Source organism: Xenopus tropicalis, chromosome 8 (assembly GCF_000004195.4).
Source record: "Xenopus tropicalis strain Nigerian chromosome 8, UCB_Xtro_10.0, whole genome shotgun sequence".
NCBI lineage: Eukaryota > Metazoa > Chordata > Amphibia > Anura > Pipidae > Xenopus > Xenopus tropicalis.
Window position 1 is genome coordinate 105,909,539 of NC_030684.2, and position 210,376 is coordinate 106,119,914.

Genomic DNA, 210,376 nt, shown 5'->3' on the forward strand with positions numbered 1-210,376 from the left:
TCCAGGTCTGCACTGAGATTCAATATAGGCCCAGCTATTACAAGTGCAGGGGTCTATATAATATTGCAATAAATAGTAACTGTTGATAGTACCACATAGCAGCCCATCCAGCATTTGCCTGAATCTACAGATTGCCAGACCAGGCCTGATGGAAGACTAGAGCTTCAGGCTGGTGTATTTTTTGTGCGACTGCTTAGTACAGGGATCCAACTTTTTTTTTACCTCTGTGCCACATTCAAATCTAAAAAGACTTGTAGAGCAACACAAGCATAAAACATGTTTCAGGGGATACAAAATAAGGACTGCTATTGGCTATTTGGTAGCCCTATATGGACTGGCAGCCTACAGGAGGTTCTGTTTGGCAGTACATCTGGTCTTTATACAACCAAAACTTGCCTCTAAGCCAGGAATTCAAAAATTGGCACCTCTTTGAGGCCACTGGGAGCAACACCCAAGGGGTTTGAGAGCAACATGTTGCCCCTGAGCCACTGGTTGGGGATCTCTGGCTTAGTAGTAGGAGTATCATGATTACAGATGGCAGCCATGCCTGCAGCCCTATATACAGTGGTGTGAAAAACTATTTGCCCCCTTCCTGATTTCTTATTCTTTTGCATGTTTGTCACACAAAATGTTTCTGATCATCAAACACATTTAACTATTAGTCAAAGATAACACAAGTAAACACAAAATGCAGTTTTTAAATGAGGGTTTTTATTATTTAGGGAGAAAAAAAATCCAAACCTACATGGCCCTGTGTGAAAAAGTAATTGCCCCCTGAACCTAATAACTGGTTGGGCCACCCTTAGCAGCAATAACTGCAATCAAGCATTTGCGATAACTTGCAACGAGTCTTTTACAGCGCTCTGGAGGAATTTTGGCCCACTCATCTTTGCAGAATTGTTGTAATTCAGCTTTATTTGAGGGTTTTCTAGCATGAACCGCCTTTTTAAGGTCATGCCACAACATCTCAATAGGATTTAGGTCAGGACTTTGACTAGGCCACTCCAAAGTCTTCATTTTGTTTTTCTTCAGCCATTCAGAGGTGGATTTGCTGGTGTGTTTTGGGTCATTGTCCTGCTGCAGCACCCAAGATCGCTTCAGCTTGAGTTGACGAACAGATGGCCGGACATTCTCCTTCAGAAGCAGCAAAACAACCCCAGACCATCACACTACCACCACCATATTTTACTGTTGGTATGATGTTCTTTTTCTGAAATGCTGTGTTACTTTTACGCCAGATGTAACGGGACACGGTGCGGTTCCAAAAAGTTCAACTTTTGTCTCGTCGGTCTACAAGGTATTTTCCCAAAAGTCTTGGCAATCATTGAGAAGTTTTTTAGCAAAATTGAGACGAGCCTTAATGTTCTTATTGCTTAAAAGTGGTTTGCGCTTTGGAAATCTGCCATGCAGGCCGTTTTTGCCCAGTCTCTTTCTTATGGTGGAGTCGTGAACACTGACCTTAATTGAGGCAAGTGAGGCCTGCAGTTCTTTAGATGTTGTCCTGGGGTCTTTTGTGGCCTCTCGGATGAGTTGTCTCTGCGCTCTTGGGGTAATTTTGGTCGGCCGGCCACTCCTGGGAAGGTTCACCACTGTTCCATGTTTTTGCCATTTGTGGATAATGGCTCTCACTGTGGTTCGCTGGAGTCCCAAAGCTTTAGAAATGGCGCTTTATAACCTTTACCAGACTGATAGATCTCAATTACTTTTGTTCTCATTTGTTCCTCAATTTCTTTGGATCTTGGCATGATGTCTAGCTTTTGAGGTGCTTTTGGTCTACTTCTCTTTGTCAGGTAGCTCCTATTTAAGTGATTTCTTGATTGAAACAGGTGTGGCAGTAATCAGGCCTGGGGGTGACTACAGAAATTGAACTCAGGTGTGATAAACCACAGTTAAGTTATTTTTTAACAAGGGGGGCAATAACTTTTTCACACAGGGCCATGTAGATTTGGAGTTTTTTTTTCTCCCTTAATAATGTAAACCTTCATTTAAAAACTGCATTTTGTGTTCAATTATATTATCTTTGACTAATAGTTAAATGTGTTTGATGAGCAGAAACATTTTGTGTGACAAACATGCAAAAGAATAAGAAATCAGGAAGGGGGCAAATAGTTTTCCACACCACTGTAGCTAACAGCCTCCCAGAATTCTCCTTTTTTGTAGCAATATATTTGGCCTCGGCCATTTCACTGACCCCATTCACAGTCCTAATTAACTTTTCACGATTTAGGTTCATTTGGAGCCATAGGTATTTCCCTCCTATACTTGTTGTCGCCAGCCCCCGTGTGCCCACTCATGCAAATAAATGCTGTATTTTCTGTACGCGATGCGAACTGTATTGTAGCCATCTTACATTAGTCAGCACTATACATACAGTGCGTCAAACAGTACAATCAGTCTCCAGACCAAGCCGCCCATTACCCCCCACTACTTGCTGACTTTCCAGAGCCAAACAAACCCCCTCTCCTGCTGCCAGCCTACTGCTTCTCCGCTCTTCACTGGTTAGTGCTTTCCACGTGTAGGGAACTCCGCCTCCCTAAGCCCGTAGCTCCGCCCACACGGCGGCGTCAGCGGTGCTAGTGGTTGGCGCGCTAAGCTGAAGGGGGCAGGCCGCAGAATGGCGGCGGTGTTGGAGTTGTTGCTGCAGGAGCAGCTTACAGTAGACGCAGTTCTGCGCTGGGTAATGAGCACTTCGCAGGTATAGTGGCCTCCATGCAGTGCGATGGTATAGGAGAGTACCCGTGTATTATGACAGTAAAGGCTCCCATATTGCCCTGAGGGCACTGCCACTCACAACTGCTTATCATCATGTGTCTAAGGTTATTTATTGTGGGATAGGCACATTAAATAGTGTTTATATGTCAGTCAGCTTTATGTGTTGTTTGTGTGTGTAGTTGCTGCCTAGAAGGGTCACTTGTGGGGAGAAAGGGTGGCACTGGTATGATGCCAGCTTGGCAGCTAGTTCTTATTGTTTGCAAGGTTAGTTTTATGAATGTACTCTTCAACTAAACTGCCTCTGGTGATTTAGATACTACAGTGTAATTACAATGTTGCTGGGCTCACTGGTCACCTACCATTGGGGTTGGGTTGTGGATAGGTCTATGTCACAGAAACAGCTGGCATACAGGGACAAAGTTGCAAAGTTTCTCCCAGGTCTAGTAACCCATAGCAACCCGGTCAAACATTTTCAGGTGGGCTGTAACTTGCTTAGTTGTCACTAGTCTTGGTCCAAAGTTTGTAAATGAGATCTCCCCTGTGTGTTTAGCTGCCACTGAAATAATATGGATTGCCAAGTTATTTGGGATTTTATTCCTTCTTTCAGTTAAATGTACTAAACAGTTTTTACACATTTGTGATTTGGCTTCTTCTTTTTAGTTAAAAATGATAGTACCGGAAAACTCAAACCAAGTCACTTAAATGTTTAATAATATTAAGTACCTTAAAGGACAAGGAAAGGTTAATATAAATTAAAAGTAAGCCTAAAGGCATTCTTATTAAGTACTTACTGCATATCTAAATTCCCAGATCCCTGCTTGCTTCTCTGAGATATGGTGCTGGCAGCCTAAAGCAGTGTGAAGACTACAGTGATGTCACTGAAATCTCTCTGTCCTTCCTGTAGGTGCCAGCGGCAGCCTTCCTATTCTCTGAGCATGTGTGTAACTTGATCCTGTCTCCTGTTCTGAGCTAAACAATAGGGCAGTACGCTTTTTAAATTTTGACTTGCATTCTCCTTTAAAGGGGATGCAAACTCAAAAATACATTTTCTATCATCATCCATATAGCAACTTTCCAGCGTACAGTCATTAAAAAATTGTCAGTGGTTTTGACTTTTATTTATAAATGTATGTGCTATTTAAAGCAATACTTATCCCTTTCTGCACTGCTGGTTCTGACTCTTAAATGTCTGCAGCCAACTATCCACCAGTTTGTCATGTCTGGACTGAGACTAAAAATAGGCCCTGGCATTTTAGCTACACCAAACCCCAAACAGCTTTGCAAGCCAGTCTGTCAGCTTGGTTCTCTGGATGTGTGGCCACCTTAAGCAAACTACAGCTGGAGCCTTGAAACAGTTCATTCTGAACCTGTCGAATGTTGTCAACTGGAAAGGTTGGGCTGCCTTATGGTACTTAAGTCAGACTTAATTAAAGTCACAGGTTGCATTGTAGCGCTAATTTACACTATAGTCAGACTTACTGCAATGGGACATGGCTGTAGTTTTTATTAGCCCATATAAAGAGAGTATGTAGGATCGGATTTTAAGGGATACTACAAAATGTTCTGCTGCTGAGTAAATAAGTTTAGAGTTTGCATTGTCATTTTGCTGTGAAAGGGTTTTGGGGTATGCTGGCTATTAAAGGGCCAGTGCTGGTAATGTGTGGTAGAGTCCTGCAATAAACTTGCTGGTATTGTATATGCAGTGGTAGCTGTGGGTTTGCTGTGTGCATATAAATGTAACTAAATAAAATCATTTTGTGGGCTACTATTTTCTTCAGTACTTACCTATTTGTTACTTACCTATTTGTTTGTCTTTATAGGAGAAACCTGCACCTCCCAGTCTTGCCTCCCTCAGTCTACTTCAGAAAGACTTTGTCCCATTTCTTCTTAATTTTTTACGTGAGCAGACTAGTCAGATTCTGACTAATGGACCCTCTACTCCAGCAAAGACCCCAACCTCTAAGACTGTATCAAAGTCCAGTAGCACCACCCACCAACGGACAGTTTCAGAGAAGAGGGCCTCTAATTCATCAGGTCACCGTGGAAGCCGGATGCAGCTTTTTGCCCATACTCCTAATAGCTCAAATGCATCAAATACATCAAATAGTTGTTTTTTGTCTCCCACTTCTGTCTCCAATGACTCTTCTTTTTTGTCCAGATCAAACCTGACTGCTAATCTGTCTGGAAAACATTCTGTTTCAACTAGTCCAAACCTTGGCTGCAGCCCATTGATGCATTACAGTGAAAAACGTTCTGCACACAAACCCAGCTTGGGAAACTTTTTGGTTCTTACACCTGATGGGCAACCACCTCGACGTGGTCGTAAAAAGAATAACAGCTCTGGTCGCCAAATATCCAGAGACCAGGGAAGGAGATCAAATGAGGAAGAAATCCAGGGAGATGTTTCATGGAGCGCAAACAGGAGAATTCAAGGAGGCTCTGACTCTGTTACATCTCCTCCTGGTGTTTGCCAACTAAATCTCAATAACTTGGATGAATTCCCTCCAATGAATGCTTCAGCTGGATCTACCAGGTATGTTTTAAACTATTGGGTTATACTGCTAAATTACATTCCTGATAAACTCTTGTTATAACAGCTACTCTGTTCATTTCATATCCATATCCATCTATTTTTGTTTAAGAAAGCATTCATATTACATCATTGAAAAAACTGTATTTATATTAAGAAGACAAAATAACTGGACGTTGTTAGTTGTGTGTATTTTGTATTAGTGATAAGTCAGTTCCATCAGCAGCTCCAGTGATCACTTGTGTCTTTGTGACGCCAGAGAGAGAGGTTTTGCAGGTGCAAAATTACAATGAAAAAGGTTGGTCAGAGGGGTGGTTCTGGTCTTTATTAAATGTTTTTAAATAATTTGCCTTCCTCTTCTATATCTTTCTATACCTCTAGCTTTCAAAAGAGGGTCACTGACCTTGCAAATTTTCACAGAATATAATTGTCTACATCATACTAAAAATTAATTTAAAAGTGAACTGCCCCTACACTTAAAAAAAATCTACTTGTGCCTGCACCCGGAAGCAATGAATCTGCCCGGGTGCAGGCACACGCTGCCAACAAATGCAAGACCTTGGGGGCTGATTTATCCGAATTTCAGACTTAGAAAAGTACATTTAAGAAAAAATCATATCAAATAAGGAAATTTCAGATTGCATCGTGGTCGTACGAAAATAATGTGCGATCTGAAAGTACTGAAATTTTCGTATCCGAACGAAAAAGTTTCTGACTTTGAACCTTCAGTGCATGATTTTGGAAGCCTCCCATAGGGCTCAATGGCACTCTGCAGCTCCAACCTGGCCCAAGGAAAGTCTCCCATAGGGCTCAATGGCACTCTGCAGCTCCAACCCGGCCCAAGGAAAGTCTCCCATAGGGCTCAATGGCACTCTGCAGCTCCAACCTGGCCCAAGGAAAGTCTCCCATAGGGCTCAATGGCACTCTGCAGCTCCAACCTAACCAAAGGAAAGTCGCAATACTGAAACTTGAATGAATCCGAAACTTTTATGCTCGTTGCGACAAAGTATAAAAAAGTCGCAGAATTTAAATTAAATTAACAGAAAAATTGCAGAAAATAGGCACAGTTTTTAAAATTTTAGTATTCATACTCAATTGTACAGATATCGGCTCTGTGTGCCTGCACTTTTCTGCACCAGACTGCTTTGATCTTCTGTTCAAAAGAAAAAAAAAAAAAAAAAAAACAACCTAAGTTTACTAAACAAACTGGTGTGTTGCTCGGCTTATTCATTTTCAATTTGTGCAAATTTTTTTTTTTGCTTTATTGCTGTGCAATTTACAATTCTCAATATTATAAAAAGGCCTTTTTATGATTTAAGTTAAGTAAATTTCTCTTAATTTCTGCAGCAAATCTAAACCATCCAGAAGAATCAACCCTACTCCGATCAATGATGTACACTTGATATCCAAATCCAGGGTCTGCTTCACTTCCACACCAATACGGCAGTCCACAATAAACCAACACCAGGCAGGCATGGATGTGTTCACTAATGTTAAAGAAGGAAACTGTTCTCCTGCAAAGGGCGGAAGCCTTCATGAAGAAAGGGAGATATTAAAGAAGGAAAGGTATAAAATCTTTACTCATTCAGGAAAGTATATAATGGCAATTCTTATGTTTTAGCTAAACTTCTGCAGATTGAAGATTATTTGACTTTGAATTAGAATTAGGTTAGATTCAGAAAGTGTGTTGCTGAATGTGTAAATTGATCTAACTGTACACATGCTTTGTACACCCATAACCTATTATAAAAACAGATGGGGGGGGGGGGGGGGGTCATTAATTTAACGTCCACTTAAACTATTTTTTTTTTTTTACTCTATTAGATCCAAATTAATGCAGCAGACAAGCTCTCCAATTGTATTGGATCCCGTAACTCCCACCAAGAGCTACAGCCGAAACATGAGCATATCTGCAGATACCCTGGTCAATGCAGACAGTGCCAAGGTTACATACAGGAAGCAGCTGAACATCCTTGCTGAGCTCTATTCAGCTTGTATAGCAGGTAAACAAACCACTTAACTGGCACCTCTTCTTTTTGCAATTTTGATAACCTGGCTTCATTCATGTACATTTTTAAGGTTTTTTATTTAATTACTTTTTTTGTTTATAAATGATTTTTGTCTGAATGCTTTTGCTAAATTTCTGTTTTCACATTTTGGCTTCGGTTATTAAAATGTATTCACTAAAGATTTATTTGATAACAAGTACTGTGAGACTGGAGCTGGTGAGCAGCAAATCAAGTACATTAAGATAAAGTATTTTTCTTAGACAAACTAAGAAAATATATATGTACTAGAAAGAAATAATTATATGCCAGTGCAAACACTGGCCTCTCAGTTTGAGAGTGACTTACTCTGAGCCCATTTTTCTAATGCCATAATATAAAGAAATTGACACTGGATACTGTGGATTCTTCCACAGTATATTGTTGAAAACAGACACAGAGATAATATGGGAATTCTAAAACATTTTCGTTTTTTATTAGTGCAAAATTAGAAAAAATATCAACATTTTATTCCGTGTAAAAATTTATTTTGTTTCAGGTAACTGCTTCCTTTTAAAAAAATCATTTTAAAAAATGAGACATCCTTACTTATGCAGATTTGTAAGATACATTGAGTGGTATTCCTGTGTTACCAATTTAAAAATTGTAATGTACATACTGCCATAAATCTTAATGAACTGGTAAACCATCTCTCACAAGGGGATGTGTTTATTGACAGGAGTCATGAACAAAAGGCTATTTTGGCTTCCGTTCTACAACAAAGGTCAAAACACCCTTATTTGCCAGTCAAGTAGCCCCATGTGCAATTAGCCTAATTGTTCATAAGGATTAGAGTAGCTGGGATACACCAGCTGGACGTGCATTTTTTGGTATCCAATGTATTAACTTTGCTGGCTTCCTATTGATGTGTTTTGTTTCTTTTGTTTTTTTTAATGTGAAAGTCAATGTAGGATTTAATAAACCTTTTATTTAATTGCAGAAAATCTTGTGCCCAATATATTCCTGGAATTCTTTTTTGTCCTGCAGCTGCTCACATCAAGGGGGCATGCTGCAGATGGAGAGTGTGATTCTGATGTAACATGCAACATTAAAGGTGATTGCTAAATTATTTTTTTTGCTGGAAACCTAGGTATTCAAAATGAATTTTCATTTGTGGAAATGCAACGCTATTGCCCTGAACTATTTGTCAGAGCAGTTTGGACAAGTGGTCAGATTTCACAATATCATTATATAAGATGAGCTGAATTCATCAAGGATCTGTACATCCTCCAGGCTAACAAGTTACTTGAAAGCTGTACAGAACCGTAAATCTTCATAATAACGTATACATATTGAGCACACATTCCATGACCTCTGTATTATGTAGTCGAAGCAGAAATAAGCATCACTGTTCAAAACAGACATACGCTCCACAGATATTGGAATTTACTCCTCTGGGTAACAGTACTCGGTTTCCATTAATTCAGTGCTAGACTTTAAATTACCAACACAAAAAGGGTTAATTCAGACCCTGAATTATTATATAATAGTGCCTTTCTTGGAAATTATGGTTTTAGAAATAAAAAATAAGGTCAAATTTATATAGATTTTATTTATATAGTTTGTTTATAACATGTACAAAATATTATAATATTTTTTCTTTTTTTTTTTTTCCAGATGTAGTGGAGCAACCTTACTTTCAAAGTGTTCACAATTGTGTATTCTTTGCTGTGGTGGTCCTTGATTTTCAGTTTCCGTATGTTTTTCTGTTACTGCATCATTTGTATTTGTAATCAGTTACGTTAACATTATATTTGCCAAGGGTTCTAATAACCCATTAACTGCTGTCATGAAGGTTGCCCATGTTTATATTGTAGTTCTTAATCCTGTATATTGGCATTTAACAGAAATTCATAACTGAAATTCTCGAAGACTTCAAATTGCTGGAAGACCATCTCCCTTTTTCCTACTTTTTCTCTTTAGTAATAAAAGAGTATCTTGCACTTGATGGTAACTAAGCTGTATTAATCCATAATGATGGCAAGCAATCCTATTGGGTTTATTTAATGTTTATATGATTTTTAGCAGATTTATGGTATGGAGATCGAAATTACAAAAAGATCCCTTATCAAGAAAATCCTTGGTCCCAAGCATTCAGGGCCAATATATCCTATACCTAATATAGATATATCAGAATGTTTCTTGGAATTACCGTATATACTTGAGTATAAGCCGAGTTTTCCAGCAATCAAAATGTGCTAAAAAAGGAATCCTCGGCTTATACTCGAGGCAAGCTGGATTACTTATCCTACCTGCACATCCCTCGGCAAAGCATAAACAAAGGTAGCGCTGCGGCATACGGCGGGTCGCGCTGCTCGCCAAGAAAGTAAGTCTTAAATAAGTCAGTCTTAGGGGGTAACTGCACATCCATCGGCAAGCACGAACAAAGGGGACGCTCCAACCCTTCCCCCCCTGCAGCACCCGAGCGCACACGGCGGGTCGCGCTGCGCGCCGAGAAAGTAAGTCTGTTTTAGGGGGTACCTGCACATCCATCGGCAAGCACTAACAAAGGTCACGCTGCACGCACACACGCTGTGCGCCAAGCAGGACCGAAGGTCGGGGCGCGCACCCCCCCCAGCGTCACCTTTCGTGCTTGCCGATGGATGTGCAGGTAGCCCATAAGACATACTTATTTAAGACTTACTTTCTCGGCGCGCAGCGCGACCTTTGTTCATGCTTGCTTAGAACTGCTTCTGGAGATAAATTATAGGCCTGATGCATGTGCATCTGGACCCCACCTTTCTACTTGTGAGCTTCAGTTAGGAAGCCATTTACATAGATCCCATATAGATTTTGAAGGCCTGATAGAAGATCAATGCTTGGATTTTAGGGAGCTAAACACAGTTGTGACCATCTGCACACTAAATGAAATCACATATAAACCATCGAACAAAAATATTTTTCAGTAGTGGATGTAAGTACAGGCTTTTGACAACTAAAACTAGAACTGTGAATAGACTGTCAAATGGAGGGGCATACTGGGCCATTGCAATCTGATTGCATGTTGGGCCTGTAGCTCAGAGAGCCAAATAATAATGTATAGAAAGATGTATTAGAAAAATAAGGATGACGGATTATTCCTGATTTATACCTTCCTAGTGAGTTTATTCCGTTTGGTGCAAGTCAGTTGTGTGTGTAGACTGAGCACATTAAGGTTAACCCTGCAAGTAAGAGGTACTCTTGCTACTATAACCTTCTGAGGTGAACTGTAGCATGCTATAGCTCAACAACAACTTGCTGCAGCAGCAGAGAATCAGAACAATGTGTGCAAATAACAAAGCAACAATCTGCAGCTACAGTAGCATATGCATTCTGCAGCGGGTATGGCATAACATACAGTTATGGCAACATATCCTAACAGGGCAAAACTGTGCAGGACTATCATTACCTAGACACTACAAAAATTAAATGAGATATTAACCTGTACAACCTTGCATGTGGTTATCTTATGTTGGATGCGCCTCATTTTCCAGCCCATACCTTGTGTTTATTAATATGGTAGTCATGTAAGCACTTGTGAGTGTCCTTTTATTAAATAATTTGATTATTGAAACTTAGCAGTAGCGGCTGCATTTCCCACCCTAGGCTTATACTCGAGTCAATATGTTTTTCCAGTTTTCTTAGGTAAAATTAGGTACCTCGGCTTATATTCGGATCGGCTTATACTCGAGTATATACAGTACACTTTCTTTAATTTTTTTAAACTTTATTTTTATACGTATTGTCACCTACTTTTGTTCATTTTACACTGTTTGCTTCTTTCAGGGTCATTTCACATTTGGATAAAGGAACTTTGAAGCTTCTTTCTGAAAATGAACGTATTTCAGCATTTTCATCTGCATTGCATGAGCGACTTCTGAAAGCCTATGAAAACAGTACTGCCAAGGTATGAGGTAGAATAGAAGCTTCCGTGAAAAAGTATGAACAGTTGTATATCCTACATGAAACTATCTTAGAATTGTCCATTAGGCTATTGGACTGTGTATTATCCTCTGCACTGCCCTGGATAGCATGCATGTACAGTAGAGTAAAAATCGTAACTTTAAAATTTGGATTTTTACTGTTTTGGATATTCAGGGTCGCAGTGACATTGGCAGAGATGTCGGCATGCTCAAATAATAGTTCCCCAGCTGGTGCAAACAGGAGTGAAGTTCCAGTTGTTTTCCTTTGCAAAGACACACATTAAATAGTGTGAGGTGATCAGGTCCTTAGAACTGTTACAAATTATTTTTGAATAAAGTGTTACTGCTGTACAATATGTTACTGTATCTGAATTTAGTGTATTTTTGCAGTAAAAAAAACTTGTCTATTCTTACATGTGTTCATACAGTACATAGATCAGTTTTCTCATAGGAAATGTCACAACTTTTTATGTATTTTATAGGTTTCCCTCTTTCTTCCACCTGCCATACAGTCAGTGTCGTTTCAGCCTGAAACTGATAACAGGTCTAACTTTACAAGTGACCGGGCCTTCCATATCTTTAAAAAACAGAGGTATATTTAATAGCTTTATTGAAAATTACTTCACTCCATTTATGTTTTAGAGTTATATTATGCAAATAATATTTTTACTTTAAATGCTCCTAGCTATATTGATGCTTGATTGTCTGTACAATTGCCAATAGTGTAAGTAAGAAAGCTTTATCAGCAAGGCCTATGAAAATACAGCCATAAATACTTACAGTACTGCTGCTCAGGGTTCCTCAGTGAAAAGAAATGCCACATTTCTGTCCTTCTATTCTGTATACATTATCTTCTGTGTCAGACTTCTTTCTCTCAGACAAATCCTTCAGGCAAAGCACGAGCTTACTCAGTTTGCTCCTCTCTTCCCCCCCTTCTCCTCCTCCCCCCTCCCCTCTCTGCTGTAATATGAGCTGAGGGCTGTTTTGTACCTGCATGCTGCTGCCTGGAAGTGAAGCGAAAATGGCAGCTGCTATCTTAAACAAAGCTTTTGTGGCTGTTTGCTCAAGTATGGTAAAGCATTCTGTAGAATAAAAATTGCGTTTTAGCTTGCACTATTATGACCTAATGTATTGGCAATAAAATGCCTCAGTAGCTTTCCTTCTCCTTTAAGGTGATAAACACTGTCCCCGCAAGTTAAGGGATTCTGTTGAATGCCTGAATGGCAGTAATTTTGCAATAAGCTCCTTTTGTACTGAAAGTTCTTTTGTTGCATTGTTTTAAGAGTCAGAACATTTTGTATAGAGACTAGTTAGGGAATATTGAAAATATTTAATGTATGTTGGAAAAGCCGTTGATAATTTTTTTCATTATGCCAAAAATGTTGCTGTGGCATTCTCATTTAAAATAATTTGCATGGATCCAAACTAAGCAAACCAAAGTACTAGATTTAAGCTATGACAACACGGCCTGTCTATTGTCTATTTTGTTATTATTATAAGTCTTTAATCATTTTTGTTTATTATTTAAAATATTTGTAAGATTTAAGCTAATGGAACTAGAGAGGGCTCCCCGATAGCTAATACCTCTAGGACCCTTTCGTATGTATTCAAGAGGGGAAGGCAGGTATGCTAAGCCCCTCCTACCTACACATCCCTTAAAGGACATGTAAACCCCACACACAAAAATGTAATCCGTGAATAGCTTTTTTAATCAGAGGTTAATAGTAAGGCTGCAACATCTCCTTAATCACTTAAATTTCCTTCTCCTTCTGTAACCCCTTCTGCCCCCTCTCTTAGGAATTTGGTTTACTTTTGGCTTGTGGGCATGCTCAGTTGTTATAAGCTCAGATTACTAAACACACCCTCCAATCTAGCAGCCAATGGAGAGATGACATTGCTGGTTCCCATAGAAACTCAGCTCTAACTGTCTGCTTCAATTTTTTTCTCCTAACCTCCTCTCCTGAGCTCAGCTCAAACAAAGCAGAACTTTTATCAGAGACAGTTGTGTCTGTGTGAGCCTGTATTCCTGATGAAATGTATGCTGAATAAGGGTCTGTGTGTGTGTATGCTGTTTGCAGATTTAAATGTAACTGATTATGTATCAGAGGAAAAATGGCCACCAGGTGAAAGCTGCTATTTGCTTTAGGAAAATGCGATGGTGCTGGCAAGCGGAGGGGATATATGCAGTACACATGATGCCATTTGGGTGGGAGAGACGTGCCCAACTGATATACATTGTGGGCAAATGTAGACTTTACATTTAACTTGTGTGTCCAAGGGCAATAGTGCCTACTACAGGCAGAAAGGACAGGGTTTGCCTGTGCCCCCTGACACTTTGCACCTCATGCTGGATTTTTTATCTGCTTGAGAAGGGGATATTATTTTGAGGGAAAAGTAAGGGATCATTTAAGTGTTTTCCAGGTTATAATAATAATATTTTATGCATGACTGTAACTTATGTCCTGTCTTCCACATACTGCCAGAGATGTTTTCTATGAATTGCTGCGAGAGTGGGAAGATAAACATAGAAAAGCAGATTGGGACTTTGAGCGTTGCCTTGGCAGTAGGATAAGGTAGGTGGCGAAACATACTGTATAAACAAAAGAAACAAAAAAGAAGCACAACTTATGTGGTTCATTGCTTGCTGGGTTATCCCATATAACCTTCCTGAAGTAATTAAAATCTGAGAGGCTAGCTCTCTTGGGAAGGCTTTTAAGCAGAAGCAGGGTGACAGACTGATTGCATTGTTAGGCTGAGAATAGGGGAGAATAGACATTTGTTCTGCTTCATACCCTAGCAAGGCCAGCTTGAAGGTCAGTTAGGATGTAATTTGAGACAAATAGTATTTGTTGCCGTAGATATTTTTGAAACGGTCTGACTGTCACCACAATATTTTGTGATACCTATACTCTCTTCATAAGCTATACTGCAGAGCATAAGCAAGAGATTACACTAGGAAATGCTTATTAATATACTGCAGGTATTTTACCCATCTCTGCATGCTGGATGACTCATATCATTGGGTATTGCTGGTCAGCATTTCAACTACTGGTTCTTAGGAATCAGGCCAGTGTTTTAAAAGTAAAGGTGTAAAATATTTTTGCAGATAGTTTGATCAATTTGATAAATTAATATTGATATTTCTGATCAGAAAGGGAGTTAACAAAATGACAAGGTTCATTTATCCCTTAAATAAAATGTAATTTTAGTAGGTCCTGTCTTACCCAGCTGCTAATTTCTAATTATTGTTGGTCTTTTCAGGGGGATGATGTCCAGTCTTTCTGCAGTATGTAACCAGAGCCACTTTGCTAGATTATTTCAGAAGCAGCTTGTCCAGGTAAGAATGCATTTTCATATTTTAGACTCTGGACACTTGTTTTGCATTAAGCTGGCCATACACGCACCGATAATATCGTACGAAACCTCATTTCGTACGATATTCAGTGCATGTATGGCGAGTCGACCAATATCGCAGGAGGCTGCTGATATCGGTCGACTCGCCAATCAGCCAGGTTAAAAGATTTTGATCGGGCGCCATAGAAGGCGCCTGAGCAAAATCTGCTGACTCGGCAGAAGGAGGTAGAAATCATATTGTTTCTACCTCCTTATCTGCCGTTTCAGCCCTGAAGGTTAGTGGCGAATTTAATGAAAGATCACAAATCGCCACGTGTGTGGCCACCTTAAGTAATAAACATACATCATCCCCTAAGCAATAATTAATGTCTTATATTTTGTGCAGTCATACATTGTTTATGTGCCTATGGCCTCTGTTAAGTAAACACAGCTACCTGCTACTTCTGTACTGTATGCCATGATTGTATAGCACACACTATTTTTGTTTTGTTATATTGTTCCTTCTGTATTTTAACTTTTGTGGTTTGTAAACCGCAAAATAAAACCTTTAAAAGCAAAAAAAAATTATAAAGCATATAAATATCAATTATTGCTTGTATTTATTATCTCTGTGTACTTTTGTACCTTGTAAGTTTGTACAGGGCTGTGTATTCTTATATTGCTTATAAATAAAGTTATACATATATATACTACTTCTGAGCCTGGGGCTATGCTTTTAATAGAAGGTATGCTTTATCACCTTGATAAAGAGTAGTAGAGTGGTACTCATATGTAGCTGTGTATCTTTCCTTTCTTTAGCTGTAGTAAAGCTTTTAAAGGAGAGATTTATATATTATGAACTGAACACCCAAATGCATAACTTTTAAAATCAGTGATAGAACGAAAAATTAGGCTGTAGTACCCAAGTTGTATTGACATTTGTGGTTATGATTTGAAAGGATCAGTAACACTAAAAAATGTTGAATTTGCTTTTAAATATAGTTTACTGATGCCCTGCACTGGTAAAAAATGTTTGTTTCAGAAAGATCTAATGTGTAGCCAAGCGGAATGTGGCAAAAAAACACAAGTTTGGACAACAAAGCAGAATACATTTAACTTCTTCTTACACAGAAAAATAAACAGGGGTCACTGCCATTAAACAGGACTAATGACACAAAATAGGAAATTTTGTTGCCAAGAAACCGTTTATATACAAACTGTACATGTAAATAAAATAATTAGACTTTTAAATGTTCAATTTTTAGATGTGTAAAGGGCCCAGTGGGGGTATTGGCAGCTCCAGTGCTGGTGATAACCCAGATCAGGATGTGCTAAACGTGGTCGGCTCAGACAATCTGAACAGACTTAAGCGCTTGCAGGAAAGATTTGTGACCCCCCAGAGTATTTGTGGGCCGTGCCCACCTCCATGCTTCCCTGGTTACCAGGAGTTCTTCAGAGACTTCATACTCTGTGCTGGAAAGTAAATATCATTTTTATTGTTGCAAGCAAAAAAATACTCTTGGTTATTGGTTGTTTTGTATGTAAACCTGTTTGTTGAATGTACACCCATTTAATGTACAGAGCTGTGGATTATGTTGGTTCTCTATAGATGTGTGTTGTTACTATTAAAGGAGAAGGAAAGGCTAATAAAGAGTTAATCTCAAGCTACAGGCATACCTTCATTTCTCTTAATAGTGTCCTTAAGTCTCCCCATATTTCTCCCGTTCAGATGATCAGAAGCCTCATAGGATAAAAAAACGCCGAACTCTGTAAAGAAAGTTCCCATAATGCCTCGCTCCTGCACCAAGACCTGTGTACATGCTCAGTTAGTAAGACTGAGGAAGCTTCTTGCTGAATGGAGGAGGGAGTTTTTAGCATTCTTGAGGGAGGGGGAGCAGGAGAGAGCTGCGTGTCTCTGGCACAGGATAACAAACAGACAAGAAATCCTGTATCTTTTGAAAGAGAACTCTGCGTTTCTGTGAGTGCTTATGGCTGTATTTACATAGACCTTTCTGATAAAGCTTACTTAGTTTTTACCTTTCCTTCTCCTTTAATGATAATACTGATAAACATAAATAAATTGTATCAGATGTTTTGAAATATCAATTTAAAAGAAAAAAAAAAAATCCCTTATCCTTTTATCCATTCAGTCATAAGTGACACATTGGCTAATAAGAAGGCTCACCCTGGAGGAGCTGCAGATAGTGTGTGTTTCAGTGTTTAGAGATTTTATGACACTCTGAATTCCCACTAGAGGAAATGGTGATAAAACATCAGTTTTGGTCCTATAAGCTTATGGTGTTAAATGGGTATAGAGGCCAAGGTTAATCCAGGAACTCTCTGTTTAAGCAATGGGTACACTGCAAAGGGGTTGTTTGGTAATTTAAAAAAAAAAAAAAAAAGAAAGTTGAACACAAAGGGAGATCATGTTTAAATATCGAAGAGACTGTTTTGCTGGCTTACAAAGCATATAGATACTATTTCTCAGCCACGGTATGCAGAAATGTCATTTTCTCTTATAGAAGTCTGTGGTACACAGAACAATGGGGTATTGCATCCACCAGTAGTAGGCAGGACACTAGAGAAGAAGCAAGAAGACTCCACCTGCCTGCTGCAATACCCATAACCACTTCCTGATCTAATCCATTTTTTCTAGTGCCTTCAAGGAGACAGGACTGCCTTAGGAATTCTGCGGCCAGCCTAAGCTGGCACCAGGGATTGTCCAAGAGATTTCTGTGCAGGAGTCCCTCTATCCTGTCTTCTCCCTACATGGAAGACTTATTACTGGGGTCAGTAAGTCTCCACTGGAGCAGGCAAAACAAAAGCTGTATGACAGTAAGGCTTAGGAGGTCAGTAAACCAATCCTTTGTTCTTCCCTCTGCCTTCCCCAGCTGTCTCTCTGCCTCCCTGGCCTGTTTTCAACTCTCCCTCAGTGCAATTAGGTCTGGATATCCCGCCACTCCCTTTGGATGGAACTTTGGTCGACAGACCTACCTTCCAAAAAAACCTCTTTACTACCTTATTCTACTCTTTGGGCCTAAGCTTGACAAGAGTCTCAGTTAAGACAACTGGAGGTAAAATACTCCTGCCTCAGCCAATATTACAAAATGCCTTTCCCCACGGATGCTTTTTTTCTCTGCAAGAACTCTAAGCCCTCCTTTAGCAGGGATTTCATATCACCAAACACCAGTTCCAAGAACCATTTCCAGAAGCGAACTTGTGGCAAAGAGTTCTCAGTCAAAACCTTCTGATAAATCCTCCTCAGCATGACTATCTCATGGAGCGTTTTTCTGTAGGGGGTATACAGATGTACTTTCAGGAAGCCTATTTTCACCTCACCTAGGACCCCTGGGTACACACAATACTTTCCAAGAGTTTCCGCATTGGGTTTTCTCTCCCACCCCCTCCTCACTTGTTTATGTCTCAGGTCCCATAACACTCTATATTCCTTGTGTTCTATAACACTCTATTTGGACGACATTCTACTAAAATGTCAGTAGCAGAAACTCCGCTATCATTGTTGGACAATTAACATGTCAAAGTTTCATCTTACACCCACATGCGGCATTCCCTTTTTAGGCATGATTTTTTATACTGTCAACACGAGTGTGTCTTCCTCCGACAAGACTGCTTGCCTGCAATCCCTGGTCCATCAGCTTCTTGTCAGATGCCTGTCAGTCTGACTTGCCATGCAGGTCTTGGGATCTATGGTATCATCCATGCAGGCAGTTCCATTCAATCAGTTCCACCTGAGACATGTACAGTGGGAATTTCCTAGTCCAATGGAGCCAGCCTACAGGGCTGGTGAGCAGTGCTAGGACTTCTGGACCACTTCCATAGTGGAAGATACTCTCACAGCCAGCTGGGACTTCGATCTGGCTTATGCATTTGCACTTCTGCTACTCAGTCTTTAAAAATGTGAAACACAGCATAGTGATTCTGGTGGCACCTTATTAGCTTTGCAGAGCTTGCTTCACCATCCTCATAAACTTCAGCATAGCTTATCCCTGGTGCCTTCCACAGGCTTACCTGAAAAACAGTGTTCCTTGTGGCCGCTGATTCTCAGAATGAGGAACCTTGTCATGCCAACAACCCTACTTGGCTTTCCAGTCGGAATGCATGGTGCTCCCAACAGCCCCATTATTTGTCCCAAAGGTGTGCAGTGCCTTTCATATTAACCAGGACATCACAATTCCTACCCTTTTGCCCTTAACCTCACTCTCCAAAAGATGGTAGCCCCTCACTTGCTAGCTCTTGAATTCTACCTTGACTGCATCAAAGATATCGGATTTGCTTCCTTGTTCATTCTCCAATCAGTACCTAATACGGGCATGGCGGTGTCCAAGGCAACTATATCTGATTAGATCAGAAACGCTGTACGCATCACAGCTCATTCAGCTAGGGGACTAGGCACTTCCTGGGCCTTTCAGAACCATGCCTCTGCAGACGTATATAGGGCTGCTACTTTGTCCTCCATTCACAAAATTTTACTGATTTGAGGTCTTTGCAGAATCTGATGCTCGTTTTGGCAGAAATGTGTTGCAGGCCGTTGTTGCTTAAATTCTGAATCCTCACTTTGGCCTGCCATTTGTATTGAGGGGACAGGTTTGGTATGTCTGCATGGCCCCTGTGTCCTCAGACACCTATAAGAGAAAAGGGGATTTTGTATTACTCTTTAATCCTTTTCTCTTGGGGTGTCTGTGGGACTCTGGGCTTGCCCTCTTGTTAAACAAAAATGACTAGATCAGGAAGTGGTGAGGTGTATAGCAGCAGCAGGCAGGAGTAGTCTTCCTTCTTCTCTAGTGTCCTGCCTCCTGCTGGCAGATGCTGTACTTCATGGCCCCACAGACATCCCAAGAGAAAGGGATTTAACAGTGAGTAACACAAATTCCCCCTTTTTTATGGTTTGTGTATGATCTCTCTAGGCAGAAATTCTGTTCTTGAATGTATCTGTCTGTTCTGGTTAATAGTTATCATTTTAATCAACATCTGATGGACAGCCTGTGCCAAGAGATAAAAGAACTGGATGGCATCTCTATTATTGGGCATGAGCCAGCTGATGGAGAATCTGATATGGATGAGCAGGTACAAGCCACTGTTTTTTCACCCATTCTAATTATTTAGAATTAATTTGCCTTACTTTGAACTCTGATTTGTATCTAGTGATTAATTGCATGAGCAATCAATAGCTACACAGCTTGGCGGAAAATAATTTCCTACTGTTTTGCATGTCAATAAACTGGAAACAAATGTGCGCACACTTCAGGCGATTGGTGATCAAAAATCTTGACTGCCATATTTCCAAATGAAAACCTGATTTACAGGTGCACTTGCAATTCCATGGTAATTGTGAGCATATTACCTGCCCGCAGAGTTGTGGATCACCTAAGAGAACAACTGCAAGAACTGTGGAAGGTTTTAGTGTTCCAGTGGATTGGCTAGATATGCTGCTCCTTAGTATGTCCTTTGCAACGTCTAGGGTAATATTAGGTTGACTGCATGGTATCATTAAAACTACTACATATTTGCGGTTTTGAATTGCTAATTGTTTGGTAGTGCAATTATAATTATTTCCAACACATTTCATACATTTTCTCTAATCCCAAAAAATAACCATAAAATTAACATGCCATCTTTGCAGGATGAAAAAATTCGTTTTGCTTCTGTCATCATGACCCTTCGTCTGCTGGCAAAGTTTCTGGGATTTATATATTTCTTACCGTACAGAACAACAGAAACGCTCACCAGTGAACTGCAAGAATCTGCCTTGGCTTTAAGAAACCAGGTAAAGAATAAATCACCTAAAACTCTGTATAGGTGTTCTAGTTTGGTCTTTTCTAGTTTTGTATGTATTTACAAGAATATTAGTGGTCTGCCAGTCTGAGCACAATGGGGAATTTTTATACAGGAATGAAGACACAAATGATTTCTGGCTGAAATCTACCTTGTGCTTGGTGAAAGGAGGATTGCATTCATGTCACTACACTCACGAGCTGAGTGGATAGGATCCTAAGTGTGCTGTAGGATAAAGAAGCCCTTCTTTGGTGGCCTAATGCAAACAGAACTAACATACTGACATCTACAAATTCAACCTCAGCATGTTGAGTAGGTCAAGTAAATGCAGTGCTGCTGACAGTCACAATGCAGAATTGCTCGGTTTTAGGATGAAATCTACCATGTGATTACTGACAGGGGGATGCTGTGCTTGTCAGTGCCTTTGTAACAGCGGTGGCAGTGGATAAACAATTTCTCCAAATACACAAGTGGAGAAGCTACCAGGTGACATTATCCATAGGGATGTATAATGTAAAAGGGATAGAGTGAAATAATTAAATAATACCTCAGTTTATATATACTAGAGTTATAACTTTAGTTAGAACTAAGCCTTTTTCAGCAACCTTCTCCTCAAAGCTTAGGCTACTGCTACACTGGACTGTGTCTCTGATTGTGTATAAGTGCCAGCCGAGAAACAACCCTTCCATTTCCTTCTGTGGTCCACCATTGTTTTCTGGGTGCAGACACAGGAGACTGCAGAACGAAGCAGAGGGGCTGTTTCATGTTTTGTGCTTATACGCAGGTCGAAAACAGCCCAGTGTTGCAGTGCAAACAAGAAAAACTCCAGTGCCATTGGCTAAGGTAAGAAACAACAAACTGTATATAGTGTTGTATTCTCTTTTAATGACACAACTTTTGTGATCCAAAGTATAATAATAAAAGTGACCAGTGGAAAACCCCCCAGATAACTAATAGGTCTTTGCACCGGGTGCCCGTTTTCAATTTTCTCCTTTTACATAAAACTACCCTACATAGGCGACTTGTTTTAGGTGCTGAATATTGGTTTTTAGATCTTTTTGGTTTTAAAGATTTGGGGTTTTTTTTCCACTGATCACTTGTATAATTATACTTTGTATCACAAAGGTGTGTTGTTAAAAGAAAATACTACACTATATACAGTTTGTTGTTTCTTCCCCTAGCCAATGGCGCTGGAGTTTTTCTTGTTTGTTTAGAATTAAAAGGATTTGTTGAAACTCCATCAACTTTGGCCGGGATCAGCTTGGAACTTTTTACACATAGATTTATTTATTTTTCCGGTGTATCAGTAGCCTTAGTATTCACCAGCATTAATTTGACAAGGCTCATAAGCAATAAGTACAAATACAAACTTTGAGTCTAATTGTAAATATTCACTGAAAATGTCTTTTACTTGTTCAGACTTTACCCATGCTAGACGTGTTGCAGCTGCTGAGGCGTTCAATGCAGAATTACCGTATTGTGCTGACTGTCCCATGGGTAGTAGAATATTTGTCATTAGTGGATCAAGTTGCTCCCCTTCTGGATTATTACAAGAAAGTGTTTGCACTATTGATGCACCTGTACAGGTGAGCAGCAGAGTTACAGCATGAGAACTTGACATTTTTGTTTTATTGCTGTTCAAGACAAATTAATTTTGAAGTAATATCTGTATAAAAATACATTTAGCCTTTTGCCTGCCAGGTATGTAGATTCTGTGTATTGCCAGGTAAAGGCTCAAAGTGCCAAATGAATAATCCACCTTTATTGGCACACTGAGTGGTGTACTTCACAGGCAGCTCTTTTTTTTTTTTTTTTTTTTTAATACCATTAAACTGAGTGACGTAATTGTACTTTGCATTGTTGTTTTATGTTTTTTGCATATAAAAGTGTAATTTGTTGAATCAGGTATTTTAAACACTGATTACACTGTGTGATTACTTTTCTTTTTTTATTGCATTTTTATGTTTGCATTAGAAATTAGAATTCTTGAAATTAAAATGCAATATCCACAGTGTGTGTTTGTTTGTTTGTTTATTCTTTCATATTATGCGCAGACGTTAGATACTATTCTACTCTTGTAATGCTTTGCATGTAATTGTAGATCAGCAAAAATTGAAACATGGCATGATACCAAAGTTAAAACACTGATTTCGAATGCCCAGAAAACCGTATTTAACCTAATTTGAATTATCCAGGAAATCCATTTCCCGTTTTTTTTTTTTCCCAAATCATTCATAAGACTGATAGAATGTCATTCGCTTATTGCCTCTTTAAAGCTTTCTTACTAGCTCTCTCCTTTTGGATCGATGCAAGTAAAATACATTGCTCGTAGCGATCCAAGTTAATTGCAGGGAAATGTGAAAGAAAACTTTAAATGCACAGTGTATTATTTATATAGCACCATCATCTCCCCAAAGCAAGGTGATACAAAACATAACACCCAAAATATAACACCTACAAACGGTGATATCTTACTAAAGCAGATACACAGTGCAGGATGTGTGAGTGTTAAGGACAGTAGAGGAGGGTGCTGCTCAGAATCAAAATAAGTTGTGTTTGTAGCTACACATCTACACATCTCTTGCGCCATGTCTTCTGAGCCCTCTGTTATACCCTGCCCTCACTCTCCCATTGCAATAATATGCAGATTTGTGGACTGCTGTAACAAGCCAAACACACCAGTGATGTGCGGGTTGACCTGCAACCCATGTGTTTTGGGTGCGGGACAGTTTGGAAAGTACACTGCTCCTTTTGGACCCTAAGGCATGCTCAGATTCAGCACACACAGCTGAAAGACACAGGACCTACAGTGGCAACAGTTTGCAGGTTAGGGTCGGGTGCAGGTTTAGGTTTTTCTGACCGGCTCACCACTAAAACACACTTAGGCCACTGAGCTGGATGTGGCAATCCTGAATATAATTATGACCTTTGGCCTGCTCCACTTATAATTTTAATAAACATTTATTCAATTATTTTATAATAATCTATTATATGGAGACTCATTGGGTCACTTCATGGAGAAAGCAGGCCTGTACTGTGCTCTTACCGTGAATGTTTCTGTGAAATGCTCTGATTAACAGATCCACTTTTATTATCTTAGGTACAAGCTGATCCTTGCTGAAGAGAGAGAAATGGGATTCCTGAATAAGTTGCTTATTCTTGCTGCATTGGGCTGGCTTTTTCAGGTAAAATTGTGCCACAGTGAAAAAAATGTTCTCTTCACTCATAAACAGATTTTGCATAATGAAAAAAATATAATTCTAAGCAACCTTCCAAAATATACTAATCACTTATTTTCTGTGGTTTTAAATTTATGTGCAATTATTATAAACAGTATTTGTTGATATTCTCTGCACTGATGCCTCTAACTCCTGAGACTTTGATGCAAGCCAGCTGATTAAGAAACAGCAGTTTTAAGAGTCAGATCCATGGAGGAAGAAAGGGATAAACACTTGAAATAGCAACTACATTTATATATAACTTAAAAACCATTTAAAATGGGAAGTTGGTTAGAATTACATTTTCATGTAATTCAGGAGATGGGATGTCAGATTATGGAATATTTCAAAATACAAGAATGACATTTTTTTTTTTTTTTTAAAATGATTAATATACCCCCTTTTTAGCATTGGTTAAATGAAAAAGCTTATAATGAACGTACTTTTTTGCCTATTGTTAACATTAGGAAATATGCATTCTTCCCCCCCTAAACCAATATCAAGGCAACAGATATCGGAAAATATTGATGTATCGGTCATTCAGCCACATTTTCAAGAATATCTAGTAGAGTAAATAAGTGTTCCCGCAAATATTAGCCTAGAAATGTAGAGCACAATCTAATAACAGGCATATGGTTGAAATGTTATCTCTTTTTTATTTTAAAGGTACCTCCAGTACCAGAGGAACTGTTTTTTGACAATGATAATGTAGAGGCAGACTTTGCTGTGGGCTCTGTAGCAGTGACACAGGGGCTGGTAAGTTCAGTATGGTTTTTTGTGTGCAAGACAAGATTTAATAAACTGCATTCTAAAACACCATACTATATTCACATGTGTATTCTCAATTCATAGTGGCCATACACAAGCCAGGTAGAGGATGCTTGCCTGTGTTTCATGTAAAGGTTTTTTTGTGGGCTTGTCAAAATTGTGTGGGTAGGTCCTGTAGAATGAGTACAAAATAGGAAACATTGGTGCTAACCATTTAGAAATTACTTTGTATTTATTTATTAATGTAATGACTCCTGTTCTGTTAATTTACTATTCAGCTGTGCAGCACTCTGTACATAAGTAGCCCTATAGAAGTTAAAATATACATACAAATTACACAAGCATGTAATTGCATAGATACGTGGAAAACTATATATATGCTTAATAAAATATATATATATATATATATATATATATATATATATATATATATATATATATATATATATATATATATATATATATATGTATATATATATGTGGCACCTTTTTTAGGGCAACCTAAGATTTCAGAATATTCATATATTTAGTTCCGATTCTGTGAACAGACATTGTATCAGGAGCATAAGTTTTTTTTCTTTTTTTAAATGCATGAAAATGTAGTAGAAGTCCCGTGTCTACTGAATGCGCCAATACTCTATGTATAGTTTTCAAAGCACCACTCCAGAAAGCTGCATACTTTAGTTTTCAAGGCCGAAAATTCCACTGACAATAGGTTGACCCAAGGAAACCTTACATTTTGTAAAGATCACATTTTGATGAATTCAAAGTGTGTAAATTCTACTCCAAACTGCAATGCCATCACAAAGCTTCTAGTTTATAGAATTGTGTCTCCTACAGGTCATAAGGTACCAACATAAAATAGGTTCTATGACTCCCTAACAGCAAACACCAGAAAGCTACATTCTTACGAATTGAACTACATCAAACTACCAAACCTTTGTTAAAGACAAAATGGTAAAATGATAAATAAGAGAAGTTAGCGGTTATGTTTTTGTGCAGTTAGAGCCTTTGTACAGCTGTGTGCTTAAAGGGATGCTGGTTTGGTTTTATGTGATTAAATGATTACACCTTACCTAGTAATGGGTGGGAAAGAGTGTCCATATAAGCACAAATGCCCTTGTGAATGTGTATTTCATATAAATGGTTGTAGATAAGTCTCCCACACCATGCTTTTTCAAGCACAAGGCTAGAAAAGGCAATTCAGTTCCAGGTAAATCCCATGTGCATCTTAACCCTAGACAGTTATTATTAAAGTGTAGCATGTTGGAATCTTTCATACTATAACCGTATCATTGATCAATTGCTTCCAGATTCTTATTTTGCCTAAATTTTGATAGATCTCGTTTATATATTCACCTCTTAATCATTTCATTGGATAAAGCCTGAGTTTTATGGATAGGATTCCCCAGGCTGCCTTATACTAAACAGGAGTTCCAGTGACACAGCTAGGCTGTTTTGGGGTTGGGAATGCTAGGGGTGCTTTCCAGTTTGCTACAATCTTAAGTCATAGAGCATTATATTTTCTATTTCACCTCTGCTAGGACTCCATGCCTTTGGTGGACCAACAGCTGCTGTATAGTTGTTGCCCATATCTGGGTAAGTAACATCCATTAAACTAGTGCTTTTTCACCAATTGTTCATTGTATTGTGTGCATGTATATATGTAACATGTTTGCTTTATATCATTTACAGGAGAACTGAAAAAGTTACTGTTATCATTTGTGGCTGGTAGCAGTGCCAAAAATGGGGGTTTTCTGAGGAAAATAACTCCCACTGCTGCAGAGCCTCTTATCCCAAAGCCTACCTTATCACAAAAAAAACTTCAGGTAAAATGAATGGTTTATCCATTTATGTAACAGTGGAGAAAGTAAGGGACAGCAAGTATCTTGTGGTTCTGGATTCCAGCATTCCTGTAGTAGGTGCTCTAAGCCTGGGCTTGGCATGGTGCAAGAATCCATTAGGACAGATACATTCTGTATGTACGTAGTTTCCCTAGCTATTTCACCATTACCTTATGCCACTGTCTTTACAGTTGCACGTTCAATGTGCCAGCCAACAGAGAAGCAGTATTGTCAGTCTGATAGCAGATACAGTTGTGCAAGCGTTAGAAGCTTTCATGATAAAAACAAAAACCCAATAGTATCATCATAGATGAGGTTGAAAAAAGACACACGCCCATCAAGTTCATCCTGTTTAAGTGAAGCCTACCTTACTGCTAGTTGATCCAGATTATGTAATTCCACACAAATTAATTTAAATATGCACATAATTAGCTATGCAGTGTAACTATGGGCATATGAACAGGTGTGGGGAATGTCCATGTATTTTACTAGTTAGGGGTAAAAATCTCGGAACCGATTTGTAAAATATTAAGCTGGGAATTCTGAAGGATTCCTAGCAGTTCATTATTTTCCCCATTTATCAACAGTTTTCTGACTGGAAGATTTTAAATGAATTAACACGTTTATGAAAGCTGATGCCTGGCTCAAGCATGTGTTCAGTCAATCATCCTTCTGTTCCTATGGGGGGATAGTGATCATTTTATGTTGCTGTAGTAGGTGTTTCTGCTCATATTTGTACAGGCCGAACTGGAGCAAGCATTCTTCCACAATCAGTCGCCCTCTCTTCGGAGAACAGTGGAGTTTGTGGCAGAACGAATTGGTTCCAACTGTGTAAAGCACATCAAGTAAGTGGTTGTAAGGGTTTGCAGGCTCTTTCTATTAATGCTAGACATGTTCTAACAAGATATTCATGGACTATAAATAAGCTGTGCATTCTGATGTGCATGTCTTCATTGCAATACTTTATAAATATCCGTTGCTTACAGGAGAGCATTTTTTATATATTGGGTTTGGTTTGTAATGCTATGGTGGCGTAAGTACTACAGTGACAGTGTGTGGGTATGCAAGCCGGACTGTTTGGTACATTTACAGCTGAGCTTATTTCCTGCAGGGCCACTCTTGTGGCAGAACTTGTGAAGAGGGCAGAGCTCCTCCTGCAGGATAGTGTGACAGAGGACAGTTCTACCCACAGCAAGCAGCTTGAGACTGTATGCACCAAGCTCTGTGAAGATGGCAGGCAGGCAGTGCAGAAAGGCAAAGAGTAAGCTCAAAAACACTATATATATACACTCCTATTTTGATATTACTGTTGCTATGCAAGTTGCCATTATGAATATGTTTTCTGGGGCAGCTTTTAATGGGAGAAACAGAATAGCTGTATTACAATATACAGTGGTGTGAAAAACTATTTGCCCCCTTCCTGATTTCTTATTCTTTTGCATGTTTGTCACACTTAAATGTTTCTGCTCATCAAAAACCGTTAACTATTAGTCAAAGATAACATAATTGAACACAAAATGCAGTTTTTAAATGAAGGTTTACGTTATTAAGGGAGAAAAAAAACTCCAAATCTACATGGCCCTGTGTGAAAAAGTGATTGCCCCCCTTGTTAAAAAATAACTTAACTGTGGTTTATCAATTTCAATTTTCAATTTCAATATCAATTTCTGTAGTCACCCCCAGGCCTGATTACTGCCACACCTGTTTCAATCAAGAAATCACTTAAATAGGAGCTACCTGACACAGAGAAGTAGACCAAAAGCACCTCAAAAGCTAGACATCATGCAAAGATCCAAAGAAATTCAGGAACAAATGAGAACAAAAGTAATTGAGATCTATCAGTCTGGTAAAGGTTATAAAGCCATTTCTAAAGCTTTGGGACTCCAGCGAACCACAGTGAGAGCCATTATCCACAAATGGCAAGAACATGGAACAGTGGTGAACCTTCCCAGGACTGGCCGGCCGACCAAAATTACCCCAAGAGCACAGAGACAACTCATCCGAGAGGCCACAAAAGACCCCAGGACAACATCGAAAGAACTGCAGGCCTCACTTGCCTCAATTAAGGTCAGTGTTCACGACTCCACCATAAGAAAGAGACTGGGCAAAAACGGCCTGCATGGCAGATTTCCAAGGCGCAAACCACTTTTAAGCAAAAAGAACATTATGGCTCGTCTCAATTTTGCTAAAAAACATCTCAATGATTGCCAAGACTTTTGGGAAAATACCTTGTGGACCGACGAGACAAAAGTTGAACTTTTTGGAAGGTGCGTGTCCCGTTACATCTGGCGTAAAAGTAACACAGCATTTCAGAAAAAGAACATCATACCAACAGTAAAATATGGTGGTGGTAGTGTGATGGTCTGGGGTTGTTTTGCTGCTTCAGGACCCGGAAGGCTTGCTGTGATAGATGGAACCATGAATTCTACTGTCTACCAAAAAATCCTGAAGGAGAATGTCCGGCCATCTGTTCGTCAACTCAAGCTGAAGCGATCTTGGGTGCTGCAGCAGGACAATGACCCAAAACACACCAGCAAATCCACCTCTGAATGGCTGAAGAAAAACAAAATGAAGACTTTGGAGTGGCCTAGTCAAAGTCCTGACCTGAATCCTATTGAGATGTTGTGGCATGACCTTAAAAAGGCGGTTCATGCTAGAAAACCCTCAAATAAAGCTGAATTACAACAATTCTGCAAAGATGAGTGGGCCAAAATTCCTCCAGAGCGCTGTAAAAGACTCGTTGCAAGTTATCGCAAACGCTTGATTGCAGTTATTGCTGCTAAGGGTGGCCCAACCAGTTATTAGGTTCAGGGGGCAATTACTTTTTCACACAGGGCCATGTAGGTTTGGATTTTTTTTCCCCCTAAATAATAAAAACCCTCATTTAAAAACTGCATTTTGTGTTTACTTGTGTTATCTTTGACTAATAGTTAAATGTGTTTGATGATCAGAAACATTTTGTGTGACAAACATGCAAAAGAATAAGAAATCAGGAAGGGGGCAAATAGTTTTTCACACCACTGTATACAAATAATAATACAACTAGATTAAGTGTGATCCTTATTAAACATAGAACATCTATACACTCACATAAACTATATATACAACCACTAATACTAACTGTAGATATTAGTATCACAATAGCCTTGGATATTCTGATTGTTCAAGAACTCATCCAGGCCCCTCTTAAAGGCATTAACAGAATCTGCCATTACCACATCACTAGGAAGGGCATTCAGCAACCTCACTGCCCTCACTGTGAGAAACCCCCTACGCTGCTTCAAATAGAAGCTCCGTTCCTCTAATCTAAAGGGGTGACCTCTGGTGCGCTGATTGTTTTTATGGGAAAAAAGAACACCCCCCATCTGCCTATAATCCCCTCTAATGTACTTGTACAGAGTAATCATGTCCCCTCGCAAGCGCCTCTTTTCCAGAGAAAACAACCCCAACCTCGACAGTCTCACCTCATAGTTTAAGTGAATGTAAAATTGCTAAGAGTGCTATTCTAACTAATTTTGCAATTTTTTTTTCAAGATTTAAAGGAATATTAAGGGATATATGCACTGTTAATATGAATTAAGTTGTTACACAAGCGCCACCAGCTGGTCAGTAAGGGCTGCTCTGATGTTTTTCTGGTTAGGGAAAGCACCCCAGTAGCTTTTCTCACGTCTTTCCTAACCAGAAAAACATCAGGCCAAGCCCCCTTTCTCCTGACAAGTTCCTCGACTACACCATGGCGGGAAACTGACCAGCAGGTAGCGCTGCTGTAACAAAATTCATTATTTATATTAAATTGTATTATTTATATATTAACTGTACATATTTCCCTTAATATCATTGAATCTTTAAAAAAAAAAACAAACAACAAAAACAAACAAACCTGTATTGTTAAAACTGCTTAAAATAGCACTGTCATCAATTTCACATTTACTTTTTTTGAAGGTTTACTTTTTCTTTAAATTGATCATACAGATCACACACAGAATTTGTTTTTTACCAGGTTACAAGATGAGCAGATCTACCTCCTATACGATGAACCAATTAATCTGTTTCAGTTTTATTTTAAATTACAAAATTTAAATGACCCCCATTTGGCCATGGACCCCATTCACATGTGGATGCTGTCTTCAGCTGATGGGATGTTCTGCCTGGCCTAAAGCACTCCTATCACATTTTGGTCTGGGAGTCGCTTATTTTGACTCTGATTGTACAGTGAATGTTCTATATTCTGTGCCCTTTTATTTCGTTAGTGCTCATTTACTGCATATTGCTGTTTGTAGGTATTGCACAAAGAAAGTTCCAGAGGCCCTTCGAGTTCTGTTGCCTGAGGAGATATCTGCATCTGTAGGTAGCGCTACTTGCTTTGCAAAAATGTTGAGAATATTATTGTAGTATTGTAAAACATTTACATTAATTTGGACAAAATAAATAGGCATTTCTTCTCGAAAAGTGTCAGAATTCATTCTAACCAACTGCTAAGTGTAGAGTTAAAGGAGGAGAGTGGTCCTGGACACCAAAGCTTTAGTCTGTTCTTGCTCGTAAGCATTGGCACCACAGAACTGACCTATGGAGGGCTTTGGGGGTGTACCAACTAGGGAACATTGGTTCACACACACGTTCCCCTTACCATGCCTTTCTCGCCTAAACTAATATTCTCTTCCTGATTGGATACAGCAGGCATGTTGTTGCTAGAAAGGCAAATGGATGGGCTATGTATAACTACCGTAGGCATGGCTAAACCCCTTTATCCAATATGGATTTGTAAGCAGTATTAATAATTAATAATGTATAGTTAGTAAATTTAGTAATATAGTTAGTAATTATGTAATTAATGATATAGAACTGAATTCACTTCAATTTCTATGTATGTGTGTACATATTTTGTTTATATGGTGCATGATCATATTTTGGTGGTTTGTCTCTTTTCCCCTCTAGGTGCTGAATAGTGCTGAGGACATAGCAGTGGCCCTAGCTATAGAGAAGGCATGCTCCTGGCTACGTGCCAATATATCAGGTAGTTTTAACACATAAAGCCATATTTAAAAGTATCACTGAACTATATCTTTTTGAGTCCTAAAAATACAGTATCCTGCTGCTCACTGTAGGCATGTACAATGGAAGCATTGTCTCCTTTAACCTGTGATTGCTGCCCACAGATGCTTTACTGTGTGCATTTGATCATAGTAACATGTGATCCACAAGTAGACCCATTATTACAGTTTGTTAAAAAAATGGTTATTGTTTTTTCTTGTTACATGTTTTATCTTTATTCAGGTTTTCACCTATTCATATTCCAGTTTTGCAGCATTCAAACTACATGGTTGCTGGGTAATTTGAACCCTAACAACCAGATAGCTGCTGAAATTCCCAAGAAGAGCAGTTGAAGAGCAGCAGAACAAAAAGCTAAAAAAATGCAAAAAACACAAATAAAAAAAAATGAAGACCAATTGCAGATTGTCTCAGAATATCATTCTCTAAATAATAAAAGTAAATTTAAAGTGAACTGCCCCTTTAATATGATTGATCACCCTGTAAAGATCAGTGACTAAATACTGCACCACTTCTTCCATAGCATTAATAAAAAGGGAGGTTAAAGCTGCATTTGCTCGAATGGTGAAAATACACAGCCAGATGTCCTCATCAATTGGAGGTGAGAATGTAAAAGGAGGCTGCATGGATGGCTGTAACCACAAGGCTCCTCTCCCCTCCCAGCTGATTACAGAAATAAAGGTAATAAGCCCTAATAGCCCTATGTATGGGGGAACAGACATAATACAATACTCTGATTCAAGCCTCTGTTTTTTCCTGGATATCTTCACACAGGATATCCTGAGTATTTCAGTTGGGCCTCGTGATGAAGAAGAGCAAGTGGATTACAAGCACCTGAAAAACACCCTTGCACATCTGTCTCAGACTTTGAGATGCAGAATAGTAAGTCCTTATCACTTAAAACTGTTGTCCTTAAAGGATAATCTGTAAATCTGCTTTTTGCTTTATGTCCCTGGCACAATGGGGTATTGTGTCTGCTGTGTCTCTCAGGAGCAGAACAGTGGTGCACAAGATACCCTTCACTGCCTGTCACTGCTTTGTATACTAGTGTATGGCAAGATCCCTTATTGAACACATGGAGCACCAATTTGCTGAAGTTAACTTTTTGGAGCAGAGGACCATCTGTTACGGCTACTTGTGCATTCGGTATAAGGAGAGGTGACAGGCAAGGTAGGGAATTTGGCCCACTGCTATCCACCAAGTGCAGCAAAGGACAAAATGTTCCAAGGACCTTATGTTTTGGATGAGGCCTTCCATCCATATAATTACTTGACTATTCAGCTGGGAATACTGGCCTGAGAGCCCTAAGTGCCCTAGCAACATAATGTTTCATTGCTCTTATAAGCAATTACTAGGGGTTGCAAAGTGCACAGTAGGGTGTACTTCAGGTGTCAGGGTCACTTAGGCACTGGTGATCCGGGGTTGCTGTCCCACTGGACCTTTATGCAGAGATTAGCAGTATTTAGCCAGAACAGGCTCCGTCAGGGCAGCTTGAGCTTCAAGTGTTAACTGTATGTGCCCATTCCCCTTCATGCTTATTTATATAGTGTTTCTTGCCAATTGGGATAACGGTATGTATATGAGTAAGGATGAGACTAGGCAGGGGATTAATAGTAGCTTGTGCTGCCCCGATTCCTGACTGCATTGGCAATGACAGTGCTTAACCCAAGGATTGTTTAAGTGTTAGTTTTATAAGAAAACAAATGGAGTGTGTTTCTTTATTTCAGTACAAGTCACTGTTGCTAAATTCCTTGCTTTAAGATCTTCTGTAGCTATTAATAGTATAGTGGTGGGAATCAGTGGAATACAACAAATTTGTGGCCTATTTCAGTTCAGTTGGTCTAATAAAATAATTTGCTGGGAGCAGATGTGAAAAGAAATACATGCAATTTTACTCCAAATTCACTGGGCCGACATGTAGGGTATGCTACGTTTATGCATGACTGAAAAATTCCCGTACAGCATAGCCTTATAATATCTGAATATTTCTATTTGCAAGTCCTGCATAAGTCATGTGGCCACAGGAACTGCAAGTGTGTACATAACATAGCAAAAGAAAGGGGGTTAATCCTTACACAATCAAAGTGGTACTTGCTTCTATTTCTGCCTCTCTTTGTTAGATGCTTATTAAATGGTCCATTTTGATTTATGGCAGGATCTTTCTCCACCTGAACCCATTTAGTACATATAGAAGAAAAAATACATTGTATATGGCTTTATTCTTTTTACAGTATATGTGTTACCCAGCAGAGCAGCACTTGGCCAAGAGCACCGTGGAACTGGCATCTTTGTTAGGTAAGAATAGATACATTCATTAGCTGTAGCTATAAACTAATATATGTGTGTGTATGCGTAACTATATATCAATATTACATATACATTTAAGTAATTTATTTGTATGTATTTGTAGTTTCTGATAGAATTCCAGTATTTGGGTTGCCTTCATGCGAGAATAGTAATGAAATGCAGAAATCAAAGAGAGAAGCCTTATGTGACCTGCTGACACTGCTGCTTTCCGTCTGGAAGAAAGACTTCAGGGTGACCATTCCCTTTTATCTTATGTTCAGCATGAAGAATATAACCTACATAACAGATATACAGGCCCACAAGGTGAGACCTATGCTTTCAGCCTTCAGATAAACAAGCATGTCAGATAACTGCAACTTACATATTTCCTGTTAAGAGTTTTAATCTGTCAATTACTCTACTGAGGTTTGAGTGCATGCCCAAGTTGTAGGAAAGGAATTAATATTGTGTTACATAATTAATGTTTGTATCATATCCTCCCCCTCCCCTTACATAGTTCAGTCCCTCCACATGAACTCCAGTGCATGTATATTATATATATTATATATATATATATATAATATTGGGATAATATGCTTGTTCAAGAAAACATCCAAGCCTCTCTTATTCGCATTAAAGGAAACAGTACTTAACCAACAGATATTTTATATCATATTAAGTTGCCTATTATAGAATATTTCCAAACTGGAAAATATACATTTTAGTAAATATTGCCCTTTTACACCTTTTCCCTTGAGTCCCATTTAGTCATGGGCTGTATGTTCCATCACCTGACTGGAAATTATTCAGGTTTAACTGTAACAGGAAGAAGTGTGGGTTTAAGCAACAGATGATGGGGCCTAGTATGTATGTTTGTGTGCACTGTAAATCATGTGATCCCAAGGGTCAGCCCTTTGTACTTAACATGGCAGCTTTCTATTTAGGAGCACCCAATGGCAGCTACTACTAAAAAAGTATATTTTTTGGTTTATTTAGATGAAGCAGGGTTTTACATATGAGCTGTTTATGCAATATATTTCTCTAGATACCTACATTGTTTGGGGGTATAGTTTTCCTTAAATAGAATCTGCCATCACAACATCACCCAGCAGGGGTTTCCACAACCTCACTGTGAAGAACCACCTACACTGCTGCAAATGCAGGTTCTCTTCCTGTTGTAATATAGGCTTATCTTCCCAGAGGCCTGTGTGCCACATAACTAAACTCAGTAAGACACTAGACCAATGTGATCTATTCTAAAACATGGACAAGCAGCTCCTCCAACACATGGAGAAAAGCAAAGAGGACCTAGCATCACATAAAAGAAAAGAGGGGGGGGGGGGGTTACAAATAAAGCAGAATATCACTGTCACTGAGTTTTAGAACTCTCCACCCTCTATTACCTCTGGTTCCTTAAGGCATCTCTCTGTACAGATACCCAGCATCACACTTTTATAGCATTTCTAATCAATCTTGCATCAGTCTGGATGATTTGGTCACTGATTTTCCCATGAAACATTAGCCATACCTGTATGACCTGCTTCAACCATGTTCTTAATATTCTGCAAGAGTTCTCACTTCAAGGCCTCTCTGGCCTCTTACCTGCAGTCAGAAATATTTGTGTGGAAGAGATAAGTAGGGTCCAAAGTACTTGTGTTTTATTCGGGGTTCTTTACGGTTTAGCTGTTATTTGGCTGAATGTTTTTACTGAAAGGTTTAACTTCTGTTCATGTTCTAGTATAGCTATCAGTAATCACGATTCTACCGAGACATTCTGGCTTTACAGTGCAGGGGAGGCCCCTCTCATGGGGCTCATTCATTAATCTGGCATGAACTTTAACATTAGTACATTTTTCTTTGTCTCTGTAGTGGGAGTTATTTGAGTTCATGCTACATGGACTTATTGAGCAGAGGCTTATGGTTTTCGAAGAAATAAAACATCACATAGACCAGCTTAAAGGATTCATTTGGCCAGCAGTAAGTATATGATGTTGCTTGGGACCGCCCCAGATTTCCTTGCAATAACCCATAGCCATAAAAGCCCTTATGACCACTGTCAAGGAGCACATTAGGATTTTCACTAGACCTGTGCTTGACAAACCTTTCCTATTCCACCCCCTCCTTGAAGGTACAAACTTTGATCAGGGCCCCTTTTGGCTCATGAAATGAGTACACATACACTCACCTAAAGGATTATTAGGAACACCATACTTAATACCCTTCTCTGACCTCTAGCATCAACAAGGCATTTTCGCCCACAGGACTGCCGCATACTGGATGTTTTTCCCTTTTCACACCATTCTTTGTAAACCCTAGAAATGGTTGTGCGTGAAAATCCCAGTAACTGAGCAGATTGTGAAATACTCAGACCGGCCCGTCTGGCACCAACAACCATGCCACGCTCAAAATTGCTTAAATCACGTTTCTTTCCCATTCTGACATTCAGTTTAAAGTTCAGGAGATTGTCTTGACCAGGTCCACACCCCTAAATGCATTGAAGCAACTGCCATGTGATTGGTTGATTAGATAATTGCATTAATGAGAAATTAAACAGGTGTTCCTAATAAACCTTTAGGTGAGTGTATATGGAACTAATCGATGTTTCAAGGCAAGTTAGTACAGGTATAGGATCTGTTGAATGCTTGGGTCCTAGGGTTTTTATTTGGATAAGGGCTATTTCAATCATTTGGAATAAACATCTCACAAACCCCTTAGTCAGGATCAAGCACAAGGTAGTGTTTTATTATTACATAGAAAATGGAATTGTTTTTAAAAATTGCTCAAACTGGACTTTATGGGATAAGGCCTTGCTTATGTCGATGCTTTCTGGATAACTGATCCCACCTGTATAGCAAATACATATTCACTCTTAATCTCACCCTAACTGACCTTTAGGTCTTTTAGGTTGATCTAGGAGATCAAATGGCCACTTCCCCCAGTACTCATCCTTACTGGCCCTTTCAGGCTGAGCTCCGCCTTCCACTATCCAAAGTACCCCATACCATACTCTATAGCAGTGCTGTCTAACTGGCAGCCCATGGCCCCCACCAGCTTACCTTTTTATTAGGTTTAAATGGTATCAGTAATGATATTAACTGGCCCCTGCATTGTTCACACTTCAGATTCAGGCTGTAAGCCCCTGTATTTGTTCATACATGTAGTCCCCTGTATTTTTCACCCCTGCATTGTTTACAACTCAGGCTCATACTATAAGCGCCCACATTGGAGCAGCGCCAGCATTGTGTCACTGTATGTACTGCCTGCCCTATTCTGCCTGTGTGTGATATACTCTGCCTGCCCTATGCTGCCTGTGTGTGTCATACTCTACCTGCCCTACCCTGCCTGTGTGTGATATACTCTGCCTGCCCTATGCTGCCTGTGTATGCCATACTCTGCCTGCCCTATGCTGTCTGTGTGTACCACACTCTGCCTGCTCTATGCTTGCCTGTGTGCCATACTCTGCCTGCCGGTGTGTGCCATACTCTGCCTGCCCTATGCTGCCTGTGTGTGCCATACTCTGCCTGCCCTATGCTGCCTGTGTGTGCATGCCATACTCTGCCTGCCTTGTGCTACCTGTGTGTGCCAAACTCTGCCTGCCCTATGCTGCCTGTCTGTGCCATACTCTGCCTGCCCTATGCTGCCTGTCTGTGCCATACTCTGCCTGCCCTATGCTGCCTGTGTGTGCCATACTCTCCCTGCTGTATGCTGCCTGTGTGTGTCATACTCTGCCTGCCCTATGCTGCCTCTGTATGCCATACTCTGCCTGCCCTATGCTGCCTGTGTGTGAGACTCCTTTCCTAGGGTTCATCACATAATACTTCAACAGCTGCGCACAGGACCGAGTTTAAGGGTCATTATACAGGCACAGTTGGAGCAGGAATTGCTCACTATATTTTAAATAGAATATACAAAGATATACATTGATACAATGCCAGCACAGATATTCTGTTCTGCCTCAGCAAATGAAAAAAAACATTCAAATAAATGAATATCTGGCACCTTCTATTTTGGCTCAAGTAGTTGTGCTGGCATAGAGATATGACTACTGACACGCAGTTCTGTTTCTTGCAGGGTTTGCTGGAAAAACTTGCACTCATGTCTGAAAGGCACAGATCCAAGCAGGAAGATGGCTGTAAGGAGCCAGTATGCACCCCTGTGCCAAAGGCTGCCATTACTTCTCACAGTTAGTGCCTGGATGTTCACGTGCTTTTATCATATTGATGCTGCTAAATCTGCTCTGGTTCATACCCAAGGAGTAACGATGCTTCTTGCTGTGACATTAGGAGCTGAAATAGGATTGTGTGTTTCCTGTGGCCAAATGGTGTAGCTGGCCTTAAGCTGTTTGGACACACATGTATAAAGTATTGGATGATACCATCTTATCCGCGCTGGTGCCATTGGTTATACAACTGCCAAGCAGTAGCCCTTTCCATTTTTACAGTGAGAGCCTCATTGCATTATTCCAGGTTGGACCAATAAGGAATGATTGAAAGAGGCTCTTATAAGACTTAAATAAAAAATAAAATATCACCAAGACACTCGTTTTTTAGGATCACAAGCCTAACAATGCTTTTATTTTATAAAGTGCTTATAATAATTTTTATAATTATGATTAATATAATATTTTTATAAAGTCACAGATGTAATTATATCAGCACCTCTCTGCCTTTTATCTGGGTGCTTTCAGTGTTTTGGGAGAGGTTGGAGCACTTGCATAACTCACCATAGTTTTCTTTTTGAGCCTAGTGTTTAAGAGGATTCATTAAGAATAAGCCCCCCCCCCCCGAAATAAGATTTTATATCAGGCCACGGTTGTATTTTTATCTCTGCAGGTTTATCCACTAAGATTTCAACATTGTCACATTTGGTGTTGCTTGAGCTGTAAGCAACCCTAATACAAGTGGGGTGCATTTATTCCGGTCTTTGGGGAGCCAGTGGTCAGCAAGTCATGGAATCGGATTAGGAAATGTTAAAGGAGAAGGAAAGGTAAAATTCATCCTTACATTAGAATAAAGGGCAACATGAATGGCGCTAGTGCTAATCTCAGCCATGGTCACATAACTGCAGTTCCCCATTACCTATCACATCCCTTAGCGAATGCGCAGGTAGAACAGGTGCAGCATGCACTGGCGCCTCTTCCAAACTCCCCAGTTTTCTATAAGAAAGCAGCATCTGGGATGAATATATCTATATATTGTGTATGTGCACAACAGTAAAGTGCTGGGGGAAGTGCCATAGCAGTAATTCAAGAATGGTGCATAATATCTATTCTATACCTTTCCTTCTCCTTTAAGGATGTCCAAAGTACCCTGCGAGTATTTGCGTCTCACACCCCTAAGCCCCATTCTGTTTCCAGCTGAAGTAGAGAATAATTGCAATGCCTGTTGTACACAAATACTTTGTATAGAAATAAAATATTTAAGATATACTAAAGCAGATGGAATACTTTGTCACTAATGCTTTCAAACAGTTTGCATTGATTCGCACCCTTATGTAACTAGTGTTGTTCCGCGCTTCCTAGAGAAGGATGTTTCTAATGCTGGAGAGCAGATCCTGCAAGGAATTCCTCATGGTCTTCACTCTTTGTGTGTGAGTTTATTTACGGCTGCCGATCCAGGCAATTAGATTGCACTCAGATTGGAAGTCAGGGCATCGCTACTGCTGCACATACTTGCCTTCTTACTGATAAATACTCATATTTAATATTAACTTGTAAATAAATGCAAATGTAGATCCTCACTTCAGTTTTATGCATAAGGGCAATGACACGTGGGACGATTGTTAACTTTTTTGTTATTTTCCCTCCATTGACCTAAATGGTACAGGCCTGGACCTTGCTGGTGGACCCCAGTGATTATTGCTCAGAAATGCTCATATAACTGTGAGAATAAACAGGACGCAGGATCCAAGAGATTATCATCAAGGGGTGGTTCCCCTTAAAGTTAACTTTCCATATGTTATGAAATAGACCATTCCTAGCAACTTTTCAGTTTTTAATTTTTTCAAGACTCTTTCCAGCTTTTTAAATGGGGGTCATTTGCTCTTTGAGGCTACTGCTATTTTGTGTTACTTATTTTTCTGTTTAGGCCCTCTCCTATTCATATTGCAGTTACTCTCTGTTGCTAGTGAAATTTGAACCCTAGAAACCAGATTGCTGATGAAATTCCAAACTGGAGAGCTGCTGAACATGAAGCTAAATCATGCAAAAAGCACAAATAATACAAAATGAAGACCAATCACAAGTTGTTTAAGAAAAGCACTCTCTATCATACTAAACGTTCATTTAATGGTGAACAACTCCTTGAATTTCAAGGGAGGTGCAATCGTCTGGGTGGACCACGCTCACTATCTCCCTGTGTTCCATTACCCTTAGATACAGTTTAGCAAAATGTGAAAAGACAAAACCTTCACAAAATAGATGAAAATTCTATGTGAGTAAATTGGGCCAGTATGTGCTGTGAAGTGTGGCTGAATTATAGATACAGTATTTTTTTTGGGGGGGGGGGTATATGCAGCTTTCATGGGGGCAAGAGCTGATACAGGCGCTCCATTTATAAATGGTGTCTCATATTTGTGAAGTAAAGATAGCAACAGAACTGATTCTTTGTTTGGGGTCTCTGTGCCAATTGATACCTGACTCAGAGAGCCGTGTATCTGTGACACTGCGTTTGCATTACACACACACACACAAACCAGGCACATACGTAATTCAAATATTTATATTAATATATGCTTCATGATACAGGTATAGAGTACAAATATCAATTCCATAATAAAAAAACAATATGCATTCATTTTAGATAAATAACTTAGAGTATAACCATATAAAATAGCATACATATTATAGAAAAATAAACTTTTATTGCACTGTACAGAAAAATGTATTCTTTGTGTAGCCTGTGGGATTTACTGAGTGGAAGAGAAGTATCTCTTACTTTTCTCCCACAGCCATAACCCCTACAGCTTAATGTGTATTATGTCATTTCTTTAGGTTTAAAGCTACATTTTTTTTCAATGCTTTCACAGGTACGTGGAAGAGCACAGTCTAAATGACCTTGATCTCAAAGTGCATCATTGCTGTGATTTTTAGGTTGTGGTTGGAGGAAGTATTTGTAATACTATAGCTTTCTGCCCTTGTGTGACCAGACAGAAAAAGTAGGTATGCAGCAGTATGAGAAAGGGATGCCCCCCCGCCCAGTAACCAATCAAAAACCTTCCTTGCTCTAGTACAGTAATGAAAGCAATGTTTTCTTAGGTAATGGCTTAGTTGAAGGGGGCAGCCTTTACCCACATTGCTACATTGCTCATCTGGTGCTACAGGCTTTCACCTTTGGCATGCTGACTTTTTATTTGTTAACAATAATGGTGCACATAAAAGCTAAAATACATGCTTGTCAGCAGACTATGCCAATGGCATCTGGCCCAAGAACCGCAGTGCACTAGAATATTCTTTATAAGGTCTCCAATAGCCGTATAAAATTATATCTTTAGCTTCTGGTGTGTCATCATGTAGATGTGGTTGCCTTACCCCCTCTGCTCCAAGCTGCAGTGTTGGCTCCTTAGTTAGTGTGAGCCATCAGAGTGATCGCCCATATATTTATACGTGTCATGTGGGAAATGCATGGGCACAAAGGCATTTGCTTGGGGCATGTGTCAGTCATTCAGTGTAACGGCAAGCTGGTGAGCAAGAAAGCAGCACAGAGTATTACTGAGATGATGAAACAGCACAAAAGAAGCAGAAGATGATTAAAAAAAAATATCGGTATAAAGAGGGCAGGGTTCAGCCCATGGCCAGTAAAGTACTGGGGTACAGAGAACTGTATAATATGCCCACCCTAATCCATATTCTTCATATTTTTAAATCAGAATAATGACATTTGGTCTAGTTCTAAATGATATTAAGGAACTTCCATGTTTAATTCCACTGAGGCAAACAACATGGAAGCCCACTGTGGGGGATATACAGAAAAGCAATGTTCAGTGCACACAGTAAAGGTCCCCATACACGGTAAGATCCGCTCGCTTGGCGAGATCGCCAAGCAAGCGGATCTTCCCTGATATCCCCACCTACGGGTGGGTGATATCGGGGAGCTTGAAGTTTTGGCCCTGGGGCCAAACGACCGGATTATGTAGGCGGCAATGGGGCAGTCGGTTCGGGGATCGCATCAACGAGCCGATGCGTCCCCCGATCCGACTGAATCTTTTAACCTGGCTGATCGATATCTGCCCAATTTCAGGCCAGATATCGGTCGGCCAGGCCCCTCGTTTCTGCCCCTACACGGGCAGATAAGCTGCAGAGTCGGTCCAAGGGACCGATATCGGCAGCTTCTATCGGCCCGTGTATGGGGGCCTTTAGCTGTATTGTTCATGTAAGTGTTTTTTTTCCTTTTACTTGTCCTTTAAATACAACAGCATAGAGGTCTAAGGGCCTGCCTACCAACCAACATGCCAGATTTGAATTTTGGGGGCCCAGACTTGGCTAAAGAACCTTTGGGTTGATATCACATATCTACATAGCAAAATATGTATGATTGTCTTGCATGCTTGAATCTGTACATAGCTGCCACAGGCTGACTCTGCAATGCTGAGCAAAATGCCATTTGTTGTTCTATAGAAGGCGGAAGGCTTTGTTCTATATATACAATTGTATAGAGCAATGTGAGGATGAAACAGATTGATATGTTTCACAGCTGAGCTTTCCCTGAAACATATGGTTAGAGCCAGACTTATGCTCAGCTGCAGGTCAGTTGGAGTAGTGCAGAGAATGCTGTGTGTGTCACACAGACAGAAACCTTGCTAAGCTGGCAATCACCAGGGGCTGGCGTTTTGAGATCACTTTGAGTAACCTGGAAGGGACAGCCGGTGCTCCGAAATCAACCTGGCGATAGAAAGGTAGGAACAGTTAGCTTAGTGGCGTCACTATCCAGCACCTCTGTGTAATATCCAAAATAGCTTTGGCTTATTTGCTGCTTCTTATGGTGATATCCTGAGGCTGTAATGCCCTTACATTTCCACTAGGAGACTGAATCAGTTATTTTGCCATTTGGTTAAACTCTAGTGTCGCACAAAGTAGTTTCTTCATCTGCATAGAAATTAGGAATGCACTAAATTCAGGATCCTGCCCTTTTTAACCCTTCCATACCCTTTTTACATATGCAAATTAGGTTTTGGTTAGCTATTCAGCATTTAAACTGTTATTCTTTAACCAACAACTGTATTTTTTTTTTTAGTTGTAATATTGGTGTGTAGTCGCTATATCAGTGCCTGAGTCTGAGCTTTCAGAAGGAGCCAGCGCTACACATCAGAACTGCTTTCAGGTAACCTATTGTTTCTTCTACTCCCATGTAACTGGAGGAGTCCTAAGCCGGACTTGGATTTCTTACTATTGAGTGCTATTCTGATATCTACTGGGAGCTGCTATCTTTGACTCCTCCCCGCGTACGCATGCGACATAGCATACATACCCAAATAAATGTGCCGGACTTCCGCTTTCCAAGGCTTAGATGCGGTCCACCAGAAATCCACGGGGGATCAAGTGGTGGACCGCGGTTGATGTCTTGGCCACCCCTGCTCAACACATTACCATCCTTCACCTTGCTATTACTATATGTGTACATAGCAACCAATTGCTAACCATTAGTAATTATGCAGAGCCTTACTGTGTATTGAATGAGGCTTAGTAGCATTTGGTGCACAATGGACAGAATCCGTTCCTACCTGCAATAGGTAAACTACTCTGGTGACATTTTCTCCATTGATGGTGTCCGGCTGCAGCATCCAGGCGCTTGGGAGGAGCTCTCCTCGGACGGTGTCACTGCTTGGCCGAGGCATGGATTCACTATAGACAGACTGAAAGCACAAGCTGTACCCTGCACCCTGCACAAAAGAAATGCATTCAGAGACAGCCATAGGGATCTGTAAATCTGAAATTTAACATCACCTTAAATCTAGTAATTAATGGGGACAACCCTGATTTGAATCCTAGGTGTTGTCAAAGTACTTTATTTACTGACCATATATGGCGAGCAGTTGGCAGGTAGTTTGGGCAGAGGATCCTGTTCTGCCATAGGGTTTGGGCATAAAATTTAGTCTATTTAGGCTTCAGCTTGTCATTCGTAAGTCCAAGTGAGAGATGCACTGCAACTTAAGGCAAATGCCACATGGGGCTGATTTTCAGCCTGTGGAAAAACACAGGCTGAGAATCTGTTCCTACCTCACCTGCACCCAGAACCATTGTGTCAGCCCCCGATGAAGGCAGATATCAGCAAAGAAATGTAAGAGCCGATACCTAGCGCGTGTGTTTGCATCTGACCCGACACAGTGGTTCTGGGTGCTGGCAAAGAAAAAGGAGGCTGCCTCTGTAGGGACTGATTCTCAGCCTTTGTTCTTCCTCAGGTCAAGAATCAGCCCCGTGTGGCATCAGACTTAAAGGGGTTGTTCACCTTAAAATTAACTTTTGGTATGATATAGAGCTTGATATCAGTTTGCAGTTGGTCTTCACTATTTATTTTCTGTGCTTTTTGAATTTAGCTTTTTGTTTAGGAGTTCTCTAGTTTGGAATTTCAGCAGATATCTGGTTGCTAGGGTTCAAATTACCCTAGCAACCAGTGGTTTAAATAAGAAACTGGAATATGATAGGGTTGAATGAAGAGATAAGTGATAAAAAGTAGCAATAACAATAAAAATGTAGCCTCTAGCCTCACAGAGCAATGGTTTTTGGCTGCTGGGGTCAGTGACCCCTGTTTGAAAGCTGGAAAGAGTCAGAAGAAAAAGGTGAAAAACTATGACATAACATTGAAGACCAATTGAAAAGTTGCTAAGAATTGGCCATACTATAACAAACACAAGTTAATCTAAAGGTGAACCACCCCTTTAAGGGTACAAAAGTCTTTCCTATCTGTACACTCCTAAAATGGCTTTGGAACAGCTTTGTTTCTGGGTGACTTTCTCCAGTGTCCCCTGCCTTATTAAATAGCTTGCCTAATTCCCTTCGGGAATATTCTCTTCCCGCTTGTGTTGACAAGCCCTATAACAAAACTACTTACTAATGGCAGTTACCATTGTTTACAGTTTTCCTTTAGTTCCTGGGTAGGTAGAGCACACCAATAAATGAAAGTAGAAATGCTGCTATACAGCAGGGAAGAGCCCGTGCCTCCAAAGATGCCTCCTATGCAACTTTTCTGCTCAGTCAGTAACCATAGATTCAGTATGGGTATGGAATCCCTTATATGGAAACAATTCTAAGCTTTCTGCATAATGGGAGGCCATTATAAACAAATAATTCACATTTTTTTTAATTATTTCCTTTTCTCTGTAATAATAAAGTACCTTGTACTTGATCCCAACTAAGATATAATTAATCCTTATTGGAGGCAAAACAAGCCTAATGTGTCCCTGTGACGAGCTGGAATGTGTTTGGTTGATTGGTTGGTATTGTACCACAAGTCTAGTCAACTAAAGTAAATGTATTTTGCCCTCTAAGCTGATCCCTACTGTCTGTATATATGCTAAATGTCAGAACTTACCTCTTTGGACTCCATTGTGATGCAACAAAAATCTCTGGGTTGTTTCAGGTAGCAAAGTGACACATCACTTCTTACATACACTAATGGGAATGAAAAAATGATAATGTTACAATTCTATACACACTGAAAATACATACAGTGCTATAATATTATTGCTGGCAGCTCCCAAGATTTCTTTTCCTTTTAGAAACACAAATATCAGGAGCATCAGTTCTGTTTCCCTGTTTAGTGCCCATATGTGTTACATCCCCTTGGCACTGTAATGTGCTATGGCAGCGGCCAGGTACACTGCTGGCCAATAAGTGCTTCCACAGAGCCACACCCACTGTTTTGTGTTCAGTGGAGCCATAGTAGAGTGGCACACAGGGCAACTAAAAAGCCCAGGCATGTAGCTTTGTGTTGCCCCTGCATTTATTTGAATGACAACCACCTGAAAGCACATTGTACAGATTTTTAGCTGCACAAGAACAGAAAGGTTAATATGTTCCTCCCACTAGGAGACTGGATGGGACTCTCTCTAACAGACCTCCTCATCTTTGTAGGAACACCGCTCTTTTTGCCTTTCTCAAGGTAAAATGTTAGGGAGCTCAATTTCTTTCTGTTTTCCTTTTCACTTATATGTTTTTTGCTGCAAGCTATGACTTTATGGGCATGCTTCAGCCAGCAAAGTGAAAGCATACATTAGATTGGTTGCCTTGGGTTGCTTTTCAGGTGCATTGGGCCATGTCCAGAATAGCTTACATTTTATAGCTAAACTGTAACTCACCAAGCTGAATGTTATTGCCGACTCTCTGATGCACCTGAGCTGTAAGGATAGACTTGTCATAGAGGTGCCTTGTATCTGTATCCTTCACCATACCCCAGACATCATGCAGCGGCCTTCTGATCACGCCGGCTCCAAGAAAGCCATGTTTAGTGGAAGATGGGAAAGCCTTGTAATACACCAGTACATCACGCTCAGTACACTGATAGCTAAAGGAACAGAGCCAACACAAAGCATAAGTCACAATTCAAAAACATGCTGACACATTGTTGATAAAGGAAGGGAAATGAGTCTTACTTCCACCCAGCTGCTGCCTGGTACTGAAACAGGTTCTTTATGTTACCACAGCAAGCCGCCATTATCTGAAATAAAAATGTGTGTAACCTCAGCACAATAGTAACATTAGCCACATATATTCTTCCAATAGTATTTGTATAGGATATAGTACAGATATAGAATCTATTATCTGTAATGCTTGGGACTGGGATCTTTCTGTAATTTGACCATTTCACCATACCTCAAGTCTACTAAAATCATTTAAACATTAAATATACTCAATTGAATTGTTCTGCTTACAATAAAGACAGAGAAAAGGGAAAAGACTTTAAAAAAAATGCAATTATTTGGTTAAAATGGAGTCTATTGAAGATAGCCTTCCTATAATGTGGAGCTTTCTGGTAATGGGTTTCTAGATAAGAGATCCCATAGCTGTACTGAGTATGTTAAACAAGCAATCTCTGAGGGGTAAGCAAGTGCATTTCCGAATTTTTGAGGTCAAGGCACCTCTTAGCTCATTATAAATCTATTTTATAGATTAAATTTTATATAGTGCAGCACTAATGTGAAACTCACCTGTGTTACAGCAGTAGCCTGGGCCTGCCTGGCAATATCCTGGTACGATACAGCTGGATGGGAAAGGCCTGACCTATATGGGGCATGGCTGGAATTAGATATGGCAGGAGCTATGTCCACTGATGCTTTATCCTCAGCAGGAGTGCGGCTCTGAGACGTAACATCTACAAAAGAGAGGAGCATTAAGTCCAACTGCCCAGACACTGCAGTACCACTTAAGCACACAAACATTTCTATGCAGCACATGGCTATACCGGGAAATGCTGAGATAGTAAAGCCACCATGCCAACAAAATTAAATGAAGTTAAATGGTTTGTCTAAAAAATGACATGCATAGAAATGAATGCATTTCTGACATATTCCTCAACACTTTACAGGCATTATACATCATACATTAGCTTACAATGTAAGGTCCCTGTTACATTCACGCATACGATCGGGAGACCTATACAAGAATTGGGAGAACATTCTTGCATAGAACGAAGGCCAGAAGACCAGAGCTAGACTGTGTTAGAATCATATGATTGGACAGAAGGAAGCAGGCTAATGAAATATGTAACGAAATTGTTTTCCAAAACCAATCTTATTATTATTTTGTTAACATAGTAGGGCATTTTTAGTCAACACTTTTTATCATAGTTTCCCTTTCAGTAACATATTTTGAGGACTGTTACATTAAATGCTTTTACCCTGTAGGATGATGCACCTTACCTTTAGTATCTACAGGTATAGGTACAGGTATATTGTTCAGGGCTTAAACCATAAGTCTTACAGAGGAACCTTCTTATACCCACTCATGACTGGAAAGGCCACATGCTTGTTAGGCTATGTACAAAAACCTCCTTTGACTGGATTTTTTTAGACATGAAGACAATCTGCAGCAGATTTCCCTATTCTAGTTAAAGTGTGTCAGGAGTCAGAGAGCCCAATGCTATGCTGGACGTACCAGGGACAGGTTCCTTCTGGGAAAGAGAAATAAGATGACCGTTCCTGACTGCTGATCGGCCTCTCGATGCTCCAGGTGCAAGATCCATTCTTCGTGATGAAGTCTAGTAAGAAACAGAGGCAGAGAAACCTGTTCATTCCTATGCCGCACATACATGCCTAGTTTGTTGAGTATCAATGTTGACACATTTTAGATTCAGTTATTAGATTAAGATTAGATAAGATTCAAAGGACATACAATGGGCAAAATCTCTTCAGTATATCCATCACAGGTGTGCAACCTAAAGGCCTTCATTTGTTGAACTGCATCTCCCAATTTCTGATTGGCAGATGATATGGTTCATGGTTAGTATTTAAGCTCTTTGGGACAGAGACCTCATGTCTACAGTGTGCTGATCCCTAGAACTTACGTTTAATATATTTCTCATTATTTGAGCTAAGCAAAGCACTGCATACACTTTTGGTGCCATATAAATAATTATAATACAAAAAAAAGAAAGAAGAAGTCTTACAATTCCCCATGAAAATTCATATCATGCTGAGCTAACAGGAGATGCTGGGAGTTGCTATTTGGAACAGATAGGCCAACTAGCTGGCTATGTGCCTAGAATAAGGCTACAATAGGCTGCATACCCACCTTTGTTTCTTTCAGATCCTGATGGCTTCTCTTGTCCTGTGTAGCGGTGATGCTGCTGCTGTTGTACCCAGAGGTTGGCCCTGAGGACAAGCTGAGGTTGGAGCTTGTGCATAAAGTGCTTGTGCTCATAAGGGATTTCAGTTTTGTCTCTTCCTGTAAAGAAGGGTCAGTATTAGCTCACAGACACTTGGCACAACTGCATTGTGATATGACTAACATGTAGCAGCCTATAAAGTAATTAAAAGTTGGTATCTAAAGGTCCCAGTATTGTCCTTGTCCAGTTAATAAACCCAATCTAGCATTCCTGCCTAGCAAATGGGACCCACTCCTTAACTTAAAGTATAAGGCACAAAGGGCATTTTGCCTACTGTACTTCTTGGTAGCCAAATGACATAGGCCAAAATCACCCTCCTTGACAAGCATTTTAACATACTGAAGAATCCCCCACATGTGCAAATGCTTGTCATGTAATTCTCTTGTGAAACTGTAGCACCTCTTTTGGGCTACGCTCATAGAATCCTATGTGTAAAGAAGAGGATAGAGATTCAGTATGTGCCAGAAACTTATATAAGAAATACTGTATAGATTTTCCCAATTGTAGTCAGACCCATGTAGAAAATTTGCAGTGTGTGAATAAATAATAAGAGTTTTGGGTGTGCTGTGAGGAAGTGAGGGGTCTGGATGTGCATTTAACAACACGTTTTCTACAAAGGTAACACCAATTTTTTTATTTAGCCTTACAGTACCTGTTCAATATATGGCAAATACACATACCCATACACCTTTATATTGAATTAATACCGAACACACCTTTATCAGACAGCTCTGCTGCAGTCTCTTCTTCTCCAGCTCAGCTCTCTCTCTGAGTTTATCCCGTGCCCGTGCTATTTCACTCTTTGCCTCCTCGCGAGCTTTCTGGTAGTCTTTCAGCATCAGCTCAATCTCAGAGGGACACTGAGCTGGCTCCCTCTTTGGTTCTTGAAATCTACATTTATGTAAAGTGATTCCATCAGAGCAGCTATAATAAATACAGTATAACAGCCAGACCCTCAAGCCTACAAGTGAATAAGTGAAGATGAGTGATGTCAAACATTGGTCTCCTAGAGAAATCTCTGATTTTTCAGTTTGTCTGTCTTTTAGTGGTTGTTAACACTATTACAGACTAATGCTACCAGACAGTTTATCCATTCTTGTTTTTGCCTAAGAGACCAAAATAGGCCTGCTTTACGCTCATCGTACAATGGTCAACAGTGCAGTAACACAATTTGTTGCTTCTATTTGCCCTCAAGTTAGGTTTCAGATTCTCTGCTTTTAGCAATTACATTTTAATTAGACATCAGTATAGAGGAAGGCTGGGGGACAGGGGCAGAATTTCTTTGCTCTGCTCATTAGGCTCATATTCATTGGGGCAACAGATTTCATGAAATATGCCTTGCTATATTAGTGGACATATTAGCCTTTATGAATAGACAGAAAATAAGTAATAAGCATCTAATTCATCTAAAGCATCTAATGTGCAAAAACAGATACACCATGCAGCATCTGGTCATATGCTTATTGTATAGGTGCGCCCCATTCTTCCTATATCATGTATTGTAGGCACACACTGCCCTTTGCTCTGACCTGGTGTGGTCCACAACATCTTTCCTCAGCTGCTGTAGGTATTCCCTGCGACGGCTCGGCAAGTCTGATTCCCGAAGGGATGTAAGAGATCCCTGGGATGCGCTCAGTTGTTTTTGTGGACTCAGGCTTCGACTCCTTCTGAAAATCTGAAGCCGGTCCTCTCTTTCCTTTCTCAGGCCTTCAATTACTTTGATGTGCCTAAAAGACAATAAAGCTTTAGGTGTGACTGAAACACTAATATTCAGTGTAAACATGAAACAGACTGGGGGGTACCTGTAACCAACACAAACTGCATGAGTGGTCATATTAGCATGGGGAATTGTAGTGTGGCTGCTTGGCTTTACCTAGCAAAAAGAAATCTCTCCCCAAGTGGATATTTTTTAATCTAAAGTTCTGTTTCATATTTGTACAACACTAGGGCCAGTTAACCTTCCTGTATGTTTCTGGAGTGTTGAAGTGCTCAGAGGAAATCATACTAACTCCTTGCAGAAAAGTGCCCTGGTAACAGTTGAACTCAGGACTCCAGTGCTGCAAGGCAGAAAAGCACGGCTTAGACTACATTCTGCAATGTCACTACATGGGAGTAACGATACATGCAAACACCAGCAAATATAGATGTAAATGTGGAACCTCTTATTAGGATCCTAGAACAAAAAGCTAAGGCATGGGCGGGACTTCCAATATCATTAAGGGGCCGCATTAACTTATTTAAGATGAGTATCTTGACAAAATTCCTCAATGTGTTCTGCCTGCCACCCCAAAATATACCTCCTTAAGTCTTCCTCAGAGTTAGAAAGAACACAACTAGGTCAACTGTACTGGTATTATTCTACCCCTAAAATTAGCTTAGTGAAACAGCAAATGCCTACAGATGTGGGAGGGTTGGCCGCCCCAAATCTAATTCTCTGCTACTTAACAGCACAACTAACCACAGCTGGGTGGTGGACCTACCCTTCTCCTGACAACCCGGCAACTACTTTAGAAGCCCAAACCACTGGCTCTTATGAAGAACTAAAAAACCTACAATATAGGGTGAACACATGCACAAATATATATAACCTATTCCCTAGACCACCAGTGCTTGTGTTATATCCCTCTCTGGTGTAATCCTAAATTCCCTCACTTTGAATTCATTCCTCACCCACAACTAAAGGCCTCCTTCATAATAAAATATGTAAAAGATATTGTTCAGGACTTTGATGCACCTAATCACACATACATACTTCTCTACACCCTAAAGTATATACAAGACCATAACCCCCCCCCAAAAAAAAATCCCTCTGGATGAACCATGCCCTACCCCTATACAAACTAATATATGCCATATAAACTGCATTGTCCCTTACCCTGGCAACTATCTTAATAAAGCTTTTATGGTAAAAAAAAAAAAATACTCCATATGGCCAAAAGTATCAAGACACCCCTTTTGAGTAGTGGGACTGGCTATTTAAGCCACACCCATTGTTGACATAGGTGCATAAAAACATTGGCAGTAGGGTTGGTCAAGTGAATTGTAAAATAAATGAGGCAGAAATTATTAGGAACAAAAGAGTTCAGTAGTGAAGTTGTAGGCCACACACACTCAGACAGGTGCTGATATTTGAAATGAGTAACTAGGAACTCAGGTTATAACCCCTTATTTTTCCCAATAGTATGTTGTTCTTGGGCAAAATCATTGTTGCCATTAGCAGCCTTTCAAATCAACAAATGAACCTAAGTAAAGCATCTGGCTTCAACAATCCCTACCTGTCATAGAGTTGCTTCTTCAGAGATGTAATGTCTTTTTTATCATCAGTTGTTCCATTCTGCATAACCCTTAGTAATGCGTCTGTCTCCCCAATGCCATAGCTGAGCTTTGCTTCTGCAAGCTGGACAGTGAGGGGCTGCAGGTTCAAGTCCAGATGAATCCCGGACATAATTTCTACACGCTCCCTCTGCAACATCTCTATCTCCCGAGTCCTGCTTTCATCCACTGTGATAGGGGAATGCTCTTGCTCTTCCTTTTGCATAGAATATTCTGTTTTAGTAGGACTGTCTCTTAGGCTTGGATTAGCAGGGCTCCCAGGCAAGAGTCTGGAAGGAGTACACTGAACACCAGACCAGTTGCTAAACTTGTTGTGCATTGGTAACCCCTGCAGCGTGTGATTGTGAGATTTCCTGCTAGTGCTAGTGGAGGAATCTGGATTAAGAAGAACATCTGTGTTACATTCACTTTCTACAAAAGAAAGTCCATCCTCCTGGAAATGACTTGCTTCTAATATAGACATGGAATGGCTTTTGTCTTTCAACAACAAATTGCTGGAAGGTATGGGATAGTTTTCAAATTCATTCTCAAGCGTGGGATATCTTTTGCTCTGAGAGATTTTGTTTGGAGCTGGCTGTTTGATTGGGGAGAGGTTTTCTAGAGATGGAGACCTTCCCAAAGGGTGCTGTGCATTTAAAGCCGTTGCTGAGGTGCCATCGCCTTTATCTCGTCTTTTTAAGGTAAACAAGTTATAGTCACTGTATGGCCTGCCAATACTGGACAGTTCAGATATGCTACTGGAACGGTTACGTTGGAAAGGATGCTCTTCTCTCACAATGCAATCTTCACTTTTGAATCTGTATGGCCGCTTATGATCCTCTTTCAGTCTTTTCCATGCTGACTCTCTGCTGCTCGGTAGTCTGAATGTGTTTGCTTTTTCTGAGCTACTCTGAGAAGTGGAATTTTCGCTATCAGATCCCGTTTCAGAAGAACCATGTTCTTTTGTACTTCGGTGCCGGAGAACTTTCACCATGTTCTGGCTGTTTAAAGCTGGAGCCACTGTGTTTTTGTGAAGGGACTTTTTACTAGCTTTAAGTGTTAGAATGGGTGAAGTGGCTCTCTCTACCATAACAGTGCCTTCACCCACATTACATCTTTCAGACAGTTTCTCTGTAGTGTTGTGTTCAATATTGTATAAAGTCTGAGTGGCACTAAGTGCAGAACCTCCTACTTCTGTACATGAGCCTTCACTGGGGGGGTTCTCTGAAAAAGGAGAAAAGGAAGACAGCCTTGTAGCATAAGATGATGGAGATATACCAGCAGGCATATGAGCCAGAAATGGTGTTGATGTCCTTACATGTGATGAGCTGTACAATGGTTCACGTTGCTTACAAGAACTGACATCATGCAAATTTGGAAGAGACTGAGTCTTAGCGATTGAGGCATCATGAGCAGTTTGCTTCTCTTGGCTCTTTTGGTGTTGAGTCTGGGAGCCTGTCCCTGCAACGATTATATTTGATCTTAGGTTTTCCTTTTCATCATCCTTGTTCTGCATGTAATTGGATACCTGACAATCTGTCTGAATGCCTCTATCTACAGTAGTCTGGGTGAATGAATCCCTCATTGCCTTTGTCACAGCTTTTTCTGTAGAATCTGCGTGAATATGGCCACTATCATGTTGTGAGATGTTGCCAAGCAGTTCAGAAGTCTCGTACAAAAGTTGTGATAAGTGAAGCGACATATTCTGCATGTTTGACCATGAAGCTGGCCTCTGGTTTCTACACTTGGCACCTTTTATAGATGACACATCGGTATGACTTCGCTGGTGTCGATTTAACCTTCGGTACCTCCCCTTTGTTTGTGTTTCTTGTTCTGATTTCACCTTTATAATATCATTGTTGCATGTCTCAGACTCAGACGTATACAAGACCATGATTTCATCTACCTGCATAGACCCGTTTTCAGATTTTGGCTTTAACTCGTATGAACTGTCATGCTGAGGTCCACAGTCGTAGTTTAAGGCAACCGCTTCTTCTGACAGAGGATAATAGTATGAAGAACAGTCTAGTGAATTGGTTGACTGGAAATCTTGTGTTGTGTCATTCCTGATGTGCATGTCTTCCGCGCTGCTTAAAGTGCTAGATGCCATTTTAGCATTTGCATATGAACTCAGATGTGAATGGAAAGGGGAAACATGGGTGTTTAACCCTTCGGCAACACTGGAGCATCTCATTATTTTATCTTGGAATTTACTGCAAGAAACATCACTTGTGCTGTTAAATACACACGGCTTCAAGCCGCCCTTCCCATTCCCTTCTAGCTGCCACGAATGAACAAAGGGATTAATGTCACTTGATGAGAAGTGCATATTTTCTTTATTTTCTGTCAGCACTTGGCCTGATTGCTCTGCCTCTGATGGAACTTCTTGAAATATATTGCTGCTAAATACTGACTGCGATTCCTTTGGGTCTCTGACTAGAGCCCTATTGTGGTAACTGTTGGGACTTAGAGGTAGATTAGAGGAAAGACTTGAAGAACCCCAGTTGTTGGCTGCAATGTGATGTGGATGCCCTTGGTACATAGCTTTTGATTCTGCTTGTTTCATCTCATTCTCCACGGATATTGTTTTTATATGAGAAACTGCATTGTTGGACTGATTAAAGGTAGGATATGCATTCAGATATTCTAGTGAATCTGAAGTGGAAGATGCTAACTGTGTACAACTGAAATTTCTGTGGCTTGTAGGAATAGATAATCTGCGTTTGGGTGGCTGTAGGTGTTCAGTGCCTGGACTTTTACTGGAGCTCAAGCAATGACCCTCAGGCACTTTTACATGTGAGCGTTCTAGTTTCAGGTAAGAAGATTGATAATTGTCTAAAGGGACACATAAAGTTGCTGGCAATGAGACACTCCTATCTCTTCCAATATACTGCTCCTTGGCCTTACTGTCACACTCACTGTGTATTTGCTGGTATTCAGGAGACCATGTCTGGTTTAGATGACATTTTGAGGCTTCCATGAGATCTTCCCCTAAATGTACATCATGTAATGAGCTGCTGTCGGAAGTGAATTCTTCACAGGTGGCCCCAACTACAGAGTTATCTCTAGCCCCAACATTGGTTTCCCCAGTTAAATCTTGGTCTGTACGAATAATCTCAACATTATACATTTTGTTTGGGGATACCATATCCATCATTTGTTTACCCGGATTTGAATCTTCTTCACAGAAATTCTCTTTTCTGACCTTTTTTCTCTGTTCTCCTGGCTGATCCACCTTTGCAGCCATTTTCTCATCATACACAGATACAATAAATGGGGTCTGACATGATATGGAATATGATGGGTCATTTGAAGTGGAACAGCTTATAACTGTTTTATCTGAGTTGATTAAAGTGCATGGATCTACCTTCTGCTCATGTCCAAGGTGATTATGGAGATCAACTGTATTACCATTAGATAAATACTCAGCAGTATAGGTCTTCAAGTATGTAATATTTTCAACCTCTAAATTGTCTCCAGCGGCTACAGGACTTTGTAATAGATATACTAAGGGATCTTCAGAAGCACTGTTGTTCTCACTGATAAGCTCTCCCTTTATAAATGGCATTTGTGTGTCCAGTACATTGTGACTCTTCCCCTCCTTGTGGCAAGCCTCATTAGAGGGTACTGAACTGGATACTAAACCTTTCTCTCCTGTCCTGCTTTGAAAGTACCCTAATTTGCTGCTACTCTCAGGCTCAAGCTTACTAGTTTTAGACAGCAGTTCATTTGCTACATTTCCAGCTGGGCATGGAGAAAATGAATGTAGTTGGGAAAGTAACAACATGCTTTCAGCTGTCTCTTGTGAACTCGCCCCCTGCTCCAGAGTTTTATGTACACAAGACTCATTTCCATGAACAAAATGTGAATTATTATTTGCAATCCATGGTACATTTGCTGCCTCTGCAAGTTTAGCATCAGTGTGGATGTTAGGGATGCTAGTTTCACTAGCAGGGTTGACACAAGTGTTATGGTTGCCCAGCTGTATGGAACGTTGCATATGTGGTGTGGCGAGTCTTTTTGCACCAGAACTACTTTTTTGGCAACTACCTGGGCTGTTTCCAGCTTCACTTTTCTTGATAAAAGGTCCAGACTTGAATATTGTATCTGAACTGTTCTTTGCTTCATTTAATAGTTCATTTTGCATTACTGCTTCATAGTAGGGAAGGACCAAACCTGCATTCCTACCATTTTCTGTATGGTAGCTTCTATTGACAGACGTTGAACTAGATCTACAGTTTATTTCATTGTCGGTGTTTTCACCAGATGCTCTGATAGTTTGGACAGGTAAATGCTGGACATCTTGGTACAGGGGGCATCTTGGTACACTGGCCCACAGTGCACCTTTGTCACCTGAAGAGCTTTGATTATCCATATTGTTTTCATGCCTGCAGTTGTCATTAATTTCGGAGCTATGACTTCCAGAAACATCTACAATAATTTCCTCTGATGTTTTTATGCAATCGTGTTGCCAACTGTGGGTGCATCTGAGTGATCCATTGTGGTCATGAAGTGTGCAAGACATACTGTCAGCCATTCCCACTGCTCCCTTTATAGTGGAACAGGCCATCTTCTCCAATGGACTTTCTGTCTGTGCATCCACAGAAAATTTCTCCTTTTCATTTTTACCTTTTAATTCACAGTCCTCATTCTTAGAGCCAGTCATTTGTTCAGGCACAGAACAGTGGTTTTTAACTGGTGCTAACAGATTTACTTGCTCATTGGTTACTTGCAACATGATTTCTTCAGATAATTTTGGTTTGGTGACTGCTTCTCCATCCATGACTCTTTCTCTCCTTTCCTTACTGATATTTTCAACAAGTGAAAGCATGTCAGCATCACTTTGCCTAAAAGTATTGTCTTTTATATTATTATCAACCTGAATACATGCTCCTTCATTAAAGCTAGGTAGAAGACTGCTGCCTGTACTTTTCGTAAAAGAAGAGGTACTCTGAAACATAACAGTCTTTTGACCTGAGTCAGTCAGAGCTGGTGACACTGTCTCCGTGCCAGACACATTGCTGTTTAAGGTGTCACTGGAAGCAGCAGGAGAAGGAATTGTAAAACAATGGTCACTTTCAACTGATACAAAGCTTACACCATCACCAGCTTTATCACTTTCCTTCTTAGCATCCTTAAGATTAACATTTGTAATAAAATTACTATCATTTGCCAACTTTGTTGGATTGAATGTCAAGTCCCTGCTGTTGGTTAATAACAAAGTGTTGGTTGACTTTGGTTCATGCAGTCTTGGTGTGTTGTCTTCCATATTCTGCTGTACCGATCCCATTGCTTCTTCTGTGAAACCACTGCCTTGACCAGTTTCCAAATCGTTTCTTTTTATTTTTACATCTAAAGCCAGGTCTGAAGCGATTGGTGTGATCTTTTCCTGTGCCAGAGATGGCTGTTTCCTACATTTATCGACACAAGGATTAACATTAAAATGAGAATGATTATCTGGAACCATCATTATGTCTTCTACTCTGGTGCTGCCTGATCTTTCATTGAGGTACTCTCTGCCTTCAGTTATACCATTATCACATTCATCATTTTCAATCCCACACTTTTTACAGTTTTCTTCATTGGCATTCAAATCAAGTTCTATATGGGGTGATGTATAGAAGGATGAGGGGATTAATTTTTGAAGTTCACAAGGCTCAGCCGGTTTTTCCAATTTATTACCATCCACACTTATTTGAGGAGAAAGCTCCATTTTCAGGTTTTCTAGACTGTCCAGGTCCTCCACCTCTAAAACATTAGATACTGCAGGGTTAAATAATGGCTCTAAACTGTCAATGTGCTTAAGCTGCTCACAGTTAGGCATTGGTTTTGCTACTTCAGTGTCATACTTGTCCTGCTGATCAGATGTTCCCTCAGTAGTATGATAGTTGTAGTGGTTTGTATCCCCGCTTCCCTGAGTGACATGAAAAGACAAAGTACTTGGTTCACATTTTTCTTTCTGATTACAAATGACATCAGGAGTCAGATCATTGCTCTGTTTCATTTGCAGCCTGATTTCTTTTGTGTCTTCTTTCCTTGTTAATTTCATTTTGTTTGGAGATTTTTTTGCATTCACAGTGGTGATTTTCAGCCGTGTAGGAAGTATCTCTTTAACTATCCCGCCTTTCAGTTTTCCAGTGCCTGGTGTCGGTCCAGATGTATCCTCATGGTTTGCAGTGGGGAGACCTATACAAATGTCTGGATCCTTCAAAGCCCTTGATTCATCTTTTACTGAGCACTTCAATACCACTTTCTCTCCAGCTTTCAGTTGATCTTTTAAAGGTCCTAGATATTGTAAGTCCTTAAAGTCAGAATTAGCAGCAGCATCAAGAATCTGACAATTACTTTCTCTTTGCTCATTGGTGCATTCAGGTGCAGTTGTTTCTGGCTCAACATTCTCATTTGGCAGCGGAAGGTTTACCCTACTGCCCTTGACAGTTCCTTCAACAGGACATTGATTATTTTTAATAGAATATTTAGTGGATACCTGATTGGGAAGTTCAGTCTCTGAAATAATAGTTGAACCTTCACATTTATTATTTGCAGATGTAATTGTACAGTCTTGACTTTCCCAAAGGGCACTTGCTGCAAGATCAGGAGGGCAACTGTTTTCTAACTCCCCAGATACCACATCATCCATATTGGTTTGGGCCTGGGGATTAATGCCATCCCTATTACTTAAGACAGCATCACTACAATCCAAAGCAAACAGTGGATTGACATTTAGGTAAAAAGAATTACTGAGTCCCTTGTCAGAACTATTCTCTGCTTCAGTGGAACTAATATTGTTCTGATCTTCTGTTTGTAATCCAGAGATCCTAGGGCTTTGTAGCTTCCAGAAGATCTCTGCAGGCATCTCTTCAGATGAATCCATTTCAGGGACATCTTCTGCATCAGCCAAACTATCAAGAGAAAAGCTTTTTGAAAGTCCAGTTGTGATGGAGGTACCCATAACTAGAGGTAAAGGGTTTGGATCTTCCACCATATCTTTAGAAGAACTACAAGGTGTGAGAACAGTCTTGTAATTATTAAACCTCCTTCTATTTGGCTTCTCCCTTTTGGTGCCTCTCTCTGCCAGGGAGTCCTGGGACATTTCACTATCCTCACTATCTGAATTATTTTTACAAGCAACATTTTTAATTGCTAGCTTTTTCCAGTTAAGATCTTTAGTTAAGGCACTGCCAAAAGCAGATGAAAGGGAATCCACAGAATAAAAGCTTTCACTCTCTGAAGAACCAGTTTCATCTTCCTCTTTGCAGTCTTCAAAGAGCACTTCCTTTGGCTTTAGGAGGCCTCTACTGAGTCTTTCTGTGCTTTGCCACCTTTTGTCAATAGCATGGGTTGGGGTAGGCCTGCTTAGTGTATTAATGCTGTCAGTAGATGAACATATTTTGGCAAGTCCATTTGCTGGTTTCTTATTAATGTTTTTCAAACATAAATCTGCATCTCTTTTGGATGCTTTAAGAGTGCTGGTTGACCTTCCAGCAGTTTTTTTCCCAGAAGTAATGGTTTTTGGAATACTTTTGGTATTTTTTTTCACAGTGGCTTCATTCTTCTCCAGTGTGTTTTTGTTTTCTTGCAGAGTGCTCTTTCTACAGCTCTCCAGGCTCTGCTGAGGGGAACTTCTAAAGGATTTCACTTTGGTGTCACTGTTTGTAGTGGCTATGGGTATTCGTGAATTTCTTCTCTTTAGAGGTTCAGTGGTTTTAGATTTAGATCTGCTACCAGTTTTATCCATTTTTTGCCGCTTTTTGCTCATTTGTGTGTATGCACAGACAAACTTTCCATAAGTGCTTTGTTTATTCTGGTTTGTAATAGAACCAAATGGGCGCTTTTCTACTCCTTGTACAATGCATTGGTGATCATTTGGGGTCTCGCTTTGTAATCCACTACAGCAGGTTGAAGAGAGGCATTCTACAGACACAGCACGCCGTGGCTTCTTCTCATTAGATGGCTTGTTACTGTGCAGAGATACAGCTGGCTCACAATTCCTTTTCAAAATACTGTAGAAATATGGAAGCAGAAAATAAAGTTAGGGTGCTACAGGATTGCTGCTCCAGGCATAAAAAGACCAAAGTGCCCGTGTTTATGTGCCCTAGCTAACACAGAACAGCACCAGCCCGGGGTAGCAGCGATCGCTTCCTTCTTCCTTGTTCGCTGCGCGCGCATGCGCAGTAGAGTGAATAGTGGAACTTTGAACAGAGAAGTCGGCGTTTCACTCTACTGCGCATGGGTTTGTCCCGTACAAGGTAAACGATTTAAGTCACTTGGGGGTGCCTAACATTTTGGCACCCCCAATTGACTTAGCCTTTCCTTGTCCTTTAAGCAGCCCATGCTGCAGCAATATAACATTACTATATACAGCTTTGTTTTTGAGGAAGCATGTCGCCTGTGCTTTTTTTAATCATAAAAGGGATGTTAAAATATTTATTTCCTATATACTTCTTCATTTAACAGGTACATGCGATAGCAATAAAATATTAGGAATAAAAGTTGATAAATCGATTAGAAAAGAAAACAACCGGGGCCTACCCTATACTCTTGGCTATTCCTGCATTGTGCTGCTTATAACCATGTGAGCATGGACTCCACCATAGGCACCACAGAAAGAATACATAATATGAACAATATAAGAAATAACCTAAATAGGTGTTAATAACCTAACACCTATTTTGACATAAAATTATATGAGCTACACTATGGCGCAGAGATGTAACTTATAGAGATGAAAAAGGAGGGAAGGCAGGGCTGCCTGTGTCACTCACTGGAGTCAGTCAATCAGTGGAGCTCATGGCATTAGGGAGCATCTCATACATATTAAAGCCCTGTATGCCATCGCATAGTAGAGGGGACTGGCACATAAACAGATCACAGATTAAAGTGTGTATGTGCAGGATGTAGATATAGTTCTGCCACTTCTACCCAACTGATAAGTATAATTAGTTAATTAGTGCATTTTTATACACTCTGACATCAGAGATATCTCAAGAGCGTTTTAGCAAGTGCAATTACCTGAGGTTTGGAAGAGTCTGGAATGAACGTGGCAATGCACTTGGCCTGAAATGTGTTAAGCCCTTAGCAGGTCCATCTGAATCTAGATTCTGCAATTGCTTGACAGTGTCCTCACTAATCCAACAAACAGCCTGCAAATGCTGGAGTTCCTTCTTGGCTTCTAGCAGCTTTTGCTTCTTAATTATTCTCTCTAGCTGAAACTTGATCCTTTTGCGCCTTATGTTTCTCTCAGCTCTTCTTAGGGAGCACTTGCGCAACAGCTCCCGCTGCACCAGCCGCTTTCTGTCCAGTTCCGCTGCTGATGGACGATTCTCAGTCTCTGCAGTATTTTGAACCTCTGCCTCTGCAATGGGCTTGGGATCAGTCTGGGCTGATGAATCACGCCTCTGAAGGTGAGATTTGGTCAGCTGCTGTTCTTCTTTAACAAGCCACTGCCTGTCTGTGTAAGCACAATATTATGTACAATATATTATATGAGCAGGTAAAATGATATAACTTGCCCCAAAACCCAGGAATGGTGTGGCGGTGAAATAACACTGCTTTACTTCTTTCCCAGGTTAAAGGAGAAGGAAAGTTAAAAAAAAAAACATTTGAAACCACTCCAGTTTGCCTCGGAGGGGGAAAAAAATCATTTCTGAGAGGGCAATATAGATCAGCCTTGATCATTACAGTACTGTATATAAATAGACACAGAGACTTACTTTCTTCAATGATTTGGTTAATTAGCGATTGTTCAAGTTCAAGTTCCTTTTCGCTCCTGATTTTAGATGTCTGTATTTGCTTCTTTAAATCTTCTACATAAAGCTGCTGTTGTTGCACCTGCTGCTGATAATAGCCTTCCAGATCTTTAAGCTTTTGCTGATACTCTTCTGATTCCAATTTTCTGCCAAATAAAGCAAGCAAACTGAGAATAAAGTAGAGAGAACATGGAAGACAGAGTGTTTGAATCACTGCATAAAGTCAATAGGTATAGATCATTTGACGGGACAGTGGGTATGGTTCTCTGAGATGCCAGTGGGTATGGATGACCTGACAGGCCTGTTTGCTTCTTCCTGACTACATGCTCCATGTATGTGAACTGGAGTACTTGTCATTATTAAACATTGGAGAAGTGGCAGATGGAGAGGGTAATTTTGACCACCACTGTTCTAGATGTGCATGTGCCCCATAAGAGCCAATACTGGGTTTTGTTGTGCCATTGCCATTAGGGTGTAGAGCTCTTGCCAGATAGATATGTATTGCAGATAGTTCTGTCACTGTGTCACAGTGTGGAAACAGGAAGCCTAGAGAGCTCACATGATATGTAACTGAATACAAATGATCTGCTAGCAGGATTACACTCAATACAATACTCCCCTATGATAGGTCAAATGCTATGTGCACTGTGACAGGGTTAAGATTTTAGTGTTTAAGCTCATTAATGCATGCCGACATACTAATATCATCGACTCATTTAGTCTGCTTATTGTGTCTAGTGCTTGCCTGCTTCATGTTACTGTATGTACATACACAATAATATTCCCATTCTGGATAAGTGGTTAATTACATAGTTACATAGTTACATAGGGTTGAAAAAAGACCAGTGTCCATCAAATTAATAAACACCAGTGGAATGTACAAAAACTGACATTCAGACATATACAAAAAAAAGCACCTGATTTGCACTTGTGATGGTAAACAAGCCCGGGCCTAGGGCGGCACAAATTTAGGGGCAACATGCCGCCCAGCCGCACCTAAACTTTACTCACATATGGAGCACTGGGGACAAGATGCACAGAAAACTTAAGCTAAATGGATGCGCAATCCTGATTGGACGGGGCAGAGGATGGGGATGGCCTCTGGGTGCTGTCATTAGAAATTCAGCATTATAAACAAGTCTGCAAGAACTTTCCTACTCCAAAGCACAATGCCCTAAGGGGGTTATGCTATCAAAGGTGCACAGTTTGTCACAGGTCTATTATCCTGCTATAAGCACCTAGTATTTACCGTCAATAGCAACCTCTTATTGGTTGCTATGGGTTACTGCACCTTAGCAAACTTGGTGAGTTATTTTGCATATGGGGATAAGATTATAATGAGAAATAAATACATCTCTTCACTAAGAAGGCCCTCACCCCCAATAATTATACTTCAAATCGTAGAAAAACAGTTGCACACGTGATTGTTTGCGTTACATATTCCTTCAGTGCATATTTGCATTTCTACATGTGGGAACTGACATACTTCTTGTCTGTACTACAGGCCACCAACATCTAATCTAGGTATGGCCACTGGGGCTGCTGTTGGACTTGGGTCTATCTCCAGCTCTCTTATGTCTGTGGGTCAGTCTTCCTTCACAAAGCCATGTCTAAGGGCCTTAAAGCTGCTTTTCAACAGATTAGTATTTATATATTATCCATAAGATTCCTAATAGAACAGTCATTGCAAATGTGTGCTCTTTCAGGCAAGAGAGGTTTAAGCAATAAGCCCTAATGAGGTAAGTGATACATAGTGCTAGCTCAGCACATCCACTCCCCTCTCACTGTATTAGCAAACATTACAGTAATTCTGCTGGCCAAGTGGGAATATTAGGGCACTCCCTGCCCATTACAACACAGAGAATGCCACTCATCATTACCAACACTGAACCTACACAGCCAAGTCAGATCCTTTCCCTCTTGCTGGAATAAATCAGATTGACAGAATAGAGAGTGTACGAGAATATAGCAGCAATGTCTGTGGGGACAGAGATTCCAAAAACACCTTGGAACCCTTGTAACAAAGGGACATGCAAACATTTAGCCAAACACACAATTGTAGCAGGGACTTTTCCAGGAATAACAAAGCTAGTCCCACTGGCACTCTTCCCTAGCACCCATTATTCGGGCATTTTTATGTGCCAGATATTCACCATGATTGGAAAACTGCAGATTTACTGCATTTACACAAGGATATTTGAAAAACTTTTTCTAAAAATATGCATTTAATCAGCCAACATGAATACTGGAACATGAATGAATATGGAATTCAGACTGATGTGGGAAAGATGTATGTCACTCACCTTGAGCAGAGCCGGCACTGCTCCACGGAGGCAGAGATGAAAGAAGCAGGGTTTAAGAGCTGTGTTATTGTAAGAAAACCAGGGATCCCTGTAGAGCTGTAGAGCTAGCCGAGCTGTCTCAAGCTACTGTATGCATCCAGAGGCTAGCAGACACACTGGCAAACTCCCTACCTCTAGTCTCAAGGCTGTCCCTGGCTGCTGCAGGGGTTTGGCTGGCCCAAGGCTTCAGCATAATGCAGCTCTTTGTTACTATAGCAGCCAATGCATCTCTAATGAAGCGCCAAACACTTTCACTAGATGGCAAAATAGAAAGCTAACTGCACTGTGCTGCTAAAAGAGCTAATTGTACAAGTAGCCCTTATAGCATTGGCTTGTTTGCATGTGAGAGAGGCAGGCTGCATTCGGAGTACAATGCGGCACAGGCTGCAAATCCCCTCTGCAAATGAGATGCTGCTACGGGCACCAACAATGAGTAATGGAATTCATTTCCCAAGCCATGAAAAGCTTTTATGTTGGATTCCAATTCAGTAAATATTAGTGCTGTATTATTCATTTCCAATCTCAGGTCCTGGGAAATTGTCTCCTTTGTTCCAAGGGTATAAGCACAGACAGGAAGGTAAAGCAAAGTGCTATAGCAGTATTATGGGCAGGCAACCTATTACTGGGTAAGTGCTAAAGCTGAAGGCAGGGATGATAGAAAAGCATTTTGTAGGTCAGGCATAGGCAACCTTCAGCATTCAAGGACTCCCAGTATTCATCCGCCAGATCAGCTGATGGAGGGAGCCTGGGAGTTGTAGTTTATAAAGCTGAATGCTGTCATTCTGTACATTTACACATGAATGGGCCATGCTGAATAAAGGGTCAGGGTCACAACTAGGGGTAGGCAGAGTGGGCAACTGTCTAGGGCAGTGCTGTCCAACTGGCGGCCCGTGGGCCGACCCCCCTCTGTGTGGCCCGCCACCTGTCTGGCTGCTTTGATTTCTTATCTTTGTGTAAGCTTTAAATGGTATCAGTATCAGTACTGAGATTAACTGGCCCCCTGCATGGTTCTCACCTCAGATTCAGGCTGTAATCCCCCTGTATTGTTTAAAAATGTAATCCCCTGTGTTGTTCACACCTCAGGCTCAGGCTGTAATCACCCTCATTGTTCACCTCCTCACACCACAGACATTGTATGTACTGCCTGGTCTATGCTGCCTGTGTGTAAGTTCCATGCAGGATGCTGCCGCTTTGCAGAGCGATTTGACAAAATTGGAAAACTGGGCAGCAAACTGGAAAATGAGGTTCAATGTTGACAAGTGCAAAGTTATGCACTTTGGTAGGAATAATATAAACGCAAACTATCTACTGAATGGTAGTGTGTTGGGGGCATCCTTAATGGAGAAGGATCTAGGGGTTTTTGTAGATCACAAGTTGTCTAATTCCAGGCAGTGTCATTCTGTGGCTACTACAGCAAATAAAGTGCTGTCTTGTATAAAAAAGGGCATTGACTCAAGGGATGAGAACATATTTTTGCCGCTTTATAGGTCCCTGGTAAGGCCTCACCTTGAGTATGCAGTGCAGTTTTGGGCTCCAGTCCTTAAGAAGGATATTAATGAGCTGGAGAGAGTGCAGAGACGTGCAACTAAACTGGTAAAGGGGATGGAAGATTTAAGCTATGAGGTTAGACTGTCGAGGTTGGGGTTGTTTTCTCTGGAAAAGAGGCGCTTGCGAGGGGACATGATTACTCTGTACAAGTACATTAGAGGGGATTATAGGCAGTTGGGGGATGTTCTTTTTTCCCATAAAAACAATCAGCGCACCAGAGGTCACCCCTATAGATTAGAGGAACAGAGCTTCCATTTGAAGCAGCGTAGGTGGTTTTTCACGGTGAGGGCAGTGAGGCTGTGGAATGCCCTTCCTAGTGATGTGGTAATGGCAGACTCTGTTAATGCCTTTAAGAGGGGCCTGGATGAGTTTTTGAACAAGCAGAATATCCAAGGCTATTGTGATACTAATATCTACAGTTAGTATTACTGGTTGTATATATATAGTTTATGTATGTGAGTGTATAGATTGGTTAGTATAGGTTGTGTGCTGGGTTTACTCGGATGGGTTGAACTTGATGGACAATGGTCTTTTTTCAACCCTATGTAACTATGTAACTATGTAACTATGTATGGCACACACAGGTAGGGCAGGCAGAATATGGCACACAGGTAGGGCAGGCAGAGTATGGCACACACAGGCAGCATAGGACAGGGAGGGTATAGCACACACAGGCAGCATAGGGCAGGGAGGGTGTAGCACACACAGGCAGAGTATGGCAGCATAGGGCAGGCAGCAAATGGCACACACAGGCAGCATAGGGCAGGCAGAGTATGGCACACACAAGCAGGGTAGGGCTGGCAGAGTATGGCACACACAGGTAGGGCAAGCAGAGTATGGCACACACAGGAAGGGTAGGGCAGGCAGAGTATGGCACACACAGGCATGGTAAGACAGGCAGAGTATGGCACACTCAGGCAGTATAGGACAAGCAGAGTTTGGCACACACGGGCAGCATAGGGCAGGCAGACTGCTGCCTGTGTGTGCCATACTCTGCCTGCCCTATGCTGCCTGTGGGAGGTGAACCTGGCAGGGGTTTGTTCTGGGAGTTTGTTAGTAGTTGGAAATAGCCATTAAATGGTCCCTAAGGTGTGTAATTATGTGCTGGGGGTTGCTGTGCTATCCACAGGGGAGGAGGAGGCATATAAATTTAAGGGTGTGTCTTAATATGACATAATATAATTCTTTCATATATGAATAACGGTTGATATTCTTACAGTAAGGACCAAGCATTTGGGATTTTGCTGTGCTACCACCATTGTGATAAAATGGGTGTGGGTTGAAGTGGGTGTGGTTTAAAAAGGGGAGTGGTAAAAACTGGCTTCCATTAGCGGCCCTCCACTATGTATTGTAGAGAAATTCCGGCCCTCGGCACCGCAGAAGTTGGACGGCACTGGTGTAGTACATTTTACTCAGGATCTTGAGTATTATTACAGTACAGCACTCATAATCTTGTGTATTATTACAGTACAGTAAATAATCTGCAATTCGTGGTTCATGCATCCTATTCTGAGGGATGGCATATTTATTTAAGGCAGCAGGAAAAGATAATCAGGACTTTGTGTTCTTGATCTTTTGCCAATGCCTTCATTTGCTGGTTGCAGTAGAAAAGACAGCTCTGCAATACGCCTAAATATGGCATCAGATTTGTTTCTAATGACCTTCTCTTCAGAGCGTAAACATGGTTCTAGAACTTTCACATGAATCTGCGTACATGTTCCATATTAAAAGTGCGATTTAGAGCTTCTAGACTCACTATCAGAAAGTTATAAGTAGAAGAGGATACAGAAGAGTCACAGACTTGCTCCCTTTTAATCCATGCACTGATACTAAAAGTAACTAAAATCCCTAATTAGGTTTGCCCCATATAGTTTTCAACTTACATTTTGGCCTAACCTATCATTGATTCTTACTGTCTTGGCCTGCCATGACAGTGGAGTGAGGGCAGATAATATACAGACTTATATGAACTGAAATACATTACAAACACAAATAATTAGAGAATATAATGATGAATTTTTATAACAATGCGTGTAACATGGGAGATTGGACAGTGCCATAATTAAAAGCATCAGAGCCAACATACCTGTTTAATATGAGTGGGTTCTCATTAGTGGAAGTGGAGAAATTGCCAGACAAATCCAGCCAATCTAAAGAGTTGCTGCTTACAAAAGAAACCTGACTGTCCTGTGGATAGAACAAAGTACACATATATATTTACAATTTTACAGCAGTAAGGGCCACTTTAACCAGGCTTTTGCCCCAGACCCACCAGATCAGAAGCCCATCATTAGACCTTTAAACTGCAATAACTTTGAATAAACACCCAAAGAAATGGCAATCCACTCATTTAAAACAGCGGAGAGAGCTGTGAACCCATGTGCCTCATATATTCTCTTGCATTACACTATAGAATTCCTTATCATATTCTAGCAGACAGGGCCAATGTATACAACCCTCGCTAAAGCTAGCTTCAATGTGAGGTATTGCCTCAAATCTGGTACAATGGTGTGATAGTTTTAGCAGCACAGGGCTGATGTTACAGTAGCCTAATACAAGACAACATAAAAAGCATGTAGAGCTGAAACAAAAGCTTTGTCTGGCCAATCAAGTCTCTGACCCACAGACACTGTAGCAACAAAGAATGCTTTAAATATTTTGCCCTTTATTTCTACAATGAAAGATGGTACAATCGTAGGCACATGGAAGGCATGACTTGACTTGGAACTATGAGGCTCTTAAATGAACAGGGGGCTCTAACTGCTAAATAAAGGGCTGTGGTTGCACAGAGAAACTAGGTCCAGACTGTTAATGAATGTGGGAACAAATGGATGGGATGAGCTTGGGGGCCACGGGACCCTTGTTACTCCACTTCCCTGCACACTTACAGATCTCCTCTGCCTCAATACAGCAGCCTCGGCAGGGTTATTAAATCTAAACCGATGGGTTTTTCCAATAATAAGAACATCTCCTGAAAAACAAAAGCGATTTTAAATCATCAAACTAAATGCAATGGTTCAGGCAGATTGGTATCAATGATAGTATTTTTTATTCAAAATATATACTTACAAGAGTCAAAAACATACATTAAATAGCTGTGCTAATGTACCGCTAAACTAGCTTACAAACATGAAGACAAAAAGGAACACCAAGAGCCCCAATAGTGTCATATGTTTTTACAAGGAGTAATGGTAGAATAAACAAATTAATACTCACAAGCCAGGGTTACCAATAGGCAACCACTGTATAGGCAGGTGGGGAGATTATCCTGACCCCACTCAGGAATAAGAAGTCGCTCTCTGTAGAAGGAAGAAAAATGGGGATAACACCCCTCCACTCGGGGTGGACTCGGTATAGTGATAAGACAAAACAGAGGCGCCAAAAGGATAAAATTAGCTAAAAACACTTAAAAACCCAATGGGTAATTTAGAGGAGGTAGTAATGAACTTACCTCCTCCAGGCAGACACCAACAAAAGTGGTAATTTTCAGTAATAGTTTATTCACAACAATATTGCAACGCGTTTCGCAGGCATTTCCTGCTTCATCAGGCAATGTAGAATAGGCGTAAAAAAAAAACCAACAGTGTCTTTGTATAAACACACCAGGAGCCTCGGTTTTGTCTTATCACTAGCTTACAAACATGGCTTATTATGAAATACTGTCATTTAAAAAATTATACTTGTATTATTCTTTTTTTTTATTATTTTACTCTAAGCGGATGGACATGAACTCTTTCTATTCTATCTGTCTCCCAATGTACTCTGCAGGGTGTGGCAGAATAGAGAAAAGTATTGTACTGGGAAAAAGAGTGGAAAGTAAAGAATCCCTCTGAGAATCTATTGAAATGTGTAGAGATAAGAGTTAATAATGTAACAAAAGACACTAAGGGGTATATTTATCATGCTGTGTAAAAAGTGGAGTAAAGCATTACTGGTGGTGTTAGATTAGATTCCAACTGTTAGAAGATCAAAACAAAGCATCTGATTTGCGACTATAAACAACATCACCGGTGATGTTTTACTCCACTTTTTACACAGCATGATAAATATACTCCTTAGGGCTCTGGCACACGGGGAGATTAGTCGCCCGCGACAAATCTCCCTGTTCGCGGGCGACTAATCTCCCCGAGTTGCCATCACCTGCCATCCCACCGGCGAAAATGTAAGTCGCTGGTGGGATGGCATACGGCGAAAAAGCCTCGTGAGGCAACTTCGGCGATTTGCCGAAATCGCGCCGCCGTGTGTGCCATCTCACCAGCGACTTACATTTTCGCCGGTGGGATGGCAGGTGATGGCAACTCAGGGAGATTAGTCGCCCGCGAACAGGGAGTTTTGTCGCGGGCGACTAATCTCCCAATGTGCCAGAGCCCTTAGTGTGCTTAGGAGCAGTAACATATAACAACCAATCAGCAGGCAGCATTTAGTGGTGATCTGTTTAAAAGCAAACACCTTATTGGTTTCTATGCATAACAGCACCTGGGCAAACTGGGCAAACTGCCTTCTATGTGGGCAAATTCCACAGGGCAAGAGCGGACGTGAATAGCTAAACAGCATACACTGTTACTAGCAGAAAAGCGGTCACTGATTTTACAGATACCCAGAGATACAGCTGTAAATGTTAAATTCATAAATAATGTAAGCTGGATAAAAATGATGGATATGATAACATCAGGGTTATGAGTTTTACCTTGTGATAACCGACAGGATCCTGTGACTTCTTGCCCATTGATTGTACATTGGGCTCCTGGGACTGGTTGCAGTTCTACAGCCCCAGAGCAATTATGGATCATGCAGTGATCCCTCTCAATCCACTCTCCCTGTAACACTGAAATGAAGGAGACACAACGAGAAGTATAAGCCAAAGACTGAATGAATGTATCTCTCCAACCGTACAGTCAGGGGAACTGACCAGCAGGTGTCACCGATTTTACATTCACTTTAAAGGTTTACTTTAAGGAGTGTTAGCCTTATGTCTAACCTCTAGTATAAAATTGATAAAGGCATTTTCATTCTGATCTCTATATAGGTTTTTTAAATTATTTTAGGTTGTCAGACTAGAATACCCTAGCAACCAGACAGTTTGAAGAGAGAAAATAATTTAAAAAACACTAAAAAATATTAAGACCAAGCTAATATTACTTACATCATCTCAAAAGCTAAATTAAAGAGGAACTTCTAACTTCTAATCTTATTTGCAATAAATGTTTATCCCTAAAGAGAACAATCAGCTGTCCTTACCAATATCTTGTTCCTGTTCTGAATCAAATCTGCCAATGTTAGTTTGTCCTTCCTAGACATAAATAATGCAAAAGAAACAATAATTAAGGAAGACAGCAATTATTATGAGACAAATGCATCACAACAAGCACACCTTATTCAATACATATACCCCACTCCCCCAAAGGGTACCAAAGGAACCTTTGTCTATACACACATCATGCAGCACAAGGCTATTGTTTTTACCTTCCTGCAGAGCCTTAAGAATGCACCAGATATGGCAAGAAAATTGTCAGCTATGAGGGAAAGTCAGAGATGGAAAAAAGTAACAGATTATTAGGGAACTGTGTAGGAGGCAGAAGAGGGAGAGAAATAATAGTTGGAGACAAAGAGAAGAATACAAATGAATCACAATTTGCCAATGGTATTATCATATACAATTACATTTGTATTGGACATATATCTGTTACTGAATAATTGTAGGAGTGCTAATTATAGTAGATAAAGTACATTGCTTTACACAAGGTAAGTGATATTAATATATTTCCACCCAACAACAGATTTATGGAGAATGTTGGGCTCCAACACCATATAACTTATTTTGTCTAACACACAGCCAACGTTTCCACAACAATAACATTTCCACAGTCACCACAAATGTGAAAAATACCTGTTGACTGGACAGTTCCACACCATGTGAACTTGTAATGTCCCAGCTTTAATGTGTATATCTGTCTCCATGCTGGCATATGGCCCAGGAGGTACATGAGGTGAATGAGTGCAGGGCTGCAATTTATTTGCCATGAACATCCCAGAATATCCAAAACAGTCTTCTGGCCCATGCCCCACCCACTCATTTCTGTGGAGATGGACCCTTCTCAGATACAATATGTAGGAAATATATATATTTATATAGAATGTATTTTACTATTTAAAAAATAAATATAAGAAAACCCTGCTAATAGGATAAGTAAGCCTTTAAAATAAGTGAAGGTAAAGTTGATGTTATTCTAAGGATGTTTGCAATTTACATTCATTTTTTTTTTAATTCCAAGATTTTAAGAGATAAAATATGAATGAATTTTGTTACAACTGCGCCACCTGCTGTTCAGTTTCCAACCATGATGTAGTCGGGGAAGTTTTCAGGTGAATAAGGGCTGATCTGATGTTCTTCTGGCTAGGAAAAACATTAGAAACCTCAGATAACTTTTCACATCTTTCCTAACCAGAAGAACATCAGACCAATTCCAATAATTTCCTCCACTATTACGTACAACCAGCGGATGGCACTGTTGACAAAATTCAGATATTATCCATTAATATCTTGGAAGTACAAAAAACTAATTAAAGAATGTATATTGCAAAAGTGCTTAGAACAGTACTCTTATCAATTTTACATTCACTTATTTTAAAGGTTTACTCATCCTTTAGGCCATGAAAAAGGTCCCAAGCAGGAGCCGAAACGTTGGTGAAATTTATGGTATTAAGCAGTGCTGTCCAACTTCTGCAGTGCCAAGGGCCGGAATTTCTCTAGCATACATGGTGGAAGGCCGCTAATGGAAGCCAGTTTTGACCACTCCCCTTTTTAAACCACACCCACTTCAAACCACACCTATTTTATCACAATGGTGGTAGCACAGCAAAATCCCAAATGCTTGGTCCTTCCTGCGGGGATATCAACCGTCATTCATATGTTAAGGAATTATATTATTTCCTATTAAGATATACCCTTAAATCCATGGATAGCACAGCAACCCCCAGCACATAATTACACACCTTAGGGACCATTTAATGGCTATTTCCAACTGCTAACAAACCCACAACAAACCCCTGCCAGATTCACCTCCCAAAGGCAGCATAGGGCAAGCAGAGTATGGCACACACAGGCAGCACTCTACCTGCCCTATGCTGCCTGTGTGTGCCATACTCTGCCTGCCCTTAGCTGCCTGTGTGCCATGCTCTGCCTGCCATACCCTGCCTGTGTGTGCCATGCTCTGCCTGCCATACCCTGCCTGTGTGTGCCATGCTCTGCCTGCCATACCCTGCCTGTGTGTGCCATACCCTCTCTGCCCTATGCTGCCTGTGTGTGCCATACTCTGCCTGCCCTACCTGTTTGTGCCATACCCTCCCTGCCCTATGCTGTCTATCTGCCATAATCTGGCTACCCTATGGTCCCTGTGTGTGCCATACACACAGGCAGCATAGTTCAGGCAGTACATACAATGTCTGAGGTGTGAACAGGTGAACAATTACAGCCTGAGCCTGAGGTGTGAACACTGCAGGGGGTGAACAATGTAGGGATTAAAAGGTGTGAACAACACAGGGGATTACTTGTTTAAACAATGCAGGGTGTTTACAGCCTGAATCTGAGGTGTGAGCAATGCAGGGGGGCCAGTTAATCTCAGTACTGATACCATTTAAATCTTACACAAGAGTAAGCCATCAAAGCAGCCAGACAGGTGGGGGGCCACACAGAGGGGGGTCGCGGCCAGCCAGTTGGACAGCGCTGGTATAAACGTTGAGAAACACAGATATTTGGAGTGTGGCCCACTTTTATTATGTGTACACACACATACACAGATATATATATATATATATATATATATATATATATATATATATATACACATGTCAAAGTATTCTGTACACTGTGTCTACAATAAAGTGTAAAAATAATTTTTACAAAAATAGCAAAAAATGACCAGCAACCAAGGGACTAAATCATCAAAAACTTTGTATTATGTGAACATTTATGTACAATCAATGTTTTGGCCCCTGTTTGGGACCTTTCTCAAGGTCTCAAACATATTATATACCCAGTTCCCATCATGTGATGGAGACATCATAGGTGCTATTAACTGTTTCCACTTACTGTACTGTTAAAACACATTTGGCTTATACAGTAAATAAAGTGCAAGGATTCACAAGTGCTTGACTACTATTGCTTCCCTCAACCGGAGTGCAGGCTCTATTAACCCACACCTCTGGTGGGGGAAGCGTGACAGGTGCCCATTAAGTCCCTTGGTTACTGTTCTTTTTTTTTTTTTTGCTATAAATCAAGTGTTTTACCGTGCACAAGGGCAGTTGGAAGAAAACTGGGTGCCATCAAGGTGTTCATCATTTAAACATTAAATAAACCCAATAGGATTGTTTTGCCACCAATATGGATTCATGCAGCATAGGTAGTGTTTTAGTATTACAGAGATAAAGGAAACCACTTTGAATAATTAGAATGATTTGCTTATAATGGAGTCTATGGGACATGTATGTATACCTTTATTTATAAAGTGCCACAAGGGTACATTCCTGTAATTTGGAACTTTCTGGATAACAGGTTTCCGGATAACAGATCCTATATTTCCATATATTTATGGATGGGATTGATAGGTTGGCTATCCCACCCTGACTCACTAGAGAGGATTTTCCACTGAACCTACTGTAGCAATGCCAGTGTTAGATATTCTAAACACATACCTTTAGTTGATAAATGACTACCCTGGTGCTTAGAATATCATCATCCATTGTAATGAGATGAGGTAAATTGGAGTCTATTGTCAACCCAGCTTTCCCCTGGTTAATATCCACATTATACTGCTCCATGATGGCTGCCTTATCTCCCCACTTCTCTGTCCAATCTTTGGTGAGCTGCTCAATCTGAAAAAAACAAAAAACCCATAAAATGTAATAAGTAAAACTACTGATGTAGCCTCCAGTTCTAAATTTATAGACACAATCACACAAACAACATCTGATTTTAACTTGTTTATGCTAAGTGCTGAGAACAATGATTTTTTTTTCATCCCATCCCTAGTATTTCTTTAGTATTTCTTCAGAATTACCATTGATTCTGGCCTTTTCACTAAAGCCTGTCTAGAATTTGAGTCTGTTGTACATTGTCATTAGGGGTGAAAATCCTAAAATAAGGAAGCCTGATAATAAATGGTAAGATGGTTACTGCTGTAATTCAGCTCTTATAAAGTTAATTCAGTTGTTCATCCAAAGAAAGAAAGAAAGGGGCTTGCAATGAGGGTGAAGTGGTGGAGCCCCAAGGTGGCCTGGCTGGAGTTGAACCGAAAACCTTAGCACTGCAAGACAGAAATGCCACTGTGCTACTGTACTGTGCTGAACAATAACTGTTTCTAGTTTAAAATGTTAATGTTTATCCCATGTTGGGAATTCTTGGAATCTGAGTTTTGTCACCAACCTTCAGTTCATTTTGTTTGACAAGCTCTGTAAAATTCCCATCTTTTTCATCACTGAAGGAAGGGCTGATGGTTCTCTGGAGAGAGAAAAGAGTTGTAGTAGACATGCATGTACGAGTAAGGCAAAGTGCATAACGGTGCACGATTTCATAGCTGTTTTCCTTTCTTGTGCTTTGGTCTCACTCCCCTGTACTCTCCATTACCCCCTCTCCTCAGCACCACACACTCTCCCACTCTCCTTGTTTAACCTTCTTTTCTACCACTTACTCAAACCTTTTGCTCATTTCCTTCTCAAATCCCTCCCAGGGATCAAAGTAAGATAGCTCTCCTCGGCCCACATACACACTAAAAAGCTATGCACCACAGGGTTGCTTTAAAGTGATACTGACACCTAAAATAAACCATCTTTTAAATATATTATAACATTGTCTTTGCATGAGCTTTCTAATTTTGCCATTTAACTATTTGCCTGATGCTTTTACATTCCCTATCTGATCCCCCATGTTCCCCTATAAGGGGGCGGCCATATTTGTGCAGTAGGAGGCTGTTAGCATTAGAAGCTATAACTGACAGGCTGAGAAGGGACAGTCAGGCTGGCAAAACAGTCAGGTTTAGGAACTTTAGGTTACAATTACTTACAAAAGCAGCCCTATCAGCGAAAAATGATTAACATGACCTATGGGTAACTTTTTATGCACATTTATAATTTGAAGATTATTTTTTTCGTGTCAGTATCACTTTTAGGTACCAGTGGGCCCAGAGCAAAGATATTTTTGGTGGGCCCTGGAACCACCCCAAGAAATTTGTGGCAGGACTGCGCTCAAGATGCCGAGCCAACCATGATACATCACCCTTACATTGCAGGTGCTGTGTGTCCAAATGCAAGAGATTTAATATTTGGCATAAATGTTTATTTCTATAGTGTTGGACACAATTATTCTGAATTCTGAAAAGGAAGGGCGAATTATGCTTATTTATGCCACATTGACTCCCTGCATACAATACCCATGTGTATGGCACTTGCTCTCAGTTCTAGAGTGCATGAGCACACTGCTGCCTGTTGCCAATAAGGAACAAGGGGTAAATAGATCTTTTGTCTTGTACAGTTTCACCATAAAATCCTTATTGGTAACAAATATAGAAAAAGATTATCATAATACTCACTATTTCAAAACTTTGTAGCATGTTTTTTAACCTGTTAATTTCCTCTCTGAGATCTCGGATCAGTTTAACGTTTGCATCCTGGGAAAATAAATGAGGCCTGTGTGTCAGTGGAGGTTTAGTGCAATGCACACCCCTGTTCTACCAAAGAGAATGGGCCTTGATACTTAATGCTCTCATGAAAGGGATATTAATATAGAGGAGGGTTGCCAGCTCCAGACCTGTCACTTATATATAGGTTATATATAGAGAGACATTTTCCCCATGAAATTTCATATCCCATAGTCAAATGCTAGAAAGTCTATGCCGCTCTAAATTGGGTATAGTTTATGGTGTGAATGTCAGTAAAGGGAGCTTACGTATGGCAGCCTTCTCACTTGTATGGATATTAAGCTGAAAGAAAATTACCTCATTGACTCGAGGTTTGTTGACAATATTTTTTGCATGGGACGCATATCTCAGAGTACTCATCGTCTCGTTGTAGCTGCTACTCGCTGGTGACACGGCTGTAATAGCATCAAAATGATCAAACAATAAAACCTCTAAGAAAATTAGCCAGTGTATACATTGCAATTACTTAATTTAAAGGGGTGGATCACCTTCATGTTAACATTTAGTATGTATGAATGGCCTATCCTTAGAAACTTTTCTTTATTATTTATAGTTTTTGAATTATTTGCAATGCAATTTCATTGTTATTGTTACTTCTTATTACTTATCTTTCTATTTAGGCCCTCTTCTATTCATATTCCTGTCTCTCTTTCAAACCACTGCCTGGTTGCTAGGTTAATTTGGGCCCAAGCAACCAGATAGCTACTAAATATCAAACTGGATAGCTGCTGAACAAAAAATAATAAAAAAAAAATAAAGACCAATTGCAAACTCTCACAAAACAACACTTACTACATTATCCTAAAAGTTAATTTAAAGGATCTTTCTTATCATCTGGTGCATTAAATTGACTAGGCATATAATATCTAAGCAATGATTAGAATAGCAGATCAAGCATTCTTGTTTGATTGAATATATATCAATATATTTCAATTCAAAACAAGTACAAACACATTATTATACACTGAATCAAAGGAGGCAGTGCCCTCCAGTGGCAAATTGTCATGCATGATGGTAGGCTACCTGCTTGATTTAAGGAGCAATATCTTGGAGTTATTTTCTCTTGCAATTTAAAAACTTGTTGTACAGACACAGGAGTTGCAGTTGCCATAGTATTTGGTGCAGCTCCCTTGCAGCCTATAAAGACTGCCTCGCTAGAGGAAAAGCAATAATGCATTCAAGAACAGAAATGTAAGGAATACAAGTGGCACCATAATTCTTTACTATTTAACATATATTTACTTTACTTAGAATAATACGACAGAAGTAATATCAGAAAGATAGTTCAATCTTACTGGCTATCATGATGGTTTTTGAGTTCCCTCCGAGACTGTCCTTTAAAAGCCAGGTCAATATAGAGTCTCTGTAGGGTACATATGGCTGGCGCTTTGATCCATTCATGCTGCCTCCAGAGGGGCTGCCCTGACTGCCGCTGTCCCCATCACTGGCTATACTATTGATACTTTGGCAGCTACTTGTCATTTGGGAATTTTGAGCTGTAAGAAGAAGGAATTAGACAATAGTTAATTGTGTGCAATAGCCCAATGGAAACACGATTAACACTATTAGCCATAAATACTATTAACAATGTTGCCCATTTAGATCATCAAGTGGCTCTTTGGTTGTTGAGGCCGGGCACCTCCCCGAAACACGAGTCAGTCTTTTCCACTTTTTAACTATTTGATATATGGTGAACATGGGCATATTTACCACATATGGAGGTGGCCATCGAACACACATGTATGATAAATTTAAAAAAAAAAAGTGCATGAAAAAATCTCCACAGCCTGCCTCCTGATACTTGTGGCTAAATCCAGAAGTGATTGGCACATGGACAGGACAACAGAAATTTCTACACATATGGAGATTGCCAAGAGGAGGGGGTGGGTTGAGGTCTGGTGCCTAGGGCAGCCCTTGATCTAAAAAAAAAAAAACTCTGAAGTTGAATCCAGATACATGGCCATAAGAAACACATGTACCATGTGAAAGGAAGTTTAGACACAAAGGGTGAGTGTGAGTAAATCTCTATTTAATTGTGGCTGTTATAGTAATGACACATGTAGGCCTTTGAATGCAGCTACATCTGCCCACTCCGCTTCAAAAACACGTAGTGGTGATTAAAACTCTGTGTGTGCCATGGCTCCCTCTGCACTGTAGCTCCACACATGCCAGCATATCAGCTATTGAGCACATACCTAAAGTAGAAATGACAATGCCCAGGGTTACTAGAGAGCGGTTGATGTTGGAGCCTTCAGTTAGACGGTCTTTGCAATATTCAGGAGAAGCTCTCTCACTAAGACACAAAAACCATGAATGGAATTGAAATAACATACAGTGGCATTAAACCCCAAATAGGAAAACCCACACTGACCCCTTGGAAGGTTTTGCTCACCTTCCTGCCAAGTCCACCAAGTTAATCTTGCTTGTGATTTCTGTGGGAAGGTTATCTTCTAGCATGGCCTGTAAAGATGGATTGAATGGAAGGTGTCTCTATTTCTTAGTGCCAATATAAAGCTTCAGATGTTGCCTTTATTTAGATAAATCTATCATTGAGATGGGAGCAGCAAAGACTTACCTGTGTATACTGGATAGTAAAGATGGCATGGGATCGGCTGCTGGCATCATGGATGTGGGTTGCTGCTGTAATGCTGTTGGAAAGAAAAGGGCTGTTATATTTACTTTTTTATGTTCAGAACAAAGATTTTCCATCTGCTCCCTCATTTACTCAGTAAGAAACAGAATAAAAGTTTTTGTACAAGAGCTCTCACTCATACTGCAGTGCTGTACAACTGCATACATATCAAAGTAAGCTGAAATAATAAAGGTCGGATAGTTACATCCTCAAAAGAAAATATTTCCAGGCCTGCTGTTTTTACCGGTTTTCCATGCCTTCCTCTAGCAAAGCGACCACTTGTTCATAACTCGTTACAACATGCTGGGACAAACCTGTTTCACAAGGGACAAAATGCAACATCAGTTGAATAATACACTTCTGCTCTATACTTCTATACTCCATGTGTTTAAGAGCATTTTCAAGCTGTTCTAAAATTCAGGGTAAATGCCATTAAGTATTGCACCATAAAATGCTACCTCTCTTGTACAGAGGCTGTGGAATCCACCCTAGTACAGGGATTTCCCAGGATTGCACCAGATTTAGGCTGCCTGCCAAGAACATATTTACCCACTAGGGGGCAGCATATCCCCACAGTCAGCAGGGACAGAGACTGCACACATGATGCATTCAACTTCTCCTTGGAAGTGCAAACAACTTACACTGCTAAACGTACAAACATCTAATAGTGCCCAGGTTGGGCTCAATCAGAGCCCCAGCAATGCCAGGCAATAGTACTAACCACTGAGACACATGCCACCATTCATTCCTTATTGATTGGTGTTTCTAGAAATACATTACACGGTTCATATATTGTAGTGCCCAATGTTTGGTCCCACAGAATGTATTGAGGTTTTACTGTATACATAGGAACCAAAGGAACCTCTCCTAGGAGTGGAACACTCACTGCCGGCCAATAGTTTCTTGGGCACAGGGAATGCAGGAGCCTGGACTTTTAGGAAATAATAAACTTCACAACTCATACACTTTAATTAAAAAGGCCATTTTACATTAGTATTAATATTGCCTTTATAGTGCCCCTGAGGGGAAAGTTAGGTTGCTAATCACGCACGCTGAAATCATCTTTAGCTGGCGCAATCGGCTGCTTTCATTTGTTAAAATAATACATTCATATAAAAATATTATGGTCCATGCTAAACACAGGCATGAAAGCAAAAAAAAGCTGCTCCCCAGGGCTCTCTCTGCTTCATGAGCCAAGTTTTCACATGCGCCTATTTTAGTTCATTACAGAGCTGCCATAGGGAAAAGGAAATTGAACAAAGCCACTTCTCTTCAGCGTTGCCCACACAAACAATTCCATGGTGTCATGTGTCATGCTGGATCCAGTCTAGTGGCTGCAGACTACCAAGAAAATGGGATAAAGTTCTTAGCAAATACGCCAGTTAAAAGGCCAGCCTTTCCACAAAGATTGATATAATTTATTTTTCTTTCCCTAAAGTCACAGCTGCCATTCTGCTTGTAGTAACAAGACATTATATACATATATACATTAGACAATACCTTAGCTGAGACAAGCAATTTTGCAGCTCCTATTGACATCCATATGTTAAATTCACAAATATTTTGTTCCAAGCATGATTTCCTCGAGCATACTGTAAATCTATAATTTGCCACGAAGCCTGACGAGTGAAAATGTAAATTACAACATGTGCTACATAGGACTCTTACTCAGATAGGCCCTCGCTAACGTGATGGAAGGAGTATATTGTTGTTAAACAGTGACTCATATTCTGAGGAGAAGAAATTGTGCACCACGGACAGCCAAATTCAGAACAATAACGCCATGTTTCCTTTGCAGCCTTATGCAGTAGCTGCAGTAGCAAAACAAAGAACAGCCAAAGCAATGTACACAAACACACAATTAAGGATTCATCCTGTGGGTTGATCTACCGCAACTGAACCAGACACCCTCAGTGGATATCATCCATTCCAGAGGAAGAGAGTGGATCCTTGGTCTCTTAGCACTGTGGCCCTTGTGATAGGTGAGTATCTCCTGGGGATTTCTAACTCCAGCTAATTCTCCTGTTTGAAGCACAGAGCCGCTCTTACACACTAACCCTGACTGCCTTATTCCTCTGGGCCCTACTCTGACAGGTTCCTGGTCCCAATTTCAATACTATTTTTCCAGCAATGAGTGAGGCCTACTTCAGCTTCCAGACCCTAAAATATGCTACTTGTCACCCCAAGTGGAACACAAAGAGCTTAGCACATGGGATCCCAACCCTCAGTAAAGGAACAGGACCTATCCACAATGCACCAACCAATGGAAATGATCTTTCTCCCGTACAGCATATATGTTTATTTTTTACAGGATATGCCATATAGATGACACTCACTGTTCACCCACTTACACTGGTGGCGAAACCATTCCATATTGTAGCCACAACTGCACCAGAGAGAATCACTGCAGTGAAAAAAAACATAGCTTCCGAATAAGCCTCAACCCTAATAGTTGCTGTCAAGACCATGGTGTGTTTGTTTAACCAGAGTTTCCTTCCTCTACAGACTGTGTCAGAAGTTTAAAGTAACAGTGCATACCTTGGACGTATGGGCCTCTCTCTGGATGTTCCCTAACGCGGAGAGTATAAGGCTTTTTCTGCTCAGACTTGTGCAATAAATCTCTGACACGTTCATTGTAGATTTCCAGAAAGCTAAAACATATCACAAAGAGCAAATAATTGGTTTCCTGCTTGCTTATTATGTGACAAATATAAAATACAGAGGGCATACTTGGCAAACATAGATAGAGGTATCGCTATAAACAATTTAGAGTTTTTATTTTGCAGGGTGTCTCTTGGCCCCTTACCTGACTTCAGTCCTGCAGGAGTTTGGAGCTTCAGGAGAACCTTCATCATAAGAAAAGAGACCCTGCAAATGGCACAGACAAGAGTATTACTGGTTTGGTACATAGTCAATACCTCTGACTGTGCAGGAGAATAGAAATCAGTATCTTAGAATTATTTTATATATGGAAAATAATTCTAAGATAAAAATGTTTTTGAAACGTGGGAACACGTACCTCACAAATACGTGGTGTCAGACCAATGGAAGCCTGCAGGAATGGAAGAACAATGTGCTGTTAGCACTGGGTGATAGGCAAGTTCTGTCTGCAGTGCAGTTACTATAGCATCATACTACACAGCACCTTTCTTTTCTCTTCTGCTGAATCTCTCAGTGACTAAAAGCTGCCCATTTATGCACATATATTGTTGTCAGAAACAACATTTCTGTGTCATGGCTGTTTCTGCAATCAGACAGGTTGGAAAATTCCAGTTGTGTCCCTTTGTTTTTATGATAATGTCTGTATGTATATGTCCAATCTAGTGATAAAAACATTATCAACATCTGCAGACCCATATGCTGACCATTGTCATGATGGATGAATGGTGGGACTTGATAGTCAGCATATTTTTTACAGATTGGTGCCCCTTTTGTGCATTTTGTATTGTATATTGCAGTTTTTTTTGGGAACCAAGCCAGCCTGTATATATGAAGCAAAGGGAAGAAGACTGCATTCAGTGGCATATTGCCAGGCAACTAGTACAGGACATGTCATGCATAAAAGGGGAATCACTTCCAGGGAAGCAAGGGCCATTCTGCCCATGAATAAGTCATTGTCTGCACAAATATTCAGTATTATCATTAACATGTTCTCTGAATTGTTTTGGCATCAATCCATAAAATGTTGTTTTTTGTTTTTTTTTTTTTAAGTGGTTTGATCAACATAGATAAATTTGCAAAGTCGATATAAAGATTTGCCTACTGAAGGGGAAAGGTGTTCAACTATGCACACCAGAAAGTTTTCTTATAAGCAGACACCTATTGTATAGGTGGTAGTGGTTATGAGGTGAGCATTCTTTAGCTTTTTAATAATGAGTTTGATGAGATAGGAGAGACCTAGGTAATCTATTATAGGGCTAGGGAAGATAGGTGCACTGATGGCTTTAATAAGGGATTAGCTCTCCTGTTTCACCTAATGTGAGTGGCCCTGCAATCAATTCAGTGCTCAAAACAGAAAACCCGACTGATCCATGATTGAGTTGATGCATGTGTTTGGGGTCATCAGTTGTTCTGTAAGTGCAAGGGCCCAACATTCCTTACTTAACAATTTTGATCCTTCTAATTTTTTCAACTTTAGGCAATTCTGTCTGCATCTAAATATTTCTTAATGCCCCTCTTGCTTAGTGAAGTGCCCTGTGTTGGCATGATGCTCTTACAAGAGACTTTTCTTCCTGCAAGCTCTGATCCACCTTGTTTTCATATCTGATTTAAAGTAGCTATCACATATCAACTTTAGAGCAGCCATCAAATCTACAACCAAAGGGGACCCCTAAATCAATACTTAGGGTTCCTAATGGGAGCCCTGCCAGGGGGCAGCCCATAAACCAATTCAATTAATCATACGGCTAACTGAACAGATAATACTCACTGGTGTCCCCATCATGGTATAGGTTTTCCCTGATCCTGTCTGTCCATATGCAAAGAGGCAAACATTATAACCACTGATGGCTTCTGAAAGGACTAATGTACCCAGATCCTGAAAAACCTGCAATGGAATATAATGGCAAAAGTTAATACAGACAAAATATGAACACATACAAAAATACAGTTTAGCAACTATTGAATACCATCATACATAAAGTTTTACATTGATGTATAACAAACATTCTTACATTGTAATATATTCTCTATATTTATCTAACATGAGAAGATTTGTCACCAGGACACCAGTTTTCCCGCTACAAAGCCTAAACTGGCACATAGTACATAAGACTACCTCCCAAAGATGTTGGGTGGCTGCTGCATACTTAGTCTTGTCTCTAAGAATGTTTTTGGGGCACATATTTCAATGTACAGTACCTGCTAGCTTTAAATTAAGCAAAAAGGAACTCCTGCAGTACTAGCCTAGCCCAAACACTAGTTTTGATCAATGTCTAAACAGTCATAACTGAGTGAACTGTCCAATCAACCTCTTGGAGGCTAAAAGGAGAAATTGTGTGGACCAATGACCTAGTCTGAGTGTGTCTGAGTTACTTCAAAGTAAGGGCATTTTGGCCAACTAGTTATTACAAATGCTCACTAATCTGCCTGCGGAACAATCAATCAGTTATCACACATACACCAACCCCAGATACAAAACTGGGGCAACCCGTCAGCTCCTCAAATCTCCTCCCATCTTTATTGACATTTCATACCCATCAAATATTCAGTGTTATTATCATTAACATGTTCAACCCAAACATTGGGTTTTTTACATTAAAAGTGGTTAAATCAACATGTACAAATACGGTATGTAAACTCTGTATAAAGATTTGCCTACTAAATTATCCTTGCCTAAGTCTGTGCACACAAGAAAATGACACTTAGTATGACTGAGAGGCAGGGGATATTTTTACTGCACAGATGGGAGGATTTTGGTATGAAAATACATACTTTTGCGATTCAGCGCAAAAATCTGGACTGTCTGTACTCAAAGCCAATGCTGTGCCAGCAGTCCACACTGAGATAGAAACAGATCTGTTTATTCTTCACCAACATAGAAAATGCCTGGTATGACATAGCTCTTACATCCAGAATTGTGCTTCTCTAGTAAAACAGGCTCTAATATGCGTGACCTATGAACCAATACAGACTGTGATCCTTCCTCCTGCATTGTGTAAAGAGATATAACAGTGCACAAAGCTGAAAGACAAGGTAACAGCAGGAAGATTCCAAGCTATAGACATAGGTCTTTTATTGCTGAAAGCCCTTCGACCAGTGCAGGCCAGTCATGCATTACGGATTCCCAATAGTTAAATGAGTAGAGCAAACAGTGTCACAGCACATTATTTTTAGTACATTAACAAAAAAAAATCAAGCTTTTTATTGTGGATATTATACAATGTTTACTTTTTGTAAGCAACTTCCCAAGTGAACAGAGCTTTAAAGCAACACACCTTACCAAGCACTTGTGCATTTAAACAAACAAGATATCAATCGTGTTGCTCACGTTTAGTTCACAAACATCTACCAAAGGGAAAGCATTATTTTCCATTTATTTACATTTACATAGACAAATTTAATATACAGAAGTTGTCCAAACAACATTGTTCTAATCCATTCTTTGCTGCCACTTTCTAAATTGTAGCAGAACTGATTACTGATTGGTTGTTGTTATTATTACCTGCACTGGTGCAAGTACGCAATGATTAGGGAAGCAACAAATCGATCATTTTTGCACATATCCAATCATCCACAAAAGGTTTAGATGAATACAAAGTCTGATGGGCATATTTAAATTTGAGATAAAAAAATTGCTTCATCTGTGATCTGGATCAGTTGTCCAGAGCTGTAAAGTCACAACTCTTTAGGGCTCTGGCACACGGGGAGATTAGTCGCCCGCGACAAAACTCCCTGTTCGCGGGCGACTTGCCGAAATCGCGCCGCCGCGTGTGCCATCCCACCGGCTACTTACATTTTCGCCGGTGGGATGGCAGGTGATGGCAACTCGGGGAGATTAGTCGCCCGCGAACAGGGAGTTTTGTCGCGGGCAACTAATCTCCCTGTGTGCCAGAGCCCTTAAGGGTTTGGAATTAGTTAGCCAGAACACTGAAGATTCTGGCAAATTTTTAAAAAATGGCTGGGATTCAGCCAAATCTGAACAAATCCTGGATTTGTTGCATTTCTACTTATAACAGTAAAGGAGCTCCACATAATATCATGTAATAATACACTAAACTGACTCCAGAATGTTAACTACATGTATAATATAATCTAGTTCCACTTGCCTTTCCCTCCCTTCCCAGTTTGGCATTTTTACTTTTAGGAGGTCTATGACTTAACTAAATCCATATGAAGAAAACTCTATTAATACATTAGATGCACATGGTAGAAAACTTGCACCATTGATATTCATAGAGAAATGCTTTAGATCAGTGCTGTCCAACTGGCGGCCCGCGGGCCGCATGCGGCCCTCGACCCCCCTCTGTGTGGCCCCCCACCTGTCTGGCTGCTTTGATGGCTTACCTTTGAGTAAGCATTAAATGGTATCAGTACTGAGATTAACTGGCCCCCTGCATGGTTCTCACCTCAGATTCAGCCTGTAATCCCTCTGTATTGTTTAAAAATGTAATCCCCTGTGTTTTTCACACCTTTTAATACCTGCATTGTTCACCCCCTGCAGTGTTCACACCTCAGGCTCAGACTGTAATCACTCCCATTGTTCACTTCTTCACACCTCAGACATAGGTACTGTAGGCAGAGTATGGCACATACAGCCAGCATAGGGCAGGTAGAGTATGACACACACAGGCAGCATAGGTCAGTGAGGGTTTGGCACAAACAGGAAGGGTAGGGCAGGCAGAGTATGGCACACACAGGCAGGGTAGGCCAGGCAGAGTATGGCACACACAGGCAGGGTAGGGCAGGCAGAGTATGGCACACAGAGGCAGCATAGAGAAGGCAGAGTATGGCACACACAGGCAGGGTAGGACAGGCAGAGTATGGCACACACAGAGAGCATAGGACAGGCAGAGTGCTGCCTGTGTGTGCCATACTCTGCTTGCCCTATGCTGCTTGTGGGAGGTGAACCTGGCAGGGGTTTGTTGTGGGAGTTTGTTAGCAGTTGGAAATAGCCATTAAATGGTCCCTAAGGTGTGTAATTATGTACTGGGGGTTGCTCTGCTATCCACAGGGGAGGAGGAGGCATATGGAATTTAAGGGTATATCTTAATATTGTAAGAAATCGTGTATTTGGGTGCCATTATTTGTGATATATATAAATATATATGTGTGTTTGTGGCTCTATTGTGTTATACACTGAGTATGGGGGGAGCTCTACTGATTACTAAACTGATTACTATAAACCAGTTTTTCAAGTTGCACCCGAAGCCAAATCTCCATATCTAAGGGTTTTTCTGTGGATGGTGGGACAGTACGTCTCAGAGAAGCCATAAAACTCAACAGTTACTGACCAATGGGCAAGGTGTGGTTTTTTATCAACCCCATCTGATCAGTTGGTATGTGGGGGGCAGTGGCTGAAAGGTGCATAAAGGTGGGCTGGACAGTGGTCAAGAGAGCAACCTGGGGGGAGCAACCTGGTGGAAGAACCTGGGAGGAGCACCTGGGGACTGGATCAGAAGTGACTGGGCAGGATGTGAGACAGACCGGAGAGAGAAGGCCATGGCAAGGAATCAGACCACCATGTTCTTTGTTCATCGGTAGCTATAATGTAGATTTTGTCATTAATCTGTAAATGTAAATAATGTATAAATATTGTGTTTGTTAACTAATCATTTAAGTGTAACCGTCCATTGATTTGCTACTCAATATATTCATTTTAATATACACTTATTCGTGTGGGTTATTTGTCTGCTTCTCAAAAGAACCGAAACCCTAGTAAGAGGGGTGATTAATATTATTATTAATATTATATTATTATTATTATATATAGTTCGAATCTTACAATATGACATAATTCTTTCACATATGAATGATGGTTGATATCCCCACAGTAAGGACCAAGCATTTGGGATTTTGCTGTGCTACCACCATTGTGATAAAATAGGTGTGGTTTGAAGTGGGTGTGGTTTCAAAAAGGGGAGTGGTCAAAACTGGCTTCCATTAGCGGCCCTCCACCATGTATGCTAGAGAAATTCCGGCCCTCGGCACCGTAGAAGTTGGACAGCACTGCTTTAGATGCTTTGTCCAGCCTGCTCTGTCTCTACGCTTAATGTCACTTAGGGCGTAAACCACTCTTTTCAAACCCATTTTATTCATTAGTTAACATCTTGGCAATGAGGTTAACCACTGTTACGGGGTGGATCTTTCAGGAACTCCCCATTCTCGGAAGACAACAAGAGTCCACATAAGTTTGAAGAACCAGTGGACCCTAAAATGTATTTTTCTTGTAATAATACTGGGAAAGGCCATGCAATCCATATTTTGTGTTTTTTCCAATGGCTCTACATTAGACATCTCTGATCTGCACTGCTATCAAGCCCATGCTCAGATGCATCCAGGAATAAGTTGAAGTTGGGCCGAGAAAATTCTGTACACGACTTCAATTATTTTATTACTTTTTAAAAATGGCTCTGATTTAACATCTGTTTTCACTCAGTTAGATTGCACATATGAGCAGAGTATTTAAGGTTTTATATTTCATCCTAATACACACAGTTAGTCAGCAAAGATATCATACTCTGCAGCTGTGGATGAAACGGAATGTACAGATAAAACAATGCAAATTCAACAGTAGCCAGCCTAATGCAGCGAACAGCACCAGCTTAAACAACATCACTGGATTTTATGGATAAATCAGTTGGATTCTATGGATAATAATTCCCTATATTTTGAAGCTTTCTGTATAATGGATTTACAGATAATAGATCCAATTCATTCAGTAGTAAGTAACTTTATTTCATTTCCAAAGAACACAAAAAACAATCCCAGCAGTGTCAGGAACCACAAAAATATTGTAACTATCAGTCAAGACTGAGAAGAGTTTGGTTGGCTTATTATGTATAGAACAAGTTGGTGGATATGTAGGTCCGCAATGTAACACTATCAGGGTCTGACTGGGCCACCAGGGCACCAGGAAAAAACCTGGTGGGCCCTGGCCCTGACCTGATCCATGATGGACATTCCCTCAGCCCCTGGTTTTCCTCCCCCCAAGGGACCGATATCGGCAGCTACAATCGGCCCGTGTATGGGGACCTTAAGCAACAACAGACAGATAAGGTAAGATATAAGGAGGGCCATGCCCAAAGGAGTACTACAATTCATTCTTTAGTCAATTAACCAAGCACAGGCAGACAAATTAACCATTACCTTTTTTTTTATGTATTGGAAATGTGTATAAAGAAGGCATAAAATGCTATAAAAACTAGATATTTGGTTTTGGTAATAATACAAACTTTAAAAAAAAATGTTAACAAATTCAGCTTAATTCTAGGCCCTTATGTATTGTATTGTAAGTAGCCCCAGGTAGGGTGTTTCTAAAGACTGCAATACACGGGCAGATATCATACTGTACAGAGCTATATACAGTGGCTTGCAAAAGTATTCGGCCCCCTTGAACTTTTCCACATTTTGTCACATTACAGCCACAAACATGAATCAATTTTATTGGAATTCCACGTGAAAGACCAATACAAATTGGTGTACACGTGAGAAGTGGAACGAAAATCATACATGATTCCAAACATTTTTTACAAATAAATACTGTAAGTGCAAAGTGGGGTGTGCGTAATTATTCAGCCCCCTGAGTCAATACTTTGTAGAAGCACCTTTTGCTGCAATTCCAGCTGCCAGGCTTTTAGGGTATGTCTCTACCAGCTTTGCACATCTAGAGACTGAAATCCTTGCCCATTCTTCTTTGCAAAACAGCTCCAGCTCAGTCAGATTAGATGGACAGCGTTTGTGAACAGCAGTTTTCAGATCTTGCCACAGATTCTCCATTGGATTTAGATCTGGACTTTGACTGGGCCATTCTAACACATGGATATGTTTTGTTTTAAACCATTCCATTGTTGCCCTGGCTTTATGTTTAGGGTCGTTGTCCTGCTGGAAAGTGAACCTCCGCCCCAGTCTCAAGTCTTTTGCAGACTCCAAGAGATTTTCTTCCAAGATTGCCCTGTATTTGGCTCCATCCATCTTCCCATCAACTCTGAGCAGCTTCCCTGTCCCTGCTGAAGAGAAGCACCCCCAGAGCATGATGCAGCCACCACCATATTTGACAGTGGGGATGGTGTGTTCAGAGTGATGTGCAGTGTTAGTTTCCGCCACACATAGCGTACTGACATTAGATTACACACAGGGGCACTCTATTTAGTCATTAGCACTCATCAGGCAATGTCTATGGGCAACTGACTGCACTCAGACCAAAGGGGGCTGAATAATTACGCACACCCCACTTTGCAGTTATTTATTTGTAAAAAATGTTTGGAATCATGTATGATTTTCGTTCCACTTCTCACGTGTACACCACTTTGTATTGGTCTTTCACGTGGAATTCCAAAAAAATTGATTCATGTTTGTGGCTGTAATGTGACAAAATGTGGAAAAGTTCAAGGGGGCCGAATACTTTTGCAAGCCACTGTACATAAGTAGTGCTTTATAAATAAAGATATACATACATACATACATGCATACAGTATCAAATTCATAGGCCCACGGGCAAAACAGACTGATACCATACGAGGGTCCATATACAGTAACGATTATCAATTTTAACACGGTTCCGTACACCTTAAAATCTAGCACCCTGGGAAAAGTTGGCTAGAAACGAGCACATATTAATACAATGTGGTTTTCGAAAGCACCTGACTAGTAAAAGAGGAGGGAGAGTCTGTGTATTTTTGGGGGGGGGGGTCATTTAATTCTCAGTATATAAAACTTACCAATTTCTGCTCCAGATTCTGGAAAATTATTAGACAAATATATTAACAGTACCCTAAAATCCCTGTAATAAAAATACAATGCTGTTTCCTTGGGTCCCTCTTGTTGCTCAGATTGCTAAGTATTCTCTGTAGAAAAGATTTGCATGGGAGTAAAAATAACAGTGTTTATTTCTAAGGCGTTTCCTCTGTCCAGCAGTTTGGCCAAAAAGTGTTGTCATGCAGTTTGTCCTTATCTGACTCCAGATTCCTACTTCCTTTTCAACACAAGATATTCCTTATTGTAGAGGTCAGGGATTTGCAACCTGTGGTTAATGAATTACATCTATCTGCACTCACTTGGGTTTCTGGGAGCTGTAGTTCAAGAACTGCTGGGCAGCCACAGCACTAGGAAACAGGTATGTGAGTCTGACAAAAAGTGATATTATTCATTCCCAGTAGCATCCAAGAAACAAATTGAAATGCTCCAAATGTGCCAGCACAGAAATCGTGCGGAAAATGGCAGGGAAATTAAGTGTAGCTTTGAGGATAGGAACAATGGACAGCATACATAGAATTAGATTTTTTGCCCAAAGCACCATGTGAGGGATGAATATAGGTATATAATTATGGAGGAGGAGCATATGAATATTTTCTGCCTCCAGTGTTATACTAGGAATAAATGCAAACTGCACCTAAAATATTCTGCTACGTGAATATGTGGCACTGAGTAAACAAAATGCAAATAAGGAATAAGTTAATGCTAAGCCCCCACTCCATGTGATATAAGAAATGTTTGGGAGTTTTGCTTCTCAATAAAAGCTTTTTCCAGTAAGTAATTGGCCACTGTAATACCCATGTAACCTATCTGCTATACAAGAGGTCACAACCCCTTTACCTGAACAGTACCCTGTTATGCAAGTGGAGCCAACATGTCCAGATCTTTCTCCAGTCGCTTATAAAGCTAAAGGTTATTCACATGGATTGCTGTAGCACAAATTAGTATATGGTGCAACCCAATAAGGTTTTGTCAAGGGGCCCTAAAGCCCTAGTCTGCGGACACAAGAATGTCTCCAGGCGGACAAGTAGCCCCAGGGTTAGCTGAGAATTTGGCCAAGCCCTCAGAAAGCTATGAGCACTGCACATTTGTGTGTATACAGGGTGGCTGAGGGAACCTTGCTAAATATTTGCACAGCAGGTAAACTATGATTAAAGCAAGGAAGAGATGTTTGAAGTTCCATTGTCTCTAAGTAACCAAATGGGAGTTCATAGAGTGGTGTATATAGGGCAAAGCAATAGGACTCCCAGCGACCAACAAACAACACAAACATGGCATGGGCTTAGTTTACTTATAACATCTACACGCATGCTGAAAATGCTGCATTCCAATAAACCCTATGGTTAATTATTTTCTTGGATGTATAGCGGAGCTTCCAACAAAATCCCCTGTAATGGTGACCTATGCTCACCAGTGTACCATGGTGAATGCTACCCCAGACTCATGATTGTTACCTTTCCCATATTTTAGTCACCCTGTTAGTAGATATGACTCCTGATACCAATGCCATTAATAGGAAAGAAAAAGACAATAAGAAGACAGAAGAAAAAAACACCCTTAGCTGTAAATGAGAGAATTTAATTTAGGTCCCCCTGATGGCAGAAATAAATATTCTTCTCCTAGAACATACATACAGAAGCTTGCATGCAAGCAGACACGTGCACTTGATTACAGTATCTTAGAACACAGAAGAGGATGCCATGCTACAGTGCAAACATGCTATAAACCATTGCAGGATGCAGTATCAGGCAGGGTTGCCCAAGGCCCACTGGGGCTGCCACCTAAGGGTGCCCCCAGCCCAGTGATAAAGTCCGGCAGCCTCCACCCGCTCACGATCTGGGGTGGAGCAGAGGCCCACAAAGGCCAGAGCCCACCAGGTTTTTTCTGGTGTCCTGCCAGCCCAGTCTGACCCTGGCAGGATGGCAGAGATAGGTAATTTAAGACTTTATTTTATTATATGCCCTGTGTATCTCTACCAGAAATATTAATAAGGGAAATGATTTTTTTTTTGGGACTTGCTTGTCGAGTAGAATAATCATTTGGTGCCTTTGAACAAGCTAGGGTCACAAATGTTGCAGTCCCTTTGGCCCACATTTAAGAGTCTTCAGGGGGACTGGACTGAACTGTTGTGACATTTGGAAGCATTTTCAAAAATTGTGATTTTTGCCTTTCACACAATCCAACATATATACACACTTAATTTATCCAGTAACCCATTTAAGCCAATAAGATATTTGCCAATGACAGTAAATGCCACTGGCTTTTTCGGCACTAAGGGTTACTGCATTTGGGCAAACTTAGAGCCTTTTACATTGTACTATATATGGGGGTATAGGTCTTATTGTCACACAGTAATATCAGTTCTGTAAATGCCACAATGATTGTCACAGGGTAATAAAAATGTGGCAGATCTCCATACTTTATGTTCTATAATGCACTAATCTTTTGGACATCACCCAAGTTATTGTCTCCATATTCTTTAAACTTTTTACATTATAAGCTGCCAGCATAGGAAATGCACTAATAGGCACAAAATGGCTTACAACTAAAGCTGGTGTGTGTGGGCTACGAATTAAAGTTGCACTAAGTTTTGTACCATGGCAATCAGTTGTGGAAAAAAATTGTATTTGATTGTACTGTGCGTATTTTCTGCGACTTTTTTGTACTTTGCGACAAAATGTGTGTGACAAAATCGTACTGTCGCGCCGAGTACGAAAGTTTCGGATTCATTCAAGCTTCGTTATCGTGACTTTCCTTGGGCCAGGTTGGAGCTGCAAAGTACCATTGTTTCCTATGGGAGGCTTTCCTTGGGCCGGGTTGGAGATGCAGAGTGCCATTGAGCCCTATGGGAGACTTTCCTTGGGCCGGGTTGGAGCTGCAGAGTGCCATTGAGCCCTATGGGAGACTTTCCTTGGGCCGGGTTGGAGCTGCAGAGTGCCATTGAGCCCTATGGGAGACTTTCCTTGGGCCAGGTTGGAGATGCAGAGTGCCATTGAGCCCTATGGGAGACTTTCCTTGGGCCGGGTTGGAGCTGCAGAGTGCCATTGAGCCCTATGGGAGACTTTCCTTGGGCCAGGTTGGAGCTGCAGAGTGCCATTGAGCCCTATGGGAGACTTTCCTTGGGCCAGGTTGGAGCTGCAGAGTGCCATTGAGCCCTATGGGAGACTTTCCTTGGGCCAGGTTGGAGATGCAGAGTGGCATTGAGCCCTATGGGAGACTTTCCTTGGGCCGGGTTGGAGCTGCAGAGTGCCATTGAGCCCTATGGGAGACTTTCCTTGGGCCAGGTTGGAGCTGCAGAGTGCCATTAAGCCCTATGGGAGACTTTCCTTGGGCCAGGTTGTAGCTGCAAAGTGCCATTGAGTCCTATGGGAGACTTCCAAAATCATGCACAGACGGATCAAAGTCGGAAAGGTTTTCCTGCTGTTTGCGATCGTTCGGATTTTGTGACTTTCGGATCACCAATACGATATTATCGTGAGTAATACGATTTTTTTCGTGATATTTGCGATCATCAGAAATGATCGTATTTAATCCAAATTTTTCCCAATTCAGGATTCAAACTCATACTTTGATGAATAAAACCCTAAGGGGCTGATTTACTAATCCACGAATCCGAATCCCAAATGGGAAAAAATCGGATTGGAAACGAACATTTTGCAACTTTTTCGTCACCGTCGCAAATTTTTTATAGCTGTTACGACTTTCGTGAATTGTCCCAACTTTTTCATAGCCATTATGACTTTAGTGAATTGTTGCGACTTTTTCATAGCCATTACGACTTTCGCGAATTGTCGCGACTTTTTCGTAGCCATTACAAATTTCGTGAATTGTCGTGACTTTTTCATAGCCATTATGGCCTTTCACGAATTGTCGTGACTTTTTCGTAGCCATTACAAATTTTGTGAATTGTCGCAACTTTTTCATAGCCATTATGGCTTTTGTGAATTGTCGCAACTTTTTAATAGCCATTATGACTTTCGTGAATTGTCGCGACTTTTTCATAGCCATTACGACTTTCGCGACTCTTTCGTATTGAGCTCGAAAAATTTGCGACAATTCGTGAAAAAGTCGCAAAATACCGATCATTACGAAAAAAACGCATTCGGTCGCTTTTCGGACGTTCGTGGATTAGTAAATGTGCCCCTAAGTGTATGGCCAACTTTTTTGTCCCAAAGGGGATATTCGGTTAAGAACAACTTTGGAAACACAGCTTCCAATTTGTCTACAATCCAACAACTCCCTATATATAGTATGAAATAAATACTGCAGCCAGAAGGTGCAAATCTGGTTCTTATTAAACAGAAAACTGTTACACTGTTTATGGCTTTACTTTTACAGCTTGATTTCAAGCATGTCTTTAAAGGTTAAGTAAAATAATAAAATTCTGCAATATTAAACACAAATGTAATTGTAAGCAAGCAATATAAACTAAATTCACAATTTTAAGTAATTTTTAAGTTATTTAGAAATGTTATTGCTTAAAGCAATATTTGCCTACCCTTTGCTATTTTCCCCACTGCTCGCCCTGACTAAATGTACTAGTGAAACAGTGTTGCAGTAATCAGCACTCCTCTAGCCAAGACTCCCGATTCTCACAGAACATGCCTATGACCTGTAAATAACAGACCAGCAAAAAACAGAATAGCAGAAGTGTGCAAGGCACTGTCAGAAATGTAGTTTCGACTCCAGAACTGGGCTAATTAATACTGGAGCCCAAGATTATTCTACTTGCTCAGATTCCATGGCCCCACTGCTATTCGTTTCCCCCGTTGCTCTCAGCCTTCAAGTGCACTTCCTATTGTGCCCAAAGCACAATGCCACTGCTGCTTGACTCAAAAAATAATTTAAAATATAAAATTGATATATATTGAAAAAAATGATTGTAATCATATTTTATTTTATTAGACAACATGCTATATTTATAATATGTTTTTACTTATTTATGGCTTTTATTTTTGTATTTGATGTATTTCATTGAACCAATGAAGTCCAAAATTTATCATGCAGCAGACTGATAATGATGCCATGTAGAGAAGGCAGTGGAGCACCTGGGCATGATGAAGGCCAAATCCAGCCAGCCAGCAGGCTTACAATTTATCACCTGTTGTAAATTTATGCTACTGTGGGTGACAAACCTCCAGAATATACCGGAATTTGAGACTCTTTACATACCCTGCAAAAGATTACAATGACAAACAACAGAGCTGATACCCAGGGCCAGAGCTACAGTCCTATACACCAAACTGCCATTGGTTTTATATTTTCAGTTTTCTTTTCAGACATGGAAGATTTAGGGAACTACAACTGTTTTAATAGCAAGTTTTGTTCCATAAAACAAAGCCAGCCATGTGCCAGGCTATCATTCCCTGGAGGCTGGAGGCCAAATTCAGGAAATGTACAAACAATGCTATATAAAAACAACAGCCTTCCCCGGAGAGGCCTTCTCTTTCTATGTGTCATAGAGTTTGAGACAGAATTTAGAACCGGCTTGTTTACCAGCACACATATCTATTTTTATTTACACAGATGGCTTCCTTCCTTCTATATATTCCATCCTGTTTTACTGCAGTTCCTTTTAGTTCTTTGTCGGTTCAAGAAAAAAGATGGATTATTTATAAGACTTTTAATTATATACCCTTAAATAAGTGCTGGAATGTTTTATTTAAACCACAGTTTTGCTTCTTTCCAGATGTTCATTTTTACATAAGAGAGGGTGCTGTCCTACTGCTTGGCTATGGCATCCTGCACATCCATACACATAACAGTACAAGGCCATTACACTTATCTATAATGAATGCCTAATCCAAAGCAATGAGCATGTCAACTTGCAATCAGACATATAAATGATTATTATGAGAGGAGGAGGAATAGTAAGAAACAGCAAAACTACAGCATACTGTGTAAATTACACTGATTCTGACACCCCTACAGTAATAGGATTAGCTACATCACATACAGTTACCCCTAGGTTGCCCAGCCCAGAAAGCTTTTAAATCAATTCAGTTTTTCCCCAGTGGAGACTGTGGTTCAAAGCATGTAGGGGCCCTAATAACAACTGTAATACTGTCACCTGCAGCAGACATTCAGGGATTTGCTGAATAGACTAGAAAAGATTAGCCTTAATAAACACTTCCACATTCAGAGTAATACTTCTGCATTAACATACATCTATAAACAGTACCCATAATGTGATGTAAAGGGGCAATGATTTCATGGGCAATGCTTACAAGCCATTATGTTATGAAAGACAGAATTGCCATTGTTCCCTGCAAGTTGACAGTATGATAATTGTAGGAAGCATAAGAGCAGAGCACAATCATATCATTATGTGAAGACTGTGAATAAAACTATGGAGGTGGAAGTAGGGCCCTGCAGCAGACAGGAAAATATCTAAATAATACGAATTTAAAGGAACAGTAACACCAAAAAATGAAAGAGCTTTAAAGTAATAAAAATATAATGCACTGTTGCCCTGCACTGGTAAAACTGGTGTGTTTGCTACAGTAACACTACTATAGTTTATATAAATAAGCTGCTGTGTAGCCCCGGGGGCAGCCATTCAAGCTGGAAAAAAGGAGAAAAGGCACAGGTTACATAGCAGATAACAGATACATTTTGTAGAATACAATAGTGTTTTATCTGTTATCTGCTATGTGCCTGTGCCTTTTCTCCTTTGAATGGCTGCCCCCATGGCTACATAGCAGCTTATTTATATAAATTATAGTAGACTTTCTGAAGTAAACACACAACTTTTACCAGTGCAGGGCAGCAGCACATTATATTATAGTTACTTTTATACACTTTCATTTTTTGGTGTTACTGTTCCTTTAAAGGGGCACTATTTTCAGCAATGTGAATAGGGCTTCAGCCAAACTGGGAAATTAAAGCTACTGCATGTTTGATCCTTGATTAATTCCACACAGGACAGCCTGGATAAACGCAGGTCAAAAATCAAAAACTGCAATATGCTCAAAAAAAAACTTTTGGTTGTGCTTGCACCCGGAGCCATTGCCTGGGTGCAGGCACATAGCTGAATTCCCCTGTGTTTGCTTGCATCCGGGCCAATGCAATGGCTGTGGGTGCAGACACAACCAAATACTTTTTTTCAGCGTAGGAGCAAATTCTCGTCCTGTGTTTATCTGAAAACAACTAACTGGTTTTTGTAACCAGAGATACACAGCTGAAAAATGCATCAGATCAACTGGTCTTGTGCCTGCAGATAACATCATGCCCTTTCCTGGAGAGGAGAAACAGCACTGAGGCTGGATCCACAGGGTGAGCCACTGAGAGAATACAGAAATCATTTAAGCTACAAGGGACTGTAACACATGGAAAGCTTTACTGGTGTCCTATGTCATGTAAGATACATAATTGGTAGGCTATGTGCCTCATTTAATAAAAAAAATTGCAAAATACCCCATGAATTTTTTCCCTGAATTCCAGTATAATTAAATCTATAGCAAGTCATGAAAAAAGTCATGACAAAATGTTTGAGCACCACTAGGCATCTGCATCCCCTTATTATGGGCATCATGTGTGCAGGGGCACGGGTATTCTCTCACTGCAGTTCAAAGGCGTGCAGACACTAAAGCAGCATAGCGTTATTTATTGCCAATATCCAAGAGATGCTGGATGCTGAATTTATATTTTTGCAGCAGATGTAGAGCCACATATCTGACACCCATGATGTAAATACAAAAAGACCCCAAAACACTCTGCTTTGTTTCAGTGCATAGACTGTGAGTGTGGAGTGAGAATACTAACCACGCGTTCTGCATTTCTATCATTGGCTTCTTCTGCACTGCGGCAAAAAAGCCAGACAATCCTTCCCAGGGAGCTCTACCAAAATCCTGTGCTAAGGCACATTCTACAATAGACAGCTGAGACTGAACTGCCCTTGCTGAAGATCCCTTAGTTCATGTTGAATAATAAAATCCATTGATTCTAGCAGCTGCATTTTAAATTGACATTGGAGGTTTGTGGGACCCATAAACTGAGCATTTGTCATTCCAACACATTCTTTGTGCATTAATCTGAGATACTGTTCTAAGCAAGTGAGTGTGCATAATCAGCATCTCTGTTCATTTTTCTAAATTGTTTGAATAAAAATCACTGTTCCCCTTTATTTTTCCTGTAGTGTAGCATACATTAAGCTTGGGCTTTGCACAGCTGGAGCAGCTATTGTGTAGAATGTATTATTATGTGCATACATAGCCAAGCACACAGCTTTGAAATCTCCATGGCTGATAACCTAGAACCCATACTCTCAATGCTTGTCAAGGTGGCCATTTCTGTTATTCTGTTCATTTGGGCCTGCCGCCGGAACCATTACAACAGCAAGAAGTGAAGGGGAGTAGTGGTTCTTTTTTCTGCCCGGACAAATAATCTTTGACCCACCAAGACTGCAGGATTACCTGTTGAAATGGCCACCCAACTTTACTCAGCTTCAACAAAATTTATGAGCGCCATGTATTTTTTCAATATTTTCTGTATTGGTTTCTATGGTTGGAATAGAAGCCCAAGAGAGAAAAAGAGAGAGCGGTCACTCTGAATGCCATTTAGGAGGATTCTTAGGGTGACGACTTATTTACTCTCCTGGATCTAATTTGTATTAGCTAAACTTGTGAAAATGTATTAAATCTTCACTGCCATCAGTGGGGAGATTTCAATAATGTTGATACTGTGTTTTGTACAGTGCAAAACTAGCCTCATTAGCCATAGGCACAGAACTAATGCCAGGGTTCACACAGTAACTGTAGCCTTTCTGCCTCCGCACCTCCACACATTAGCTGCATCTCCTCCCAACTTTGCATCCTATCTATCTAAAAAGAATTTCTGGCTCAAATTCCCTTAACCACCACCAGCCTGCTTATGGATATTTCCAAGCTCTTTAGTGTTAATCCCTACTAGAAGGGAGATATTCTAATTATGAAAGCAGAATATAAGCCAGATAAAATGAAAGCAGGCAGTAACACTGGCAAAGGGCATTAGCCGTTTAATCTGTGGGACTGATGCCCTCTCTCTCCCGTATAAGGGAGAAAATGTTTCAAATGAGTATTTGTTAAGATGTTACACTTCTCCAAATGTGCAAAGAAAAAAAGATACTGGTGCAGCCAAGAGAGTGATGTTATGTCTCTGAAATTCAGGCTATTTACCATGTTATTGTGCAAAGCAGCTGTGTAATTGGCACCTGCTCTCTGCACACAAGCATTTGTGTTTCTCTCTTTATTTCCTAAATGCACAAAGTAAGAAAAAAGGCTTGGTGTTTCCATATCACAATGTTATGCTGATATAAATATAAATGGCTCTCCAAATGACAAAGATTATATAATGTGTGTGATTTTCTCATCATATATTGCAAAATAATTCTCATGCCACCCTCTCCAGGCTTTACTTTTGAAGAATACACAGAACTACTGCAAGGACTAACAGAGTATTATTGTTGCCGGCACTTTGGGGCATTTATAATCATTATTAGTTTAGAAGCATTTTTACATATGCTTAAGGAGGTACACTATGGGTATGCATAGTGTATATATTTTAGTGTATATATTTCTACTGTATGGAAAAGTCACTAGGCTAAATCATGGCTGCCCTCTGCAACAGAAATATTTCTGATACTTCTAAACTTTATCTGTACTGTTTAAATCCTCAACACCAACATAATGTTTCCTTTTTGATATCATCCATTCACTTTGTTTCATTTATCTAGTTATCAGATCTTCTCTGAGACACTGATTCATGCGAAGACTAATGAGCACATTTTTGGATTGAGGAACATAAAGAGGAACCTCAATTTCCCAAATGGCCAGTACAATTACAAGATTTAATATTTTAGACACTACCCTATTATCACTTAAACAAAAAGAAGCTATCCTGCTGGAGAAAAGGAACATTCCTCTTTGGACCCTGTAATGGTTTCTGTGAAACAGGCAGATTAGAAGGTGTGAAGTGTAGCAATCTGAAAATAACAACACAATAGTTCATATGAGTAAGGCCCGTGGCACACGATGCAGATTAGATGCTTTCCTCCATCTGCACTCTGCTTCGATAATTTTCGTACCATGCCAAGCGGTCAGCAATAAAATCTGTGCATGTATTGTGTATCTGACAATATACTTGGGGGACCTACAATGGAAGTCACTTTCGTATGATTGGTGTCTGACAACTATTTCATGTTCAGAACATCCTCCGATTTGTATTTTAAGGGCTTTATCCTACAGTTTTAGTCTGAATGTTTTCAGATCGTTGCATCTAAAAGTACTACCGATATCTGAAAGTTCGTTGGAAAAAGACTAAAATCTGAACGTGTATGGCCAGCTTTACACCCCTTTCTCCTTTTAGATTTGTAAGCTCTATTGAGCAGGACCCTCTTTTTTTTCTGCATCAGTTAGTACTTGTATGAAATTTAATTTTTCATGTATACACCCTTCTACTGTACATTGCTGCAGGACCCTGGGTTTTCCAGATAAGGGGTCTTTCCATGATTTGATTCTCCATATCTTAAGTCTAAAGTAACCATTTAAAAATTAATAAACCCAATAGGATTGTTTTGCCTCCAGTAAGGATTAATTATATCTTAGTTAGGACCAAGTACACTGTATTATCGTTACAGAGAAAATGGAAATCATTTTAAAAATTACAATTAATATGGGATAATTTGGAAATTATATGGGTAATATGGGTAATTTGGAAATTTCTGGATTAAGGGTTCTGGATAACAGATACCATGCCTGCAATAACAATACAAAGCTGATATTGAGAAAACAGCCCAACTGTAAATGTACATGTACTACCACCTGGGGGAAATTTATGTACAAAAAGATTCAATTTAAAATTCAAGCTATTTGAATAAGATTCTGTTAATACAAATGGCCAGTGCTGTCAGTGTGTTTGATAAATAAAATAACATAACATAACCTTATACCCAAATTGTATAACCTTGTAGTCATTGTTTAAAACATGATATATATCGAAAGATTGTTTTTGTACCAAGACAAACATGTTCTCAGCCAGAATGGACATCAGTCGGACAGCTGAGCTGTGATACAATTGTTTTATTGGCAGGAGGTAACACACAAGTCTGAGCTTGCCTTCCTTTGGTACACTTCGATAAAACACACAAAAAATCATCAAAAAAACTACACTGACACTCTCTAAATGATAGCCTAGAACTGAGTGTATCAAAAAGCAAACAAAGTAAAACAGACCAGGCTCAGAACATGTTTTCAAAAAAAAAAAAAAAAAAAAAGGACCATATGTTCCTACACAGTTTGATCGGCATGGAAAAATTTTTATGCTCAAAATCATAAAAAGAAGAAAAGCATTTTATATACAGGTATGAGGACCTATATCAGGAAACCTGGGTTGCTGCCCCTGTTTGCTAAAAAAAAAAGCATCAGCCCAGGGTGATTACTACATTTAGGGCAAGATTTTGTAGCCAGCATTAAAAAAATTGCTACCGCTTGCTACAAATCTCCCCAAAAATGCCAGACTAACATTGGGGTTGCCACAATTAAAACCTATCGCGCCAATCTGGCTTGCTCACGGGATATTGCCTCCCTTTGCAATTAATCCAGATCGCCTTGAGTAATATGTTTTACTTGTGGCTCAGTGTGGTAAAACCCACTGAGCAGGAAGACACTTCGATTTCCCCATTGCACTGAATGTAATTTCGAATTGTGGGCGGGGAATAGAAAAAGACAAGCGACTTGTTGTTGGAACACACTTTTTAAAAATCGCAACGACTAATCTCTCCATGGGACATGGAGTATATGTATTTAACACAAACAAATAAGCAGTTCATCATACCACTTCCTGAGAAGCATATTTGGGATCCTCTGGATCAACAGACCAATAGCAGGAGTCAAAGCCAAATTCCATCAGGCGTTCCCTAACGTCCCCACAGCCATCTGATTTATGGTCCAGCTGCAAAAAAATATATATACAGCATTAAGGAAACTTTTCCCCTTCATCAGGCAACATCACAATATCATTTGCAAAGTTTTGCATGCAGATTACAGTTCAGGAAAAATGCTGACACTGTACTGCTCAATACTTTGAATTACAAGATGTTTGGCAGCTTACATTTTTTATCACAATTTTGCACCCCTAGGCACTCTATTTCTTCCAAACGTACTACAAAACCAAAAATTAATATTTTTAAAGTTCCCAACTCTGTTGCTGCCTACAACTATAATCGTTTTAAAGTCCCTAAACATAACCATGGTTTTTGAAAGATTCTACAAAGGGTTACACTTTCCAGATCATTTCCAGATTTTCAATCTTACCCAGATGTTTCCATTACACTTCAGCTCTACTTTTCTTCTATAACTAAAACAGACTTTTCCTCCAATAATATATAACACTGGCCTTTTACTCTAGCAGAGCAACAAGAGACTGGGTGATTTACAGCAGATATTACAATGGTTTTCATAATTTCAGCTCAGTGGCAGATTTTGCAGTCTGGGAAAATGAATCTTTTATACCATTAACCAGTTTTAAGCAGATTAAGGGGAAAAAAGGGAAATAAAAGAACAGGGTTAACACAAGAAGCCCAAATAGGCCTCTCACTTAAATAAACAAATTTTCTCAAAGGAGGGGCTATAACCAGTGAATTTTTTTCTCAGACTGTGGAGTCAGCCTTTTTTGCATAACAGACATGAATTCAGGTGTAGGTGAGCAGGCTCCTAATGTTTGGCCCACTCCCAGCATGCTCCTTGCTCTCTATAAATGGCAGAAGCTACCTGTATGTATTCTAAGTATCTCCCTGGTAATGTATCTCCACGTTATTGTACTGTACACTGGAATAAAATATCAAATTATTTTCTTTTATATTTCTAAGATAAAATCTTTGCTCTCTAACTGGTATATTTTTTTTGGTGGAGGCAATGTCGTTATGAATAAAAAAATAATGCCTGCAGACACCAGTGAATCCTAATTCTAACTTCTCTGAAAAAAACAATCTGCCACCACTAACAGAACCCTTACAGAACAAACAGGGGAAATACAAAGCAAATGTCCAACAGTACACCTGCAAAATAGGACATATATTACCAATTTAAAAATATTACTATTTCTTCTATAAAGTGTATTTATTTTATTAAATTATATTCAGGACTGGGGAGCCACATTTCATATGCTATTTGACTGTTTAAAGAGCTGCACAATAGAACAAATGTTACCCAGTGTTTAAAGTATACTGATCGGGTTACAATGCTTGGATGATAACACACAAGCCAGAAATTCTGCATACCAGGTGGCAACTGACCTCTCACAGACATAAAACAAAATAGATCACTGCTAGTTCTATACTGGGCACCATTAAAATCATTCTAGAAAAAAAACACCATAATATGCCCTCCATATCATTACCTAAAAAAAAAGCTTGATATGCAAGCAAACACAGAATATATCCATAAGTTTTTTTTTAAAAAAGGGGAAACTATAAGAATATATACTAGGGAGCATTCAAAAATGAATTCTCAAACCTGTAAGCACACATGCATTTAAGGTCGATATGCCAATGGTAACAAAATCATTTTCATTTCATTTGCTGAACCAACAGGGAGAAAAAGTTTTGTCATCGAAAGAGCTTACATGGTATTTTGGAAATTCTAAAACTACGGGAAGGCCCATAAACAATCACTGGAATAATATCCCACTGGGAGGCTCTGAAAGGTGGAGTCAGAAAGAACTGTGCACAGCTGTTTATGATTTAGGAGATCTGGTGGGAGCTAGAATTTTGCAGACCGTTTCATACAAGCAAAGGAATTCCCTAAGAACCAAAGCTGTGAAGCTCTCAGATTTCTACTGCTTACATGCTATGGTTAAACTGCAATACTCCTACTAGTTACACTTCTGTTTACATACCTTATACTTCTGGGAAAGTGGGAATATCTACAGTGTGAGTGAATCTTCCCATTTTTTTTGGTTATTAAGTGATATTAGATTAAGTAGCTATATTTTGTAGGGTAACTAACATTTTTTTTACATGAACCCAGAGCTTAAATGGCTTTTTCATACACAGTATTGTTGTATTTTAACTTTTGTGGCAACTGCATTTCAGTCAACAGCATTTGTATTTTTTGTGATTTAAACTTTGTTATCTTCCTTACTTCTACTCCTTCTACTGTAGATATGCAGGAGCTTTTATAAAAGCTATTAGGGCAATGGCCTACTACCCATTATAGTTTTTTCTATACTCATTTATAAGCATTAGTGTGCGCTACGTGCACTTATCCTCCAGCTGACTTTTTTGCATTTACCTAAATACTGCCGGCCCTGACTTTAGCCTGTTACCTGATTTTTTGTTGCCTTTGTCTGCCTGACTGCAGATCTTCATGCTCTCATATGTGTAAACAATTAACATCTTGTTGGGAATCTTGAATTGTAAATCCTGGTGGCTACCTATACTGATTGATACAATCAGGTCCTGGTTGTGGACCTGCTTGCAATGAGGTCTGTGTTGTTGTTCTCTGCTTAACTCCTAAATGTGCAGATTAATATGCCTTTTCCAAATGGTAAAAACAGATTGTGGCTTGAACTACCAGCATGAAGACAAATTGCTCATGCTCCTAAGCAGGGGTACAACTATAGATTTTGCGGTGGGGCCCAGTAACTTTTACTTACCTAACTGCTCCTGTTGTTACTGTGTTACAACAACAAGGCAACAAAGGTATACTTTAAATTTTCAATGGCTTGTTCTGGGATGTATTGTTATATGCATTGCAAATAATATAGAGGCTTCCCTCAACAATTTAACTAAAGATCAGATAATAAAAGAAACTGCATTCAAAGGAAAGTCACAGGAAAAAATTATCTAAACAAGACAGAAACCTTACTGCTGATATGAAACCTGAGCCTCCCTTTCTCTCGCTATTGTATCTTTAATTAGATGTCAAAAGTTATTGCAATGGGGGCTTCGTAATAACATTTTACCTGCCCTCACTTCTTCTGAAAAAAGGTATAAGGTGCATGGAACAGAAGTTGTATATCAAGGAATATGAGAACTTTAGTAAAGTAAAGTTATTACACATATGCACAAAGAACCTTTACTTACCCTTATGTTTTTAATCCTTGCTACTTTGTCATCAACATTTAAAATTATCCTTGCTCCCTCTGCAGTCTCTCTGCAAAAGACACAAAAAGAGTTTGTAATTATATGTGTTCACCAATATTTACTTTATTTTCCAGAGTGATTTATTTTTGAAATGGTGGTATCTGCACCACTTCAGCTTTATGGCTTAACTTTAATGTAAGAAAAACTGAAAGCACATAAATAGATTTAAGGATTTATAAGACAGTGTAAAGAAAAATTTTGGTTATAGCTATGTGCAATTTCTTTTCCTCAAGGTATATATATGGGTGGCACAATCAATGTCAGATTGCTTTGACTGGAAGTGAGGTCCCAAGTTTATGGCACACAGGGTCCTTTGTCGCCGGTAAGAAAGACCATGAAAATAATTGTTTATAGGGAGCTACATTTTTATACAAGGTACATAAGTAAAAACTAACAGTAGATTGAGTATTTTATACATTTTATATACTAAAATTACTAGTAGCTCAAATGGTTCAGCAATCCTATAACAGTTACTACACTTATGATACATAACTGTCCACAGTAACTCTTCATTTTTTAATCTTGTTAACCAATATTTGAGTGCCAGTGGCACTGCATATGCTCAGTGTGCAAAGAAAAAGAAGCTACATCAGTCACAGAGCCTGGGGCTACAGGGCAAATTATTAATCAATTCTGATGCAGAATGTACTGGTTTCTATCGTGCCATATAATATAAATTTGATTTAACTACTAATCAGGCTTATATCATAAATTTTGCATATTGTCATTGCCTTTGTATAGGACACTGTCAACAGCTCAGAGCACGTGCATTGAATCAGCAGAAAATAGGACGGAGAACTACAGGGGCATCTCCAGTGGTCACTTCAAAAGGGCTCTGTTGCTATTAGGGATGCAGACTCCCAAAACATAATTTAATAATTGTTGTTTTTTTTTGTAGAATGCACTTGTAGCTGGGGGTAATAGTAGGTCAGCCCTTATATTTTTGTGTCTGTGGTTTTCTTAGGGGATAATAAAAAGTGTTGAGAGGAAAGGGCAAATGATTCACTACAACATTTGCTATGGATTAAATTAAAGGGGGTGTTAACTATTAAATGAATGTTAATTACGATGCAAAGATCGATATTCTGAGACAATTTGCAATTGGTCAGTTATTTAGCTTTTTGTTCAAAAACTCTCCAGTTTGGTATTTCAGCAGCTGTGTCATTGCTAGGGTTTAGTTTACCCTAGCAACCAGGCAGACTGGGATATAAATAGAAAAGGGACTGAACAGGAAGTTAAGTTATATAAAGTAACAATAACATTTAGCCTCAAATGTTGGATGCTTGAGTCAGTGACCCCCATTTCAAACCTCTAAAACCTCTAAAACTATAAATAATAATCAACCAAAGACAAAAAATACTGATTTTGTGTATTAGTATTTAGAGAAGGGTCTACTTTCTATAATTAAAATACCATTAATTATCCATTTAAAAGGAAAGCAGGCTAACTGGCATTTAAGATTTCAGCTCTTGGCAGAGTATCATTTTGCTTAAGGCTTGTCCCATTTCATTACTCAGGTGCACAACAAGCTCAATTCATTTAGCAAAAGTCACTCAGGAAGTTTACTTTCCTTGAAAATGTCATAACATTGTCACAACATACCTATGCATTAAAAGAACATCTGGCGAAATGCCTGGAAGTACAGTATAGTGGTTCAAATACAGGATGTGTACTGTATACAAAATACATACTTCTCATATATGAATAAGGGCATTGTAACAATGGTATATGTTTTATTCAGGCTGGTAAATACACCATATTTAGGGGACAGGTCCAAGCATGCAGTCATATTGGCCAGGAGTATTCAAAGGCTGCGTGTAAACAGTTTTAGAATAAATATAATAGCTGTGAGATATACCTAGAGAAAGCTATCAAGCCTCAAAAGCTGCCCCATAATAATAATAACTCTCAGGGGCTGATTTGCAAACATAGTTGGTAAAGTGCACAAGCAGAGTTCCCAATAAAACACAATCAGGAAACTGGCTTGAATAGACTAAGGAAACACTACTAAGAAAATACAAAACTTGGCTGCTTTTTTGCTATGGCACTTGTGCAAATTAGTAACTATGTTAAATCAGTCCTTCATTCTTTGATAATGAAATGAATGAATCTTGCCATGACTCTCTTGAAGCACATGCTCTGTAAGAAAGATAATTCATTTCCGTAGTGTGACTAATTGCAATTCTCAAACAGGAAGGAAATAGACATATATCTACCAGGGAAGTATAACTCTAAAACAAATTCAGTCAAAACAGTCCCTTAATTCTGGTGCTAACGCAGTGGCTTGAATCATTTAAAGACCAAATGAGATTGCGCACAAAGCAACCACATTGGTCAGTTTTTACATTTAATATAACTAATAGGGTAAATAATAATTATTAGCATCTGTGGAAACAAACAAAAAAACTATAAACCCTGGAAATATTTGGGTACACACTGGACACAAAGAGAAAAGTTGCTTTGTTGCTGTTAAAAGTGGTTTATGTGACTCACGGTCCTTAAGGGTTTTCTCTTATTGGTAAAAGAAACAAATAAATCAAATTAAACAAATAAAGTGACTTTAAAAGGAAGCAACATTCTATTACTGTGGAAGAGAAAAAATCTGCTTAGAGAGTTCCCTCCAGTCAGTGACAGTAAGGGTACTTGGGGACTGTAATGCTTTGTTCTTCCAACTGGACGTCATCCAGAAAAACATCTGGTCAAACTGCTTCTAAACACTGGTATTTCCGGACAAGTAACAGTTGCACAGCTTTAAAATACACTAGATACAGGCTTCAGTACAGCACAGAGTATTGCTCTTACATTTACTGTCCAGCACAATCATTCCCTTACAGCGGTGCTGTCCAACTGGCGCCCCGCGGGCCGCATGCGGGCTGCGACCCCCCTCTGTGTGGCCCCCCATCTGTCTGGCTGCTTTGATAGTTTACCTTAGTGTAAGCTTTAAATGGTATCAGTACTTAGAGTAACTGGACCCCTGCATGGTTAACACCTCAGATTCAGGCTGTAAACCCTCAGTATTGTTTAAAAATGTAATCCCTTGTGTTGTTCACACCTTTTAATCCCTGCATTGTTCACCCCTGCAGTCTTCACACCTCAGGCTCAGACAGTAATCACCCACATTGTTCCCCTGTTCACACCTCAGAAACCCACAAATAATCCCTGCACACTATAACAAGAACATATACTGAGGTGGTACTGCAATTAAAATGTTTTTTAATATATAGTTATTGTGCAAACTGTAGGAGCAGTGCCAGCATTGTGTCACTGTATGCTGCCTGTGTGTGCCATACATACACATACAGCATAGGGCAGGCAGAGTATGGCACACACAGGCAGCATAGGGCAGGCAGAGTATGGCACACACAGGCAGCATAGGGCAGGCAGAGTATGGCACACACAGGCAGCATAGGGCAGGCAGAGTATGGCACACACAGGCAGGGTAGGGCAGGCAGAGTATGGCACACACAGGCAGGGTAGGGCAGGCAGAGTATGGCACACACAGGCAGCATAGGGCAGGCAGAGTATGGCACACACAGGCAGGGTAGGGCAGGCAGAGTATGGCACACACAGGCAGGGTAGGCAGGCAGAGTGTTGCACACACAGGCAGGGTAGGGCAGGCAGAGTATGGCACACACAGGCAGGGTAGGACAGACAGAGTATGGCACACACAGGCAGGGTAGGGCAGGCAGAGTATGGCACACACAGGCAGGGTAGGACAGGCAGAGTATGGCACACACAGGCAGGGTAGGGCAGGCAGAGTATGGCACACACAGGCAGGGTAGGACAGGCAGAGTATGGCACACACAGGCAAGGTAGGGCAGGCAGAGTATGGCAGGTTTTTTCTGTACTACCACCATTAATATGGCTATGGTCATGTGATAACATGGGTGTGGTTTCAAGTGGGTGTGGTTTTTAAAAAAAAGGGGAGTGGTCAAAACTAGCTTCCATTATCTGCCCTCCACCACAGAGGCCGGAAAAATTCCGGCCCTCGGTGCCACAGAAGTTGGATAGCACTGCCTTACAGCACAGATAACAAACTAAGTGATCCAGAATGATCTAAGCCTGTGCCATCTGCTCATGTACAAGCACAAGATCTAACATTAATTCCACATAGTAGCACAGCTGTACTCACTACTACAAAGCATCTGTAAAGCAGCTTATTGATAAGGTTGATATACCCTCAAGGTGGATGTATGGTAAGCTTTACGGTCCCCACATATCGTCACTGTCACAGACTGAAGGGGATACTCAAATTTTCACAGGATTTTTGCTTTCCTTTAAGTGTAGTCAGACAGCAGCATATCATCAAATACTCTTTTTTGTGGAATTTTCTGCAAGTGACACTCAGCATCTATGTGACGTGGTTATAGATTATGATGGATTCCATACATATCCTATCAAACTGCGAAATTCAAGTTTCCACTGACTTACCCTGTAAACGGCAGCCCCACATTATCACCAAACATTGCGTATAAGCACTGTGTCACAACTGCTATTACAGCTGCTGAAATGGGAGTTATACCTGTTATCCACTTAGGACTCAAATAAAGTAAAAAAACTAGAACTTATTTATCAACAATGGGCAAATTTGCATCTGGTCAGTAACCCATGGCAACCATTAAAATATTAGCTTTCATTTCTATGGTAGTGCCACACGGGGCTGATATAGAGACAATCCACTGGCCCCCGCTTTCTTGTGTGCCAGGTTAAAATAAGCCCAATGTGGCAATAGTACTTGCAGCTAGCTGAGAAAAAAAAGCTAATCACTGGTTGCTTCCAAAATGCATTTTTGCCAGCAAACCTCTTCATGGCGTCCTGGTTGTGCTCAAGTCTCAGATCTCAGATGGTTTCTATTGTGCCAGGTTTAAAGGAAGCTGCTGGCGGTGTACAGGTAAAACTCTGATTAGGCTAATGCCACATGTAGCATATGGCTAATAATATCAGCAGGCCAAAAAACGCTTGCCGAGAATACACTCCATACACTTAAAAATCCCCCTACCTGTGCCTGTACCCGAATGAATTGAATACACTCGGGTGCAGGCACATGTAGCTGATATCAACCTAAAATATACGCCATATGCTACATGTGGCATAAGCCTTAGGAATCAAACAGGACAGGCAAGGTTGACACTGATTGTGGGAAGGGCAGACAAAGTTCAGGACACAGGCCAGGAAAGATGCAATAGCCTTACAACAGGAAACCAGGAACTGGCATAATAAATTCATGAAACAGATGCAAGGCAATAGGGACCTACAATCAAGCAAGGGCATTGAGCAGGACTGAGATTTTTAACATAGAACAGGGGGGTGCACCTGCTGAATAATGCAGTTCAGCTGATCCCAAATTATTAGAGCTGGGAACACATAACATGCATAGGGCAGTTTTCTAAATGGGAAAAGAAAGCCTGACATGCAGCATGCTTCTGTAGTATAGGGGCGAAGTCAGAAAAACCCCACAGCACTAATCTTTGTGTTTAAGCCTGGTGAGACGCTGTACAGTATATTTTGGTAACCACATTTGTTCAATTTAGCATCTATGTTAGCAAATCTGTCCCTCTGTCATCCATAGTCTTTGTTATTCGAGTTCTTTATGTGAAACATATGACATAATAAAGTAAATGTTAACAGGATTTGTTATTGCTTTTACAGAATATATGACAAAACAATCAAGTAAAAGGCTCTGAAGAACTAAATGCCAGACTCAAATACCTTTACATAAAGCTGGTATATGTTCCCAACTGTACAAAATAAAGGGACAAAAAAAAGACAACAACTAGGTGTCCTGGGTAAGAGCACGTAAGGCTAATGTCAGACCAGGCATATGGCGTATATTTTCGGCAAACACATGGCGAAAATACCTCCATACGACTCCTACCTGTGCCTTCACCCGAATGAATGGAATACGCTCGGGTGCCTGAGTATCCGCATAAAAACGCAAGAGAATGCAAAGTCTCATGTTTTTATGCGTATTTCGGCTACATGTGTCTGCACCCGAGCGTATTCCATTCATTCGGGTGCAGGCACAGGTAGGAGGCGTATGGTGCTATTTTCGGCAAGCGTTTTTCAGCTTGCCAAAAATATATGCCATACGCCTGGTCTGACATTAGCCTAACAAAAGAATAGGTTCTGTTAAATCATATGTTCCTGTGTGGAGGAGCATGTGAAAACACCTGTTTCAAAGATACTAAGTTCTAAGATATGCATTTTAAGTGCATTCATGTATTGCTATGCTTGCAATATCTGCCCGGCTCATTGACCCTAATTTTCTGAACCCTAGAAATACAGTTCCATGCGCACATAATATTAATAACGCTCATTTGTATCTAAGTAACAGTTGGTTCCTCCCCAGGATGTTTTTCCGTCTAGCTTGAAATTCAAACAGGTGCAGGATTAATAACATGTCAGAAAAGTAACTGTTATAATTGCAAGGATGTCGTGCACAAGCCTGACTATTGTTATTTCATGGTAATCGATACACTGCATGTTATTTGTTGCCCTTCCAATTGTGTTGCTCTGAGTGTTTGTGTGTATGGCAGCAACTGCAAGGCTGCTACCCTGGAAACCTACAACACTGCTTATTTACAGGCCAGAGAGAACACAGTTAACACAACTAAAACTGTTTCTTCCAACAAGAAAAGACCTAACTACTTCCTTTGTTTCCTGCAGGGTTCAGGGAAAAATATATAAACATACTGAATAACAACTCATATACTGAAATGTTTTTTGTGTGTTATTTCATTTTAAAGCTATGGATCTTACCATTAGGTTATTAAGGTTAGAAAGACAACAGTTCTGTACCTCAATTTTAAATTACTACCACAGATCAGTCAGTTGGATTAGGATCAGGGCTTTGAAGGGCCATTGTATGATATTTACATTTGCCACTTTTGAGGTATTCCAAAGTTACTTTTGCCATGTATTTCGGATTATTGTACTGCTGAAAGATAACTTTTCTCCAAAGGTTCGTACTGTATTTTTTTTTATTTTGCACCATGGACTTTTAATTCTATTTAACAATATTGCCAGTCCTTGCTGATAAGAAGATGCTCCACATGATTGCTCTACCCCCCCCCCACCCCACCCCATGATTCACTGCAGGTACGGGTCACCTATATAACACTGGCCTATATGGGAGGGTTGCATTAAAGAAGCCATCACTCACAATGAACAATGAACAATTTAAAGACACATCACAGAAAGCATGAGAGTGACTCAGCTGATAACAGGGCTCCTATGCCCAAAGAGCCACTGTTGATACTGTATTTATTTCTCCATCAAGGAGGTCCCAAACACCCAACAACCATTCCAATTTGCCAAAGGCCAGCCACTTAATCCCCTAAACTATCCTGGCCTCCCACTCCATCGCAACTGATATGGGGAGTGCATCTTAATGAGTACACAAGACCATATTTGAAATAGCAGGAAGGGCTAATTATTGTTTAGATTTCCAGATCCAGTATAAAGAAGACATGACTACTTTATTAAAAAAATAATTGAGCATGAGCTTTTTAGATCAGTCTGTCTTGACCCCCATGTGATCCACTTCAATCACACAGGGACCAAACAATAGGATTAACCCTTGGCCCAAATTAGTCAAGAGTCCACTTGTTGGGTGACCTCCCCAAATTAGTGGCTATTCCCTCGTATGCCCGGTTTTAGCAGTGGCTGGAGGGCCACAGGCTTGACATGAATGGACTACACTGTAAATAAGTTTTAACCATAAAGCACAATACTGAAACCTAAGCTGTTATCCCATCCTAAGCTTCACTCATAAACACATGCCATTATTTAACAAACCTTCCGGCACTGAAATATGAGAAACCATATTAGAGCTTGCAAGACAATGGAATGACAGTATGCTTTCTGTGGCTCAGATACACACAGACTGAATAGAGTTCTTTGGCTTCTATTCAATTTCTTTATACATGATCATCCACTAGCAATTATATACATTCAATGTCAATAATATCCTGTAAGATATGCAGACATTATTTTGTCACTTTGGCTACTTTTGGCCATTGGCACAAGAGCATGAGTCAAGTATGAGTTACAATGAATGTTGCTTTTTTTTTTGCTAAAGCTGACCACAAACACACAGATTTCTAGTACAATTAGGTCAGAACCTTGTGCTGGTTGCCGAACCATCCTTAATAACTCTTTGGTATAAGAACTGCATTTGGCCCCCTTCTCATCCAAGTGATCAGGCCAGTCAGCTCTCTGGCATTTTGTTTGGACCACTACATTTTTGCCAACTATGCGAGTGACCTGCTCACAGTAATACTCTGCCAATGTGGCCTGGGAACCTGGCCTATGTGTGTCCATCATAAGACTGGTTATTTCCTAAAATTCTGGGTATTTTTAGAGTATGCAAACTGGCAGTAAGCATCGGACAACTGTACAGGCATCAATTAAATTGATGTGAATCAGTGAATATTTTTGCAATACAGGACTCCTTCTGCTTATTCAGTTATATCAATGATCACTAAAAAGACACAATTAGGTGCAGGGTAAAACAGTCAACACAACCATGTCCATGCAGTTTAATAATCTGTCCTACTAAAAGTTATACAGGATATCAAAAGCCACTATGATCTGTAAATGGGCAATGTAAATATAACATATATATATAATTACACAAGATGTAAAAACCTGTAAAGTAAATAGAGAATAATGTACCCCTTTGTGTAAAATATAAGCATGACCATATTAAATATGAAAGGCATCGAATTCTAAAGTCATTTTTAATATCCTCACATTTTCTATAGTTTTTTTAGATTCAAAGTTAGCACCCATTGCTGCAGAATAAATGCATAATCTCTCCTCAGTACACTAGACTTTAATTTATGGCAACTACACTTTACTTTATGGCAGAACATGAGTTAAAGTGTCACTGAGAGTTTAAGGTAGAGGTGCAGTTACAGAGAATGCAGAACCTGTGATTGCTGGGGGCCCAGGCAGTATAATGGGTTTCAGTAAAATACTCAGTGATAAGCAGTGCTAGTAGAAATGTATTCACAAATGTTAGGGGCCCAAATTTTTCAGTTTGTTGTAGGATCCAGTAACTAATAGCTATACCACTCTTTTTCCTGTTAATTTACCTAAGAGAGCAGAGCCGTAAAAATATAAAAGATGATAACTATATATATATATATATCTATATATATATATATATATATATATATATATTGATGTTAACTATTTATACTGTATATAAAGCATGCAGCAATATACATAAATCCTTGTTATGCTTATGATGTGTATGGTGCGAGTTCTAACGCGACACAAATAAATGAATCCAGTGTTATTTCTGGGATTCTGTATAGGTGATAACTTTACGTGTATCCTTGTTGCATTCTCTAAGCTCATCTGACATGAAATCACAGCATGCATATAATGTGTCCCAAAAGTGCTTTCTTGGACATTTACTATGCCATCAATAAACATTTGAATACAAAACAATAAACACAAGCTTAAGTGTGGGGGAATGCTCCTTCTCAGGGCTGGTGTGGAGGGGACGGGGAACCTGTTAATGTAGGAAAGTTGGGGACCCCAAATCTAGCGAGAGATACATAAATCAGGGATGAACACCCTGCAGTACCCCCAGCTGTTGTAAAGTTTCAACTCTCTGCCAGTTTGACAAGTTTAACAGCAACCTGATGGAGTACAGATTGGGCATCCCTTGCATACATACAGGAACTATCAATTGTTATTAAAAAGTGCCATTTTATCTACTTTTACAGTCAGAGGGACCAATTGATGCTAAGGGTCCCTGGAAAAGCAGTCTTTGTCCCTTCCCTAAAGTCAGCCCAACTGTTTCTAAAAGCCTGTAGCCTCATGGCACATGACATCCTGTGTTTCAGCATAGAAATACCCAAATGATTTCTCTCATGAAACCAGCTGCACCCCCCACCCCCCAATATACATACACAGCCAGCCCAATACAATATATCTCCCTGGCTACCTACCTTTTGCTGGGAGGTCGGACTCGCAGAGCCACCCTGACGTTTGCCATTCTGACAGAGTGGGGTGCCACATATCCCTTCCCCACTACATGAATGACTCCCTACATGAGGAGATTTGGGGAGAGCAGTCCCTCTGCAGGACCCCAATACTTTAGAAGCCACAGGCTGGATCACACTGAGCAGGAGGCAGAACCTCCCAGGGCTCCGATACTAGGGGTGCGCCTTCTCCACTGTCAATCACCCTAGGTAGCCAGTTTCAGAAAAGACGGAATAAAGTAGTCGCCGCCTCTCTTTGCCTTGGTGTGTCCAATCTCTTCAGGACCTGCCCATTCTGCATACAGCTGGGGAAGCTAATTCGCTTGCATGGTTCTGGCATCTGTTTTAGGTTAGTTCCTTCTGTTTCAACCCAATGTGATTGGAAAAGTCTCAAGGATTGGAATAAGCAGTTGGATGGGAAAACCAGCTTCAGTTGCTGTGATTTTATGAGCAGCCCTTAAAGGGAACATATTATGTCATCCTCATCTCCTAGTATTATTCTATGCCCCTTCCTTTAAATATAATACTTTTTCATAACAGAGCTGCAGAGAGATCCTCTTTTCTCAGTGTCTGGGCTAAAAAGAGGGCTGGTCACGACTATTCATTTCTCCACAGGCAGAGAGTGACTGCAATAGGATCCCAAGCCCCGCCCCCATGCCTCTCTGCTCCCAGCCTTACTAAACTGTCTTACTCTCATGGAGATTAGCGGCACTCTAGCACACTCAGACCTGTAACATTCTCTTATTTAAAATACTTTTATTTGTACATCTTCTACTGTGCATAGCAGCCTATGGGATGTACACCCTCCATTACAGCAGCTTCTTATAGAATGCTTTGGCCCTTCTGCTGTCAGACAGTCACAACAGTCACAATGTGTCACCTAGTATTCTGAAGCTGTGCAAGGTTTCCTGCTGGAGGAAACTTTGGACGACTTTTGGTTGCCTGCGGTAGCTAAGATTGAACCACAAGTGACTAATCTCCCCGTAGGTCATAACCCTAACAGGTCACCGGAAGTAAGCCATTTACCCAAACTGTAGGGTCACACTGTTTTGGGGGAGTGTGGCCTGGATGGAACAGTGACCAGAGTGGCTGGGGGGAATTTGGTATATCAAAGAGACACCTGAATTTGAAGGAATCTGGGTTGACATTTGTGTCCTTGTGGCATGTGCATCCGCAGAGAAATTTCCAGGGCGGGGGGGGGGGACAAAGTCAGCTATCAAATACAACCTGTTTTTCTAGACTAAGCCTGTATACAATAACTAGGTGTACAGGTAAAGCCAAGTTAATAGGACATTGGTTATATGACTTCATAGTTTACATAGATGTCTGGACAATCTTTATACATTTTTATAAATGTTTATACTGAGAGATGTATTAGATAAAGAGATAGTTTAGCAGGACAGGCATACAGTAATGGAGCTGCCAATCAATAGGGAGACTGACCCAAACATAAGATATGGCAATATACACACACAATAAATACAAATGGGCTCAGACTGGGATTTGTTAGGTTCCCTTGGTTCAGCAACCACAAATAGCCATGTCCCCCACTTAATAAACCACAAGACATTAGAGCTCCTGAACAACTGCAGACACAGTGGGTAACTTGCATTATCAATTTTCTTTTTGATAAAAAAAAAAAAGCAATACAAAGTCTGGGTCAAGTAAAGTTCTAGAAAGGCCCAACTTACTATACAATAGGGCTCATGTTTGTCCGCAAGGGCATTTGCAGTTTCTTGCACTCTCCCCACAGTCAGTTGCACATAAAACTACTTTCATTAAAGGTACTTGTGTCCAAACGTGCTCCTTGCACTTCAATGAAGTTGAGCTCAGCACCAGTCAGTCCTTCCTCCCTTCCAGTCTGAAGTGAGCACTGCTGCAGCTATTGACACATGGCTCTGTGGAGCTCCCATCACCTCCTGACCAGGTGGTAGCTCCAGGGTTCCCTCAGCACCCTGTGTCAATTGATGCAGCACAGTTGTGGCTAAAGAGTTGGGAGCAGATGTCATTTGCACACCTAATAAAGATTACCGGAAAATATTATTATATAATATGATTTACTACATAACACTTGAACAGTTGCGTCCATTTAAACGACTTGGACACAGTTGTGCTTTGCAGATGCAGTGCAACTGCGTATGATTCAACACCTGCAATGACGCATACATTTTCAGAAAAACTGATGCAATGTGGGAAAAACACATGGTTATTCATTTCTACTGCAGTGTTGCAGAATATGGTGCATTATAAATATATGTTACAAACATTGCTATTACTGACCCCCGAAACAATGTTGCAAACCAGCTGATTTAAGCTCATTAACAGACCTGGAGGAAAATGACTCCTCTTACATTGTTTTAGTCAGACCCAAAAAAAATGGATAAGTAAACAGACACTTATTTTAACTGCAAGTCCATTTACAAATAATTTTAAAACCATTGAAATTAATTATTACTGTATATTGAAAAGTTGCTTAGAATGACACTTATCTCTTGTTGGGTCCTCCTCTGTCCCAATGGAGGAGTGGGGGTCACCAATACTTGCCTCCATTTTCTTCTTTTATTTTTTAAATTGTTTCAAATACATTAGCAGGTTTTTTTGTACTGAATCCAAAGGGTGGGTTCTCACCACCTTCTTCCTTTTGCATATGTACTGTAATTCTCTCCTTCCCTTTGGGATTATAGAGCAGAAATCTTTCCCTCTAGACCAGCACAGGTTTTGTAGTCCCCTTACAACCATTTATTGGGTCCTGTCAGTGATCTGACATTGACCAGCTTGGCTCACTAAATTATCTTTGAAAAAAATGCAATTTTTTTTAGGAAAGTGAGGGCATTTGGATAATGTTAAATTTCTGACAGGGCCATAAATATTTTAGTGAGTGGGAAACCTGTGCTGGAGTACAGCAGCTTCTTTCCTTCAGCTGACAGCACAGCCACTGGGTCAAGTAAACAGACACACTAGAAAGAGACTGCAAATTAAAGGAGAATGCAAGTCAAAATTTAAAAAGCATACTGCCCAATAGTCCTCCTATTGTTTAGTAAAAACGCCACACTTTTGGCTCACCTAATCAAATATTTACTCAGTCACACTTACTTCACATTTTCTAGAACAGGCAGCCATCTCTAAAAAGGTATTCTCCCTTCCTTTCCCTCCTTGCTTCATACTGCACATGTGTTTCATTCCCTCCCCTCTGCCAGATCCGCTTCTGATTGGCTGGTGGGCATGTGTAGCTCAGAACAGGAGACAGGATCAAGTTACACACATGCTCGGAGAATAGGAAGGCTGCCGCTGGCACCTACAGGAAGGGGAGAGAGATTTCAGTGATGTCACTGTAGTCTTCACACTGCTGTTGGCTGCCAGCACCATATCTCAGAGAAGCAAGCAGGGATCTGGGAATTTAGATATGCAGTAAGTACTAAAAAGAATGCCTCTAGGCTTACTTTTAATTTATATTAACCTTTCATTGTCCTTTAAACTGAAATTATTGTAAATCTTTCTTATATTATATTATGTATTATATATATATATATATACACACATATAACTCTTCAAAAGGACCCACACACCAATTTGCAGTGAATCAAGTAGTTTTTATTTAGTGCATCTATGCATCCAACTAAAGTGGGCTGAAACATTGTATGTATAGATGCACTATATAAAAACTACTTGATTCACTGCAAATTGGAGTGCATGTCCTTTTGAAGATTTTTGTACGGCATTTTGACCCTGCACCCACAGCTGATCAACCAGTACGGATTTGACTGCGGCTGATTATAAGGGGTGGGGGTGTCACAGTGCACTATGCAATGCAATAGCTCATAGGAAAATACAACCTGATATTAAAGTAATTTTGCAATTAACAGCCAGCAGCACTGAAAGATAGCTGCTGAGCAAAATGTAATAGTTTAGCTGAAGAAAACTGCAAATATATTTTAAGTAGCTAAATCTTACACTGTCTTTATGGACTTACAGTTATTGCTGGGCCTTCTCCTATTCATTTAATTATGACTTTGTAATTGCTGCCTGCTTGGTAGTCATTAATGACTAGAAACCAGATAGCAATTACAAGTCCAAGCCCTAAATAAAAATCTAAATAGGTAATGAACCATACACAAAGAAAAAAAAATACTAATTTTTCAAGGTCTAAACAATAAAAATTAATTTTAAGTAGAACTACCCATTTTATCAACTTTTTCTAAATCACTCAATTTGAGGGCCAATTGGTATGTTGATTTTCCAGATCATCCACTCCGCTGTCCTACCGAATTACGTTTGTTTGTGTTTGGACACAGCAGAAATGGACCCATCAACACAGCTGAGGTGAGATCCAATATCCCCTTTTTGCCTCCAAAACTGCTCTTTTCTTAGGGTTATAATACTTATAATTAACCTACTTCAAATTATTAGCACATGGTATGCTAGGGGGCAAATATAGGTGTTCTCTGATTGAACTAATTAATGACATCCAGGTGACCCAGTATTATGTTTCTGAAATGGAAAACCTGACTTCCAAAATCCAGACGTAACAGGATCAGTGTCAACAACTACTGCTTCCCTTAACACCTGCTCATTTGTCCTAATCTGGGAAGTTATTTAACTTTACACTGACCTCAGACTACCTGAAATTTACAGTAAAATAATGTGCATATGTCTGGCTAACAATAAAAATTTAGCTATAGAGAAGTGTAAGATTATGCTGCCACCTGCTGTTCAGTTTCTATTTGTACACTTTCACTTTGTCTTATTTTTATTTGGTATTTTATCTTATGGTATCTGTATAATGCCAACACATTTCTCTACTTCACAGAGATTATATTCACATCAGTCTCTGTCCTAGCAGTGTATACACCAAAAACACAGGTAGATAAGATGTATGTTCTTTGTCCCACACAGGGCTATCAACTTTCCTGGAAACAAATTGGCCATCCTATATTTGTAACTTTAGTCTCTATTAATATTATCTTTACTGGCCAGGTGGCCATCCTAGTCCCACCACCAGCAGAATGCACTAACATGGTATACTAGTACAGCAACTAACAGTTACTCTGCAGCAGTAACTATGTCCCGCTACCAGGATTCTAGTATAGTGCACTAACAAATGAACAGTGACTCTGTATTAGCAGCCACAGAATTGGAGAGCTTCTTCCTGGAAACTGCCCTGGAAGGTTCAACAGTCCCTACTGCTGTGAATGACAGAACACCACTCAATACAGCAGCACATATTAGTACACATGTCAGGACACACCTTCATACATACAAATGACAGCTGCACCTTTACATAATAGGTGTATGTTGCAAAGTTTGCTGTCAGTAGATACAAACATAAAACCAAAAGGTTCATTACAATACATATATCACATTTGTTTTTCATAATAAAGACATCTTGAATGGTCAAAATAAGCGGTGTATAAATGGTTTTCAGTTACGGATCCCATTCCTGATTATCTGTCTCTGTTCTCATAAAATTGTTGGTCCCTGGTAGCTGCAGCCTCATACTGGTTTCTTTGTTTCTTTGCATCCAGAGACTGAGCCACAGCCTAGCCACATGATCTGTGTGTGCATGCATGTATGGGCATCATCAGCTCATCTATATATTTATATATTTATTATAATGCTTGCTCCCCTTGTGTGTGCTCTGCGTACCCTAGTAGTGCTTTATAAGTAATGTTATACATACATACCTGTAAAATCTGTTAAAATAAATGTATGTACTGTAAGACTATATGTAAAGGAGAAGTAAAGGCTAATAAAGAGTTAATCTCAAGCTACAGGCATACCTTTAGTTCTCTCAATAGTGCCCTTAAGTCTCCCCATATTTCTCCCATTCAGAAGATCTGAAGCCTCACAGGAAAAAAAATGCAGATCACTGTAAAGAAAGCTCCCATAAAGCCTCACTCCTGCACCAAGACCAAAACTGGTGTACATGCTCAGTGTGTAAGACTATGAGGAAGCTTCCTGCTGATTGGCTCAGATCCACATTCCTAAGGGGGGTTGTTCTTAGCATTCTTGAGGGAGGGGGGAGCAGGAGAGGGGAGAGAGGAGGGAGCTGCTTGTCTCTGGCACAGGAAAACAAAAAGACAACAAATCCTTTTTCTTTTGATAGATAAATCAGTGCAGCGTTTCTGTGAGTGCTTATGGCTGTATTTACATAGACCTTTCTGATAAAGCTTACTTTGTTTTTACCTTTCCTTCTCCTTTAAGAATAGTCAAAGCAAAAAGAAGCAACTGATCAGTGCTAGGAGTTATAAGAGAGTTGACAAGTTAGTAAATGTGCCCCATAGTGACTACTTTGTCATAATAAAGAATATAAGGGCTCGTGTACAATGTCATATGCAGTGGGCAAAGTGCAAAAAATGCTGCAATCTGCGCAAATAGCTACAGGACTATCCCGACCCTATCTTGCGTATCATTTTGAGGGCTGGTAGGACATGGAGCCCACATTGTGGCCCTGTCCATGGGACATGAGCTGCATGTCCTGATGTGGCAGAGTGCAGCATTGAAAGGGGCACAAGTGCTTAGGAAATGAGCACTACTAAGGGGCACACTCTTGTGTCACTTTTTAATGGTATAGATGCATGTTATTTGTTATTAGATTCGTTTATTTTTGTTGTTCAGATTATTTTTGTCCATATTCTACAAAACTACTAAATTCTGGGCTAATTATCCAATATATTTAAATGAAAATAATAATGTATGATCGATGGAGTCCATAGACAGGCTTGAGGCCATACAAATAATCAGCCCTTCAGTTACAAAGGTTTAGCCTAAATCCATACATTTGCTACAGTTGATACAACAGACTTATTTTGACATTACTAACCCATGTTATAATGGCATTTTACCACTAGATGCTGCTATAATATAGCTGCTTACACATACTGGCAGCCAAGCCAGTCATTTCTAGATGATTCAACTACTTAACAAGTTGCCAAATTGAACTTTAGAGAACTATAGGAGGAGGGAACTGACAGCAGTGTATCTGTGTTTGCTGAGGAATTACTACAATTGTTTCTACCCAGGATAGGCCATCCTTGCAAGACCTATGGGCAGTCTGGGGCAACTAACTGGCATTTCTGAGTTCTAGCGTTTCTAAAGTTATGCATTTGGGTTTTAAAAATAAGCACTTTACATTTTTATACCCTTTCTGGGGCTCAGAAAGGGTAATCCTTAATGGCAAAGGAACTAGGAGAAAATGTTTCTAATTAATTGTAGGCTGTGTGTGCATGTATTCTTTTTGTGCACAGTGCTGTGTCATGGGTCCATATAATTTATGTGTTGCAAAAATTTTTAATTGCACTCCACAGTGTGATGTGTGTGTTGGTTGTGTCTTAGTTATATAGACTACAACACAGTTGGGGACCTATCACCCAAACCTTATCAGATCAGATCTTATTAAACCACTACATCCCCTTTATTTTGAGGAAACGGGCACTTTGTTAATAAAATCAGTGTGTTTTCAGATAGCATTTTTAGCGGCAGACTAAAAACAGGAAGAAGAGAAATGCTAATAATTCAAAAAGTATAATGATGCTGTAGGGCCATCTTTATATATATATATATATATATATATAGGCATCCGGGGTTCTGGGTATAGGGTGTCAGTTTTAGGGGGGCGGCCCTTGGGTGCTTATATAATCTGAAAAATGTAAAAAAATAAAAACCCTCCCCAGTTGCTGCCAGATTATACCTATGCAAATCAGACGGCGGAGCTGGGCGGGGGGTTCAGAGGGTGATGTAAGGGGGATAGTGAAATCACTTCCAGCGCAAGTGACACCATGCCTAGCGGAAGTGTTGCCACTTCCACATCAGGGGGCGTAGGTCAGGTGCTTTGGGTGGCACCAAACCTAAATACAACCCTGTACAGACCAGCTGAAAAGTTGCTTACAATAAGTTCATCTGTAACACTAATTAATTAAAGGAATACTGTCATGGGAAAACATTTTTCTTTAAAAAAACACATCAGTTAATAGAGCTGCTCCAGCAGAATCCTGCATTGAATCCTCCATTTTTTAAAACCGCAAATATATATATTTTTTATATTTAATTTTGAAATTGCAGCTCCCAGTAGATATCAGAATAGCACTCAATAAAAAGAAATCCAAGCCCGGCTTGGAACTCCTCCAGTTACATGGGAGTAAGAGAAACAATAGGTTACCTGAAAGCAGGTCTAATGTGTAGCGCTGGCTCCTTCTGAAAGCTCAGACTCAGGCACAATGCACTGAGATGGCTGCCTACACACCAATATAACAACTAAAAAATACATTTGTTGGATCAAGAATACAATTTTAAATTTGCTATGTAAAGAGTGTAACTTAGAAATAAAAAGTACACCATAAAAATCATGACAGAATCTCTTTAAGTAAAATACAACATCCTCTAAAACATCCTTTAAAAGTTTGCACCACATCTGGTAACCCATTTCTGTGACCAGTAAATTCTAGCTCCTCTTTGGTGGCTATTGGTTACTAAACTAGGTGCAAAAATAATTTTAGGACATTATAAGCCACTGGTGAGTCCCATGACTCTATAAAAGCATGAGGCTGCACCTGACCTGGGAACTAGCACTTATATTGTAGTGTCACCCACTGTGACCTACAGCACTTATATTTGCCTGCTTGTGTCTGTAATTTACCCTCCCATATAGATTGTACGCTCTACGGGGCAGGGACCTCCATCCTCTTGTGTCTTTGACTCTTATCTTATTGCAACTATATCTTTTATTTGTATTTATCTATTATTATCTTAATTACCCCGTTTATATTAATGTATTCTAATGTACAGCGCTGCATACATAAGTAGCGCTTTATAAATAAACATATACATACATACATACATGAGGCTTAAGGCTGTGTGCTTTAATACTTGTCACTTTTAACATCCTCATATTTTACAACAGAGGGTACATTATTTATTGTGATACACAAGTTTTACTTAGTCATGTGACATAAATGACATCACTAAGTACCCATTATACCTGATGGCATCCCTATGCGCTGTTTATAAGAATATAATTTACAAGATATTCAAGGTTCTTTATTTATTCTATATATATTATAACTGATCGTGTTATTATTTATGATATCCAGTGATGTATCTGTTTTATATAGGGTTTAACACAGTGGCAAGAATGATTATGCCACATATTGTGTGTGGGTGGAGCATAATTCTCTTTTGCTGAACACCTATAGATTTTGCTGCCCAAGGTAAAGAATACCATGACTTGTGGCAGTTTCACCCCAGGCAAAAAATTCCCTAGGCATGTACCCTTTAGACAAACATTCTGAATGAAGAATCTGAAAATGCTTTGCAACACAGTGCTTAGCTTTACAATTAGCCTTTATGCTAGCTTGCTCATGCACAACATTTTGTCTTGATAGGAATGTGAAAATCTATTGCATTGTGAGTTCACAGCCAACAATGCCTGCCAAAGAATAATTACACATTTAATGTTATGCAAAGGGAAACAGAAAAGGAACAGGTCATACTTTGTTTTGATATGACGAACACATGATGACAAAGGAGTTATGAAACTTATTTGGTACACAGGAATTTTATTTCCCATGAACATGAAATAATTATCTAGTTGGACAGCCCTATTCTAAATTAAACCTGGGTAATGGAAGCTGTAGCTTAACAACAGACTGGACATAAGAGTTTTTTTCTATTTTACTCTACAGAGGGTGATTTTTAACAAGGGGTTTCCCCATATTCATGTCTGTGATGTATTTTTATTACCCTAGTAGCAGACCTGACACAAGAGATGTTACACAGAGAAAGATCTATAGGGAACAATGCATAATCCTCTGTGTCCCGCCCCAGAAATATTAAAGCTTAAAAGTGAAGGATCTGAGGTACTGATCAGAAGGTCACAGATTTCCCTACAATGCAGAATCCTGAGGGACCTGAACATTAGCTGTTATTCTGATTCTGTAAGTAAGAAAAATGTTTATTAGAAGATACAAGAAAAACCCCAGCAGTTCAGTAGCAATTGAAAAAAAAAAAATTTTCTTTTACAGGTATGGGACCCAGTGTCGGACTGAGATGCCAGGGGCCCACCAGAAAACCTTGGACCATAGGCCCACTTTCTAACAACCTCTTTATTATCCAAGTCTCTTTTCTCTATCCTTCCATCTCTTTTTCCCATAAAGAAATAGGGAATGACCATGCAATTGGCCAAATAGTTAGAAGCAAGAGGGCTCACTGATACCAGGGCCCACTGGGAGTTTTCCTAGTATCCTGGTGGGTCAGCCCGACACTGATGAGACCTATTAAACAGAATGCTTTGGTCCCTGGGGCCTAGATTTTTCGAATAAGGGATCTCCATGCTAGTGATGTGCAGGTCAACAAAAATTCAACCTGCACCTGACCCTAACTCTCTCCCTAGGGTGCCCGGCCAGGGCTGGGCACCTGGATTTGTTTCAGATTTGTCACAGCTTTGTCACATAATAAAAGCCGAAAATAGGGGGAATTCTGCGAAAGAATCATTTTTTGCACAAGAAAATTGTAATTGTAAAGAAATTTGAGCGTTAGTATATGCCCCCTGTTAATTTCAAGATTTCAAGGCAATCTTGGTTGAAGACCACTGGAAGAAGAGATAAGCAAACTGAAATATTTCTTAATTCAAGTCCTTATATATAAAATATATATATGTAACTATTATTCATATTGCTGGTATGGAATTCTGCATTCATTGTTTAATAATAATACAACTATGTTAATTAATCACATGTACAGGCCATTGTAATATCACAGTTCTGACATCATTATACATAAGAAGGCTTCTTAAACACCATACTTTTTGCATAATGTTTAAACTACAAAAAATCAGAAGGGATGCTAGGGATGATAAGCGGGAGAACTAAGTAGGAATGAGGGCCCACTGGGATATTCCCTGGTATCCTGGTAGACCAGTCCAACTTCTTGGCAGAAAACTCTGCACTATACTGATATGTAAGTCCTAATAAGATTGAGATTGATTTATAGTTTGGACCCGATCAGCATCTGCCAGGCAGTGTTTTAAAACCCAGCAACTAAGCTATAGACTATGTAAGAAAGTAACATCTTGGTTTTTGCCATTCTTTATATATATATATATATATATATATATATATGGGTTTATAGCCACCATGTCTTATGGGTAATGTAGGCTTACTAGAAAACCAATTTTCTAGTAAGAAAAGTACTTTACATTCCAATCACACCCAGCCTAAAACTATACATATCAAAGGGTTTTCCTGTAAATGCCAGTTGGGCTGTATGTTAGCTACAGGAGCCATAAAACGTATTTCTGTGTGCGAGAAACCTTTTCAACAGTTTCCGAACAAAGGCTAGGTGTGGTTTTATCAACCTCATCTGATCAGTTGGGATGTAAGCTCTGGGGTTGGTATTGAAAACCTGGATAAATTGGATAAACACTGGGGGGTAGTGGGGGGCAGCTGTTGAGAAGAGAGAGAGAGAGCAGCCTGTGAGGAGACGGGGGCAGCAAGTGACAAGACAGCATGTGAGCACTAGAGGAGAGAGGAAAGCCATGTTGGGAAAAAGGAAGCTGACATATATATAATATATATATATATATAAAATGTATAATAATATAAAACTGTATATAAAGTAATTATTTTCTCAGTTTAAATTATCACTTAACTGTAACGATTGCTTGATTTATTATTCAATATATTCCCTTTAATATATACCTATTGGAGTGGATTATTTGTCTGCTTCTCAAAAGAACCGTGACCCGAGTGAATAATATTATTATTAATATTATATAAAATCTTACAGATAAGATGGGCAAGCCAGACAGGCATGCAATGCATGACATATAATTCATAAATATAATATTGGGTAATAATATTTATTTGTGTCTTGTTTTGGATGTCTTAGTTAAAAAGTTTGCCCTGGTCACATGCTTAGGAGAGATTGCAAAGTGTATGCACAGATCTCCAAATTAGGGTAAGGGCCAGGGAAATCCAAGAGAAATGTCTGTCCAAATCTAAGGGTAAAGGTGCACTGTTTTTTTCTGCCTGTTGAAAAGCAGAATAGTATAAAAGTCTGGCTGTGCAAACAGAAAATCTAGAATAAAAGATTCTTACTTTAAATTATTTAGTCAATTCTTTAGAATTTTTCTAAAAATGCTGCTGCTATGGCCATTAGCAACCAGCAAACAATGGCAGAAAACAAGAAGGTGTGCAAGGATGCAGCAATGAGCAGCTCAAACAGAGGCTAAGGGCCGTGGAAGACGGAGAGATTAGTCGCTGCGATATGCCGAAGTTGCCTTGAGAGGAAACTTCGGGCGACTTTGGCAAATCATAGCGGCGCGTATGCCATCCCACTGGCGATTTACAATTACCACCAGTGGGATGGCATTTCGGGAAGATTAGTCGCCTGTGACAAGGGAGATTTGTTGCGGGCGGCTAATCTCCCCGTATGCCACAGCCCTTATTGTGCAGAATGATAAGCACATGGAGTTTGCTACCATATACATTTCAAAGAACTAAAGAGGTTTTGTTCCTATAGCTAAGATATAACTTTTATTGTAGATCAGTTAAAAAATTCTATTTACAAAATTAAATACCTGTCCAGTGTTACTATTTACGTTTGAGGTCAGGGTTCTGTGCAGGCCAGTCCAGTTAATTTCCAGCTCTGAAATGGCCACACATTCAGAATATTTTAGGAAACATTTAAAAATAAAACTTATTATAGTAACAAAGGCAATAACCTTTATCCTTGGACCCCTTTTTCATTTCATAAAACATCTCTAGTAATTGTTTGGCCTCAATGAACTTCATTGTAAAGACTTCTTTCAAACTTCATAAACTCTTACTTTTCTGTTAATAGATGGGATTGTTACGTGCAATTTTATAATATGAAGATGTTGGATTCCTCTAACAACATTAAGCATATGCCATTTATTACAACCAGATATACCAAAGAACCCATCCCTGCCACAATGGGAAGACTGGTACCATGGACATACTGTTATCAAAATGTAATTTACAGGAGAAGTAAAGCTACTCAGACTGTAGATAATTCATTCTCATAGCCTCTGCAGTATATATGATCCATCACCACTCCTGATTCCAGTTCATTAGCTTCTTTTTTCTTTTGACTCTCAGTGCTGACTGTTTGGCCTTAGATGTGGACCTCCTACGTCAAACTTTTTTCAAATAATCTGGTCCTCCCCTAGTTATGAACTATTGGTCTTAAACAGTTGACACATAAGGTCACAAGTAAGTCAGCAAGTGCAGTGAGCAAAGCACAATTTCATGCACATTTTTTCTCAGAATGCAGTGTTTTTTCAAAAAATTCCGGCATCATTGTGGTCACAAAGGAGAGATACTCTTAATGCAATTGCGCCGCACCTACTGCAATTTAGTCCGATTATCCAAAATAAGCGCACATCTGTGCGTGCTTTATCACAGATCAGCCACTGAATATTTTTGAAGTTTGCCTGGTTTCATTTCCAGTGTTGAGTTTGCCAGTGACGTGGGCACCCTATTCTTTCAGCACAGCTGAACTGCAGTGATCGACACAGGGCGGAAACCCTGGAGCTACTGTTTAGCAGGGTGCCCCTGCATCACTAGGCACAGCAGTGCTCAATTCCAAAAAGAAGGCAGTAAGAACTGAGCGGTGCTGAGAGCAGCTATGTATCCTAACAAGCAACCATACATGTTTATACATATTTCTGGGACTAAACAAAACAAGGGGTTTCAACTGTAACAGAAAGAACTATGGGAGTAAAAGACATGCCTCTGGTAATTCATATTGCTGATGTAGCTGAGCAAGCATATGGTTCCTTTTTTGTGTGCAAGCACGGCAGTTCTTATAAGTCAGACAGAGGGACTGGCATTTATTTTTAGAAACTGTTTCCAAAAAAGACTTTTTAAATAGAAAAAGTGTTCTAAATATGGAATGCTTTATATGCTTTCACCAAGACATATAATGTTCAGGAGGCTATTTTTACCTAATTTTTCCATTAAAGGCAAACAATAATGCAATGATTGTATTAGTCAAAGGCAATTCATTAAAGAGATAAGTTCTAATGAGCAGGCCTCCCTAAGGGCAATGGCACATAGAGCGTTGGATCCACTGTTGTCAACCCATGTTTTTTTAGGCAGACGAAGAGAAGCAGATCCTCCCTCCTCTGCAGTTCCATTTATCTGCACTGAAAAGTACAGCTTTTGTCTGAGTGCAGGTACACGGAGTGGTGTGAAGATCAGGCCAGGAAAATGCAAAAGTAGGTGTTTTAGGCCCAATCTCTTCTTCGCGTAGCTGCACTCAGGTGGAAGATGTGGCAGATACACGGAGCTGCAGAGGAGAGCAGATCCACTTCTCTGTGAGCAGCGGAACCAACACTCTGGGTGCCCGTGCCCTTATACCTCCTGTATCAGTAAGTATTTAAACAGTATGTTATTAATATGTTTGATGTACTCAAATATTCTATTGTTTAGCACTGCAAATTATGTATAAGTTTTATAAAAGTGTTATAATAATACTTTTGGAAAATTGTCATTGTGCTTAGTGTGGTTGGGCTATTCTTAAGCATTATACTTAGGGCCTTATCCCACCCAGTACTCCTAGGTCACGCCCTCAATAAATTCTATAGCACCAGCTTACTCAGTCTGTCTCAATTCAGTTTGCACAAGGAGAAGAAAATTATGGTAAGTATGAAAAGAATTTTTCCCTTTTCCTAGCCACTATTCATATCAGCATTACACCTGGATGCCATAGTAAGGCTAACAAACTAGAAGAGCAACTAAAAGGATGGGAACTCAGCCAAAAAAGGCACACATACTAAAAGAATGCCAAGACAAAGAATGGGGATTTTGAAAACAGTACGAGGCAGGTTGCTGCAGTAAAACCATGCCCAATGCAGTAACCCACATCCAAGCAGTAGTGCTTGATGAAATTCTGCACTGAAGACCAGGAAGAAACTCAGGAAGAAACTCACCCAGTGTTGCAAAAAAAAATACAGTCTGGCTTAGGTGATACAATTGTAGCTCACTAATTTTGCTTACTGAAGTTGACAACAGAAGAAGTGTATTTAGGGTGATGGTGATACCTACTCATTGCCGAGAACAGGAAATGCTTCAATTACATAATCACGCAAAAATACCTTGCCATACAGTTTTGCATGATTAAACCACTGAAGTGTTTAAACAACAGCAATGACTTTGTCATCTACCAGTATTTTCAGACTTTCTGTTGCCTATAGGAAGTGCATTTTAATGTAGCTGATGTGCAATAACCCTAAGGGTGAGACACGAAAAAGAAGTCTTGTCAACAGACTTATAAGGGGGTATCAACAAGAATCTAAGGTTAGTGCCACACGGGACTGTTCTCAGCTTGCAGAGAAGGCAGGCCGAAAATCAGGCCCTACACTGGCACCGGCCTGCTATTTTGCCTGCGCCCAGAAGCATTGTTTCCTCCCAGGCCAAGGCAGAAGCAGCAGATATCAGCTGCAAATGAGAAGTCTTGCGGTTTTTGGCTGATATCCCCTGCGTTTGCCTCCACCCCGGGCATAGACAATGCTTCTGGGTGCAGGCAAGGTAAAAGGCTGTGCCAGCATAGGGGCTGATTCTTGTCCTGTGGTTTTCTGCACACTGAGAATCAAGCCAGTGTGGCACTAACCTAAAGAAAGCCAACAAATCAAAAAGACTTACTTATGTTGGAAGGTATTCGGGCCAACAAATTTCCCTATTGATAGGGAAGAGAAATAACACTTACAGGAATGGCAGTACTTTTTGAGAGTTTGAGATCAAGGTGGAGTGTTTTTTTTTTTTTTTTAACACTGTTCGTCATAATCTGATGCAAGTTTTCACTCAAAACCGGGCTTTTTTTTCCAACGCATACCAGATTTTCAGAGTGCTAATCTGCCACTCAGCAGATATGGGCTGTTTGCCAGGTTCCATAGGCTTGTACTTGAATCAATCTTTAGTTAACCAATGTAGCTTTTTCTTTTTAACTGGGCAGTGCAGGTATGGGATCCCTTATCCCGAAACCCGTTATCCAAAAAGTTCCAAATTACGGAAAGTCCATCTCCCATAGACTCCATTATAAGCAAATTTTTCTAATTTTTAAAAATTATTTCCTTTTTCCCAGTAATAATAAAACAGTATCTTCTACTTGATCCCAACTAAGATATAATTAATCCTTATTGGAGGCAAAACAAGCCTATTGGGTTTATTCAAAAGTTAAATGATTTTTAACAGACTTAAGTTATGGAGATCCAAATTACGGAAAGATCTGGAAGACCCCAGGTTCAGTGCATTCTGGATAATAGGTCCCTTACATGTATTGTTCAACATGAGTGCGATGTATATGCTTTGGGATTAACATACTTTTTGCCTATCGTTTTCATCAAAAGTAGGTGCTTATTTTTTAATTTCTGGCTTGACGGCAAGTTTTGGTTGCATAAAAACCAGGTGCACTGCCAAACAAAGCCTCCTGTAGGCTTTTAGTACGCATAGAGGTTACCAAAAAAGGCTGTGATTGAATGTGGCTCACCTGTAAAAAAGGTTAGGGACTTCTGCGTGAAACAGAGACATTGAAGCTACTCCATGTTTGGTCCTTGTGATGTAGATAATTAGGTTATCAGTATACAACCCTCCTAGATTACCCCTTTGTTGTGACTGTGACTTTTAGGGCTCTGGTACACGGGGAGATTAGTCGCCCGCGGCAAAACTCCCTGCTCGCGGGCGACTAATCTCCCCGAGTTGCCTTCCCTCTGCCATCCCACCGGCGAACATGTAAGTCGCCGGCGGGATGGCAGACGCGGCGGCGCGATTTCGGGAAATCGCCGAAAAAGACTCGCGAGTCTTTTTCGGCGATTTGCGCGAAATCGCGCCGCCGCGTCTGCCATCCCGCCGGCGACTTACATGTTCGCCGGTGGGATGGCAGAGGGAAGGCAACTCGGGGAGATTAGTCGCCCGCGAGCAGGGAGTTTTGCCGCGGGCGACTAATCTCCCCGTGTACCAGAGCCCTTAGGGCTCTGGCACACGGGGGAGATTAGTCGCCCGCGATAAAACTCCCTGTTCGCGGGTGACTAATCTCCCCGAGTTGCCTACCCCTGCCATCCCACCGGCGAACATGTAAGTCGCCGGCGGGATGGCAGACGCGGCGGGGCAATTTCAGGGAATCGCGAGTCTTTTTCGGCGATTTGCGCGAAATCGCGCCGCCGCGTCTGCCATCCCGCCGGCGACTTACATGTTCGCCGGTGGGATGGCAGGGGTAGGCAACTCGGGGAGATTAGTCGCCCGCGAACAGGGAGTTTTATCGCGGGCGACTAATCTCCCCCGTGTGCCAGAGCCCTTACCAGGCATCCATATTTCAGCGGGATTATCTGTGCACTGGTAATATAATTACCTACCTCACAAAAACCAAACATGGAGTAGCTTAAATTTTCTGCTTGTGCTCTTTCTTTAGCTCAAGAAATACCAAAACACATAATTTTTTTATGATTAAAACAACAGGTAAAAAGTATATTCAACACAAGCTCTATACATTGCATTCATGCTGAACAACAGGAGTATACTGTTCAATTAACCTGGGGCCTGCTGCCCAGGTTATAGTACAGCTACAACACCAAGCATGCACTGAGACTGGGTGATACAGAATTGATTCACTGAGCTCTATGTTTGGCACATCCTCCTCCTCAGCACAGCTGCAGGACTCAATAAAAAGCCAATTTAGACTACCACTCACCCCATTACCTGCAATAAAGGCCTCATATGGTCTGTGGCTCAATCTGTAATGTCTGGGGGAAGGGTGTGATGTGTGCTTCTGAAGTTGTTTATTAAAGGAAAACTAAACTTTCAGATTTAATACTTAACCAAGGATAATTTGTATCAGTGACCTTAAAAAGAATCTTATCAAACTGGCAAATACATATCAGTAATTACTGTCCTCTTACCTTAAGCCACCATTTTGACATGTGTTGTGTGTTATTCACTAATCACCTGACATGAAATAATGCAGAATTTGACTAACAGGAAATAGGGTGGGAGTAAAAATCATACCTCCATCTATTCATTGGCTAATGTAACCAAGCATGTACATTTTTCCTTGGTTTGCGTACTTTGCACTTAAATGGCAGTTTTTCTATATGAAATATCCAATGTCACATACCACTAGAAAAGTATATATTTTATTATAAAGGCTTCAGTCACAGAAAAAAATATTTTATATATGGGCTACTTATGCGATATATTTTTATAGAGATCTGCCATGTTCAGGCATAAAATTTCTCTTTAAAACATAACATGCTCATTTTGGAGAGGGTTCTTTAGCTCTCTTTAACCATACATATTGGGTTATCTTAAATGGCTTTGGTCTGCAGGTTCCCAAACTTCAAAATATAAAAACAGTAGGGGAGCAACACAAGCATAAAAATAGTTCCTGGGGGTGACAACTAAGGGTTGTGGTTGGTTATTTGTTATCCCCTATGTGCTCTCTTTGGCAGTACACCTGTTTTTTATACAACCAAAACTTGACTCCAAAATTTAAAAAAGCACCTGCTTAGAGGCTAAAAAAACTTGTTGAAGATCATTGCTTTGGTCTATACTTGGCCTAGGTTTTCGACAGTAGAAAAAGGCCTCATAAATGTCCAACCTGTGACATTTCTTGAAAAATATACCAGCCTTCCTATATTTTTATCATTCTTTCCTATCAAATATGATTTTTACCAGCCAAGCTTGTAAAATACTGTCAAAGTGGCAACCCTATGCTTGAGTAGCCATTAAGAAGCTAGGGACCCTAAATTATAACCTGACACAGGTGCCATTTGTGGTGTGTAAGCACTGAAATAACTGCCTTTCTTCTTTATGTTCTTTATACAGTGAGTAGTTTCCAGGAACCTCTGGCATATTTCATTTCAAGTCTTCATTGTCAGATTTTTATTTTTGAAGGAAAATAAATGATAAAACTGTCCCTACAAATATATTATATCTGCAACCATGAGTCATAAACTCTTTGTCTTAGCCAGCCATCAACCAAGAACCAACAGGCAGACATAGACTACAGTCTGCAGCCTATCTGCCCACATATGGGGCCCACCCAGGGTGATCCTAGGGTAGTATTGGCTGTAATGTGTTACCTTAAAACACCGTAATTTTTAACCCCCAGGCTGCTGCGCAGTAATGAGCTTTTCTAACTCTGCTACATGCCAATATCAGGCAATTGGTCTGTCTGCAAGTTGTCTGTTGTACCCATGAAACGTGTGCCAGATGCAGCAGCACCAGTGCTATTATGATGTGCATGATGGGATAAGATGGTTTGGAATCACATATACTTTGTTCAACTTAGGCCAGTGGTTCCCAGTTTGTAGTACTGGCATCACCAGGGGAGCCTAGAGCAGAGGCAAGGGGACTCAGTATGATTTCTTTATTGGGTGAGGTTTAAGGGAATAAGGCTTCACCTAGATACACCCCAAAAGCCCCATCTGTCAATTGGAATGAGATTTGTGATGAACATTTGTTTTTCCGTCCTTTATCTCCTTGGGTTAATTTGAGTGACTCACCAATGGTTTCCTGTATCTGTAACCATGTAATGGACTAAAGGGGTCCCTTATTACTAGGTTAGACCTCTGGGGGCTCTTGAAATAAAGTATGGCAATCACTAGGGGGTAGATTTATTAAGACACAAATTCGGTGTAATTGCTATTGCGAAAATTTGGCTCTTAAAGTTACCAAGGGCAGCAACTGGGCACTCTCTGCTGCAAGGTTCTTACCTTGTCTATGGTTGCCACCTGTCCGGTTTTGACCCAGTCAGCCCAGTTTTTCAAGGGGCTGTGCGGGTCAGAACCTTCTATCCGGTTCTCAAAATTCTGAATAACCCATGACATCATCACATGATAACATTAGTGGTTTGCGTGTTGATGTCACTGGCCCTTTGTCAGGGTTTAAAACCCAGCAAATGTGGCTACCCTAACCTTGCCTCAAGGAAAGATCAGCCCTGGGCCCTCTGAAATGCCTCTCTAACTTACATCTGGCCAAAAACCAGTCAGATGTAGATCAGGCAGGCTTTGACATTCCCATCTGATCAATGACCGCATTGGTGTATTAATCACTGGCTCACATTAGCACAGTATCGCCCACCTTACCTAAATGAACTAATTTTGTGCGTACGGCCACCTTAACTCCAACCAAAAATGCAAGAAAGTTTCTGCTTTGTGTTTATGGGATAGTAACTATACCTATTTCCATGGTTTGTTTGCCCATTTAGTTAACTTGCGCTACTACACAAGCAACAAACAGCATCCATTTTTTCTTATTAACTCTCGGCAGTCTACAGAGTACAGAACTTTCCAGCTCCTGTACTCTGTGTGGTATTCAATACTCAGTGCGCCATACTCAGCGTCTGTTCCAAACGCTGCTCTGCAACCAAACACAGCGGAAATACCTTCTTCCATCGAACTTTAGACGGCATGCAACTTTGGCCAATGACATTACTCGCTTCTTGTAGTTACAGCGAATTGCCAGACGATAAGTTAAAGCTGACCAATCGAAGCACGAAGAGGCGAGCACTCTGAGCTGCGGGCACAGGGTGCAAAGAGGTGGGAGGCGTCGAAGAGGAGGGAAATGGGCGGGGCAGTGTGTATGACGGAAAGGTAGCGGGACCAATTAACACTGTATCCTGCTTGAGGAGGCGGTTCTGGAGTTGGGTGGCTCCGCAGCGGCTGTGAGCAGTGAGTGCTGTTGGGTTAGGTTGTGGATTGGCAGGTGAGAGACCTGGGAAGCGGAGCCGCAGACTGGGGTTGGAAGGACGGATGTGCCACTCCTCAGGTGAGTGAAAGCCTTTTATTCAGTTTGGAATGACTGTTCCGAGAATATGGCGCTCCCCGCACATCGCGAAGGAGATGCCTGATGTATGTATGTCCCCTTCCACTGGGGAAGCAATACACTTTAGCAAAGCGGTAACCCATCCGTCTGTCACGTGACGAGTTATTGGGCTGCTTGATCCACATGACCCTGGGTTAGGGATCTTTACGTCACGGCGTTGGGTGAACTACAACTCCCATAACCCCCAGTAGAATGATAGGCGCTCGTCTATAACAAGTGGAGACTGTAATAGCCCTTGCCTGATGGCATTTTGTGTGTGTTATAATTGAAGGGCTTATTAGTTTAACTTCTACGCATTTCTCTGTTTGTGTACTTTAATAAGAAAATACCATTGAGTTTTAAACATATGTAGTATTGGCTGTAATGTGTTGCCCTAAAACACCGTCATTTTTAACCCCCAGGCTGCTGCGCAGTAATGAGCTTTTCTAACTCTGCTACATGCCAATATCAGGCAATCTGTCTGTCTGCAAGTTGTCTGTTGTACCCATGAAACGTGTGCCAGATGCAGCAGCACCAGTGCTATTATGATGTGCATGATGGGATAAGATGGTTTGGAATCACATATACTTTGTTCATCTTAGGCCAGTGGTTCCCAGTTTGTAGTACTGGCATCACCAGGGGAGCCTAGAGCAGAGGCAAGGGGACTCAGTATGATTTCTTTATTGGGTGAGGTTAAAGGGAATAAGGCTTCATCTAGATACACCCAAATGCCCCATCTGATTGTCAATTGGAGTGAAATTTGTACTGAACATTTGTTTTTCCGTCCTTTATCTCCTTGGGTTAATTTGAGTGACTCACCAATGGTTTCCTGTATCTGTAACCATGTAATGGACTAAAGGGGTCCCTTGTTACTAGGTTAGACCTGTGGGGGCTCTTGAAATAAAGTATGGCAATCACTAGGGGGTAGATTTATTAACACACAAATTCGAATTCCGAATGGGAAAAATTTGGATTGGATACGATAATTTCTGATGATTGCAAATATCACGAAAGTGCCTACAAAAAAAACGTATTAGTCTGAAAGTCACAAAATTTTCGTACTGAACGATTGTAAACAGCGGCAGAACCTTCCCGAATTTTTTGCGCAGGCGTACGAAAAAATCGGCGGAAATACGCTCCGAGCATTCGTGTCTTGATAAATCTCCTCCTAGGTCTCAGACTATAGAAGATGGTTGGTTCCTATTAGGGATGCACCAAATCAATTATTCGGTTCTGGATTCGCCCAGGATTCAGATCTGGCCGAACAGAATCCTTAAAATCACGTGACTTTTTGTCACATAAATATGGAAATTGATAATTGTTCACTGTACGCTTCGTGCACGGTTCTTTTTAATCCCTCAGTGGTAACTATAGGATCTGGAGCCTATAGTTGCTTTTAGGAACTGTGACAATATTACACAGAAGACCCTCATATTTGTCACTTTAAGGCAGGGGGCTCAAACTCAATTTACCTGGGGGCCGCAGGAGGCAAAGTCAGGATGAGACTGGGCCGCATAAGGGATTTCACAAAAAATTGGTTTTCAAGGGATAATGCAAGGCACGGCGGGCGGGAGCTGCTGATTGCGGAAATGACGTTATACCATCATAACAGTTATTATGGGAAGACGTTCTGTGTGCACAATTAGCTGCCCGCCGTGCCTTGCATTATCCCTTGAATCGCAATAAAAATCGCAATCCATTCATTGCTTTTGAGAAGGCGTTGGTGCGGGCCACAAAATACTGTACCGAGGGCCGCGAGTTTGAGACCCCTGCTTTAAGGTATTGGAATAGAGTCTGAGCTACGACATAAATGTCCTGAGGACTCCTATTATCTAATAAAACAGTGAAGCTGTCATAGAAGCCCTCCTTGCTGAGGGAGGTTATTTACTCTGACAAGTAGGGACTGACTCAGAATAATTCATACTAAGCGTTATATGAATATTGTCATACTTAGCAGGATTTATGTAGAACTAACAAGTTATGCAAAGCTTTACAATGATATAACCAACAGGGGTTTTTATAATAAATTAACAAACAAGAGTTAAACTGCAAATAGTTGGTATCGTTTTCACATTCCCAGTGTATGGGACCAAATCGACAGAACAGCTTTATTTGACTATATCAGTGAAGAGGAGCTTGTTTGACAGCTTTTCTTTACACAAAAGGCTAAGGCTAGTGCCACATGGGGTTGACTCTCAGCCTGCGGACAAGCGCATACTGAGAATCAGCCCCCACGCTGGCACCAGCCTGCACCCAGAAGCATTGTCTTCACCTTGGTGCAGGCACATGCAGCATATTTCAGCTGGAAACTGCTCAAGAACACAGATTTGGACTGAAATACAGTGCATGTGCCTGCACCCAGGCTGAAGCAATGTGTCCGGGTGCCGGCACAACTTTCAGATTCTATAACCGTAGGGGTAAATTTGATAAAACACAGGCCGATAATACGCCCTGTGTCGCTAGCCTAATGCCACACAGGGCTGATTCGCAGCCTGTGGATAAACACAGGCTTTGAAATAGCCCCTATGCTGACATCAGCCTCTTCCTGTGCCTGCACTTGGAGCCATTGTGTTGGCCCGGGTGCCGGCACAAGGAGCAGATTTTGGCGTAAGTATGCATTTTTGCACCAAAACCACAGGAAATTGAAAATCATTGGGGATTGCTTATTAGTCAGGTAAAGCAGTTAATATGACTGCTAACCTTGCACCCCTGGTTGGTGGGGCTCCATTTTGATAAAAAATCAGACTGGGTATTGTTATCCTATCAATGCTGCACCTCCACTTTTCACAATGTTCCCTTTTGGCAGTCAGGACCAAACTCCATAAACATAAAGTTCATTTGCTTCTGATTAAATTAACCATTGAGCGTGTGTGTGTGAATGTGATAGGGACTTTAGATTGTAAGCTCCTCTGGATCAGGTAATTATGTTAATAAGGTATAAGTTCTGTAAAGTGCTGCAGAAATTTATCAGTGCTATAAAAATAACAGGAAAAAATAATTTTCACTTACCTTGTCCTTTTAAATTTAAGCTGTTGAACTGGTGATATATTTTTACTTACCTGCTGCTAGCAAAATATTTGCTGGCTTTACATAGGCCTGTCTGGAATTCAGAGTTAAAGAAATCCAAATCTAATAAAATGTATTTTCCATTATGTGGTTGTATGATTTGACCTCCCAGGTGTCTGTTACAGCTGTGGTTACAGAGTGTTTGCTTGGCCGCGTACTATAAATGATGTCTCTCTAGGGTAGAAAATCTTATTGCGTCTCTGGAGATAACCCTTATTTAAGTTTGATTTCCTGACGGGACCATTTGCCTTGTGAACTTGCTGACAAGTCAGCATTATGTTGCCTTACGTTTTTATGAAGTTTGGACTTCACCCTCTTTTGGGACACAGTCAGCCTGAAGAAGTCCAGGCTTTACACTTTTCGCCCCTCCTGTGCCCTGAACTAATCAGCTTTGCGAGCACATTAAAGGTTTGTGTTTCAGCAGTGCAAATAAATACATTACTAATTTATATCTGTAGGGACAAACTACTATAAACATCTTGTCTTGTTGACATTAATAGGCTGCTATTTTTTTTCTGTTGCATAGTTTGTACCTCACGGCCTAATTATTTTACTAGCGTGTATTGGACTGACAACAAAACACCTTTAGCTGCATACTTCTAATTCTAAAACTTCTGTACCTAAGTAATTGTTTTTTTGTCCATTTTGAAGTACATATTTGCAACCATAATCACCGTCTGCCTTTACTTCAACACCAGGGCTGCTTATATGGTATTTCAGGATCATGATTATTGGTTTGGCAAGGAAGTCAATACTTCTATATCAAGAGCATGTATTATTCATGCATTCTTGTGTGGGCTAAAAGGCTTCCTTCAAGGCCTCACAAATTGTTTAAAGCAGCAGTGTGCTGAACTGATACTTGGTAAAATAACAGTGCTGACATGTTTTCTAGTGGACTAATGGGTTATTGAACTATGCTGAGAGGTCCGTGTTGATTATAGCATGTATAAGATATATTCTCATTAAATAAACATGGTATGTCTAGCAGATTCTGTAGGCATAACGCTTGCAGCATCTGTTTTCTGTGGAAGGAATTAGTTGAACTTATGTAAGATGTGGGTCTAGAGGTCTAGTTTCAAATAACCAGTACCATCAAAGATTGCATGTTTAGAAAGGTGTATATGTGCAAGTGCCAAACATGAAATGGGTTTTGGTTTACTGTATTATCATGTGCATATGAAACTCACTTGTATTTGCTTTTGTGGAATATAACATTGAAGTCAGTGGAGCTAATTCAGTCTGGTTTTCATTTTTTTTTTTTCCTCCCAACTAAAAATGTGTGTGATATAAATATTGTTATCCTTTTTATAGCTGTGACATATTATGCTGTAATTTGCAGGGAATGCATGTCAATTTACATCAGACTCTGTCCCGTGGCATCACAACACATATGTAGAAATACATGTTTCCTCTCCCAGGCTGCCATAATACACATTTTAATTGCAATATTTAACACTATCATGTACTCTACATAAAACAGCAAAATGAATCTTAGCCATAAAATTAAATTATGGATAATAGGGCTTCACTTTCAAGGTGGTGTTAAAATATGATTTTATAATATACCATGAGTATAGAAAATTTTATTGGTGATATTGCTGCCATGATTCTTTTTCGTTTGAAGGGTGGTGATTTGTTTAAATCGCTTTTTATATTTTACACATTTTAATTCTTTCATGGAGTTGTTTTCTTTTACTTTCTAAGGCTAATGTCCCACAGGGAAGATTAGTCGCCCTTGTTAAATCTTTGCTACAGTGATCGACTAATATCCCCAAAATTCCTATACACCGGCAAAGTTTCCTTTGCAAGGAAACTTCGGCGACTTGCATATGCCTTTCAACCAGCGATTCACATTATTGAGTTTTTTCAAGTCATGGCCATTCAGCCTGTTATTTAAGCAAACAGATTTTGCCTATTAAATGTGTGTATTTGTGGTTTCTGGACAAATTCCACAAATCTGTGCTAGTCACGTTGAGTCCCATGACACTTCTTCATTGGTGGAGAATACACTGTGCGCCCCATAGTCCTTAGGAAGGACCCATAAAGATTTGATTATTTTTCCACAAGCAGAAGGGTATAAAGGTTGCTTATTCTTCATGATTTTAAAATTATATATTTTTGTTAAACCAGAACATAATTTATTAATAGGTAGGATTAACATATTCTGCATAAATTCTAGTTTTATGCCATCTGCACTATTCACTAATGGTAATTGTGTTGACCCTACCTGTGCACCTGCAGGTCAGGTGATTACAACTTGGTAACACTAAAGCTGGCCATACACGTGGCGATCTGACGATGTTTCTTGCGACCATCGGTCGCACGAAATATCGTCAGATCCGCCACACACAGTCAGGGCTGAAACAGCAGATAAGGAGGTAGAAACAATAGGATTTCTACCTCCTTGTGCCGATTCAGCCCTGACGGCAGATTTTGGTCAGGCGCCTTCTACGGCGCCCGATCAAAATTTTGTAACCTGGCCGATCGGCGAGTCGTCCGATATCAGCAGCTTCCTGCGATATCGGCCGACTCGCCGACATGCCATACACGCACCGAATATCGTACGAAACGAGGTTTCGTACGATAGTATTGGTGCGTGTATGGCCAGCTTTAGTTTCCTGACTGGTGGGTGCAGCATCTGTGAGATTACAATTATTGTCAATACAAAGATATTTTCCATGTTGGCTAAAAGGGCACAGTTGTAAAACTTTCCTTGTGGTGTTACTCAGAAACCAGCCCTCTCAGCATTCTTTTCACTCCCCTCTAGATAAGCTTCTATAACTTGGAGAAGAATGCATCCATAAAGCTAACTTAAAGTAACAATAACACCAAAAATTTAAGTTTTTTAGAGTAATTAAGCTATAATGCACTTTTGCCCTGCACTGGTAAAACTTGTGTGCTTACTATATAAATAAATGAGCTGCTGTGTAGCTATGGTGGCAGCCATTAAATCTGAAATAGGGCAATACAGCACAGTTTGCATAGCAGATACCAGAAAACCTCTGTAGAATACAATGGTTTTACTTATTATTATTATTATTATTTATTTATAAAGCACCAAAGGTGGCCATTCACAGGCAGATTTAGGCTGATTGAGTAGCTTATCTGCCCATGTATGGGGACCCTCAACGGCCCAATTCGACCAATATCTGACTTAAAATTCATAGCCCTTTGGGTAATTTGTTATTGCTTATCTTCATCTTTCAGTCTTTCCAAGGATGGCTTTCCATATTATGGACCCCTAGGATGGGGCTCCTGCTTTGCTTGCCTCACATCCCCTTCCATCCAGCCCACTCTTACAGAATGGGCCAGGCTGGGGTGGGCAGGATATTTTGACACTGTTTGAATCCTCTGCCCATTTCCCAGTGCTGATGCAGGCCCCAGGGACTACATTCCACCACTAAAATCTTGCCACCCTAGCTGCATTTTCCTTTGTGGCTTTGGTACAAGCCATATACGTTAATTTAGAAGTGATCTATCCCTCTAAGATAACTAATCTAGCTTTTTACCACTTAGCTTTGTTTGCTGTATGCAACTAACTTAAAACCAAAAATGTATCTCTAGATTTTGATGTAGCTCCTCAATGACCAAATATTGTTTAGAAAGACTGTTTTTGACTCTATACACGGGCCAGTAATCTGCAACTTTCTTAGGAGTGTCAGAATCGTCCTCTAATTTTGCCTTATGTATTGCCAGCTTTAGGCCTTTTTCACTAACAGAACTCTATGTAGTTTGGACATCTGAGCCCAATGCATAAAAATAAATAAATTGTAACTGGGGTTTAATGGTTCTAACTGTACTGGAAAACCAAGCAAATGACGTGTGTCTGACTTGCTGTTTGGGAAATACAGTTGTGAGTGTTCCTAAAAACTAAATCACAGAGTTTTAATTGCTGCTGGTAATATATACAATGAAATGGTTCCACCCATCTGGCTTGCACAGAAATGTATTGGGCAGACAAACAGCCCAATCTGAAAAGCATGGCTTTGCATTCCACTGTGTTCATTTATGCTGGAAAAGCACTGGGAAACAGATTCTAACCCACTGTAAATTATCCCAGCTGTACATGTAAATCAGAAAGTTTTTTCTCTCTATATGTAACCCATTTTACTAGTTCCCTACAATTTTCTGAAATGATAATCGTCAGTTTTAAAGTAACTATTGTTTTTTTTTCTCCTTAGCCACCTTTTTTGGTGGTAAGTTTTTTATTCCATTGACTAGTGAGTGTCAGTGATATAATTTCAGCCTGGTGTGAAATCACTTTAGCACACTGTGTAAAACCTGTGATTATACCAGCTTTTGTTAGAAGCATTCGGTTTCAGTTCTGCATGTTAAAGCAGTTAAATTGACTTTGTGCCCTGCAACCTCTGGGTGTAACTGTGGGAGATTCCTTTGTTCTGTGCTTATTATAATTAGCTAAGCACTCTTCCTAAGGATTACCATAACACAATTATTGCTTCCGTGTTGTCCAACTTGCCATATGCCATGGAACACTCCTAATTCTTTAGCCAAATCAATATAAAAATGTAATCTGTAACAGGAAATTAAATTTTCATTACTTGGGGCTCTCCACCCAAAAACTGTTTGTTTTCTGAGCCATATTGTAAGAAAATGTTATGCTTTCATTTACAATGTTAAATCGTTTGGAAGTTATTTGTAAATGTAAACGCAACTGTAAGCAATATTTATTTTTCTGTTTCTGGGTCTGGAAAATTGTAGCAGAAGTCAGTTCACCAGTTCTCTTGGAGATTTGGTTTATGATATGTTGTTTCTGGGGAATGCAAACAAAGCTACTGCTTTCAATAGCAATTACATTTACTTATAACTTTGAAACTATTGTCAGTTAATTGTACAGTAATTAAAAATTAATTACTGCATATTAGAATTTCCTTTTCTTTGTTTTGGGGGGGTGGACCCCTTTAAGTGAATGCCAACATTTTACAATTTCTTATTTGTTATTCCAAGTTATATTTTTTATTCTTTTTATAGTGGTTTAATACCATGTATTGTTTAATAAAATAATTTATACAGCCTTTCTAAAAGCCTGAGTCCAGGATACCTTTTGGTATGGTATACTCGGCTAAACTGAACATGCCCAAGGCACTAATTTACTTGCTGGGGCAGGATATTAGAGCAGCTACATTTTTTTTTTTTTTTTTTTTTTTTTTTTACACCCTTTTCTAGACAGGGAGTGTTCATGAACATCATGGTAGGTGCAAGTAAGGGATCTGTTGTATTTTAATGCTTTGGACCCAGTGTTTTCTGAATAAAGAAAATATTTTTTATTCTGGAACACAATGACTAACAGTCATCTAAAAATAAACTTTCAAACCAGTAGGATTGTTTGGCTATCCACATGGATTTATGCTAGTTAGTTATCATGAAGTACAGTTTTCTGCTACACCAGTCATCAAGCAGGAAACTTGGTTTGGAGGGACCTTGTCAACAGCTTTTATCAGCACATGTAAGGCCAGTTTTATTTGTTAATATAATTGTCATTGAAAGCAGTATCTGTATATCCCATTCTGTTGTATGCATTGCTGATTCAGACTAATGAAATTATTTTGAGCAATCCATCTGATTAACAGATCTGTAAGGAAGTATGCAAGGCATTGTGAAAAGCATTTTTACTGTAGGGGGCAAGACTACTGTGTTGTTTGAAGTGTCAGAACAAGCAGTGCAGCAAAGTCAGATACTGCTTTTGGTTGCCATTGTATCTACAAAGAACTTTAAGGGCTGTGACACACAGGGAGATCAGTCGCACCACAACAAATCCCCCTTGTCGTGGGTGACTTATCTCCCCGAAATTCCATCCCACCGGCTAGAATGTAAATCGCCGGTGGAATGGCATACGCGGCGCACGATTTGCCGAAATCTCGTGTGTCACAGCCCTAAACCTATTGAAAATGTTTTGAGGTATACTGGTAAGTTGCAAAGAATAACATTTACTTTAATTGGGCAAAATCTCATTTACATTTGAATAAACACCTCAGGATGAACACTTTGTTCAGAGGTAATGTTCAATATTGTAATGTTTCAGGTTGTAACATAGCTAAAATATAAACACGGACATGGCTTGTGGGTGACCTTTATTTCTGCTTTTTTTTTTTTTTTTTTTAAGAAAAGGAGAAACATTTTTTGCAGCTGTTTAAGATTTTTCATTTTTGTTTCTCAAAATGGAATGGCCATTTGCTTTCTTCTTTATATGTCAGTCCTCGTGAATTAGAAATTTCAAGGCTTATTTCCTGGTACAGCAGATTGCATATAAAATCTGCTTTGTGTATGATGTGAGCACTGCTTAATTTATTTTATATGTCAAGTGATTAGATGCGCGTATACTGCACAGGTGGTGGAAGGCAATGTAATATGTTTACACGTATATATATATTTATCCAAAAAAGACCAGCAACACCGAGTTATTTTCCAAAAACAATCAATTGTGTATTAAAAACGCATGAACAGCCAACGTTACGTTTCGGTCCCCATCGGGACCTTTCTCACGTTGGCTGTTCATGCGTTTTTAATACACAATTGATTGTTTTTGGAAAATAACTTGGTGTTGCTGGTCTTTTTTGGATATTTAAATGATTTACCTTGCACCCGAGCTAAGAGCTGAATCAGAGTGCCACCCTGGGTTCGCTATAATATATATATTAATATTATAGGAAATTGAATGAAATATAAATAAACTTGTACAGCTCCACTCCTACCCATTTGGCTTATGTGCAATAGTCTGTGTGCATGTTCCAGTAGGGTAGAAGAATGATACCCTCCCAACTGACTGATTTAGCCACAAGTGTCCAGTGATTGGTTTGGGGGTGTAAGAAAGTTTGGGGACTCCTGCTGTAGAAGATACTTACACATTGACTGAAATTTTGTGATTCTGTTCCCTTGCCTTGTTGCATGTTGCTGTATGTTGCATTCATCTTGAGATTAATGAAAAAAAGAAGATAAAAAGGTTTTTATTGTATTGTTTTTATTGTATCTCCCTGACTGCTAATAAGGGGAAGGTCTTGTGATGTTAACCCAATATTTCTAGATTAAGTGATATTAACTCTGGCTGCTTTCATGAGTTTTGTGTAGAAACTTGTGTTAACACATTCGCCTTTCCCCTATTAATCTAAGTCATCACTGTATGTGGGGATGTGGTGTGTGCATGATGAGCCCCTATATTGGTGTCTGTGGCTCCTGTTAAAGACCATACATTTTGGATTGTTTGCAGTTGTGTACCATTACAAAAAAATAGTCCATGAGTCTATATTGCCTGCCATCCTTACCTTTCCTGACTAAGTAGGCAGGTTAGTTGTCTGTGCATGGGACTAAAATTATGGCATCCCCGACTGACTTCAAAACTTTGCCAGACTAGCTTGAAATTTCTAAAAGTCGGTGTGAGGATATGGTCATCTTCTGACACATCTGCATAGGTCAAACTATGGCCAAATTAGGCAAAGCTTTGCTTGTTTGGCAGCCTTCAAAATCTAATTGTGTCTGACCAGCTTAACTTTTCTTATCAAGCCTCTGACCACATGTGCTATTTTCTCCATGCTATGATGTGCATAAAAAGAGTCTGAGAAAGAGAGAGACAGGGGCTGAATGTTTTCTACTCTATTTGAAGAGGATTTTATAGTCTAGTTTTAAAGTAGATTTTCAAGATCAAGCTTTTTAAAATAAACCAATAAAATGCACATGCTAACTGACTTATTTGTAATCAGATCATTATAATAAGGATTAAAACTGTTCTGAATGTGGTCTTCTGATAGACTGTGAACAAGAAATACAAAGTCCTTGCCACCTACAAAATACACATTCTTTGATAAATGGCTAAAACCCAGATTTGAACCAATCACAGTCTACTGTATGTTTCTGAAATGGTTACTAAGCAGCAATACCAATGGTCAGAAGATAGTGTTAAAGGAATAATTATGAGAAGATTTTTTTTCCAAACTGCGTCTGTTAATAGAGCTTCTCCAGCAGAATCCTACATTGAAATACGTTTTTTAAAAAGCACAAGCACATGGGCTAGCCATATTCTTCATTTCCCAGGGTGCCACAGCCATGTGACCTGTGCTCTGATAAACATCAGTCACACTTTCCTGCTGCGCTGCAAGTTGGAGTAATATCTCCCCCTCCCTTTCCCACCAGCAGCCAATCAACAGAACAGTGGGAAGGGAGCAAGATAGCAGCTCTCAGGGCCGTGGTAGACAGGGAGGTTAGTCGCCCGTGGCTAATCTCACCAATATGCCATTCCACCGGCTTGAATGTAAATCGCCGGTGGGTTGGCATATGCGGCCAGAGCCCTTAAAAGTGATTTTATAGTTTGTTTTTTTTCACGCTGGTTCAGGGAGAGGGGTGGGCAACAAGTACTATTTTAGCTTCTGCTCTATTTAAATTTCTGTGGGAGCCAGCGCGCTGCTGAGATTGTACAGGGGAGTGAGGGGGAGATGGGGGAAGCTGACCCTAGCAATACTTGGTAATGTTACTAATTTAAAATCTACTTATCTGTTAATATTTGTGTATGATAAATTTGCTAATAAAAATGTTTAGAAGGCATGTGTTTAATGTAGAATGTTACTGGTCCTTTAAATCAGCCCATGTATGGCCACCATTAGAATGCAGGAAAAATACAAAATCATGTGCAGATATGGGGTTTATTATCTGGAATGCTTAAGGGTTTTTCCACAATTTGGATCACTATACCTTAAAGCTGGCCATACATGCACCATTCTTATCGATTGACGAGGTGACCAATATCGCAAAAGCCTTGGATATGGGCGGAACAGAAAATTTTGATTGGGTGCTATTGAAGGCGCCCAAGCAAAGGCAAGCATTTAAGGCTGAATTGTCAGATAGGGGTAGAATTCCTACTGTTTCTAACTCCATCTGACAATTTAGCTCTTAATGTTAGTGGAGGGTACACAATTGTAACGTGTATGGCCACCTTAATTCTGCTAAAAAACATTTAAACCTGAAACCCAATAGGACTGTTTAAACACCAGGGTAGATTCATGTTGCTTAGTTACCATCAAGTACCAGGTACTATTTTATTATCACAGAGAGAAAGGAAGTATTTAAAATTTTGAATGATTTTTTTTCCATGGGAGATAGCCTTCTATATTGCAGTTTGTCAGCAAGGCAACAGCTTTGTGTCTTTTGACTAACCAGCTATAGAGTACTTCAATGTTCTTCAGTATCTTTCAGGTATCCACTGTTACCTAAGGGATACACGTAAAGCTGTCATGATTCGGACAGAAAAGTCCTGATGTCATGGTGGTTTAGAATAGCTAGTTGGGTAGGCTTCACCAGCTAGACAGCAGTAACAAAAACAAACAAACAAACAAACAAAAAAATACTAAGCACAGGGGTTGGGCAATAATCTCATATATGTGTAATACTTGCAGCCAAGTTATGTGATTTTAATGGGAATAGATTGAGAGTCCTCAATTTTTTTTTTTTTTTTTTTTTTGCATGAGTGCCGGGCCATGTATTTCAGGTAAGCGGTCAGTTTTGCCAGACAGTTCTGTATTAATGTTGGATCACATAGTCTAGTTTGCAAATTTTCTTCCGCAGATGCCCCATATTGATGGGTGTATCAGCAGAAGTTTGCAGAAAATTTGAGGAGGTGTGTGATTTTTTTTTTTTTTTTCCCCGCCTAGTCAGTTTTTGCCTAGTCCTTATCACCTGTTTGCCCCACATTCAGTTCTGTGCTTTGAGAAATCCGCTTTTAAGTACTTCCATGTCAAGAGCTGTTGTAACCACAAATGTAATTTGTGACACCTGAAAAAGCAAGAGAATGATGGTAAACACACTGTGTAACTCTTTTGTAGACACTATAAATAACAATTCCTCTTGGTACACATTGTTTGGTTTGGATTCTACTAGTATTATCAGGGTGTTGTCCTTTACTAGCTTTTTGTAACATTGTCCTTCCTGTTACTTACAGAAAATACAAAGTTTAACATTTAGGGAGGTGGCAGATGGAAAGATTAGTCGACCGCATTGGTGGGAAAGTCGCTGTTATTTTTTCAAAGTCTTGGCGACTAATTGCCCCATGTTTCTTTGCCCATAAAGTGATAGCAGATCCGGATAAGGGATCTTTCTGTAACTTAGATCTGATTTGGTTGCTATGGGAAACATCACACACTAATAAATATGCCCCATATTCATTGTTATAAAAAAAAACAAAAAACCCCCCTATTTTTCTGACCAAAAATCACCAAGAATAAGAAGAGCCCAGCCACAAAGTAAACACCTCAGGTGAGAGATAGTAAGCCGCAGCACATAGGTCTGTCCTGAAAAGAGCCCACAAGCAGTGTGGTGACCAGAGAAAATGAGTAAAATATAAATTACAGCATACTGTTTATTTGTGAATGTCATAGAACAAGCAAAATGCTTATTTATAATATTATTTTAGGTTATCATTGATTTATCATCTACCTTTCTGAGCAGAGAAGACATGTAGACTAGTGGAATCTGTTGGCAAGTTAGGGTAATGACGTGTTAAGTTTTTGTGCAGGTTCGCAGGCACAAAACTGCAGTGTAAAACTGTCTAAAACTGCAAATTTCTAAGAAATCACTAAAATAGAAAATTAACATTAAATAAAAATTGCTCAGAGGAATACCCTGTGTAATGCTAAATAAACGATTTTGTGGATTTCATTTAATATTGGAATGTTTAAAGTCTAAATTAGCTTTTTGTTTATGCCAGTGGTGTTGGTTTGCTCTTACTTTTCAACATTATAGTGCCATATTAGCAGTATTACTCTGTGAGCCGTCTGTTTACTTTGCATTTCAGCAGAGATGTACTGGTGCCGTAGACTACCTGCCGCAAGCTCAAAGTTCACAAAGCCAGCATTTCATTGCCCTTTGGGCTGTTTAGCCTCTTGTTACTTATCTGAAAGGGGAAGTCTAACTAGAAATGAACTTTTCGATCATTTATCTTTGCCTTGATTTTCTCTAGCTTAACATTTTAAGCATCTATCAGGCTGTGTAAATCAGTGACAGTGTTGCTGAAAAGTAGATTAATAATGAGGCGGCTACTATATAATTATTCTGTTGTCTATTTTTGTACTGAATATTAATACTTCATTTTTTATTCTGCAATTATTATAATATTAATAAAAATGATTGTATGTTTACTTATGTAGAATCCTTCCTGATATTCATATTCCTATTCAAAAACACGTTCTCTCTTGCTTTATGGTGGGAACTCTAGATTATTGTAAAGTTATTGTAAAATCTTTAACAGATTTTGCTGTCGATGTGGTGGCCAAAGTCATGGTGAAACGATTGTTGGCTTCTTGAGCCAGTAACTGATCTCTGTTGTAGCTATTGATATTGACAGCCTACATACACCTATGTGGTCCTCAGCTGGCATGGTTTTATAATTAGTCTAAAGGATATCCAAACAAAACCTGATCTGAAATCCCAGAGTTGGTCAAAAAATGAATACATTTGTCTTTTTATGGGTTAGGGTGTGTTTTTAACAATTTTTGCTCCTTTATTTTGGTTTATTTTAACAAAACTTTTAAAATGGTTTTGATTGATAGATATAGGCTAATCAGGGGTTTAGTTCATGTAGATTGAAGTTTGTTTGTGTAACATTTAAATATGTATACCCTGTAAAGCTAAGAAAACAGATTTAGGCTGTAACTCTTTAAAATTTGGGTTGTATTAGTGTTTGATATCTGTTTCCCTTACTTGAAGGGGAGATCTGTGTCTCCTTTAGCAATAAAGGTGGCCATACACGGGCTGATTGTAGCTGCCAATATCTGTCCCTTGGACCGGTTCAGCTGCTTATCGGCCTGTGTAGGGACAGGAACGACAGGCATACCTGACCGATATCTGGCCTGAAATTGGGCAGATATCGATCGGGTAGGTTAAAAGATTTAGTCGGATCAGGGACTGCATTGGCTGGTTGATGCTGTCCCTGAACCGACTGCGCCCATTGCTGCCGTTATCATTTGATCGTTTGGCCCTGACAATAGAATAGCTCTGGCTTAGGTAGAAGAAATGTTTATAATATAACTATGTAATATCTAATTCTGTAATGTGAAAGAAAATAACACAGTGCCAGTTACCCTGGGAAATAAAATAAATTTATAGAGAAATCTCACTAAGGGTAATAGCAGTCGAGGAGATTTGTCACCCGCAAGAATTCTGCACTACCCGTGGGAGAGAAATCTTCTGAAAATACCTTAGGCTGATGCCACACCAGGCGTAGGGCTGATTTTTTCGGCAAGCGGAAAAACGCTTGCCGAAAATTCAGCCCTACGCCTGCTACTTGTGCCTGCACCCGAATGAATGGGATACGCTCGGGTGAAGGCACAAGTAGCCGATATACGCATGAAAACGCGAGAGAATGCAAAGTCTCGCGTTTTCATGCGTATATCGGCTACTTGTGCCTTCACCCGAGCGTATCCCATTCATTCGGGTGCAGGCACAAGTAGCAGGCGTAGGGCTGAATTTTCGGCAAGCGTTTTTCCGCTTGCCGAAAAAATCAGCCCTACGCCTGGTGTGGCATCAGCCTTAGCATTGGTGTCAATGTGAATCCCTGGCAGTAAAACTAAAGAATTGTGTAACCACTGGAGATGCAGGAGATTTCTGGCTGTTGCACAATTTAATTGTTTTACTGCCGACAAGTCACACTTACACGCAAAGTATTTTTTGAAATTTGTCACTCATGGGTAACACCCTAAGAGAGAAGTCAGACGCGGCGATTAGTCGCCACAATTTTTAAAAATCCAATTGCAGCAACTAATCGCAAAGACAAGAACAATAGCAGTTTGTTCCTCACTGCAAATTTCCATTAGAGTGACTTGGTGCTGCTGTGCTCAAATTTTTGAAAACCACAGCAGCTAATTGCCCCGTCTGTCTTTGCCTTAAAAGTGGTCATATATTGGTGGATATCTTAAAACTGCCCAAAATATAGATGCCCAGTATTTTATCTGCCATTGCTTTTCATGGTAGGAACAAATTTGATCTAGTATGTGAGCGTAACTACCGGAAATTCTAAGCAGTAGTAGATAGGAAGCCTTGTTTTCTTGGCATGAGCAGCAATAATACATGAGTTTATAATTATTTTGTTTTTTTTCTCTTGCGTGCAGTGTTTTCAGATATCATTTTAGTTATTTTTAATAAATGTAAGTGTTGAAATGCAGTTTGTTTAATGTGGTTACTGACTTTAATTTATGAAACACGGTATAATACTTCAAATCGTCTTGGCTGTATAATTCATCTCTAGTAGGCTAATAAAATAGATGTTGGAAAAAAAATTGGTGTGTTGCCATCTTCTCTGTCTGTAGGGAGGTTAAGTGGGTTGCAAGCAGTAACACGACCTCGGCCGCATCACCTGATGTGACAAGCAGCCAGGCTACATTTGTACACAATGGCAGATTTCTGGGATATAATGTTTCTTTATAAATAGGGACTATATTGTGTTTCATTGCTCTGTTTTCCTCACTAACTGACAGACATAAATGCTTAAATTAATAACTTGGTTTTTCATAGACATGTTCCTTGATACTGCTTCTTTATTATTTTAAATCATTTCTCGTTTCTCGTCACAGCATTTATAACCTGCTGGTGCTGACCTGTGAGGATTTTAATTTTCCAAAACCTTCATTAGCCTTTGCTAAAGCCCCCTTTTTAGTGTCAAAATTTCCCTACAGGAAGCCAGCATGGAGGCTGGGCACTTAGGGTTCTACATAGGCATAGCTCACCCACATTTGTAAAAACTCCTGTTTAGACAGACAGTCCCAGCACTGGGAGATTTTGAGCTGCAGCCTGACACTGGGGTCATTGATTATCACTGGGCAATGAGTAATTGTTTTTTTTTCCAGCCAGCTGCAGGTAGAAAAATGAATGCAATAATTTTATTGCCATGGGTTACTGCCCCATGGCAAATTTTGCCCAGTGTTAATAAATGACCCCCCCCCCCCCACAGTGCTGCAAAGACTCTTTCTTTTGCAAACCCTGCCAGGTCAAGGGTTGGGGCTCCATGTAGCTGAATTTTTATGATTCGAGTTTTTTTTTTTTTTTTGCACAAAAAAAACCTCAAATTTTGAATAATGTTTCAAAAACTGGAATGTCTGGTATTTATTAGGTGTGAGAAGATTTGTAAACTAGAAAAATTCTAGTTTTTTTATTCAAACAAGTTTTCCTTATTAATAAATAAGCATTCGATTTAGAAAAACAAACTAGAATTCACAAACTCGAAAATTGATAAATAAGCCCTTAGTGGAAGGCCCCTCGAGGTGGATTGTCAGCCTGCATATAAGCATATATGCTTGAGACATCTTCTAATTGTTGGATCCACGGGTGCTGCACACACAACCAATATCAGCCAACTAATGCAAGACTTGGGGGCACATTTACAAAAGCACGAACGCGCCGAGCGTATTTTTGCCGTTTTTTTGGGCGTCCGCTCGACTTTTTCGGACGTTTGCACAAAAAAACCGGAAAGGTTTTACCACTGTTTACAATTGTTCGGTACGAAAATTTTGTAACTTTCGGATCGCCAATACGATATTATTGTGACTAATACGATTTTTTCGTAAGCATTTTCGTGATATTTGCGATCTTCAGAAATTTTCGTTTCCAATCCGATTTTTTCCCATTCGTGATTCGGATTCGTGGATTAGTAAATGTGCCCCTTGGTGTTTCTTGTCAGATATCAATGCTTCCAAGTGCAGGCAAATTTAGAAGATTTTTCAAACATATGGGCCTTAAGAAAAGTAACACTAAAAATTTTTAACTAAAAAATCTATTCTACCCTCCCCCAATAATTACCCTATCCTGAAAACCATTTGTTATTTTGAATGCTTTAGTAGAAAATACCTGTAAAAAACTTGGCTTCCTGTCATTTGAACAAAGGCAATATGGCGATGCTGGGGAAAGTATCGGGGGAAGCGCTCACTATGCGGCGATCGATTGATTGAGCCTAGCCTGACTTCTGTAGAGTCGGGCTAGGCTCGATCAATCGATCGCCGCATAGTTGATGCATCTCCTGATACTTTCCCTGGCATCGCCGTATCACCTTTGTTCAAATGACAGGAAGCTGAGTTTAAGAGGTATTTTCTTCTAAAGCAGTGCTGTCCAACTAGCGGCCCGCGGGCCGCATGCGGCCCGCGACCCCCCTCTGTGTGGCCCCCCACCTGTCTGGCTGCTTTGATGGCTTACCTTTGAGTAAGCTTTAAATGGTATCAGTACTGAGATTAACTGCCCCCCTGCATGGTTCTCACCTCAGATTCAGGCTGTAATCCTCCTGTATTGTTTAAAAATTTAATCCCCTGTGTTTTTCACACCTTTTAATACCTGCATTATTTACCCCCTGCAGTGTTCACACCTCAGGCTCAGGCTGTAATCACCCCCATTGTTCACTTCTTCACACCTCAGACATAGGTACTGTAGGTACCTATGTAGGTACTGCCTGGACTATGCTGCCTGTGTGTATGGCACACACAGGGAGCATAGGGCAGGGAGGGTATGGTACACACAGGCAGGGTAGGGCAGGCAGAGTATGGCACACAGGGAGCATAGGGTAGGCAGAGTATGGCACACACAGTCAGGGTAGGCAGAGTATGGCACACACAGACAGCATAGGAAAGGCAGAGTGCTGCCTGTGTGTGCCATACTCTGCTTGCCCTATGCTGCTTGTGGGAGGTGAACCTGGCAGGGGTTTGTGGGAGTTTGTTAGCAGTTGGAAATAGCCATTAAATGGTCCCTAAGGTGTGTAATTATGTACTGGGGGTTGCTGTGCTAGCCACAGGGGAGGAGGAGGCATATGGAATTTAAGGGTATATCTTAATATGACATAATTCTTTCACATATGAATGATGGTTGATATCCCCACAGTAAGCACCAAGCATTTGGGATTTTGCTGTGCTACCACCATTGTGATAAAATAGGTGTGGTTTGAAGTGGGTGTGGTTTCAAAAAGGGGAGTGGTCAAAACTGGCTTCCATTAGCGGCCCTCCACCATGTATGCTAGAGAAATTCCGGCCCTCGGCACCGCAGAAGTTGGACAGCACTGTTCTAAAGCATTCAAAATAACAAATGGTTTTCTGGATAGGGCAATTATTGGGGGAGGGTAGAATAGATTTTTTAGTTAAAAATTTTTAGTGTTACTTTTCCTTTAAGGGCCGTGACAGTCAGGGAGATTAGGCGCCCGCGACAGATCTCCCTTGTTGCAGGCGACTAATCTCCCCGAAATGCCATCCCACCGGCGAGAATGTAAATCGTGGGTGGGATCACATACCCAACGCTGAAATCGTCAAGGCAACTTCGGCGATTGCAGCGCCACGTATACCATCCCACCGGTGACTTACATTCTCGCCAGTGGGATGGAAAATCGGGGGAAATTAATTTGTCGCGGGCGTCTAATCTCCCTGTGTGCTACAGCCCTAACACAACAACTGTTCAGTATAGAGTGAATAATGAAAAAAGGAGTTTCATGACCATAGAAAAGAACAAGGCTGAAGGCCTAATCTCCTCAAATTTTGCAAAAGTGTACATTAATAGTACACACATTCATTGTGTCATGTGACACAAATGACATCACTAAGCACTGATTATAACTAATGATGTCACTAAGCACCATTTGTAAGGATATAATTTACAGGATATTCATGACTCTTCTGTGTTATTAGTTATAATTGGTGCTTAGTGATGTAATTTTGTTCACATGACTTACTGAAACATGTGTTATTATAATAAAGTTGTTATAATAACTACCAAATATGTATGTAAAATATGAGGCTAATAGAAGGCACCTTGGAGTTTCATGACCTATATAAAAGCACTGAAACTTCAGTCTTGTATCTTTATATGGTCATGGAACTCCTCTGCAATGTATAATGTCCTTATGTTTTACAATAGGGGGTACATTATTCACTATATAAAAGAGTGAAACCATAATATATTTAAAATATCTCTACTTCTCTACTATCTCTTTCTGGTCTAAAAATAGGCTTTATCTTCTTGCAGGTTCCTTGTTGCGCAGCCCAGAGTCAAGACTTTGTACATCAAGTGACATCACTAAAGTAGGAGGGTCTAACTTTCAGGAAGAACAAGCATAAATGCAACAACACAACTAAAATTTTGCACTGAATATAGCAAGCTGTAACTGATAATGGAGTAATCTTCATGTAAAAAAAAAGCTTTTAAGGTGAGTCACCCATATATCCCCATTTAACCCTTTTACTGCCAGCCATTTTGGTCAAAGCGGAACTTGTATTGCCAGACAGTTTTTGAACATTATGCACTGTTTCACTTTAGGGGCCTTTCCTCGGGGGGACTTTTAGTTTACCAAGGAAAACAATATATCGTTTTTTTCAGAACAACCTAAGCTTTCAAAATATGGTAGAATTTTTGTGTAATTCCAATTCTGTAACAAGATATAGGCTTCTAAATGTCTAAAAATGCAAAAAAAATAAAATTTTCCATAATATAATCACACATACTAGAAACAAAAATGATTTTATGCACGAATATACAACTGATTTGGAAAGTCCCATGTCTCCTGAACGTGCCAATAAATATATATAGTTTTATGGAGATTTCTCACTTGTATAGGTCAAAAACTCCCAGCAGTACATTACCAAATTCCCAAAGCACTGCTCCAAAAAAACTGCATACTTTGGATTTCAAGGCCAAAATTCCACTAACAGAAGGTTTATCCCAGAAAATTGTACATTTTTGGAAAGAACAGATTCTGGGGAATACAGAATAGGCACAACTGTCTGTCTACTCCAAACTATCAAGTCGCAATGCTTTCCTAAAGTTATTGGTTTTTATCAAAATTTGTGATTTTTTTTAAAAATCGCTTCAAAGCTTCCAGTCTATAGTATCTTATCTCCTACAGGTCATAAAGTAACCAAATAAAACACCCTAAATATGAATGCCTGGGGTCCACTGAACAGTTTGATGCCCAATATGTATAGGTTTACCTAAGTATGTGGCATGTAGGGGCTCCAATGTGAACATACCCCATATGAACTGTCATTTCTGTCATTTCAGCTTCTGCAAAATCAACACATTTACATCATTATATGTGGGATAAAGCTAGTAAAAAGTATGCTCACCCCAGAAAGTCATATATTTTTGGAAAGTACACATTCCCCCGAATCTAAAATGGGTACCCATGTCTTTCTACTCCAAAGTACCAAGCCGCACAGCTTTTCTAAAGTTAGCAATTTTGATGACATTTCCAAAAATCCCCTCAAAGCTTCCACTTTGCAGCATCTTATCTCCCACATAGTGTTAGGTACCAAGATAAAACACCCTAAATTTGAACGCCAGGGGTCCACTGAACAGTTTGATGCCCAATATGTATAGGTTTACCTAAGTATGTGGCATGTAGGGGCCCCAATGGGAACATACCCCCATATGATCTATCATTTCAGCTCCTGCAAAATCAACACATTTACATCCTTTATGTGGGATAATGCTACAAAAAAAGTACATTCACCCCAGAAAGCCATATATTTTTGGAAAGTACACATCCCCCGAATCTATAATGGGTAAATATTTCTTCTTGCTACAAAGTACCAAGCTGTAAAGCTTTCCTAAGTTTGCAGATTTATATAACATTTCGAAAATCGCATAAAAATGTTGCAATTTGCCGCATTTATCTCTCACAATTTCTTGATAAAGATCAGATAAAGACAAATCACCCCAAAAAGGAACACCAGAGGCCTACTGAACAGTTTGATGTCCAATATGCATAGATATACCAAAGTCTGCGGTATGTACTGAACCCAAAATGAAAATAGCGCATAAGGATTTCTCGCCTGCCAGCTCAGCTTTTGCACACAGAGCCCCCTGTCAGTGTATTATGTGCCAAAACTTCCCCTAACTATACAGTGACCCCCACAAAACCATATATTTTTGGAAAGTACACATTCTGATGAATTCAAAATAGGTAAAGTTATTTTTGTACACCAAAGTTACACCTGGCAAAGCTACGCTAAAAACAGATCAGGAACACTTATACAGGGATAAAATGTGATAAAACCACAAAAATTGTGCAGATCAGTGAAACAACAAAATAAGTTACATGACAGTGTAATTAGTGGCCAGAATATCTGATCCAATAGTTACGCTGTCAAAATAAACAGTTTTTAGGTAAAAGAAAATAAAAACGAAGTGGTAAAATGAAAAAACAAAAAAGCAAAACAAAAAAAAAAACCAAAGTGTTTGTGTATACATGTGTGTACATGTGTAAAAGTTGTGTGATAGTGTGTAAGTGTGTATATGAGTGTAAATAAGTGTATAAAAGTGTGAAAAATGAAAAAAAACAAAAAAAAAAATAAAAAATAAAAAAATGCTAAAATGTGTGCTGTAAGTGTGTGTAAATGTATGTAAGTGTGTATAAATGTATGTAAATGTGTGTCAAAGTGTGTAAATGCAAGAAAAAAAAAAAGTCCTTACCTGTTCCTGAAGACCCGATCGCTCCTTGCTCAGTTGGGCCGGCGCTGGGGGAGAGGGAGGAAGCAGGAAGCAGCAGACGCGATGCGATCGCGTCTGCTGCTTCCTTGAGGGTCCTGCGACCCGATCGATCGCAGGACCCTCATGACAGCCCCCCTGGCACATTGCCCAGGGGGGCTGTCATTGTTAGAAGCTCTCTGCAGCGGCGGCACATGCCGCCATTGCAGAGAGCAGCGCTTAAACGCCAACGACGTATGAGACACGTCGTTGGCGTTTAAGCCCTTTTACTGCCAGCACGTATGAGATACGTGCTTGGCAGTAAAAGAGTTAAATTGATGTCCAGTTGTATAGGAATAAAGGTCTGTAAAATGTTCTTTTTGATGGCGTTATTTGCCCCTGTTGAAGAATTTTTAATAACTTTTGCTGTACATAGCTGCTCCTACTCATGTGTAAATTAGATGAATGGATGAAAAGTTCAGTGCTTACTATATAATATATGCCCATACATGCTGAGATCGCCAATGTGCATGTAAAGAGGGTACCTTTTCCATTTAGAAAATTTGGGCCTGTTATTGTATTTTCCTTTTTCAGCAGTTTACAACAGAATGCTAAAAGAACATAACTTCAGCCAATCAGGCAGCAGCTTGGTCATCATTTCTTACCTTTACTTTTTTTTTTTATCATATTGATATCATTGGTTCCTTTTCCCCTATCCGCTATATCTTGAGGTGTTAGCAGGTGGGATTTTTATATACTTGTTAAAATGTTCTTTTCTCAGATTTTTGTAGACTCCCCCCTTCCAAGTAATTCTTTGATGAGGTTGTTAAAATGTGTGGATGGGCTTTGGTAACAACTGAGGGAGGAAAGGATTTATTGGTGATTGCATGAAGAATACAATTTTTTTCCCTCATATTTTTGTTTTATGCTTACTTCTATGTAGAAATACACTCAGAAATTATAAAGATATCCTTGTATCTTGCAAAGCTCACAAGTTTAAGATTTTTATTTGCATGTTGGTGAATTAAATAGCTTGATCTGTATTATTTTATCTAGTATCCATGTAAGTGTGATCATATGTAAGTTTTGTGACCAGCTGGGATGTGGCTAAATAGTTGGATATTATGCACGTGAATGGCCAGTTACTGACACTGTTTTAGTTCTTTCTTTTTTTTTGGCTGAATTTACTCAAATGTGAAGAAGTAAGCAGCATCTGTGGCTCTTCGCTTCTTCATTTGCCCCATCCATGTATATTGTACAAGGATGTAAATTTTTCTAGTTAAGTAAATAAATGATGCATTCCAGGTACAAGTTTAACATATTAAGAATATGGGTTTCCATATTTATATTTTACCAAACTGTTTATCTTTCCCTATGCATGCATTGTTGTCATTGTCCCCTTATTTTTATAAGCCATTAAGAGCTGCTCCATGAGTGCCATGAGTTATTGTAATTATCCCAACTCCTGCACCCCAGCATGTAGAACATGTTCCTTGTATAAATGGTTGCTGTGGTGATGAGGCCATGAATGGCATTTTCAAATCACTAATTATTTTCTTAGAAGTAGTTTTGGGATTTGCATGCAGTACCTTAAAACTGATTTATATTGAAATACCAGCCATGCCTATCCAGGTCCAGGACTTCATATTTTTTTTTTTGGATATACAGGACCCATTATCCAGAATGCTCGGGACCAAGGGTATTCCGGTTAAGGGGTCTTTTTCGTAATTTGGATCTCCATACCTAAAGTCTACTAAAAAACAATAAAACATTAATTAAACCTAATAGAATTGTTTTTCCTCCAATGAGGAATCCATTATACCCTAGTTGGTATCGAATACAAGATACTGTTTTATTATTACAGAGAAAAAGGAAATACATTTTAAAAATCTGAATTATTTCATTAAAATGGAGTCTATGGGAGAAAGGCTTCCCGTAATTCGGAGCTTTCTGAATACCGGGTTTCCGTATAAGGAATCCCATACCTGTATATATTTTCACACTATTTGTGTATGTGTTTGATCTCCCTCATTGCTTGCCCCATTATAATTTATCATACATGGATGATGAGACCAGGCTAGAGGTTTCTTAAAGTGCTAATAACCCATGGGTCACTCGGGAGGAAATTCAAAAGAGACTTGAACATGTAAAGGTAAACAAAGGTCCAGGACCGGATGGGATTCATCCCAGGGTATTAAATGAGCTGAGTGCTGTGATTGCCAAGCCTTTTCACTTAATGTTTCAGGATTTGTTGAGGTCTGGCATGGTGCCGAGATACTGGCGAATTTTGGTGCCGTTATTTAAAAAAAAACTATAAGCCTGTTAGTCTGACATCAGTAGTAGGAAAACTTTTGGAAGGGGTAATAAGGGATAGGGTACTTGAATACATTGCAGTTCGCAATACTATAAGTTTGTGCCAGCATGGTTTTATGCGTAACAGATCTTTCCAGACTAATTTAGTCGCCTTTTATGAGGAGGTGAGCAGGAACCTTGATGCTGGAATGGCAGTTGATGTCATCTACTTGGACTTTGCTAAAGCGTTTGATACAGTACCTCACAGAAGGTTTATGATCAAACTGAGGAATATTGGCCTAGAACATAATACTTGTAATTGGATAGAGAACTGGCTGAAGGATAGAGTACAAAGAGTGGTGGTAAATGGAACATTTTCTAATTGGACCAGTGTGGTTAGTGGAGTACCGCAGGGGTCAGTCCTTGGTCCTTTGCTTTTTAACTTGTTTATTAATGACCTGAGGTGGGCATAGACAGTACTGTTTCTATTTTTGCTGATGATACTAAATTGTGCAAAACTATAAGTTCCATGCAGGATGCTGCCGCTTTGCAGAGCGATTTTGAAAAAATTGGAAAACTGGGCAGCAAACTGGAAAATGAGGTTGAATGTTGATAAGTGCAAAGTTATGCACTTTGGTAGAAATAATATAAACGCAAACTATCTACTGAATGGTAGTTTGTTGGGGGTATCCTTAATGGAGAAGGATCTAAGGGTTTTTGTAGATAACAAGTTGTCTAATGCCAGGCAGTGTCATTCTGTGGCTACTAAAGCAAATAAAGTGCTGTCTTGTATAAAAAAGGGCATTTACTCAAGGGATGAAAACATAATTTTGCCTCTTTATAGGTCCTTGGTAAGGCCTCACCTTGAGTATGCAGTGCAGTTTTGGGCTCCAGTCCTTAAGAAGGATATTAATGAACTGGAGAGAGTGCAGGGACGTGCAACTAAACTGGTTAAGGGAATGGAGTTTAAGCTATGAGGTTAGACTGTCGAGGTTGGGGTTGTTTTCTCTGGAAAAGAGGCGCTTGCGAGGGGACATGATTACTCTGTACAAGTACATTAGAGGGAATTATAGGCAGATGGGGGGTGTTCTTTATTCCTATAAAAACAATCAGCGCACCAGAGGCCCCCCCCTTTAGATTAGAGGAACGGAGCTTCTATTTGAAGCAGCGTAGGGGGTTTCTCACAGTGAGGGCAGTGAGGTTGGGGAATGCCCCTCCTAGAGATGTGGTAATGGCAGATTCTGTTAATGCCTTTAAGAGGGGCCTGGATGAGTTCTTGAACAATCAGAATATCCAAAGCTATTGTGATACTAATATCTACAGTTAGTATTAGTGGTTGTATATATAGTTTATGTATGTGAGTGTATAGATTGGTAGGTGTGGGTTGTGTGTGCTGGGTTTGCTTGGATGGGTTGAACTTGATGGACTCTGGTCTTTTTTCAACCCTATGTAACTATGTAACCCCCTTATGACACTAAAGTTTATCAAGTTTTATACCATATTCAGTCGTGTGTTGACTCATCTCAGGAAATATAAGTTTTGCATCACTGTATTTGTCTGTGGTTCTTCTTACTGAATCGTTTTTTTTTTTCTAAATACATAAACCACCTTGATGCATTTTTCTAAGAAAATTGGCGGACATGGTTTTTACCCAGGGAAACAATAATTGGTGTTTGCAGGGTTTTTTTCCTTCATTTCTTTTCAAGGGGTAAGTTACTGTTCAAACTTTTATTTCTCCAAAAATAAAGTAATAAGTATACAGTTCCTTTCTGGCTATTTAGTAGTCAAGGCCCAGGTGCAACTGTTACAATTTGCTTCATTAGTTGGTACATTTCTCAGCAGCATCTGTTGAATCTTAGCAGTTATTGTATCAGTTATAACAGCTGCCTTTTATTAAACTCGGGGATTATGTTCAACATGGCCAAAGATTAGAAATATATCACTTGTTCTTGCAAATTACAAGAGACCCCATCACAGGTCTGATACAGGCCTGAGAAGGAAAAATGTAACTTTAAACTTCATTATAAGAAAACTGGTCAAGTTAAAGCTTGAACTGTAAGAAAATAATGGAAATGAAAAAAATTGTTAGGAATGTGAACAACCACTTTTACTTAAAGGGAAACTATCGCAAAAAATTAAAATTTGATATAAGATTCATCATACTGAGACATTATAAATACTATCATTCAAAAATGATGTACTGTGTCTGAAATGATCACATTAATCTTCACTATCTCTCTCACAGCATCTTTCCTCTCATGCAGGAGTTGGGTGTCATATTTTAATTGACAGATATAATATATTTTCTTTTTTGGGGGGGGGGGGGGTCCTTTACTAGCAGAAGTGATAAAGCTAATTCAAACAACTGATTCCATCACAAACAAAATCTAACATATTAAATGACTTTGGCATATATCCTGCATGTAGAGAGACAAGATCTCTAATGATTTTAAAAGTGTAAGCTTTAGTATATCTTTATAAGAAAAGACCTAACTGTCTTGAGAGACAAAAACTGAGAGGGAGCAATAAAGAGGGACTTGATTATTTCAGAAACGGTACAGAATTGTTAATTGTTATATTTAGAAAATTTCTTATTGCAGTTTATTACAGCTGCCCGGGTGCAGGCACTTAGAGCAGATTTTGGCGTGGTCATATTTTGTTAATGCCTTTTTACACATTTATTTGGAGGGAAGCTCTTTTCATGTAAGATTTGTCTTTACTGCCAATAAACATTTAATTATCAGAGTGAGCTTTGCAGAAAGAACTTCTAAATATATATAAGGTTTTAATTGATCTCCCTTTTAAAAAGTGCAGGCATTGCGCCAACCTGCAAACAACTGGAACATTAGAATTATCAACAATTAAATATTAATAGGACCAATTTAAAGCAAAATTAAACAGAAGTATTTCCTTTTTGGAACATAATTTGTACATGAAGGTTGTTTAGGTTTCTTTTAAAACTCTAGAAACAGGATGTTTAACCATTTGGCCTAATATTGGGCTGATGTCTATATTATTAGGTTAATATGCTAGACAGTGTATTGGGGTGGGCAGTATTCTCTTTTCAATGAAATACTGATTAAAAGATTAAAGGGCCAGTTACACCAAGAATTGATGCCCAAAATCAGTTTACACTTAGGGCTACATTCATGAAATCACGAGTTTGAATCCCGAATTAGAAAAATTCAGATTGGATAAGATAATTTCTGCTGATCGCAAATATCACGAAAATGCTTACGAAAAAATCCTATTAGTCACGATAATATCGTAGTGGTGATCCGAAATTTTCATACCAAACGATTGTAAACAGCGGGAAAACCTTTCTGACTTTGATCCTTTAGTGCATGATTTTGGAAACCTCCCATAGCAATCAATGGCACTCTGCAGCTCCAACCTGGCCCAAGGAAAGTCTCCCATAGGGCTCAATGGCACTCTGCAGCTCCAACCTGGCCCAAGGAAAGTCTCCCATAGGGCTCAATGGCACTCTGCAGCTCCAACCTGGCCCAAGGAAAGTCTCCCATAGGGCTCAATGGCACTCTGCAGCTCCAACCCGGCCCAAGGAAAGTCTCCCATAGGGCTCAATGGCACTCTGCAGCTCCAACCTGGCCCAAGGAAAGTCTCCCATAGGGCTCAATGGCACTCTGCAGCTCCAACCCGGCCCAAGGAAAGTCTCCCATAGGGCTCAATGGCACTCTGCAGCTCCAACCCGGCCCAAGGAAAGTCTCCCATAGGGCTCAATGGCACTCTGCAGCTCCAACCTGGCCCAAGGAAAGTCACGATAACGAAGCTTGAATGAATCAAAAATTGGGCGCAGCAATACGATTTTGTCGCAAGGTATGAAAAAGTTGCCGAAAATACGCACGGAGCCTTCGAATGAGCGCTCGGAGCGTTCGTGGATTAATAAATGTCCCCCATAGTGTTGCTTTATTTAGAAATTTTGGTAGCTTTGTTTTTAAGAGTTGTTTACCAGGTGAGCTTTGTTTAAGAAGCAAAAGATAGCAAAATGCTGTAGAACCAATAATTTTGGACTAGCACATTTGCTTCATAGCAGTGACAAACCATGTAGAATTGCTTGCAATTACATCCTGTTGTGTGCAGTTAAGATACCACTGGCAGACAAAAGTGTCTGATAAAAAATGACTTGCATTTTCAGAGAAGCGTTGTGTAGGTGTGCCATAGCTGTTGTTTCTACGCCTACAGCAGCATGAAAACTGATTGTCAGGGTCTGCAGCAGACTGACCCTTATGTGGGGCAGAAACTAAAGTCACTACAACCACTGACTGCTCTGATATTGTTTGGGAAGGCTAGAAAAAAAAAAGCTTTGGATTTAAGACCATACAGGACACCTATACAGGGCCGATGCTTGTCTGTTTCCAAAGTCGAGCATCGGCCCTGGTATAAAAAGATAGTAATTTAATTCACTAGGAGTCGCTTTTACATTTAATTCATATGAATGCAGATGTAAACAGCCTTTGGTCAATGCACTTTTGTTGGTTCTGGTAGACAAAGACAGGTACAGCTCCATTCCTTACTTGTGCATTTCCTTTACGGTCACCTGATGACAGTATATTTAACTATTATGTCTAGAATAGCTATGTGTGCTATTGCTCTAAGATTATGCATCATTTTATTTATTAAAGGAGAATGCAAGTCAAAATGTAAAAAGCATACTGCCCAATAGTCCTCCTATTGTTTAGTAAAAACACCACACTTTTGGCTCACCTAATCAAATATTTACTCAGTCACACTTACTTCACATTTTCTAGAACAGGCAGCCATCTCTAAAAAGGTATTCTCCCTTCCTTTCCCTCCTTGCTTCATACTGCACATGTGTTTCATTCCCTCCCCTCTGCCAGATCCGCTTCTGATTGGCTGGTGGGCATGTGTAGCTCAGAACAGCAGACAGGATCAAGTTAAACACATGCTCAGAGAATAGGAAAGCTGCCGCTGGCAGCCTACAGGAAGGACAGAGAGATTTCAGTGATGTCACTGTAGTCTTCACACTGCTGTAGGCTGCCAGCACCATATCTCAGAGAAGCAAGCAGGGATCTGGGAATTTAGATATGCAGTAAGTACTTAAAAAGAATGCCTTTAGATTAACTTTTAATTTATATTAACCTTTCATTGTCCTTTAAGGTTTCTATATAGTGCCACTATATCCAGCAGCCCTTTACAGACATTATTCATATTAGCTCCTGTGTAGTGCAGCTTACAGTCTAAAAACTCTGTTACATTCACCCAAACTATGGTCAATTTTATCAAGGACCCTGTCTGTGTGGAAGCGGTAACCTGGATGACATTGAACCTAGCACCCCATCACTGTAAGGGGCAGTGCTAAGCACTGTGTTGCCCCTGGCTGTTCTATGCGAATATATCAGCTTTATAATTTGTACAGTAGAATAAAACAAAAGCATATAATATATATACACACACCCATCTTTTCCACAGAAAGCAATAAATTGGTATTAAGGTAAAGGCCCATGGTCATACCTTATTTTATATTATATCATTTCCATTTAAGGGTACAGTAGACATTTAACTTCAATCATGTGTAGGATCTGCAGAATATTTACTGGCTGTGGGAGTAGTTTTGCATGACATACAGTAGTAGATTTTGAAACTGCTGTTTTGTGGAGGAAACACGTATGTTGCAATATATCTTCTGCTTTTTAAGAGCCATTCTTCTATACTGGGCTGATAAATATATGCTGACTATAGAAAAACTACAAATAACATCATAGATTTTATTTTGTATTTATTTAGCAAAAAAAGTAAAAGCAATCAGTTCGAAATGTACGTGAAAGGCAACTATCCCAGGGAAGTGCTTGCAGAATCACTTTCAGGCTGTTTAAATGCAAGTGAGTGGGGGGAGCGGGTACAATATGGGGGCTTTTGCACTACATTTCAGGCTGCTTAAAAAAGGTTCTCTAGTCGCTCCCGAAAGCTATGGAAAAGGACTGTGTTTCAACGTGCACCAATTTGCGTGCATTTATGAACAACTTTGTTTGCTTTTTTGGAATTTGTTTTATAATTTTGTTTACATGATGGTAACTGATTTAATTTTATGTTTCTGCTTCTATTGCTGCAAGGTTTTGGCATAAAACTTTATAGATGCATAAATGGGACTATATTCCATTGTTTGCACAGGGAGTGGTTTTTTAAAGGAATACGGTCATGGGAAACATGTTTTTTTTCAAAATGCAACAGTTATTAGAGATTCTTTAGCAGAATCCTGCATTGAAATCCATTTGTATTATATTATATATTTAATTTTGAAATTTCACATGGGGCTAGCCATATTCTTCATTTCCCAGGGTGCCACAGCCATGTGACCTGTGCTCTGATAAACTTCAGTCACACTTTACTGCTGAGCTGCAAGTCACCCCCCTCCCTTTCCCCCCAATCAGCAGAAGAATGGGAAGGGAGCAAGTTAGTAGGTATCAGAATAGCACTCAATAGTAAGAAATCCAAGTCTGGCTTGGGACTCCTCCAGTTACATGGGAGTAGGAGAAACAATAGGTTATCTGAAAACCATTCTAATGTGTAGCGCTGGCTCCTTCTGAAAGATCAGACTCAGGCAGAATGCACGGAGATGGCTGCCTACACACCAATATTACAACAAAAAAAAATACATTTGTTGGAATATCAAGAATAACATTTTTGCTATATAAACAGTGTAATTTAGAAATAAAAAGTACACCATTAAAATCAAGAGTATACCTTTAAATGACAATCTCTGGCACATCATTTATTATTTTATTTTCAAACCTATCCAATTTATTTCCATAAGGCTGATGTAAGACGTGCAATTGTTTGTCAGTCATTCTCTTAATGACAGTTGATGATTTTATCAGAAAGTCCTGAAAATGGTCATTAAACATGTGCTGTTGTTTATTTTCTTTTTGTCATGGGAAAGCAATTAACTTTTTAGGGAGATGACAGACAAAAACTGACTTTATTTTTCGTATTGTTGCTCAAAAGCCTGTGTCAAAAATCCAAAAAACTATAACAATTCGAACCAAAGAAAGATCTTCCAGGAAAGAGAAGGGACATCTGCCATTGACCTTCTACATGATCTCGCCAAGTTTTAGATGGAGTATTTTCAGATTTGGAATTTTTTGTAGCTTTGACTGTTCAAATTGAATGGGAGGAGGGTGGAGGAAGAGCGATTGTGTGTAGTGCAGGGATGCCTGCATTTTTTTTTTTCTTGGGGGGGGAGGGGGGGGGTTAGGTTGAGCATCTGGCTCCAGACAACATATCTGCTAACATGGCATTCTTATCACTCTTAACTCGGGGTCTGTACTGTGTTACAATGATTGCCTTTAATACAGTAAAAGTTCTTCCACCAATAGAAAATATTTAAAATTATGTGCATAAAGTTTACTCAAGCATTTGTCAGTGCAGGTTTTATAAGTGAGAATTACCTTATTTAAATATTTTACTATTGTACCGGTAGGTAGAAATTGTAACATATTTAAGGACTTTGAAGTAATTTCTCCAGGACATTGGAGAGTTATTTTAGGTGCTTTGTCTACACAGTGAGCAAATGACCTGCCATCAAGGGCACCGCTGCCATGAGGCGGCTTAAAAGCTCCCCTCAGGAGGCACAGCCCATTTGTTGTAAGGGGTGGCAAAAAGCCACTATTAGCGTTTCGGCCCCCCTTCCTTGCACCTCTGATATGTTTGAAAAGGTAAGCTTTAGGTGTGAGGGGGGTGGCATCGACCCTAGAAACGCCCCTGCTTGGGTAAAGGCATTTTAATTTCTTTGTGTTATTGTACATTAGGCCTTATCTTAGTGTTAGCTCTGACCAATTTTTTTTATTTTTTTTTTATTTTAGGAATAAACCAATAGAAGCTTTGAGAACCACTGTAACAGAATACCACTTCCAAGGTAATTAGTACACACTTTTGGTTGTCATTGGGGAAAAAATATGTATTGTGCTTTGTTGTGAATGAGCAATAATAACTGCACCTGTTAAATGTTTGTAAGCTGTAAAGCTGTTTTCATTGCTTAAAGACCAGCCTGGAAAATAGAAGGCATGGAAAACTTGGTACCTGAGTTTTTCAAGTAAGGGGTTTTGCCATAATTTGTTTTTCGGTCAAGTACAACATATTATTTTATTACAGCAAATAATTTCATGGAAGATGACCTTTCTAGATAATTGGTTTGCAGATAAGAGATTCTGTAACTAAAGACTCTCTCTTGACAGACGAGCAAACATGTTTCTGATTTTTAAATCTACACACTGGGCCTAAAGCTGTCTGGTTATTTAACTCCCAGGCCAATGATCAGATTATAATGGAGGCCTATGCAAACCATTAGGAATTGGACTGCATAAACAGGCCAATAAGAAGGCCAATAAGAAGGCTAATAAGATCCTTAACTAATCGGATTTTTTTTTTTTTACCCTTGCCAGATAACTCTAAGGTAGTCCATTCAGAGGGTCAGTAAGCTCCTGGTTTGTATTACCCCATGTATGGCCAGCTTTAGGTGACTGTTGCTCTGGCTCAGTTGCTACATTCCTGGAATCATTGCTTTGTCCACCATAACTATTTTACTGATGTGACCTACAGCTATTTATGTAAAACATTTTTCTATTAACCACAAATACCCACAGGTTTCCTGTACTTATAGAGCAGTGTTCACCAACCCTTTGGATGTTATACGCAGTGGCCTCAAAGCAGATGCTTATTTTTCAATTATGGGCTTGGAGTCATGGTTTTGGTTGCATAAAAACCAGGTCTGTTGCTAAACAGAACCTCCTGTAGGCTGCCAGTCCACATAGCTGCTACCAAATAGCCAATCACAACAATTATGTGGCACCCCTGGGAGCTTTTTTCATGCTTGTGTTGCTCCTCTGCTCATTTTACATTTTAATTTGGCCTGTGGGTAAAGAAGGTTTGGGACTCCTGCTGAAGCGTATTTTGCAGCTACTACTTTTACATGTTGGAGTATTTCTAAGGTCTCTAAAAGGCCCTTAGTCCATGTTACCAGGAACAATAATTGCTACTTCTAATTTTTGCCATCATGCCAGTATATTCGGCAGTGCTGTACAATAAATGGGTGTATATTTTAAAAAACGCAGATTTAACTACAAAGCTAACAATAACTGATACAAGAGGTTTAGAGGGCCCTGCCCAAAAGCGCTTACATTATAACTTCTTGAAATGGATCAGTGATTTTCTGTGCTGGTACTAAAATAATTTTTTTGTAAATTGTCCTTAAACAAGTAGCCCTGTTCTTAAATAATATTAGATAATTGAATAAACTTGCTTGTCTTTAGCAGCCTTGTATCCGTTTCCAGTCATTGAAAATGAACTGCATTATTATTATTTATACATATTGTTTTTTATTTCTATACATTTTTACAAGTTGTTTTTTTTTGTTTTTTTTATTGCACCTTTCCAATGCAAAAACCACAAAATCTGGGTGATATATGAAGTGTAGTGTTTAATGTGACATCTATAAACAATGTATTTATATATGTGATGCAATTAAAAGATGTCAGTAGGGGATGTGGCCTAACTAGCCATAGGGCATGACCTCATATGGGGCTGTAAATTGCTCTCTTCATAGTAGGGATAACTTTCTAGAATTTCTTATGGCCTTCACAAAGAGATACCATATATCAGTGCCTTTGTAGGCTTGTGCTCAGCCTAGTTCTAAAACTGGCTATACACGTTCAGATTTTAGTTTTCTTCGACAAATGTTCGGATATCAGTCAATTGTATGTTAAAATGCAACGATCTAAAACTAACATTCTGACTGAAATTGTAGGATAAAGTACTAAAAATAACAAATCGGAGGATGTTCTGAACATAAAATAGTTGACATGCAACAAAAGTGACGTCCTGAAAAGCATTGTAGATCCCAATGATATCGTCAGATACACAACACATGCACAGATTTTATAGTTATCCAACCAAAATGTTTTAACCTGTCCAACTAAATGACCGATCACCATGTACAAAACCTATCGGGATGATAATTTGGAGTTCACACACATCACAAAACTACACTTTGTACAATTATGTCTGTGCATGTATGGCCAGCTTTAATAATATAAAAAAACAGTGTAGTAGCTGTTATCTGTGGAATGCAATAAAGTAGTCCTAGGGCTTTAAAACACAAATGATAGAGACAAGCCTTGTGTTTAATCAAGATTTAAAGATAAGTATTTAGTTGCAATATAACTATGGCTAATATTTTTCTCCTCAGTGTCTTATCAGATTCCAGCCTTACATAATTTTATTTATTTTTTTGCAACTGTTCTACAATTACTGAAAATAGATGTTCTTCCGCATGTTCTGGCATCTTTGTTGGTTTACTGCCTAAAGGCTATAAAGCTTTTGTATTTCCAAAATTAGTAGTTCAAAGAGCAGTCAGTGTTTTGATATGGAAATTGCATGAAAAAACTAAACCAGTGGAGCAGATAACTGACCCAGTTTATGATCACAAAATGTACAGTATGGACATCAGCAGTGTTGTATATTAAATGTATCCAAGGTCATAGTGCATTAAATTCAGACTGCAATTGTAAGAATTAACCATATAGTTGTTGAAGGTAACAGAAACACCTCTTCGTTAGCAGTGGGATATAACCTTTTTATGGGCTGCCATGAAACCTATGGCGATTTTATACATGCTCCATAACGTTGTAAAGAGCAGCTATGCAGCCATTGGTCTGTAGTATAACAGTAAAGTGCGCTGAGAATCATAAATATGTTGTTAGCTAAATAAACTCTCTTATGTATAAACCCACTTAATATGTAGTGTACTGTTTTTAAAGAACATACCCAGCAGAAAGGTTCAGCAGCCTTATAACAGTAATGATCCAGGCATTCAGAATTGTCCACAGGATTTTGTCTGTGACACTTACATGTTCAGTGTGCTCTAGGCAGCTGTTAAGAAGTTAAGCTTAGGGGTGGTCAATTTGAGTGTTTGTTTTTAATGTACTTGTAGAATGTAACTTTAATTCTAATTTAAATTTTTGCCAAAAATGAAATGAAAGCCTTATGGTTTGCAGTTAGGACCACCCCTCCCTTCATTTACCATGTGCTTTTTTTCTTATTGATATTGTGCTTTAGAGCACACCAGAGCATCCCCAGATAGAGTCCTGCTTCATGTTGGGTACCTGCAAAATACCCACAAAGAAGTCAGGACTCAGATGGAATCTATGATGTCCCCACCATTCGGGTAACCTGCATATACCCGACCCGCTGCAGTGGGGGCCATTTAAAGAATAACAAACTAAATGTTATTTCGGGTGGGTTTGCATGTGAATTAGAAAGCAGGTAAGCGGGTGTGGGTCGGAAGTAGGATAAGTGGGTACTGTTTGGGCACGAGTCTGATAATACCAACTCTTGCAGATCTCTATCTCCTGAGCCCTCCTGCTGGGTCTCATGGGGTGAGGGAGTGTGGGACCTGTTGCAGCCCCCCTGGTAGTTTTCACTGCCCATTTTAATGAAAAAATAACAAAAAACATAGATTTTTTAGATACATTTTGCCTATTGTTTTGAATACAAAATCTATGTTAAATACAAGTGCTCTTAGTTAAACTAATGTTGAAAGTGGGGAATACTTTTGTATAGAAAGCCTTTATAAATATGGAGATCTCTTCTATGACATCCAGAACAGTGAGTCATTCATAAGCCAAAGTCTTCCAGTTGTTAATATAAGCATAAGACCGCAGAACACTTCCAGATCTTCTTGCATAGTTTTGCATTGAGCTAATTCTTCCCTTGGATATGTGGGCTTGGCAAATTCTGCTGAAAAGTTTGTGGTGTCTCAGAACTGTGAGGTACGTTATGGCAATGTTAACAAAGATGTCTGAAAATGAAAATTATATTCTGTGTAATGCATACACAAAGTACCATTTAATACCACTAAGTCAATGGGAGACACATCAAATGACTAGTAATATTTAAGGCACATACACACGCACTCATCCTAAAATAACAAAGGTTTCATTTAGTATTTGGTTACTTTTGAGAAAGCTATCAGAAGTTAAGTGTAAGCTAGTCATCTGATGACACTTCTTGTGGAACTCTTTGTGGGTAACTACCATGCAGTCACTGTTTCTCACTGAAGCTGGTGATTCCCTGAGGTCATGTCCACTGTTAGACATGCAAAATTATATTTAATACTTGATCCACTAAGTATTAAAGAACAAACTTGACCCCCCCCCCCCCCAAAAAAAAAAAAAAAAATATATATATATAGTATTCTACCTCCTTCCTTTCATAGGATCCTAGCTGTACAGGCCTGGCATCACACACCCTTGTTCATCACCAGCTAAGAATATCTGTGTTTTGTTACAGCAGACATTGAAATAGGAATCGCTTTCATTCTGCAGCTTCTGGTTTTTCTGAACAGTTGAATATGAATGGATATAAATTATGTATTTGTGTTTTTGTTTTTTTTAATTTTGATGGTTCTCAATGTAAAGAAATATGTAAGTTTACTTGAGTAACAAATCTCCTCTTCTCAGGCTCTTCTTTTAGAGCTAAAAATGAACAAACTGCGTCAGAGTTTTCGGCGGAAGAAAGATATCTATGTCCCAGAGGCAAGCCGACCCCACCAGTGGCAAACTGACGAAGAATCGGTCAGGAATGGGAAATGTAGCTTTCAAGTTAAGGTAAATGTAGTTACATTTGTATTATCTTAAACTGCAGCTTTTTGATATTTATGATCATATCTCCCTGATGCCAAGACATATAATTGCTTTGAGGAGCTTTAAGTTTCTTGATCATCTACAAAAGGTGCAGGTAAATGTATGGTATCTGAAATCTAAGGTGGTACATGGACTGCAGCTTTAAAGGTATGTGTTTTTATGGAAGCAGTGCAATTCTAGATCCTAGTCAACTTACCGATTAGCAGCACTTTTGCTGGATAAATGAGTTCCTTAAAGTTATGTAAAATTGTCAGTAGGGTAGATGTGGACTTTTACAAACTTGTTTTAAAAAAAAAAAAAAGCTGGGACACTTTGTGAAATGTAGATATAAAGAGAATGGGATGATTTGCAATCCATTTGAACCCTATATTTAATTTTGAATAGTAAAAAGACAATATAGATGTTAAAACTGAGACATTTTATTGTTTTCTAAAAAATATATGCACAGGGCGCAGGTGCAACCAAAGGCTGGAAAAGTTGTGTAGTGCTAAAAGAGCCTCCTAGAGATGTAAGGCATACCAGGTGACAGATTTTAAATCATAACGCCCATATGCATTTGTGATGCACTAAATATAAACAAATACATAGAACTCTTTAAAGTGCTCACAAAAATACACTGGCTAGCAAGTGCCATGGGCCCGATCAATTAAGGTAGCAGCTGGCTGCCTCTTCTCAGCAGCGCTTGGGCTTTCTGTAAGCTTCAGCCAGCTCAGTTTGGATCCAAGGCCAAATGATGAATTACTTATAATACATTTATCAGTTATTTGATTGTTCTGCTGGGACATCTTTGGCATTCATCTGTTGGCCCATTCCTGGTCCCGCACAAAGGGGAACTGTTCAAAAACTAAAATTGAATATAGGCTTTATCACATGGAAATAAAAAACTTACTCAATATAAAAAATTGTTGCTCTTCATGTAGAAGTTGAGGTCAGATTTTGATTGACAGTTAAGTCCAATACTTCTTTTAGGTGGGCTCCCTTTACTAGCAGATGCATTAAAGCGAACACAAATAACCAACTCCAGCCCAAACAAAGTCTAACATAATGGGAAAAAAAAAAAAAAAAAAGGAACGTTTTGACTCCCCCTGGAGCCGTAATTAATCGCGGCCGGAAAAATGTCCCTCCTCATTACCCTAAGACTGTGTGTGGGGTTTTGTTTTTCACTACATTACAATGATTCCCAGTTTTCGTTACCCAATTATATTTTTTTTTTAAAATGTTTACAAGAATCACAGGTACCACTGACATTAGGTTTCATGTTTACAGTTTCATTGCCAAGTTTAGGATTTAAGGTTAGAGGTTACAAAAATAATGCCGGCAGGTGTCAGACTGTAGATCTTTCTGGATTTTTGCTGTTCTGCTATGCCTAAAATAACTGCATCCAAAGGGTGTTGTGTTGCAAGAATGATTTATTTTTTAGTAGTGTTTAGCCAAAGTTGTCAGCATCTGTTGCACTTTCTGATTTGTTAGGTAACATGTTTAGGGTAAGCAGAGAAGCCTGTGTAGCTCAAAGCAATTATCTGGCTTGGTACAGTTAGTCAGTGTGTCTGCTCTAATGGAGATGGAAAGAGTCACTAGTTACAGCAGGGGTCCCCAAGCTTTTTAACCTGTGAGTGACCTTTAAATATAAAAAAAAAAGTTGGGGAGCAACACAAGCATGAAAATAGTTTCTGGGGGTGACCAAAAAGGCTGTAATTGGTTATTTTGTAGCCCCTATGTGGATTGGCAGGCTACAGGGAGGCTCTGTTTGGTAGTACCCATGGTCTTTATGCCTCCAAAACTTGCCTCCAAGTTAAAAATTCAAGAATGAAGACCTGCTTTGAGGCCACTGGGAGCAACATCAGAGGGGGTGGTGAGCACTGGTTGGGGATCACTGAGTTACGGTATAGCAGGAGTATGCCTGTTCATCTGAACATTCTAACCTGTGATATTTCAAAGTTAATTATATTCTTGTTTCACTTTCCACTTCAGGAACTGTCCCATATATTCTTTTCACCTTTTCAAATTTTATATCTTTTTCAAATGAAAAACGAAATAGTTTTCCCCTGTGCTCCAATTGTTCTTTCTTACCACCTGTTGGATCAGGAGTTTGCAGTTTGATTTGTTTTTTTTTTTACTTGAGTATACAGTAGTGTGCGCAAAAACAATTGGAATGAAGTGTTGGCTAATGTTTTGATATTGCAAATGGGCTAGCCCACCTACACTCTCTGCTTAATCGACCCATAGGCCAAACAGACAGTGACGGAGAACATGTATCTCCCGAGGCACTATGAACTGGCTGGCATGGTACATCAGCAGATTATATGTTATAACCTACCCATCTCAGCACTGGTTGGGTTTGGTGGGACACTATACATGTACCAACAATTGTACAAAACATTTTTGTCATCTTTTATGGAGTAAAGAAGAAGAGGAACTAACTGCAACTGTTACAGAATTAATAAGTATAATAGAGATTGTTGTCTGGAGAATATGATCATGCCGCTATAACTTCTAAACCATATTTTAAGGTCTAAGCCAATGAATAGCCTGTACATCCTGTAATCAATCTCCTCTGCAACAATTTAAGAGCTGTCTGGCAGTAAATAACATGCTTATAAGAGTAGCTTGTTAGATTGGATTTATTAAATGAGGCAACACTTTGTAGATGTAAACTTTTTGTGAAAACACATTGGCATGCAGTGGCTTAGCAGCTGAAAAGAGCTTATGATCGCCCCCAGGGACTTAATAACTTTATATAGGAAACTAGACTGTGCAGGTGAGAGAACTTTTTCAGGCCGAAAATGCTCAGTGGAGCAATTTGAAGTTGAAAAGCCTTCTTACCCATTCACTGCATTTCCCCTTTAAAAGATATCACCAGCCCCCAGCCCTATGGTACAGATACATGTAAATGATTTGGTTTAATGTATGGAAAATGTTTAGTGACATGTCCTTATTTTTATACCAACAGGTGGATATTTGTAACGATAATATATAATAAGGCGCAATGACCTAAAATTGAGGGATATTTCACCTTTAAAAACATAGGTAGGGATGTTTAAATAGATAATGAAAGGAAGTTGAGCCTGTTGTCTTTTTGATCATGTATTTTGCACTGGTTTTAAAATGGAGTAGAAGTAAATGAGTGGACATAAAACACCTGTAGTTTGTTTTTCTATCTTAATGCCTGTTGTGCTGTAATGAAAAGCCTGCAATGAGCCCAGTATGGCCAGGATGGATTGCATGGCAATATGGATCATACTGTTCAAAATGTGTGTTTACATTTATATGTTATGTGTAATTTTTATATTAATATATTAAAATGTCTTTTGAGAAGTATAAAGTTCACTTTGGTGAAAGAATTGATGTATTTGAGATGGCAGCGCTGATTATTCTAGGAACGGGACTGAAGTCTTTAACCTATGTTATATTACATAATGCAAAAAAAGTACTTTGTGCAAGGAATTATGTAAGAAGTAGGATGTTTGTTTTAGGACAAAGTGATGTTTTTCTTTGCCACTGAAAGTTTTCCCCATGATGTTACCTTTTGCAATTATTTCCATAGTAATTAGCATACAATTGGCTTAACTGAGCTGTAAGTGGAACAAAAACATTTGTTAAATAAACTCTTTATTTGACCGTTTAGCAGACACAAGCAGATAGCATAGTTTAAGATTCCAGGCAGGACTTGCTTCTATTGTAAAGAAATTGGATCCTCGAGCCTGCCTGAATAGTACAGTTTACAATCCAGCCCCCAATACTTTGCTATCATGTAGATCTCTGAGCAATCTAGGTTTTTGGGTCAGTTCTCCACTCTCCATGGAATTGTACTTTTATCATGTGTAATTCCACTTAAAGTGACATGAAAGTCAACTTGTAGTATTTTTATTTGTGCTTGAAAGCAATCTGTCATGTTTTCAACAGTCTAGCCGTAGTGTGAAACATGATTTTGTGCCTGAATAGGGCATTGTATGACTTGTTGGGTGTGTGACTTTTCTTAATTTTGGTTCTTTCATATTTTTTCTTCCTAGAAATTCCAATTACTTGTAATTTTTTTTGCACATTGCAGTGTTGGGTTGCAATGTTTAAATTGTGCCAGGGCACTATCTGCAAGAAATGTGTACTTTCTCCCTGTGTCTGCTTGGCGTTTCTCTGCAAATGTCTGTAAAGTGCTGCAGAATATCTTGGGGCTATATAAAAATAGGAAAATAATTTTGCACCTAGCAAGAATGCCCTTTTCCACATTTCAGTGCAGTTCAACTGTCTTTGACATGCCGATTCCACTGTTTGCCAATGAAGGTGCTTTGTCACCTGTGTGAGAGTCAATTTTGCACAGGTGACAACTTTGTGTGTCATTTTACCCTTACCACCCCCACCTTCTCCACCAACCCCTGTTCACAGTTCTGTTAGCCCAGTTTGTCTAAGAAGTTTCGTTTCTGCTCCCCCTTTCTCTACAGTTGCAAATGTACCTGGTACCTGTGGAGCACAAAGATTGTATGAAACACCAGTAAAGTAAATTAAACTGTATTGCTAATGCATCCAGCATAAGCTTCTTGCCATACAGACAACTTATACAGAGCTAAAACATTACACAATAGATTATAAGCTCTATTGGGCAGTCTAAACTTGTGATATTTCCATCCATTTCCCTTTGGCAATCAAATGGAAGTGCAAGTCTACTGTTGCGCGTAGCAGAAGGTGTCATCCCATTTAACACTTGTTTAATGTATTTCAGTACCTCTTGTTCAACCGAAAAACACTAAATACCGGTGAATGTACTGTCTTTGTTGTATTACAGATCAGACTGGGGAGAATTTGGGAAGCACACATTTCTAGAGGGATTGTCTTTAAAAGAAACCACTTTGTTATGAGTCGTCGCTGAGATTCATTCCAAAGATGCTTTCCGCATTGCTCAAGTTACTGATGTACTGTTTTGTTTCTTAGTATCTCGGCCATGTGGAAGTAGAGGAATCAAGAGGGATGCACATCTGCGAAGAAGCAGTGAAAAGATTAAAATCTGTATGTATACCCATTGTTTTTTCATAATTTAATACTGTATTATGAGCAGCCATGATAAACATTTCTGTAGTGCAGAAGCTTTTGCAGGGTGTCTCTAAAAATACAAATCGAGGATTGCTGTAGGTCATTTCTCCATGTAGTGTATTAAATATTTTGTAATACAATGGTATGTAGCTCTTGGGCATGCAGAAGACAATATACTTGCCTTGGAGCGCCACATGTAGCCTCCTGCCCTAGAGCTCAGCAGTCCTTTTCCATGAAACCAAAATGGTGCGTTTGTGTCTCTTTTAGTAATTTTTGCTTAACATCAGTCCCTTTTGCTTACGCTACTTTGCATATTTGTCAGCCGCCACAACTACAAAGGGCATTGCAAAGTTTGCCAGATGACATATACATAGCACAACTTTTTGAGCCACAGTGGAAAAAAGAGCTTTGGTGATTGTCACACTGGGGCATTTGAATAAAGCTGGCATTGAGAGGTTTTAGCTTAAAATCATGAGCAGTGCATTTTAAAACTATTCACTTTAGAACAATTTCCTCACTGGAGTGAGAAATCCTGCAAGGAGATTTTTTTTTCTCCATGTTTGTTTCAAACCACCACAGTGCAACATTTAATTATTTTAATTGTGACATGGTTTTGTATACAAAATCTTAACAAAAAATATTTTGTATTCACTTGCTACATTTTAATATTTCATAATTCTACCTTTTGTAGCAATGACAGCCTTTTTTAATCTGTCATTGCTACACAGTTCTTTGTAGTGGAACGTCCATGGAACCAGTTGGGGTGGAGACACATGGAGCTAATTAGTAGCAACTACTTGTCACGGCTACTAAATGCCAGAAAATACCCTGACATAGGCAATACTGAGACTTGCCTCTGCTAAAATACACATAAACAATGCTGATCATTTACTGATAAATGTCTCTATTTTAGTAGCCACTACAAGTATCTGCTACTAGTAGCTCTGTGTGTATTCACTCAGACTCGCAAGTCTTTTTCGGCGATTTCGGGAAATCGCGCCGCCGCGTGTGCCATCCCGCCGGCGACTTACATGTTCGCCGGTGGGATGGCGGGTCATGGCAACTCGGGGAGATTAGTCGCCCGTGACAAGGGAGATTTGTCGTGGGCGACTAATCTCCCCGTGTGCCAGAGCCCTAAGGGAGGTGGCCACAGGGAGATTAGTCGCCTGCAATAAATCTTTGCTACCTGTGTGCCTCTGCCGTAAAGCAATTGAGTGGGTCCATTCTGTTATTTGGGGGTGCTGTTGAGCTTTGCTAACTTTTCAGCAGTGATTTTGACCCATTCCTTTATGCAGATTTGCTTCAGATTGTTCAGTGTAGTCAGATGACGCTTGTTCTCATCAGTTTTTAGATAGTGCCACAGATTCGTACTTGGACTGTGTTCAAGCCTCTGACTCAGCAACTGTCAGACATTCGGCTTTTATTCTTAAGCACAATTTCTGTACAATGCATAAAAGGGATGGTTGGAAGTGGTATAACAAAAAACAATTTCTTATGGAAAATTATTTTGATTTTAGTGTTTTGAAAAGAAAATCTTAGAGAACAATATAATTCATTGTAGCATTTATTATTCAGTAAAAGGAGAGCGATGGGGAATGCTTTTGCAAGGCTCTCTATTTCACTAGTATAGTAAAGGCGCAGTAAAGATAATTGAATATATGGGTGACCTGCTTAAACTCTAAACTGCGTGCCTGATACATATTGATAAATGCAGCCAAAGATGCTATAAAGTCTACATATAGTGTTAATTAATATAATACACAGAACTGCCATTACCCATGCCTTTGTTATTTAGTTAGGGATATCAGTTTGACAGCTTGCATGTGACTGCATTATCACTTCTGATAAAGATTTGTACAAACTTGCCCGATGAAACAACCCTCAGGCTGTGTGTGTAAATTAGGATTTGCCTTCTGTTTGTGTGTAAGTACATTGCCTTGTACAAGCCAGGGGATTGACTTCTAGCATTTAAGATGGCAGTTTTTCTATATGGGATCCAATGGCACATACTAATAAAAAACAAAACACTGCATATTTTTCTTTTTTTAAATAGCATCTTGCAAATGCCCCAACAGTGCAATGGAAGGGTGCCAGAGACCAAACTGCTAATGATAATGATGTAAAATAACACTGGGCATAGGTGATTGTAGAAAAATCACAAAGCAAACACCTAATTAATTAGACTTCTAGCAGTTCCGATAGATTTGTCTTTAGATCTTACACACCCACTCATCACGTATTAAAATCTTTGCTCATTAGTCTCTCTTGCGTAAAACAGCTTCCCTCCCCCAGATCCATCTGTCCTGTCACTGGCTTGCCCGCTTGGTACAGGCCATCTCTGCAATGCAGTAGAGTCAAATTTGAAAGCTTGGATCCTTTTTTTTCCAAAAATATCATTTTAAGCAGGTACAAGATGCTTCTGTAGCGAACAAAAACATGGTTGCTCACAGTTGCTGGCTAGTACACAGCACAAATGCTTTTTTGTTGATATTATTAACCCGTTCCTCCCTATGGGTCATATTTCTTTCAGCAATAGAACAGACAGGAATAAAGTATACATTGTGAATAAATATGTATTCAGTGCATTATGAAGACAGACTTTCTGACGCATTTATGTGTATATGGAAATAATAACCCTTTCTGCCTAAACCATGAGGCTGGAGTTGGCCAATTTCTTGCTCCTTTCTCATGTGCTCTCCCAGCTTATTTAATTATCTTATTTATGTTTGACATGTTTAATGTGTTTTCTTGTTTTAGCAGGTTGTGTACAGAAAATGTAACTTTATATAACATGTGTTCATAAAGTTTTAACAATTAACCAATGTAGATACATTTTCAGAAAATCAACCTTGCATGAACACTTCTTTCTTTATAACTCTTCTGGAGTGCTTTTGAAGTAAACCATGATTAACTTTTCCCTGAAATGAGGTAGCTGTGGTGATATGTCTTTAGCTTCTGCTAGCTGCAAGGCTGCCTTTATGGATGAGGTTGATGTACAGGGTCACTGAACTTGGCAGCAGAAGGCACGTCTTTTCTTATTAGGCACAGTCCCTTAGTGATTTATGCCATGCTTGCATTATGTTCTCAGGCAGGAATTTTTACCTTCCTTTAATGCCAGAGGATTTTTTGACAGGTTTTGGAGCTAAAACTGTGATTCTTCCCTGAGGCAAGAGTCTTCCTCCAACCATAAACCATTTGCTAGGGATATGATTGATCATATATGAAAACAAAGGTTGTAAGAAGAAAATGTGCCTTCCACCACCATAACTACACACCCACAGCAATTTTTATTGAAAATATCAATGCTATAGACGCTATTTTTTATTTTTACTGTGTACACAAAAATCCTTTGTACGCACTTTTAAAAACAACATGTATATATTCATCACTACTAATGGCAGGCCAGATAGCACTGCCATGGAACATTTGTCTCTTAAGTCATGCCAGTCACATAAACTCAGTAGCTTTTGGTGGCAATGGTGATCATAAATATTGTTCAGCTGCAACTCCCATCCTCTTTTAATAGCCTTTAAAGTAACAGTAACACAAAAAAATAAAATTGTAATTAAGGTATAATTCACTGTTGCCCTGTTTGTGTGTTTGCTTCAGAAACACTACTATAGTTTATATAAACAAAGCTGCGGAGAGGGGGTAGCTATTTAAATTGATAGCAATACATAGCAGATAACCGATACCCTCTGTAAAACACCATTGTATCTGTATTATATCTGTTATCTGCTATGTAACCTGTTCCTTCTCTCTTTTTTTTGAATGGCTGCCCCCGGGGCTACACAGCAGCTTATTTATATAAACGATAGGGTTCCTGAAGCAAACACAAACCTATTACCAGTGCAGGGCAACAGTACATTATTTTTCAAATACTTTAACACTTGTTACTGCTCCTTAAAGAGATGCTAGTGGACCATGTGCTGTAGCTTTTTCTCATCATTCAGGTTTCTTTCTGTGTTTTTTCCTTTCTCTTCTGCTCCTGGATTTATCAAGAGCCTGAGGATTTTTAGTGCAACTGAAAAACCATTTTGCTGCCAGACTTACTGGTTGTCAGAGCTGTTTATTACTCATGTGTTCAGTAATTCCTGGCTTTCTAAGTGACAGATCACGTGCAGTGAATCACACATTTAGGCATTATTCATAATCATCACCCGTGCACACACTTTTCCTCATGGTATGAACAAGTGCAAAACCAAACTGTGACTGTCAGCTCCCTGGAAGTGAATGCCTGAATGGCATCTGCAACATGTGACAATTGAGGTCACACTCCTGACATGCTTTAGTCAATAGAATTAAATACAAAAGGTGAGAAATGTCTTCCCTTACATGTCTGGGCTTTTGGCTAGTTTATATATTTCTCAAGCATTTAGACAATGAAAGCAGTATGGAGATCTCCTGACTGGTAGGATCATTTCTATTATGTCAGTACAAGTGGTTACTGAGCATTGGCCACATTATGGCATGTCTACGTGTATTTTCACTTTCATAGACGCTAACCTTCTGCTGCCTTGTTCCACTAATTCACCTATGTCCAACCTGTGGCCTTCCAGCTACCTCGCTTCAACTTCTGACCAGTGCACAGTGAGGGATACTGGGAGTTGGAAAACCACTTCTGTCTAGTTATTACTTGTAGAAGATATCAAAAGCTAGCCAGCCTATGAATATCAAATCTAAAATCTTATTTCTTCCTTTTTGTTGTCATATGCAGAAGTTGTGGTTGATCATTTTAAGGATGTGTTAGAATCAGTAACTTTTCACTGCAGACATGTTAACTTTTTTCTAGTATTATGTAGAAGGGATATTCAAGACAAATCTGCATTCGGTATTCAGTTTTTATTTTTGTAGTTTTTGAATTTTGCTTTTTTATTTAGCATCTCTTTTGTTTGGAATTTCACCTCCAGTGCAGTTGATAGGGTTTTATTTACCCTAGCAACCAGGCAGTGGTTTGAATAAGAGACTGGGATATGAATAGCAAAAGGCCTGAATTGAAATTAATAGTAACAAAATCAGAGCCTCTCAGAGCAATAGGCTGGCTGCTGGGGTCAGTGGCAGAAGAGGAAGGCAAATAATTCAAAAACTACAAATAAAAAGATATTCAATAACATGGTAAAAGTTAATTCAAAGGAGAACTACTCCTTTAATTGCTAAAAATTAATGTCAAATCATGTTATTCATATGCCTATCTATAAAAGGAATATTGTAGTAGAAACTATTATAGCTATGAAAAAATGTTGCCATTCCTCTGTTATAAAACTGAGCTGTTTTGTAGTAACATAGAAAAGTTTGTCTTGGGCCAGTAACCTGTTACTAAGGTTTTATTGCCCTCACTGCACAGTGATAGTACAGGTTACTGCATCAAGGCAAGCTGTCAGGGCAATCTTACTATCTAACCCATTGCAATGCATGTCTGCAGGGAATCAGTTAGGGTTTTCCTGTAGATGGATCCATGCCATGATTACCCCCATAAAAACTATGGACTTATTAAGGGTATTTCAGATCTAAAAAGAAAGGAATAATAAATTCAAATGTCAAATATTTTGTTCTTTGCATGGGGCATTGCAGGGTGGCTGACTAATATCGCACCATTTCCTTCCGCCAACTGTCGCCTCTTCAGGACACCCATGTAACCCCTGTGCATGGTTAGGCTTTTTTCCTGTGTGCTTCACTGCAGGATTAACTAATACCTTCTATATTCCCCAATCTGTTCAATGCATGTTGATTAAATAAAAAAGTAATGGGAGACTTGCAGCTTCTGGCAATAATAGTGCTCGACTTGTCCCTTCCCCTGTTCCTCCAGGAAAGGAAGTACTTCAAAGGCTTCTTTGCAAAAGTAAGTTCCATGCGCGTCTGTGCTTAAAATGATAAGGAGTTACACACTGGTACAGTGCTATCTCTTTGTATGCCATTCATTGCATTATAGCCTTACATACCTTGCTTCAGGATGATTTCTACTGAAGGAACTGAAAATTTTTACATATTTTTATTTGTTCTACATTCACGGTAAACTCTCAAAATTAAATGATATCCCTGTGGTAAAGCAAACTTATTTTTTGGGTAAAAAGTACAATTATATTAGTTACCTGGCAGCTCCCTTACACTCAACATCATATAGAACTCTTTTTTAAGTTGACCACACACAGGAGGATCCACTCATCAGGATAGGTCCAAGCACTTCTTATCCCAGAGGGTGGGAGTGAATGGGGTTCTGGCCTTTCTTACTATTATCTGAACAAGCCCTGGTCAGATATTAGTCTGTGATGCCATTATTTACACAGACCTAAAGGGTGCCAATTAAAAATGAAAGACTTGCCAACTTGGCAGTGGGTGCTTTTTACTTGTTTGGTGTTTGATCTCTTAAAGATATGGGTTCTACTGTATTTAGTTTCCCTTTATATTCCTTCATGGCTGCTGAGGTGATCCTAGAAACCAGAGATTGGCATATTATGATGCTAGATTCTAAGGCTGCATACTGTACATGTGTGCATTCTTCCACATAGCAACACCTAGTGGGTAACTGATTTCTGTCTGCCCTGTGGGTCTGTGCTCATTTCTGCAGTCATTGATAACCACTTTGACACTAGAAGACCAGAGAAACTTACTGCTCAGGTGCTGGTCAGGTGTTTTCCCTTAAGTCGTTGGCATATGGCAGGGGCCAATTTAAGGTGCTTTTTAGCAATCAGCCTAAAATCTTTTAGCACAAATTTACTCGTGAAGTAACTCCTTATTCAGGTGTGCCAGATTCTTAACATTTGTGCAGATATTTGTAATAAATATAATACAGATTTACTCCATTGCAGAAATGTTTGATGTGTTTGACATTTAAGGCGCTACTCTCTTTCCTCCTTGCATTGTTTCTATAATTCTAGCTTCCTCTAGGTGTCTGGAGAAGCATGGATCCTGGGCTTATGGGGACTGTTGGGTTTTTGTGGGGTACTGATACATGCTTTTTTTTTTTTTTTATCACTTTCAGTCTTTCAATCCATAACTGCTGTATAACAATCACCATGAAAATCTTTTCTTCATTCTTTTTAAAGAGCGGCAAGAAAGCAATCAAGGCCGTCCTGTGGGTTTCAGCTGATGGACTTCGAGTTGTGGATGAAAAGACAAAGGTTGGAAGATAAAAACAACTACTTTTTAGAAAAGGCGCAATAGCTTCATATGTCCCTTTGTATCTGCCTTAAGGAATTATAATGAGAAGAATAAATAATGGCGTTTCTAACAATTCTGCATTACGTACACAAGGGCAGCAAGGGGCCCTTGCTGTAACGCTCCTATTCCTAGAGCCAAACGATCAGATTAGAACAATATTGTCCACCTTAGGTGTACATATCAGGGGAAAGACCCGCTCATTCGGCAACCTTGTCAAACAAGAGGATCTTATAGTGTATGGCCACATTAAGTCTCTCATTGCCATAAATCCGACTTGGTTTTGGAATGGCTTGAAACTATTATGGGTGTGGCTACACCAAATAAATGCTGTGTTCTCCACAGAGCATTTTCTAGCCAAGATGGGTGGGGAAAATATATACGTATGGGTAAGCTAAGGGACCCCTCCAAGTGTTGGACTGTAAAGTTTAATACATTAGGTTATATCATTTGTTAGCAGTCAGCTCTTACCAATCCTGTTCTTTAAGAGCAATTAATGTACATATGAAATTGTAAAAAATGCTCTTGTAATGCTTCAAGGGGAATTTCACCTTAAATGGCACGGACAATGGCTTTCTAAAAATTAGTCTTCACTAATTTCACTATTTTTGTTTTTCGACTCTCATGTTTGTAACCTGCACTGTTATCTGGTTGGTTTGGCCCGTTTAACCTTGCAGCCAGCCAGTTTTTAAAACAAAAGTCTGGAAGAAGAATAGGAAAGGGTCTGGATAGAAAGATGCATTGTTTAAAAAATTATGATAAAAATTTTAGCTTTGAAATAATTGCATTTTATGGTTGCCTGATGTTGTAGAGCCCGGCAAGAGAGAGAAATTGTCTGGCAATATCACTGCCTGCATCATACTAAAGGGTAGTTCTGAGTTGAACTACTGCTTTAATATCAGGAAAAGCAAACAATGCATCAAAATGGCTAATCTTTACGGAGTTGGTACTGGGAAACATGGGTTGGGGTAACCCAACTGATTCATTTTTAAAGCATTAATTGTTAGTTTTGATGTAGTATTTGGGGAAAAAAGATTTGTCAACACCAACTACACTAATTACAATCTAAACATGTGTCCCAGCCTTAGTTTCTTCTTAAAGGGCATGTATGCTTTATTGTTAAGATATCTTCAGCAAGTCCCTATTGCCAAAATAAGCATTTTCACAATCAACAAGAAATAGTGGAGACAGCCTCCTCCACTGAGAGAGTGCAAGACCCAAGATTGAGTAAGGGCTCATAACATTACACAATTAAAAAGAACTACAGATTTGCTTTCAACGTATTTATTTTGGTAATAGGGGCTTGCTAAGACTTTTAACCAAAATGTGAAACTTGTAACAATGTGAAGATCTCTTTAAAAAGACTCTCATCTTTCTGTTTTTTCATCTAAAGAATTCATAAATATGTATTCTACCTGTCGAGTGGCACAGAAGGACCGTTTAGTTGCTAAAAAATGGAGTGTATGATCCCATACAGTGGTGTGAAAAACTATTTGCCCCCTTCCTGATTTCTTATTCTTTTGCATGTTTGTCACACTTAAATGTTTCTGCTCATCAAAAACCGTTAACTATTAGTCAAAGATAACATAATTGAACACAAAATGCAGTTTTTAAATGAAGGTTTACATTATTAAGGGAGAAAAAAAACTCCAAATCTACATGGCCCTGTGTGAAAAAGTGATTGCCCCCCTTGTTAAAAAATAACTTAACTGTGGTTTATCACACCTGAGTTCGATTTCTGTAGTCACCCCCAGGCCTGATTACTGCCACACCTGTTTCAATCAAGAAATCACTTAAATAGGAGCTACCTGACACAGGAGTAGACCAAAAGCACCTCAAAAGCTAGACATCATGCCAAGATCCAAAGAAATTCAGGAACAAATGAGAACAAAAGTAATTGAGATCTATCAGTCTGGTAAAGGTTATAAAGCCATTTCTAAAGCTTTGGGACTCCAGCGAACCACAGTGAGAGCCATTATCCACAAATGGCAAAAACATGAAACAGTGGTGAACCTTCCCAGGAGTGGCCGGCCGACCAAAATTACCCCAAGAGCGCAGAGACAACTCATCCGAGAGGCCACAAAAGACCCCAGGACAACATCTAAAGAACTGCAGGCCTCACTTGCCTCAATTAAGGTCAGTGTTCACGACTCCACCATAAGAAAGAGACTGGGCAAAAACGGCCTGCATGGCAGATTTCCAAGGCGCAAACCACTTTTAAGCAAAAAGAACATTAAGGCTCGTCTCAATTTTGCTAAAAAACATCTCAATGATTGCCAAGACTTTTGGGAAAATACCTTGTGGACCGACGAGACAGAAGTTGAACTTTTTGGCGTGTCCCGTTACATCTGGCGTAAAAGTAACACAGCATTTCAGAAAAAGAACATCATACCAACAGTAAAATATGATGGTGGTAGTGTGATGGTCTGGGGTTGTTTTGCTGCTTCAGGACCTGGAAGGCATGCTGTGATAGATGGAACCATGAATTCTACTGTCTACCAAAAAATCCTGAAGGAGAATGTCCGGCCATCTGTTCGTCAACTCAAGCTGAAGCGATCTTTGGTGCTGCAGCAGGACAATGACCCAAAACACACCAGCAAATCCACCTCTGAATGGCTGAAGAAAAACAAAATGAAGACTTTGGAGTGGCCTAGTCAAAGTCCTGACCTGAATCCTATTGAGATGTTGTGGCATGACCTTAAAAAGGCGGTTCATGCTAGAAAACCCTCAAATAAAGCTGAATTACAACAATTCTGCAAAGATGAGTGGGCCAAAATTCCTCCAGGGCGCTGTAAGAGACATAGTAACATAGTAAGTTGGGTTGAAAAAAGACATACGTCCATCAAGTTCAACCATAATGCCTATATATAACCTGCCTAACTACTAGTTGATCCAGAGGAAGGCAAAAAACCCCATCTGAAGCCTCTCTAATTTGCCGCAGAGGGGAAAAAATTCCTTCCTGACTCCAAGATGGCAATCGGACCAGTCCCTGGATCAACTTGTACTAAGAGCTATCTCCCATAACCCTGTATTCCCTCACTTGCTAAGAATCCATCCAGCCCCTTCTTAAAGTTATATAATGTATCAGCCAGCACGACTGATTCGGGGAGGGAATTCCAGAACTTCACAGCTCTCACTGTAAAAGACTCGTTGCAAGTTATCGCAAACGCTTGATTGCAGTTATTGCTGCTAAGGGTAGCCCAACCAGTTATTAGGTTCAGGGGGCAATTACTTTTTCACACAGGGCCATGTAGGTTTGGATTTTTTTTCTCCCTAAATAATAAAAACCCTCATTTAAAAACTGCATTTTGTGTTTACTTGTGTTATCTTTGACTAATAGTTAAATGTGTTTGATGATCAGAAACATTTTGTGTGACAAACATGCAAAAATAAGAAATCAGGAATCATTCCTGGGACAAGCAGGGTTTAGCTAGGCCTCTGTATATTGTCACTAGAGAAAATTTTTCCTTCAATAAAGTAACTTTTGTGAGCAAGAAATGTTTTATTGCAGATGCAATCTGTGTTAGTAACCTGTATAGAGTAGGTCGCCATGGAAAGCATTTGCACAATAGCTTGAGAACTTGTGACACTGAGGTGCCACCTTCTGGCAGAACAGAGTGCATGGCTTCCTGTACTAAATAACCCTTGGGAATTTCTTTGCACTAGTACTAATGTTCTGTGTGACTTTTTAACATTCCAGGATCTTCTGGTTGACCAGACTATTGAGAAAGTCTCCTTCTGTGCTCCAGATAGAAATTTTGACAGAGCCTTTTCTTATATCTGTCGTGATGGTACAACTAGGCGATGGATCTGTCACTGCTTCATGGCTGTTAAAGATACGGTCAGTACATTAACCAGTTTGCTCTTAACCAATGGATTAACATTCCTAAAGAAGAATTTATGAAATTAAGATTAGTATTTTATAATAATGACAGGGCTGCCTCCCTCGGCTTTGTTACCCTAAAATCCATTTCTTTAATAGCTCAAAGGGGGCACTGCCATTATTCTGCACAGCAAGCAATAAGATTTTAAAAAAAGCATATATGAATTAAATTCCCTTTTCCTTTGCTAATTAGGAGAGGCAACAGTCCTGTTAAACACAGTTGAATATGACCGGGTCTGGGCATTAGAGAAATGGGTAACTGACTGCACCTTGGTGTAGTGCTGTCTGTAATAGCTTTCTATTGGCATAAGTTGGAGTCATTGGATAATTCATTGCACCATGCAACCCTCTATCAGTTGAATACATGCATACCCAACCGTCAGTATCTAGCTCCATGCTAGAACTATATAAGATAAGACGCAAGCTCACAAAGTTTACACAGATGCAGTAATCCATAGCAATATGATTTTTACTTTCTAAAGGGACCGGTCACCCTACAAAATAATTCCATATTCTTTTCTATTGTGTTTGTCAAGCAAAATAAATTTCACTTACACTATATAAATTTTAAACTTGTTTCCTTCAGTCTTGGGATTTACAGTCACAGCAAGCTGGCAAGGCACCATTTTGTGGACACTGTTATTAAGGCAAGCTTTGTATCACCCCAAAACCTTGTGTATTTTTTGCCAGAATTGGGGACCTGATGCCCATGCACTGGATACACAATTAGATGGTGAGGTGGGAGGGGGATAAGTGAGTGCTGAATGGAAAGTAAAGGTAATTGTCTGTCCCACCTCTATGCCTTGGGCATAGAGGCGGGGCAGGCAATATTTGATTGACAGCTGAGATTTTTAAATGCCTTAATAACAAAGGAATTCTGATTTCATGTTTATTTTGAAAAAGCTTTTTATGTCTGGGTGACAGGTCCCCTTTTAACAGATGAACAGTAAATGCCACTGATTAGTTACCATAAAGCAGTTCTGACCAACTTATTACAGGTAGTGGGCCAAATATCATATAGCATGTTCTAGGGCCGGATTAAATGAAAATTATGTCATACAGTAAAGTCTTTGGAACCTTTATACAGACTGGGTTTTTTTTTTAAATACTTTGGAGGGCCCTCATTCAGTTTGTGGGCCTCTAGTTGCACGACCATACTATAGATGATTAGAACTGTAGTAAACTTTGCAGCTTTAATTAGCAGTTTACATCATGATTTCAAAGACAAGGAAAAGTGCATTTTTGCCCAGGCTAGTGCTTTAGTTTAGAGGAAACAACACCGTGTTTACTGCACCCCCTTGTGCAGATTCTTATTCACACATGCGCAGTAGCATATCTATCCCATATGACCATCATTTTGCCCACCCATCAGGTCTTGGGAATAGAGCAAAGCATCTACCAATGAGTTAAAGAACCTAGCATTTAAATATTGTAATTGTAAAAATAATGTAAATGTAGAATGTCATTGTGATGTTAACAACCTGGCCAGTACTTTTCTGTTAGTGTCCCTATTACTCTAACAGGGCGAGAGGCTCAGCCATGCTGTTGGATGTGCATTTGCTGCTTGTCTTGAGAGGAAGCAGAAGCGGGAAAAGGAGTGTGGAGTGACTGCTACATTTGATGCCAGCAGAACTACTTTCACCCGGGAAGGCTCTTTCAGGGTCACCACAGCCACAGAGCAAGCAGAGAGAGAGGAAGTCATGAAGCAGATACAGGAATCCAGGAAAGGTAATATCTGTTTATGTCTAATGAGGTTTGATAAATAAGGTATAAATTTAAGTGAGGAGGTCAGCAGAAATAGTCTGTTGAAGTGACTTAGTTAAAGAAAAACTATACCCCCAGAATGAATACTTAACTAACAGTTTATATAATGTTAAGTGACCTATTAAAGTATCATGGCAAACTGGAATATATATATATATATATTTATATCAGTAAGTATTGCCTGTTTGCATCCTTTCCCTTGATCCACCATTTAGTAATGGGCTGTGTGCTCCCTCAGCGATCAGCTGACAGGAAATAATGTAGCTCTAATGGACCCCCTCCTCTTGTTGGACTTATTTACATGTTTATTGTCATTTTCTAGGAACTTTATTACATTTTATTTGATTCTCTATGTGTATTTTTAAAGCTTTATATTTTTCTTCATTGAGGAGCCTTGGTTCATGATGTATAAATTACTGACATTGAATAATATGTTCTTTATCCAATATGCCATGATTTTACTAAACTATCTTAACTGTATGTTAGAAAAGTACAGAAATGCAATGTTTGATCTCTGTTAACATCACAAGATCTGAAGGGTGGCTCAATTACTCCATTGCCTTGCATTTGCAGAGCTGGAAGTGAAAGCACCAGTCGTACCAGCAGCACCTTCAACAACTGTGTCTTCCACTCCAACCCCAGTGCTACAATCCTCTCCAACCTCTGAGGTGTTTGTGGTCCAGGACAGTAAAGATCTAAATTACCCCCATGCAATCCCTCGAAGGCATGCTCCTGTGGAACAGCTTGCCAGACAGGGCTCCTTCCGGGGTTTTCCTGCTCTCAGCCAAAAAATGTCCCCATTCAAGCGTCAGCTTTCCTTAAGGATCAATGAGCTGCCATCAACTGTTCAAAGAAAATCTGACTTTCAGGCTACAAATCCAGGTGAGGCCATCCACATCTATAGGTTAAACATAAAGGTCCATAACGTTGTACATCACATGGTGTAACACATTTTTAGGCTGATGGCCCATGGGGAGATTAGTCGCCTGTGATTAAATCTCTGCTACCGTGGGCGACTAATCTCCCTGAAATGGCTTTCCATTGGCAATAAAGTGAATTGCTTGTGGAAAGGCATATTGTCTCTTTGTTTCCCGAAGTCACACAAAGTTTTCGTTTCAGAAGTTTGAACTTCAGAAAACAAAGCAAAGCATAGACCTTTCTAAAAGCGATTTCACTTTATAGCTGGTGGAAAGGCATTTCGGAGAGATTAGTTGCCCACGGTTAAATCTCTGGTATCCCAGCAGCCTAAGAGATGTTGTAAGTTAAGATGGTGAATAGATTAGCCTTGTGTGATATAGGTAAAGCTATCCTATCCTAAGGCTGCTTGTTTTATAATTGGTTCAATACCAGAACTCAGTGTTGCTCACAGTTTGAAAAGTTTTTCCCCAGCTCATTTTCAAACTAAACTGGGTTTTTCTCAGCATGATTTAAAGCAGGTGGTTTTTAAAACTATCATTGGTGAACTTTGATTTCTTTATCTGTCTCCAGATGCAGCACATCATGTTGATAGTGTCATTTTAAGTCTGTACTCCCTACTTGTTAGTTACATTTTGACCTGCTGGTTAAATGCATTAGCTTTTCTCTGCATGAGAACATTTTTAGCTCATTATCTCTCTAAACTTGCTTTTCCTATGAGGTGAAACATTGCTAATGTTTGCTGCGTTATATTTTAGTTGCAGAGATGGAAGGAGAAAACGACAGCATAAGTGCCCTGTGTTCCCAGATCACAAACACTTTCAGCATGCCACCTGAGGATCCATTCACTTCTGCGCCCATGACTAAAGCCACCACACCACAGTCCCCACCTTTTGAAGGTTTGTAAGCCTGCACTGATTCACTGTTCTAATGTACGCTTCACTGTAACTCATTGTAGTGGCATTTTATTCTGATAACAAGATTATTATATGTAGCAGTATTCATTCCAAGAAAGCTCTGTATGTAATGTTTTGGGGGATGCTCCCCCTTCCTCAGGTGCTCTTGAGGAAGGGTGAGCATCCCTCAAAACGTTGTGTGCAGAGATCCCAATAAAATAACTTTTTTTTTTTTTTTTTACTACAATTGCTGGATTCGAATGCCATTTGTTACAGTTTTGTGTTGTTGCTACGTATTGGGCTCCTGGGCAACAGAGCTTAGAGATCTAAACGTCATTGCAATCATTGAATATGTTTTCACAAGATTGGGAAGTATTTTCTAAAAGCTCTGTATGGCATAAAGTTTAGTTTCTTAGAGAAACTAAAAAAACTTAATTACATTTCATTTTTTTCAATAAAACCTTACACACCAGTGACAATGGGAGAAATGTTGAGATATATATATATATATATAAATAATATATATAAGATCTGCTTATGTTTTGAATTGAATCAAGAATGTCTTGTATAATTTGTAATATAACTTGTATGGGCGTGTTGGCTAATCCTGTCATGCATGCTACCAACCATTGGCAGAATGTTTACACGCGTATAACTCCCGCCCTTTGGTGCTGTGTTGTGGTATATATGTATTTGTGTGTATGCTTTGTGTATGTATATATGTTTGTGCATATAGATGTTATGTGTGTATAGTCATGTGAAAAATAAGTACACCCCGCATAAGAATTTCCTTTTTTACATACATATGAATAGGTGATCTTCATTCAAACCGTATATAAAGATAAAGCTGATGAAATTAAACAAAAAAACAAGGAGAAATTGACTTTGCACTCATTTATTCAAAAATAACAGATATGTCATTCTATCTGTGGCAATACCTCTAATACATGCCATTGGCCCTTTTGGCAGAAACAATCCCAAGTACAACTCTCAACCAGTTCAAACATTAAATGGGAAATAATTATTTTCTTCTACTCAATGCAAAACTTTTTCAGCAGTGCAATGTGATTTAGATCCAAGCTTTCACTTGGCCTTTCCAGAACCCTTTATTTCTATTTTGAACTAGTCCTTGGTGAATTTACTGGACTGTTAAAGGCAGTGATCGCCAACCAGTGACTCAGGGACAACATGTTGCTCACCGCCCCCATTGATGTTGCGGTCAGTGGCCTCAAAGTAGGTGCCCATTTATATATTTTTGGCTTCGAGACACATTTTAGAAGCACAGAGACACAGTTTTACTCCAAGCAATGCCTCCTGCAGGCCAGCAGTCACATGGGGCTAACAAATAGCCAATCACAGTCCTTACTTGGCATCCCCATAGACATTTTTTCCATACGTGTGGGGCACACCATCACTTTTTACATCTGAGTGTGGTTCACAAGTAAGAAAAGATTGGGGGATCCCTGATTTAGGGTCATTGTCATGATGCAAGGTCCACTTTCAGTTGTGCATCAATCAATCTGACAGATGGTCTCACTTTCTTCTCACACATCCTTGAACACATCCAGTTGGTATCCAGCTCTTTTTGCAATTGGTTTTTGCCAAACATTTCTTTTTGCATTGAAGCCAAACTATCTCGCCTTGTTTGTCCAGAGCACATTGATCTCCTTTATCTATCAGTATTATTAATAAGAAGATCAGATCACTGCGCACGTGTATGTGTGTATATACAATATATATACTGTGAAATCGCTGCCCAGCATATAACATATTTCTCACTGCTTCTGTTTTTATGTGTGTTCCAGCACAACTAATATCACGTTTTATGCTCCTTTTTAGTAAATGGCACTGCCTCTGCATTCAGTTTGCCTGCTGCTACACCAACACCAATCTCTGTAACCAGCACCGCAGCAGCACCTGTGCGTGAGACCAACCCTTGGGCAAATGCTCCCGCGGCTTCTAACTTACCAGTCACTACCACTGGGACACTGTCTGTAGCCCCCTTAGTTGGTAAGACAGCTGTGCGCTTCTTTGTGTTTCACAGCATAGAAAAAGACATAGAAATAAGTAAAATGAAGATTTCAAAAATTTGTCAATCTGCTTGCAGCTTCCATCTTTTCCACCCGTCTGATTGGGCTAAAGTAAATCAACAGCCGTTTTGAAGAATTTGTGAAACAAATTCCATTATATTTGAAGTGCAACACACAATGATTCTTCACAATAAAGCGCCCAGTGCAAACAATAAAACAATCTCCTCCATCGGTCACTGTATGATAAATATGCCCACTCAAAAGTAACAACGTTTCCTCAAAATTGTAGACGAAGAAGCTAAGATGCACACAGGAAAATGAGGAGGTGGAATTTGTCTATTATGGCACCACAGAAAATAAAACACAGTGGGGCAAATTTTTAAACACTGGGCAAATTTGCACCAGGGCAGTAACCCTTAGCAACCAATCAGTGGTTAGATTTTTCCAACCAGCTGCAGGTTGAACACTAAAATCAGTCATCTGATTGGTTTCTATGTGTTATTGCCCAGGTGCAAATTTGCCCAGTGTTTATAAATGACCCCCCACAGACAAACCAAGAAATCCTACTCGTCTCTGTATGTGACACAGACACACAGTTTAGGTTTATTATTTGCTACATACAGGATTATTATTTGCTACATACAGGATTATTATTTGCTGCATACAGGATTATTATTTGCTACATACAGGATTATTATTTGCTGCATACAGGATTATTATTTGCTACATACAGGATTATTATTTGCTACATACAGGATTATTATTTGCTACATACAGGATTATTATTTGCTGCATACAGGATTATTATTTGCTGCATACAGGATTATTATTTGCTACATACAGGATTATTATTTGCTGCATACAGGATTATTATTTGCTGCATACAGGATTATTATTTGCTGCATACAGGATTATTATTTGCTACATACAGGATTATTATTTGCTGCATACAGGATTATTATTTGCTGCATACAGGATTATTATTTGCTACATACAGTATTATTATTAGCAGCTACTTGAAAGTGGCTAAAATAGCATTCTTTGATTCATGCATTTGTATAACAGACTAGTTTGGAATTTTGACACATACTCTGTTGCCCTATAAAAGGGTTGAGGTTACAACTTGAACTCCTTTCATATGTATACTCACTGTTTTAACTATTTTTTCTTAGGTCCTGTCCCTTCATCTGGTACTCACCAGTCAAACCACAAACGAACACCCTCTGAGGCAGACCGTTGGCTTGAAGAAGTATCCAAAACAATCATGCAAAGACAGTCTCCAGTTCCTGCAGTCCCAACTCAGCCTATGGTACAACCTGCCCTTGCCGCACCACAGCCTAACCAGCCTTACCTGGCCAATGCTTATGTGACCTCACAGTCTATGCCTGTCTCTGTTGTCCCAGGTCTGCACCCTCCCTTCATGCCTGTGCAGCCACCATACTCTGTAGCCAATGGAATGAGCTACCCAGCTTCCAGTGTTCCAGTTGTTGGCATAACCCCTTCTCAAATGGTAGCTAATGTTTTCGGAGTTGCAAGTCCACAGGTATTCCAGCCTAAGCCATCTCCAAATTTAGCCACACAGCAAACCTATCCAACTTATGAAGCATCCAGTGCATCCAGCAGTCCATTCTATAAGCCTCCTGCCCAGCAACAGAATGGCTCTGTTGCTTTTAATGGGGTTGAAAGTAGTGGGTGGGAATTGGGCGCTAAGAGCCAGCAAGCTCCAGCTGCCCCTCCTCCTGTAGACCCATTTGAAGCTCAATGGGCAGCTCTTGAAGGCAAATCTAGACCACGTGCAAACCCATCTCCTACAAATCCTTTCTCTAGTGACCTTCAAAAGACTTTTGAAATTGAACTATAGAGTTGGACTGAACAAGCAAACAGTCTCTGTGAGGAGTAGCAGTGTTTTAAGGATTCCAAATCTCTTCTTGCAAATCCATCTCTTTAGAATTACACATAAAAGGACCAAGAGGGGGGGCATGAAAATTCCATTGGACAGTAACTGCAATGGAGGTCTGTGGGAATATTAAGAATATCCATCCCCACAGATCTCATCTACCCTGCGTTGGCACAGAAAATCAGAGACGAACCTGGACAGTGGTCATGGCAAGGCGGGAGTAAAACTGGCCGCCCACTGGAGATATGACTCTCTGCAGAACCACTGCAGTGCCTGAGCTTCCATATTGAAAGATATGTGTAAATATGTATGGAGACTGAAAGGGGGGTGGGGGGGAAATGTTTAACTGCCTTTTATGCCAAAGGGGGCTGGAGCACACTGTTGAGTATTGCATTGCAGCCCGCTCTGGCAGCAAAGGGCTCAAGCCAAAATCTTTATTTTTATGCATTACAAATATTTTAAATAGCGTGGGTTAATTCATAAGTTTGTAAGTAATCTTGCCAAAGGTTAAACGAAGCTGGAAAGTTCAGTTGTCATTAATTGTATATAAGATTTAGCTGCTATTTCCTAAAGAACTGGACTGGCTGTGGTTTTATTTTCATGCGCTTTAGGCCACCTTCCTTGTATGTAGCACATTGCTTTAAACAATCACGACCAAGAGAAATATCTCTATTATACTTTTAATGAAAGAGCAGTATTGCATGGTGTAACAGCCATAGCGGACTATTTTCTTTCCTGTAATCCGATATTACACAAGAAAGATATATATATTCTCTATATAAATGTTTCTTTTTGGCATACCGCTGGAGTTTTTATATATGTATACTTATATATATTTATATATTAATATATATGATTATATATATTAATATATATGTTTTAGACTTTTAATACCACTATGATCTAATGCACAGAAGACTTTATTTCATTCTCATTATTGACTTTCACTGTTTCTGTAAATTCTTTTCATTCATAGTTTTATTTTTTTTATTGTATACCTCAAATCATCCTAAGCACACACTCTCTTCTTTATGTGTAAATGTTGGTTTCGCATCTATGTGTATATTTGTACTGATTTACAGTCTTCTTTAACAAATAAATGTTGGTGGTGGAAAAAAAGCTTCTTTTCTTGTGGTTTTCTTGTGCTTGGCCAATTGTAGTTTTTTTTTTTTTGTTTTTTTTTTTACTTTTCTGTGTTAAATGTTTTTTTGTTTTTTTTTTTGTATTAAATCCGTTTATTTTCAAAAAGATAGTAAAGCTTCACATTATACATTTATAGCCTTTTACATTCAGACAATTTTGTTTCCACATTCTTTACATCTTATCTATTTCTAATATAGATACCTTAGAAAGAGGCTATCGTATATGTTGAGGAATAGAAAGGAATGAGGGAGGGTAGGGGTAGGACTAGGTAATGATAGAGGAAAGTAAAGATGAGTGGAAAAGAAATAGAAAATACAAGAAAGATATAAACTACAGAAGTGGTGCGGTCTTCCTGTGTTAAATGTTATGCTTTAAAGCAGTGATCCCCAACCAGTGGTCTGTGAGTGACATGTTGCTCACCAACCCCTTGGATATTGCTCCCAGTGGCCTCAAAGCTTATTTTTGAATTTCTGGCTTGGAGGAAAGTTTTGGTTGCATAAAACCCAGTGAAAAGCCAAATGGAGCCTTCTATAGGCTACCAGTCCACATAGGGGCTAATAAATAGCCAATTATAGCTCTTATTTGCACCCCCAGGAACCTCTTCCATGCTTGTGTTGCTCACCTACACTTTTTCCATTTGAATGTGGCTCACAGGTATAAAAGGTTTGGGATCCCTGCTTTAAAGTCTCATCACAATTTGACATTTTTCTTGTAATCTTCCTGTGTCTAATTATCAAACCTTTAAACGTTTTATGCGTAAATACGTCTGAGCTTTAGGCTGCCATACTAATCCAATGTATTTGTGTGTCTCATATGAGGAAATGTTCTATACACTAACGGACACTGCAAATGAATATGAACTTGGCTGTATGAGCAGAATACCTCTTCTGTGAAAGGAGTCTTGTGAATTAAAGTGGCATGAAGCTTCAAAGCTATTCTATGTAGAATGTCCAGGGAGCAGATTTATATAGGGATGTTGGTTGGGTTAAGTAATAGAAAATATGGACATATTACTACTCGGGAGCTAAAGGAAGAAATAAAATGCTTTTTCTTTTTCTAACCAATAGTTTCCTGATTTTATCCAATATCTACAGGACACAAGAACTGAGTGTCATGGTAAAATCACCCCTTAATCTTTACGAAGATGCCAAAAGTCTTTGGGATACATCAGAGGGCGACGAAAGGAACCCCCTTTTTCCATGTTACTTTAAAGGAAAAATAACACCAAAAAAAAAAGTTTATCAAAGTAATCAATATAGTATGTGTGTGTTTGCTTCAGAAACACTACTATTGTTTATACCAGGGATCCCCAAGCTTTTATACCCATGAGACACATTTAAATGAAAAAAGTGTTGGGGAGCAACACAAGCATTAAAAGGTTCCTGGGGGTGCAAATAAGAGCTTTAATTGGCTAATGAATAGCCCCTATGTGTACTGGCAGCCTACAGGAGCCTCTGTTTGGCATTATACTTGGTTTTTATGCAGCCAAAACTTGCCTCCTTACCAGAAATTCAAAAATAAGCACCTGCGCATCCCAACAGATTTGCCAGATTGTGTGAAGAAGATGGGAGTGTGAACTCTGGATTGGCGGTTCTAGGTGAGGCTGATCTCTCTAACAGCCGGGAGACCAGTTTCACTAGTAGTGGTGGGGAGGAGAGCAGAGCTAGGCCTAAACAGATGGTGGTTATAGGGGATTCGATCATTAGGAAAGTGGACAGGGTAATCTGTCAAGCGGATCGCTTCAACCGGACAGTTTGCTGTCTTCCTGGTGCCAGGGTTCGGCATGTGGTTGATCGGGTTGACACATTATTGGGAGGGGCTGGGCATGACCCGGCTGTCTTGGTACATATCGGTACTAACGACAAAATGAACGGTAGGTGGGGGACTTTAAAGAGTGAGTTCAGGGATCTAGACTCTAAGATTAGGCAAAGGTCCTCCAATGTCATTTTTTCGGAAATTTTGCCGGTGCCACGTGCAAGTTTAGGGAGACAGCGGGAGCTTAGGGAGCTAAATGCGTGGCTAAAGTCTTGGTGTAGGAAGGAAGGGTTTGGGTTCCTAGAGCACTGGGCTGACTTTTCCTTGGGGTACAATCTATACAGCCCTGACGGATTGCACCTCAATGGAAGGGGGTCTGCTGTGCTAGGGGAGAGAATGGTTAAGAGGCTGGAGGAGTGTTTAAACTAGACAAGGGGGGGGTGGGTGAGCTAGAATTCCATGGGAAAATTAGTGTAGACGGGGTAGGGGGACTAGCAAAGGGTTGTGGGGGAGGAGTGAGGGGGGCATATAGTTTATCAGATAAGGAGCTTCCGTTACAAGGAAAGCAGTCTCATAATTGCCTTAGCTCTAATTCTCCCTTAGCTAATGTAAACATCAGAGGGAGAAGTAATAATCTCCGCTGCATGCTGGCTAATGCGCGTAGCTTGTCGGGTAAATTAGGGGAGCTGCAAGCTATTGCATGTATTGAAAATTATGATTTAATAGGTATCACTGAGACCTGGTGGGATGATAAATGCGACTGGGCTGCGAATGGTTATACACTTTTTAGGAGGGACAGAGAGATTAAAAAGGGTGGAGGGGTTTGTCTTTACGTAAAGTCAGATTTAAAGCCATGTAATAAAGACATTACCAATGAAAACGTTGAATCTCTTTGGGTAGAAATTTCAGTAGGGCTGAAGGTCACAAAGAAAATGATCATTGGTGTATGCTATAAACCACCCCGTATAGATGAGGGGGATGAGGCACAGCTATTGTTGCAAATGGAGGAGGCTTCAAAACTGGGTCAGGTTGTTATTATGGGGGACTTTAATTATCCGGATATTGACTGGAGTAATGGGGTGGCTAAGTCAGAAAAAGCTAGTAGGTTTGTAAATATGCTAAATGACAACTTTTTATTTCAGGCAGTTCAAGAACCCACTAGGAATGACGCTATTTTGGACCTGGTAATATCTAATAATAATGAACTTATCTCTAACATTTGTGTGGGTGAGCATTTGGGGAACAGTGATCACAACATGGTCTCCTTTGAGATAATGCTGCAGAGACAGCGCTATAAGGGAGTAACTAATACGCTCAATTTTAGACGTGCAGACTTTGCCAGTATAAGGGCATCTCTGCAATGTGTCAACTGGGAAAGGCTTTTCATGGGGTTAGACACAGAAGGAAAATGGAACATCTTTAAAACATTGCTTTGTAGGTATACACAACAGTATATTCCCCTTGTAAGCAAGGAGAGGCATCGCAAAGCAAAACCTTTATGGCTGAATAAAAGTGTTATTGTCGAGGTTGGTAAGAAAAAACGTGCTTTTAGGGCATTCAAGTTAGCTGGGACAGCGGAAACTTTCATCAGGTACAAGGAAGAAAATAAAGCATGCAAAAAAGCTATCAGGCAAGCTAAAATAGAGATGGAAAGGGATATTGCAGCAAGGAGTAAAAAGAATCCAAAATTATTTTTTAATTATGTGAATAGTAAAAAAATGAAGCAAGAAGGGGTGGGAACCTTATTATCACGGGGGGGTACGTTGGTTGATGAGAATGGGGAAAAAGCTGAAATTTTGAACTCTTATTTTTCATCTGTCTATACATCTGAGGAGCCAGATAATGAAGGCTTCCCTTTTAATATGCCCAGTGCTAGTAATTTAGCTACTGACGCGTGGGTCACTCGGGAGGAAATTCAAAAGAGACTTGAACATGTAAAGGTAAACAAAGGTCCAGGACCGGATGGGATTCATCCCAGGGTATTAAATGAGCTGAGCGCTGTGATTGCCAAGCCTCTTCACTTAATTTTTGAGGATTCATTGAGGTCTGGCATGGTGCCGAGAGACTGGCGGATTGCTAATGTGGTGCCATTATTTAAAAAGGGATCCCGTTCTCAGCCTGAAAACTATAGGCCTGTTAGTCTGACATCAGTAGTAGGAAAACTTTTGGAAGGGGTAATAAGGGATAGGATAGTTGAATACATTGCAGTTCACAATACTATAAGTTTGTGCCAGCATGGTTTTATGCGTAACAGATCTTGCCAGACTAATTTAGTCGCCTTTTATGAGGAGGTGAGCAGGAACCTTGATGCTGGAATGGCAGTTGATGTCATCTACTTGGACTTTGCTAAAGCGTTTTATACAGTACCTCACAGAAGGTTAATGATCAAATTAAGGAATATTGGCCTAGAACATAATATTTGTAATTGGATAGAGAACTGGCTGAAGGATAGAGTACAAAGAGTGGTGGTAAATGGAACATTTTCTAATTGGACCAGTGTGGTTAGTGGAGTACTGCAGGGGTCAGTCCTTGGTCCTTTGCTTTTTAACTTGTTTATTAATGACCTGGAGGTGGGCATAGACAGTACTGTTTCTATTTTTGCTGATGACACTAAATTGTGCAAAACTATAAGTTCCATGCAGGATGCTGCCGCTTTGCAGAGCGATTTGACAAAATTAGATAACTGGGCAGCAAACTGGAAAATGAGGTTCAATGTTGATAAGTGCAAAGTTATGCACTTTGGTAGAAATAATATAAACGCAAACTATCTACTGAATGGTAGTGTGTTGGGGGATCCTTAATGGAGAAGGATCTAGGGGTTTTTGTTCATAACAAGTTGTCTAATGCCAGGCAGTGTCATTCTGTGGCTACTAAAGCAAATAAAGTGCTGTCTTGTATAAAAAAGGGCATTGACTCAAGGGATGAGAACATAATTTTGCCTCTTTATAGGTCCCTGGTAAGGCCTCACCTTGAGTATACAGTGCAGTTTTGGGCTCCAGTCCTTAAGAAGGATATTAATGAGCTGGAGAGAGTGCAGAGACTGCAACTAAACTGGTTAAGGGGATGGAAGATTTAAGCTATGAGGTGAGACTGTCGAGGTTGGGGTTGTTTTCTCTGGAAAAGAGGCGCTTGCGAGGGAACATGATTACTCTGTACAAGTACATTAGAGGGGATTATAGGCAGATGGGGGGTGTTCTTTTTTCCCATAAAAACAATCAGCGCACCAGAGGTCACCCCTTTAGATTAGAGGAACAGAGCTTCCATTTGAAGCAGCGTAGGTGGTTTTTCACGGTGAGGGCAGTGAGGTTGGGGAATGCCCTTCCTAGTGATGTGGTAATGGCAGATTCTGTTAATGCCTTTAAGAGGGGCCTGGATGAGTTCTTGATCAATCAGAATATCCAAGGCTATTGTGATACTAATATCTACAGTTAGTATTACTGGTTGTATTTATAGTTTATGTATGTGAGTGTATAGATTGGTAGGTGTGGGTTAGGTGTGCTGGGTTTACTTGGATGGGTTGAACTTGATGGACACTGATCTTTTTTCAACCCTATGTAACTATGTAACTATGCTTTGAGGCCACTGGAAGCAACATCCAAGGGGTTGGTGAGCAACATGTTGCTCCTGAGCCACTGGTTGGGGATCACTAGTTTGTATAAACAAACTATTGTATAGCCATGGGGGCAGCCATGCAAATTAAAAAAAAAAAAAAAAAAGAGAGAAAAGGCACAGGTTACATAGCAGATAACAGAAAAGTTGCATGTATTCCAATTGTATTCTACAGAGTTTATCATTTATCTGCTATGTAACCTGTGCCTTTTTTCCAGCTTGAATGGCTGCCCCGAGGCTACACAGCAGCTTTTTTATATTTATTATAGTAATCTTTCTGAAGCAAATATACAACTTAACCAGTGCAGGACAACAGTACATTATATTGTAATTGCTTTAAAACATTGTATTTTTTGGTGCTACAGTTACTTTATCAAAGACATGTACTGAACCCAGAAGAAGAGAGAGAGATGCTGTTTCTTTCTGCATAGTGCATCACTCAGTGGGCAGTGACTGCAGGCATTGCCAAGGAGTTGGAATATCCCAGCCAGTGGGGAGCCCAGACAGCTGAAATAGGAGCTCAGTATACAAGCCACAGATCTGTCCACTCCCCTGGATTTTCCATGAGTTACCCCACCCCTACCCAGGACTCCTGTCACTCTATGGTATTCAGTTTTTTTGGCAGACGCCCTTACATGTTGCAGCTTCCCCTGGGCAGCTGCATTCATAAGTTGATGTCTCTGAAGCCCTCTTCATTGAGTTCATGTGGAACAATATATTATAGCAACTCTGCTCAACACTTATGAGTTCAAAACAAAAGTTGCTAAAGTTTCCTTTTCTTGACATTTGACTTAATTCATCCCAGAAGGGACTGAAGATCCTGAAGGATGGGTAAAATGGATTCCAGATACAAGTTATGACCGAAATGCTGTATTTTAATAATTACCAGCCATAAATCTTCTTCAATTTTTTTTTTTAAAGAAATTTTACTACTAACTTTTTAATGACTGTCACTTTAAAGGGACAGTAACACCAAAAAATGAAAGTGTATAAAAGTAATTACTATATAATGTAATGCTGCCCTGTACTGGTACAACTGGTGTGTTTTCCTTAGAAAGACTACTATAGTTTATATAATAAAGCTTCTGTGTAGCCACGGGGGCAGCCATTTACAGGAGAAAAGGCACAGGTTACTTAGCAGATAACCGATAAAACCCCATTATATTCTACAAAGCTTATCTGTTATCTGCTATGTAACCTGTGCCTTTTCTCCTTTTTCCCAGCTTCAATGGCTGCCCCCGTGTTGACATAGCAGCTCATTTATATAAATTATAGTAGTGTTACTGTAGCAAACACACCGGTTTTACCAGTGCAGGGCAACAGTACATTATATTTTAATTACTTTAAAACACTTTCATTTTTTGGTGTTACTGTTCCTTTAAGGAAAAAAGAGGCAATCCATTTCAGAAAAATGTTTTTTTTAATAATATTTGCTAAGTTTAAGTTTGTCCTCTGGCTTGTTAAAATCAATAAGCTCACACACAAACCAAGGGCACACTTACTGTACATGCTACATTACATCAGCCAATGACTTGACAGGGCTCTGTCTTTGACTCCTTCCTGTTACCTGCTATATTTCCTGTCAGGTGATCAATTTGTGACAACAGCACAAACTGGTGGCTCAATGTAAAGAAGCAATATCTACTAATCTGTATCTGCCAATTTGCTATCATTTATATGATATAAATATGTTTGTGTTTTTCCAGGAAATACTGCTCTCGCTGACATGCCTGTTGCTGCATGGAAAGTAATAACTTATAAAGTTGAGCTTGGGGTGAATTGCATGGCTGGGAAATTGGGCAGAAGTGTGAAAAGAAAAGGGAAAAACAAAGCCTTGTCTTTGTAGCACACAGACTGCCTTACACAGCATTTGCTCACTGCCAGGTAAATGATTCCAAGAAATATGTATCAATCTATAGAGGGGGAAGACTTTTTGGGGATACAATAGATCATCACAAAAGAATATAGTATAAGAGTATCTCAAAAACTGAAAGCAGTACCAGGTGAAAATTGATAAAGTAATTTATTAGGACATGAAGCCGGTGGCCTGACATGTTTTGTCCCTTTTGGGGCACTTACTCATAGGCTCAGAGTTTTTTTTTAAAACTGATCTAAGAATATAATGGTATATTCAGATTGTGGAACCACTGTATGGGGAGTATGAAACTGTGATGTGAACATTATGGGGCAGATTTATCAAAATGTGAGTTTAAAGCATAAAACTCGCCCACATTCTATTCATTCCTATGGGATTTTTAGAAGCGTATTTTTCAATGGGTGAAAGCTAGAACTCGCCATTTGATTAATATGCTTCTAAAAAATCCCATGAGTAGAATGTGGGTGAGTTTTTATGTATTAAGCTCTAAAATTACATTTAGATAAATCTGCCCCTTAGTGGAAGTAATTTCAACAGGGTGACATGCTGTATCAAGGATGGTATACATGGCTGGTATACAGAATAGCTGTGGAACAGGGTATGGTTTGAAGTACACACTGTATTGTGCCAGAGCTGTATATTCTATATAGCGGGGCAGCCAGCCCCTCAGGCACAAATTAACTCCTCCCCCAGGGGTGGAGCTTAAGCCCCAGGCTTAAAGGAACAGTAACACAAAAAAAGTAAATGAAATAAAATGCACTGTTGCCCTGCACTGGTAAAAGTTGTGTGTTTGCTACAGTAACACTACTATAGTTTATATAAATAAGCTGCTGTGTAGCCCTGGGGGCAGCCATTCAAGCTGGAAAAAAGGAGAAAAGGCACAGGTTACATAGCAGATAACCGATAAGTTCTGTAGAATACAATAGTGTTTTATCTGTTATCTGCTATGTGCCTGTGCCTTTTCTCCTTTGAATGGCTGCCCCCATGGCTACACAGCTGCATTCTTTATATAAACCATAGTAGTGTTTCTGAGGCAAACGCACCAGTTGTACCAGTGCAGAGCAGCAGTACATTATATGGGAATTTCTTTTATACACTTGAATTTTTTGGTGTTACTGTTCCTTTAACTATTAGCACTATATTTTATTCAAGACTGGTAAAGCATCTATTTGGTGTTTAGAAATACTAAAGACCCGGCATAAATGTCCCCAGGTGATTTCCCAAAGCCTGTTTTAATAGTTACTCTCTAAAGGAAAACTAAGCATCCAACCTCTAGTCATATTATGCACATTATAATAAAGTTACATTCCAAGTCGGAAATGTTTGCATCTCTTTATTTTGTAATTTACTGTGAGTGAATTGTGACAATAGGCACAAATGTTTTTTAAACATAGTCACAATATGGCAGTGTCCCTCAACCCTTACTGTTCCCAGCTATTCTAGAATGAAATCACTTAATGAATTATAATGAAAGCTCCATCATTTACATTCTGTAAACAAAAAAAACAAAGAAAAGTACAAAAATCAGATTTTCTTTCTTCCACCCCCCCCCCCATTTTCTTTATATATGAAGTAGTTAAAGGGGCCTACAGTATTGTGCCACAGCTTTTGCCCTCTTAGTATTATAATTACAGCTTCCAGAAACTCCAGCCAATAACCTGTGTTAAATGTACTGAAGTGTTATATAACCCTACAGCAGTGCTCACCAGCCCCTTGGATGTTGCTCTCAGTTCCCCCAAACTAAGTAGTTATTTTTGAATTCCAGACTTGGGGGCAAGTTTTGGTTGAATAAAAACAAGATTTCCTACCAAATAAAGCCCCTGTAAGCTGATAGTGTGCATAGAGGCTGCCTAATAGCCAATCTTATTTAGCAATTTTCAAGTTTACAAACTCAAACTTGAATATCTTGAATTGAAAATATGGCTTGACTTTGCCTAGTACAAAACCCATTGACTTCTATAGAAACTCACAAGCTTTTAGATGGTGAATTTTTACATTTGAGTTTCCTTTTTTTTGCATTTAATAACTTAAACATTCGAGTTTTTGAACACAATCAGTTGGGCTTTTCTATATTTTTTTTATTATTTGTCTCCTCCTGACTATTTCCAGGTTTTTAAATGTGAATCTACAATATTACTGCTATTGTTCATTTTTATAACTTATTTTTCAAGCCCTCTCCTATTCATCATCCAGTCCAAATCACACCACTATGTAGTAAGGTGGGAAGCGCATGAAAAAAATCTAAAACACAATGGAAGTAATAGTGCAGATCGTTTTTGTCAACAATGTACACATCGGAAAGGTTCTGCTGCTGTTTACAATCGTTCCGTACGAAAATTTTGTGACTTTCGGGATCGCCAATACAATATTAGCATGACTAATACGATTTTTTCATAAGCATTTTCATGATATTTGCGATCTTCACAATCCAATCCGAATTTATCCCATTCGGTATTCGAACTCGTGATTTGATAAATCTGCCCCCTAGTGTATTGTGCAAAATCAATAAAAAGGTATAAAGTGCAGGTGATACCCAACACCCACGTAGTTTGGTAAGAATAATCGCTTACCAGACCCCACTGTAACACTGCTAAACATCAGTCATCAAAACAAAATGTTGTCCTCTTCAAATGAGTGGAAAGAGAGAAGAGATACAATAGTGTAACACCATTTATTACAATAAAGAAGTTAAAGCTACTTACAAGTATACGTTGTTAAAAAGGCATATCAGAATAAAATCCCATAAGCAGGTTTATGTATTTGAGCTTGACGCATTTCGCATGCTTTCTCAAGAGCAAGAGGTGACTAATTGATGTTTGGAATTGTTACAGTGGGATCTGGAAAGCGAGTTTTCTTACCAAACTACAGGGTACGTGGGTGTTGGGTATCACCTGCACTCTTTTATTGATTTTGCACAATACACTAGGGGGCCCGTTCATTAAAGCACGATTGACCACAAATGAGAAAAATTTGTATTTTTTCTAATTGTTAGAACTTTCTGTACTGACCATGATAATATTGTTAAAATAGTACAACTTTTTTGTGGTTTTCACAAAAAAGTCATATTTTTCGCAAAGACTACGACCATTTCGGAATTCATTCAAGCTTCGGTATTGTGACTACCTTTTGGACAGGATGGAGCTGTACAGTGCCATTGATTCCTATGGGAGGCTTCCAAAATCATGCACTGAAGTTTCAAAGCCAGAAAGGTTTTTGTGCCGTTTACGATCATTTGGATATGAAAATCTCATGACTTTCAGATCGCAACCACAATATTTTCGTACAACCAAGAAAAGAATTTTCGCACAATTTTTCATCAGAAATTATCATTGTTACTCCGAATTTTTTCCAATCGTGCTTTTAACTGGCGGAAATTTGTGCTTTAATGAATGGGCCCCCTAGGTGTACCTTATTGACAAAAACGAGCTGCACTATTATTTTCATTTTATTTATATTTTTTTCAGGCGCTTCCACCTTACTACATATGAATATTTCTGATCAGAGGGGACTTTGTCAAGTGAAGGCTGCAAACAATTTTCACCAAGGAGAACTTGACCATTTAGCGCCGAGTATTTTTTTTACACTTTTACTTTCAAATTGCACCACTGCATGGTTGCTAGAGTAATTTGTACCCTAGCAACCAGATAGCTGCTGAAATCCCTAACTCGAGAGCTGCTGCACATATAAGTAAAAAAAATGCAAGTAAAAAAATGGAGACCAATTGCAAATTGTCTCAGAATATGACTCTCTACAGCATACTAAAGGTGAGTATAAGGGTGAACAACCCCTTTAAGAAGGTAATGCATTTGTTATATTTACACTTTCCATGACCTGCAGATGCATAGCAGCAATAAATATCTAGTTTCATTATATTCAGTGCCTGGCCCTTCGTTATTTATTAGTGTGCCCATACCTTGTCTAATTTCATTGCTTTTCCATTGCACAGAGAGCTGCAGACTGATTAAATGACGCTGCTGAACTCCAGCCAACAGAGTAAAGGCACGTGTTTTTGCATTGCAGTCTGTGGCTGGTATCAGAATGCTGTTATACAGCTATACACTGTATGTGGGCTTATTTATCATTAATATTTATTATTAATAAGGAAAATTAATTTGAATAAAAAACTCAAATACTTTGAATTTTTCAAGTTTACAAACTAAAAAAACACAAAATGTGGGTTTGCAAATATGGCTTGACTTTGCCTAGGACAACTCACATTGACTTCTATAGAAACTCACAAGCTTTTAGATCACGAATACATTTAAGATTTTTGCACTTAAATACCAGACATTAAAGTTTTTGAAAAATAATTTGAATTAGAGTTTTTTTAGCTCAAAAAAAAATTGAATTGTGAAAAAAAAAAATCAAACTCAAACGGTGCTAAATCTCTGTAACTGTATATTTATAAAGCTGCACATATAAAATAACCCCTTTAGGGGAAATTCCATTGCTAAAGTGCCCATTCATCTACAAAAGTGAGGTAGGCTCATACATACCCAAATCCATTTTGAGGCCACCAATGAAAATGCTTGCCCTATAAGCTGGCCATTTTTCTCTTTGGAAAGGAAATCCTTGATTTCATGGGAACCCTGTCAGTTTTTAAGGATTGTGTAGTGTATAGTGTATACTGGGTACATGTTTCAGGTAATGCACAGCTGTGACAGATGTTTCTAGACCCTTACAGTAGTCCTATGGTGGCCGTACACTGTCTGCAGACCACCCACAGGCTGTCGGAGAGAGTGTGGGGCTTAATGTTTTCCAATGAATCACAATGCTATTTTGGATGGACAATAAAATATAAGAGATGTGAGCCAGATATGAGCTGGCAGACACATTTCATTAAAATTTTGGTCATAGAGGAAGTTGTGTTGTTTATAAACAGGGTGAAGTGAGAACATAAAGGCTGAGATTGTATTGGAATACAGTATTTCTGAGGCCCTTACCCAATTACATCTGTTTCTGTGTTCCTGTGTGGGGGCTTTTTATTCATTCCACCCTATTGAAACTGCTGCATTAACTAGCTAAGCCCATTCTTAGCTATGTTGTATATACACCTGGCACTA

The 210,376-nt window shown here is 39.7% G+C and overlaps 3 protein-coding genes across 8 annotated transcripts; 2 read left to right on the forward strand and 1 right to left on the reverse strand.

The window, feature by feature from the left end:
- Positions 1-2,527: 2,527 nt before the first annotated feature.
- cdan1 (codanin 1) lies at positions 2,528-38,923 on the forward strand. The gene is made up of 28 exons (XM_002941085.5): positions 2,528-2,695; positions 4,533-5,245; positions 6,590-6,808; positions 7,067-7,245; positions 8,228-8,341; positions 8,905-8,983; positions 11,053-11,173; positions 11,672-11,781; positions 13,673-13,762; positions 14,451-14,526; positions 15,788-16,002; positions 19,493-19,607; positions 20,164-20,307; positions 21,735-21,901; positions 23,416-23,500; positions 24,200-24,289; positions 25,846-25,900; positions 25,997-26,130; positions 26,887-26,990; positions 27,257-27,406; positions 30,426-30,489; positions 31,081-31,159; positions 31,718-31,875; positions 31,969-32,076; positions 33,426-33,489; positions 33,605-33,804; positions 35,350-35,457; positions 37,552-38,923. Exons 1-28 carry the CDS (start codon positions 2,615-2,617, stop codon positions 37,666-37,668), a joined length of 3,939 nt encoding a protein of 1,312 aa, XP_002941131.2. The 5' UTR covers positions 2,528-2,614; the 3' UTR covers positions 37,669-38,923.
- A 2,888-nt stretch (positions 38,924-41,811) lies between these two features.
- On the reverse strand, positions 41,812-135,633 carry stard9 (StAR related lipid transfer domain containing 9). 2 transcript variants are annotated; one of them, XM_018096600.2, is made up of 33 exons: positions 135,496-135,633; positions 105,044-105,113; positions 101,794-101,910; positions 83,000-83,116; positions 81,590-81,622; positions 81,377-81,438; positions 81,109-81,221; positions 78,815-78,884; positions 78,514-78,586; positions 78,331-78,398; positions 78,134-78,231; positions 77,234-77,434; positions 76,236-76,333; positions 75,831-75,908; positions 74,669-74,743; positions 73,939-74,118; positions 70,486-70,537; positions 69,935-70,072; positions 68,136-68,218; positions 67,334-67,434; positions 61,322-61,503; positions 60,621-61,059; positions 51,572-59,611; positions 49,826-50,023; positions 49,013-49,187; positions 48,203-48,355; positions 47,567-47,669; positions 46,621-46,784; positions 46,066-46,130; positions 45,772-45,977; positions 45,006-45,085; positions 43,198-43,356; positions 41,812-42,358 (listed from the first exon to the last, which is right to left on the reverse strand). In XM_018096600.2, exons 1-33 carry the CDS (start codon positions 135,540-135,542, stop codon positions 42,257-42,259), a joined length of 11,940 nt encoding a protein of 3,979 aa, XP_017952089.2. In that variant the 5' UTR covers positions 135,543-135,633; the 3' UTR covers positions 41,812-42,256. The 2 variants fall into 2 exon arrangements, with proteins under 2 accessions (XP_017952089.2, XP_012824730.2); XM_012969276.3 differs by lacking the exon at positions 135,496-135,633 and adding an exon at positions 115,069-115,677.
- Positions 135,634-135,693: 60 nt separating this feature from the next.
- Positions 135,694-198,049, forward strand: numb (numb homolog). 5 transcript variants are annotated; one of them, XM_012967830.3, is made up of 13 exons: positions 135,697-135,878; positions 155,964-156,144; positions 168,533-168,585; positions 173,186-173,332; positions 178,292-178,366; positions 184,197-184,229; positions 185,434-185,508; positions 189,246-189,386; positions 190,952-191,156; positions 191,766-192,074; positions 192,866-193,006; positions 194,843-195,013; positions 196,206-198,049. In XM_012967830.3, exons 4-13 carry the CDS (start codon positions 173,207-173,209, stop codon positions 196,892-196,894), a joined length of 1,965 nt encoding a protein of 654 aa, XP_012823284.1. In that variant the 5' UTR covers positions 135,697-135,878; positions 155,964-156,144; positions 168,533-168,585; positions 173,186-173,206; the 3' UTR covers positions 196,895-198,049.
- Positions 198,050-210,376: the final 12,327 nt, after the last annotated feature.

Bases quoted from the DNA above. Each gene is read 5' to 3' on its own strand.
- stard9 (XM_018096600.2), bottom strand. From the start codon at position 135,542: ATGTCATTGGCCAAAGTTGCATGCCGTCTAAAGTTCGATGGAAGAAG. The intron at 78,399-78,513 runs GTAAGTCTTTGC...CCATCTTTACAG, and splicing joins TTACTATCCAGTATACACAG to GCCATGCTAGAAGATAACCT. The intron at 77,435-78,133 runs GTATGTGCTCAA...TTCTTCTTACAG, and splicing joins CATTGTCATTTCTACTTTAG to CTCAAAATTCCCAAATGACA.
- numb (XM_012967830.3), top strand. From the start codon at position 173,207: ATGAACAAACTGCGTCAGAGTTTTCGGCGGAAGAAAGATATCTATGTC. The intron at 178,367-184,196 runs GTATGTATACCC...CTGTTCCTCCAG, and splicing joins CAGTGAAAAGATTAAAATCT to GAAAGGAAGTACTTCAAAGG. The intron at 192,075-192,865 runs GTGAGGCCATCC...GTTATATTTTAG, and splicing joins CTTTCAGGCTACAAATCCAG to TTGCAGAGATGGAAGGAGAA.
- cdan1 (XM_002941085.5), top strand. From the start codon at position 2,615: ATGGCGGCGGTGTTGGAGTTGTTGCTGCAGGAGCAGCTTACAGTAGAC. The intron at 5,246-6,589 runs GTATGTTTTAAA...TAATTTCTGCAG, and splicing joins GCTTCAGCTGGATCTACCAG to CAAATCTAAACCATCCAGAA. The intron at 23,501-24,199 runs GTAAAATTGTGC...TTTATTTTAAAG, and splicing joins CATTGGGCTGGCTTTTTCAG to GTACCTCCAGTACCAGAGGA.